Genomic DNA, 230,329 nt, shown 5'->3' on the forward strand with positions numbered 1-230,329 from the left:
TCGAAGCATCAATTGAGATTTCCTTTGTATTCACCTCTTCGCTTGATATATATTTGTTTCCTCCATTTAAACGAAGATTGCAAACGCATGTTACAAATATTTAAAATACAAGATAGTTTTAACTGGAACAGTCCAAAAGTTATAGCGAAAAACGCAGACGCAGTTTGGCTTTGTCCAAGATAGAAAGGCGTTTTTCGATTCTGTTTGATATCGTTTCCTATATTTTTCAAACACGACTTCAACTTCGTCGCTTTTGTATTTCATTCGCCATTTTAATGAGTAGCTATTCAGTGTAGCAAGAGACTGCTTCAATCTTTATTCGCGACTCAGCAGAGCACAAAGAGGGTGCTTCAATCTTGACAATCAATTCAGGGGAGCAAGAGGGATATTTTACCGTGACACTCCATTCATGAGAACAAGAGGCAATTCCATCTTAACGCTTCTTTCAGAGGAACAAGAGGGCGTTTCAATCTTGACTCTTCATTCAGGGGAGCTAGATGGGGCTTCAAGCTTGAAACTTCGTTCAGGGGAGCAAAAGGGCGCTTCAATCATGTATCTCCATTTAGGGGAGTAAGAGGGTGATACAATCTTGACACTCAATTCAGGGGAGCAAGAGGATGCTTCAATCTTGACTCACCATGCAGCGGAGCAAGATAGTCCTTCAATCTTGACAATAAATTCAGGGGAGCAAGGGGGCGTTTCAATCTTGACACTCCATTCAGCGGAGTAAGAGGGTGCTTCCATCTTGACATTCCATTAAGGAGAACATGAGGTTGCTTCCAATCAACACTCCATTCAGGGGATTAAGAGGGTGCTTCAATCTTGACAATCAATTCAGGGGAGCAAGAGGGATATTTTACCGTGACACTCCATTCATGAGAACAACAGGCGATTCCATCTTATCACTTCTTTCAGAGGAACAAGAGGGCGTTTCAATCTTGACTCTTCATTCAGCGGAGAAAGATAGTTTGTCCATCTTGACACTCCATTCAGGTGAACAAGAGGGCGCTTTAACCGTGACACCCCATTCAAGGGAACAAGAGGGCACTTCATTCTCAACACTCCATTCAGCGGAGCAAGAGGGTGCATCAATCTGGACACTCAGTTCCGTGGAAAGATGGTTCTTCAATCTTGACAATCCATTCAACGAAGCAAGAGGGCGATTGCATCTTAACACTTTTTTCAAGGGAGCTAGAGGGCGCTTCAATCTTGACTCTCCATTCAGAGAAGCAAGAGGTGCTTCAATCTTGACACTCCATTCAATGGAGCAAGAGTGTTTTCCATCTTGGCACTTCATTCAGGAGAACAAGCGGGTGCTACAATCATGACACTTCATTCAGGGGAGCTAGATGGGGCTTCAAGCTTGAAACTTCATTCAGGGGAGCAAAAGGGCGCTTCAATCATGTATCTCCATTTAGGGGAGTAAGAGGGTGATACAATCTTGGCACTCAATTCAGGGGAGCAAGAGGATGCTTTAATCTTGACTCACCATGCAGCGGAGCAAGATAGTGCTTCAATCTTGAGAATACATTCAGGGGAGCAAGAGGGCGTTCCAATCTTGACTCTTCATTCAGCGGAGAAAGAAAGTGCTTTAATTTTGACAATAAATTTAGGGGAGCAAGATGGCGTTTCAATCTTGACACTCCATTCAGCAGAGTAAGAGGATGCTTTTTATCTTGACACTCCATTAAGGAGAACATGAGGTTGCTTCCTATCAACACTCCATTCAGGGGAGTAAGAGGGTGCTTCAATCTTGACAATCAGTTCAGGGGAGCAAGAGGGATATTTTACCGTGACACTCCATTCATGGGAACTAGAGGCGATTCAATCTTAACGCTTCTTTCAGAGGAACAAGAGGGCGTTTCAATCTTGACTCTTCATTCAGCGGAGAAAGATAGTGTATCCATCTTGACACTCCATTCAGGTGAACAAGAGGGCGCTTCATTCTCAACACTCCATTCAGCCGAGCAAGAGGGTGCATCAATCTGGACACTCAGTTCCGCGGAGAAAGATGGTTCTTCAATCTTGACAATCCATTCAACGAAGCAAGAGGGCGATTGCATCTTAACACTTCTTTCAATGGAGCTAGAGGACGCTTCAATCTTGACTCTCCATTCAGCGGAGCAATAGGGTGCTTCAATCTTGACTCTCCATACAACGGAGCAAAAGGGCGCTTTAATCTTGACTCTCCATTCAGGGGAGCAAGAGGGTGCTTCAATCTTGATTCTCCATGCAACGGAGCAAGAGGGCGCTTTAATCTTGACTCTCCATTCAGGGGAGCAAGAGGGTGCTTCAATCTTGATTCTCCATGCAACGGAGCAAGAGGGTACTTAAATTTTGACTCTCCATTCAGCAGAGTAAGAGGATGCTTTTTATCTTGACACTCCATTAAGGAGAACATGAGGTTGCTTCCTATCAACACTCCATTCAGGGGAGTAAGAGGGTGCTTCAATCTTGACAATCAGTTCAGGGGAGCAAGAGGGATATTTTACCGTGACACTCCATTCATGGGAACTAGAGGCGATTCCATCTTAACGCTTCTTTCAGAGGAACAAGAGGGCGTTTCAATCTTGACTCTTCATTCAGCGGAGAAAGATAGTGTATCCATCTTGACACTCCATTCAGGTGAACAAGAGGGCGCTTCATTCTCAACACTCCATTCAGCCGAGCAAGAGGGTGCATCAATCTGGACACTCAGTTCCGCGGAGAAAGATGGTTCTTCAATCTTGACAATCCATTCAACGAAGCAAGAGGGCGATTGCATCTTAACACTTCTTTCAATGGAGCTAGAGGACGCTTCAATCTTGACTCTCCATTCAGCGGAGCAATAGGGTGCTTCAATATTGACTCTCCATGCAACGGAGCAAAAGGGCGCTTTAATCTTGACTCTCCATTCAGGGGAGCAAGAGGGTGCTTCAATCTTGATTCTCCATGCAACGGAGCAAGAGGGCGCTTTAATCTTGACTCTCCATTCAGGGGAGCAAGAGGGTGCTTCAATCTTGATTCTCCATGCAACGGAGCAAGAGGGTACTTAAATTTTGACTCTCCATTCAGCGGAGCAAGAGGATACTTCAATCTTGACTGTGAAAGATTTTTGGTGTTATTTAAATTATTTATTAAAATTTTATTCTCTGTTGTTAGCTGTATTTGTCAAGTTCTACCGAATTAAAAATCCACCTTTAAGAACAATGTATATGAAATATTCATCGCAGTATCTTTATGTCAACTCTTTAAAAGCATTGAACTGTTTTCAGTTGGCAGTTATGGGCTGATAATTCCAAGTGGATAAATGCAAATTCAATGAAGCGTGCTATCGCTTCATGTTTAATTTGCCTTTGTCCAGTTGGCAGTTGTGGCCTGAAAATGCCAGCAGTTCAATCCTTGTATTTAGCACATGAGTTCGGAATTCAAGTTTCCCCGCCATTCTTGGCCGTGAGCCTGTTAACAGCTCTACTATGCTGTTCTGCGTAAAAAAAAGTGCGTAAGATAATAGAAATCCAGACAAGAATAATCAATGTAATACAAATATTTAATGTAAATTATCATTATAAAAAAAATTATAAATATGTATACAAAATAAAAACTGTCCGTCTAGTTTTTCAAAAGGAAAATGTGTATTTAATATTGTTTTCCGCAACTGCGGTGTGCTGCACATGGCAAATTTATCAATGCGCCAGTTGGCAGTTTATGAGATGGTCATGCTCACCTACTGTTGGTAAGGTTATATAGTGACAATGTCATAGAGTGGTAACCAATTTGTAAAAGTTCTAAGAAAATAACTAATTGGAAAACTGGCATTCTTACTTATGCAATTAAAAAGTTCTAAGCTTTATTACTCAGTTGCGGAAAAGAAATCAAAATGGTGTTTTAACGAATTTCAATTTTATGTTTTAACATATTTCAGTTTGTAATTGAATATTTATTGTTAGTGTGTAAGGTCGCAGATCACTTATGTAACTTGAATGCTATGAGTGTGGTGTTTGGTGTAATTTATATCTCAACATTTTTTTAAATTTTATCCACAGTATTGGAGAATCAATTGCTGGTCGCATTTCTAGGTGTTCACATATTTTTTTTTTATATTTCGACTGCCATCATTTACAAGTTTTTGTCGTAACTAGGGACGTGCATACATATGGGTACGTCTCCGGTTGTAACAGAGAGAGTTTTATCCTTTTTGAATTGTGGTCGAGAGTTTACATTTGATCACCAAATTGGAGAGCAAATGATTTAAACTGTGGGAAAGAACTAGGGAAATATCTAGTATAAAACTTGTTATACATAATGGAATATCGAAATAAATTGTCATTCTTAACAAATATCGTTCATTTTCATTGTGATGTAAACCCGGTGGTACAATATCTTTCTTTTGTTGTGGGGTCATGCATGAAGTGTTTTAAACATCAATATTAATTTATGTTTCTGACGTCTATCAGAGAGAAATGTCTAAACAAGTTTATTATATAATTAATGATGGGTAGAACATTTGTGTCATACAGTTATAACACTCTCAACTTCTAAATGAACAGATTCTATCAGTTGTTTCGATTTTCCGTGCATATTCACTGGACGTCTGTATACTTCAATATAAGTATAACACATGTTTTATATATCTTTTTAAAAATTGTTTCGTTGAGACCTCGTTTTTTTGTTTTTTGTTTTGTTTTGTTTTTGTTTTTGTTTTAATACATTTGCCCTTTTAAACGCTTTCTTGTATATAGTAATTAACATTTACCATCTTCAGAAAATATCACACCTAAAGGTTTTGGAGTAGGAAAGGATCTAACTGGGCTATCATTAAAATAATAAATCCGGATGTATTATGCCTCTCTAGTAAATATCATTGATACAGCTTTTGATGGGTTAAAACTGATACCACACACATTTTACTCCAGGTACAAATGTTTGAAAGGTTTTCTGAAATTTGTTACATATCTTGATATTGTTCTTTTTAATAATTTCACTTAACTATCATCAGAAAATAGTTTTGTGTCACTTATTACAATATTGGTTATATCTTCGATACAAAAAAAAAAGAAATAAAACAGGACCTAAAATGAATCTCTGTAGAACTCCGGCATTTACAGATTTTTTAGAATTTCTATCTTACAACTAATTTTAAACTAGCTAAGCAAGTTTCATTAATTCCACAGGATTCTAGTTTGTACAATTACCTTTCAAGCCACGCTATTGAAGACTTTCCTTAAGTCAGTATAAACGGATAAAGGGCGGACTTCTTGCCCCAGATAATCATTAAACTTATTTACTGTGTTCTGTGAAATCGAGATCCATTCAACATCACTAGTATTATCATTAATCCTGTCAATGTAGGCATTATCATTATCAAACATTGTTTCCTGCTAAGGAATTCGCGTATATACTGAATATGATAAGTCAGTAGAGGCTACATATGTGGGGGTATTTCTAGTGGGTCCATTTCGGTAAGGTTATACTTTGTTAGTAATGGACCAAGATGAGAGTGTGTCTGAGGGGATAATATACCTACACCTATATCACCAGTTCGAATATCATCAGTAACATTATCATCAAAAACTTTATCGAACTTATCATCTAACATTTGACATTATTGAACAGACAATTCAGGTCTGATTCAACGCTGGTAAAAGGTAGGTGAGAACACGTGACTGTCTACACCTCGTGTCTATCACTTTAGGAGAGAGTCACCGATACCTGTCCCGTCCATACATCAATATGACTACTAATGTCACGTGTTATGTCAATCAGTGTTTTCATATCCTACAAGCTTTTCGTTAATATGCATTAGGACTTCTGTAGATGATCTATCGATGTTATATGCATTTGTATGCATTCTTTTAAAAAGTAACAAACTACCTGTTCAATTATTTAGCAGGTTTACCACCGGCACATCTGCCCAATCAATAAACATCCCCACCTATACACGTCATTTTACTTTCTTATAAATGTGCCATTGTTCAGGCCGCCGTTATTACGTATCAGATTTACGATGGATGTGTTTGTGTCTAATGATTGTACTCTATCGAGATTTTCGCCGATTTTGACTCGAATAGTTCGAACTCACGCTTATTTTCTGAAGCATAATTTCGAATAATTCGAACTGGTTCGTCAATATTTATTTAATTTTGTTCGAACTAACCGGAGGTTTACCGTAACCTAAAAATCAGGCGTTATCTGTTAGATGATGTTGTATTGTTTTACGATATCGCTGAACTGCTCTTTCTATGTCTAATTTGCCCCCCCCCCCCCCCCCCCCCCCCCCCCCCAAAAAAAAACATTCCCTAAGCCAACCTAGTATTTAGATATTTTGTTGATGGCAAGACCATGAGGATGTGATTACCTGTCATAAAATCACAGGTATATGTTATTTAGATTCAAATACGACATTGTGATTGTCCTTACTTTCATATTAACGTATTTCTAATTAATATATATACATACCTACCTAAGTTAATATTTTCGGCATGGTACAAACTGATCACAGGAAATGAATCAGTACGTATGTTTGATGAAATAGGATTTAGTACTCGTGCTTGATGAAATAGGAATCAGTATTCGTGTTTGATGAAATAGGAATCAGTACTTCGTGATTGATGAAATAGGAATCAGTACTTGTGATTGATGAAATAGGAATCAGTATTATGTTTGATGAAATAGGAATCAGTATTATGTTTGATGAAATAGGAATCAGTATTATTATGTGTTTGATGAAAAAGGAATCACTATTTATGATAGATGAAATAGGAATCGGGGACGTGTTTGATAAAAAAAAACCCAATCAATATTGATATTTAGTTTGAACTGGTTTTTTTTATTGATATATCAAGCATACTGTAACAAGCAGTACAACAAAATTAATGTAAATGGAATTTGTGATTGGTTATTATGGTTAAGATGACTGATCCCAATGTAAACTATGTTTTATACTATATAGCTATATACTTGTACAAAGTAATTGTGATATATAACACTTTAATAAACAAATTGATTGATTGGTGATTGTAAAAGGTCCGATTCAGAAACAAGTACAATGTCTTTATATTAATCAGGATCATAACAGTACTGACAAAAGTGATGTTATAAATTGATTCATAAGTGAAGGGAGGAGAAAGGAAAGGGTAAAGGGATTGAGAAGAGGTAACTTGTTGTTTTAGCGATACAGGACTTGAGATATGTTTAGGAGCCGAAATTAGTTCAATCTTACGAAGGTACGGTAACCAGGTCTGTTCGTGAATTGTGATTAATATACGGTATCTATGAATATTGTATTTCATCAAGTAAAAGTATACGAAAGTGATGATGAATATGTACCAGTGCCTACCAATTATCAAAAATATTTTATAACACTGATCTGGCACCTCAGGATAGCCATATAGTAAAATATTATCATTGTAGTCTTGAAGTAGGTTCCTAAAGCATTCCATTCTTATTGGTGGTAGTTAGGACACTGGAGGAAGAAGTGTTTTTACAGTTTCATCAAATTGGTTTACATGAACACGGGGGATTGTTAATAAGATTACGAGAGTATAAATGATTGTTTACAGAGCTGCAATGAACCATAAGTCGGGCGTGGTTAATCTTGTCGAGTCTTGTTTTTCAATGATAATAGTTTAGAGAAACAATTGAGGTATCAGCATTAAGGAATGTTTTGAGACTACTAATAGACGAATTACATCTTATGACATCGGGGAGTGTGTTCCATAGGTTAACAGTAGAGGGTAGGATTCTTGTCTTTATAGAGATTCGGTCGGCATGGAAGTTGACAGAAAGAGTCGGCTCTCTTTATGTTATAGGAGTGAATGCTAGTGATGTAGGAAGGGAGACAGGGAAAAGCTGATAGAATTTAATGGTTTTATGTTTTCTCCTTTAATTAACCAGAGTATTAAAACCAGATTCTAAGTATAAGCGATCATGACTGGTGAGTTTTGTAGCCCAAGTCATGATCCCTAGCTGCTTCAAGCTGTATGCTTTCTAATAATTTTCTTTTACCTAATGTTAAATCACCCCAAACAATATCTCCATATTCTAGTAATGGTTACTTATGTTTGATAAAACAGGAATCAGTACTTGTGTTTGATTTGGAGGAAATAGGTATTCATTGTTGATAAAGTAGAAATCATTACTTATGGTTGATAAAGTAGAAATCATTACTTTTATATGATAAAGTAGCAGTCAGTACTTTTGTTTGATAAATTAGAAATCAGTACTTATGGGTGATAAAATAGGAATTTGTAGTTATATTTAACAAAATAGGAATCATCATGTTTGATAAAGTAGAAATCTGTTGAAAGCGATATGAACCGCTTTGAAAGAATATTACACCAAAAGTGTATTCATAAATAAAAGTCTACTTTATGATCAAGGTATTATAATTTATAATTAAATAATCATAATTTGTAATTAAATTATTGTGATTTATAATTACATTACTTTCGATTGTAGTTCCAGTGGAGGAAGGGAGATAATTATATAGATCCAGGGAGTATGTCGAGGTCCCCAGTGTTCAGGTGAATATCACAATGAAAAGTTAGAAACATTGTTGAGCACAATTTATTAATGTTTTCACATTTAGTTATATGATTGAAAATTACATAAAATCATACAGTAATATGTACAGTATACGTAGAATTTTAAGGTAAAATCATACAGTAATATATACACGCAGAAAATTACATAAAATCATACAGTAATATATACACAAGAAAATCAGGCAAAACCATACAGTAATATATATACAAGAAAATTAGGTACAAATATACAGTATTATATACACAAGAAAATTAGATGAAATCATCCAGTAATATATACATGTAAAAAATAGATAAAGTCATAAAGTAATAGATATACACGTAGATAAGATAAATCATACATTAATATATACATGAACAAAATTACATTAAAGTATACAGTAATATATAAACTAGAAAATTACATATACTCATACAGTTATATATACACTAGAAAATTACATAAAATCATACGCCCGCCCAGTGAAGACATGGTTCTTCATTTTTACGCTAAACATCACATCAGTTTTTAAATATTTTCACGTTTAAATTTCAAACACAAGAATTAGCATTGTATGGATTAACATCAGGAAGTATTAGTAGTCATACTAATGCTGTTAAGTTAAGTAAGTCTTCTAGACACGTTCCGTCTGAATCATCCAGATGTCGTTTAAAGCATTCAAGGAAACATTACATTCTAATTTACCTGTCTACGTTCACTACTCTCCATATCAACAAGTACAGCCATTTAACGTACTTCGCTAAAGTGCATAACATTTCACCTTCGATTACAACATGGTTCATAATCTTGTTTTATTTGCGACGAAAAATCCCGTGTTACTAGACGTGGATCAAATGTTCTTGGCATTAAATAGCCGAGGAAGAAAATTAATGCATCTTAAAATGCATCCTGTATGTATACTTACTAATGGCCCTGCCACCATGCCTTAGTCACAGCATGGTGTGGAAATATTTTTAAATTCGCGTTTAAATTCAAGCAATTTCTAAATATTGAAAACAAAAATAATCAAATAATCTTGTAAAATTCATGATGTTGATACGTAAGAAGAGAAAGAATAGGATATGGTAGATACATAATGTTAGTACATTGTATGTTAGTATGTAAGATACAAAGTGTTAGTATTTATGATACATAATGTTAGTATGTAAGATTAGATAGGATTGGGTAGGATACATAATGTTAGTATGTAAGATTAGATAGGATTGGGTAGGATACATAATGTTAGTATGTAAGAGGATAGGATTGGGTAGGATACATAATGTTAGTATGTAAGAGGAGAGAAGATAGGATTGGGTAGGATACATAATGTTAGTATGTAAGAGGATAGGATTGGGTAGGATACATAATGTTAGTATGTAAGAGGATAGGATTGGGTAGGATACATAATGTTAGTATGTAAGAGGAGAGAAGATAGGATTGGGTAGGATACATAATGTTAGTATGTAAGAGGAGAGAGGATAGGATTGGGTAGATACATAATGTTAGTATGTAAGAGTAGAGAGGATAGGATTGGGTAGGATACATAATGTTAGTATGTAAGAGGAGAGAGGATAGGATTGGGTAGGATACATAATGTTAGTATGTGAGATGAGACATGATAGGATTGGGTAGATATATAATGTTAGTATGTAAGAGGAGAGATGATAGGATTGGGTAGGATACATAATGTTAGTATGTAAGAGGAGAGAGGATAGGATTGGGTAGGATACATAATGTTAGTATGTAAGAGTAGAGAGGATAGGATTGGGTAGGATACATAATGTTAGTATGTAAGAGTAGAGAGGATAGGATTGGGTAGGATACATAATGTTAGTATGTAAGAGGAGAGAGGATAGGATTGGGTAGGATACATAATGTTAGTATGTGAGATGAGACATGATAGGATTGGGTAGATACATAATGTTAGTATGTAAGATTAGAGAGGATAGGATTGGGTAGGATACATAATGTTAGTATGTAAGAGGAGAGATGATAGGATTGGGTAGGATACATAATGTTAGTATGTAAGAGGAGAGAGGATAGGATTGGGTAGGATACATAATGTTAGTATGTAAGATTAGATAGGATTGGGTAGGATACATAATGTTAGTATGTAAGAGGATAGGATTGGGTAGGATACATAATGTTAGTATGTAAGATTAGATAGGATTGGGTAGGATACATAATGTTAGTATGTAAGAGGAGAGAGGATAGGATTGGGTAGGATACATAATGTTAGTATGTAAGAGGGAGAGAGGATAGGATTGGGTAGGATACATAATGTTAGTATGTAAGAGGATAGAATAGGATTGGGTAGGATACATAATGTTAGTATGTAAGATGAGAGAGGATAGGATTGGGTAGGATACATAATGTTAGTATGTAAGAGTAGAGAGGATAGGATTGGGTAGGATACATAATGTTAGTATGTAAGGGGAGAGAGGATAGGATTGGGTAGGATACATAATATTAGTATGTAAGAGGATAGGATTGGGTAGGATACATAATGTTAGTATGTAAGAGGAGAGAGGATAGGATTGGGTAGGATAAATAATGTTAGTATGTAAGAGGGAGAGAGGATAGGATTGGGTAGGATACATAATGTTAGTATGTTAGAGGATATGATTGGGTAGGATATATAATGTTAGTATGTAAGGGGAGAGAGGATAGGATTGGGTAGGATATATAATGTTAGTATGTAAGAGGAGAGAGGATAGGATTGGGTAGGATACATAATTTCAGTATGTTAGAGGATAGGATTGGGTAGGATATATAATGTTAGTATGTAAGGGGAGAGAGGATAGGATTGGGTAGGATACATAATGTTAGTATGTAAGAGGAGAGAGGATAGGATTGGGTAGGATACATAATGTTAGTATGTAAGAGGAGAGAGGATAGGATTGGGTAGGATACATAATGTTAGTATGTAAGAGGAGAGAGGATAAGATTGGGTAGGATACATAATGTTAGTATGTAAGAGGAGAGAGGATAGGATTGGGTAGGATACATAATGTTAGTATGTAAGAGGAGAGAGGATAGGATTGGGTAGGATACATGATGTTAGTATGTAAGAGGAGAGAGGATAGGATTGGGTAGGATACATAATGTAAGTATGTAAGAGGATAGGATTGGGTAGGATACATAATGTTAGTATGTAAGATGAGAGAGGATAGGATTGGGTAGGATACATAATGTTAGTATGTAAGAGCAGAGAGGATAGGATTGGGTAGGATACATAATGTTAGTATGTAAGAGGAGAGAGGATAGGATTGGGTAGGATACATAATGTTAGTATGTAAGAGGATAGGATTGGGTAGGATACATAATGTTAGTATGTAAGAGGAGGGAGGATAGGATTGGGTAGGATACATAATGTTAGTCTGTAAGAGGATAGGATTGGGTAGGATACATAATGTTAGTATGTAAGAGGAGGGAGGATAGGATTGGGTAGGATACATAATGTTAGTATGTAAGAGGAGAGAGGATAGGATTGGGTAGGATACATAATGTTAGTAGGTAAGAGGAGAGAGGATAGGATTGGGTAGGATACATCATGTTAGTATGTAAGAGGAGAGAGGATAGGATTGGGTAGGATACATAATGTTAGTATGTAAGAGGATAGGATTGGGTAGGATACATAATGTTAGTATGTAAGAATAGAGAGGATAGGATTGGGTAGATACATTTTGGGCATATGAGGATTAGTATAAACTTAAATAATTTGACACTCTCAAATATATGTACTATATGTATAGTGTATTATGCCATTGATGAGAATAATTTTATCGAATATATAACACAGTTTTGAATGTGATGTGTATATATATTATCCAACCTGGAATATATATGTGTGTGTTTGTAATATTTAGTACGATAAGTTGTAATGATTAAGCTAATAACGAAACTGAAACTGAAAACCTATCCACACGTTGTTTTCGGAGACGCCCACTCATACAGGAAGAAGAAACACACAGTTACCTTGCCGTAATATATATTTAAGAAATAATTAACGATGATTCGTGTATTATTGCAGGATATACAACGAGGACGAGGATATTTTGCAATTAAATTAATAACGAAGGCCGCAGGCCTGAGTTATTTATTAAAATTGCAAAATATCCGAGTCCGAGTTGTATATCCTGCAACAATACACGAGTCAACGTTGATTATTTCTATTCTACCATGTACTGTTCAGTTCTGAGATCGACCTCTTTCTAATAGAAAAACAGCAAAGAAACCCCGGGAAAACCTTATTTCTTGAGTATTGTATTATTTGTTGATGAAATATACAGGCAATACAGTACTACGATCAAGAGCATCTATCATATGGCATTGATTTTGAAAATTTAACCCATTAGCCCACTCGGCTATAGTAACCTTTTATAAAATGGGTGAATATTAGATATTTAAAATTGTGATAGCCGTGACTCACGACCGTGTATTATTGGCACGAGCGTGGGTTATTGGAAAATAATACATGGTTTTAAACCAATCAAAACCGGCGTTACATAGCAAACATGGTAGAATGAGTGGTAAGCACTGCTGATAGATTTTTGGTTTGTGTTAACCTTTCATGCCATATCTAAATCACTAAAAACAGTGACACAAGTTTATGTTATATTTGATGTCTGAAAACAGCCAATAAATACCCTAATGCTGATATAATGTAACAATCAATACCGTCGTTCTTCATATTTGTAATTAAAACCGGGAAACTACCCGCTGATTACGGGGAATCTCTAATGCTGTGCTCCATTCTCTCGATACTTCAGGGATAAAGAGCGTATGTGATCGTAACCCCTAGAGTATCTAGGATGCTGCTTTCCGATCGTATAAGTGTTTGTTCCAATAGAAAATTCTCTATATATCATTTTGTCACTGAATCATTCAGTACTATGTTTTGAACTACTTTGTAGACGTACGTAAATAATATTACTGTGGTATGTTTTGAACTACTTTGTAGACGTACGTAAATAATATTACTGTGGTATGTTTTGAACTACTTTGTAGACTTACATAACTAATATTACTGTGGTATGTTTTGAACTACTTTGTAGACGTACGTAAATAATATTACTGTGGTATGTTTTGAACTACTTTGTAGACGTACGTAAATAATATTACTGTGGTATGTTTTAAACTACTTTGTAGACTTACGTAAATAATATTACTGTGATATGTTTTGAACTACTTTGTAGACTTTTGTAAATAATATTACTGTGCTATGTTTTGAACTGCTTTGCACCCTTACGTAACTTATACTATTGTGATACCCTTTAAACTGCCATTACGAATTACGTACCTAAAGATGCATTATTTGCACATATTAGGATGTATATCCTCCAAAATGTTTAAAAAATTCAAACGGGAAGATTGTTATGCAGGAGCATGTGTGGTTTAGGTATTCATGTGTTTAACGTGTAAATCCACTAGCATTGTTGATAAGTAAAAAGAAGAAGATAGCACCGCATCTGCATGTCAGGCATCTGTATGCATGATTTTAACATGTATAAGTCGAACATAGAAAGTAATAATTAATAAAAAATGGTTTAAAAAGCAAAAACATGAAGATGGCCTCGCAGCTACTGTACGTCAGATACTTGTGTATGCGTTTGAGGCGTAAAATTTGAATACTAAAAAGCAATATCTATTGAAATTGTTTTAAAATGAAAACAGAAAATTGGCCCCGCAGCCGCATGTCAGGTTTATATTAATGTCTTTAATGTGTCTAAAGATAAAAGACTTTAAAGGCAATATCCAACATGAGTGCTTAAAAAACAAAAACATGATGATGGCCCGCAGCTGTATGTAAGACCTTTGTATGCTAGTGTTTGAGGTGTATAGTTTGAACACTAAAAAGCAATATCCACTGAAATTACTTAAAGTACAAACAGAAAAATAGCCCCGAAAAATAGCCCCTCAGCCGCATGTTAGGCCTAATGATATAATATGCCTTTATCATGTAAAGATAAATGATCTTAAAAGCAAGATTGTTTTAAAAGTTTAGACAGGACGATGGCCCCTCAGCAGTATGTTAGTAATCAGAGAAATGATGTTCAAGTCTCATGAAGCGAGTACAATTTAGACACCGTGTAAATATCAACTTTAATTGTTTTAAAAACACATAGCAAGTGCCGCCTACCAGGCCTTTATGTAGGTTTTCGTGTGACTATGCCGCCTACCAGGCTTTTATGTAGGCATTCGTGACTATGCCGCCTACCAGGCCTTTATGTAGGTTTTCGTGTGACTATGCCGCCTACCAAGCCTTTATGTTGGCATTCGTGTTACTATGTCGCCTACCAGGCCTTTATGTAGGCATTCCTGTGACTCATTCGTGTGACTATGTCGCCTACCAGGCCTTTATGTAGGCATTCGTGTTACTATCAACTGTTAACAAAAATGAATTTGAATGGGTTTTTTTTTTTGTTTTTTTTTTAATTCTGTACTCATTCCAGATAGGACGATTTTTAATTAAAACATTTAATTAGTATAACGTGTAGTGGTACGAAGATGCAGGTTCAAACAAACAGCTAAAATATATATGATTAGTTAAGAGACGAAATTGATTACAGATGTATAACTATGTAGCTAGATGAAGCAGATAGCTAGATGGAGTAGATGAACATATTGTAAATATTGTATTATTTAGATGAAGTGGATTTTACTATGCTGATGATATCTCTTTGGTTTGTTGAAGTAGGCTTTTCTTGGCTTTTCTTAAGTGCTAAGAAGGTTTTTTTCAAGAATAAGTCCTCCTCAAGATCGTCTATTTCCATTCCTGAGGTTTTAGGAGATAAGTCAATAAATTGTTGGAAAACTGCTAGTTGGACAGTATAAATCGTTTGGTTGCCTTCTTGATCTCCATCGAGATTTGCTTTGTTTTTATTATCGACATTTTTGCCGAAACATAGTTTCCACACATGAAAGAAGAATTAATGGTATGTCCAGTTTTGTGATGCAGTTCTTGCATGCAAACATAGATGAGATGGACACCATACATGGCTCTGCTTTAAATGGATGTTTCCTAGCTACATATTTAACATTGTGTAGGTCTTCCAAATGCGCAGCAATTTTTTGCGACGTTGACAGGAATTTTGTATCTTCGAAGTTTTTCACAGCTAAGAAGTGAAAATTGTATGAATGCACAAAGTGGTGTCGTCTGCAATGATTGTACTTTTAGAGTTAAAGTTCAAAAAAAAGTTCAAGCATGCATGGTTATGTTGCAACGTGGAATCTAGTTTGACGACTTTGGCTGTGATTACAACCTGTAAAGATAAATTGGAACAGGTGGATTGATATGAAAAGATGAAACATACAAAAAGAAATGTAATAACAAGTTTTAGGAGTCATACACAAAAACGTTCAGAAATTATTGGTTTGGTATTTTTTGTTGTGCTACAAGATTTCATTTTTGCAGTTTGTATAATCTTTTTTTTCTGAAAGTAGAGGGCATTTTTAAAATGCAAGGAAAGCATGGATAATTATGTTGGAATTTCAGATGCCTGTATGGTGTGTATTTGGTTTCAATAATGACACATAATTGGTCATGTCAAAGGAATTGAAAAAAGTTGAGTCGATCTTGTCTTCAAAGAAGGGAAGCAATCTGACGTAAGACCCAGAGTTTTACAGGTGCGACAGACATCTTTGTCAATATCTTATAGAACCTCTGTCCATCTTGTTATCATATGGGGTTTTTCGAAGAAAAATATGTGGACAGAAAAACATAAAGCATGATGAGTATATATAGTCGAGGAATGTTAGGGAAGGATTTATGTTAAAATGTTTTTATCATGATAAATTGTATATAGATATTGTTGTTTCTGCTTCTTATTTTTATTGTAGACGAGACCAGTTCAGGATGGAACAATATGTAATATGAAATTGATTGATGATAAAAGAGGAAAGCTATTAATATTGTAGGAAAATTAAATGCTTTTTCTTTATATTTAACAGATGAATGTTAGCTTGAAATTATGGATTATTATTGGACATTTCGATTGTGTCAAATATGTTTTGTTTCAAAAGATTGTGTGATCATAAAACAACAATTGGCATCATGTGTTCATTTTATTGTTCGTTAAATGAGCCTTTTACAGCTCTTAATTCTTCATTTGCAAATCAATATTAAAGATAAAAATAGCTTTCTAGTTTTGTCTTCATTCGTTGCATACAAATGTATTATCACATAAAATTGAGCATGACATATCATCCTTCATTATCTGACTTGCTATCAATTACTGATACATCTAATTATGACACACGCCCCTCTACATTTTGTATTTGTTTCACCGAACATACGATAAGCGTTACCAAAATCATATCGCTCCCTATTTATTTGAGCAAGCAAATCCCTAGAAAAAAAGTTGTTCCAGTTCTTTGTTCTTTCAGCCATTCATATAGCCTAAACCTCTTTTTTTTGTCTCGTACTCTTTGTACATTTAATGCTAACACATGTAAAACGTCAATAACCTCATAATATTGTGTTTCATGTCCCAATCTTTTTAGATTTTTTGTTTCCTCTACTGGTGAAGGTCGTGATCTCTGCTTCGATTCATTTCCATCTCTTGTCCTGACAAGTGTCTTGTCTTTCTGTATCCGACTCGAGGACACGCTCAATTGGTCCTGTGCAACTATTTCCAAGCTTCCTGTCCGATCCCTTTGGGTTCATCTCTATACAGTTCCTTGTCTGATTGTCTTTGTACTTGTCTGCCCTGCAGGTAGAGCGTAAGAATTGTACCTGCTGCCCCCATTGCATGATCGTAAGAGACGACTAAATTTGGGATCTTATCTTTTCTCTTCTTTCTTAAAAATGATCTTCCTAATGTCTCCCTTGACAATGCCTCACTTTTGTCCTTTACTTGAGCGTTCACCCCTGTGAGGAAGGTTTTTGGTTCTGTCCCCTAGCCCAGAAATACCAGAGTCTTTTAAAATGGTAGTTACTCCTGCTTAGCGCTCAGCATTTTGAGAGTGGGACGACTGGTTTGCTCGTTGTAAGTATAATGTGACCGGGTGGGGTGTGCTGCTGGGTGTCTTCGGCAGTATGCTCGAGTGAGGTAGCACTATAAATTGGCAAAAGTTCCGGACTATCACAAGGAGACTTAACACGAACATGAATGTTGCACGCATGGAGGCCGTCCTTAGCTGTTGATAGGACGTTAAACAAATAAAACCAAACCAAACTAAACATTGTGGTTGTTCTCCGTCTTCTTTACTTTGTTTTCGTCACTGTTTTTCTGTCTTATCTTCGTTACTGTCCGTCCAGTCGTTCCGAATAAAACCATTGTACATCCATTCTGCTAGTGCCCAATTTAATTGCAAAATTTGCATACCAACCCTATCGTGCACTCATAAGATGAGTGACCTCCCTCTTTACATTTTTTGCAAATGTTTTTCCTTTCATTGTTACAATCCAATACTTCTTTTGTTTAGCCATAGTACCAAAGTCCAGCGTTGCACTTTCCAAAATCAAGAAATTTTGGAAGACGATTGGACAGCTTTTCTACGATAACTATGCGATCTCCGGTGTCGCTGTTCGTTAATTTGTTATTAATCAGTAGCTTCTCAAGATACAAGTCAATGATCTTACAGTTTTTTCAGCGTAAGAGCCCACCGTGTATGGCCGTCGTCATCCGACATCGGTACACTACAATCGTAAACTTTACCACCACACCTAGGGCCAATGTAAAACCCTGGGGTGATGAAATTTTACAATATTGATAAAGCACCTTCATGCCTTCCTATCCATGTAGAACATTTGATAATAATATATCTGTGTGTTGATTTTTGTAATTTCAAAAAATTTGATTCTTTTTGGCCCTGCTCGTGTCCCCTGTGAACAACAACAAACTGCTGTCACACACTTAAAATTTTAACTAAAATTTCAATAATTTCCGATAAAAATTAAACAAATTATGCTCATGTTTTTTGTTTTATTAATATATAACTTCAGTAAAATTTAGTCCCTCCCCAGGCAGGTAAGGGAAACCAATAAAATGTAGCCCCTACCTAAAAGGTACATGAAACCAGTAAAAATTAGCCTCTCCCCAGGCAGGTATGGGAAATCAACAAAGTGTAGCCCTCCCCAAAAGGTATGTGAAACTAGTAAAATTTAGCCCCTCCCCAGGCAGGTATTTGAAACCAAATGGCCATGAAATGTACTCTTTTGATAAACCTTGAGGCCCTTCCATCCATTAAGAGAACTTGATTTTATCATATCTGGAGCTTGAGAAAATTATTTATGAAATATCAGTCATTTTAACAAGCTTTACATGTAAAAATTCTAGTTTCTGAGAAGCAAAAGTAAAAACTCAAAATGTAAAATTATATCGAATACAAAATTTGTAAGACAGTCAGTATTCCCGTTTTAAGATAACGTCAGTAGCTCTTGACAAATAAGGGATACAAGCTCTTTATCTATGTTGGTGGCCTAAAAAATTTAATACAAAAGCATATTAGACCACAGAGTCCTTATTATTCAAATTTGAAGCATGAAAGAGCATGAAAATATCAGAACACAAAAACTCATAAATACATTTTATCAAAGCGAATTTTAAAATATTTTATTATTATACTAACCCAAGTTCCCTCTGTGGGTACTAGTGGGAGACATAATTCCAAATCGTGCAGAGGTTATGAATCTAGGTAAATTAATTACGACTGTATTCTAAGTTGCTTGAACTTAACATTGATAAGAATTAATTGTCCACAGTCCAGCTAGTGCTTCTAGCAGTACTTTGGTACATTTTGTATGACTAGATGGTAAATCAGATACCGGTCACAGCTGGTAAAGTGTAGAAATGACAAATCTGACAATTAACCTGCTCTCATCAGTAGTGAATGGTCACTGGTCTTTCTTCCACTCATGTCAGGATAAAATCATTCATTCGCATGAATTATTATCTCTCTTTCCCTTCAACATCTGGCCCTCTTGGAGATGATATGATGCATATCAACTTTTGCTGAATACCGATAGTTAAGTAGTAAAGCTTCAAAGCAAAATGTTTGATTTTAGCATTCTCTGCAATAATTCAGGCTAAACACATATGTTTGTTCACTTGGTGAATAAAGACTTACTCTACTAAATTCATTCTTTTGTAAAGAGAAAAAATGAAATAATGTACTTTTCAGAACAAACAATAAATTTGTTCCACCATATGCCTCTTGAACAAAACAAAGGGTTGTCCTCCATCCATATAGAAATGTTTTCTGAACCCTTGTAGTGACGGAGTTCCCTCAACTCCCACGTGCAACAGTCCATGTAAAATAGATGTACAGGTAGTGGATGAGGAGGATTAGAGTCACACTCTGTGTCCGTAAATATATCCTGATAGTGCATTATAACAGCACAGTGCTGTTTTTTTCTATGTGGTAGGATGAAACAACACTCTATTGCGTCCTGTATCTATCACACATACCTACACTGTATAACTGTACAGTACCACTTCCTTACCCACACAACACTTCCCTAACACCTACTCGGTTGATTTCCGTGCCTTAACCTCCTGTCCACAATATACAGTTGTAGGATCCAGTAGAGCAATGCTTCCTGATTAAGAAGTATCCAGATGCTGCTGTCAGCATTTGAGTTTGAATATAGAACACTGTACCCACCAAATGTTTGGCAGGACTGTCACACATGAGTAGCACAGACTCTTTACACAACCATCAGTATTGAAGTTCCACATAACATGGACTAAAGTGAGCATCAACAGGCAGGGAAGGACCTGTAACAAAGATATGAGAACAATATGAATACACATTTTAATCTACAAATGTACTACAAAAATTAGGATTTCTGATAGTCTTTTTAAAAGCATGTATGACAAAATGGAAATACAAAAAGAAGCAACTTACCAGTATTGTACAAGGATTGTCTCCCTTTATACATTATTCCTTTTCTACCATTTTATTCATCTTAACAAATGGGTAATAGTTTAATACAGCGCAAATTTATTTATGACCAATTTCACTTATACCATTAATAATGTATTATACAACAGTGAGTCAATAATGAGACATACAGCAGTACATGTATTTTAATCACTCGTTTTCACATGTAGCAATCTGCATGTACAGGATCAAAATTCATAAACTTCTGACATATAGTACTCGATATTACTGCATATATTTCTGAAACTAGTTTAACATACCTTTGAAAATTGTCTCTAGGCTCAGCCACTTTATACCTCACCATAAATGTTGCTAAAATATCAGCTACCTGTGAAATTGCAAATATTTACGATAAAAATGCATTAATATAGAAATGGTATTGTTTTAACAGTTGCATAGCATATACTTTTTAAATTAATTTTATATATTATATATCTTTATGTTAAATTTTACAGTGTCTTGAGAAATTAATGATCACATACTTATATTTTATAGTAGGAAATGATAAATCTTACCTGGAATATGGAATAAATAGTTGCTTATTCTATTTTATGAAAATGCAAAACTTGAATAGTCAAGCAAAGATATTTTACTTATAGCTTTTCAGTTGAAAAATCAGTACTACTAATATTTGCCATTAGCTGCTATCATTAATTTCAATCTACTGAGAAATGTATATTTGTATGAGCTGTTTAAGTCTCATTGTAACTGGTATATACCTTATCTGGAACGTCCTCATGGACAGCGTGACCACTCTGTGGTAAAACCTGCATCTGAAATTTACCTGCAAGTACAATCAAACAAGGTGTGTATATGTGGTAGATTAATAACTCTATACTAAGTCATGTTTCAAAAGAAGCATATCTGTATAAATTTTCTGTATAACACCAATCTTGTGTATTTACTATGTACATTAAAGAGCCAAAAGATATTTTTTTAAATGAATATTTCTGGATAAAAATTACTGTTGTACTTATACCTAATGGCAGGGTTTGCCATGCTGTACATTTGACAGTTAATACCCGGTATTATGGAAAGTGACAAATCAATTTTAACATACATGGGTTTACAAATACATGTATGATCAATTTTAGTACAGGTTCCAACTACACATCAATCAAACATTATGATATATGTACTTACCTTGCATTTGTCCAATTGTTAAATCCTTATCTAGTCTGTCAACACCTATTAAAGAAAGGAAATTATTTCTAAGCTGTTTAAAATCAACACAGTATAAGTATTTAAAATACAAGAATAAATTAATAATCATTACCAAAGAAAATAAGAACCACTAAAGTATAACTTACCTGCAAGAACCAACATTTTAGGAACTTCGCAGGATAAAAACCGTTGAGAAAGGCCTTGAAACCAACCTAATGAAAGTCATGAAATTGAAAATAGTCATTAAGATTTTTAATGTAGTATGAAGAAATTAATTCCTACTACCCACATACAATGTTACATTACATACATGATTAGTTCAGTTGTAATAAACACAAAAGAATACATCCATATTTAATGTCATTTAGTCATTACAAACATCTCTCCATTAAACACTATTAGAAATCAATTCTATTTACATGTATAAACAAGCAGAAGTTTGTATACATATACAAAATAGCCTATGGTCAAAAACTGTAAATTTAACATCAAATACCTTTCCAGTACTTTTCTGTTTTCCCTAGATCTATCCGCCATGTGTACTGGGATGTGTGTTCCATCTGTAATAAAGAATTATTTTTCCATATTTATTAAACCACTGTATGGTGTAAACAGGTACAACTTATTCTAAGTCAGCAAGCTTTTGTCAGTGAAAATAATCTGAACTGCTTAATACCAATGGGGTTTCAACAACTCTGACCAAATATGACAAATATATCACGACAGACAAAATTTTATCATATTTAAAACTTCAAATTCCTTCCCTGAACTTCCAGATAGCAAAGATTTTGGTACATTATGGAGGAACACCTAGGTGAGTGGCTCAAACATAGTTATAATAATAAATTATAACATCTATTTAAAGGTTCAAACTTAACACTAACAAGGAACTGGTTAACAGTGGTGTCCAGATTAACTTCAATAAACAGAAATCTGCACCACACTCACAGATGGTTTGGGTGATTTGAAATGATCTGAGCTGCTAGACTGTTGAGATTCTGGTGGGGATACACTTTCTCCATCTTCATCTTCCTCCTGTATGGTATCACCAACCCTTGATCCTGATGTGCTAACCTCTGATTCGGTACTTTGATCCATTTCTGATGTAGCAGTTTCCTGAGTATCAAGTCTGCAAATGATAGAGAGAAAAGTTCTTTCAAAAGTTTTTTTTCTATTACCTTATATATCTTATATTATTTATGTTTGTAGCCAATTTCAAAATGATTCCTTTTTTGATCCAACAAAAGAAACTTTTATCTTAAGCTCATGATAGGCATTACAGAGATACATGTATAATAACAATATTAAAAGCCTACACGTATATCTTTGACATTTTTAAAGAATGTTTTTTATGGCTCTTACCGCTTTACCTGCCCAACCATGGACACCTTGGCAGAGTCAAGATTTCTTATCTGTCCACTGCGAACACTACAAATATAATCTTGTGTTTGAGGCATTTGCAAATTCAATAAATAAAAGAATTTGAAAAGCAACTCCTCTTTGCTCCATAATGAAGCCTATTTTATTCAGTAACTACCAATAATTCAAGGTACTTCAGAATACTGCTATATCATCATATCATATTAGGAGGCTGCTTCAGGAGCTTAATTTCCTTATAAACCTTGGGCGGTAATAATGTATTTGTAAGAATGATGTCACAGTTGAAATTTAAGTTAAGATTCATAGACTCAGATTTGTTGATGTTTAGTCCTTCGCTTGTTTTGTGATTTGATTGATAATTTCATTATCAAAATTGTGAGTATTGATCAAGAAAAATAACATCTGAACAAATAATCTTTTTCATTGATAAAAAAAGACTACACAATTAAAATCAATTTAACAATCTTTACTCTACTAAAATAGACCACTCTAAAATGTATTGTTTGGAGTTTTATTATATCCTACATTTCTAGTACATCTGTACTAACCTCCACTCAATAGCATGCTCCAGGGACTTAAATGTAGATGGTCTTCCACGCAGAAAACTCTGCATACTGTTCAATGAATCCATCGCAGTGCCTGTTCAACAAAACTATATATTGTATTTGAGTATCTAACAGACAAAATGGGGAGATCATCTGTTGTAGGTGATGAAAGTGGCTGTAACAACAGAAGATAAAGGAGACCATCTGTTGTAGGTGATGGGAGTTACAGTAAGATAAAGGGGAGATCATCTGTTGTAGGTGATGTGAGTTACAGTAAGATAAGGGGAGATCATCTGTTGTAGGTGATGGGAGTTACAGTAAGATAAGGGGAGATCATCTGTTGTAGGTGATGGGAGTTACAGTAAGATAAGGGGAGACCATCTGTTGTAGGTGATGGGAGTTACAGTAAGATAAGGGGAGATCATCTGTTGTAGGTTATGGGAGTTACAGTAAGATAAGGGGAGATCATCTGTTGTAGGTGATGGGAGTTACAGTAAGATAAAGCTAGACCATCTGTTGTAGGTGATGGGAGTTACAGTAAGATAAGGGGAGACCATCTGTTGTAGGTGATGGGAGTTACAGTAAGATAAGGGGAGATCATCTGTTGTAGGTGATGGGAGTTACAGTAAGATAAGGGGAGACCATCTGTTGTAGGTGATGGGAGTTACAGTAAGATAAGGGGAGATCATCTGTTGTAGGTGATGGGAGTTACAGTAAGATAAAGGGAGACCATCTGTTGTAGGTGATGGGAGTTACAGTAAGATAAGGGGAGACCGTCTGTTGTAGGTGATGGGAGTTACAGTAAGATAAGGGGAGATCATCTGTTGTAGGTGATGGGAGTTACAGTAAGATAAGGGGAGATCATCTGTTGTAGGTGATGGGAGTTACAGTAAGATAAGGGGAGACCACCTGTTGTAGGTGATGGGAGTTACAGTAAGATAAGGGGAGACCATCTGTTGTAGGTGATGGGAGTTACAGTAAGATAAGGGGAGACCATCTGTTGTAGGTAATGGGAGTTACAGTAAGATAAGGGGAGATCATCTGTTGTAGGTGATGGGAGTTACAGTAAGATAAAGGGAGATCATCTGTTGTAGGTGATGGGAGTTACAGTAAGATAAGGGGAGATCATCTGTTGTAGGTGATGGGAGTTACAGTAAGATAAAGGGAGATCATCTGTTGTAGGTGATGGGAGTTACAGTAAGATAAGGGGAGATCATCTGTTGTAGGTGATGGGAGTTACAGTAAGATAAGGGAGATCATCTGTTGTAGGTGATGGGAGTTACAGTAAGATAAGGGGAGATCATCTGTTGTAGGTGATGGGAGTTACAGTAAGATAAGGGGAGATCATCTGTTGTAGGTGATGGGAGTTACAGTAAGATAAGGGGAGATCATCTGTTGTAGGTGATGGGAGTTACAGTAAGATAAGGGGAGATCATCTGTTGTAGGTGATGGGAGTTACAGTAAGATAAGGGGAGATCATCTGTTGTAGGTGATGGGAGTTACAGTAAGATAAGGGGAGACCATCTGTTGTAGGTGATGGGAGTTACAGTAAGATAAAGGGAGACCATCTGTTGTAGGTGATGGGAGTTACAGTAAGATAAAGGGAGATCATCTGTTGTAGGTGATGGGAGTTACAGTAAGATAAGGGGAGATCATCTGTTGTAGGTGATGGGAGTTACAGTAAGATAAGGGGAGATCATCTGTTGTAGGTGATGGGAGTTACAGTAAGATAAGGGGAGATCATCTGTTGTAGGTGATGGGAGTTACAGTAAGATAAGGGGAGACCATCTGTTGTAGGTGATGGGAGTTACAGTAAGATAAGGGGAGACCATCTGTTGTAGGTGATGGGAGTTACAGTAAGATAAGGGGAGATCATCTGTTGTAGGTGATGGGAGTTACAGTAAGATAAAGGGAGACCATCTGTTGTAGGTGATGGGAGTTACAGTAAGATAAGGGAGATCATCTGTTGTAGGTGATGGGAGTTACAGTAAGATAAGGGGAGATCATCTGTTGTAGGTGATGGGAGTTACAGTAAGATAAGGGGAGACCATCTGTTGTAGGTGAGGGGAGTTACAGTAAGATAAGGGAGATCATCTGTTGTAGGTGATGGGAGTTACAGTAAGATAAGGGGAGATCATCTGTTGTAGGTGATGGGAGTTACAGTAAGATAAGGGGAGATCATCTGTTGTAGGTGATGGGAGTTACAGTAAGATAAGGGGAGATCATCTGTTGTAGGTGATGGGAGTTACAGTAAGATAAGGGGAGATCATCTGTTGTAGGTGATGGGAGTTACAGTAAGATAAGGGGAGATCATCTGTTGTAGGTAATGGGAGTTACAGTAAGATAAAGGGAGATCATCTGTTGTAGGTGATGGGAGTTACAGTAAGATAAAGGGAGATCATCTGTTGTAGGTAATGGGAGTTACAGTAAGATAAGGGGAGACCATCTGTTGTAGGTGATGGGAGTTACAGTAAGATAAGGGGAGATCATCTGTTGTAGGTGATGGGAGTTACAGTAAGATAAGGGGAGACCATCTGTTGTAGGTGATGGGAGTTACAGTAAGATAAGGGGAGATCATCTGTTGTAGGTGATGGGAGTTACAGTAAGATAAGGGGAGACCATCTGTTGTAGGTGATGGGAGTTACAGTAAGATAAGGGGAGACCATCTGTTGTAGGTGATGGGAGTTACAGTAAGATAAGGGGAGATCATCTGTTGTAGGTGATGGGAGTTACAGTAAGATAAGGGGAGACCATCTGTTGTAGGTGATGGGAGTTACAGTAAGATAAGGGGAGATCATCTGTTGTAGGTGATGGGAGTTACAGTAAGATAAGGGGAGACCATCTGTTGTAGGTGATGGGAGTTACAGTAAGATAAGGGGAGACCATCTGTTGTAGGTGATGGGAGTTACAGTAAGATAAGGGGAGACCATCTGTTGTAGGTGATGGGAGTTACAGTAAGATAAGGGGAGATCATCATGTTGTAGGTGATGGGAGTTACAGTAAGATAAGGGGAGACCATCTGTTGTAGGTGATGGGAGTTACAGTAAGATAAGGGGAGATCATCTGTTGTAGGTGATGGGAGTTACAGTAAGATAAGGGGAGACCATCTGTTGTAGGTGATGGGAGTTACAGTAAGATAAGGGGAGACCATCTGTTGTAGGTGATGGGAGTTACAGTAAGATAAGGGGAGATCATCTGTTGTAGGTGATGGGAGTTACAGTAAGATAAGGGGAGATCATCTGTTGTAGGTGATGGGAGTTACAGTAAGATAAGGGGAGACCATCTGTTGTAGGTGATGGGAGTTACAGTAAGATAAGGGGAGATCATCTGTTGTAGGTGATGGGAGTTACAGTAAGATAAGGGGAGACCATCTGTTGTAGGTGATGGGAGTTACAGTAAGATAAGGGGAGACCATCTGTTGTAGGTGATGGGAGTTACAGTAAGATAAAGGGAGACCATCTGTTGTAGGTGATGGGAGTTACAGTAAGATAAGGGGAGATCATCTGTTGTAGGTGATGGGAGTTACAGTAAGATAAGGGGAGATCCATCTGTTGTAGGTGATGGGAGTTACAGTAAGATAAGGGAGACCATCTGTTGTAGGTGATGGGAGTTACAGTAAGATAAGGGGAGATCATCTGTTGTAGGTGATGGGAGTTACAGTAAGATAAGGGGAGACCATCTGTTGTAGGTGATGTGAGTTACAGTAAGATAAGGGGAGACCATCTGTTGTAGGTGATGGGAGTTACAGTAAGATAAGGGGAGATCATCTGTTGTAGGTGATGGGAGTTACAGTAAGATAAGGGGAGATCCATCTGTTGTAGGTGATGGGAGTTACAGTAAGATAAGGGGAGACCATCTGTTGTAGGTGATGGGAGTTACAGTAAGATAAGGGGAGATCATCTGTTGTAGGTGATGGGAGTTACAGTAAGATAAGGGAGATCATCTGTTGTAGGTGATGGGAGTTACAGTAAGATAAGGGGAGACCATCTGTTGTAGGTGATGGGAGTTACAGTAAGATAAGGGGAGACCATCTGTTGTAGGTGATGGGAGTTACAGTAAGATAAGGGAGATCATCTGTTGTAGGTGATGGGAGTTACAGTAAGATAAGGGGAGATCATCTGTTGTAGGTGATGGGAGTTACAGTAAGATAAGGGGAGATCATCTGTTGTAGGTGATGGGAGTTACAGTAAGATAAAGGGAGATCCATCTGTTGTAGGTGATGGGAGTTACAGTAAGATAAGGGGAGACTATCTGTTGTAGGTGATGGGAGTTACAGTAAGATAAAGGGAGATCATCTGTTGTAGGTGATGGGAGTTACAGTAAGATAAAGGGAGATCATCTGTTGTAGGTGATGGGAGTTACAGTAAGATAAGGGGAGATTATCTGTTGTAGGTGATGGGAGTTACAGTAAGATAAGGGGAGATCATCTGTTGTAGGTGATGGGAGTTACAGTAAGATAAAGGGAGACCATCTGTTGTAGGTGATGGGAGTTACAGTAAGATAAGGGGAGATCATCTGTTGTAGGTGATGGGAGTTACAGTAAGATAAAGGGAGACCATCTGTTGTAGGTGATGGGAGTTACAGTAAGATAAGGGGAGATTATCTGTTGTAGGTGATGGGAGTTATAGTAAGATAAGGGGAGATCATCTGTTGTAAGTGATGGGAGTTACAGTAAGATAAAGGGGAGACCATCTGTTGTAGGTGATGGGAGTTACAGTAAGATAAAGGGGAGATCATCTGTTGTAGGTGATGGGAGTTACAGTAAGATAAAGGGAGACCATCTGTTGTAGGTGATGGGAGTTACAGTAAGATAAAGGGAGATCATCTGTTGTAGGTAATGGGAGTTACAGTAAGATAAGGGGAGACCATCTGTTGTAGGTGATGGGAGTTACAGTAAGATAAAGGGAGAGCATCTGTTGTAGGTGATGGGAGTTACAGTAAGATAAGGGGAGACCATCTGTTGTAGGTGATGGGAGTTACAGTAAGATAAGGGAGACCATCTGTCGTAGGTGATGGAGTTACAGTAAGATAAAGGGAGATCATCTGTTGTAGGTAATGGGAGTTACAGTAAGATAAGGGGAGACCATCTGTTGTAGGTGATGGGAGTTACAGTAAGATAAGGGGAGATCATCTGTTGTAGGTGATGGGAGTTACAGTAAGATAAGGGGAGACCATCTGTTGTAGGTGATGGGAGTTACAGTAAGATAAAGGGAGACCATCTGTTGTAGGTGATGGGAGTTACAGTAAGATAAAGGGAGATCATCTGTTGTAGGTAATGGGAGTTACAGTAAGATAAGGGGAGACCATCTGTTGTAGGTGATGGGAGTTACAGTAAGATAAGGGAGACCATCTGTTGTAGGTGATGGGAGTTACAGTAAGATAAGGGGAGACCATCTGTTGTAGGTGATGGGAGTTACAGTAAGATAAGGGGAGACCATCTGTTGTAGGTGATGGGAGTTACAGTAAGATAAGGGGAGACCATCTGTTGTAGGTGATGGGAGTTACAGTAAGATAAGGGGAGACCATCTGTTGTAGGTGATGGGAGTTATAGTAAGATAAGGGGAGATTATCTGTTGTAGGTGATGGGAGTTACAGTAAGATAAGGGAGATCATCTGTTGTAGGTAATGGGAGTTACAGTAAGATAAAGGGGAGACCATCTGTTGTAGGTGATGGGAGTTACAGTAAGATAAAGGGAGATCATCTGTTGTAGGTAATGGGAGTTACAGTAAGATAAGGGGAGACCATCTGTTGTAGGTGATGGGAGTTACAGTAAGATAAAGGGAGACCATCTGTTGTAGGTAATGGGAGTTATAGTAAGATAAGGGGAGATTATCTGTTGTAGGTGATGGGAGTTACAGTAAGATAAAGGGAGATCATCTGTTGTAGGTAATGGGAGTTACAGTAAGATAAGGGGAGATCATCTGTTGTAGGTGATGGGAGTTACAGTAAGATAAAGGGAGATCATCTGTTGTAGGTAATGGGAGTTACAGTAAGATAAGGGGAGACCATCTGTTGTAGGTGATGGGAGTTACAGTAAGATAAGGGGAGACCATCTGTTGTAGGTGATGGGAGTTATAGTAAGATAAGGGGAGATTATCTGTTGTAGGTGATGGGAGTTACAGTAAGATAAAGGGAGATCATCTGTTGTAGGTGATGGGAGTTACAGTAAGATAAGGGGAGACCATCTGTTGTAGGTGATGGGAGTTACAGTAAGATAAAGGGAGACCATCTGTTGTAGGTGATGGGAGTTACAGTAAGATAAAGGGAGATCATCTGTTGTAGGTAATGGGAGTTACAGTAAGATAAGGGGAGACCATCTGTTGTAGGTGATGGGAGTTACAGTAAGATAAGGGAGATCATCTGTTGTAGGTGATGGGAGTTACAGTAAGATAAGGGGAGACCATCTGTTGTAGGTGATGGGAGTTACAGTAAGATAAGGGGAGACCATCTGTTGTAGGTGATGGGAGTTACAGTAAGATAAGGGGAGATCATCTGTTGTAGGTGATGGGAGTTACAGTAAGATAAGGGGAGATCATCTGTTGTAGGTGATGGGAGTTACAGTAAGATAAGGGGAGACCATCTGTTGTAGGTGATGGGAGTTACAGTAAGATAAGGGGAGATCATCTGTTGTAGGTGATGGGAGTTACAGTAAGATAAGGGGAGATCATCTGTTGTAGGTGATGGGAGTTACAGTAAGATAAGGGGAGATCATCTGTTGTAGGTGATGGGAGTTACAGTAAGATAAGGGGAGATCATCTGTTGTAGGTGATGGGAGTTACAGTAATTTAAGGGGAGACCATCTGTTGTAGGTGATGGGAGTTACAGTAAGATAAGGGGAGATCATCTGTTGTAGGTGATGGGAGTTACAGTAAGATAAGGGGAGATCATCTGTTGTAGGTGATGGGAGTTACAGTAAGATAAGGGGAGATCATCTGTTGTAGGGGATGTGAGTTACAGTAAGATAAGGGGAGATCATCTGTTGTAGGTGATGTGAGTTACAGTAAGATAAGGGGAGATCGTCTGTTGTAGGTGATGGGAGTTACAGTAAGATAAGGGGAGATCATCTGTTGTAGGTGATGGGAGTTACAGTAAGATAAGGGGAGATCATCTGTTGTAGGTGATGGGAGTTACAGTAAGATAAGGGGAGATCATCTGTTGTAGGTGATGGGAGTTACAGTAAGATAAGGGGAGACCATCTGTTGTAGGTGATGGGAGTTACAGAAACAGAAGATAAAGGGAGATCATCTGTTGTAGGTGATGGGAGTTATAGTAAGATAAGGGGAGATTATCTGTTGTAGGTGATGGGAGTTACAGTAAGATAAGGGGAGATCATCTGTTGTAGGTGATGGGAGTTACAGTAAGATAAGGGGAGATCATCTGTTGTAGGTGATGGGAGTTACAGTAAGATAAGGGGAGATCATCTGTTGTAGGTGATGGGAGTTACAGTAAGATAAGGGGAGATCATCTGTTGTAGGTGATGGGAGTTACAGTAAGATAAGGGGAGACCATCTGTTGTAGGTGATGGGAGTTACAGAAACAGAAGATAAAGGGAGATCATCTGTTGTAGGTGATGGGAGTTATAGTAAGATAAGGGGAGATTATCTGTTGTAGGTGATGGGAGTTACAGTAAGATAAGGGGAGATCATCTGTTGTAGGTGATGGGAGTTACAGTAAGATAAGGGGAGATCATCTGTTGTAGGTGATGGGAGTTACAGTAAGATAAGGGGAGATCATCTGTTGTAGGTGATGTGAGTTACAGTAAGATAAGGGGAGATCATCTGTTGTAGGTGATGGGAGTTACAGTAAGATAAGGGGAGATCATCTGTTGTAGGTGATGGGAGTTACAGTAAGATAAGGGGAGATCATCTGTTGTAGGTGATGGGAGTTACAGTAAGATAAGGGGAGATCATCTGTTGTAGGTGATGGGAGTTATAGTAAGATAAGGGGAGATCATCTGTTGTAGGTGATGGGAGTTACAGTAAGATAAGGGGAGACCATCTGTTGTAGGTGATGGGAGTTACAGTAAGATAAGGGAGATCATCTGTTGTAGGTAATGGGAGTTACAGTAAGATAAGGGGAGATTCATCTGTTGTAGGTGATGGGAGTTACAGTAAGATAAGGGGAGATCATCTGTTGTAGGTGATGGGAGTTACAGTAAGATAAGGGGAGATCATCTGTTGTAGGTGATGGGAGTTACAGTAAGATAAGGGGAGATCATCTGTTGTAGGTGATGGGAGTTACAGTAAGATAAGGGGAGATCATCTGTTGTAGGTGATGGGAGTTACAGTAAGATAAGGGGAGATCATCTGTTGTAGGTGATGGGAGTTACAGTAAGATAAGGGGAGATCATCTGTTGTAGGTGATGGGAGTTACAGTAAGATAAGGGGAGATCATCTGTTGTAGGTGATGGGAGTTACAGTAAGATAAGGGGAGATCATCTGTTGTAGGTGATGGGAGTTACAGTAAGATAAGGGGAGATCATCTGTTGTAGGTGATGGGAGTTACAGTAAGATAAGGGGAGATCATCTGTTGTAGGTGATGGGAGTTACAGTAAGATAAGGGGGGATATCTGTTGTAGGTGATGGGAGTTACAGTAAGATAAGGGGAGATCATCTGTTGTAGGTGATGGGAGTTACAGTAAGATAAGGGGAGATCATCTGTTGTAGGTGATGGGAGTTACAGTAAGATAAGGGGAGATCATCTGTTGTAGGTGATGGGAGTTACAGTAAGATAAGGGGAGATCATCTGTTGTAGGTGATGGGAGTTACAGTAAGATAAGGGGAGATCATCTGTTGTAGGTGATGGGAGTTACAGTAAGATAAGGGGAGATCATCTGTTGTAGGTGATGGGAGTTACAGTAAGATAAGGGGAGATTATCTGTTGTAGGTGATGGGAGTTACAGTAAGATAAGGGGAGATCATCTGTTGTAGGTGATGGGAGTTACAGTAAGATAAGGGGAGATCATCTGTTGTAGGTGATGGGAGTTACAGTAAGATAAGGGGAGATCATCTGTTGTAGGTGATGGGAGTTACAGTAAGATAAGGGGAGATCATCTGTTGTAGGTGATGGGAGTTACAGTAAGATAAGGGGAGATTATCTGTTGTAGGTGATGGGAGTTACAGTAAGATAAGGGGAGATCATCTGTTGTAGGTGATGGGAGTTACAGTAAGATAAGGGGAGATCATCTGTTGTAGGTGATGGGAGTTACAGTAAGATAAGGGGAGATCATCTGTTGTAGGTGATGGGAGTTACAGTAAGATAAGGGGAGATCATCTGTTGTAGGTGATGGGAGTTACAGTAAGATAAGGGGAGATCATCTGTTGTAGGTGATGGGAGTTACAGTAAGATAAGGGGAGATCATCTGTTGTAGGTGATGGGAGTTACAGTAAGATAAGGGGAGATCATCTGTTGTAGGTGATGGGAGTTACAGTAAGATAAGGGGAGATCATCTGTTGTAGGTGATGGGAGTTACAGTAAGATAAGGGGAGATCATCTGTTGTAGGTGATGGGAGTTACAGTAAGATAAGGGGAGATCATCTGTTGTAGGTGATGGGAGTTACAGTAAGATAAGGGGAGATCATCTGTTGTAGGTGATGGGAGTTACAGTAAGATAAGGGGAGACCATCTGTTGTAGGTGATGGAGTTACAGTAAGATAAGGGGAGATCATCTGTTGTAGGTGATGGGAGTTACAGTAAGATAAGGGGAGATCATCTGTTGTAGGTGATGGGAGTTACAGTAAGATAAGGGGAGATCATCTGTTGTAGGTGATGGGAGTTACAGTAAGATAAAGGGAGACCATCTGTTGTAGGTGATGGGAGTTACAGTAAGATAAGGGGAGACCATCTGTTGTAGGTGATGGGAGTTACAGTAAGATAAGGGGAGATCATCTGTTGTAGGTGATGGGAGTTACAGTAAGATAAAGGGGAGATCATCTGTTGTAGGTGATGGGAGTTACAGTAAGATAAGGGAGATCATCTGTTGTAGGTGATGGGAAGTTACAGTAAGATAAGGGGGAGACCATCTGTTGTAGGTGATGGGAGTTACAGTAAGATAAGGGGAGATCATCTGTTGTAGGTGATGGGGAGTTACAGTAAGATAAGGGGAGATCATCTGTTGTAGGTGACTGGGAGTTACAGTAAGATAAGGGGAGATCATCTGTTGTAGGTGATGGGAGTTACAGTAAGATAAGGGGAGATTCATCTGTTGTAGGTGATGGGAGTACAGTAAGATTAAGGGGAGATCATCTGTTGTAGGTGATGTGAGTTACAGTAAGATAAGGGGAGATCATCTGTTGTAGGTGATGGGAGTTACAGTATAAGATAAAGGGAGATCATCTGTTGTAGGTGAGGGAGTTACAGTAAGATAAGGGAGACTCATCTGTTGTAGGTGATTGTGAGTTACAGTAAGATAAGGGGGAGATCATCTGTTGTAGGTTGATGGGAGTTACAGTACGATAAGGGAGATCATCTGTTGTAGGTGATGGGAGTTACAGTAAGATAAGGGGAGATCATCTGTTGTAGGTGATGGGAGTTACAGTAAGATAAGGGGAGATCATCTGTTGTAGGTGATGGGAGTTACAGTAAGATAAGGGGAGATCATCTGTTGTAGGTGATGGGAGTTACAGTAAGATAAGGGGAGATCATCTGTTGTAGGTGATGGGAGTTACAGTAAGATAAGGGAGATCATCTGTTGTAGGTGATGTGAGTTACAGTAAGATAAGGGGAGATCATCTGTTGTAGGTGATGGGAGTTACAGTAAGATTAAGGGGAGATCATCTGTTGTAGGTGATGGGAGTTACAGTAAGATAAGGGGAGATCATCTGTTGTAGGTGATGGGAGTTACAGTAAGATAAGGGAGATCATCTGTTGTAGGTGATGGGAGTTACAGTAAGATAAGGGGAGATCATCTGTTGTAGGTGATGGGAGTTACAGTAAGATAAGGGGAGATCATCTGTTGTAGGTGATGGGAGTTACAGTAAGATAAGGGGAGATCATCTGTTGTAGGTGATGGGAGTTACAGTAAGATAAGGGGAGATCATCTGTTGTAGGTGATGGGAGTTACAGTAAGATAAAGGGAGATCATCTGTTGTAGGTGATGGAGTACATTTAGTTAACTTAGGAGCATCTGTGTGTGATGGGAGTTGACTTATAGATAGGGGATCAACTGTTAGGTGATGACGTACAGAGAAAGGTGGAATCACGTTGAAGTGATGGAGTTACAAAAGATACAAGTTGGTAGATATCAGTTGTACGGTGATGGAAGTTACAGTATGATAACCACCAAGTGTGATTAACAGTAAGATAAGGGGGACATGCTAGTAGGTTATGGGCATTACAGTAAATACCATGGAAGATCATCTGCTATAAGGTCATGGATTCAGTAATAGTGGAAGATATTGTGTAGGTGATGGGAAGTATTAAACAGTCAAATAAAGTAGACATACTGTGTAGGTGTTTGAAAGTTACCATAAAAAAGGAAGTACATGTTGTAGGATATTAGTATATTATCGGGAATTATACATTGTAGCAATAATGGGATATATAGTAAATTTTTGGAGAATCATGTTGATGCCATCTTCAGTAGTAAGGGGAGATATAACTTTAGCTATATAAGTAAATAAAATTGGGAGATCTATCTTTTACATGAGGATAGTCCGAATTTCAATTTAAACATCTGTTTATATGATTTCAAGCAGGGAGAACGTATTATTGTACGGATGGGGTTTACAGAATGAAAGAATTTTTTTTGTATGGAACCTTAGTTAAGATTAAAGGGATCATTTTTACGTGCCACTGAGTTAACAGACACTACAGGAGATCAACTGACGAGTGTGGGACGTAAACAGTAAGATAAAACAAGAATGGGGTTTAGTAAATACAGGATTATTATTTAGTGATCAGAGACAAATACAGGGGGTTCACTGTTTTAGTATGAATATAATAATAAGGAATATTGTGTTTAGGTGAGGGACGTTTCTGTACAGTAGTGAAAACATTGTAGGTGCAAGGAATAGACAGTAAATTAAGGCAGCATTGTTGTAGTTGATTTAAGTATGATCAAGGAGATTATGTAGGTGTTTCGAACATAATCACTAGGCGGAGATCATCTGTTGTAGGTGATGGGAGTTACAGTAAGATAAGGGGAGATCATCTGTTGTAGGTGATGGGAGTTACAGTAAGATAAGGGGAGATCATCTGTTGTAGGTGATGGGAGTTACAGTAAGATAAGGGGAGAGTATCTGTTGTAGGTGATGGGAGTTACAGTAAGATAAGGGGAGACCATCTGTTGTAGGTGATGGGAGTTACAGTAAGATAAGGGGAGATCATCTGTTGTAGGTGATGGGAGTTACAGTAAGATAAGGGAGATCATCTGTTGTAGGTGATGGGAGTTACAGTAAGATAAGGGGAGATCATCTGTTGTAGGTGATGGGAGTTACAGTAAGATAAGGGGAGATCATCTGTTGTAGGTGATGGGAGTTACAGTAAGATTAGGGAGATCATCTGTTGTAGGTGATGTGAGTTACAGTAAGATAAGGGGAGATCATCTGTTGTAGGTGATGGGAGTTACAGTAAGATAAAGGGAGATCATCTGTTGTAGGTGATGGGAGTTACAGTAAGATAAGGGGAGATCATCTGTTGTAGGTGATGGGAGTTATAGTAAGATAAGGGGAGATCATCTGTTGTAGGTGATGGGAGTTACAGTAAGATAAGGGGAGATCATCTGTTGTAGGTGATGGGAGTTACAGTAAGATAAGGGGAGATCATCTGTTGTAGGTGATGGGAGTTACAGTAAGATAAAGGGAGATCATCTGTTGAAGGTGATGGGAGTTACGTTAAGATAAAGGGAGATCATCTGTTGAAGGTGATGGGAGTTACAGTAAGATAAGGGGAGATCATCTGTTGTAGGTGATGGGAGTTACAGTAAGATAAGAGGAGATTATCTGTTGTAGGTGATGGGAGTTACAGTAAGATAAGGGGAGATTATCTGTTATAGGTGATGGGAGTTACAGTAAGATAAGGGGAGGTCATCTGTTGTAGGTGATGGGAGTTACAGTAAGATAAGGGGAGATAATCTGTTGTAGGTGATGGGAGTTACAGTAAGATAAGGGGAGATCATCTGTTGTAGGTGATGTGAGTTACAGTAAGATAAGGGGAGATCATCTGTTGTAGGTGATGGGAGTTACAGTAAGATAAGGGGAGATAATCTGTTGTAGGTGATGGGAGTTACAGTAAGATAAGAGGAGATTATCTGTTGTAGGTGATGGGAGTTACAGTAAGATAAGGGGAGATTATCTGTTATAGGTGATGGGAGTTACAGAAAGATAAAGGGAGATCATCTGTTGTAGTTAATGGTGTGGCAGTAACAACAATAGATAAAAGAAGATAATGGGAGATAATCTTTGTAAGTGATGGGAGTGGCATTAATTTTGTAGGTGACAAGAGTGGCAGTAACAACAGTAGATAAAGTGAAATATGAATATCTTGTATGTGATGGGAGTAACAATAGCAACAGTAGAAAAAGGGAAATCATCTGTTACTGTGATCGGAGTGGCTGTAACAACAGTAGATCAAGGGAGATTATATATTGTAGGCGATGGGAGTTGTAGCTACAAGTGGCCCATGGGCAAAAATAGCCTGCCATTGGTGGTAAAATAAGTCAGTTATGGCACACTTAGGCCAAGTAACCTCAGGATTATGTCCAACATCATTACTGATTAATTACATTACTGACATAATTCCCTTCTGGTGATACGGGTACAAGAAGTCGCAAGTAGGGTTCTAATTAGAATATTCAATTTTGTAACTGATCCTTAAAGCAAATATGCAAATAGTTTATTTCTAATGTATTCTTCATTTAGATGTAGGAATAAGTCACCAACCTACCCTCAACAACATCAATCACAACAAGGCCAATTATTGATGGAATAAGTTTTCTTTCAGCAGTATGAACAGCAATAGCTCCTCCCATACTGAAACATCAATAAGTCACCACATTGATATAAATGCAGATTGCAGCGTAAGTATTGTGATGTACAATCTCTTTTGAAGTGTTTTAATAGATCCCCTCAGTCCTTAGACGACGCTTTATTGGCAACCTATAAAACAGTTGAGTCTACCAAACAAAGAACATTTTAATTTTTTTGTCCAGTGATGCATTCTGTAAGCAAAACTTTGTTTATAGATAAATAAACTTAAATGAAAATACTGTTAACTTTGGCAGGCTGCACATGTTCTCAGTATTAGTAGTGATAAAAGTGATTTACAGGTGCAATAAAGTACTTGAGCAAAGCATTGTCCTGATATGTTTTGTAGTATATCAGGTAAACTTTGGGTGTATCCCCTTAGATACAACCTGACATGTGTTAACTTACCTGTGACCAATCAGGATTATAGGTGGTGGCTCATCTCCATATAAGGATGTAACAACATCACCAACATCACTGTTAAAAAAATTCATTTCATAATTTTATACTTCAGTGAAAATATCAATGCCTTAGAATAATGACAATGTCTGACACATCAGCTCAAGTTACTATACAAAGTAACAGATGGAAATCGACACACCTGTTCAAGTAAAGGATATACAACACATTTAGTTTAACTTATGCTGGTTTACTTTGACCTTACTACCCCCGATACAAAAAGAACACCAGAAACGTAAGCAACGGAAGCAGATATACAAAAAATTATCAATTGTACATAGCAGTGTACTGTGTGAATACAGTATATACCTCTCAATTACTTAAGAAAAAATGGACATGCTAAAGCCTTTTCATTAGTCAATACCTGGACAGAGTCTCTGCACAAAGGTCATTATCATCTGTGGAAGATGTGTCACCTAAAAGTATTAAACATCAATAAAGAAGACATAACTGAAGGTCTTTTCTGTAAAAATTCCATAAAAAGAAAGTACAGGTATTATTAGTATATTTCAACTAGTACATTGTAGCAAAATGGATATATCTAACATTTTTAAATAGTTGTGCCATCTTCCTGAAGGCTGGACAAATGAACATATCACCTATAAATAAAATAAAATTGGAAACTTCTTTATACATCAAATATCCCGAAATTTTCAATTTAAACAATTGTTTTTATTTTTCAAGCACTGGTCATGAACAGTATTATTTACAAGATAGTGTTTAAATGAAAGATTTTTTTTTTCCAATCTGGACACCTGGTTTTGATTTATAAACATTATTTACCGTGCCCTCGAAGATCTAACGCAGCACACCTACAGGTCACCAACTGACAGAGTGTGGACTGAAACACAATAACAAAAAAAAGAAGAGTTTGAACTACATATTATTATTTTACAGAGAACATTGCATGTGTTCAACTTTTCTATCTAATAATAAATACATATATATATATTTGGATATTTATACTTTACTGATACAGTAGACTGAAAACAGGGGCAAAAATAGAACATAAACTTACAGGCATTGTGTTATTTATTTAAGTATGATCAAATGAATTATGTAAAGGATGTTTTCTCAACATAATCACTAGTTCTTGTTTTCTTGTCATTAAATTCATGCTGAGCTTGTGGTATTAGCTGGTAAATACCAGATGGTGTGTGTGTGTGTGTGTGTGGGGGGGGGGGGGGGGGGGGGGGGGGGGTCATTATACCGGTTATACTGGTAATTAAAGCTCTTTTACAGTACAATTTTTTTCCAAATTTTCATGAATCATTCAAATATACCATGACTATTTCACATAAACACAAGAAAGTAAGCTTACCGACACCAATGACCATGACAGAGCAGAAAATCCACCGCCATGTAGAAAGAGTAGAACTGGTCCAGATGTTCCACATTCATATAATCGAAATATCTTGTGTTCTATGTCAAGGTTTGTGTACCAGCTACCCAATTACAGTGTACATTTGTATATGAATTGTTTTTATCCTTCAATAACTGAGCAGCACTGAGTAAGGGGAACTTGGATTAACTGCCGGTATTAAATTTGGTGGCATTTCTACTGAACTGCAATAAATATAAACTTTAAAGGGTTAGGTTTATCATAAGATATGGGCTCTTCTAACGTGATAATACATCAGTATACATTGCACTATGTTCCTTATTTATGACAGCTAAAACGTCCAAAATGTGTAAATTAAAATACTGGGGAATAATAATACCACTGATTTATTGAAAAAGATACATTTTCACCAACTTGGACATCATGTTTCTGATCAAAGTACTTATCCCAGTGAACTGCAGTATAATCTTTCTTCCTCATCAGATTCCTCTTTGGCACTCCTCTTCTACAAGACAAAATCAAACAGATTAACATCTTGTGTTGTATGTCTACATATAGTTTACGGAATTCTGAGTTGACATGTCATTGTAACAAGCTGGACTGCTATATGTTCTTGTGGCATGCATATAACAGTAAGTTGAGTGAGTTGGCTACCATTGCAATTTTATCATCATTGCAATTGGCCATAAGCTGCAAAAATGGATAATTCTCTGTTAGCAGACAATTTGGAGAAAGAGAAAGTAATTTTGATGCAAAATCTGAACGTTTCCTAAATTGTCATAAAACAAATATATATCTAGTTTTGCTTCTAAATATCCAATATATCTATGCAAATAAAACATAATGAATTATACACAGTAAATTTAAGACCATAACAATATTATCATAATCATACTGATTGATCATCAATGTACATTCTCCATAAAAAGGCATCTACTATATATACACAATAAAGTATACCATTAGGCCTATGTTAAAATAACTGTCTCCAAAAATTTGTGCATTTGCGAATGAAAGAACAGAGAAAAGCACATTCCGATTGCCCATCAGGAATTGAACTCAGGTCCGCATTTTCTGAGCTCAAGAAGCATGCTCCATTAGCAGAGTGGCAAAGACCATATTCAACACTTTGAACAGGCCAGTAACTTCCGCGACAGTGACATTAGTTAAACTATCTGATTATATTCTGTGAAAATTACTTGCATGGGAACCAGCTGGGAATGACAGGTGCCCGGGATTCACGTCTTATATTTTCGTTGGCGTGTTTCAAAGGGGCTTATAATCTTATAATTTTATGAAAATAATGGACTTGTCAGATCAAATTGTTCCTACCCAACTCCCGATGGAGGCATTGGCGGCAAACCGCCAATCTTGGACTTCAAAGCTTGCCTCTCGAGAGCAGACATCTTTTCTTGATATGGAGCCAAAACGGATATGGATTGAATCTTTCGTACGGAGTTTATTTATATTACAAATATTTGTTCTACGATGTTAACATGGTATATTGATTTTCATGTATAATAACATTTAGTTATTTGATATCAACAGTGAACGTATATCAGTGTGAAGTCCAATAATTGTTTGTTTTTGTCAGTAAAAAAGAAATGATACGATCCGTTAGAAGTATCAATCTGCGATCCGTAAAATCTACAACGTAATCTCTAAACAATGGCAATAATTATATTTATAAATTGTACGGTTCGTTAAATATTAATATTTACCATTTAAAACAAAAAAATTTGATGTCCATACACAAAATTTGATATTTGCTTTTAGATTAGATCTACTGAACTTGAATACTTTAATCTCGTGTTGCGAGAACTCCGGCCGATAAGAGTTATGGCGGACAAGTTTGGACGTAATGTTTTGGATGGTAACAGATTCGAGATGTGAATTTAGATTGACGGGATATGTTTAAAATGTTGTCGATACCCTGGGGATGTTTCAAAATACATGAGAAATGGTGAAAAAGAAGGCAAAATCCTCGAAGTCAGCCAAAAGACGGGGTAAGGTTACATGTAAACAAACTGTTGATGTTAGACCATGTTTGTACATGCTGTCATGTTTGACGTTTGGTGGTGGCGCCAACACAAAAAATGAGTTATTGGAGGTAACTGCTCCAGCTGTAAGAAGTTATTCAATTGCAAACTGCAAACAACGTTAATTCCGTTATGCATATACCAATCAATACCTACTGATGCAAAGTATGCAAAGAATAATAAAACCACTTGGTCCATAACCCCCCCAAATTTTATGCTAGAACATCTTAGTCTTAAATTTCTAATTCTGTACTGTATTGTATGTTGGACAGTATATTTTAATGAGGTATGATATTTGATGCTTTTATGCAGGATCATGGCAAATGGAGGATGTTCAAGTGCACACAGGCCTTCCCCCTCAGGTAGATGGCCAGTTACGTTGTTTCTGTCGACTGACCATTGATCAAATACACTGGCATTCCCCTCATCCCCCAGATGTGTCTCATATCCGCGTAAAATGGTGGGGTGAGGATGGAGATGGAGCTTTATTCAGGTATTAATAGCAGCACAATGAGTCAGAAGTTATATGTGTGCAATGAATTAAATTAAAAACAGAAAGTAGCACCTGCTGTATATCTATAAAATAGAAGCAGATGTCTCTTAACCTTAAAGGTACTACAGCACCAACATAGAGTAATTATGACAGATTTAAAATGAGAATATAGGATGTTGTATATTTTATACAACATGCCAAGTTAAATACTTATTCAATTATTAATTTGTTCAAATTCACAAAATTTTGTTAAAAGTGATCAATGATGAGCTATATATAGTATGCTACACTTCACTCAAGATTTGAGATCACATGTACTCCCTTGACTCAGCAACATACTGGTGCAGTGGTTTCTAATGACCAGATAAAGACCTTGATGAAACTCCAGTGTGGTGTTCTTTGGTTCTACCATATTTATTTTTTGGTGTATCATATGTATAGAAAGATTAATATTGACAATGTTTTCTCTTTGCTCAGATTCTTTTTAAGAATGTTAAAGATCATAATTAGTGACATTATTATTTTTACAACAATATTCTGGATTATCTTTTGTAAATACCACTACTGGTCATTGCATTTATTTCACTCCTTTTACTGATAAATTGTTACAGGCCACTGAATGTTAAAAAGGGGGATAAAGGTCCAGCCAAGACAACAGCAAGATACCCAGTGAGGTCAGGTCCACGACAATTTGCATCCTACTTGATTGATATGGGCAGTCTGGCAGTAGAGATTCTCAGTGGACCCAACATGATCCCCGTGGGACATGCAGAAATCACACAGATAGGACTTCTTTCTAACACCAGGCCTATTGATGGGTATGTTTTTGTTTTTTGAATACAATATACTGGATTAACAGATGAGCAAACTTAAAAATTACTGTGGCTATGTTACAGATATTTGTAACAGTTATAATAGAATCCTTGTAAACTTACACATATACAGTCTCTTATAATTATATATATAAAATGATGGTTTGAATTGAAAAGACTTAAGTCTATGTATAAACACACACACATTAAACATAATTACTGTTTCTTTCAGGTTGTACCCAGTGCTTTCTCCCAGAGAAGAACAGCTTGCTGATATCCATGTTTCACTGATTTTGGAGTCCTTAATGGGTAATTAGTATTACTTATAATATATGAATCCCTGTCGTTTGATCACTTCTCACAAATGAAAATGATCATGATTGCATTATCACTTTTGCCAATAAAGTTGCAGTCTTGTGCTTTTGCTGTATTAATTTCATTTAAAGTTTATAGTTTAAAGCAATGGCATGCTATATTAAAGTAAAATTGTTTAAACAAAAAAACTGGAATTTATTTTATTACTTTTTGCTCTGTGAAGCCTCATATGACAGCACTGGGTCCATTCCAACGACAGACATCAGTATGGAAACCCAAGCCACACAGGAGTCTATGTATCCCCAGAGAGTTCAACCAATTCCTCATGCCCAGGCCCCTCAGAAGCCTATGGAGGATCCTTTCATCTCACCAGCATCCCATCAAGTAAGTTTAAAAGGGTTTGTATGTTGTGACAGCAAATACTTTTAACATGTAACCTATTGGCATATTGTCTGAGCCCCTCAGAAATTGGTGGATGAACTGTTCATCAGAAAATCTTCAGGATATCTGTACATGTACACCAAAGATTTAAGCAGATCGTTAACTGTCAACGTCCTGTAAACCTATGCATAAGACTATAATAGAAACTTTTAGATAACACTTCATTTTCCTAAATTAACATCCATAAAATTTTCAATTTTACCAGAAGTACCAAAATATTTTAATAGATTCAATGTGAAAACAACTACATTTTACTTCAAGAATGGCCAACAGAATGGATATGCTGACCGAGCCGAGGATCTACGTAAACAGTTAAACTACAGTCTACAAGAAACAGAGGAGAGGCAACTGTCTGGCATACAGTCAGGCAGCACAGTGGCCATCACTACTAATGGGGATGTGGTCACAACTAACCTCGGCCAGGACCTACCATCCACACAGAGTAAGTAGGACTGACACAAATTACAGGGTAATATATGTAGTGTAACCTCTCTCATTTTCTGTTTTGGAATCAGACCTGCATTCAGCAATAAGCCTCAAAATTCCTTACCAGAGATACTAAAGGTTTCCTCCTCGTCTGTCCGTCTGTCCATCAGGACATCCACTCAGTTTTCTGCACTTTTCCCAGCCATGCTTTAAGGTATTTTGGTATGTAACTTCAGTATAAGTAATTATATAACTACAGATCAAGTTCAAGTTTCAGGGTTTTGGGTCAAGGTCAAAGTCACTTACTATTTTTGTATGGGGGCTGATCGGGGACATGTATTGCTTTAGCAATGCCCAACATGCTTGTTTCCTACTAGGGAGGGGGGGCTTATTGCTGGTTGAGTATGGTAAGTAAGACTGACACACACATTACAAGATAAATATTAGTAGGTCACAGATAATGATTAATTTGAATTTTCCTATATTTATTATGCCATGTTAAATTCAAGGTACTTAACTGTACTGACACAATCAAATTAAAAATAAAACCTAACTTAATTCCTGTATTGAAACAACATTTGACACAGCATGAATCATTATCAGATTTGAGAAAAAGTTCATGTTAGTCACTGTCTGTAATATTACAGATTTGATTCTTACATGCAGATGTAGTTTATTGAGTGACTTTGTATGTTGTAGATATTCCTGCTGGCAGACATTCCCAGTCCGACCTCCTGTCTGTACTGCTGGATCGTGGGAACAAGTTGCGGGACCAAATGATTATCTCTGCTGTGGATGAGAGTGGGCCCCAGACCAGTGTGAAACAGGCATACTTACCTCATGGAGATGAAGAGCTACGCACCAGCAACTCTGACATGCCAGAAAGGTATAGGCACTTGTTAATTAATTCATTTAGATCTTCAGAAATTTTTCATACACTTCCAAACACTTGTATATTAATAACGCAGTACAGAGCAACCCGCTTATTTGCATAGCCCTTTTTCCATGACAAAATATGCAAATAACCGGAGTATTCGTATAGGCGGAGTTGGGTTTTGGCCCCTCTTATACACATGTGTAGATGGTCAGGTAGGTACTCAAAAGTTTACAGATTTACTCAGGTTTACGTTATTTGCATTAAAAATATATTTTTAAAAAAAAGAAAGTTAAATATAAGAGTAAATACGAAATACATGGGTTGTTATTCTTTGTAAATGTACAAATAAAAATATTTGCATACACTTCATTGCTTGTCACTCTGGGTCCGATATCGGTCATACATGCACGCGTGGGTTGGCACTACGATGTACAATGTCATCCTTTCAATTAACATTCATTATCGTCTCGAGATGCGTTGTGTTCCTGCTATGAGTATATTAGTTGTTTGATCATAGATGATGAACTGCTGAAGCAATAGACCGTCTTAAATGACCGTGACATGAGTTTGTTTTGGAAAATGTCGCACACGCTCGAAGAGTTGTCGTTCATTACACATATGCCCCCACAATGCAACGCGCCTAGTAAACAATCATAGCGATCGTAACCTTCCTCAGCGAGTGTTCAAGTGCACAGAACACAGGTTTGGATCGATGCTATAATAAATAAACAAATCTCATCAAAAGATGAGGCATATTAATATTTTATTCAGTAATTCTTCTGCACAATTTTATGGTCTGGATAATAACTAAATGTCGATATCGATGCTTCGAACGTAACCTGTAATGACGAAGTGTGAACCAATGATTAGATAACGTTGTACATTGTGTCAAATCAATATGTAAGTTGAAACACATTTCATAAAACTTTTATTATGGGAAAATCACAAAAATACCCTAAAACCAATTAAAATTTTTCGATTTTTGGGAATTTTTATATGCATATAAGCGGGAGTTTGTGTTTTAGTCGATGCAAATACACGGGATTAAAATACAAAGATAAAGAAGAAAAAATTCGGGACCTGAGAATTTTATGCAAATAAGCGGGATATTCAAATAAGCGATATGCAAATAAGTGGGCTCCTCTGTATATACATGAAATAGCTTATAAGAACAGACATTTTCAGAAATTCTCATTTCTTGCTCAGATTGTCTTAAGAAGTAATTTTTCATATGTTTAAAATTGGAAAATCAAGTTTCTCAGTTAAATTGTCTGTTTTATATGGATTTTTTAATATCTAACAGACGCAGCTCAGTGGGCAGTTTACTAAAAGAAATTCTTAAGGCAGAAAGAGGAGCAGCTGATCTCTCCCAGACTGATTATGATCCTGTTGACATTGTGTTTGGAAACCAGCTGATGGACAACATGCAGGTATATTCACCGACAATTTTCTAGTTCATTAAAATGTATTTTCAATATTATATATTATTCACATCATGTTTGAAGATGATGTAATGTGCGATATTTGATTTATAACTCCAGATTCTTCAAATGATGGGAGGAAGTCCTAGATCAAGTGTATCACAGGACCTAGACCTGATGAGTGACCCAGGAGATCCTGTTCACAGTGAGTCCATCCTTCAGGAACTGTTCTACAAAAATCTGGTAAGTTACTCCATCCTCAGTTTGTTTGTGGTGTTTTCAGTTCAGAAAGATCTTCCTCTGGTGGCACAGTGGTAAACACATTTGCTTTCCTGGGCTGTCATGGTTTGATTCCCTGATAAGATTTTAAAACATATAGGGGTTTCCTCCAGGTACTCCATATTCCTCCCACAGTAAGACCTCTCTTCCGCGTCCATCAGGAGAGTGATAAATTTAGTTATATATGACTTCTTACACAATTGCTGTTAAGTGAATAGATTTATCTTCCCCATTGTCTTCAAGATGGTCACAAAATTTATCCTAAGGATGATTTTTTACAGTTTATGCCACCCGATGAACACTTTATTTTTAGCTATTTCTCAGAAAGTACAAGACACACCTTTGTTTTCGGATGTTATACACAGGACCTAACAACTGTAATTAGTATGTTTTGTATGTTACAGGAGAGTGATGTGAGTGGAGTCAGTGAACTCAGTGGAGATGAGAACCCATTCCCATTCAAGCAACAAAATGGTGAACTTCATACTTCAATGGAGGATCCAGCTAATGCTGTAAGTTAACAGTTATTGGCAAGAGTCTATATTCCACACAGCTTCTATACCGATTTCAACATTTTTTACACCATGCGTTTAAGGTTTTAAATTAAGAAAAATGTATCAGTGAGCAAAATAAAACCATGACTGAATTAGACTTCCGAAATTTGATTAATCAATCATAATGTTGATATTCCAGAGGCCACCTTCCAGACGATCATCAGTTACTAGCCTTACTTTGGAGTTCCCCGAGCCTCTCCCATTTGAGGAGGTAGATGTTAAAAAGAAGAAAAAGAAGAAGCAGGAAGAAGCATCATTAAAAGTGCCAAAGCGGAGGTCTCGTGTGAAAACAAAAGTGAAGGGAGGAAAAAAGCGAAGGCGGTCACGCAGTAGTGCTCGTAGCAGTGCTAGTGAAGCTAGTGACAGCGATTTGATGACTGCACGCTCAGAGGTGTCGCAGGTTTCCTTTGATATGCCTGCCTCAGATCTTGATGAACCAGAGGAAGGTAAGGTTATATAATGTGTAACTTTCACCCACTGTCTCAAATTTAGCATGAAAAGATCATGTCAAATGTTCCATGCTGTATTTGTTACTAGATTTCCTTTTAAATTTCTTGATATAGATTCAATCAAGAGCATTTCCATTCAGATAGTAAATATTAAATATTTCAATGATCAAACAGATCATGATTGCTTGATGAAAGTTGTAAAAATGTTAACAAATTAAAACAAAATCTGGACTTAACATGACAACTATCACTCAGTTTGGTATCAAGACCATGATGCAAAGTCCAGAAATCAAGTAAGAAAAAATGACTGCAAGATTTATAATCCTACAAACATCAAATTATAATCCTACAGAAAAACCTGTGAAACGACAGCGAAGTGATGGCCTCAGTGTTGAGAGATTAACACTGTTGGGGAGGGTCCATGTTGCCAGAGTTATAGTGGATGCTTTGCACCTCGCGGGGTCCCAGGACCTCAATTCCTCCAAGAGAAAGGGTAAAGCTGGAGGGAAGCCACCCAAACCGTCCCCTAAAGCAAAGAAGTCTGTGTAAGTTGATTAAATGGATTATTTTACCTAGATGAATGATGCGACATTGGAAAGTCAATCATCTCAAGCTCTTGGGTTGATGAAAATGGCCCCTTACCCACTGACTACCATTTTACTCTCGGATTTTCCAATTGACAATCAATAAGTGAATTCTCCAATTGTTTCTGCATTTGGTACTTGAAATGAAAGTACTTCTAATTGGTTCTGATGTCATTTCCAAGAAATAGGCTTGCAATAATGGTCGTGCTGGATGAATTGATTATGAGGCGAACCTCATGTTAGCTTGCTTCCGTAACAGATTCTGATAGCAATAAATGTTGAATGGTTTAAATCAGTTGATATTGAAATGCCTGTTCAATGTATATATAACATGAACGTGCAATTAAACAAGTGACAGAACTGATAAGTTAGGCCGATTCATCGATAACAAATCAAATTTCTGAGACAAGTTTCTGCTAACGAAAGCTGTCAAATATCTAATCATGATACCGATCAATTTATATACGGAGAGTAAAAAGCAGTAAATTGAGTACAACTTCAAAACTTAGGAGCCAAAATATGCTGGGGGAGTAATTTACAGGAATCTTATATACGTTGGGAATATGACGGACATCATGGATTATTCGATCTAAAAATTCAAATTAAATTGCAAATTCTAGTGCCAGTTTTAACGTAATTCTTTACTGGTCTGACAGCAGAACTTTAATGCAATAATTTGTAACCTTTTGGTCATTGGGATATTGGTTAATTGATTGAAGCTTTAATGTTTTATCAAGGATTTATATGTAATTAATAGAGTACTATAATTGCTTTCTTTATCAATGTCAGTTATATTTGCCTCAAATGTAAAATATTTTTTATAGTTAAACACACATGTGAAAGGAAAATAGTCGCAAGTATATAGAAAATTGAATTGTAGAAGGATGGCTCTGTAGAGAAAAAAGTTCTACATTTATAAATTATTTATTGATACATTGTATTAGTTATTGATTCTAAAATGTTATGTACTTTTTCTCCAATGCAGAACATACTTCATTGAGTACCAGTTTCCTGTTGTGGCCACTTCCAGGGATAAGTACTCACCTAATGCCATGGCAACTGAAGTGATGCGGGTGGCTTCCAAAAATGTTAAGGATGGAGGTAAAACTTGTCAAAAATGTTAGGAGACCACAATTTGAAATAGAATTTTCTGAAGCAAAATGGATGTATAAATTGGAAATTCAGAGAAATAGTTGAGATAAAGTGAACATTTATAACGCAAGTTTTTGACCTTGTGATTTTCTAATCAAAGCTGTAAAATATAAACTTGAAACTTTGTTTAATGCAGTGGTCAACTTCAACCATCGATCTGTGTTTCCCATCATGTTTGATGGTAGTGCTGTGGAGAAATGGTGGAAGTCTGCCCTCATATTTAAGCTATACTCTCGTACTGCAGGACAGAAAGTGGTGAGTTTTTTTATCAGTGAGCACTGGATTTATAATAGCTATAAATATGTAAGGTCAATGCTACATATCGTACAGATAATTTTTTCTTTCATACATACTCGGAGTTGGCATAGTTCATCATAATATACAGCGAGTTTGATCAGAAACTGTAGTTACTGGTTTAACTAGAGTAGGAGCGAACTCACTTTGGTTACATGTAATGACATGCATGTATAGTTACTTATTGTTCAACCACCGACTTTACTTTGGTCCGGCCACAGCAACTAGACGTGCACACATCGCCATTTTGAAGCACAGTAGTGATTGGTTGATGTTTATCTGCATAATATTTATGTAATCATTTTATATGGGAAAGTCTGGCTAAATTTAGTTGATGATCAAACTCGATCAGTATTACAATAATCTTACCATAAAATTAAAGGCTATAATTTTGAATTCATATCATATGAAGCTAAATATTTGTATTAATCATAAATAGAAATATTGTTCTGGTCACATTAAATCTTGAAGCTGTATACCTGTATGTATGATATGGAGTGTTGAGGCACCTAACATACCGTGTATTTGTGTAGCCAACATTAGTGGGCAGCTGTGGGGTCCCCCTGAAAAGCATTCTCCGGTCAGACAATCTACAAGTGGGCAGAGATCTAGAGATCAGGGAGAGTGGACGTAACTCCTCCATCAATTCTTCCCTTCGGGGGAGTCTTGATACCTTCTACGGCTCGCTCAAGGTCGGTAGCATGGTACAGAATAATGTAATATTTCATACCTTCTGATTTTTATATTAAGACACAGTTTTGTTTTAAAAATGGTAGCTTAATTATTTATCTGATTTGTCTATCATTACTATTATTACCGTTAAACATTTCTCTGATACTAAAAATCTTATGTATTTTCAAAATACCATTTGAATCAATGTGGAGAAAGAGATATATTTATATTTTGAAGTGTAGCTTGTAATAAATGATCAATGAATGACTTACAGGTATCAATAGAGTTGGCGTCTGACAGTAAGGATTTCTCATCTGCCCTAGCCAGAGCCAAACTAGCAGAGATGAGTGGAAAGGCCAAGTTTGTGCCAATTCCTCAGACAGTGCCACCTCCCCCTCCCCCGCCTGTACAGTTAGATAAACCGCCACTCCCCCCAGATTTTTTACCTAGTGCTCAAAATACTCAGCCTTCATCAATGGTGCTACCAAACCCTACCTCACATACAAATACAGGTAAGTCTACCACTTCATTCCAATATCGAAGTAATGTACACAAAAGGTAACTCACTGCTGTCTTTGGAACATTTTCTTATCACCAGTCTATGAAATTCATATGTTATTTGATATCGTCCAAAATATCAAATCCTTTTCAAACATTTGAATATTCTTTTCAAAAGAGAGTATTTGAAAATAAGTAATAATTCAGAAAATTCAGAAATATTTACTAGCATGATGATGAAACATATAGCTGATCATGATGTATTGTGTGGTATGGTTTTATAAACACAACACTGCAATGTTTTGTTTTTTTTTGTTGACAGACACACAGACTGCCAGTTTGGGTCATCAGTTACCTACCCCTGGTTTTTCTCAGCCTCCTAGCTTTGAGACCTACCACATGCCCTCACAGTCCAATGCAGAGGTAAGTCAACTGTAAAGGACAGGATATTATATTTAAATGAACAATCAGAAGAAAAAAATCTTTGTGTGAATGTTTTCTGTAACATAAACTAACCATTCATGTTGTTGTCCCGAACAGGCAATCACTCTGCACACATTGCTGCTGATACCAGAGGGTCACAACATCTCTATACAGGGTATCCCATCCCTGTCCTCCATCAAACGACACCCCGTCCTTCCACCTCAACCTCACTCCCTAGTTACTGCAGGTCAGTGTTGGACGCATTCAGGATTGTGTAATAAGCAAGAATCCAGGAAATGTGTATAAATACTATTATGTTGAGCAAAATATGCAGATACAATGAAAAGGTCATGGTAATGTTATGAACTATTAATTTGATTGGTCACAGATATATTTAATCCAGTAGGCATGTAGTTTCTCTCATTTTAATGATCTATGAGCTTATAATATTATTAAATTGACATCAGTGAATGTTAGACAAACATTTGCTTTATTATTGTAGGAATGGCGGCTCGGGATATGAACACCAGAAATACATACCTTGTGTGTCGGATGTTCTGGTGCAATGATGCAGTTCACTCCAATGTCTGTTGGGGAACATTTGAGCCCCAATTCAACTTTGCACAGGTATGTAAAATATTGTTAGTACATGTATATTCCTACTAGTGTAATTTTTCTTGGCTTGGTAAATGTCTGTATCTGTTTCATTTAAAGCATGTGTTCCTACATGGCAATAGTGTGTTCGTAAGTTGGGTTTTTGCCATGTGCACAGATAAAGATAGTCATTTGGAGGCTGGACCTACCTGTAGATAGTCATTGGGAGGCTGGATCTCCCTGTAGATAGTCATTTGGAGGCTGGATCTCCCTGTAGATAGTCATTTGGAGGCTGGATCTCCCTGTAGATAGTCATTGGGAGGCTGGATCTCCCTGTAGATAGTCATCTGGAGGTTGGATCTCCCTGTAGATAGTCATTTGGAGGCTGGACCTACCTGTAGATAGTCATTTGGAGGCTGGACCTCCCTGTAGATAGTCATTTGGAGGCTGGACCTCCCTGTAGATAGTCATTTTGAGGCTGGATCTCCCTGTAGATAGTCATCTGGAGGCTGGATCTCCCTGTAGATAGTCATCTAGAGGTTGGACCTCCCTGTATATGGTTATTTGGAGGCTGGATCTCCTTGAAGATAGTCCTTTGGAGGTTGGATCTCCTTGTAGATAGTCATTTGGAGGCTGGATTTCCCTGTAGATAGTCATTTGGAGGCTGGACCTCCCTGTGGATAGTCATTTGGAGGTTGGATCTCCCTGTAGATAGTCATTTGGAGGTTGGATCTACCTGTAGATAATCATTTGGAGGCTGGACCTACCTGTAGATAGTCATTTGGAGGCTGGACCTCCTTGTAGATAGTCATCTAGAGGTTGGACCTCCCTGTATATGGTTATTTGGAGGTTGGATCTCCTTGTAGATGGTCATCTGGAGGCTGGACCTCTCTGTAGGTCATTTGGAGGTTGGACCTCCCTGTATATGGTTATTTGGAGGTTGGATCTCCTTGTAGATGGTCATCTGGAGGCTGGACCTCTCTGTAGGTCATTTGGAGGCTGGACCTCCCTGTATATGGTCATTTGGGGGCTGGACCTCCCTGTAGATAGTCATTTGGGGGTTGGATCTCCCTGTAGATAGTCATTTTGAGGCTGGATCTCCCTGTAGATAATCATTTGGAGGCTGGACCTCCCTGTAGATAGTCATTTGGGGGTTGGATCTCCCTGTAGATAGTCATTTGGGGGTTGGATCTCCCTGTAGATAATCATTTGGGGGTTGGATCTCCCTGTAGATAATCATTTGGAGGCTGGATCTCCCTGTAGATAGTCATTTGGGGGTTGGATCTCCCTGTAGATAGTCATTTGGGGGCTGGACCTCCCTGTGGATAGTCATTTGGAGGCTGGATCTCCTTGTAGTCATTTGGAGGCTATACCTCTCTGTAGGTGGTCATCTAGAGGCTGGATCTCCTTGTAGATGGTCATCTGGAGGCTGGATCTCCTTGTAGATAGTCATTTTGAGGTTGGATCTCCTTGTAGATAGTCATTTTGAGGCTGGATCTCCTTGTAGATAGTCATTTTGAGGTTGGATCTCCTTATAGATAGTCATTTTGAGGCTGGATCTCCCTGTGGATAGTCATTTGGAGGCTGGATCTCCCTGTGGATAGTCATTTGGAGGCTGGACCTCCCTGTGGATAGTCATTTGAGTCATTTGGAGGCTGGATCTCCTTGTAGATAGTCATCTAGAGGTTGGACCTTCCTGTATATGGTTATTTGGAGGCTGCATCTCCTTGTAGATAGTCATTTGGAGGTTGGATCTCCTTGTAGTCATTTGGAGGCTATACCTCTCTGTAGGTGGTCATTTTGAAGCTGGACCTCTCTGTAAATGGTCATTTGGAGGCTGGAGCTCCCTGTAGATGGTCATTTGGAGGCTGGACCTCCTTATAGATTGTCATTTGGAGGCTGGATCTCCCTGTACATGGTCATCTGGAGGCTGGACCTCCCTGTATATGGTCATCTGGAGGCTGGACCTCCCTAGCTGTAGATGGTCATCAGGTGGCAAGATCTTCATCTATAGAGTCCTTTGGAGGCTGGATCTCCTTGTAGAAAGTCATTAGGAGGCTAGATCCTGTTGTAGTAGGATGTTGTAGTTGAATATCATTCGAGAAGCATGTCATTAAGTGTCTTGCCCTAGGACAGGCACAACATTATAGGATTGTTCTTTCTATGCAACTTTAACTGCCTGTATAGAGATCAAGCAAAGTCATTAAGGCTGTATTGTAAAGAAATCAAACTGTTATTTTAAAAAATACTTAAAACATCTTAGTTAGTACAGTATGGCACTTTGTTTACACAGATCGCCCCAGTGCTGCTCTCTGGGTCCTTGTTGGAGAGAATGAGAAACAACTTCATGGTGGTGGAGGTCTGGGACAAGAAAACTACTGCTGAAAATGACAAGGTAAACGCTTTCACCATCATATATCATACTATGTAAATTGTAATACTTCATGGAGGTAATTTTAAAATTTCATCCTTTTAGATAATCTAAATATACACTATTTCTTCTGTTGCAGCTTATTTGTTAATGTATCAAGCAACAGCAAAGCTAGTGTTTGTAAGATTATTAACTTACAGAGTATCCAAGTTGATCAAAATTTCAAGGAATATTTATCACTACCCAAACACATGTTTTTATTAACTATCAATGCCAGGTGAATGCATAATGAAACATATAAGGGTATCCCAGTTGTTAAAAATAACTCACATCTTCACATCTATAATGGACTCAACTCTGCTAACTCACGACTGCTCTCACACTGTTTACAGTTAATTGGAATCGTCAAGTTGAGTCTACATCAGTTCTATATGTCATTCAGGGACAGCAAGATATCCAACGCCTTACTGAAATCACAGGTAACCAACTGATGACTATCATATTTTTATCTAAATCATGTTAATTTCTGTGTTAAGCTTAATAGATTTCCTATTGATGGGTGTTTTATCATATCTTCAATGTTTCCTGTTGATTAGCCCTATTGTTTGATTCTGCTTTAGCTTTAATTTACATATTAGGTTGGAAGGGAACTCTAATTACATGTATTGCCTGTAATTAGATCTGTGTTGTATTTTCATATATATAATATCTCAATATGCATCCATTTTATCCAGTATCCTGTGATATCAGTAGACAATTATCTGCCTATTGTGGACCCTCTGAGTGGGGCACAGTTTGGTCAGATTAAAGTCCTATTGGCCATGGGCTCTGGGGAACAGGTGACAGCACTACAGCGGCTCAAACTGGACGGACCAATGGCACAGCCACCAGAGCGGCCACAACACTTTTTAGAAAGGTATGTTACCATTAAATGAGTGTTTTTTTATCCATCCACTACCCACTCCATCAAAATTGAGGTTTCAGCTGCCCAACATTCACCAGTCTACAGTAGGGCACCATTTAAATTGCTGAAAATTGTTTTCTGAAACTTCTTATAGGTATTTATATTGATAAGATACTGTGTCCCACACGGCACATTGATCCATAATCCTTAGGTTACAAAGAAAATAAAAAGGACAAATCACTTGTTTGCATGATCGCTAACTCCACCTACTGCCTACCATGATTTCTTTACTGTACAACCTTCTGTTCCATACACCAGGTAACGCCATCTCCATATCATTTTCGAATACATCAGTGTCCCCATCAGATCACGATCGAGTCTTCAGTTTTATGTATACCGTGTATAATCCACCTCTAGGTAAATCTCCCTGCGTATACACAGTATGTCTGTGTTTATAAAGTTGTTTCAACTTTTTACATCTCATTATAGTAGTGGAGACATCCGAGAACGGGAAATCTTAGAATGTGTAGTCGATCATGCAAAAAAATGACTATTTATTTATCTAAACACTACTAGATTATTTCTTTAAAATAGCAAAATGTTCCCAATGCTAGAAAGTACCTCTCAATCAGCGTGACAATACCTCTGTTCCAGCTGCCATTTTGGTCAATTTGAAACTCTTTAGTTATCTTTTTTACTCCACGTTATATGCCACAATTTCCCAAACCTTGTCACAAAACAGTAAATTTTATAAATATGATTTATTATTGTATTAATATAAATCAACTCTGCTTCCTCTTAAAATGAATACTGCATATGTGTTGAGTGTATTTGTTTTATATGTGTGGCGTATTCAAACCCTGTTATACCGCCAAAGTCAGCACAGGATAAATAGATCGTGTTGTAACATGGGGCAACTGAACATGTATATTATTTGATTTCTGTACTAAGATTTGTTACATTTTATACTTATCTGAATTTAACACGTCTTTTCTTACTTCAGAGTGGATATGGTTAGACCAGGCAGCCAGGCTCCAATGTACAGCCAGGCCAGGGCAGATAACTCTGGTGAGGATCCTGTCATAGAAGATTTCTCACAACTGTGATTAAGATTATAAATTTAGAATTGTATAGATTGTAATCTTCAGCAATAAGAATAATTAAAGAGACTGTTGATATTTGTTTTGCAACTATTGAACCAAGGAATTGGTTGCTATTGTTAACTTTTCGGATTTATGAGATGTTGATATTCAGATACTGAACAGTATAATGCATAAATTAGATAGGACATGTTTTTGACATTGTGATTGATGCTTTGACAGTGGAACACATATTTGAGGTGGTAATAGAAGGTATCCGAGGCCTGGCGTTGTTTGACAACATGATCTGGGGCGAGGCCGATTGTTTTATACAATACCATTTCCCAGTACAGCAACACTCTGACCATCCTGGTTCATCCCCCACCAAAAATGGTAAATATTGTGAACTATTTCAATTGATAAATATATATTACTAACTGACTTTTTTGGTCTAGAATATATCTCACAGTAAAAGGAATCATTACTGGGTTGCCAACCATTGCCTTATATCAACTATAATTGTTTTGTGTCCACCTGCCATTTTCTGTGTTATCAAATTTTAAATATGGTCTGATAATTTCACACAATTTCTGTTTTGATCCAATCCAGGTCTACCCAGTATGAAATCATTCCGGACAGCTACAACTCTTTGCATTCCCGATCCTACCTTTAATGATATTACACGTCACAGAATAGTGCTCGCTCAGGCAACTCCTGTACAGAGGGAATTACTCACAGGTAGGTGGTCATATAGATGACATTATACATGTCAGGAGATAGGGCTTGTTCAGATGACTCCCTCACAGATGTTACAGGTAGGTGGTCCCAATAGATGATGATATTATACATGTCTGGAAATAGGGCTTGCTCAGACGACTCCTTCACAGGTGTTAACTCTTTACGTACTCATTCAAATTTCGCGGTCGCTACTGGAAGTGAATGCTGGGTAGGTCCTTTGTCTATTGGAGCATATGGCTATCACATCAGACGTCGATAAAACGATCTTTTACTGATCTTTTACTGTTGTATAATGCTTAATATTAAATGAAGTTTATCATATGGAACAAGTACTGAGTACGGAAACTCTTTTACCCAATTTTTCCTTTAAAATACGGCGAAATCACCAGGCAGAATCGCGGGAAATGACATGTTGATCGGCACATGTGTCACACGTGTGCAAGAAATCAGGCAGCCAAAACATCGTTTTTTTCGGTGTGTAAAAATATTTTACGTATTTCTTACTTATTTTGATGATAAACGTTACTCAATTATATATATATTATCGTTTTTAATTGTTTTATTGTGTTTAACACCTCAACAATCTCGCAGAAAACGAAAGTAAATTTGAGGCCGCCATTTTGTAGCTATGTAAACAACTCGGCATGAACCGGCAGAATTCTTTGAAATAGACAATCTTAACGAATGAATATGCATCTGGTACGTAAAATATACCATCAATACAATATTTACATTGCTTTTTATTTCTTAAAAACATCATTTCCGTGTCAATTCCTTCGTATGACTATGCTAAACCAGCAAGTAATATCAACATCTTTCGCGATGTTTTACGACGATTTGAGTCGTCACAAAGGATGGAAGGCATGTTAATTGTGACGTGTGTAGTCGTCATGAAGGATACAAGAGCACGTTTTTGTGACGTCTGTAGTCGTCGTGAGTACGGAAAGAGTTAAGGTCGGTGGTCCCAATAGATGATGATATTATACATGTCTGGAAGTAGGGCTTGTTCAGATGGCTCCCTCACAGGTGTTACAGGTCGGTGGTCCCAATAGATGATGATATTATACATGTCAGGAAATAGGGCTTGCTCAGATGACTCCCTCACAGGTGTTACAGGTAGGTGGTCCCAACCTTTGATGACATTATACATGTCAGGAGATAGGGCTTGTTCAGATGACTGTCACAGGTGTTACAGGTAGGTGGTCCCAATAGATGATGATATTATACATGTCAGGAGATAGGGCTTGTTGAGACGACTCCCTCACAGATGTTACAGGTCGGTGGTCCAAATAGATGATGACATTATACATGTCAGAGAAAAGTGCTCTTTCAGACGACTCTGTTACAGGTGGTCCCAACCTTATATGATATTACATAACATAGATGTAATGTTTTATTTGTTACGCAGTAATTATGACATGTGCCTGTATTTAATCTAGCTATTTTACCTTCACAGCCTGTGCGGGAGCAGGAGGAGGCAGTGGAGGTTTGCCGTTTGAGGTTTGGTGCCGCTACTACCACCCAAACATCAGGGACCAGTGTATAGCCAAGGTAAATGCTTATCTATAGTCATGAAACGTGAGCTGGTTACGTACCCCTTATCTATAGTCATGAAACATGAGCTGGATTACTGTCTGCTCGCATTTCCTTGAAACTTTAATGAAAATAGCAAAATAATACTGAGAAAATGACTGGTTAATCGATTAAAAATTGCAAAATAATCCTTAGGAAATTACTTGTTGATCAATTTAAAACTACAAAATAATACTGAGGAAATGACTTGTTGATGATTTTAAAATTACAAAATAATGCTGAAGAAATGAAATGATCAATTAAAAACAACAAATTCAATAATACTGAGGAAATGACTTGTTGATGAGTTTAAAATTACAAAATAATTGTAAGGAAATGAAATTTAAAATTACAAGTTGATGGTTCATATGATATAAATTTGTGTTCTTTCATCAAAAAGATTTGCTAGATATCATCACTGCTGCTGTTATTCAGGCTGAAGGGTATTGTAAATTGAATTAACATAATTTTGAATTACAGGCTAGTTTACCACTGGCAAAGCTGTGTGCCATGGTCACTATGCAGAAGAGAGGCGAGCCATCAGTACAGTCATTTGGTCTGCCCCTAAAACAGGTGGCAGTAGATACAGAATTGTCGCAGACAGGTGCACAATCTCAGGTAAAATATAGTAGCATTGTGTTTTCTACAGGAGTAATAGAACTATCTTGTATGTAAAAGCACTAAAGGGGTGAACTCATTGATATTGTTGCTACATATCATACGTCTGTCCTAGAAATAAGGACAATCATGTAGGCAGCGATGTGTTTAGAACTTTAATGAGTGCCTTATTCTGCTTCTCTGTCAGTTAAGCACACTAATCTATATTCGTTAAGATAACACTATTTTTTTTTAAATGCCACATAAGCAACATGTTTAAATCTCACAGTAATATTGTATCAAACAAAACTGATTTAAAAGAATGTTACCCTAGATCCTTGTTTCGTCCTCTTCATATATGCCTCAAGTGTATGAATCTATCTTAAATTAACTGAATGTTTTGTCTGTTGCAGTTGACAGAATCTGGCCTTATGGATGTTACGATACACTACAGAACACAGACTCTACAGGTAAGTACCATATTGTACAGTAAAGAAATGTTGGTCTGATTTGTGCTATTAACTAAAAAAATAGGTATTAAGGCCTCATCAAATCATCAATGCTTATTGTTTTCTTTTTAGAGACTTCACAGGATTGATGTCGGGCTGAGAGTAGATATCTGTCAGTATTTGAGTTGTACTGAACTTTCTATTTGTACTGATGGCAGTTGTATTCATTGAATTAGTATTAATTTGTCTAGAATAACACTTTTATAAATCAGTTACACCAAATTCTGACCATTATACAAGACAAGAAGTGTCGTATAGTGGCATATTATTGTGATTGAAGGAATGTTCTCAAGAACAAATTTTTGTATAAATAGTGGATTTTCTTTGCTAAGATTCTGACATGTGACTTTTCTTTTTAAAAATTGTAGAGTGAGCAGAACCAAGCAGCCAATAAGAATCTGTCAGGCGCCCAGATTTGTATATCGGTTGGTGTTATCAGGGCTTCAGGACTCAAGGTAGGCACACAATATATGTTAATCAATTAGTATACGTTTTAAAATCTTCTACAGATTAATGATAGACAAATGCCGCCACCTGTCAAAGACCATTTCATATAATCTGTATCTAGAGAAGAGACACTCATGTTGGGACAACCATTGGAAATACTACCAGACATTGTCATTGATATTTAAAACTGTAAACATGTAGTAACAAATTGTGTTTATTTTAACCATAGCTATATAGACTGTTATAATAAATAAAAACCTATTATCTGAATGGTGACTGAGATGTGACAGTTATGTTTCTTGTCTTACAGGCTGCTGCCGAGGCAATTGCCCGGATTGACTCTGGGATGCAGTACCCTGCAGAAGTAGGGGTCAACACTTACGTAAAGATTAGATTGTCATTTCTGTCAAAGGAGGTATGATTTCAATGACCCTGTGCATTATTATAAACTAAGTAAAATGTAGACAGTGTAAGTAGTTATCCTAATAATCCTGCAAAATATTTGTCAAACAAACCTATTTATTTTCAAAGTAATTATTCTGATAAATTTAATCGTAAAAATTCATTCCAGGAATAGGAAGTGAAATTTTGATCCCACAGTATACAATTATATTGCTCCTGTGAAGTGATCATATTAAAATCTTCCTTAAAATCATTAAAATAAAGATATTTACTCAAATCATGGGGTGTTTTTGTCTTCATGTTGTGAACTGAAATAACTTGTAACAGGATGAGAGGATCACGAGGACCGTTGCCAGGACATTTGCACCCGAGTTTTCCCACCACATGGACTTCCCTTGTCCTTTGTTGTGGACAGAAGCGGACAATGATGCCCTGGCTCTGGCCGAGATCCTAGAGACTGCTGAGGTCACACTGGAGCTGTGGCACCAGGTCCCAGGACTGTCTTCAGGTAAGTCACAACGATTCCATACTTTGCCAATGTTATAATGGCACTGTGTAAAGATATTGGTGAATTTTACCTTTAAAAATATCTTTCTTTGGAAAGTTTTGTCTATCCAGACTTTATATAAGTTATAGCCATTTTAAAAATATTGTTCTGTAATAGTTTCGTATGGATTTGTAGACCTGGACAGGCAGATTGCTCAACAGACCACAACAGAGGTTCAAGGTCGGCGACTAGTGGAGAAAACACAGGACGTCCTTTTGGGAACTACCTCGCTGTCACTCGCTGCCCTCCTCACCAATCGTACAGGTAAGCATGTGTAACTGGGAAAAAATTGTAAAAAACAAAACAGTGTTTACTTTACTTAAAATGCTAAATACAAAACATTACAGTAGAATATTCTCCTATTTCCTTCTTATCAGAGTTTTAAATAACCTTACATTAGTCCCTTACCAGTGAAATCGGGATTACAGTAGATTTCATCTCTGTTCGTCTTGTACATATGTACCTAACGCTAATGTTTGTCAGTGCTTTAGTGGTTTCCTTGAGGAAGTTTGATCAAATGTAACACAATGATAAAGGACCATAATAGATCTCTGAAAACAATATCTCTGAAAAGTTTTAGTTTCAGGGATTTCCGGTCAAGGTCACTGTTACTATTATTAGCAGGGATCGGTAGGGGATGTGTGTTGCTTTAGCAATACCCGTTATGCTTGTTATTAATGTCAGTATATTTTGTATACTGCTTGTTATGTTCCTCCAGGTATCAGTGGGTGGTTTGCTGTGAACCTCCCACAGATCGGCTGGCAACAAAATGCCAGTCAGATGGAGGATGAGGAGGATAGGGCTGTACCTTGTAACCAGGGCCTGGAAAGAGTGGTCGGTGGAGTCGAGCTGTCAATCAAGTTTGCCCACCACAATGACCGTGACCGTGTGATCCATGCTGCTAGAGGTGTAGGCTGGTCACCAATTGACTTGGATGTAGAGGATGAGGAGGACTGGCAAAGTGATGGTGTGTACCATATATGTCTAGATGTTAACATCATTAGTTTGGTCAGTTTTAATTCCTGTGTAACGTGAATGTCATCTGAGTTTGATAAGTAAATGACATTGTCTATTTGGATATTAGATAAATGATAGTATTGTTGGTTATAGACGAGGGATGTTGTCATTACTACATTATCGTAGGGCATTGAGTACTTGGATATAAATGAATCATTGTGTTGGTTATAGATGAGGGATGGATATAAATGAATCATTGTGTTGGTTATAGATGAGGGATGCGGTCAGTACCATCAGATCACGGTTTGTATGGATCAAGTCAGCTTCCCTCTACAGAACGCCTTGATAGCTGGACAAACCAATCTTGACAAAACTGCTCGATGCTACATCCGTTACAAAATCTACGATAAAAGTAAGTAATGCTTAGTAAATAGATATCATTGCCCAGGTCATTAACAAATAATGTAAGTATCTTTATGATGATATAGAAACGATAGGTAGTTTTATATGTCCGTCTTCAAAGGGTATATAACAATAGGTAGTTTTATATGTCTGTCTTCAAAGGGTATATAACAATAGGTAGTTTTATATGTCTGTCTTCAAAGGGTATAAAACGATAGGTAGTTTTATATGTCCGTCTTCAAAGGGTATAAAACGATAGGTAGTTTTATATGTCCGTCTTCCTAGGGTATAAAACGATAGGTAGTTTTATATGTCCTTCTTCCTAGGGTATAAAATGATAGGAAGTTTTATATGTCCGTCTTTCTAGGGTATAAAATGATAGGTAGTTTTATATGTCCGTCTTCCCAGGTATAATGGTGTAATGATTTTTAGCATTCTCTTGTCTCAAATTAATCAATTGCTGCCTGCTGTATTTAGTGATCATGCAAATTGTACTTATTTGTGTAGGAGCTTATTTCTACATCCGAACATTTAATGGGAACATAGTTATAGACATCGGTGTTACTCCTGTCCATCCCGTACCAATAACATAGTTATAGACATCGGTGTTACTCCTGTCCATCCCGTACCAATAACATAGTTATAGACATCGGTGTTACTCCTGTCCATCCCGTACCAATAACATAGTTATAGACATCGGTGTTACTCCTGTCCGTCCCGTACCGATAACATAGTTATAGACATCGGTGTTACTCCTGTCCGTCCCGTACCGATAACATAGTTATAGACATCGGTGTTACTCCTGTCCGTCCCGTACCAATAACATAGTTATAGACATCGGTGTTACTCCTGTCCGTCCCGTACCGATAACATAGTTATAGACATCGGTGTTACTCCTGTCCGTCCCGTACCGATAACATAGTTATAGACATCGGTGTTACTCCTGTCCGTCCCGTACCGATAACATAGTTATAGACATCGGTGTTACTCCTGTCCATCCCGTACCGATAACATAGTTATAGACATCGGTGTTACTCCTGTCCATCCCGTACTGATAACATAGTTATAGACATCGGTGTTACTATGTCCATCCCGTACCGATAACATAGTTATAGACATCGGTGTTACTCCTGTCCATCCCGTACCAATAACATAGTCATAGACATCGGTGTTACTCCTGTCCATCCCGTACCAATAACATAGTCATAGACATCGGTGTTACTCCTGTCCATCCCGTACCGATAACATAGTCATAGACATCGGTGTTACTCCTGTCCATCCCGTACCAATAACATAGTCATAGACATCGGTGTTACTCCTGTCCATCCCGTACCAATAACATAGTCATAGACATCAGTGTTATTTGTGTCTATCCCGTACCAATAACATAATTATAGACTTGGGTGTTATTTGTGTCTATCCCGTACCAATTCGGTAATAGTTGTTCTTTACAGATGTAGGGTACAAGGACTATTTATTTATCCTGTGTATTATGTTAACTACAGGTGCAGTGGTATCTAAGAGTGTCAAGTGTCGAATATTGGATACAGGCTACATCCTATCTCACTGTGACCACAAACATGAATTCCACATACCAATCAGCTCTCCATTCAAGTGGTAAGTTCTGTCTTCAATGTGATCAATTTTAAAAGCTCTGTATGATTTATTTTTTTAATGACGTTACTTCTAGTAGAAGTTTATAAGATAATGTGTCTCTATTTTGACCTGTCTGCTATGGTTCATTGTTCATGGCAGTCGACAGCTTTGTAGTTCACTTATATACAGGTTGCCTATTGTAAGAGGGCTGCGATAGCTCATTGGGTTAGAGCGCTGGCCACATAATCTCGGGTAAAGATCCAAGGTGTGTGGTTGACGCTGTCTAATCATGTCGTTTTGTGTTTCTGAGGAAACTGAGAAACGGCTAGTCGGTACTGTCATGGTTGTGTCCTTTGGCAAGACACTTTACCCTAATCACGCTGGATGGCATGCGATGGGCCACCCGTATATTGTTGAGTGAGGTAGTCACCAACTACTACATATGTTGTTGATGTACTACCAGTATATATGTCTGTATGAGAATGTATCTGTTGATCTGTTGATAGGTATCTGCGGGAGGAGAAGTTGGAGGTACAGGTGTGGGTGAGCTATGGTAAGAAGGATAGTAATCAGAAGTCACATCACAGGGATAAGTTGATCGGCACTACCTATATAGGACTAGACGCTCTCAACGACGAGCGCCGCAGACAGCACCGGATCAGGTACACTAAAGCAGATACTATTTAAAATGTAAAATGTAATGTAGCTGAATTCAGCAGTAAATAATTCCCTGAAATATATTTGTTATACTTTAATGTGTTAACCTGCAGTGTATTATAATTAGAGGGTTTTTTTCCCCATCAGCGGAATGTTCCCGCTGTACAAACCTGGTGCTGCTAGTCTAGGGGGAGCCTTCCTGAGGGCACATGTAACCGCCAGACCACAATTTGGAAGTGTCACTAAGGTAAGGGCTGTGACAAGCAGAACTTTATTTTGGCAGACACTCCTGTGTTTAATACAATTTTAAAAAGTCTGGATGCCAATGCAAGTAACACATGAGACAGTTGAATAATATGCAGTGGATGATTGTGAAGCAGATGTCAATTTGTGCAGACACTTACACAGTTTTACTTTTATATATTATAGTTTTACTTTTATATATTATAGTTTTACTTTTATTTATTATCTCTGGAAACAAAGACATGTGTATCAGCAAACATTTTTTTTCTTGAATCTAAAATGTGCATTTGCTATTTATAGCAGTCTGATGATGAGGCAGATGAGAAATTGCCAGAGAGTGATGTAGATGAGGAGTATGACCCCAATGACAGTTTTCATCAGCTCATGGTGAAGAAGAAATCCAAGTCGAGTACAGATGTAGCACACCTGGAGCGTGTCGAGGAGGATTCTGTTGTTCCACACTTCCCTGTAATTGTCTCTGTTGAACGTGCCATGCATTTACCACTGATCAACGACAAAAATAGGTAAAAAAAAGCATTGTGGAACATTTACTTACCGTCAGAACAGGAACAAAAGTAATGATGTTTTAAAAATATACTCCAAAATGCATTTCCATATACTTTTAAGTATGAATATTTTGATTTTCAAAGTTTTATTATTACAGAGTATGAATATTTTGATATTCAATGTTTTATTATTACAGATCTGAGGATTACCTCCCTAATACCTATGTGTCCTACCAGACATCTGAGAGTGCTAGTCCTGCATATACACAGGTGTTCTATAACTCGGACAACCCTGTCTGGGACGACCAAAAGGAGACACAACTCAGCACCGAGCTTCTCTACCAGGAAAATAAGGTAAATTCAGTACCAACAAGAATTATTTATTACGATTCATTTGTTGAACGTCAACTATTAATACTAATCATATTTATTGAAAAATTTTGACCAACAACAGTGTTTTGTTACAAGGGACAGCGAAACAGGACACTGGAGCAATACCTAACAACAACTTACAGTATCTCCTAAAAATGATTTCATATTACAACACAAGACCCAGACGTACATACTCTTATTACAACTGCGAACTAGTGACATTCAGGTTACAACATAAGATCTGGATGTCACTGTCACATTACAATACCTGGTGGAAAACAATATCACATCACAACTTAGTTAGATGTATTTGTATCTAGTAAAACTGTAAGTTTTCAAAGAGCTGAATCCATGTTTTCTTTTCTTTCCTGCGTTGTCAGAATCTGGTGTTCAAAGTTTGGCATAAACCCCAGAGTGCTTCCAAGGATCCCGACAAGTCGTCTGACCGAGTGCTAGGGTTTGTGTCTGTGGACCTGACCCCGTTAACCTCTGGACTTCTACAGATCTGTGGCTGGTACAATGTCATGGACTTCCACGGACAGTGTCGTGGTCAAATCAAGGTGAGCAGTTATCTCGTCTTACACAATACTGTTTATATTAAATCAATAAACATTCTTTTTCATGTAAGTAGGCTCAAACTAAAAACATTACTTAAATAAAAAAGTGATCTGTAAATATTATGTTCTTATGCTATGGTTAGAAGTAACTGAGAGTTTAACATGCAGTAGACTCCCAACGCTAGGATAAGTTATATGATTGGTTTGTTTGGTATGACGTGTCCCAGGTGATTCACAATTCCAGTACATATCAACCACCAAATTGATGTACTGTACTACACAACTGTAGGGAGATTAAGGCATAAAGGACAGCAGATATTAAGTTAAAACAACAAGTTTGATTGTAAGATAAATACTTGTATTTGAATGGGAGGAGGATGATATGTTCTGATTGTGAATTTTGATTGTTTTAAACTGAATGCCTTGCCTTGCAGGTGAATATTGTCCCACAGGATGATGTGACACGGTATATACAGGGCATGCCTAGCCAGCCTGTGTCAATGTCCTTCTACAACCAGCCTTCCAGCCTCCCCTTCACTGTCAACTCCTCTATCCACAACGCCATTCCCCCCGAACAACCAATGTCTCTCCCCACAGATCTGCGCCCATTCTCCTCCAATCTGCCCAACTTTGACCAGGTACGAGAACACCAGGAACAGTTACAGCACCAGCTGAGTGAGAATATCCGTCAGTTTCTACGTAACCATGAGACATCCTCACAGGACTCGCCAGAGGAATCTCCACGTCCTGAGGTATCGCCTCACTGGCAGCCTCCAAGTCTGAATGATATCAGAGTGGATGACAGTGCAGCTTGTTCTCGCTCCATCATGTTCTCGTCCCTCAGGTAAATCTATCATATTCTCATGCCTCGGATAAATCTATCACGTTCTCATCCATCAGGTAACTCCATCATGTTCTCATTCCTCAGGTAACTCCATCACGTTCTCATCCCTCAGGTAACTCCATCACGTTCTCATCCATCAGGTACACCTATCACAGTCATATTCCTCAGGTAACTCCATCACATTCTCATTCCTTAGGTAACTCCATCACGTTCTCTTCCCTCAGGTAACTCCATCACGTTCTCATCGTTCAGGTACACCTATCACAGTCTCATTCCTCTGGTAAATACATCACGTTCTCATCCCTCAGGTACACCTATCACGGTCTCATTCCTCAGGTAAATTCATCATGTTCTCATCCCTCAGGTAACTCCATCACGTTCTCATCCCTCAGGTACACCTATCACAGTCTCATTCCTCAGGTAACTCCATCACGTTCTCATCCCTCAGGTACACCTATCACAGTCTCATTCCTCAGGTAAATTCATCATGTTCTCATCCCTCAGGTAACTCCATTATGTTCTCATCCCTCAGGTAACTCAATCACGTTCTCTATCAGGTACACCTATCACGTTTTCATCCCTCAGGTTACTCCATCTTGTTCCTCAAGTAAATTTATCAAGTTCTTATTTCTCAGGTAAATCCATCTTACACTTTGATGTTTATGGTTACAAACAAAATTGAATAGTTTTGATATTAAATGAAACATTATTCTTTAAAAATAATTCCATCAAGACAGCTGGAGTTTGATTTCTCCATCAGGAATGAAAATCACCAGTTTCAATATTCTACAAAATACAACTTGTTTCACAATTAATTTTGAAACAAGTTTTATCAACTTTATCCCTATTGTAGAATTTTCATGTAGTCAGACTGGTGATTTTCATCCCTGATGGAGAAATCAAACTCCAACTGTCTTGATGAAAGGTTCTTTCTAAATTACATATATATTTGTAAAATGTACTTTGTAGAAAATTATTGTTTTTGTTTCAATTACCCTATGTATTAACTAGCTGTTAGGTAGCTCGTGTAGTGTTTATTCAATCATCAAACTGATGTACTTGATTGTATCATTCTTTTTCAGGAAACAAATGCAAGATTTGGATGATGTTACATCTAAGTTAAAACAGAAGCTAGCCTCGCCATCCTCTATTAAAAGTTCCTCTTTACCTCAGAATCGGTCAGAATTACGCAGTACTGAGCACAATGTTCCCATCCAGTCCATCATCTCTCCTCTGTCTACTCTGCAGCTGACTTCAACACTAAAAGCAAATGAGAGCGAGTTACTGTTGACCGGGTCCAATGAGGCTGAGTCTTCAAGGACTGCTGTGGACTCGGGTGCTTTCTCTGTGACACAATCTAGTGAGAAATACCAGGATGCTTTGGATTCACAGCGGAGTAGTGAGAGAATGGACACTCTGAGGATGGGAATTACCCCTCGTGACTTTGATAATACTGGGCAAGATGGTTCGACCACACAGGAGGCACAGAAAAGCACGGGCTCTACGCCAAGAGACGCACACAATTTTAGTGACACTGGTATACACATGGGCTACACTCCAAGAGATGACACATCAGTGTCAACTGGGGGATTTAACATCGTGAACACTCCCCGAGACCAGGTCAGGGTAGACACAGTGACATCTGGTGGCCCGACCTTGTCACACGACAGTAATAATAATGCTAGAGACAGGAATGCGAGTGGAAGCAGTAGTGCTTCACTGGGGTTTTCATATCCGGGAGAAATGAGCAACAGTGCTGGCAGTAGTTATAGGAATGGTGTAGGGGTTCCAGCCAGGATCACAAGTACTGTAACTCAGGATAGCGATATGAAGGAAATGAGTGTGATTCAGGAATTCACAGAAAATGAGGATGACACTGGCAGTATTAATGGAGAAGAGGACGAACAATACTATCAGGAATATCGGGACATTTTAGATGAACAGGAGAATGAGGATGAATCAGGTAATGAAGAAGAAAATGTTGTTGTACCTAGGACATTAAATGATGTGTCAGGAAAGTTTGGGGGCATCCCAGGTCATTCTGTGTACATGGACAGCAATGGACACGGGTCACCTCGTGAGTTTGTGAGAAATGGACAGACAATGCCATTTGATATTAGAGCTAGCGATTCGCGGGAACTGAGTCGGACTAAGTTTGATCAGCAGGAGGCTGATGATATATTAGATCTATCAGACAGTGAATATGTGCCTGACCAACAACTGGCTCCTCATTTACAACTAACAGAACGACCATCTTTTATAGAGAAAGACAGCTGGTTTTCTGATGAGGAAAGGGATCGGACAGACCAGCATGGGTCCAGATCTAATGTTGTTGAAGGTACACATGGTGGTATGGAGCACCAAGGTCTGCTACAAGACGTGGAACTGGAATCTGTGAACTCAGGTAGTCACTTTACGCAAAATTCAGGATCTAAACAATCTTCTAAACAGTCTTCACGTGTATCCTCAGCTGGAAGTGATAGGCTGTCTGCCAAGAACTCCTCTGGACATTCTCAAGGATCGGGATCCCATTATTACGAGGATCAAGTTCCTTTTCCTGCTTCTGTGCCAAAATCACCAAAAGAAGCATTCTCAGAGGTAGTGACAGAGTTAGAGGATTTCTTTTCCGATCCAATACAACCAAATTCTAGAATGGAAGGACAAAGGTCAATGTCACCTTCTCATGGATCAAGTTCGCACTCGCGCTCCCCTAAAATGCTAAGTGATAGAATAAACTTTGAAAGCTCTGAGAGCTATGGTGAGTCAGAGAATGCTGCTACAAATTCAAATGGTTATAGCAGTCTTCAAAATGGCGACATACATGATTTACCAAATGGATTTCAGGAGCCTTCCTCCATGCCAAATTTTTTCCTTCCTTCCCAACATTTGGCAGAATCTATGCAGGCCTTACAGCAAGCAACCTCAGGGTTTCCTTCCTCTAGTCACCAGGTTTGTGTACATTACCTTTTTTTCCTTTCTTCCTTTTTTTCTAGTTGCTGAAATATTTATAGTTTAATATTTTCCATTATATTTTTTTTTTTTTTCATTTCTAATTGATTTATTTATCTAAAATGAATTAATGTATCAGTATCATAATGATTATTGTATTTCATTTTCTGATTTCATATTGTTCAGTCATAGTTATGTACAGATTCGAATCTCACCAGGAAAATAAAAAGTGCTTGTACTGCAAAATCTTAAAAACATATCACAAACTTGGCCCTAGATAGCCCTGAATTTCAAGAACATGCTTCCACCGATTTTCTACTAGAAGCGATACTGCAGATGGAAAATTCCTTTCACTTAGAATTTTTTATTTACTCCAGTATATAGTTTTACAAAATAACTGTTTTTATGATGTAAACATATTGGCTTTGATTTACAGTTCCCTGACCCTGAGAGACAGGCTGCTAAGGTACAAGCAGCTTCAAACCTCATGGAAAAGCTGACCACAAATAACCATAAAGTGAAGTTCTCATCTGTCCACACTAAAGGGAGACAACCTCCCACTGCAGCCGAGACGAAAAGGATTGCTAAAATATTCTCAGAGAAATTTTCATCAAAAGAGTGATCAATCTGGGACTATGTACAGTTGGTAGTCCAATTTGTTGGTGTATAAAGTTGTATGAATTTAGAAAATGGTTTAAAATCTCTTGCGGTGACACGAGTTTCTGATTTTACATGACAACGAATTGAATGCTGTGACACATGTATTATTTAACACTATGACAAGCTTGTCTGTGATATGCCCTCAATGCATACTCCCCAGTTACGAATTCATCAATGAACACACATCTGTATTCATCATGTCATTCATTTCCTCATCAAACTTCATTCTCATTGTATGTTTCTCACAAGTCCTGTTAGCTGGCTACATGTTTGTGTCATCAAAACAAAATCTAGGAATTTGTTTGGTGTAATAATCCAAAGCTAAAAGTAGTTGTCACAACTGACAGCACAGTACTGATATACTCAATAATCATAGCAAAGTTTTACGTTTATTGTAATTTTGTTGTTCCTTTACTGGTTTGAAACAGTATTGTTAAATTAACTAGGTTTGAGTGATTCCTAGCAGACTAGTACATTATATTAATTAGCTTCCCATTATTCTGAAATTTATGGAGAAAACAAATCTGATCTGTCAGTTGTCATCATGAGAAACCACACCAATCAGAATAGCAACAGTTTATTGTTCTTTGTCTGATGCCTTATGGCTAGCACAGAGTCTTTTTTTTTACCTTAAGAAAGAAAGGCAATGTACAAAATTAATATTTACTTGTGGTGTTACGATCTTCTTCTGTTGATAATATCATTCTCTGTTTCTAATGATATTTATATTTTTTCTCTGCTTTTATTGGTATTTAGATCTTTCTCTGTTTCTTGTTAATTTATTTTTAATATTTTTCTCGGTAGCTAGTGATATTAAGATCTTTCTCTGTTGCTAGTGATATTAAGATCTTTCTCTGTTGCTAGTGACGTTTAGATCTTTCTCTGTTGCTAGTGATATTAAGATCTTTCTCTTGCTAGTGATATTAAGATCTTTCTGTTTCTAGTGATGTTAAGATATTTCTCTGTTGCTAGTGATGTTAAGATCTTTCTGTTGCTAGTGATATTAAGATCTTTCTCTGTTGCTAGTGATATTAAGATCTTTCTGTTTCTAGTGATGTTAAGATCTTTCTCTGTTGCTAGTGATGTCAAGATCTTTCTCTGTTGCTAGTGATGTTAAGATCTTTCTCTGTTGCTAGTGACGTTTAGATCTTTCTCTGTTGCTAGTGATATTAAGATCTTTCTCTTGCTAGTGATATTAAGATCTTTCTGTTTCTAGTGATGTTAAGATATTTCTCTGTTGCTAGTGATGTTAAGATCTTTCTGTTGCTAGTGATATTAAGATCTTTCTCTGTTGCTAGTGATATTAAGATCTTTCTGTTTCTAGTGATGTTAAGATCTTTCTCTGTTGCTAGTGATGTCAAGATCTTTCTCTGTTGCTAGTGATGTTATGATCTTTCTCGGTTGCTAGTGATGTCAAGATATTTCTCTGTTTCTAGTGACGTTAAGATCTTTCTCTGTTTCTAGTGACGTTAAGATATTTTTCTGTTTCTAGTGATGTCAAGATATTTTTCTGTTGCTAGTGATGTTAAGATCTTTCTCTGTTGCTAGTGACGTTAAGATATTTCTCTGTTTCTAGTGACGTTAAGATATTTCTCTGTTTCTAGTGACGTTAAGATCTTTCTCTGTTTCCAGTGATGTTAAGATATTTTTCTGTTGCTAGTGATGTTATGATCTTTCTCTGTTGCTAGTGATGTTAAGATATTTTTCTGTTTCTAGTGATGTCAAGATATTTCTCTGTTGCTAGTGATGTTATGATCTTTCTCTGTTACTAGTGATGTTAAGATCTTTCTCTGTTTCTAGTGATGTTAAGATCTTTCTCTGTTGCTAGTGACGTTAAGATATTTCTCTGTTTCTAGTGACGTTAAGATATTTCTCTGTTTCTAGTGACGTTAAGATCTTTCTCTGTTTCCAGTGATGTTAAGATATTTTTCTGTTGCTAGTGATGTTATGATCTTTCTCTGTTGCTAGTGATGTTAAGATATTTTTCTGTTTCTAGTGATGTCAAGATATTTCTCTGTTGCTAGTGATGTTATGATCTTTCTCTGTTGCTAGTGATGTTAAGATCTTTCTCTGTTGCTAGTGATGTTAAGATCTTTCTCTGTTTCTAGTGATGTTAAGATCTTTCTCTGTTGCTAGTGATGTTATGATCTTTCTCTGTTGCTAGTGATGTTAAGATCTTTCTCTGTTGCTAGTGATGTTAAGATATTTTTCTGTTTCTAGTGATGTTAAGATCTTTCTCTGTTGCTAGTGATGTTATGATCTTTCTCTGTTGCTAGTGATGTTAAGATCTTTCTCTGTTGCTAGTGATGTTAAGATATTTTTCTGTTTCTAGTGATGTCAAGATATTTCTCTGTTGCTAGTGATGTTAAGATCTTTCTCTGTTTCTAGTGATGTTATGATCTTTCTCTGTTGCTAGTGATGTAAAGATACTTCTCTGTTGCTGGTGATGTTAAGATCTTTCTCTGTTTCCAGTGATGTTAAGATCTTTCTCTGTTTCCAGTGATGTTAAGATCTTTCTCTGTTGCTAGTGATGTTAAGATCTTTCTCTGTTGCTGGTGATGTTAAGATCTTTCTGTTTCTAGTGATGTTAAGATCTTTCTCTGTTGCTAGTGATGTTAAGATCTTTCTCTGTTGCTAGTGATATTAAGATCTTTCTCTGTTGCTAGTGATGTTAAGATCTTTCTCTGTTGCTAGTGATGTTAAGATATTTTTCTGTTTCTAGTGATGTCAAGATATTTCTCTGTTGCTAGTGATGTTAAGATCTTTCTCTGTTTCTAGTGATGTTATGATCTTTCTCTGTTGCTAGTGATGTTAAGATATTTTTCTGTTTCCAGTGATGTTAAGATCTTTCTCTGTTGCTAGTGATGTTAAGATCTTTCTCTGTTGCTAGTGATGTTAAGATATTTTTCTGTTGCTAGTGATGTAAAGATACTTCTCTGTTGCTGGTGATGTTAAGATCTTTCTCTGTTTCCAGTGATGTTAAGATCTTTCTCTGTTGCTAGTGATGTTAAGATCTTTCTCTGTTGCTAGTGATGTTAAGATATTTTTCTGTTTCTAGTGATGTCAAGATATTTCTCTGTTGCTAGTGATGTTAAGATCTTTCTCTGTTTCCAGTGATGTTAAGATCTTTCTCTGTTTCCAGTGATGTTAAGATCTTTCTCTGTTGCTAGTGATGTTAATATCTTTCTCTGTTTCTAGTGATATTAAGATACTTCTGTTTCTAGTGATGTTAATATCTTTCTCTGTTGCTAGTGATGTCAAGATCTTTCTCTGTTTCTAGTGATATTAAGATCTTTCTCTGTTTCTAGTGATATCAAGATCTTTCTCTGTTGCTAGTGATATTAAAATCTTTCTCTGTTTCTAGTGATATTAAGATATTTTTCTGTTTCTATTGATGTTATGATCTTTCTCTGTTGCTAGTGATGTTAAGATCTTCCTGTGTTGCTAGTGATGTCCAGAAATGTTTTTTCACTAAGATGAAAAACTCCATAAAATTATCTCCCACATGTTTTCCACCACAAGGCGATTGCTTAGATGGACGATTTTACATGTGTTACCAAATTGCCTTATTCCTACATTTATATAATTACAAACTTACAATGTCATTAGTATCTGATTTATAAGCTGCTTTTAGGAAATATTCTGTCATTTTTGATATGCCTTGAAAATTATATGATATTTTGATTTGGACTGAATTTTCATATTACATTAAAATAGTAAGATGCCAATGTCATTTAACAGTCTAGCTGTATTTGGCTACATCGCCTTCATAGCTTACTAGGTTTTGTCTGCTGAAATGCATCTCATTCTTCATACATGTTCCAAGTCAGTGATATTCAGTTCAGTAAGTCTTTGTTATTGTACATGTTTAGGAACTAGTTTAACTTGGGTTATATTGATATTCTGTTGTATTGGTCAGTAGAACAGTTACTGTAGTGTGAAAGGAGGGCAAATGATGTAGTAATTGTGTGGAAAACTTACCTTCCCGATACGTTCCATGATCATCCCAATGTCCTTTCAGGATGTCCCCAATTTACATACGTCCCTCAAAAGATTACTCCATTTTCTTTTTTCCATAAATCCTGTTTTCTATAGAACCATTTCGACTAGCTAAACCCTAAACCCTCCCCCACCTGTGCCCTAAATATGTCACTTGCCCCTTCCATGGCCAGTTACTCACCAATTCCTGTGTTTAGTTTCCTCCTCCCAACCCCCAACGCACACACACACACACACACACACACACACAAACACACACAAACTCTCCCCCTCCCTCACTACATACTCACTCACTTGTTAGCTATCACATGTGTACCTGTATACGTTGTTGTTAGATGTATGTATACATTCCAATTTATTACTCAATTTTGTGTCTACATGAATAGGGCCAATGTACTCAGTAGTGAAATCCAGTGGGCACATAATCATGGCATCATCTTCAATATCTGTTCTGAAATTCAGTTCCTTGTTGACCTGTTATATTTTTTTTTAACTTCAGAGAATTTCGGTAAAGTATACAATCATAGCCAAATATCATATTCGTGTGTTAACTTTTCGACTGCAGCATGATTTCGGTGATTAACAGGGATGTTTCAGCACTGAATTCATACCTGAACATGATAATGGTTTCCTAATCACAATTACCACACCAACTGTATTAAAATGATTCATTACATACTATAAATCTAATTTATTGTACTATATAACCTGATTGGAATCATAAAATGGCTTCCTTTCAAGGCTTAGATATATTGGTGCAATCTGCAATGTCCTTGTTTTTCCTGTAACATGTTTAGGGTTTTTATTTACTGATACTGGCTATCAAGAAGATATTAATCTTTCAAAAGTCTAATATGAATTGTAATCCCACCTGTATGTGACATGATACTTAAAATATCCGCCCTCTATGATACAGGATAGAAGTGAACTCAAATGAAATTTGTGAATTACCTACCTAGTTTGAATTATAGATTGAAATTTAAGTTAATATTGAGATGCGATGTAATGTTATGATGTCAAAATATTTTGAAGCTGATGAAATTAGAATTACAATAATTCTATATTATTTTACCTGCATCCTACTTGGTAATCAATACTGTCAGCTTGGTATAGTAGTGTAGGCTGTAGTGTATGAGAGATAGGCAGTACTGCTTGTGGTAATCATTTACATACTCATCACCTCCTTAGTAAGGTGTCTTTATATATGTACAGTTTTGTAAAGTAGTCAATTTGTAAATACATACATTACATTTTTGTGATGTAAGAAACACACATCTGATAAATGTATACCCAGGTACAAATTTTACCTGTACACAGGTATGAAGTGTACCTGTACAGGTGTGCTAGCAGTCTAGAAATACATGTAATAATGTATCATTATTTATTTAAGATTGTAACAAGCCTTTAGATTAATTTAACAATTTTTATAAAGAATAAAATAAGTTATTAAAACAATTCTCAGTGGGTTAATTTTTATGTATTAAAAGTTAAACAGCATGTTAATGATTTAATTACATGGTTAGGGTCGAATTGTTTATTATATTATATTTCATTTGCAACAAAAAGAAAATTATTCAAAACAAAGCGTCAATTACAAAAAAAGTTTGTAAATTGATCAGAAAAGCAGAAGCTAAAGATTATTTCTCAGATAGGATTACAATTATACTACCTACTCAATGGTAAATAGGACAATATCAACAGTTTAACAGACCACATAGACCACATCGAAAACCAGACCTAGACCACATCAGTGGTAAACCGGACCTAGACCACATCAGTGGTAAACCGGACCTAGACCACATCAGTGGTAGATCAGACCTAGACCACATCAGTGGTAGATCAGACCTGTACCACATCAGTGGTAGATCGGACCTAGACCACATGAATAGTAAACCGGACCTAGACCACATCAGTCATAGATCAGACCTAGACCACATCAGTGGTAAACCGGACCTAGACCACATCAGTCGTAGATCAGACCTAGACCACATCAGTGGTAGATCAGACCTAGACCACATCAGTGGTAAACCAGACCTAGACCACATCAGTGGTAAACAGACCTAGACCACATCAGTGGTAGATCGGACCTAGACCACATGAATAGTAAACCGGACCTAGACCACATCAGTCGTAGATCAGACCTAGACCACATCAGTGGTAAACCGGACCTAGACCACATCAGTGGTAAACCGACCTAGACCACATCAGTGGTAGATCGGACCTAGACCACATGAATGGTAAACCGGACCTAGACCACATCAGTGGTAAACCGACCTAGACCACATCAGTGGTAAACCGGACCTAGACCACATCAGTAGTAGATCAGACCTAGACCACATCAGTGGTAAACCGGACCTAGACCACATCAGTGGTAGATCAGACCTATACCACATCAGTGGTAGATCAGACCTAGACCACATCAGTGGTAAACCGGACCTAGACCACATCAGTGGTAGATTGGACCTAGACCACATCAGTAGTAGATCAGACCTGGACCACATCAGTGGTAGATCAGACCTAGACCACATCAGTGGTAGATTGGACCTGGACCACATCAGTGGTAAACCGGACCTAGACCACATCAGTGGTAGATTGGACCTAGACCACATCTGTAGTGGATCAGACCTAGACCACATCAGTGGTAGATCAGACCTAGACCACATCAGTGGTAGATTGGACCTAGACCACATCAGTAGTAGATCAGACCTAGACCACATCAATGGTAGATCAGACCTAGACCACATCAGTGGTAAACCGAACCTAGACCACATCAGTGGTAGATCAGACCTAGACCACATCAGTGGTAAACCGGACATGGACCACATCAGTGGTAAGCCGGACCTAGACCACATCAGTGATAAACCGGACATGGACCACATCAGTGGTAAACCGACCTAGACCACATCAGTGGTAAACCGGACCTGGACCACATCAGTGGTAAACCGGACCTACACCACATCAGTGGTAGATCAGACCTAGACCACATTAGTGGTAAACCGGACCTAGACCACATCAGTGGTAGATCGGACCTAGACCACATCAGTGGTAAACCGACCTAGACCACATCAGTGGTAGATCGGACCTAGACCACATCAGTGGTAGATCAGACCTAGACCACATCAGTGGTAGATCGGACCTAGACCACATCAGTGGTAAACCGGACCTAGACCACATCAGTGGTAAACCGACCTAGACCACATCAGTGGTAAACCGGACCTAGACCACATCAGTGGTAAACCGAACCTAGACCACATCAGTGGTAAACCGGACATGGACCACATCAGTGGTAGATCACACCTAGACATCAGTGGTAGATCAGACCTAGACCACATCAGTGGTAAACCGGACCTAGACCACATCAGTGGTAAACCGACCTAGACCACATCAGTGGTAAACCGGACCTAGACCACATCAGTGGTAAACCGGACCTAGACCACATCAGTGGTAAACCGGACCTAGACTACATCAGTGGTAAACCGGACCTAGACCACATCAGTGGTAGATTGGACCTAGACCACATCAGTGATAGATCAGATCTAGACCACATCAGTGGTAAACCAGACCTAGACCACATCGGTCGTAAACCGGACCTAGACCACATCAGTGGTAAACCGGACCTGTAACACATCAGTGGTAGATTGGACCTAGACCACATCAGTGGTAGATCAGACCTAGGCCACATCAGTGGTAGATCAGATCTAGACCACATGAATGGTAAACCGGACCTAGACCACATCAGTGGTAAACCGACCTAGACCACATCACTGGTAAACCGGACCTAGACCACATCAGTAGTAGATCAGACCTAGACCACATCAGTAGTAGATCAGACCTAGACCACATCAGTGGTAAACCGGACCTAGACCACATCAGTGGTAGATCAGACCTAGACCACATCAGTGGTAGATCAGACCTAGACCACATCAGTGGTAGATCGGACCTAGACCACATCAGTGGTAGATCAGACCTAGACCACATCAGTGGTAAACCGGACCTAGACCACATCAGTGGTAAACCGACCTAGACCACATCAGTGGTAAACCGGACCTAGACCACATCAGTGGTAAACCGAACCTAGACCACATCAGTGGTAAACCGGACATGGACCACATCAGTGGTAGATCAGACCTAGACCACATCAGTGGTAGATCAGACCTAGACCACATCAGTGGTAAACCGGACCTAGACCACATAAAAGGTAACCACAGTGAAACCGACCACATCAGGTAAACCGACCTAGACCACACTTGATCGAAACATCAGTGGTAACCGAATAGACCACATCAGTGGTAAACCGGACCTGACCACATCAGTGGAGATTGGACCTACCACACAGTGTAGTAGATCAGACCACCACAGGGTAAATCCGACCTAGACCAATCAGTGGTAAACCGATCACCACCATCAGTTTAGAGTGGACCTAGACCACATTGGTAAACCACCGGACCACCAATAATGGTAGATCGACCTAGACCACATCAGGAACCTAGATCACACACCGTGAAACGGACCTAGACCACATCAGGGTAAACCGACAGGACCAATCAGGTAGATCACCTAGACAATCAGTGGTAGACGACCTAGACCACATCATAGTGGAACCGACCAGACCACATCAGTGGTAAAACCGACCTAGACCACATCGGAAACCGGACCTAGACCCCTTTGTAAACCGACCACAATCATGTAGGTAACCCGGACCTAGGACCAATCAGTGGTAGATCAGACCTAGTAGCCACATCAGTGGGTAAACCGGACCTAGACCACATCAGTGGTAAACCCGGACCTAGGACCACATCAGTGGTAAACCGGACCTAGACCTACATCAGTGTTAAAACAGGACCTAGACCACATCAGTGGTAAACCGGACCCTAGACCACATCAGTGGTAGATCAGACCTAGACCACTCAGTGGTAATCAGTACCTAGACCACATCAGTGGTAACCGACCTAGACACAATCAGTGGTAGATCGGACCTAGACCACATCAGTGGTAACCGGACCTAGACCACATCAGTGGTAATCAGACCTAGGACACACATCAGTGGTAAGATCCGGACCTAGACCACATCAGTGGTAGATCAACTAGACCACATCAGTGGTAGATCAGACCTAGACCACATCAGTGGTAGATCAGATCTAGACCACATCAGTGGTAACCGGACCTAGACCACATCAGTGGTAAACCGGACCTAACCATAATGGTAAACCAACCTAGGACCACATCAGGGTAAACCGCCAACACATAACAGACCTAGACCACATCGTGGTAATCCGGACCAGACCAACATGGTAAACCGACCTAGACCACATCAGTGGTAAACCGGACCTAGACCACATCAGTGGAAACCCCTCATGGTAGACCACCTAGGGAGGACTAGAAACCTAGGGACCCGAAGGTAGACCAAACTGGAAATCGGCTAGACCACATCAGTGGTAGCATTGGACCCACCGACCACATCAGTGGTAAGTCAGACTAACCAATAGTCGTAAACCGGACCTAACCACATCAGTGGAAACCGACCACATCTAGGTAGATCTAGACCAGACCAATCAGTGTAACGGACCGGACCACATCATGGTAATGGACCAGACCACATCAGTGGTAAACCGACCTGACCACTCGTGTAACCGACCTAGACCAACTATGTCATGGAACCGGGCCTAGACCACATCAGCAAACCGAAGACCACATCAGTGGATCAGACCTAGCCACATCAATGGAACGACCTAGACCACATCAGGGTAGATCAGGACCTAGACCACATCAGTGTAAACCACCTAGACCACACTGGAAACCGGAAGACCACATCAGTGGAATAGACCTTACCACATAGGAACGACCTAGACCACATCATGGTAAACCGGACCTAAACACATCACCGGACTAGACCGACAGGACACCAACCAATAGGTAACGGACCTAGACCACATCAGTGGTAACGACTAGGCCACATCTGGTAACGACCTAGACCACATCAGTGGTAGACAGACCTAACCACATCAGTGGTAAGCCTAGACATCAGGGTAGATGGACCAACCACATCAGTGGTAACGGACCTAGACCACAATGGTAAATCAATTGACCACATCAGTGGTAAACAGACCTAGACACACAGTGGTAGGAACTTAACACATCAGTGGAGATTGGACCGACCACATCAGTAGAGACAGACCTAGACCACATCAGTGGTAGATCAGATCTAGACCACATCAGTGGTAAACCGACCTAGACCACATCAGTGTAAACCGGACCTAGACCACATCAGTGGTAGATACCGACCTAGACCACATCAGTGGTAAAACCGGACCTAGGACCACATCATGGTGTAGATAGACCTAGTACCACATCAGTGGTAAATCAGACCTAGACCACAGCAGTGGTAAACCGGACTGGACCACATTCAGTGGGTAAACCGGACCTATTACCACATCAGTGGTAAATCGGACCTAGACCACATCAGTGGTATAACGGACCTGGACCACATCAGTGGTAGATCAGAACCTAGACCACATCAGTGGTAACCGGACCTAGACCACATCAGTGTAAACCGGACCTAGACCACATCAGGGTAGATCGGACCTAGACCACATCAGTGTAGATCAGACCTAGACCACATCAGTGGTAAACCGGACCTAGACCACATCAGTGGTAAACCGGACCTAGACCACATCAGTGGTAAACCGGACCTGTAACACATCAGTGGTAGATTGGACCTAGACCACATCAGTGGTAGATCAGACCTAGGCCACATCAGTGGTAAACCGGACCTTGATCACATCAGTGGTAAACCGGACCTAGACCACATCAGTGGTAAACCGGAACTAGACCACATCAGTGGTAGATTGGACCTAGACCACATCAGTAGTAGATCAGACCTGGACCACATCAGTGGTAGATCAGACCTAGACCACATCAGTGGTAGATTGGACCTGGACCACATCAGTGGTAAACCGGACCTAGACCACATCAGTGGTAGATTGGACCTAGACCACATCTGTAGTGGATCAGACCTAGACCACATCAGTGGTAGATCAGACCTAGACCACATCAGTGGTAGATTGGACCTAGACCACATCAGTGGTAGATTGGACCTAGACCACATCAGTAGTAGATCAGACCTAGACCACATCAATGGTAGATCAGACCTAGACCACATCAGTGGTAAACCGAACCTAGACCACATCAGTGATAGATCAGACCTAGACCACATCAGTGGTAAACCGGACATGGACCACATCAGTGGTAAGCCGGACCTAGACCACATCAGTGATAAACCGGACATGGACCACATCAGTGGTAAACCGACCTAGACCACATCAGTGGTAAACCGGACCTGGACCACATCAGTGGTAAACCGGACCTAGACCACATCAGTGGTAGATCAGACCTAGACCACATTAGTGGTAAACCGGACCTAGACCACATCAGTGGTAGATCGGACCTAGACCACATCAGTGGTAGATCAGACCTAGACCACATCAGTGGTAGATCGGACCTAGACCACATCAGTGGTAGATCAGACCTAGACCACATCAGTGGTAAACCGGACCTAGACCACATCAGTGGTAAACCGACCTAGACCACATCAGTGGTAAACCGGACCTAGACCACATCAGTGGTAAACCGAACCTAGACCACATCAGTGGTAAACCGGACATGGACCACATCAGTGGTAGATCACACCTAGACCACATCAGTGGTAGATCAGACCTAGACCACATCAGTGGTAAACCGGACCTAGACCACATCAGTGGTAGATCAGACCTAGACCACATCAGTGGTAAACCGGACCTAGACCACATCAGTGGTAAACCGGACCTAACCAAACAGGGTAAACCGGACCAGACCACATCAGGGTAAACCTAGACCACATCTGGTAGATTACTAGACCACATCATGGTAGATCATCTAGACCACTCAGGGTAAACCGGATCAGGACCACATAGGTCGTAAACCGGACCTAGACCACATCAGTGGTAAACCGGACCTGTAAACAATCAGGTAGATTGGACCTAACCACAGGGGAGATCAGACCTAGGCCCACATCAGTGGTAAATAGATCACCACAAAGGTAAACCGGACCTAGACACATCAGTAGTAACCCCAGACCACATCATGTAAAGGACCTACCACATCAGTGTGACAGACCACACATACAGTGTAGACCTAGACCACATCAGTGGTAACGGACCTAGGGACCACCAGTGGTAGACAACCTAGCACACAGTGGTAGACCGACCTAGACCACACAGGGAAAACTAGACCCGTGGAGATCGGACCTAGACCACCATGGTAACCGGACCTAGAGCCACATCAGTGGTAAACGAACTCTAGACCACATCAGTGGTAAACCGGACCTAGACCACATCCAGTGTAAGCCGGATCCTAGACCACATCAGTGGTAGATTGGACCTAGACCACATCAGTGGTAGATCCGACCTAGACCACATCAGTGGTAGATCAGGACCTAGACACATCAGTGGTAGATCCGACCTAGACCACATCAGTGGTAAACCGGACCTAGACCACATCAGTGGTAACCGGACCTATACCACATCAGCTGGTAACCGGACCTAGACCACATCAGTGGTAAACCGGACATAGACCACATCATTGGTAGATCGGACCTAGAACCACATCAGTGGTAGATCAGATCCTAGACCACATCAGTGGTAAACCGGGACCTAGGACCACATCAGTGGTAACCGGGACCTAGACCACAGCAGTGATGGTAGACCTGGGACCTAGACCACATCATGGGTAGAACCGGACCTAGACCACATCAGTGGTAAACCGGACCTAGACCACATCAGTGGTAAACCGGACCTAGACCACATCAGTGGTAGATCAGATCTAGACCACATCAGTGGTAAACCGGACCTAGACCACATCAGTCGTAAACCGGACCTAGACCACATCAGTGGTAAACCGGACCTAGACCACATCAGTGGTAAACCGGACCTAGACCACATCATTGGTAGATTGGACCTAGACCACATCAGTGGTAGATCAGATCTAGACCACATCAGTGGTAAACCGGACCTAGACCACATCAGTCGTAAACCGGACCTAGACCACATCAGTGGTAGATTGGACCTAGACCACATCAGTGGTAGATTGGACCTAGACCACATCAGTGGTAAACCGGACCTAGACCACATCAGTCGTAAACCGGACCTAGACCAAATCAGTGGTAAACCGGACCTAGACCACATCAGTCGTAAACCGGACCTAGACCACATCAGTGGTAGATCAGACCTAGGCCACATCAATGGTAAACAGACCTAGACCACATCAGTGGTAGATCAGACCTAGACCACATTAGTGGTAGATCAGACCTAGACCACATCAGTGGTAAACCGGACATGGACCACATCTGGCTAGAATCAACTGTACACCTCAGTGGTAAACCGGACTAGACATCAGGTAAACCGGACCTGGACCAATCAGTGGGAACGGCCTAGAACACAGTGGAACCGACCTAGACCAATCAGGGTAAACCGGACTGGACCACATCAGGTTAGTCAGACCAACCCAAGGTAGACAGACAGCCACACAGGGTTTAAACCGGACTAGACCATCAGTGGTAAACCGGACCCGACCACATCATGGTAAACGGACCTAGACCACACAGTGGTAACCGGACCAGACCACATCAGTGGTAAACCGGACCTTTGACCACATCAGTGGTAGATGACCTAGACCCCATCAGTGGTAGCACTGGCCACATCAGTGGTAGACACGGACCAACAGTAGGGTAAACCGGACCTAGACCAACGGGTAACCGGACCTAGACCAATGAAAGGAACCGGACTAGACATCAGTGGTAAAAGACTGAGCCACATGAAGGTAACTGGATCAGACCTCAGTGGTAACACCGGACCTAGACCACATCAGTGGTAAACCGGACCCTAGACCACATCAGTGGTTAACCGGACCTAGACCACATCAGTGGTAGACCAGGACTAGACCACATCAGTGGTAGAATCAGGACCTAGACCACATCAGTGGTAAACCGGACCTAGACCACATCAGTGGTAAACCGGACCTAGACCACATCAGTGGTAGATCAGACCTAGACCACATCAGTGGTAGATCAGACCTAGACCACATCAGTGGTAAACCGGACCTAGACCACATCAGTGGTAAACCGGACCTAGACCACATAAATGGTAAACCGGACCCTAGACCACATCAGTGGTTAGATCAGTACCTAGGACCACATTCAAGTGGTAAACCGACCCCTAGAACCACATCAGTGGTAACGATCCGATCCTAGAGCCACATTCAGTAGGTAGTTCAGACCTAGACCACATCAGTGGTAGATCAGACATAGACCACATCAGTGGTAGATCCTGACCTAGTACCACATCAGTGGTTAGACCGGACCCAGACCAACCGGGACCAACCACATGAATGGTCAACCGGACCTAGACCACATCAGTGGTAAACTGGACCTAGACCACATCAGTGGTAAACCGACCTAGACCACATCAGTGGTAAACCGGACCTAGACCACATCAGAGGTAAACCGGACCTAGACCACATCAGTGGTAGATCAGACCTAGACGACCTCAGTGGTAAACCGGACCTAGACCACATCAGTGGTAAACCGATCTAGAGCACATCAGTAGTAGATCGGACCTAGACCACATCAGTGGTAGATCAGACCTAGACCACATCAGTGGTAGACCGGACCTAGACCACATCAGTGGTAGACCGGACCTAGACCACATCAGTGGTAAACCGGACCTAGACCACATCAGTGGTAGATCAGACCTAGACCACATCAGTGGTAAACCGGACCTAGACACATCAGTGGTAGATCAGACCTTGACCACATCAGTGGTAGATCAGACCTAGACCACATCAGTGGTAGATCAGACCTAGACCACATCAGTGGTAAACCGGACCTAGACCACATCAGTGGTAAACCGGACCTATACCACATTAGTGGTAAACCGGACCTAGACCACATCAGTGGTAAACCGGACCTAGACCACATCAGTGGTAGATCAGACCTTGACCACATCAGTGGTAGATCAGACCTAGACCACATCAGTGGTAGATCAGACCTAGACCACATCAGTAGTTAACCGGACCTAGACCACATCAGTCGTAAACCGGACCTAGACCACATCAGTGGTAGATCAGACCTAGACCACATCAGTGGTAAACCGGACCTAGACCACATCAGTAGTAAACCGGACCTAGACCACATCAGTAGTAAACCGGACCTAGACCACATCAGTAGTAAACCGGACCTAGACCACATCTATGGTAAACCGGACCTAGACCACATCAGTGGTAAACCGGACCTATACCACATTAGTGGTAAACCGGACCTAGACCACATCAGTGGTAAACCGGACCTAGACCACATCAGTGGTAGATCAGACCTAGACCACTTCAGTGGTAAACCGGACCTAGACCACATCAGTGGTAGATCAGACCTAGATCACATCAGTGGTAAACCGGACCTAGACCACATCAGTGTAGATCAGACCTAGACCACATCAGTGGTAAACAGACCTTGACCACATCAGTGGTAGATCAGACCTAGATCACATCAGTGGTAGACCGGACCTAGACCACATCAGTGGTAGACCGGACCTAGACCACATCAGTGGTAGATCAGACATAGACCACATCAGTCGTAAACCGGAGCTAGACCACATCATTGGCAAACCGACCTAGACCACATCAGTGGTAGATCAGACCTAGACCACATCATTGGTAAGCCGGACCTAGACCACATCAATGGTAAACCGGACCTAGACCACATCAGTGGTAAACCGGACCTAGACCACATCAGTGGTAGATCAGACCTAGACCACATCAGTAGTAGATTGGACCTAGACCACATCAGTGGTAGATCGGAACTAGACCACATCAGTGGTAGATCAGACCTAGACCACATCAGTGGTAGATCAGACCTAGACCACATCAGTGGTAGATCAGACCTAGACCACATCAGTGGTAGATCAGATCTAGACCACATCAGTGGTAAACCGGACCTAGACCACATCAGTGGTAAACCGGACCTAGACCACATCAGTGGTAAACCGGACCTAGACCACATCAGTGGTAAACCGGACCTAGACCACATCAGTGGTAGATTGGACCTAGACCACATCAGTGGTAGATCAGATCTAGACCACATCAGTGGTAAACCGGACCTAGACCACATCAGTCGTAAACCGGACCTAGACCACATCAGTGGTAAACCGGACCTGTAACACATCAGTGGTAGATTGGACCCAGACCACATCAGTGGTAGATCAGACCTAGGCCACATCAGTGGTAAACCGGACCTAGACCACATCAGTCGTAGATCAGACCTAGACCACATCAGTGGTAGATTGGACCTAGACCACATCAGTGGTAGATCAGATCTAGACCACATCAGTGGTAAACCGGACTTAGACCACATCAGTCGTAAACCGGACCTAGACCACATCAGTGGTAAACCGGACCTGTAACACATCAGTGGTAGATTGGACCTAGACCACATCAGTGGTAGATCAGACCTAGGCCACATCAGTGGTAAACCGGACCTTGACCACATCAGTGGTAAGCCGGACCTAGACCACATCAGTGGTAAACCGGACCTAGACCACATCAGTGGTAGATCAGACCTAGACCACATCAGTGGTAAACCGGACCTAGACCACATCAGTGGTAGATTGGACTTAGACCACATCAGTAGTAGATCAGACCTGGACCACATCAGTGGTAGATTGGACCTAGACCACATCAGTAGATCAGACCTAGACCACATCAATGGTAGATCAGACCTAGACCACATCAGTGGTAAACCGAACCTAGACCACATCAGTGGTAGATCAGACCTAGACCACATCAGTGGTAAACCGGACATGGACCACATCAGTGGTAAGCCGGACCTAGACCACATCAGTGGTAAACCGGACATGGACCACATCAGTGGTAAACCGACCTAGACCACATCAGTGGTAAACCGGACCTGGACCACATCAGTGGTAAACCGGACCTAGACCATATCAGTCGTAGATCAGACCTAGACCACATCAGTGGTAGATCGGACCTTGACCACATCAGTGGTAAACCGGACCTAGACCACATCAGTGGTAGATCAGACCTAGACCACATCAGTGGTAAACCGACCTAGACCACATCAGTGGTAAACCGACCTAGACCATATCAGTCGTAGATCAGACCTAGACCACATCAGTGGTAGATCGGACCTTGACCACATCAGTGGTAAACCGGACCTAGACCACATCAGTGGTAAGCCGGACCTAGACCACATGAATGGTAAACCGGACCTAGACCACATCAGTGGTAGATCAGACCTAGACCACATCAGTGGTAGATCAGACCTAGACCACATCAGTGGTAAACCGGACCTAGGCCACATCAATGGTAAACCGGACCTAGACCACATCAGTGGTAGGTCGGACCTAGACCACATCAGTGGTAGATCGGACCTTGACCACATCAGTGGTAAACCGGACCTAGACCACATGAATGGTAAACCGGACCTAGACCACATGAATGGTAAACTGGACCTAGACCACATCATTGGTAGATCAGACCTGTACCACATCAGTGGTAAACTGGACCTAGACCACATCAGTGGTAGATCGGACCTTGACCACATCAATATTACACCAGACATGATCACATCAGTAGTAGACTGAACAACGTAAACCCGACATGGACAACATCAGTGGTAGATCAGACCGACACCATATCAGTAGTAAACCGGACATGGACCACATCAGTAATAGACCAGACCTGGATCACATCAGTAGTAGACTGGACTTCGACCATATCGGTGATAGACCAGACCGATACCACATCAGTGGTAGACCTTTGGTTTGGTTTGTTTTTGTTTAACGTCCTATTAACAGCCAGGGTCATTTAAGGACGTGCCAGGTTTTGGAGGTGGAGGAAAGCCGGAGTACCCGGAGAAAAACCACCGGCCTACGGTCAGTACCAGGCAACTGCCCCACGTAGGTTTTGAACGTGCAACCCAGAGATGGAGGGCTAGTGTTAAAGTGTCGGGACTGGTAGACCAGAAGACCGGACCACGTCCATGGTAGACCGGAACACGTCAGCGGTAGACCGGAACACGTCAGTGGTGGACCGGACCACGTCCATGGTCGACCGAAACACGTCAGTGGTGGACCGGAACACGTCCATGGTAGACCGGAACACGTCAGCGGTATACCGGAACACGTCAGTGGTGGACCGGAACACGTCGACAGAAGACCGGGCCACGTCCATGGTAGACCGAAACACGTCAGTGGTGGACCGGAACACGTCCATGGTAGACCGGAACACGTCAGCGGTATACCGGAACACGTCAGTGGTGGACCGGAACACGTCGACAGAAGACCGGGCCACGTCCATGGTAGACCGAACATGTCAGTGTTGGACCTGAACACGTCTATGGTAGACCGGAACACGTCAGTGGTGGACCTGAACACGTCCATGGTAGACCGGAACACGTCAGTGGTGGACCTGAACACGTCCATGGTAGACCATATTACGTCCATGGTAGACCGGAACACGTTGGCGGAAGAACGGACCACGTCGGCGATAGACCGGACCACGTCAGATCGGACCATGTCAGCGGTAGACTGGACCACGTCGGCGATAGACCGGAACATATCAATCTTAGAATGGCCAAGGTTAATTTAATGTGGCACATTATGTTAAATTATTGATCGACTAGATCCATTAGAAGCCATATTACATCGTTAACAACACCGTTGTTAGAAATGTCACCCACGTTGATAGGCTAAATACATCAAAGGGAAAATGTCAATTAGAAAACAAATGTCACGACCTTTTAATTGATTCAGTGGTGATAAAGGCGTACATTCAGTGGTGATAAAGGCGTACATTTAGTGGTGATAAAGGCGTACATTCAGTGATGATAAAGGCGTACATTTAGTGGTGATAAAGGCGTACATTTAGTGGTGATAAAGGCGTACATTTAGTGGTGATAAAGGCGTACATTTAGTGGTGATAAAGGCGTACATTCAGTGATGATAAAGGCGTACATTTAGTGGTGATAAAGGCGTACATTTAGTGGTGATAAAGGCGTACATTCAGTGGTGATAAAGGCGTACATTTAGTGGTGATAAAGGCGTACATTCAGTGATGATAAAGGCGTACATTTAGTGGTGATAAAGGCGTACATTTAGTGGTGATAAAGGCGTACATTTAGTGGTGATAAAGGCGTACATTTAGTGGTGATAAAGGCGTACATTTAGTGGTGATAAAGGCGTACATTCAGTGGTGATAAAGGCGTACATTCAGTGATGATAAAGGCGTACATTCAGTGGTGATAAAGGCGTACATTCAGTGGTGATAATGGCGTACATTCAGTGGTGATAAAGGCGTACATTTAGCTTACCCTGGTATAAAACATCGACAATAATACTGTTTACAAGGAGGAAGAACAACTGGATCAGAGATTGACCTATGTGACAGTTTCTGTCTCCACAGGTACTGTCACACCTACAGACAGCCATAAAACGGATATTTACCCAGCACCATTCATTTATTCTGTACCAATCCTTGCTGGAGTGATAAATGGAATCCCAATATCTGATTCAACTTAACCCGATTAGATTCCTCCCACGACGACGCTGGGAATGGCGCGATGGAGGGGCTGTCATACAGTTGACTATTCCAGTATAATAAATGTTTATTTACCTTATTTAGCAAATACATCAGCACATACATGAAAATGATCTCTGATGTTTACCAACAAACCTACTGGATAGTTCAAAGCGCAATACGTGCTTATTAATGCTTATTTCTGAAACTGTCTTATTTCCGTAAAGTAAATGATTGGTTTATTTTTAACTTAGTTAGCAATTCAATAGTATCACACGTAAACAATCCTAGCCACCTACTATCTGGAATACCACTTAAGAGTAAGGTGATTATACGACCCCTTCTACTTAAGTACACGCCAATTTCTCCAAATGACGTCACTCAGTGTTCAGTTTGAATTTTGATTATGTTGAGACAGCTGTGTGGTCCCTATGTACGACCAGCACGTGTACATCAGACATTATCTCAAGGCTGTATCAATATTGTCTATACACTCCGGGACGGTCTAAAATTCTAAATTACACAATTCAAAAGGTTACATTGCGCTGCACATTCATTTGTGGATAGTCTTAGCGACATTAACAGTTATATATACATGTTATCCCGCCCCCCTTCATTTTCTATTTATTTACATGATCATTATGATATGTTAATTGCAGTCTATGATTAATGTCAACTAACATGGACTACAGGGTTGCTCTGGCCTCAAAACAACAGACTAGCGTAAAGTATAACGAGACTACTAGTATGACCTTCATTATAAAGGACTTTCCTAATAGATATCGAGACTATGACCTTCATTATACAGGACTATCGTAATAAATATCGAGGATATGACCTTCAATGTACAGGACTTTCGTAATAAATATCGAGACTACGACCTTCATTATACAGGACTATCGTCACAAATATCGAGACTATGACCTTCATTATAAAGGACTATCGTCATAATTATCGAGACTATGACCTTCATTATACAGGACTATCGTCATAAATATCGAGACTATGACCTTCATTATACAGGACTATCGTCATAAATATCGAGACTATGACCTTCATCATACAGGACTATCGTCATAAATATCGAGACTATGACCTTCATCATACAGGACTATCGTCATAAATATCGAGACTATGACCTTCATTATACGAGACTATCGTCATAAATATCGAGGATATGACCTTCAATGTACAGGACTATCGTAATAAATATCGAGACTATGACCTTCTTTATAAAGGACTATCGTAATAAATATCGAGACTGACCTTCTTTATAAAGGACTTTCGTAATATATATCGATACTATGACCTTCATTAGACAGGACTATCGTCATAAATATCCAGAGTGTGACCTTCATTATAGAGAAGTATCGTAATAAATATCCAGAGTGTGACCTTCATTATAGAGAAGTATCGTAATACACATGGAGGATATGACCTTCATCATACAGGACTATCGTAATAAATATCGAGACTATGACCTTCATTATACAGGACTATCGTCACAAATATCGAGACTATGACCTTCATTAGACAGGACTATCGTCATAAATATCCAGAGTGTGACCTTCATTATAGAGAAGTATCGTAATAAATATCCAGAGTGTGACCTTCATTATAGAGAAGTATCGTAATACACATGGAGGATATGACCATCATACAGGGATTTGGCATCACATGTCTCATCGTACATTGTATGAAAGGTATTCCGCATATACCAGCCATGATCGATTTTTGATTTTATACCAAAAAAGCTCTCGGCCTGTTCGAAGTGTCAAATTACAGACAAATGTTCATTATGAAGCGGGACAGACGCTGGCGAGCTCTATGTAATCACGCGCACTGATATGTTTGGAATTCCCGAAGCTCTAGGGACACTGACATCGGACAGTCAAAGGCTTTATCAAGATCCGTCAAATTGATCTGAGCTATTTATAGGCCAAGATGACAGCTCATCACAAGCCATCTACATATTACGTGCTCAAAATAAATATATACATGAGATAAAGGACTTCCATTGATACGAAATCAATATCGATGTTGGAGATATCAGAAAACACATTTCGCACAGTACCAGTATTACCTATCGACCACGGCATGTACTGGACATCTCCGTCCAGTCTGCTGCTAATGAAGGGACCATCACGAGACGATTAATTTGCGATATTAGAAGTGTGATGGGCCTGACCCCGAAACGCTCCAGGGCGACTATCTAATCAGGTATCGGCCCGTCGTTCTCCTCTTCACTTTTGTCAGTGCGGGGATGCGTTACATCTCGCACCTTCGTACAGGCGCTGAAGCATTCTGGCCACAGAATCGCGCGGGAAAAGTGGCATGCTTTGTCTATATTCCGTCTATCTCTACAGGCTTGCTGTCTCCAGTGTCCAAAGATATATGAGGCGTCTTCATTCGTCTTGTGGATTTGTAACGTCAAACAGGTAAAACTCATTGTTCCACGGAAACAAATGTGTGTGGCACTTCGCTCCTCCTCACGTGAGCATGGTGTACGCCCGGGGACTACTAGTGCTAAGTTGTGCCGTGGTACTGTGTAAGGCTGGGCCGATTACGGCCCCTATGCTACACGAGTTTGAGGAGTACGTGGAGTCTGTGATGAGGTGCCGACAGGTACCCGGACTGACCATTACTATGGTCAAGAACAACAGAGTATTATACACTAAAGGATTTGGATACGCTCAAGTGGAGGATAAAATACGGGCAACTAATGACACCAAGTTCTGCATCGGATCACTGACCAAGGCTTTCACAAGTACAGTCCTCGCCAAAATGTTGTCCATGCATCCAAGGTAACCATTGCTCAAATAAAGAAGGCCACTTCTGGCCACACATTAAGAACTATTTGACGTATGAAAGTTACTCATTGCCGATATATATATATATAGAAGTACTTGAAACTATTAATAACAAACACGTTTTAGTATTAACCTCGCACAGGTAACTATTGACCTCACACAGGTAACTACTATCTTCATTCATGTAACTATTGACTATAAATAGATAACCATTGACTAAACACAGGTAACTGATCACTATACACAGGTAACTATTGACTATACACAGGTAATTATTGACTACACAGGTAACTGGTGACTATACACAGGTAACTTTTGACTATACACAGGTAATTATTGACTACACACAGGTAACTGGTGACTATACAAGGTAACTATTGACTACACACAGGTAACTGATGACTATACACAGGTAACCATTGTCTATACACAGGTAACTGATAACTATACACAGGTAACTAATGACTACACACAGGTATCTATTAACTACACACAGGTAACTATTGACTACACACAAGTAACTGATGACTATACAAGGTAGCTATACACAGGTAACTATTGACTATACACAGGTAATTATTGACTACACACAGGTACCTGGTGACTATACACAGGTAACTATTGACTACACACAGGTAACTGATGACTATACACAGGTAACCATTGTCTATACACAGGTAACTGATGACTACACACAGGTAACTGATGACTATACACAGGTAACTATTGACTACACACAGGTAACTGATGACTATACACAGGTAACTATTGACTATACACAGGTAACTGATGACTACACACAGGTAACTGATGACTATACACAGGTAACTGATGACTATACAAGGTAGCTATTGACTATACACAGGTAACTGATGACTACACACAGGTAACTGATGACTATACACAAGTAACTATTGACTACACACAGGTAACTATTGACTTCACACAAGTAACTGATGACTATACAAGGTAGCTATTGACGACACACAGGTAACTATTGACTACACGCATGTAACTATTGACAACACACAGGTAACTATTGACAACACACAGGTAACTATTGACTACACGCAGGTAACTATTGACTACACACAGGTAACTATTGACAACACACAGGTAACTATTGACTACACACAGGTAACTATTGACTACACACAGGTAACTATTGACTACACACAGGTAACTATTGACGACACACAGGTAACTATTGACAACACACAGGTAACTATTGACAACACACAGGTAACTATTGACTACACGCAGGTAACTATTGACTACACGCAGGTAACTATTGACTACACACGGGTAACTATTGACTTCACACAGGTAACTGATGACTATACAAGGTAACTATTGACTACACACGGGTAACTATTGACTTCACACAGGTAACTGATGACTATACAAGGTAACTATTGACTACACACAGGTAGCTATTGACTTCACACAGGTAGCTGATGACCATACACATTGGTAAAAACTAGCACAATCAGTGTGATAACCTGATTAGTGGTGATTGATCGTGTGGTAACCGGATTAATTGTGAATGATGTAAGATTACCGGATTAGTGGCGACTGATCGTGTGATAACCGGAGAAGTGTTGACTGATATAAGACAACCGGATAAGTGGTGACTGATATAAGATAACTGGATTAGTGGCGACTGATCGTAAGATAACCGTGTTAGTGGTGAGTTTGTGTTAACCAGGTTAATGGCAACGGATCGTGTGCTAACCGGATTAGTATTGACTGACTGTGTGATTACCCGGTTAGTGGTGACTCATCATGTGAAAATCAGATTGGTGGAGTCTGACTTTGTGATAACCGGATTAGTGGTGACTGATTGTAAGATTAGTGGTGACTGATTGTTAGATAACCGGATTAGTGGTGACTAATTGTAAGATAACCGGATTAGTGGTGACTGATTGTTAGGTAACCGGATTAGTGGTGAATGATTGTGTGATAACCGGATTAGTGATGACTGATTGTGTGATAACTGGATTAGTGATGACTGATTGTTTGATAACATTACCGGATTAGTGGTGACTGATTGTAAGATAACCGGATTGGTGATGACTGACTGTGTGATAACCGGATTAGTGATGACTTACTTTGTGATAACCGGATTAGTGATGACTGATAACTGGATTAGTGGTGACTGATTATAAGATAACCGGATTAGTGGTGACTGATTGTGTGATAACTGGATTAGTGGTGACTGACTGTAAGATTACCGGATTAGTGGTGACTGATTGTGTGATAGCCGGATTAGTGATGACTGGTTGTGTGATAACCGGATTAGTGATGACTTACTTTGTGATAACCGGATTAGTGGTGACTGATTGTTTGATAACCGGATCAGTGATGACTGACTGTTTGATAACCGGATTAGTGGTGACGGATTATAAGATAACCGGATTAGTGGTGACTGATTGTGTGATAGCCGGATTAGTGGTGACTGATTGTGTGATAACCGGATTAGTGGTGACTGATAACCGGATTAGTGGTGACTGATTGTGTGATAACCGGATTAGTGGTGACTGATTGTGTGATAACCGGATTGGTGATGACTTACTGTGTGATAACCGGATTAGTGATGACTGACTGTGTGATAACCGGATTAGTGGTGACTGATTGTGTGATAGCCGGATTAGTGGTGACTGATTGTGTGATAACCGGATTAGTGGTGACTGATTGTGTGATAACCGGATTAGTGGTGACTGATAACCGGATTAGTGGTGACTGATTGTGTGATAACCGGATCGGTGATGACTTACTGTGTGATAACCGGATTAGTGATGACTGACTGTGTGATAACCGGATTAGTGGTGACTGATTGTGTGATAACCGGATTAGTGGTGACTGATTGTGTGATAACCGGATTAGTGGTGACTGATAACCGGATTAGTGGTGACTGATTGTGTGATAACCGGATCGGTGATGACTTACTGTGTGATAACCGGATTAGTGATGACTGACTGTGTGATAACCGGATTAGTGGTGACTGATTGTGTGATAACCGGATTAGTGGTGACTGATTGTGTGATAACCGGATTAGTGGTGACTGATTGTGTGATAACCGGATTAGTGATGACTGATAACCGGATCAGTGGTGACTGATTGTGTGATAACCGGATTAGTGGTGACTGATTGTGTGATAACCGGATCAGTGGTGACTGATTGTGTGATAACCGGATTAGTGGTGACTGATTGTGTGATAACCGGATTAGTGGTGACTGATTGTGTGATAACCGGATCAGTGGTGACTGATTGTGTGATAACCGGATCAGTGGTGACTGATTGTGTGATAACCGGGTTAGTGATGACTGACTGTGTGATAACCGGATTAGTGATGACTGACTGTGTGATAACTGGATTAGTGATGACTGACTGTGTGATAACTGGATTAGTGGTGACTGATAACTGGATTAGTGATGACTGACTGTGTGATAACCGGATTAGTGATGACTGACTGTGTGATAACTGGATTAGTGGTGACTGATTGTGTGATAACCGGATTAGTGATGACTGATAACCGGATTAGACAAGATGGATGGTCGCGAATCCTTATGTCTATTCTTACCTTCGCTTAATCGTAATCTTTATTCACTGGCTAATGAATCGACTCTTAACACAATGATTTAATGATGGTTGTTTTTTTTTTCAAACTAAAGCCGCTGTAGCTTTGGCGACCTTCGCCAATATGTTCACGTTTCAGACATCTGGCATCCCGTCAGTATTTAGAACCACTAGCGGAACACAACGTAGTAGCACTGAAATAAAAAGGATACTGTGACATTCGGCACTTTTATCGTTCAACGTATCTTAATTGTTTTATTAGACTTGGATTTTAAAACTATCCAAATTGCATCTAATTGGTTATATGATATCCGGGGACTTCTTCCGTTTGGTAATGACAGTCAAGGTTACAATGAGCTTCGACATTATACTAGACACACGCGATGTCATTAACACAATGTTGACAATTTGCACTTCATACAAATGTAATTCATAGGAGGTTATCATTCTAAAATGCCGCATTTTACTGAGAATGACAAAAATCCAGTATTAACAACGAATTTCTAACTACATGTATACTCATTTCCATTCAAATTACGTCTTCTAAGTGACCAAGAGGCACAGAGTGATAATATTGGGCTATCAGCTTCCTTCGAGGTCACGTGGTTCAATATCGTTGAAACAGTACACTTAGTTGAATCGGTTATGATTTTAATTTAACCAGGAGGTCTCCGGAGTTAGACCTGAAAGATTTTTCGATAAGAAATTTCTTTGGTCCAAAAACATTCTCTTTTTAACTGAAAGACTTAAAATCATTATATTTGACAAGGATGAAGTCCGAAAGAAATTGGGCCAAGTAATGGCAGCGAATCATGACTAGCAGGTTTTAGCTACATACACGTGTCATTTTGATGATTTAGCTATGTCGCTGTAAAGTGTGGATTTATCCACTGTGGATGATGGATTGCCTTGTGTTGGAGTTGCGTTGCTGTCTACTGGTCCGTAGTCACATTCCGAACATACATAATTAACCATGCAGCTCATATAGTAGTTGGCCCAGATTTTCAGTTATAACCGCGAAACCCAGAAAAACGATAATAAAAATAATGTTATAATATGCATGTACTCTAAGTGTCTTGCTATAGTACATAGGTAATGATAACGTTATCCAATTACTGCGAGATAAGGCGAAATGATTAACATGGTTAAAGAGATTTCTTATCTTTAATTCTCTTTGTCATCGTAAAGCGGCGGTTATTGTCGCTGATTAGATACAAGCGGCAGATGAAAGGGTACGGGGCAATAGATTGTGGGGGACAGGGCCAAACTCTCGTTAGCACGCGCATTAGAAATTAGAATAACGTATTTCACATTAGCAATAAGTAAGAAAAGACATTACTGTATAAATAGTTATATGTTTCAATACAGTTGGCATCGTCCTTGAACTCTAAAGTATGTCCTCGTTTTTGGTGTTGCTACTGCTTTGAATGAATCATACATGCACTGGTATAGTGAAATAAGTCAGAATTTAAAAAAAAAGAAATAACCTTTAACCTGCAGATAGGTGATTTAGATATATTTCTGATATCTGTAAAAAAAATTACAATGTTTCCATTTCCCATTGCATACGCTCCCTTTCCAAATATGGCGGCCATCGCTAAATTGAGAAAATAATAATTTAGTGATTTCTGTACGTACATTGAACTTATACCCACAGGTTGGCTGACGTTGTAGATATTATAACGATGTACACCTAACCAAAAGGGTACAGCAAAAATTGTATGATTTTCAGTTTTTCGGCGATCTGCTGCTACTCGACCGTGTTTTCGGGTTATTGCCAACTGAAGCACCGCCTCTGGTTAACTTAGCGTTTGATCAGACTCTTGAAGTGCAATGCAATCAAGTGTCTAGAAGAACGAGATCATACCTACAGTGAAATATTTAGATGAAATGGCGTTTTAGTCAACTTACATTTATACATGTACGTAATACTGCTTTGTTAAAAAGTAGGACCGGAAGATGGTCGAATCGCCTTAAATAACGATTTCAAAAAGGTACAAAGCATTGTTGTCAAGCGTTTGAGAATATGCTGCAACTGCCGGTGTAACGTTGAAAATCGACCCTAGTCAGTTTTAAACGTTGAATATGGAACCTGGGTCAGATTTCAACGTTGAATATGGACCATGGATGCCGTTGAAAATGGGTCGTGTCGTTGAAAAATGACAGCTTAAAAGGTCATTTTTCAACGGATGGCCTGTTGAAACTGGACTGTTGAAAATTTACTGTTCAACACAAGCTTACCGATCTTCTCCATTTTACATAAAATAATACGGATTCTTTGATCGCCTCTCTCCCTGTAAGCTCCCTCTTCTGGGAAGATATTGGAATTACATAAGTTCTCCTTTCATCGTCCTGTAGTATTGTCTTGTCCGTTTGTCCAAATATTTTGTTCCGACGGATAATTTTGATATTGTTTAAGCACACTCTCAGGCCATCGGATATTCGGGCTTGATTGGTTAATACGAAAGTTTTGAGATAGTGAAAATGACGTAAAATCACGTGGTTAGAGTACGATATTCCCACCAAAATATTACGCCACAATCACCGGAAGGTGGGAGGATCAGGGTGAATCGTACCCAGACCACTTTTCACTATCTCGAAGCTCTCGTGTTGTTTGCGGTAAACTCCCGTTGTTTATGACATTGGAGCCATATGATTGGTCCTCAGGCTTCATATTGTATACGTCAACAATATTTGAATGACGTTACGCAGTCGTGTCCTGACATGTCATTTCATGAACAGACTTCTGCAGTCTCTAACAGTCCAGTGTTGTCCCCTAATTCGTCAATAACTTACATCTTTTTGATATCAGAGATTCTTTTTTTTGTTTTTGTTTTTGTTTTTTATCACAAATCAAGAATTCATTTTAATTTCTTTACATCAGAAAACATTTGTTTGATATCAGCAAATCGAATTTTCGAGATCAAAACATATGTTTTTATTTCAAAACAATATTACATGTGTCTGGTATCAGAAAATATTTTGATGTCAGAAACGGCAATGTACTTTCATATTCGATCATGGTCAATGCACGAGATAGTGATTTAGATTGTTGATTTCCTTTTTCGGAAAAAATCGACATTCCTTTTTTACCCCCACCTCCTCCCTCCTTGCTGTTACTGCACAAGAATAATTCTAACAATGCACATTTATAAACATGTAGATGTATAATAACGACGGCCATATTACTTATAGCCCGTGTACTCGAGTAAAACCAGCCGATCACATGACCAGCTCTCCCGATTTTGTCTGTGTCGAGATGAGCAGCACCAACTTCTCCACGTAGACGATGTATATCTTGGTGAAGACTATTGTACTTTAACAGAACAAGCAATCGATAAAATCTCAGGCTTTTAGATTTGATACTCTTTAATGTACATTTAACTTCCTATGTTTCACTAGTGCATCGCAATCGTGAAAAAGCATCGGTATATTGTCATAGTCGTGTAATGTATACATGTATCATACAGCATTAAAAAATAAAGCATTTTATCTAATAGATTCACCTGGGACACCCCCATCCAAAGCATCCTGGGAAGTGGCTTCCATCTGATAAACAAACTGCGTTCAGAAAACGTGAATCTACGAGACCTACTGGCCCACAAGGTGGGTGTTCCTGGTTTCTTCAACGCTTTGCTGGTGGGCTTTCCGGAGAATGTCACCAGAGAGGAGTTTATCAGGTACATGTAGCACATAATATCTATATAGAAAACACTAAATCTTTATCGTTAGCATTTGTTTTTATGCTCTTTATATTTTAGACCAATAGAATAGCAATGTTTTGTGAAGTGATTTCGGTAATAATCATGTGCTTTCAATCTGACCTCCTGTAACTTACGGTATGATAGACAATGCCGATGGTCGGGAAGAAAAGAGATTTCTACACGGCTTCCTGTCCATCAGTTTGGTAGGCGCGCATTGGTGTTCTAAAACAAAAACAAACGAAACAAAAAAAAACATCAAAAATAAGTATCAAAATGAGATGGTTATGATATACCGGGTAGCCTGTTCCGTCTGACGAAACATGGCCCGTACAATACATATTGGCCGTTATATCTATAGTGGATTGCTAATAGAGTTCATATGATAAGAACGATTGTAAGAAACATTGATTCACCAATCATTACAACTCGGCCAATTCCGTCAAGGATCGGGACCAATCCAATCTGATTGCGAGCCTTGAATGAAAAAGGCCGAAATAATTCGATCGGGCATGAATTGATTCCGAATCTTCATGTAATTGGCCGAGGTGTTGTCACTGATATCATATCACTTTAAACAAGCAGTGACGTAGCCAGGGCTTCCATAGTTGTGGAACGAACGAATCGTGCGCCTAATAGAGGTTTTCATTTTCCATTTAAAGTCCTTTGAAAGCTGCAAAAAATCGCTGATATATTGATAAATAATGAAATGCAAATTCATGTCAGTAATTTCACAGGCGCCCGAATCTGGTAAGTATTTAAAGAAGAAAAATAAAGCCCATACTCATACTATATCAAGATGTAACACGATCGGACGATGCATCAACTGTGGAACGGAAGTAGGCAATTTATCCTAGAGCTCTTTTAAAACGGACAGCCTGATTGGTCGACAAATATAGTCAGTATAGTTTACAGAGCTGTGGACCAATCAGATTGCTCGTTGCGAAACCGCTCTAATATATATATACTTCCGTTCTACAGTCAATGCGGACGTAAAACCCATAAATAAATAAAAAATAAAAGTCAATGCATCGTCGGCTATCACGACCGCTTTTAGTCCATTTTCTCAAGTTTAAGTCATTGTGACAAGACACAAGAATCGCGAATGTCCCATCAGAGATAGTCGGGCGTTCTCCGTGTCAACATTTGAGTATTTAAGCCGCATACTCCCAAATGACCTAAAATTCTATTTGAACACATGTATTAATGGCAATCGAAGATGCTCATGACCATTGGACTGGACGTTTGACCGGGGGAATACATCAGTAATTGAAAAATAACTCGCCGCATTTATTTTTATCGCAAGATTTTTCACGGAGCCGAGTACAAGGCTACGACAATGTTCACTGCACATAAACTACACATATGGCCGGTGTTTACATATCGAGTATACACGAACTTGCCTTATAATGCTTTCAATTGAACATAATAGCAAAATATTCTCGTAATAACTGATCAATAAAAACAAATAACAACTAAATACTGAATTTTAAAATATGGTAATATTTATACAACAAAACATCGATGAAATTCAGATTGGTGAAGTTGACGATGTTCGAGGAATACGGAAATTCTTTTCCTAAGGAAATCCTGGGATTTTGCCGATTCCAGTCCCTTTTACGTTTCTTTTAGCACTTTGGTAGGCTCACGCTTTCGGCGTTCTGCCATTTTGTGTTGACTGATTACCCGCCCGTTGCACTGTGGGCTAATTTGCGTATAGAACCAGATATTATTATTTTGGAATTTCCAGTATACTTTCATAAATACATATTTCCCCCCAGTTTTTGATTCACGATAATTAGTTATATATTACGCCTGAAAAAAACCGTAAAGAGGTCAAAATGTAAACATTTATATATATCTCTTTGGGAGTATGGGGCTTTAATAAAAGAAATTACAACTGCGATCCCAGAAACATACGGCTCACCCTGTAGTACTTGATCTACAGTCATCCGACGGAAACTAACGCCTGGTCTGACGAAACGGGAGGAATTATTGTACATACCTTGATGATCTGATTATCAGAATCCCTGTGCTGTGCTCAACGATAGCGTATATCTCGTTTTGATAAGACATATCATCTCGACCACAACCTGCAATGGCTAAGCTAATGGAAACGTTAAGCGTTGTCCGTGAGCTTTGTAACGTTGAGAGCATTCACATTCGGTCTCTCTATTTACACTTCTTTACACCCACCTCTACCATTCTTAAACTTCCATTTCCTAAATGGAGATCACTATATCTAAACTATAATGCCATCTTGTTTAAATATTTACGTTTTGGGAAAGGGCTTCATATAAGTTTTTTTTTTTAAACTTGTGCCCGACTCCCGTTGTATATTTATGATACAATAAAATATGAATCAAATCAACATCATATGTGGATTTATCATAATGGATTGCATATCGAGACCAAAGTTTCCACTTTTACTAAAGGTCAAACCAGTTCAGCTAGTGGACGGACCATCAACCGTGCAACAGACGACGACTATCTCTGAGAATGGTTTTACAACGAGCAGTCTGATTGGTCGATAATCTAGTAAGTATTATTTACAGATTTGTCGACCAATCAGACTACCTGTTGCAACACCGTTCTCGGAGATAGCCGTCTTCAGTTCCACAGTCGATGAGTTGGGTTGATTTGATTTGATACAAACAATACATATGTTATAAATCCAGAATTGAAAATTCCATACAGGTATGTTACTATCGTATTTTCCAACAGTTACCTGGAGTACCTTCCCGCCTTTCTACCGTTCCGTACAAGGTTTGTCTACAGTAACTTTATGTACACACTAGCTGGGTTCGTGTCCGAGAAGCTCGGAGGAAGGACATGGGAAGAGCTTGTGCGAGACAATCTGTTCCGGCCTCTTGGTATGGACACCTCCGGCTTTGTGACGGAAGTATCCGACTTCGACAGGACCTTTGCCTTATCGTACGCAAGTAGGAACCGGAAACCTGTCCGGCTAAACGAAAAACTTTTACAGTAAGTAATAAACTAATCCGGAACCAATAAACAATAAACACCTTAGTCTGTAATGAAAAAAAGAATGGTCAGGTAATATAGCATGGATGATATCCTTTCCCGACAATCTACCCTCAATAAGCCAAGCTTGACGTAGGCATTTTGTTTTTCTTTGAAAGCTCCTTTAGTCCAAATCAAATGACCTCTTTTAGCTAGGCTGGGTTGTTTTTCAACCAATCATTCCAACGGAGACTTCGGGTTTAGCCACATTAATTTCCTACCTGTACTGATTTCGCCATAGACTTAGATGCCTAGCTTAACATAAATGTAAAGGGGTAAAGCAATTGCGATGCTAATGGATGGTCATAGCCAAACTGCTGTCACGCGGCAGTTGGTGTTGTTCAGTATTCAATTAACCATCCTTATACGCCATTCGTGCTACTGGGTCAGTTTCTGATCGTCCTGGGATCGGTCGTCATATAGCGACCGAAAGACAAGGCAGGGCCATTCCATTGTTGCGACTACGCGACAGATTCAAGACTGATACGGAGACTGCATCCTATACCTTCGGTATCAACAATAGACCCAGCAATGTTCAACCTTCCAAGAATTGCTTGCGTGCCGAGAGACTCATTGCACATCGGCCCTCCACTGACACCACGTACAAAGTAGGCGATAAGTGTGTCTTGATTGGATGTGCAGGCATGGTCCGACTAGGTGTAATATTACCCTAACCCTAATACCCTCGACCCCACCCCACTCGTTTAAGGTGTTTAATGGGTTTTTTTTTCATGGCAAACAGTATCAAGCCCAAAGACTGGCTTCCATATAGTCCCGACATTTCTCCCATCCCCTAGATTGGCCTCCCTATAGCCCCGACATTTCTCCCATCCCCTAGATTGGCCTCCCTATAGCCCCGACATTTCTCCCATCCCCTAGATTGGCCTCCCTGTAGTCCCGACATTTCTCCCATCCCCTAGATTGGCCTCCCTGTAGCCCCGACATTTCTCCCATCCCCTAGATTGGCCTCCCTATAGCCCCGACATTTCTCCCATCCCCTAGATTGGCCTCCCTGTAGTCCCGACATTTCTCCCATCCCCTAGATTGGCCTCCCTGTAGCCCCAACATTTCTCCCATCCCCTAGATTGGCCTCCCTAGAGCCCCGACATTTCTCCCATCCCCTAGATTGGCCTCCCTATAGCCCCGACATATCTCCCATCCCCTAGATTGGCCTCCCTAGAGCCCCGACATTTCTCCCATCCCCTAGATTGGCCTCCCTATCGCCCCGACATTTCTCCCATCCCCTAGATTGGCCTCCCTATCGCCCCGACATATCTCCCATCCCCTAGATTGGCCTCCCTAGAGCCCCGATATTTCTTCCATCCCCTAGATTGGCCTCCCTAGAGCCCCGACACTTCTCCCATCCCCTAGATTGGCCTCCCTAGAGCCCCGACATATCTCCCATCCCCTAGATTGGCCTCCCTAGAGCCCCGATAGTTCTCCCATCCCCTAGATTGGCCTCCCTATAGCCCCGACATATCTCCCATCCCCTAGATTGGCCTCCCTAGAGCCCCGACATTTCTCCCATCCCCTAGATTGGCCTCCCTAGAGCCCCGACATTTCTCCCATCCCCTAAATTGGCCTCCCTAGAGCCCCGACATATCTCCCATCCCCTAGATTGGCCTCCCTATAGTCCCGACATTTCTCCCATCCCCTAGATTGGCCTCCCTGTAGCCCCGACATTTCTCACATCCCCTAGATTGGCCTCCCTGTAGCCCCGACATTTCTCACATCCCCTAGATTGGCCTCCCTAGAGTGACCTCTGACAACATAGGTAAAGTCACAGATTTCGCAATCGGAACACCTCGCCTCCGTCTGTTCTAGTTTCGGAGAAAATGACGAGGGGTTCCGATTGAGACTTTCGCTGAACCTTTATGTTAATATCAAATTTTATACAAACATTCCCAACGATCATAATTCAATTTGTGTCGAGTGTACATACAGGAAATGACGTCATAACCGATAGTATACCTAGTTCACTACTTTGGGTCATCTTACGTGAACGTATACTGATACATTCATGCAGACTATTCGTACGAAACAAACACACCGACTGGCGCTGACAACATCCAATTATGTAAAGTAATTCTGTAAAAACGGTGCACAATCACATTGACATGGTAGCCAGGGGCGCTTCCGGCGTTCTAAACTATGATTGTATTTGGTATAAACAAAGCGATTCTGAAAATTAAGTACACGTAGAACAATCTTTGTAAATATTGATAATGTGTCAGAAACAAAAATTGAACAGAAAAAAAAAAGAAATATGTCTGCAAAAAATGGAGTAATTTTGATTTCTACATGGACGAGGATATCCGGTTTCCTGTCCTACTTTAAAGGTATTCAGACAATTTCCGGTATCGACTCTATTTATTTACGATTGTAATACTCTCCTTAATGAGATGGTGTAGCGCGTATAGAAAGGTCTGGTCATTGTCCCGAGTGTTATAGGGATGGTGTATGTCCTTTACAGCTGTGATATTGGAATGTTTGTAATATGACATAGGTGACACTACCCAGTCTAGGTAATATCGACCCATCATGTCCATAGTAGATCGCACCTTACCTTCAATCAAACAGCCATGGTTCTTGGGAACGCCAGAATGGCAGCTTAAAAATATCTTTCACAAACCATGATATTTAAGCGAGATTTTTTTTTCGCTCAGCCACACTTTGTATGGAAGAAGAGGTCACATTTATACAATGCAGTGATTCACATATTTTTCGGCATAGCCGTATAATTTTCTTTGACCCCGGATATGACGCGAAAGGTGGCGTTACTGGTCAAGATGAAGTATGTGATTGGTCAATGTAGCGGTAAATGCAAAATGCAGATATGCAGTTAAAGACGAAACAAAATTAAGATTGAATGTAAGCTGAATAATTGGATGTATCTATTCAAATGACACATTAATAAAATTATATTCCTGATTCAAATGCAGTCTTATTATCACCAAAAATGATTCAAACTGATATAATTTTGTTATCCGTGCTGAAACTGCGCATTTATTAATTAGTTCGTTGATTTATTTCACCAGCAGTTTTACATTATAACCATCAGCATTAAAACTATGCCGTTTATCTTTTTTAAAGATATTTCTTGTTTAACATTATCTTGTACATATGATAAATACATTTTACACTGGAATTGCACAAAAATCACTTTTTGTATATATTATTTCCTCAGCGTAAACTGGCTGTTATAACAAACTAATATATAGCGAATTTCGTACCCAACATCCATGTTACGGAGATGACACATTCTACTATCCCTTATCACACCTGCCCACCTTCCCGTTCCAATAGTAAATTCCGGTATTACTTCTCCATCATTCATCCCAGACTGTTTGAAATAGTCCTCTTGGTCGAAATTATTCTTAAAGATAAACTAGTTGGCGCCTCTAGGAGATTTTGTTATCCATGTACGTATGCTCGCACTAATTATAAATCTTCATTCGTTTGAAATACATTTTGTTTAAGCTCAACCCACTTTGCTCCCCTTCAGAGCCTCTCTGGAAGATTGTCAAGATCTTTATTGCTCGTTGGATAGGATGCTTTATGCTGTTTAAATTATCTTAACTTACATATAAAAATGTATATTAATGAACCATCATAGTGAGAATGGTACCTTGTCTTTCCAGCTGTGTTGATCCATTAGGCCCAGCTGGATCAATCTACTCTACAGCCAACGACATGGGTAGATGGATGTTGTTCCATTTGGCTGCTTTCAGGAATACGTCCTTGACCCCGCTGAACATTGACCATGATATCCTAGCAGAGACTTACGCCAGTCAGATGGCCACGCCCTTCCAAGAGAAAGATCTGTTCCGCCCCATGTACCCTATAGATGACGTATCGCTGGCGTACGCTCTCGGCTGGGTGACTTCCGTTTACAGAGGCGAGTAATCCTTAGTTTTAACTTAATGGGATATTTAATTTCAAAAGCTAAATTGGAAAACATACATACAAACAAATTTTGTATTGCAATATAAAACAAAATGTTCACCTGGTTCACCCGCAGGCGTCTGCATCTGATTAGCATTTACAGAAAAACATATTAACCCCATAGTTCAATGAGATGTAAAACTGAGGGGAGGGTGGGGTGAGGGGGGGGGGGGGGGGGGGGGGGGGTGAGCTTAGATTCATTTTAATTTAAGTTCAATCTGACTGAAATATCAAATGCACACTTACTTCAGTAACGTACCTTGGTTTACAATCTTTAATATCAACCCCTGTTTTTCTTTTGTCGTGTGATAATGATTTAAAGATGAGAAAATGGACCAAAAGCGGTCGTGATAGCCGAAGATGGATAGCCTATGGAACGGAAATTAGCTATATATTTTATAGCGGTTCTGCAACGGGCAATTTGATTGGTCGACAGCTCTGTAAATAATACTAACTATAAATTGTCGACCAATCAAAATCATACTTCCGTTCTTCCGATCTTCGAGTGTTATACCTTGTTAATAGTAGGAGTAGACTATTTCGTTGTATTACATAATGCGTTTGCTTTTCCTTAACTATACACATAAGCTATATTTTGAACTATTGCACGGCTAAAATGACTTGCACGGTCACGTTCGAACTATTGAACACCTTTGACGCTTTGGAATTTGGTCACGTGCGAACTTTAGAAAACCTGTGACGTTTCGGAATTTCGTCATACCCTTTCAAACGTCTAAGTCATTTAGATGTCAACACTGCCGACGGCAGTCATGGACACTTCTAGGCCTGCAGGAAAGTCGAGATGTCAGTGATTATAACTGTGTTTTAGTGATTATGTAATAAAACAAATATATCATGGGTGTCTGTGCAGGCGGTGGGGGTGGGGGTGTTTCCAGAAGGCCAAATCCTTCCGAACGGAAGTTAGATCTGAAGTTATACACCCCGGGAGAGAGGGGTATCCATAATGTCCCTTCCGATAAAGACATGCCCCAGCTAGCACTGAGGCAAACCCTAAAATGGGGGAAATATGTGTGATGTTACTGTAAATCAGAAAATATCTTAGTTTAAACATATTTTATTCAAAAGGAAACGGACACAAGTTGTACAACTTATAAACGTCCTTAAACAGGTATACAATGGTATTTACAAATGGCAGCATATATGATATAAGAAAATATCTTACTACTATTGCTGACATACACAGCCCTTTCGATTCCATGTTATGAAGGTTATACCGCACACTGATTCTCTCCCAAATCTTTAACCTTGGCGTGGAGTATATATGTGAGATCACCGTTTAAATACACATTTTTAATTGATTGGTATTTCATCCTTCAGGTTACAAGCGTGTCTGGCACTCGGGCGGAATCGTGGGCTTTTCGTCGTTATTGTGGTTATTTCCCAACCAAGATATTGGCATATTTGCCTCACTCACCGGATCTCGAGACAATGACAACCAACATCCTATCAGGGTCATCATGAGCCGCGCGGCGGACATGTTGCTAGGAGAAACGCCCTGGCTCGACCGTCGAACCGCCTGCTCTTTCCCCGCCCCCTGGGGCAATGTTTCGCCCTCCATCCCAGTATCAGGAGTCGGTCAGTTCAGGACGTTTTGGAACATTAGTCGGCCAATGGAACTTTACGTTGGATCTTATGGACATCCAGCGTTCGGAAACATATCGGTAACCATTGAAAATCGCACACAGTTGGTGCTTCATTATGGTAGATTTGGCCGAATGGTCCTCACACCTGTGACCGACTCGGACTTCAAAGGACGGTACATAGGGCCGCTCTGGTTCGCTACTCAAGCAGATGGACAAATCTTGCCAGTCAGTGTAAACTTCTCACTTCCGGTAACAGGAAGTGCCTTCAAACTTATCGTACCCTGTTGACAATGCTTTCGCGATCACATTTCAGAGAGGTTTCAGAAAAAACAAAGACAATGGTCTGAAAGGTACACTGCAACTCACGTGCACAACCTCAGGTACTACACGCGCGGAGTTGACAATGTTGATATTGTATGCTGTATTCATGGTGATGATTTAGTCTGCCTTCGTGTTCCTAATGACTATGAATGTGTCACCTTTTGTATTTCATCTTGTATATATGAACAATTGGCGGAATTCCCACATAGAGTGTTCAATAAATGTAAATCTACATTGTATTCTGACATTTTCCATTGACAATAGTCCATGACCTATATCTATAGTATTAGCACTTTGTCAATACTCCAAACGATTAGCCTACATTGTGTTCATATCTTGTTTGTGTGTTTATTTCCTAATTTAATAAAATTTGATGTTTTGTATTTATGTATGCCTTGTGTTTCTTAGATCATCAGAGGAACATATTGTCAGTGGCATGGCGAATTATCTTCCTTCGATATAGATATTTGTCAGTGGCATGGAGAATTATTTTCCTTCCATATAGATATTTGTCAGTGGAATGGGGAATTATCTTCCTTCCATAAAGATATTTGTCAGTGGAATGGGGAATTATCTTCCTTAGATATAGATATTTGTCAGTGGCATGGCGAATTATCTTCCTTCCATATAGATATTTGTCAGTGGCGTGGCGAATTATCTTCCTTCCATATAGATATTTGTCAGTGGCATGGCGAATTATCTTCCTTAGATATAGATATTTGTCAGTGGCGTGGCGAATTATCTTCCTTCCATATAGATATTTGTCAGTGGCATGGCGAATTATCTTCCTTCCATATAGATATTTGTCAGTGGCATGGCGAATTATCTTCCTTCCATATAGATATTTGTCAGTGGCATGGAGAATTATCTTCCTTCCATATAGATATTTGTCAGTGGCATGGAGAATTATCTTCCTTCCATATAGATATTTGTCAGTGGCATGGAGAATTATCTTCCTTAGATATAGATACTTGTCAGTGGCATGGAGAATTATCTTCCTTCCATATAGATATTTGTCAGTGGAATGGCGAATTATCTTCCTTCCATATAGATATTTGTCAGTGGCGTGGCGAATTATCTTCCTTCCATATAGATATTTGTCAGTGGCATGGCGAATTATCTTCCTTAGATATAGATATTTGTCAGTGGCATGGCGAATTATCTTCCTTCCATATAGATATTTGTCAGTGGCATGGCGAATTATCTTCCTTCGATATAGATATTTGTCAGTGGCATGGCGAATTATCTTCCTTCCATATAGATATTTGTCAGTGGCGTGGCGAATTATCTTCCTTCCATATAGATATTTGTCAGTGGCATGGCGAATTATCTTCCTTAGATATAGATATTTGTCAGTGGCATGGCGAATTATCTTCCTTCCATATAGATATTTGTCAGTGGCATGGCGAATTATCTTCCTTCCATATAGATATTTGTCAGTGGCATGGCGAATTATCTTCCTTCCATATAGATATTTGTCAGTGGCATGGAGAATTATCTTCCTTCCATATAGACATTTGTCAGTGGCATGGAGAATTATCTTCCTTCCATATAGATATTTGTCAGTGGCATGGAGAATTATCTTCCTTAGATATAGATACTTGTCAGTGGCATGGAGAGTTTACTTCCTCCGATATAGATATTACCAGGGGCATGGAGCTTTTTCTTCCCTTGATATAGATTTTGCCGAAAATAAACTGAGACCACCTTGATATCCGCCACAAATCCTGTACTGAATAAAATAATATTCTTGGTTTGTTTGGTTTGTTTTTGTTTAACGTCCTGTTGCGTGCCAGGTTTTGGATGTGGAGGAAAGCCGGAGTACTGAATAAAATAATATTCGAAATGTTTTAGAAGCAGTTATGTTCTATCCCTTGCAAAGGTAGTTTTTCCGCCGACCTTCTTGCACATTCAAGCATTTTAAAACTATCTTTACAAAACCAAAACGGGTATGGTGCTGACCAAAATCCTCTTGTTGCTATTCCACACAAGTATTGACTAGTAGAGGGAGATAACTCCAGGTTAGAAAAATATCTAACAAACAGCATAGAGCACTGGGATCCCCTACATTAAATGTCGAGGAAATTACATTCCAGTTTAAATTTCAAAAATGTGTTATTGCTCATCATAATATTGGTCTACCACTAACAATTAGGATTATGAAACAGTGTATAAATTTCCCAGGAAGGGCGCCTCTATTTTGTTTTTATATTTATATGAACTTTGATGTTTACCATGGGCTAACCAATAATAACCGCTTTTGAAAGCAGGATTGGACAATGGGAAACCAGATTGGATTATTCTTTTACACGCATTGAAATAACAATAGTTTCATTATTTCTAGCTGAAGTCGCACAATCCTACCATCATACGGCTTCGCCTACCACTTCCACCCGCAACCCCACCCCCAGACTCAGGACCAACAGCAATAGTATACAATGTAAAGTGTACATATTTTAAATACACATTCCAGTAAATACTTTTTAGTATTCTTGACTTACTTTCTTTTCCACGAAACATACAAAACAAAGCTTGAATTAGAAACAGTTGTCATGTCTGTACAACAGAATTACACATAATATCGAATGGCTTTGAGGATATGTTGTGCGGCACTCGATTTACACTTACATTGTGTGTACATCTCTCAAACCATGGTGATTGCGTGTGCATCTCTCAAACCACGGATAGTGTGTGTACACATGAAACTGCTGTAAAGGGATTTATTTTCGCACTGTCAAATTTAGTTCACTCAAAATCTTAACAGATCAATTTCCAAAGAAACAGAATATAGAAAAGTGGTCGACCGCACCCACAGAATATAGAAAGTGGTCGACGGCGCCCACAGAATATAGAAAGCGGTCGACCGCTCGCACAGGACATAGAAAGTGGTCGACCTCGCCCACAGAATGTAGAAAGTGGTCGACGGCGCCCACAGAATATAGAAAGTGGTCGACCGCTCCCACAGAACATAGAAAGTGGTCGACGGCGCCCACAGAATATAGAAAGTGGTCGACCGCTCGCACAGAACATAGAAAGTGGTCGACCTCGCCCACAGAAAACAGAAAGTGGTCGACCGCTCGCACAGAACATAGAAAGTGGTCGACCTCGCCCACAGAAAACAGAAAGTGGTCGACCGCACCAACAGAATATAGAAAGTGGTCGACCGCCCCACAGAATCGGAGAGAAACGTGTCGGTCGGATAACCACGACCCATAGTTGTGAAATTCGAATCCTGTCAGCAACATGAAAACGTAAACATTCATCCCACCCTCTAGATCAAGTAATTATCAGTCCTATAAATACCACCCTCTAGATCAAGTTATTATCAGTCCTATCAATCCCATCCTCTAGATCAAGTTGTTATCAGTCCTATCAATCCCACCCTCTAGATCAAGTTATTATCAGCCCTATAAATACCACCCTCTAGATCAAGTTGTTATCAGTCCTATAAATCCCATCCTCTAGATCAAGTTATTATCAGCCCTATAAATCCCATCCTCTAGATCAAGTTGTTATCAGCCTTATAAATCCCACCCTCTAGATCAAGTTATTATCAGTCCTATGAATCCCACCTCTAGATCAAGTTGTCATCAGCCTTATAAATCCCACCCTCTAGATCAAGTCAGTCTTTTAATTGTGATTTACTTTTCGAAATTGTAACCTTTGTTGCTGATTATTCCGATAAGGGTGACATTTTACTGAGTTTAACGGTAGAACACTGACGGGTGATGATCTTCTTACACATGTAGATATAAACGGCCAGCGACCTAACACGGATGTTGATCTTGTTACACATGTAGATATAAACGGCCAGCGACATAACACGGATGTTGATCTTGTTACACATGTAGATATAAACGGCCAGTGACATAACACGGGTGATGATCTTGTTACACATGTAGATATAAACGGCCAGCGACATAACACGGATGTTGATCTTGTTACACATGTAGATATAAACGGCCAGTGACATAACACGGGTGATGATCTTGTTAAACATGTAGATATAAACGGCCAGCGACCTAACACGGATGTTGATCTTGTTACACATGTAGATATAAACGGCCAGCGACATAACACGGGTGATGATCTTGTTAAACATGTAGATATAAACGGCCAGCGACCTAACACATATGCGGATGTTGATCTTGTTACACATGTAGATATAAACGGCCAGCGACATAACACGGATGTTGATCTTGTTACACATGTAGATATAAACGGCCAGTGACATAACACGGATGTTGATCTTGTTAAACATGTAGATATAAACGGCCAGCGACATAACACGGATGTTGATCTTGTTAAACATGTAGATGTAAACGGCCAGTGACATAACACGGATGTTGATCTTGTTAAACATGTAGATATAAACGGCCAGCGACATAACACGGATGTTGATCTTGTTAAACATGTAGATATAAACGGCCAGCGACATAACACGGATGTTGATCTTGTTAAACATTTAGATATAAACGGCCAGCGACATAACACGGATGTTGATCTTGTTAAACATGTAGATATAAACGGCCAGCGACATAACACGGATGTTGATCTTGTTAAACATGTAGATATAAACGGCCAGCGACCTAACACGGATGTTGATCTTGTTAAACATGTAGATATAAACGGCCAGCGACATAACACGGATGTGACGTCGGTAAACATGTAGATATAAACGGCCAGCGACATAACACGGATGTTGATCTTGTTAAACATGTAGATATAAACGGCCAGCGACATAACACGGATGTGACGTCGGTAAACAAATTAGTCCTGATACAGAATTGAATGAATACGGTGTCTTGAATCAGGAAGTTATGCAAATATAGAAAAGTGCGAACGTTTTATGTAAATTTTATGATCCATGTCATGATATTGACGACGAATTTCATCTTGTCGTGTGTGTCCAGTTTATCAAGGTATAAGAACGAAGTGTATAAAAGGATAATTTTGGAGAGAAAAAACATTTGTATTTAAACTAGTCCGGCTTTTAAGTATTGGAAATGTAAAAAAGTTAAATCAATTGAGTAAGTTTGTTGTAACTAATGTGCGAAAATCATTAATGTAATGATGATGTTCTCCATTAATCACAGTGTCTTGTACACCACGTGTATCATGACCCCCAGTATAGATATACCTAGAGAGAAAAACGTAAAGATTACCGATAAGATCTACAAGTTTACAGTACAGATATACCTAGAGAGAAAAACGTAAAGGTTACCGATAAGATCTACAAGTTAACAGTATAGATATACCTAGAGAGAAAAACGTAAAGGTTACCGATAAGATCTACAAGTTTACAGTATAGCTATACCTAGAGTGAAAAACGTAAAGGTTACCGATAAGATCTACAAGTTTACAGTATAGATATACCTAGAGCGTTAACTGTGTCTGTATTTCTCCTGACAAAGTTGTACAGAGAAACCATATCGTACAACAGTCAACATACACAGTGTATCAATCAGGTGGACAAATTATAACACTTCTAAACAAAACTTTTACAAACATAAACATATTACATGTACGTAAGATATTAGGAGCATTCATTAGCTCAGACACTTTAGAATGTTTAGCCTTGTATAATGATATTCCTCTAAAAATAACTTTCTTTCAATAGTAAGTACAGAACATCGTTACAAACAATGAGATTCGTCACCAGTTTCATGAGTATCACAATAGGGTTCACTGAATGGACATTCTGTTTTGATTTTCCATATTATTCAGCCTGCTAGTTTCCATAAAGGTATAAAGGACTGCAGAATATATTCTAGTTCATGTTATATTGATACGATTTTGGTGCATTTTTCAGCCCTTGAAATACAAGTCGACTCCGATAACGCATATTATAATGTTGCATGCATCAGCCTTACTGCAAGAAACTTGAAAATCCCCGAAATAAAAATAAAGCTATTGAACGGATGTATTTCTTATCGGTTTGATTGAAATACTGGCGAATATCTGTCACCCTGATTGCATTCATGGTGCTAATAAATACAGCCTGGTGCCTTTTTAGTGATAAATGTTACAATATTGTCTCATTTTACACAACTTTATATCGCTTTATAACGCTATCAGTAGCTATAAAACTGTTGGAGGTGGCGGACTTACATAGAAACTTGTACTATTATTATTATAGACATTTCTCAATTACGATTTGGATGTCATCTAAGTTTGCTAAATCATTCAAAGTATTACAGTAGTACTGCTGACATTACTGACCATATCGACTGTCCTGTAAATCAGATCAAGGGACAAAACTCCTGCAATCTGTGTCGGTCTCGCCTTACAATTCTATGTAGAATTAGTCAACTTTAATTCGATTGTTCTGTCAACAAGACGAAGCTTTAGGAAACAGAGTGTCTTTTCTCGGCCACTTACCATGGAAACAGTTGGATAGACTGTCGAGACGTTATATTTTACCAGTACACACTTTATGTAGGTACTGCAAGGGCGATAACTCCAATGTCCTTATTGTTTCCTCTGGTTTCAATTTTACCCCGGAACTCAAACTGAATTACACTTCTAACATACGCGTACATGTTATATTTCTTTAGAATAAGTCAGTCTAACTTTATTTATTATTTTACCACCGCTGGCCTCTATATATCCAGAAAATCCTTGTCCCCTAAAACTTATTTCGTTATGGATTTATTAGAATGCCACTTTTTTATAGATACTTTATTGAAATGCATCTTTTTATATCACAATAAGCTTGGTCGGTTGGCACAGTGAAGAGTGGAATCTTCTCTCCCTTAATTCATCGATTGATCATGAAAATATATTTTCAACTAAGACTCCTCACACATTATTAAGAGCACCTGTGAGCTTATATCAGGAGTAATGCTACTGTCAATTAGTACATTAATTTATGTATTTTAAGTCTCATAATTTTGTAAATTAAGCATAATTAATGTGTTCTTATTCCGACTGATGGTCATGTTAATTCATATTTAACAATGTATATAACCTGATCGGTGTATATTGACAGTAGACAAAGTTATACAGCTGGTTCGAGACAAGGTTCCTGTTATTAAGGAGTTTAACACCCTCTATATAATATTTCTACGGCAGAACAATATGATACTACCCAGTCATAGATTGAAATACAATATCAAGAAGTGAGCTGTTCAAAATTTCCTCATGCACCATAATAATTTTTTTTTAATCGACATAACGCCGAAATGGTGACACTTTTTTCAGAGAAAGATCCATGATCCCTGCTTGGTTCTGGCATTCTCGCCAACAATCGTATGCATGTCGAAAACGAGTTATTTGATTTTTTAACCTATATCTAAGAATAAACTTGTTGTAGATGGTTCTTTATTATGAAACTGCAATGTAGAGTGTCAGATGTTAACTTATCTCTGTTCATGTACAAAAAAATGTAAGTGCTAAATATTTACTAGACAGGACAGAATGGACCCCTAAGAAACAACAGGCAGTCTACAAGACAATCTTTCCTTATGAATGAGACACATCCCCAAAAAAGGACGAAGGTACAATTTTAAAACCACACCAATCGACGCTGTATCGAGGTCGACGAACGATCGAGCTAGTGAGATGTATTTTGAAGACTATTTTTCAAGAAGAACAACACCTGCTTTCTGTTACATTTTAATTGCCGTTGGAAATCTTCGTCTCCATGGCATTACGCGAGAAGGACAGTGCCTCGTCTCTGATTGGCTGACGAGAATCTACACAGCATGAATAAAGAAGCTCTCCGTACACACATAGTTAAGAATGGATGTGTAAAAATAGAACGGAAAAAATATCTTTGATGTATTTCAACCTTTCATTGTTTAGTGATCTGAACTAATGAGCCTAAATGTATTAGTTTACATCTTGTAAAATCGATTACACATGGAAATCTTTCAACCGAGAATAGCAGTTTTAAAAAAAAGTTGTGGAAAGGAAGAAAAAAAGAAATCTCCAACTGATGCTCCAAATATTGCTGCTGATGAGATAGCTATAGTGCGTTTCAATATTCTACAGGCAGATATCTGTACACAGCATCGTCTACCAAGTAGAAGGTGGAGAGATCGTTATTAATTAGAAAACGGTTCGCATCAAAATTATGTGGGAGAGTCTGTGGCGATACTATCAAGACAAGTTGAGATCAATGAGTAACATTAATATAGTAGGCCTTATACACAACGTTAAATACCGTTAGCCAACCTTGAGGAGGCGGCCTATCCGCCGCGTGCAGAACGATGCAGACCTGTTCCATTGAATAAAGGATATTTTAGGGGGAATGGAACAGGTTCCTCGGAGCCCCACGATGTACACGTATAACGGACTACGGACATGGAATCAACTGTGTGAAATTGAGCACACTTACGTCACTATTTAGGGGTCATACAGGTCAGGTGGTTTACCGGAAGTACGACGAGCACTCCGTCTCCACCACTAGTTGTGATAAATCATTATATGTCTATTTTTGTGTACATTCCTTTCAGTATGTTTGTGTATACACCTAACCTCTGACATATTAAGTCTATAATGTGTACAGTTAAACTGCATATTAATTATCACTGCTAGTATCGGAGATAATATGTAACAATAGATCATCATGGATACTAGACTCGCCTACTAAATACTAGAAAACTACTAGACTACTCGACCCGCCTATTAAACATAATAATACCACTGGAGTCGCCTACTAAATACTAGAATGTTATTGGACTCGCCTACTAAATACTAGAAAACTACTAGACTCACCTACTAAATACTAGAACACTACTAAACCACTGGACCCGGTAAATAAACACAATACTACTACTGGGCTCGCCTATTGAATGCTAGAATACAACTGGAATCGCCTTCTAAATATTAAAATACTACTAGACTCGACCACTAAATACAAGAATACTACTAGACTCGACCACTAAATACAAGAATACTACTAGACTCGACCACTAAATACAAGAATACTACTAGACGCGGTCACTAAATACTAGAATACTACTAGACGCGGTCACTAAATACTAGAATAATACTAGACTCGGCCACTAAATACTAGAATATTACAAGACTCGGTCACTAAATACTAGAATACTACTAGACGCGGTCACTAAATACTAGAATAATACTAGACTCGACCACTAAATACAAGAATACTACTAGACTCGACCACTAAATACAAGAATACTACTAGACGCGGTCACTAAATACTAGAATACTACTAGACGCGGTCACTAAATACTAGAATAATACTAGACTCGGCCACTAAATACTAGAATATTACAAGACTCGGTCACTAAATACTAGAATACTACTAGACTCGGCCACTAAATACAAGAATACTACTAGACTCGGCCACTAAATACTAGAATAATACTAGACTCGGTCACTAAATACTAGAATACTACTAGACTCGACCACTAAATACAAGAATACTACTAGACCCGGCCACTAAATACTAGAATATTACTAGACTCGGCCACTAAATACAAGAATACTACTAGACTCGGCCACTAAATACTAGAACACTACTAGATTCGGCCACTAAATACTAGAATACTACTAGACTCGGCCACTAAATACAAGAATACTACTAGACTCGGCCACTAAATACTAGAATAATACTAGACTCGGTCACTAAATACTAGAATACTACTAGACTCGACCACTAAATACAAGAATACTACTAGACCCGGCCACTAAATACTAGAATATTACAAGACTCGGTCACTAAATACTAGAATTCTACTAGACGCGGTCACTAAATACTAGAATACTACTAGACGCGGTCACTAAATACTAGAATTCTACTAGACTCGACCACTAAATACAAGAATACTACTAGACTCGGCCACTAAATACAAGAATACTACTAGACCCGGCCACAAAATACTAGAATATTACTAGACTCGGCCACTAGAATACTACTAGACTCGGCCACTAAATACAAGAATACTACTAGAATCGGCCACTAAATACTATTATACTACTAAACTCGGTCACTAAATACTAGAATACTACTAGACTCGGCCGCTAAATACTAGAACACTACTAGACTCGGTCACTCAATACAAGAATACTACTAGACTCGGCCACTAAATACTAGAATACTACTAGACTCGGTCACTAAATACAAGAATACTACTAGACGCGGTCACTAAATACTAGAATACTACTAGACTCGACCACTAAATACTATTATACTACTAAACTCGGCCACTAAATACTAGAATATTACTAGACTCGGTCACTAAATTCTGGAATACTACTAGACGCGGTCACTAAATACTAGAATTCTACTAGACGCGGTCACTAAATACTAGAATACTACTAGACTCGGCCACTAAATACAAGAATACTACTAGACTCGACCACTAAATACAAGAATACTACTAGACTCGGCCACTAAATACTAGAATACTACTAGACTCAGTCACTAAATACAAGAATACTACTACACTCGGCCACTAAATACAAGAATACTACTAGACCCGGCCACTAAATACTAGAATATTACTAGACTCGGCCACTAGAATACTACTAGACTCGGCCATTAAATACAAGAATACTACTAGACTCGGCCACTAAATACTATTATACTACTAAACTCGGTCACTAAATACTAGAATACTACTAAAATCGGCCACTAAATACTAGAACACTACTAGACTCGGTCACTAAATACTTGAATACTACAAGTCGCGACCACTAAATACTAGAACACTACTAGATTCGGCCACTTAATACAAGAATACTGCTAGACTCGGCCACTAAATACTAGAATACTACTGGATCGGCCACTAAATACAAGAATACTGCTAGACTCGGCCACTAAATACAAGAATACTACTAGACTCGGTCACTAAATACTAGAATACTACTAGACTCGGCCACTAAATACAAGAATACTACTAGACTCGACCACTAAATACAAGAATACTACTAGACTCGGCCACTAAATACTAGAATACTACTAGACTCGGTCACTAAATACAAGAATACTACTACACTCGGCCACTAAATACAAGAATACTACTAGACCCGGCCACTAAATACTAGAATATTACTAGACTCGGCCACTAGAATACTACTAGACTCGGCCATTAAATACAAGAATACTACTAGACTCGGCCACTAAATACTATTATACTACTAAACTCGGTCACTAAATACTAGAATACTACTAAAATCGGCCACTAAATACTAGAACACTACTAGACTCGGTCACTAAATACTTGAATACTACTAGACTCGGCCACTAAATACTAGAATACTACTAGATTCGGCCACTTAATACAAGAATACTGCTAGACTCGGCCACTAAATACTAGAATACTACTGGATCGGCCACTAAATACTAGAATACTACTAGACTCGGCCACTAAATACAAGAATACTACTAGACTCGGTCACTAAATACTAGAATACTACTAGACTCGGCCACTAAATACAAGAATACTACTAGACTCGACCACTAAATACAAGAATACTACTAGACTCGGCCACTAAATACTAGAATACTACTAGACTCGGTCACTAAATACAAGAATACTACTACACTCGGCCACTAAATACAAGAATACTACTAGACCCGGCCACTAAATACTAGAATATTACTAGACTCGGCCACTAGAATACTACTAGACTCGGCCATTAAATACAAGAATACTACTAGACTCGGCCACTAAATACTATTATACTACTAAACTCGGTCACTAAATACTAGAATACTACTAAAATCGGCCACTAAATACTAGAACACTACTAGACTCGGTCACTAAATACTTGAATACTACAAGTCGCGACCACTAAATACTAGAACACTACTAGATTCGGCCACTTAATACAAGAATACTGCTAGACTCGGCCACTAAATACTAGAATACTACTGGATCGGCCACTAAATACAAGAATACTGCTAGACTCGGCCACTAAATACTAGAATACTACTGGATCGGCCACTAAATACTAGAATACTACTAGACTCGGCCACTAAATACAAGAATACTACTAGACTCGGTCACTAAATACTAGAATACTACTAGACTCGGTCACTAAATACTGGAATATTATTAGACTCGACCACTAAATACTAGAACACTACTAGATTCGGCCACTTAATACAAGAATACTACTAGACTCGGTCACTAAATACTAGAATACTACTAGACTCGGTCACTAAATACTGGAATATTATTAGACTCGACCACTAAATACTAGAACACTACTAGATTCGGCCACTAAATACTAGAATACTGCTAGACTCGGCCACTAAATACTAGAATACTACTAGACTCGGTCACTAAATACTAGAATACTACTAGACTCGGTCACTAAATACTAGAATACTACTAGACTCGGTCACTAAATACTAGAATACTACTAGACTCGGTCACTAAATACTGGAATATTATTAGACTCGACCACTAAATACTATAGAATACTACTAGACTCGGCCACTAAATACTGGAATACTGCTAGACTCGACCACTAAATACTAGAACACTACTAAATACTATAGAATACTAATAGACTAGTTGGATCGCCTATTAGATACTGGAATACTACTGGGCTCACCTATTAAATACTGGAATACTACTAGACTACTAGGAACACTGGTACCAATCTGATAGGCTTAATTACCCGCAAATACTTATGCCATTACGCCATAAAAGACTGCGTATATAAGACTTACGCGCCATTGCTAATCGACTACGAATTAATTGACTAATTACGCGTCGATACTAGATTAACAGTATTACACATTAGGTCAAAAGTAGTTTGATTAGACAACAGTTAACTAATAAACTTAATTGCTCGTAAATATGACTTGATAAGTTTCCGGTCGAAGTTGGCTGCAGAGGATTTCCATCTCGTTCAGTGACCAGGCTCTTGCAACATCTAGGAATGTTGGGGAAGGCAAAGTCAACAGCCTTGCGAAAACTGGGTGAAGCAGCAGAAAGATCATCATGCTGGATATGGCACCGTCGGAATGACAAATGCTGGAAGCCGGGATCCGTCGAGTAGAGGTTTGGCCACCACTACTGACCCACCAACTGGAGGATGTCGTGGTTCAGGGTCGAAACATCCGAAGATAGTTGGCAACCACCTGAAGACTAAGGATACCGGCAATCGAGCACCGAGGGGCAAAGAAACCAGGCATTAACAGAAGATGCCAGGAGAATAGGCAGCAGAAGATCAGCTGTAAGTTAACAATTTAACTGCTATTAAGTGCCCATACCAGACTATAAAAGTTGTGTTCCAATACTAGACTTCCACTACGCCATAAAAGCATGTATAAGACTTACGCGCCATTGCTAATAGACTACGATTAATTTAATTGACTAATACTAGAGTATGAAATTCATTTGCCAATGCTAGACTATAAAACTAGTTTTCAAATACAAGACTAACTCATGTATGCTAAGCGGTGGTTGAATTTATACGCCGATACTGGACTACTATATAAATGCGCCAATACTAGAATATTATAGGGGTACATGTCTGTGGCAAACAATCCGCGCCGATATTAAATATATGCTCCAATATTCGATTAATTATATGTACGGCAATACTAGACTCATGTGCCAATCATAGACTTATATTTACATTCTGTGTTGCATTTGCCTATATGTCGTTAGTAAACCAAATTGTATTCACGAGACTGTATACTACAATTAACAGTGATTCGGTCAGTGTAGGAATACAGCCCCAGGTGTTGCAGGTCAAAACAATGGCCGCCAGTTACTTTCGACATAGAGAGCTTTCGAATGCTAGCATTTAAAGCAACTTCATAAGTTATGAGAGTAATATTTTAAAATTATAAAAAAAAAGAAGATAATCAACACAAAATAACTCTATAAGCGCCGTTCTTGATCTAGGAATTATCTAATTGTCAATGTCGTCACACTCACAGCTAGGGGCTCGTTTCCGAATTTTCAGAAATGCAAGACACGACAACATTACAAGTCCAGTATTTATAAAAACTAATCTTGTAAATATACTGGATTTTAGTTTTGTGGTTATTCCTTACAAAGTCGAGCCCCTGTGAAGTTAAAAATCGTCTGCTATGTTAGCGACACTGATGCGACCGGTTAGACTGGAATCTGTTTCGAACGAAATATCCTTGGAGTCGTTTTCACCTCATGTCAAGACAACTTTCATTTAGAATTCAAGAACTGATATTCTTCTGAAAATAACGTAAATCCAGTCGATAGAAACTTAAGTGTTTCCGAGGAATCGAGTCTGTCCTGTGCAATACCCGTTCAACGCCGCCTCACTTCTAAAGGTTAACCGTATACCATTGCGTCAATTAGGGTAAAGTGTCTTTCTTAAAAGACACAACCGCGTCAGCTAGACCGGTCCATTTCTCGGCATCCCAAGAAACACTAACCGTCATAAGTAGGGAGCGTCACGGAGCAAAGCACATGTATACGGACCATGGACGGTGGGATAGAAAGGTGGGACAAGTCCCCATGTTTTTTAGTTTAGACATTTTTCTTTATCAGAGACAACTGGATTGGACAAAAGTTATTACAACTTATGAAGCGCCCTCTTCCGCGTTACTTTACAATGCGCCAATACTAGGCTACTAGGCATACGCTTCAAACTTACGCGCCAATTCTAGACTCAAGCGCCAAAACTTCAATGCTAGAATTATGCGCCCAATAGACCTATGTGTCGTACTAAACAAATACACTTTTGCGCCAATGCTAGACTGGGGTAGATCACATTTACTGGGTGGGGCAGGGTGGGATATCTCGCAACTGGGTGGGGTAAAGGTTATCTCAAAGTTACTTGATGGGATAGGGTGGGGTATCTCACAGTTACCGGTTGGGGGTAGGATGGTATATCTCACAGTTACCGGGTGGGGGTATGGTGGGGTATCTCACAGTTACTGGGTGGGGGTAGGGTGGTGTATCTCACAGTTACCGGGTGGGGGTAGGGTGGAGTATCTCACAGTTACCGGGTGGGGGTAGGGTGGTGTATCTCACAGTTACCGAATGGGGGTAGGGTGGTGTATCTCACAGTTACCGGGTGGGGGTATGGTGGGGTATCTCACAGTTACTGGGTGGGGGTAGGGTGGTGTATCTCACAGTTACCGGGTGGGGGTAGGGTGGAGTATCTCACAGTTAACGGGTGGGGGTAGGGTGGTGTATCTCACAGTTACCGGGTGGGGGTATGGTGGTGTATCTCACAGTTACCGGGCGGGGGTATGGTGGTGTATCTCACAGTTAACGGGTGGGGGTAGGGTGATGTATCTCACAGTTAACGGGTGGGGGTATGGTGGTGTATCTCACAGTTAACGGGTGGGGGTATGGTGGTGTATCTCACAGTTAACGGGTGGGGGTATGGTGGTGTATCTCACAGTTACCGGGTGGGGGTAGGGTGATGTATCTCACAGTTACCGGGCGGGGTAGGGTGGTGTATCTCACAGTTACCGGGCGGGGGTATGGTGGTGTATCTCACAGTTAACGGGTGGGGGTATGGTGGAGTATCTCACAGTTAACGGGTGGGGGTATGGTGGTGTATCTCACAGTTACCGGGTGGGGTAGGGTGGAGTATCTCACAGTTACCGGGTGGGGGTATGGTGGTGTATCTCACAGTTACCGGGTGGGGGGTAGGGTGGTGTATCTCACAGTTACCGGGTGGGGGAGGGTTGTATCTCACAGTTACCGGTGAGGGTACGGGTGGTGTATCTCACAGTTACCGGGTGGGGGTAGGGTGGTGTATCTCCCAGTTACCGGGTGGGGGTATGTTGGTGTATCTCACAGTTACCGGGTGGGGGTATGGTGGTGTATCTCCAAGTTACCGGGTGGGGGTAGGGTGGTGTATCTCACAGTTACCGGGTGGGGGTAGGGTGGAGTATCTCACAGTTACCGGGTGGGGGTAGGGTGGTGTATCTCACAGTTACCGGGTGGGGGTAGGGTGGTGTATCTCACAGTTACCGGGTGGGGGTATGTTGGTGTATCTCACAGTTACCGGGCGGGGGTATGGTGGTGTATCTCACAGTTACCGGTGGGGTAGGGTGGAGTATCTCACAGTTACCGGGTGGGGGTAGGGTGGTGAATCTCCCAGTTACCGGATGGGGGTAGGGTGGTGTATCTCACAGTTACCGGGTGGGGGTAGGGTGGTGTATCTCACAGTTACCGGGTGGGGGTATGGTGGTGTATCTCACAGTTACCGGATTTGGTTGGGGTGGTGTAGCGACTTTTACATTTTTCCCGGTTTTGTGTTACAGTTTGTTTGGAATTTGCAATTTGATAAGAAACTAAAACGAGTGATGATGTCCATAACACAATTTTGATCTCCTCTATAATTTTTTGCTAACCTCCCATGTTCCGAAGCGAAATCAATGATATCTTTTCAGAATCTGCACATTAACCAAGACAGAGAAGAAATTAGATATCCTACAGACTCTGGTATGTGTTGGCCAGGGGACAGAACCCAAAGGTAAAGGCCAAAAGTGAGGCATTGTCAAGGGAGACATAAGAATACGAAAATTGTATAGAAAGAACATAAAATAGAATATCCCAAATTTAGTTGAAGTTTACAATCATGCAACGGGACAGTATAGGTACAATTCTTACATACTATAGTAGCCGTGCATGGAGTACTGTGTCACTGTGCTACACCATATAGGGACGGTTGGATGAGGATATGTGTCACACGCAGCGAACGGGAATTCAAACCATACATGTATTCCATGTTCTGTTGGGGTATATCAGGGGCGTTACGTCTTTATCAATTAATAAGGTCTATGTGTCTCGAGGGGGTCACATATCCGTGGCTCGTGTACATTGTGTACGTACTACGGTTACATGTACATATCTCGTGCATGGGCGTGGTACGGGTCCATAACCCTAAGACCGTGCACACGAAGACGCTAATAATCTCAACCACACACGCACACACATACTCTTTATATATGATTATTGTATATTTGAGGGATTTTTATGATTTAATAGAATTATTACGGTACCGCGAAAAAAGTCTGTAAAATTGTTCAAAACGCGCACCTGTCAATTTCGCAGTTGATTAACTACTCGGGGACGAACATTTCAGGGTGAACTGTCCCTTTAAATCACACAGACGTGTGAGTATGTGTGATAAACAACAATGTAATAACATCGCATAGCGTACCCTATCTAGTATACAGGTGAGCGAAACCATACAACACGCGTACTCGCCTGGGAAAGTTATCAGATACAGACTATAACTTCGTGCTGAAAGGGGAGAACGGGGTTACAGAATCTCAAAATGGCGGAGGGTTTTACCGAAGTTTATCAAGGTGAGAAAAAGTTTGAAACTGAGAATAACAATGAAATTAACATTGATTGCAACTGTTTTAAGAAAGTCATATTGTCGTGGTACATGTGTGTGACATTAAGTGGACTCTTTGTTCCCAGCGAACCACTTTTATAGGTGTTGTGGTACTCGTCTGTCAAAATTTCTCGTTCGGGTCAGGAACCGAGTTTGCATTGGGAAAGGTAAACAGTAGTGTGTCGGAGGGTCAGAGAGTGATCGTGGATGTCGGACTGGATAGGTCCAGGAGAAACTATCACGGAGCTGGTAAAACTTATCAACTGTTATGTATCACCAGTTATGTTAATGAGGTAGATATCTACGGTACTTTCCAAACTTTCAGGAATCGATCGATGTGTATTGGGATTGAGTTCAAGGGGATGGGAGGGGGAGGGGTTATTATATATTTTTTATGTAGGCCTATATAGAGCTCTATGTTACCTGGTAATTGAATACAAATGACGGCTTTCAATATTTGGGAATGCCAAATTTGATAAATGTATTGGACCTTGAAACTGTTTGGGATCTCCATCTATTGATGTACTGCACCAAACTCATACATGATAGGCCTAGTTATAAACTAGGCCAACAATAACACCATATATAGACTAATTGTAAGATTGGAGGTCGCAAAACATACATTGTATCAGTACACAAACTGTTATTTATTTTATAACAAATGGTTTTGTTTTAAAGTTTTAAAATCTATTATAGGACCATTATGTTGCTGGCACCAGCATCCTCCTGTGTTGGAATCTGGCCTAGTCTCGTCCTGTTAACAATTTAGGTTTTTAATTACAACCGATAATATGATGCATCAGTTATAATTAGAGCCTTAAATGTAAGTTGTAACCCACAGTTTATAATACATGGACTTTATGTACTGATGTGAAGTGTTGAAGGTCTTTTTACACATGTCATTGTCTCATCCACAGGTACATGACAGGTATGTGTCATTGTAAATGCTTAAACTTTAGCTGACCACGTACACAACACAGGGTCATTATAAAGCTAACTTTCAGACATGTTTTGTAAATCATGAAATTATAATTCATTTTTGGCCAGCCCTGAAAGAATTTATTTCCAATATAATAGTTATCTTCATAAAGCTTTTATTGGTGAACAGTTAAGATTTTTAGCAGTGTTCAAATGATTGTATGACTAAGCAGTGTAAGTAGGAATTGAAATGAACTAGGAGCGATTTCAAACAACTTTATATCTGTTTGTGAAGCTAATATTATAATTGTAAAAAAAAAAATTCACAGTAATAATGTAAAGTTAACGGTACTGTATGTTAAATTTTGTGGAGAAGGTTTTTATAATACATGCATTGTGAATTGTCTTGTCTTAAATGTTCACCATTTTGTCAATTTTAGGTATTCAAGTTAATCTCTATGAGCAATATTAAAAGATTCAATAATAATTCTACAGGTGTGCTATAGGTAAGTTGTAGACAGACACCAGTGTTATTAACTCATAATACACACAGGATACGCCACTACAAAACTTGACAAAAATATTTACTTATCATGAATAACAATGCTGTGATAAAAGTGTTTGAGGACCGTGGAATGTTCACTATCAAACCACTTGTATGGCCTGACGTACTCTATAACCTCCCTGTGATAAAATCAGTACCATTGTCACAAATATACACAATATTTTAATGTACTTTTTATAAACATTAGTTTATACTGACAACTTGTGTTTTTGATCCTCTGTATAGTTAAAGCTAACTGCAGTGTAGAATTGTTGTGTTACTGAATACAAAGGAATCTTGTTAAAGGTTTTGGGATACTGTGTCATTTCATGTTTCAATGACTGGCTCGATCTTAAGCCTGGGGCGTCTGTCTATAGCACAGACTACCCGTACAATACACAAGATAAACACCCTTGTATGCCTGGATAGGTTTGAGATTATTCTTTTCTATCTTTATTGGATAATAATTAAATTCACCGGTTTTATTGGTATTGAAGAAATAACACCTTTCACCTTCCAGTCAATTGACTCTGGATAAGCATTTTAGGGTGTTACTAGTAAGTAGTATATATCCAATACAAACCATGTTAACATTCATTATTCCAGATGATATGTATTTTATAATTGAGACATGTTAATCAGTTTTGGGTATTGGATTCTTGTATTGGGATTATCTTAATTTTAACCTGCAAATACTTTTCCAGCATTTTTACCACTTTCAAGAAATCTATTTATATTTCGCTGTACTTACTTGGACTAATATAGTGACACTGTAAAGAAACAGTTTGAAATTATATTTCCTTATATTTTTTTCTTCATGGAAGCACATTTTTCCATGCAGTACAATTGGCCAAGTGTTAGCTCTGTGAGTAATCTGCAGTCCCAGGTATACATGGATAACACTTGGTCTTTTTCCTGGTCCGAGTAAAACAATACAATAGAAGAAATATATGGAAAACTATTTTTTGTTATCCTTTCCAATTTGTACATATTGGTGTAAAAACATTGGGGGCACTACTAACACTGCCTATATGTATATTTAAGTATCCTAAACCTAGACTGTGTAAACATGTCTGTCAGGTTGACTAAGTTACAAACTTGGAATTATTAAAAATTGATGCATATATACATGCATAATATTAATATATGTTTTCACTGTCACTATCACTGTCAGGTTTATGCTGTAATTAGGCGGGCTTAATTGATTAAAAGCATATGATACAAGCCTGGGCATTAGAGTTTTAAAGGTTAATTCTCCTATACATAGCACAGAGTTTGGTCCCCAATTAACCTGCCAACAAGTAAACTTTAGAATATGAAGGTGTATCGAGCTGTGATAGATGCAATGGGTAGAATTTACCACAGGTGATAATAGTGGTGTTCCGATTGTGTAAGAAACCTTTAATCCAGTTTGGTCAGAAATGTCTGACATCATGATAAACAAAGGAACATTAACTTAGTGGGATTACATGTGATGAGAAAAACTTATCACTTACATTAAGGAAAATACAAGAGTCTAGATAACTGGAATGGCAAAGTAGAACTATGAATGAAAGTAAACAAATGTTTAAATACCTAAAACAGATAATTAAAAATTAATCAATTTTAATTGATCAAGTGGATAGACAAAACTGATCATCGATCAGGAAATTTCAACTGATTGGTTTGGTTTGGTTTATTTTGTTTACATCTAAGGTCATTTAAGGACGGCCTCCCGTGCGTGCGACATGTATGAGTGTGGTGAGTGCGTATGTGTGTTTTGGGAGGCTGCGGTATGTTCGTGTTAAGTCTCCTTGTGATAGGCCGGAACTTTTGCCGATTTAAAATTTCAACCGACTCCCATCATTAGGTAATAATAATAACTTAATGTGCATTCAGCATTCTATACATAAATGTTCAGATGATTCTTGATTAATAGCGATGGTTGATAACAATTAAGATTTTAGGATGTATTTCTTTATAGTGTATAATTACAATGAATTCTGAATTTATTGAAAGTGTTTTGTAAATTATTTACATTAGTTTATTAAAAAACTAATTATATTTTAATGATACTTTATGATGAATAGTAATACAGACAAAATACAAAATTCCATTGAAAGGATCCTGAGCAAACTTGTGACATTGCCATCTAACATTTTTATAAACATTAATGTAAATGGTATCAATGTGACATTGTCACAATAATTACATAACTTTTCATGCTCACATTTATTGCAGTTCTGCACTCTGATCATGCCATCTTTACATTGTTATCAGGGCTCTTAATCAGCTAAATGCTATATTGAGTTGTTTACATATTGTCAGCACAAAATAATATTGTCAAGCAAGATAAAAAAAAATCAGATGTAGTTATTTGAAGCTAAGATAGATAGCTTTGATGGGTAGGATGTTTGTAAGATTGTAATGTTTGACACTAGTGTTGAATTAATACATTTTATATGTATCAAGGTTCAGTGTGTATGACCGTGTAAGGAGATAGGCCATCTCAGGTGATACCATTACCCCTAAAATGTCCTATGACCTCCACACTCAGTACCTTTAGGAAGGCAACTCAAGGGTGTTTTATGACACCGGGACAAATCTCTGGGATACAAGACTAACTCCAATGGAGTCTACTTTCACAAAGCCTCAAATTTCTCATTTATTATGTCGTTGGATTTGATAACACAAGACATTCAAGATGTCTGCTTTAATTTAATGTTGATGGTTGTCAAGTTAATAAATGACAGATTATCTTTTTGATATTATTGTCTAGTTCTTGCCCATGGCTGAATATACAATGATGCAGTATGTTATGTATAACATATCATTCTCTGAGCCAGACATAAAATGCTAAGGTCAAACCAAAAGTCAATTAAAATCATATTTAAGTTTCCCAGTGTAAGATTTCTGAAGCTGAGGAAATTTTTTTGTGTGTGACAGTGTGTGAAATTCAGTTAGATGAATGTATTACTACAAAAACATAATACAAATATGCTTTGAACAGATACCACACTCAAGGTCACAGCAAGAGGTCAAGTACATAACAACTTAACAAGACACTACCCGGGTCTAGTAGTCCAGTATAGTCCAGGTCACAGGATTCAAATGTTAGGTCTACCAGCTGGCTAAATTATGCTTTTGCTGAAACATCATCAATAGACATATCATGAATGATATGGTAGACTTAAGCGAGAGGTGTACGTATCATACTTATTAGTCTCTGCCTTTAGTATTATGGGTCTACAGACCGGTCATCATGGCAGACTAAAGCGAGAGGTGTGTCATACTTATTGGTCTCTGCCTTTAGTATTATGGGTCTACAGACCTGTCATCATGGCAGACTAAAGCGAGAGGTGTGTCATACTTATTAGTCTCTGCCTTTAGTATTATAGGTCTACAGACCTGTCATCATGGTAGACTAAAGCGAGAGGTGTGTCATACTTATTAGTCTCTGCCTTTAGTATTATGGGTCTACAGACCGGTCATCATGGCAGACTAAAGCGAGAGGTGTGTCATACTTATTAGTCTCTGCCTTTAGTATTATAGGTCTACAGACCTGTCATCATGGTAGACTAAAGCGAGAGGTGTGTCATACTTATTGGTCTCTGCCTTTAGTATTATGGGTCTACAGACCTGTCATCATGGCAGACTAAAGCGAGAGGTGTGTCATACTTATTAGTCTCTGCCTTTAGTATTATAGGTCTACAGACCTGTCATCATGGCAGACTAAAGCGAGAGGTGTGTCATACTTATTAGTCTCTGCCTTTAGTATTATAGGTCTACAGACCTGTCATCATGGTAGACTAAAGCGAGAGGTGGGTCATACTTATTGGTCTCTGCCTTTAGTATTATAGGTCTACAGACCTGTCATCATGGTAGACTAAAGCGAGAGGTGTGTCATACTTTCTGGTCTCTGCCTTTAGTATTATAGCCTATAGCATAGGTCTACAGACCGGTCATCATGGCAGACTATCGCGAGAGGTGTGTCATACTTATTGGTCTCTGCCTTTAGTATTATAGGTCAACAGACCGGTCATCATGGTAAAGCTATCGCGAGATGAGTGTCTCAATATTGTTCTCTGCAATTTCTAATATTCTAGGACTGCAGATCGGTCATGAGGCATGAGCAACAACGCTGAACACTTCTTATGGAAATTTCAGTTCAGATTTAGTCTGATACATGTCATAACTAGCTAATGCTTTAACCAGTCTTTGAATACCAGCTTGTTGAATGTATACAATGTTTATAATAATTAAGCTCAAAGCCTCAGTTTCCGAAACTTCAAGGATGGGTGTATGATATTTAAACTAGATCTCAATTTATGTCATCTGCAATCTGGTATTAAGCAAAATGTTAAGACTGCCTGGAGCCAGCTTGGTGTCAAAAGTGTGTCAAAAGTATAAGGTTTTGATGAAATAATACATATTTGATGTTTAAATAATTGATTTAAAGGTAATTAATACCTATTATTGGGTAATGATATAAGAATACCTATTATTAGGTAATGATATAAGAATACCTATTATTAGATATAGGTTATGATATAAGAATACCTATTATTGGGTAATGATATAAGAATACCTATTATTAGGTAATGATATAAGAATACCTATTATTGGGTAATGATATAAGAATACCTATTATTGGGTAATGATATAAGAATACCTATTATTAGATATAGGTTATGATATAAGAATACCTATTATTAGATATAGGTTATGATATAAGAATACCTATTATTAGATATAGGTTATGATATAAGAATACCTATTATTGGGTAATAATATAAGAATACCTATTATTAGGTAATGATATAAGAATACTTATTATTGGGTAATGATATAAGAATACCTATTATTGGGTAATGATATAAGAATACCTATTATTAGGTAATAATATAAGAATACCTATTATTGGGTAATGATATAAGAATACCTATTATTAGGTAATGATATAAGAATACCTATTATTGGGTAATGATATAAGAATACCTATTATTGGGTAATGATATAAGAATACTTATTATTGGGTAATGATATAAGAATACCTATTATTGGGTAATGATATAAGAATACCTATTATTGGGTAATGATATAAGAATACCTATTATTAGGTAATGATATAAGAATACCTATAATTATTAGGTAATGATATAAGAATACCTATAAATAGCTAATGATATAAGAATACCTATTATTGGGTAATGATATAAGAATACCTATTATTGGGTAATGATATAAGAATACCTATAAATAGGTAATGATATAAGAATACCTATTATTAGGTAATGATGTCAGAATACCTGTTATTAGGTAATGATATAAGAATACCTATTATTAGGTAATGATATCAGAATACCTATTATTGGGTAATGATATAAGAATATCTATTATCAGTTAATGATATAAGAGTACCTATCATAATTAGGTAATGATACATAAGAATAGATCATCAGCTCAAATAAAACTATGGGCAATGAAAAATCTTCCTTTCTCTTATATATTTGCTCAGCAGGAGATAAAAAAATCATAATGGATTTAATTACTGATACAGTACTTGTATTCAAGAGGAATTTTATCCTGTAGGTGTTTCTGTGAGAAATTGGACTTTGTGTATCCTCACTAATTGTCTGCCTTGGGGCTGTATTCCATGTTCTGTAGACTTTAGGTTGTGCACCATTCTCCACACCTTATTTTTTCATCGCCTTGTGGTACTCTGTGTTCTAGGGTAGATTGATGGCAAAAACACATGGAGAGTTGGTGCTTCAGGCATTATTTCACTGTGGAGCTTCGGAATTTCTGATGAGGAAATAATACATATACCATTTTTCCCCCTGACTTTCTGATGATACCATGGTTGTTAATTATAATAGTCTTGGAAAATAGAGGTTTAAATGCAGGAATTCAGATTTAAGTATGATAGTAGATATTTAGTGTCCATTAACACTTTGAAGAGAGCCACATTCATCTGATTGTACACATGTACTAGTCAAGTAAATGGACTTCCCGTGTCTCCCTCGCCACACATGGACTTCCCATGTCTCCCTCACCACACATGGACTTCCCTGTCTCCCTCGCCACACATGGACTTCCCGTGTCTCCCTCGCCACACATGGACTTCCCGTGTCTCCCTCGCCACACATGGACTTCCCGTGTCTCCCTCGCCACACATGGACTTCCCGTGTCTCCCTCGCCACACATGGACTTCCCCGTGTCTCCCTCGAGCTCGCCACACATGGACTTCCCTGTCTCCCTCGCCACACATGGACTTCCCTGTCTCCCTCGCCACACATGGACTTCCCGTGTCTCCCTCGCCACACATGGACTTCCCGTGTCTCCCTCGCCACACATGGACTTCCCGTGTCTCCCTCGCCACACATGGACTTCCCGTGTCTCCCTCGCCACACATGGACTTCCCGTGTCTCCCTCGCCACACATGGACTTCCCGTGTCTCCCTCGCCACACATGGACTTCCCGTGTCTCCCTCGCCACACATGGACTTCCCCGTGTCTCCCTCGAGCTCGCCACACATGGACTTCCCCGTGTCTCCCTCGCCACACATGGACTTCCCTGTCTCCCTCGCCACACATGGACTTCCCTGTCTCCCTCGCCACACATGGACTTCCCTGTCTCCCTCGCCACACATGGACTTCCCGTGTCTCCCTCGCCACACATGGACTTCCCGTGTCTCCCTCGCCACACATGGACTTCCCTGTCTCCCTCGCCACACATGGACTTCCCGTGTCTCCCTCGCCACACATGGACTTCCCCTGTCTCCCTCGCCACACATGGACTTCCCGTGTCTCCCTCGCCACAAATGGACTTCCCGTGTCTCCCTCGCCACACGTGGACTTCCCTGTCTCCCTCGCCACACATGGACTTCCCGTGTCTCCCTCGCCACACACGGACTTCCCGTGTCTCCCTCGCCACACACGGACTTCCCGTGTCTCCCTCGCCACACACTGGACTTCCCTGTCTCCCTCCCCACACATGGACTTCCTGTGTCTCCCTCGCCACACATGGACTTCCCTGTCTCCCTCGCCACACATGGACTTCCCTGTCTCCCTCGCCACACATGGACTTCCCTGTCTCCCTCGCCACACATGGACTTCCCGTGTCTCCCTCGCCACACATGGACTTCCCTGTCTCCCTCGCCACACATGGACTTCCCGTGTCTCCCTCGCCACACATGGACTTCCCCTGTCCTCCCTCGCCACACATGGACTTCCCGTGTCTCCTCGCTCGCCACACATGGACTTTGATGTGTTCGTGCCCATGAACACCTTTGAGAAGCCACATCATCTGATTTACACTGTACTTCATCAAATGGACTTCCCGTGTCTCCCTCGCCACACATGGACTTCCCATGTCTCCCTCATCACCACAGATGGACTTCCCGTGTCTCCCTCACCACACATGGACTTCCCTGTCTCCCTCGCCACACACGGACTTCCCGTGTCTCCCTCGCCACACATGGACTTCCCGTGTCTCCCTCGCCACACATGGACTTCCGGTGTCTCCCTCGCCACACATGGACTTCCCTGTCTCCCTCGCCACACATGGACTTCCCTGTCTCCCTCGCCACACATGGACTTCCGTGTCTCCCTCGCCACACATGGACTTCCCGTGTCTCCCTCGCCACACATGGACTTCCTGTGTCTCCCTCGAGCTCGCCACACATGGACTTCCCTGTCTCCCTCGCCACACATGGACTTCCCTGTCTCCCTCGCCACACATGGACTTCCCTGTCTCCCTCGCCACACATGGACTTCCCGTGTCTCCCTCGCCACACATGGACTTCCCGTGTCTCCCTCGCCACACATGGACTTCCCGTGTCTCCCTCGCCACACACTGGACTTCCCGTGTCTCCCTCGCCACACACGGACTTCCCGTGTCTCCCTCGCCACACACGGACTTCCCGTGTCTCCCTCGCCACACACGGACTTCCCGTGTCTCCCTCGCCACACATGGACTTCCCGTGTCTCCCTCGCCACACATGGACTTCCCTGTCTCCCTCGCCACACATACCTTTACCTGATTACATATATAACTGGTATATGACCAGATGTAAATGTGGTGAGGAATTGAAACCCAAAATTCGAATAAAAGTGTCCTTTTTGATTATTACTTGTAATTATTTGATATATGACTCTGATAAATTGACAAATGTTGAAGGAGTAGACCTGGTAAAAGGACAGGGGGCAATTATTGAATGATATGTAATCAGATTGAGTGCTTATTGGGATAATTTAACAATGTTATGTTGGAATTTATATAAATCTAAACAGAGATTTGCTATATAAGCTTCAGTTAAACCTTGATCATCATAGATTTTCCTATCAGCGGAGTATATATAGGGGTATGGAAGAGGTAAATCCTGTTTGTTATAATACACCCAAACAATTTGTGTCTTGTCGTATATCGGATAACACGAAATGTGTAGTATATACAGAAAATTTCATCACAAAACAAAGGTCAATTCTGCATGATTAATCAAGGAATCTGAATACCAGCTCTTACAAGCGGATATGTGCAAAAAGTTGACAATAAAAATTCTTCATGGAATGTATCAGATATATCATATGTTTAGGTGTCTTGTCAGGCTTACGGGTCAGTATCTGTACACTAGATTTATACATTCGTTTTACACATGCAAAAATTATCTCCTGGATTTTAAAATTTGTGAAGCATGATATATCACCTAAAGGGAAGCTGATGAGGGGGACATACCTGTGTTATAGTCCACTAAGATTAACACTATATTGGGAAATGTTGGCCACAGTTTAAATGTACTTTGTTCATCTATGAATATTGGATAGACTACCACAATACTAGTTCTCAAAGGAAGAGCAATGTCAATTCAGGGTTTATGGGTTTGATATACATGGGAATAATGTATAAAACTGAGAAGATAGGAATGTGTCAGGTAATTAACAAGTGTTTGGTAACATGATAAAAATACACAAAAAATCCTGTTTCATAAAACATTACCCAGATAAGGTAATACTAGAGATTTTATTGGAGAAAGAAGCTAAAGTCTGTAGAATGACTTGAGTGTATAGTACAATGTGTATACATGATAATTAATTCCTAATGTCATCATTAAGCAAAGGTGGATTGAAAGGTCAACTGATAGTGACCAGGTATATATATATGTAGCTCTAATTAATGCTACCAGATATATAGAGCTCAAATGCTAGAGCTGCTATAGATTATCGGGTCCCTGGTCCCATTAGTCCCAGTCTGGTCGTTGCTTTATTTCTTGCAAATGTCACCAAATGAAAAGAATCTTAATTGTGTCTCCTTTAAGTTGAAGTGTCTAATTGTTCAGAGGTGCCAGGTTCAAATCATATTTGGTTGGGTTAGGTTGGAGTAGGGGGGATGTGTACTGTAGGTATCTTTTCTTCCCGTTTGGTAAGTATGTAAGTAACATCAAAGTTTGTCAGCGCTCTAACAGCTTCAATTCTTGAGGGTTTTTAATCAAACTTAATACAATGATAAAATACCATAATATCTCGGAAAAGTTTGAGTTTCAGGGTTTTTGGGTCAAGGTCATGATCACTGTAATATTTTTAGGAGGGGCCAGCCAGTAGAGGACATGTATTGCTTTACCAGCTAGTACTCAGTATGCTAGTTTGCTTTAAGGATTACAGCTTTTCCCATATAGTTTTCATTGCCTTAAATGGGGAGTTCCCAATTTTTAAATGAACTGTCTTTAAAAATACAGTAAATCACTAATATTTTCACAAATGTTTCATTTTGCAAATTTACCTCTTGTCAGTCATTTGTGAATATATGATTTTGTGAACACTGATCAAGAAATGATTTCAAATTTGCGAATGATAAACTATTGGAGACTGGACACTGTAAGACTCCTCTATCAGTAACTGGTAGCTTGGCCGCCATCCAGAGTTTTCATACAAATATTTGCAAGGATTTGAATTCGTGATTGACTCTCCTTGCGTATTAACACAAAAATATATCCCATGTGAAATAAAAGTGATATACAGTAGTAAACTTGTTTTATACTGGTGAAACATTTTTTTTTTTCCAAAACCTTTATAATACCAACAACGTGCATGCTCAAGAACAGACCAGTGTACATATAAATATATATCAATGTGCATACTAGCTACCTGCGCATGCTGTAGTTTTTTCAACATGGATCTATACTTATACATGTAGTTCTGCTTAGTTGAAGCCATTGGTATTAATCTTATGTAACAAATTGAATTTGACCTCTGGAGAGGTCATGGTCAAGTGTGCATGTGTGTGAAGGAGGAGGTACAATGGCTGGTTGTGTTGTGAAAGTGTTTCGGCTCACTATGATAGACCTAGGCCTCCAGCTAGTATATCTTCTCACCAAATCAGAGACATGCATGATAAAGATACATATGTACAAGTATATATGTCTGTTGGCTAGCTTACGTAAGTATTCTGTCATAAGAACATGAATGGTACATGTATGTGCACTAATTAAAAACCTTTCAATGTTTGAAAATTGACAGTAACACTAATGTTTGGAAAACAAGAATACAAATGTACAAATATATACCATATCTATCTTTAAACAAGCCCTATTCTCCTATTGTAATGTGCAAATATATACCATATCTATCTTTAAACAAGCCCTATTCTCCTAAAAGTTTACCATATTTATCCTCAAATGAATCCCATCTCCTGTTGTATAATTTCAGTACAATATTTATCCTCAAACAAGCTCCCTCTCCTAGTGTAAAAGTTTAGTGCCAGATTCATCCTCAAACAAGTGACCATCTAATGTAAAAGTTTAGTAACATTAAGTTTGAAGAGGGCTTTATTTGTGAACAACTTTCAGTGTACTATTTCAAAATTGATGATTCTGCGAAAATGAAGAAGGGGGCTTAATTATATGTGGGCCGTATTAGAGATGCCTTGGTACATAAACTGTGCATGCATATGTACTATTCTCAACATTTAATTTTAGTTAGGATTCATAAAAAATATGTTGATGGAACAGAAAATTCTTCAATGAATTCTTATGTCTGATATCTTATCTTATCAAAATAAGTTCCAAGTCCAAATTATTTTACAGTGAAATATATAGGGTTTTAATTTTTTTTAAATATATATAGGATATCTAACAGTGTCTTCAGTAATATCAAATATATTTCATGAGTGTGACTAATATTGTGGTATTTTTCACAAGTGCGTAGCACGAATCAGCTCAATCTCTCTCAGAATTCATTGCAGTCCCCTGTCAACGGCTCACAAATGTACGATAGATCGTGACATTATGTATTCTATCTTGCATTATAACGTCATACATTGTATAACATGACGGAGAACTATATGCAAACCTTAACTTTCCCCATCGTTGTTTGTAAGCTGTGTTCTGATTGGTCAAATCAGAAAAAGTGATATTTTTCACTTTTATAAATCACTAGTGAAATTGACCAATAGAATGAATGATTATCAATATATATCACTGGTAAAAATTAGGTAATAAAACAAGTTACTGTCATTGAAAGGATAGATTTACCTGTAATACTTGATCACATCACATCAAAACACTGTTTTCAAGTATGAATAGCCAAGGTCATATAGTTTGAGGTGGGGTCTCCTTGTAGTAGTTGGTGACTATACCTTATTGAACAAAATATGGGAGGCCCGTCACATGCTACGACAGCACAGACTGGTCAGTTTTTCAGCTTCCCGAGAAACACAAACTCACATGTGTAGCATATCAAACTATCATCACCTGAGGTTACGTGGCCGTCACTCTAATCTACTGAGCTATCATGGCCCACTATCACTGTATCACTAAAGTAAAGCAAATAAAAAAAACGTAAAAGAGTATTGGTTTGCTGGAAGGGAGGGTTGGTAGGGGAATTCCTCTTAGCCTTGTGGCAGCCAATTGCAAGGATGTTGCGCAATAAAAAAATTAGAGGTTGCTAGTTTGAGTTCCAGCTTCGAAAGGATATTTTAATTGTTCCTACCGATTATAGATATATGTATCCCACGTATATGTGTATATCAAACTTTACATTTGCTGAATCATTAGTTTGAAGTACATAAAATTGGCCCAGTCTCCTATGAATATTGAAATAAAAATTAAGCTTTATAATTTTGATCCCTTATAGACCGGTCTCATTCTAGAATTTACAAGCTAGCACTAGAGGGAGATAATTATAAGCTACAAGTATGTAAGAATTCAACAATCTTAACACAAACAGCTGTCTACTGCATATCATATTATTTGTGTTATTATAATGTATTGTATTTATCTTCTACAGATGAGGTGATATAACGACAGGAGCATGGTGGAGGCTAAAGAAGAGCCGAACTGTGGTCACTGTCCCATTAGAGACCGATGATGACCGTTTGACCCGAGGGGTTATCTGGACCCTACATACCATGTAGTGGGATTTACCTCGCATGGCGTTACATGGTGAAATTTATTATTATGCATTAGAAGTGAGTGGAAGCTATGTTGTGTTTGTGAAACAGTGAATCTTCCCTTCTTTGTACATAGTGTGTATAATTTTTGTGGTATTTATCATTATTGTGTACAGAACAGAAGATGCTAATTATTGATGTTCAAGGAATGTTATTACTAGTGCTGTATTAAAAATTTCATCACGTATTGTAAATAAATATGGAAGACCCGACAATGGAGGAACAAAACGAGGCAAGCATTGAACCAGAAACAGAACAGAATGATGCCAGTCTAAACCCTGATTTAGATCCAGGATCTGATCAGGAACAAGAGCTGAAGGATGACAAAGATCAGTTTGGTTCAAACCAGCAGGATACAGTGGAAGAACAAGCAAGATGTTCTGTTTCACCAAAGATAGCCAGACCCAAACTTCCTGAATTCACAGGTAATGGCCGGATTTCTAGTCATGCTCGCTCTAAAACTGATCCTGGAAGGGGAGGGGAAATCAAGGCGATCATTGATAAAACAATGGAAGACATCAAAGAACTAAATAAAGTGGACTTTACAATCTATAACCGTCCAAAAGTTTTTCCTAAACCACTACATCAAAGATCTCAGTCCCAACATGCGTCTCCCCGTGCCTCGCCTACCCCGAGCTCTCCTTCCATGGAGGAGAAAGTATCTGCACTCAACAGGAACCGTAGTCGTAGTCTTAAAGTGCTAACAGACATGTTGAAAAGTGGGCGCGGGGGTAACGATTTCAGAACGGGCAACATTCCAGATGTGGGAAATGAAGTCAAATCCAACAGTGACAGTCAGTTGCTTCCTCGCCGTCAGAGAGAGGGTAAGGAATCAAGTGTTGAGCGTCGGTCGAGCTCTGATGGTCAGTTGCAGGCTAATCGTCAGGATTCTTCAGGACGTGCAATTGACGAGTCTGGAGTTCATGATGCTCGAACATCAGATATTTATTCCCATCGCAGAGAATTTGGACAATCTGATAGACACTCTAGTGATCGGAGTGAACACAAGCATAAAGGGAGCACACTTCCTCGGTATAGACAGGAGTCGGGTAAATTCAGGCGTGCCAAAAGTGAAGTGCGCAAAGCTGCACCAGTGTCGGACGATGAAGGGTTAGATGTTACATCAGATCATGAATCTGGAAGTCATGGTTTAGTGAAACCTTTTCATTCAATTGACACAAACTCAAAGTTTTTTACATTATATAAGACTAATCCTTCCAAGAGAAGACCTCATTTTAGTGGTTTTGTAAAGTCACGCTATAAATCTAATTCTCAGGGCGAGGAACAGGTAACTAGGCCAGATGATCAAATTGGTTCAGCTAATAGGAGATTCACACGCCTTGAGCTTACACCTCTCACAAGCAAGAACACCAAAAGTCGACTTTCATCCCTCAGACATGTGACTCACCCTCCGCAGTCCCAGACAACATTCCGAGAGGGTGGAACAATGGACTCAAATGGGTTTGGCACACTTTTGAAGTCTCCAAGCACAGAGAGTCCTCCACCTTTCCCAGGAGAGGCGGAGAAAACAAGTGACCTGTCACTGACAGACAGTCAGACTGGCCATAGTGACAGCATGGATGAGGCATCGTATGGCGAGCAGGATGATCAGAGCGAAACTCAGACAGAATCCTGTGATAACACCAGTGACGTTGATACCATCAAACCAGCAGAGAAAAAAGGTAATGGGAAAACTTTAAAACAGAAATCCAAGAGCGATCCTAGTTCGGACAAAAGTCAATCAATAGATCAGTCAGAACTGCCTCAATTGATTGCTGTGTCTCAAAGCACTCCTCATTTGTCAACAGATGGTAGCCAGGATGCCGATGAGGAGGTAACTCCAGAGGCTACCATGGATACGGACAGCCAGGAAGAGGACAAAAGACAGCGTACCCTGAGTTCTCATGAATCATTTGATGATGGAATGCCTCTTCAATTTGATACTACATGCAGTACGGGAGGAAGTGGTAGTCCCATGTCTTATTCTATAGAGGAGGAGGGAATGTTGTCCCCAGATAGTGATGGCCCTCCCCCTAGTTTTGTCTCGGTGATGTACGGGGTGACTTCTGCTCCGACCACCCCTGTCAATCAGTCCCCTACAAATACACTGGAACGTACAAACTATCTCAATGTCCCTACCAGCGTCACAATCTCCAGCACATCTAACAATAAGAAGTCTATTGGGCGAAGTGCAAGCTCTGCTAGTGTACTGCATCGGGAACGAAAGTTCTCAGGTGGTAACAAGGAGAAGGACACTATACGTAAACACAGTGTAACTATTGGCGATGATGCCGCAGCCACATCTAAGCCTGAGTTATTCCCCTTGGGGGACAGCAGTAGCATGCAGGCTCTTAGCATGCCCAGTATGACATCAACGTGGAAGAAGGAGCGAGGACCCTCTATGTCTCCAGAAAGGGACCAGTCTCTAGTCAAGGTAATTACATGTACATAAGCATGATATACGGTAAACCTCCGGTTAGTTCAAACACACATTTTTTTTTCAAGAAAAACAATATTTTTTAGCTACTTATAGTTCGAACTCTGGTTGTTTATAACTGTCACTATTTCGGATATTTCGAACTTGTCAAATTAAGAACGTAAAGTAAGATTTTTTTCAGCAAACTCCATTGAAAGTTTGCGATGACCCTGGCCCCGACGACCGGCCCAGAAAAAATGCCAAGACTTAAATTTGATCAACAGGCACGTTTAGGTTATTAGGTTGTATGCGTGATCATTGGAATGCGTCTGTGATTTAATATATGCCACATATTTTAGCGTTAATTCAGTTTTTACATTGCAAAATACACTACGCACGAGACAGCTGATTGCAAATTTAGGCCTCGATAATGTATAAATAACATGCGATATTTGTATTCGCGGTGGTTATAGCAAACTAAAAAATCATCCGTGTATTTTCAAATATAGTGTTAACATATTAATTAGCATTATGATTATTTAATTGTGACTGGACATCTCTTAATTATTGCCAATCAAGGTATTACCTGAAAACCTGCGACCTCACGCAGTTTCTGATACAGATAAAAAATATAGTCATGCGGAGATTATACTGTACAAATGTTAAACTTTTGTGTCTCAAATGAATCGTGGACTGTACTGTTTTGAGTCCTATATAGGCTACGCATTACCTGAGCGGCTTCGCGCAATAACCATCATATATAGTTATTGCAAAATGAAGAACGTTTAACGATCAATTGACATTGAATTAAATAAAATACTATCATTTTACTTATTTATAAATGTGCAATTGTTCAGGTCGCCGTTGTTACATATCAGATCTACAATGGATGTGTTTGTGTCTAATGATTATACTCTGCCGAGATTTTCGTCGATATAGACTCGGAGAGTTCGAACTCGCGCTTATTTTCTGAAGCATAATTTCGAATAATTCGAACAGGTTCGTCAATATTTATTTAATTTCATTCAAACTAACCGGAGGTTTACCGTAGTTATACTCTGATACAGACATGTCATGTCACCTAATTAAGCAATTATAGAAAGGTACCAATCTCTATATTTTCCGAGATGCAGTTAAGTCCTGTCTATCATGCCACACACAGTTGTACTGTTCCTGATTAGTTTCGCTTTGTGTCCTTTGACCTACATCAGTGCAAAATGTTGTTTTGATTTCATTTCCTATACTTCATACTTTGGACATGAGTTCACCAAAATTAGGCGGTGTGTCAAGTACCAAGCACAAGTTACTTTGACCTTCATTGTGACCTTTGAGCTACATAAAAGAAATCTTATTCTATTTCCTATACTTTTAAACACTGGTACTTCATACTTGGGGCATGGGTTCACCTAAATGAGGCAGTGTCACAAACCAAAAGTAGGTCACTAAGACCGACATTGTGACCTTTGACCTACATTGAAGAAAAGTGTTGTCAAGTCTAGATCTCTATCTCCTAAATGGGCACTGGCTCTTCACACTTAGGGCATAGGTTCATCTAAATGAGGAAGTGTGTCGCATACCAAAAGTCAGTCACTCTGATATAATTAACCTAGTCACTCTGATATAATTAACCTAGTCACTCTGATATAATTAACCTAGTCACTCTGATATAATTATAAACCTAGTCACTCTGATATAATTAACCTAGTCACTCTGATATAAGTAACCTAGTCACTCTGATATAATTAACCTAGTCACTCTGATATAATTAACCTAGTCACTCTGATATAAATAACCTAGTCACTCTGATATAATTATAAACCTAGTCACTCTGATATAATTAACCTAGTCACTCTGATATAATTAACCTAGTCACTCTGATATAATTAACCTAGTCACTCTGATATAATTAACCTAGTCACTCTGATATAATTAACCTAGTCACTCTGATATAATTAACCTAGTCACTCTGATATAATTAACCTAGTCACTCTGATATAATTAACCTAGTCACTCTGATATAATTAACCTAGTCACTCTGATATAATTAACCTAGTCACTCTGATATAATTATAAACCTAGTCACTCTGATATAATTAACCTAGTCACTCTGATATAATTAACCTAGTCACTCTGATATAATTATAAACCTAGTCACTCTGATATAAGTAACCTAGTCACTCTGATATAATTAACCTAGTCACTCTGATATAATTAACCTAGTCACTCTGATATAATTAACCTAGTCACTCTGATATAATTAACCTAGTCACTCTGATATAATTAACCTAGTCACTCTGATATAAGTAACCTAGTCACTCTGATATAAATAACCTAGTCACTCTGATATAATTATAAACCTAGTCACTCTGATATAAGTAACCTAGTCACTCTGATATAAGTAACCTAGTCACTCTGATATAATTAACCTAGTCACTCTGATATAATTAACCTAGTCACTCTGATATAAGTAACCTAGTCACTCTGATATAATTAACCTAGTCACTCTGATATAATTAACCTAGTCACTCTGATATAATTAACCTAGTCACTCTGATATAATTAACCTAGTCACTCTGATATAATTAACCTAGTCACTCTGATATAATTAACCTAGTCACTCTGATATAATAACCTAGTCACTCTGATATAATTAACCTAGTCACTCTGATATAATTATAAACCTAGTCACTCTGATATAATTAACCTAGTCACTCTGATATAATTAACCTAGTCACTCTGATATAATTAACCTAGTCACTCTGATATAATTAACCTAGTCACTCTGATATAATTAACCTAGTCACTCTGATATATTAACCTAGTCACTCTGATATAATTAACCTAGTCACTCTGATATAATTAACCTAGTCACTCTGATATAATTAACCTAGTCACTCTGATATAATTAACCTAGTCACTCTGATATAATTAACCTAGTCACTCTGATATAATTAACCTAGTCACTCTGATATAATTAACCTAGTCACTCTGATATAATTAACCTAGTCACTCTGATATAATTATAAACCTAGTCACTCTGATATAATTAACCTAGTCACTCTGATATAATTAACCTAGTCACTCTGATATAATTATAAACCTAGTCACTCTGATATAATTAACCTAGTCACTCTGATATAATTATAAACCTAGTCACTCTGATATAATTAACCTAGTCACTCTGATATAATTAACCTAGTCACTCTGATATAATTATAAACCTAGTCACTCTGATATAATTAACCTAGTCACTCTGATATAATTAACCTAGTCACTCTGATATAATTATAAACCTAGTCACTCTGATATAATTAACCTAGTCACTCTGATATAATTATAAACCTAGTCACTCTGATATAATTAACCTAGTCACTCTGATATAATTAACCTAGTCACTCTGATATAATTAACCTAGTCACTCTGATATAAATAACCTAGTCACTCTGATATAATTATAAACCTAGTCACTCTGATATAATTAACCTAGTCACTCTGATATAATTAACCTAGTCACTCTGATATAATTAACCTAGTCACTCTGATATAATTAACCTAGTCACTCTGATATAATTAACCTAGTCACTCTGATATAATTAACCTAGTCACTCTGATATAATTAACCTAGTCACTCTGATATAAGTAACCTAGTCACTCTGATATAATTAACCTAGTCACTCTGATATAATTAACCTAGTCACTCTGATATAATTAACCTAGTCACTCTGATATAATTAACCTAGTCACTCTGATATAATTAACCTAGTCACTCTGATATAATTAACCTAGTCACTCTGATATAAGTAACCTAGTCACTCTGATATAAGTAACCTAGTCACTCTGATATAATTAACCTAGTCACTCTGATATAATTAACCTAGTCACTCTGATATAAGTAACCTAGTCACTCTGATATAATTAACCTAGTCACTCTGATATAATTATAAACCTAGTCACTCTGATATAATTAACCTAGTCACTTTGATATAATTAACCTAGTCACTCTGATATAATTAACCTAGTCACTCTGATATAATTAACCTAGTCACTCTGATATAATTAACCTAGTCACTCTGATATAATTAACCTAGTCACTCTGATATAATTATAAACCTAGTCACTCTGATATAATTAACCTTAGTCACTCTGATATAATTAACCTAGTCACTCTGATATAATTAACCTAGTCACTCTGATATAATTAACCTAGTCACTCTGATATAAGTAACCTAGTCACTCTGATATAAGTAACCTAGTCACTCTGATATAATTAACCTAGTCACTCTGATATAATTAACCAACATTGTGACGTTTGATGCATGATCTACATCAAAGGCAGACTTCCGAATTACTGTAATATTGATGGGGCCCATGCAAAAAACAACCAGATTTCCATACAGTATTATCCTGATACAGCTGTGTGCACATTTAAGGTGTAATATTTTCTCTTGGATACAATTTACCAGATTTTGGTATCAAATATTTATAATTCAGGAAGCAATATCAACATATTATGTTTAAATTGGTAAAATACCAAATTTACATAAGTTATATAAAAATTACCATTTCAAATCTGAATCTACTAAAATTGATACCACCAAATGCAATCAGATAATGAATAGGTGTCATCAGATCCAATTTCCTGGTAAAAGGCCACCACTTATCAGTAAATATCCACCAGATTTATTTCTCATCCATGCATTCTTGGCATCTAACTTCAAATTTGGTGGAGGACTGTAATTTTTAGCTCACCTGGACCGAAGGTCCGGTGAGCTTATGTCATAGCGCAGCGTCCGTCGTCCGTCCGTCGTCCGTCCGTCCGTCCGTCCGTCCGTCCGTCAACATTTGCTTCAAATCGCTACTAGTCAAAAAGTTCTAACTGGATTTTGACCAAATTTGGCCAGAAACATCCTTGGCAGAAGGGGAACAGATTTTGCATAAATGGTGACTCTGACCCCCGAGGGGCCAAAGGGGCGGGGCCCAATAGGGGAAATAGAGGTAATTCCTTTAAATCGCTACTAGTCATAAAGTTATGAATGGATTTGAACCCAATTTGGTCTGAAACATCCTTGGGGGAAGGGGAACAGATTTTGCATAAATGGTGACCTACCCTCGAGGGGCCAAAGGAGCGGGGCCCAATAGGGGAAATAGAGGTAATTCCTTTAAATCGCTACTAGTCATAAAGTTATGAATGGATTTGAACCCAATTTGGTCAGAAACATCCTTCGGGGAAGGGGAACAGATTTTGCATAAATGGTGGCTCTGACCCCCGAGGGGCCAAAGGGGCGGGGCCCAATATGGGAAATGGAGGTAATTCATTTAAATCGCTACTCGTCATAAAGTTATGAATGGATTTGAACCCAATTTGGTCTGAAACATCCTTCGGGGTAGGGGAACAGATTTTGCATAAATGGTGACTCTGACCCCCGAGGGGCCAAAGGGGCTGGGCCCAATAGGGGAAATAGAGGTAATTCCTTTAAATCGCTACTAGTCATAAAGTGATGAATGGATTTGAACCCAATTTGGTCAGAAACATCCTTCGGGGAAGGGGAACAGATTTTGCATAAATGGTGACTCTGACCCCAAAGGGGCCAAAGGGGCGGGGCCCAATAGGGGAAATAGAGGTAATTCCTTTAAATTGCTACTAGTAATAAAGTGATGAATGCATGTTCTAAAAACAATTCTTGAGGACTTTCAGACCTTAGATAGTCTGGACTTCATTAATCTTTGTAGCAGTTCCGATTCCCACACTATAACCATATATAGCATTGTTTGAGATTTACAAATAAAACAAATTGAATATGAACATTATTTTGACATTTGGTCTAATTCAACCAGGTGAGCGATACAGGCCCCATGGGCCTCTTGTTTTAATTGGCTTGTTTTATATCCTGATCAGTTGATTGAATTATTTGGTTTCTTTTCTTCTTATGTATACACATGTACAGAGATCAATAATTATTGGCTTCCAGTGAGCTTTTCTGTCCTTTTTCAATAAGTTTGAAATATTCACAGGGCACTTGAATTCGTGAATTATTGTGCAATAATCACAGTTACAAACTAAACATTGCTATTTCTTATTATTTCTGCGATCAATGTACTTTGTTTTTTCTTTTGCACATGGTCAATAAATAACACAGACATAAAAATAATCGGGAATCTGAAAATCGGTTGTTAAAGACAGGCGGTCGTTATATTCAGGCAGTCATTAGAGCATGTACATGTGTGTGAGGAATTTTCATGGCCAAATGACCTTTGCCTAATTAACATCAATGTCACCCTGACGTAAATTTCATGTTTACAATATATTGATCTACTGGTGTACATATTGTAGTATCACAATGAGGTAGATGTTGGTATTATCGTCGTTAACATTGCTCTTTTAAAAACACGTCAACTACATCCTCACTATAACCATGTAATGTGAAATCTTCAATATTAAGCAATATATATGATTTTTGTATGTTGAAAATCGGAAAGAAGTTATTGTTTAATATCGGTACGATGATAATGAGTTGAAAGGAACAAGTTAATATTGGTATTATTATATTGTAGTTATAAAAATATCTCAGTTAGGTATATGTAGTTGTTGGTGGTGTACTAGATCATAGTTAGGTAGCGATATACAGCTATAGATGTTGGTATTGTACTAGAGTACCACAGTTAGGTAGATGTTGGTGGTGTACTAGAGTACCACAGTTAGGTAGATGTTGTTATTGTACTAGAGTACCACAGTTAGGTAGATGTTGGTGGTGTACTAGAGTACCACAGTTAGGTAGATGTTGGTATTGTACTAGAGTACCACAGTTAGGTAGATGGTGGTGTACTAGAGACCACATTTAGGTAGATGTTGGTATTGTACTAGAGACCACAGTTAGGTAGATGTTGGTATTGTACTAGAGTACCACAGTTAGGTAGATGGTGGTGTACTAGAGTACCACAGTTAGGTAGATGTTGGTATTGTACTAGAGTACCACAGTTAGGTAGATGTTGGTATTGTACTAGAGTACCACAGTTAGGTAGATGTTGGTATTGTACTAGAGTGCGTACTGCAGATAGACTTTAGTGTTTTAGTAATGGCCAGGAAACCATAATACAAAGGTTGACCATGGAGGGTACCAGATGTGTTTATCAGAGCTAGGCCTTTACCTCTGACCCTATGATGGACACATTGATCCAAATTGGTGGGTTTATCTGAGATGTTTACTAAACAAACAAGGTTGGGATAGACTGTTTCGGGGTTATAGTGCCGGGCTGCGTCCAGGTATAGAACCCCTTGGTGTATACTCTCAGGAGAACACATGTAACTAACTGTATTGGTCAGACTACTGTTATAGGTTATACTGCTTATCTAGCCATTGTCAGAGTTCAGAGTTCTATCATGATCAGGGCAATTTAATACAATTTAACAGATTTGAGTAAGGAAAGTCAAGGTTGAATTTTATAATGATCAAGATTGAACTAGAGTACATACACTGTAAATCAGAGTTTATACTGAAATTTCAGTCTGCAGTACCTAGCTACTAATAAATGTTAATAAATTTAGTGATATCTAGCTATATAGTATTCCATAACTTTATTTAGCTCGTCTATCTGATCTCAATTTCAATGTAAGCTTATATATGTGATTGTGTCATCCATGAATGTCTTGTCTGTTTACTCTGGTCTAAACTTTTCCCTTTATGATTAAATAGCTTATTTCAAATACCAATCATGATCAACTCGAACTTGACCTTCATTCAGGTCGCTGGTTAAGTGTGATAAACATTTAAACAGCTTAGCAATTATATATATAAATAAGCTAAGTGTTTACAAGTAGCAATGGTGATGTAGAAAGAATAAATAAGTAATAAAAATGTAGGTTACAAGCAAAATTTATAAGTATTGGAAAGAAAATATCCATACAGTGTATAATGTAGTAGATTTATCTATTTCAGTATTGGCAATATAACTCATGATGTCAATCAGAATAAAGCTATCTATTAAAGGTTATATGGGTTGCTGGGCTGTTTCCATCCTGTTGCAGCATAGTGCCATATTGAGCCTCTTTTTACATTTTACTACTATTTGTATTTGGCAGGGGGACACCCAAACTTTTGCTGATGTGGGTTAATGCCAGTGACCAAATATAACACATTAATGATCTGGCAGAGGAAGTGTCTGTCTGGGTTAGGATGCATCATCCTCGGTCCAAATGCTTTTTGCCTCTAAATTTCCCCTCTTTATTGTTATTACACCACAAAATACTGCAAACCCAATAGAAGATGTATCACGAGCAGAGACTTCTTTTTAATGAAATCTTACAAAAAGCGTTTTCCTGTCTATCAATATATTTTTTTTTTAATTTTGGTATTTTTTTGATGCTAGGAAATGAAATCCAACAATTGGAACTGTTTATATACTTTCATTTCAGAAAATCCCTCATTTCAGAGAGAAATTTCATTTCAGTAAATACTGGCTGGAGTGTCTCATAAACTCGGGGGAGTTTGAATTCCCAACCTGTGTAGATGCGGATATGGTCTAGTTACACTTTGCTCATAAAACAGGTCAAATGTATCAGCTACCTGTGGTTTATTCTAAAGGACTGTTGAATATTGTGTGAATTAAATATGTTGTTGTTGTTGACCATTCACCAGTAAGCTTTCTCCTTTGTATATAGGGATCGTACTACACAGCCAAGGTGTCTGTACTTGTATATAAGGATTATTTCTTTACATTGTGTATATGGGCAGAAATACATTTTTTAACCCATTACTTGTTTATGAGGTCTATTTCTTCTTGTTTGTGCTTTGTTCCACACCTGTCCTAAGTAAGCTGGCTTACTATATGGCTTACTATATTGTAGAATATAGGTGTAAGGGTCATGTATAGTACTAATATGTACCCACTCGATGTGAGGTGTGTTCGCCGACACCCTGTATAGGATATGGTGACCAATGAAGAAGATATAGATGTAGTAGTCTGTTTCAAGTCACTCATGGTAAGCTTTAAAACACCAGTGTATCCATACCCTATGTATTCTATACCTGATGTAAGATGGAAATTGTGGATTTTCTTTACAAGGATAAAAGTGTTTTGACAGTACCACTAGTAAATTTGGAATAGATGTCTGTGTGTACTATTCTGTGAAATAAAACACATATATATCTTTAAAATCTTTCACAATCTTTATTTGAGTAAAAAGACAGAGGAAAATGGATAAAGTTTGTTTTCTTGTAGTATTTACATGATGGATTAACAAGAAAATTAATCATAATTGTTGTTTATCAGCTTTTTTGTTTAATTTGTGAAGCTGGATAGGTGAGCAAGTATGACATGTGATCATTGGGGTAATTGAATAATTGGACACCCAAGGGAACATTGCTAATACTAAATTACACTTTCTGTTGTGTGTAAATTTGGGATCAATGTGTACCTGATATACAGTTTTACTTAGGTGGTATTGATTTACATCCTACAACCACACACCAAAGTCTTTCAGGAAGGCCATGGTAAATGATGTACCTGTTTTCTTCTAACGATATATATATATATATAGACATGGAATATGGTTTGGATATATCCCATATGGTCCTTACCGCCATATTTGTGGATGTCATGTTTGAGAATGTTGGATCTGTAGTAAACTTGTTATGATATGGTAATGTATGTAAATTACACAAAAATAGTAGTAAGTGGATCCTGATTATAAATCCAATACTCTGTAAATTAACATATTTTATAACAATGCAGTGAATAACAATAGAGAAAACACCTGTATAGATAACATGGACAGGTGTGTATTCACCTTCCTCCATATCTAGTCACTATACAGCTATATATAGCTAATTATTGTAAAGTAAAATACTCAACCTGTACAGTAAGAATATTTAATCTTAATTCAAAGTTATTCAAAATGTCTTTTAGACATATATACCTTTGTGCAAATTAAAAACCTTGCAAGTCTGCAAATTGAGGATCTTTAGTTCTTGATAGCCTTTAATGTGCTAATTATGTTCTGTGATCACAATTTAGTACTAGAATTAAAAACTCGAAACCATGAAACAATAATGGGTAAGAAATATATAAGCTTGCTGGAGGGCCTTTGTCTGTGGAAGCTATATATCAAGCATAGTAGATATCTGGAGATATTTATGTCCTGATAGATATCAGGAGATTTCCTTGTTAGTATCAATCAATATTGTGGCAGAAATTGATATGAATTCAAATTCAAGGATATCATTGGAACCAGAAATTGTATCATTGTATTTTGAGAAGAAGACTGGAAACCACATCTGTAAATAGCTGCAAACACTACGGACAATATAAGAAGGTTTATGCTACTTTGACTTTGTACATGTACCTAGCTATACTATACAATTTGAATAGAACAGAATGGAATCTGGGGAACAGTTGATGGATAAAGTTATTAGATACAGACGAGTCTCTGCTTCATTACGTCTCAAGTCACTGAGGTCTGACACCTGGCTTACAGCAAGCAGATCAAATTCAGTGAGATAAACAATAGTATGGTTTAGAGGTATTTGTAGACCTACCAGGCATTATTAATAGAGAATGGGGAATTGTGCTCATTGACTACTGTGTCCGACAGGTGTAGCAGATGAAGCGATGGGCCAATCATGATATACTATATCAACATACTTCTGTCTCTTACATATTATGTCCTCTATTTCATTGAACTGTCAATCTGTATAAAGGATAAAACTAACTAGATGTGTCACTGTGACGGGTAGCTGTAGATAGGCATGCAATATTACTGTGGCCTGTGAAAGCACAATTAAGTAAATAGGTGTCACAAAACAATCTTTAAATTTCACCTTTTTGGAGAGTAGATCTCGGGAGCATATATAGTGTACTACTGTACATGTTTGTTCAATCTTGTTTTTCATGTCATTTGTGGTGGAATTTTGTTAAAATTCAGGTGTAAAAATACCTAGGAAAAGCTAATTAGTGTTTCACTCATGTCAGTCATGTATGAGAGTTAAATAACTTTAAGGAGTTTGTGTTTAAGTGTTCGAAGGTCAAGGTCACCGTTGCTTTTTATATAAAATCAAACAACTTCTTGTTCCAGTTAAAAAGCACATTCATATCATCCCTTTCAAAATTCAGTACTTTAAAGCAGAGTTTGTATAATCTCCTTTAACTTGATTATTGAAATGATGAAAAATACTGAATTTTGAGGTCATTATGAAAAATATTTAAGGTCATCTGACCCAAAGGTCATGCAGACCTATAGTCATTGTGCTTCGTCCTTCATCATCAGCCGTCTGCTGTGCGTGAACTTTTCATATTTCAAACTTCTTCTCAAGTTCCACTGGTGGGATTGAGTTGACATTTGCCTTGGATGATCCTTGAGATAGTCCTGACAAAGTGTTGTTATTTTTCGGATCGGTCTGAAATCCAAGATGACTGCCATGGCATCCATCTTAGAAAACACACTTTAACTTCTTCTCCAGTTCCACTGGTGCCATTGAGCTGGAAATTGATGAGGATGTTAAGGAAGGGGAGCCAATTTAACATTGTGTTGTTATTTTTTCAGCTTCATAAAACTTTTTCATTTTCGATGAACAAGACTTTTTCGGCTATATCTTAACAATATCTTGTAGATGTGTATTTCTGTGAACAAAGTGGTGGTTGAAGCTATAATTTAATAGGGACATGTGAACTAGTTAATTAAGGAAGGTGGATGGAATCTGAGCATGTGGTTGGGTAATAGCTCAACTGTTCCTAACACCTTAAGTTGAGAAACTATTTGTTAAAGAATGTTAGAAATTCAGAAAATGTCAATCACTCCAGTCAGCAGACATGCACACAGTTCTGGCCCGAGGTGCTACCTGCTGTGGATGTGGACTAGTGGCTGCACCTAGCTGAACTCGATTTAATGTTCTTTTATCCACTTGGGTACAGCTGTTATGGTGATATCATATTAAGTCTTCAGAGAGTACCAAGCTAGTGGTTTACTGCCCAGTCGGTATATGGTGGTGAGACATCATTACGATGAAGGATAACATCACTAGATCTGTCCATTTCTCTCTGTTCTTTTCTGTTTCTTCTATATCGGCCTGTCTAAAGATAGTGTAGAAACTCATTTGTTTCTTTCTATCTAAACTCTAGCTATATACTGATCGTCTTTCTCTTAGAATGTCTTAAGATTATTTCTATCTATAAATCCTCCTCACTCTATCATGTATATATATACTAGGAGTGTTTTTATCAATCTTTATATATCGGTCCTCCATCTTTTTCTCGTATTATCATGATCATGTACATAGAAATTGAAAATGGTGGAGATTATGAATTGTTTTGCTGATTTTCATCAAATGGTGGCTGTTCTAATCGCCTTGCATCCTCCGGTCCGATGTTGTAGTCGTCTGTCCGTCTGTAAGAAAATATTGTTATTACTATTTCTAAAGAACTTCTGGAAAGATATTTCTCAAACTTGATATGTACGTTTGGTCCCAAGTTACTTTCATCCAATTTTGAAAATCTAACTGGGAAAACAAAATGGCCAACAGGTGTCGTCTTGGATTTTTGGTTGTTGAAGTTTCTTGAGACCTTCTGAAACGATATTTATCAAACATCGGAGCTTCCAGTAGACCCTTTACCCATGTTTTTGAATCTCCAAAATGAGATTTGTAATTCTTTTGATTGGGGAGACATATTTCTGAGAAATCATGAATCTTTGTGTAGGTTCCCTATAGGTTCCTCGTGGTCCCTTATGTTGTATAATCAATCTTTATGTGTAGGTTCCCCTTGGTCCCTAGTTGTATAATCAATCTGTATGTGTAGGTTCCCCTTGGTCCCTAGTTGTATAATCAATCTTTATGTATAGGTTCCCCTTGGTCCCTAGTTGTAATCAATCTGTATGTGTAGGTTCCCCTTGGTCCCTAGTTGTAATCAATCTTGATGTGTAGGTTCCCCTTGGTCCCTAGTTGTAATCAATCTTTATGTGTAGGTTCCCCTTGGTCCCTAGTTGTATAATCAATCTTCATGTGTAGGTTCCCATTGGTCTCTAGTTGTATAATCAATCTTTATGTGTAGGTTCCCCTTGGTCCCTAGTTGTAATCAATCTTTATGTGTAGGTTCCCCTTGGTCCCTAGTTGTAATCAATCTTGATGTGTAGGTTCCCCTTGGTCCCTAGTTGTAATCAATCTTTATGTGTAGGTTCCCCTTGGTCCCTAGTTGTATAATCAATCTTTATGTGTAGGTTCCCCTTGGTCCCTAGTTGTATAATCAATCTTTATGTGTAGGTTCCCCTTGGTCTCTAGTTGTATAATCAATCTTTATGTGTAGGTCCTTGTCCCTAGTTGTAATCAATCTGATGGTAGGTTTCCCTTGGTCCTAGTTGTAATCAATCTTGATGTGTAGGTTCCCCTTGGTCCCTAGTTGTAATCAATCTTTATGTGTAGGTTCCCCTTGGTCCCTAGTTGCATAATCAATCTTGATGTGTAGGTTCCCCTTGGTCTCTAGTTGTATAATCAATCTTTATGTGTAAGTTCCCCTTGGTCCCTAGTTGTATAATCGATCTTTATGTGTAGGTTCCCCTTGGTCCCTAGTTGTAATCAATCTTGATGTGTAGGTTCCCCTTGGTCCCTAGTTGTATAATCAATCTTCATGTGTAGGTTCCCCTTGGTCTCTAGTTGTAATCAATCTTTATGTGTAGGTTCCCCTTGGTCCCTAGTTGTAATCAATCTTTATGTGTAGGTTCCCCTTGGTCCCTAGTTGTAATCAATCTTTATGTGTAGGTTCCCCTTGGTCCCTAGTTGTATAATCAATCTTGATGTGTAGGTTCCCCTTGGTCCCTAGTTGTAATCAATCTTTATGTGTAGGTTCCCCTTGGTCTCTAGTTGTATAATCAATCTTTATGTGTAGGTTCCCCTTGGTCCCTAGTTGTATAATCAATCTTTATGTGTAGGTTCCCCTTGGTCCCTAGTTGTAATCAATCTTGATGTGTAGGTTCCCCTTGGTCCCTAGTTGTATAATCGATCTTTATGTGTATAGGTTCCCCTTGGTCCCTAGTTGTAATCAATCTTTATGTGTAGGTTCCCCTTGGTCTCTAGTTGTAATCAATCTTTATGTGTAGGTTCCCCTTGGTCCCTAGTTGTAATTAATCTTTATGTGTAGGTTCCCCTTGGTCCCTAATTGTATAATCAATCTTTATGTGTAGGTTCCCCTTGGTCTCTAGTTGTATAATCAATCTTTATGTGTAGGTTTCCCTTGGTCTCTAGTTGTAATCAATCTTTATGTGTAGGTTCCCTTTGGTCTCTAGTTGTATAATCAATCTTTATGTGTAGGTTTCCCTTGGTCTCTAGTTGTAATCAATCTTTATGTGTAGGTTCCCCTTGGTCCCTAGTTGTAATCAATCTTTATGTGTAGGTTCCCTTTGGTCTCTAGTTGTAATTAATCTTTATGTGTAGGTTCCCCTTGGTCTCTAGTTGTATAATCAATCTTTATGTGTAGGTTCCCTTTGGTCTCTATTTGTATAATCAATCTTTATGTGTAGGTTCCCCTTGGTCCCTAGTTGTATAATCAATCTTCATGTGTAGGTTCCCCTTGGTCCCTAGTTGTAATCAATCTTTATGTGTAGGTTCCCCTTGGTCCCTAGTTGTAATCAATCTTTATGTATAGGTTCCCCTTGGTCCCTAGTTGTAATCAATCTTTATGTGTAGGTTCCCCTTGGTCTCTAGTTGTAATCAATCTTTATGTGTAGGTTCCCCTTGGTCCCTAGTTGTATAATCAATCTTTATGTGTAGGTTCCCCTTGGTCCCTAGTTGTATAATCAATCTTTATGTGTAGGTTCCCCTTGGTCCCTAGTTGTAATCAATCTTTATGTGTAGGTTCCCCTTGGTCCCTAGTTGTAATCAATCTTTATGTGTAGGTTCCCCTTGGTCTCTAGTTGTAATCAATCTTTATGTGTAGGTTCCCCTTGGTCTCTAGTTGTAATCAATCTTTATGTGTAGGTTCCCCTTGGTCCCTAGTTGTAATCAATCTTTATGTATAGGTTCCCCTTGGTCTCTAGTTGTATAATCAATCTTTATGTGTAGGTTCCCCTTGGTCCCTAGTTGTATAATCAATCTTTATGTGTAGGTTCCCCTTGGTCCCTAGTTGTATAATCAATCTTTATGTATAGGTTCCCCTTGGTCTCTAGTTGTATAATCAATCTTTATGTGTAGGTTCCCCTTGGTCTCTAGTTGTATAATCAATCTTTATGTATAGGTTCTCCTTGGTCCCTAGTTGTAATCAATCTTTATGTGTAGGTTCCCCTTAAGCTTGGTCCCTAGTTGTTTCCATTCAATTTTGAGAATTATCAGGAAACAAAATTCGAGCAGGTGGCCATCTTGGATTTAGATGATTGAAAATTACTATCTCTAATTCTTTTGAACTACTGAAAGGATATTTCTCAAACTTGATGTTTATGTTCTTGTTACAGTTGAAATTTGTTATGACTTCTCAGAAAGTTCGTCATGGATCTTTTGGCCACTAACATGCTTGATTTTGAGACTTACTGAGAAAATAAATGCTGAACAACATGCAGCCATCTTGGATTTGAATAGTTGATATTTCTCAGAAATTTCTTTTTAGTCCTTTGTTAGACTTCATTTACCCAGTAAGGTTGTTTCCATTTGTTAGTAAATGATTAGGGGAAAGAGGGGTAAGATTAAAGAATGGAAAAGATCTTGTTTAGAACCAATAATGATCATTCAGTGGTGGGTTTCAAGGTCATATCACAACCTTGACAATTGTATGTGTTACCATGTTATCATAAAACACAACCATGTATAAATTAACAGTACAACTTTGGAGTCCCAGATCTTTACTTCTGTACTTAACAGCGGAAACATTTTTCATTACATTTCATAGATGAATATATATTGGCTATACAGAGTGCAACAAACAGTAGTTTTGTCAAAATTACCCAATGACACAAAGGTACATCAGTATCAAAAGGTGTATTCAACAGTAGATATGAATACGAATATTCTTGTAATGATACTTGATAGATGGATAGAATTATACATACCTGACAATGCCATACAAATGTAGGTCACGACGACACCCGCCATACAAATCTAAGTCACAACAACACCCGCCATACAAATCTAGGTCACGACGACACCCGCCATACAAATCTAGGTCACGACGACACCCGCCATACAAATCTAGATCATGACGGCCATGCCAATTGCAATTCAATATGCCCACAAAAGGTGGTATATGTAGGATCTGTGTTTATTGTGTCTTTGGAGTTGAAGTCTGTTGAATGGAGAAGAGTGTAATGAAAAATGCACGGGGCTAAACACAGTGTACTAGTATGGTACTGTACAGGTTGCTACTGGTCAATTTGCTTCCATTTGGAGTTCCTGGTCAGATCCACATGTCTACCTATCTATCCTATATTACTCAAAGTTAAAGTCACTAAGGGGTCAAAGGTCATGCTATTGTAATGATTGTAAACTGGTCTGTTACAGCTGAAGCTTAAGATGAATAATATAATAGAATAAATCTTATATTTTGAGAAATTTTATAAATAGAATTATTATGTGGCTGAACAATAAATCAAGTGACTGGGAGATGTGCAATGAACATGCATGTATAAGATCTTTCCCCGATCTGAATTCAAATTAATCCTCCAGAATTTATTGGTGCAACACATTTTGTGGCTTATTAGGTTATCTGTTAAGGTCAAAGGTCAAGTACACTTTTTATTTAATGATATAAGGTAGGTGGTATTTTGAGAATTGCAGATGAGGCCCACTCTCTTGTTTATTACACGTAAAATGCATCCTTGTCTACATATTTACTGAGCATAACATGAATGCATGGTGAATATCGCACACACGAGGAATGGCGGTGAAGAATAAGTTTGCTTTTGGTACTGATGAGAAACAAATGCCGTTAAATGGTGAGGCAGTGTTGATAATTAGAGGTTGAGAAATACTGTTTGTGAGGCAAGTAGATCTTGTGTGTTGTGTTCTGTCTCTGTAACTGCTCCAGATATCAGCTGATATTTATAAATATATGTACAGGGGCCATCTCAAAACTTAAACCTCTGAAATATCTAAGCTACATTAAATGTATCACAGCTTTACTGTAAACTGAGGTATTTTGGTGTTGCTAATAATGCTAAAAATTCAGCGGTAAGATTGTGATGCTTCTTTAGTAATTATAATCATCTCACATGACCTAGGCTTGTTGATTAGCTAATTAACGACCGACAGTTAAAATGATGTAAAACATCTGAATTAGGACTGTTACTCATCGAATGAAAGACCAGTATATTATAATATTGGCACCATTTATCAATTTATTATTAAAACTTTCCAGACATACCATTATATGACTTGTGTCAATTAGCTAATTATCTAATGTAATTGTATAGTTATTGTGTGTACTGTAATTTATTATACTGAATTTTGTCATTATAACAATACGTGTTGAATTTTCTGTTGTAGGACAAACGATACCACATCGTTGAAGAATTTTACCACAATGAAAAAGAATATGTAGAGGCTTTGCAGAAACTTAAAGATGTAAGTATTAAACTAATGAACATACTTCTACAGTGTATTCTATATCAGGACTATATACAGTATAATAGTCACTTTAACTTCATGATCAGCTTTCCATTTTCAGGGATATTCTTTTGAAAATTGACTTCACTTATAGTTTTAAATGCTTGTTAGATGGTTTTGTCAGTGTTTTAGGGTGTTGAAAAAAAGCAAAAATTAGACTTTATTCATTTGCAATCATTAATTGTGAAACAAGTTATATTAACTTATCAATCAATCCTGGCCGGATGGAAGGGCACAAACAGGTCTTAGTGTGAGAGGCAATCCAGTACCTGAGGGGGAAACCTATGTAGTGGGCAGTTGACCGCATATCTTTTCATGTCCGATCGGAAAGTCAAACCTCATAAGGTCTAGGTGAAAGACAAGTGTGTTACCACTTTGCCACATGACCATAGTGGATAATGGGCTCAATTAATGTTTGATATTGATTTTTTCATATTTAATTTTCATTTCCCAAATTTTCATTTCACTCATGGTCATTCACAATTCACCAATTTTCTTTCCAAAATGAGACAACATGAAAGCCCTATTCAGGGTTAGCACGGGCCTTGAGAAAGCCTTGAATTTCATTCTGGGCCTTGAAAAGCCTTGAATTACACCTTGGGCCTTGAAAAGCCTCGAATTTCATTCTGGGCTTTGAAAAGCCTTGACAAATGGTCTACAGCCTTGAAAAATCCTTGAATATTAAGGTTTCATTAGGATAAATGAAACCCTGGCCACTGATCATTTGGATTCGACTTAATCTACCGCCTCCCCTACAGACGCTACTGTTTTAATAAATGTTTGATAAGAATAATAACCATGTCAAGTTGTACTTTAATCAAGTGGATAGTTATAAGTTACTTTTTTGCTCTCTTGTTCCCTCTCAAGCTGACTTAGATGATGTGTAAAGTGGGCCTTGGATATTTAATTAAGACATTGAAAAAGCTTTGAAAAGGCCTTGAATATAGTTTGACATAATATGTATGAACCCTTTATATCCCAAATGCTAGAGGTTAAAATTTACAGGTCTGGAGATCTAGACAAAGGTTTATTGTGAAACTGTCAAATATGGACCTCTTTAACCTTTTGTCCTTTTGTATTCATAATACATTGAAAATGTCAAATTAGAAAAAAAAAAAATGAAAGGAATCCTATTACCCAGTCACTAACATGGAATCAGCTAATATTTGAATACCTTACAAAAATCTATGTGACCAAAGCTTAACCATTGATCCTAGGTATAGGTGAGTTATTGATCAGGATTGTGGTAAAGATTAAAACACACTTACAGTCTCCTTAAGATGATAGCGAGGATTAATGTGGCGATAAGGTTATGTTGTGTCGCCACTGTATTGTGTGGAAATTTAAAGATAAACCAGCACTTTTATAATGTTCATTCAACAACTATGTTAAAATGATAGTCATTGGGTCTTGAACACAATCAATTAACAACTATCCATTTCTTTCTCTAGTGAGTCGGTATGTAAAAAAGTCTATCAATGTCTGAAAGTATCAATTTTGTTCCATAGTGCGCCAATGATAAATCACAATTAGGTGTCAAGTAAGTCCCTTGTCAGCGAAAGATAGTCCCCAGGGGTTTTAAGTCCCCAGGGGTTTTGTAATCTTAAAAATAGGTTATTCGCCATTTCTGCATTAAAAAAAAAGAGAGGTAAAATAAATGTATTACTTATAATATTGAATGCTAGATTGATTGATTGTGACTGTATTGTGCAAGCGATTTTGTAGTCCAAGTGTTGGGTATTTCAATTCATAAAATATAGTTACTATTTTACCTGTTTCCTGTAAAATGGTATATCTCTGTTAATACCTGTTTCATGTAAAATGGTATATCTCTATGTTATTACCTGTAACATGTAAAATGGTATATCTGGAATAGCTAACTAATACAGCTACCTGTATGACCGATCAGTGCCAATTTACTGCTGTCATAGTTAGCTATAGGTAGATCCTTTAAATCCTGATAGTGATCATCGTCTCCCCTTGACAGTTACACAAGGGTATAAATCGTGACTTCAAGGGGGTACCCCATCCAACTGGTCCACTCAGACAGCTCAAGACAGGGTTTGACCCAGCAGTTTCATGATATCTCCTTAGTACATTATCAGTGGTGCAGACAGGGTACTTGTAGCTGGATAGGTCTATCTGAATGACCTTCAGTTGACATGGGGATTATAGACACTGTTGAATAATATATATATACATCTGTGCTTCATTACACATAGTATACAAGTTATCTCCCTTGGATTTATTGTAAATCAGTGGTTAGACCCAACTAAATAATATTTCCTCCTTTTGATCTCAAGAAAATTAAAGTTTATTTTGTTGATAGGCAATTGAGTAAGGTGACCTTTTTACTTGGAACTATTTATGAAGTGTCAGGAATTTAAGTGCTTATAACTAAAATTTGTTTTGAGAGCGCTAGACCACTATAGGTAGATATCAAACATAACAGCTTAGGAAGGTTTGCGAAATTAAAGCAACAAACCACCATATTTGACATGACGTGTACAGTGTATACTATTTAGGCGTACACATCTGTATTGATAAATTAGGACACTCAATGTATTTGTAAGCAAACCGTGTGCTTTTTAGATAGATTACAGTATAGTACATCACCAGGTTTTGCCTGCTGCTGTTAGGTTCGAATTTTTGCAATTTTTGTGGTCAGTGTTGTTATGTTATTGTGTAATAGAAGATAGGAGCTACTGTTAGACGTATGTCACCCCTATAACAAACATTAGAAGAATCATACAGGAGACAAGGAGCTGGTACATTGCTACCCTAAGCTCTCGAGTTTTAAAATGTTTATAGAGTTTACTTAAAGCAACGAGATAAAAAAGGCCGAGAGACATGGTAAACACATAAAACACAGTCCAATGTATTTTGTTAAAGTGTAAAAAGTGTTTTATTTTGATCTCCTGGTTTAAACAACATAAGATTCAACAGGAACTAATGAATGTAAAAATAATTTGTTTTATAGCAAATCCCCGTGCAGATTGTCGACATAAATATTTTGTCTGTCGTTTTTTACTCGACTGTAACCATGTCTTTAGCTAGGTGCTGTGAGATACCGACAGATACACAATCCGTATGGAAGCGTGTATATCTATACAAGTTTGAGCTGATCCATATACCACCCTGCTGTACTACCTGCATTTGGCCATGAACTAGTTAACTTGCTTACTTAACATCAAGCTTATCAACTTCAATTTCCCCCCTCATATGTAAATTTTGATGTGATTTTTCATATAATAAATAATAATGCGTTGTGATTTTGTTTTGGCTTTATCTATTTGGAACTGTACATGGTGTTCCATCTTCAGATATATGTACATTATAATTGGAAGTAATGAGACACCCACTTATCAAATGAATGCGATTACTTCAGCTCCATGCACATGATGATGTAGAAGGAATTTCTTTTTTTTTATACAGAATATTACAGTATACAACAAATGTGAATTGCTCCTTAGCTGCATGAGGTCGCTCAGTACACTCACTGCACATGCTCTAAATATAGATATGATAGAGTTCTATACAGGCCCTATAGACCTGTTTATTAAAGGTTACATAATCAGTCTACTCCACCTGAGCTTCCCCAGGTGTGTCTGATGATGTCATTGTGGCCTAATATAGCTCACTGGGTTTACATATGTATGTATACATAGAATGCACTTTTACACAACAAACTTTCACTCAATGTACAATTCTTATCAAGTCAAGCCTCATTATATAAACAACAAAAATGCTGACAGTGTATTTTATTTCTTAGCACTGAAATTCAAATGTTAGCAGAATGGTCCTTGTGGAACACTTGAAAATGTATGTTAATTCCATCACAAATGGTTCATGTATCTTGTAAATTTTACAAGCAAGATAAAATATAATTTTGAAAGCGATGTTAATTTAAAGACAGCAGAATGTTACCCATCCCTGTTCAACACCTTAGATTACCATAATGTGTTAAACAGATGTAACACATACCACACCAACTCAAACCCTGTTAACATTGAGGACGACTTTTTATGTCATGGGTCATTCGTCGACCGTCATGCATCTGTAACAATTAACATTTTTGACTTCTTCTCAGAAACCCCTCAACCAATTTCAATGAAATTTTGCAGAAACCTTCCATGGCGATAGGTCAACCAAAAGTGTGAATTATAAGGTCTCTACATCCCCCAAGGGACTGAGGGACGGGGCCAAAAGGGGTAAAATTGACTGAAATTTCAAAAAATCTTCTTCTCAAGACCCAAATATGGTGGAATCAAATACTCTTCATAAATGGAAAGTTCTGAAGTTGCTTTACAACATGTGTGAATTTTATGACTCTAGGGTCTCGTGTTTGACGCTGGGGAGGTTAACTTTACTATAGTTTATATAAGGAAACCACATTTTAGACTATCATTTGTTGGATATCTTTTGGAATCAATTCTAACTTAGAATGAGCAGTTTTGGAAGGCAGTTTGATGGTATGCAAATGTTGGCCCGACTGACCCCAGGGGCTGATGGTTGGGGTAAAAAGGGTCAAATTGACAGAATATTTCAAAACCCTGGTGATCATTATGGCCCTTGGGCCTCTTGTTTACTTTTCACTTTGGAAACTATTGGAATGAGTTTTAATTCAGAGTGGTATACATGTATATGATGATGTTTTATGTAAAATCAATTGATCAATTTCTAACTATTACAGAAATACATGACCCCATTGAAAGTGTCAAGTAATATAGACGAAGCAGTCGTGGATAATATCTTCTACATGATCCCGGAGATACTTACTCATCACACCATATACCTAGACTTCCTGGAGAATGTATGGGCCAAGTGGGACACCAAAACCAGCACCATAGGAAATATCATCATAGGCATTGTAAGTATCCTCTAATCATCATCATCTAAATGATCTTAATCATCGAAATCATCATTTCATCTTCATCTAAATGATGTCAATCATTATACCCCCGCAACGAAGTTAGGGGGGGTATACTGGAATCAGGTTTGTCTGTCCGTCCGTCCGTCTGTCTGTAGACACATTTTGTCCGTACAACTCCTCCTAAACCGATGGGCCGATTCCAATGAAACTTCATACACATATTAATGATCATATGTAGATGTGCATGCCACTTTCTTTTTCTCAAAATTATGGTTGCTATGGCAACTGGTCACTATAAACATGTTTTCTGATAAGAACCATAACTTTAAGTTTGTCCGGACAACTCCTCCTAAACTGAAGGGCCGATTTCGATGAAACTTCACACAAATATAGAGGACCATGTGTAGATGTGCATGCCACTTTCTTTATCTCAAAATTATGGTTGCTATGGCAACTGGTCACTATATTACTGGGTTATCTTAATTAGCCTCTAATTAAGAGTTCCAATTTACCATTGACTCGTGCAGATTGCAGGAGTATTAGTCAGCCATCCGGGCGACAGTTCTAGTTTAAATCGTCATCTCATCATCATCAAAATTGTCTTAAGTTTAGCCATCTCATCATCATCTTAATGATTACCATCTAATTCTGAATAATTCTCATTATGCTTGTATATAATAATTATCTAAATCATCATCGTCTTAATCATCATCACCATTTAGTCATCATCTGAGTCTAAATAATCATCATTATGTTGATATTGTATGAGGTAGAAATGAGAAATTGGTTTAATGAAATAATTTTGATTACTTTAAATGTTTCTTTATGAAGAAAGTGTCAAGTCTGGAATGAATTTTATGTATCATTTGACCGAGAATCAAAGGTATAATAAGCCTACAGTGGGAGACTCACTGTAGCCAGACTGATATATATACTCATTAGCAATAAGTATAATTATATCAAGTGTTTTTGTCTGTGATACTTGTACATATTAGATAAGAAAACAAACTTGAACAAACACAAGATAGACCTGTTTATGCCTTGCGATACAGCGATCGGCTGGTGAACACAGAGACCGGGCTGGTTTTGATGTACGTAGTAAAAAGGTTACCATAGACATCATGTAGATAGTCATTCTGATTAAAAGAACTATTTTGGTGGCATCTTCTTGTTGCAGTTTTCAAAGCAGACAGTGGTTGATAGCTATCTGTCGTTTGTGGAAAACTACAGAACCTCTGGAAAGGTTATAGAAAATGCCCTGCAGACCAAGTCATCAGTGCAAAAGTTTCTAGAGGTGAGAAAAGTAACCGGCAGCTGCAGCCCACATCCCTGTTACACTGGTCCACATGGTCAGGTCATGTATCTGTTGTAATTACTGAATGACTGACATGGAAGGTTTTTATATGCTCTGTAGTTCATTTATCATATATTATTAATCAACCTTACTTATAATTACTGTGCAATGTGCTATCAGTAGTATTTGTATAATAAAGGAACAAAAAAATGCAAAAAAAAAGCCAACATTTATTGATATCCCTCCCTCGTGATATATACAGTAGTAAGAGTTTGCTGTCCCTACAAGATTTTGTTGATAAACAAAATATTTATGTCTGAATTTCTTTGATGCTATTTTCAGACTCTTCTAACTTTATATATACAGTTTCATCTTCGTTTTAATTAATCATCGTTCGGCATGTAGGTCACTGTGACCAGAAGTTTCACTTCATTGATTTTAAACCAGCTTTATACCAAAAACAAATATGATCCAGTCTGTGTATTTAGCTTCATTTCTTTAATGCTACAATACAATACAATAGTATGTGATGCCTGGATACTTACTGATCTTGAGGATAAAAAATCAACTGTAAATTTCAATGTAAGTCACTATACGATCAAGGCCTGTATTCATGCTCCACAGATTAGAGTAGAAGTCAATTCATGTTTAAATAAAAGTCAAAGCATGTTATACAATATACACCTTCGAAAATTCTTTGCAGATTGAAAAATATGGCTGCTACTGTAGTAGACTTTTTTTTTAAGGATTCTTTATATCCAATTTACTATGTCTTGGCTGTGCTTTGATGTTTACTACTGATGTGTTCATGTAGGTGTGGAGAATTTGGACCAAAGTTACAAGACAGCAGGCTAAGCTGTGTTAGAAGTAGATGCTCGTTATAATTAATTACGGGGGAGACGAGATTACATATTCTTAGGCTAAATTTACTCAACCACAGCTGCATTTTTATCGTGGGGGGAAATGGTAAGAGACTACTGTAGGTTTTTAGGTACGATGGGCTGTGGACTACCTTGAGCTTGGATCTAATGTTTAGTGTTACCATGAGGATTTTAGTAAGAATGGCCTCGGACTTTGGATAAATCAGAGCAGTTGGATATCGATGACAGAAATGTTACTTTAGTACTCCATGGCAAGGTGCTATAAATTGAGTCATCAGGTTTGAGTAATGGAATACTGCTCCACAGGTTTGGGATATTGAAGTTGTCAGATACTGGTAGCATCTCTTTTCGGGACATGTCAATGTGAGTCAAATTATCAAGCTTATCTAAGTCTTAGAAATTTCTTTTGTCATGAATTGGGTATTTATTTATGCTAGTATTTGTTCTGGTTAAAGCCATTCCATGTCATTCTGTACAAGCCTATGGGACCTTTTTGTTGCCATGTTGTCTACTTAAATACTTAGACAAATGACAATGTTCAGTCTGTGTAGCTTACAGTGACAGAGAAATGGAGCCAGCATTCCTTTGGATTCTTTAACCAGGCTCAGATTCATACTCGGAAAACTCTTAATTAACAGTGCTGATGTTTTCATCTCTGAGCTCATTAAAAACAATTTATTAGAGTAGTTTAACTGTGTCAGATTGCAAGCTGAGCAAATTCGGCTGTTGAAAATGTTTATATATAATATGTGCATGGTGAAAGTTAGTTGACCTCTATATAGATAGTTCTTAATTTAATGTCTCACTGTGTAATTGCAGGCAGGAAAGTGCTTTCCCATTTCACTTTAGCTTTGTGTGTGATCCATGTCTAATCATGATCAATGTTACAGAAAACGGTCCTAACTATAATTCAGTAGGACTTCAGGAGCTTTATGGACCTACTTTAATCTGAAGTCCCAATTAGTGAAGGAATGACATATTCCATAACACAGCATAATTTTACATCCAGATATGGTTAACAGTGGAGAAACGTTTAGTAATAGGTGTTGCCGGTTATAAAGTATTAATGGTAGGGACTTGACAATGTCTGAGAATGTTTTGGTCTATATGTAATGATGGGATTAGCCTCTGTATAGTTCTTTGTCCACTTATACATATCATTACCACAGTGGGTATAAACTCAACAGGTCTATAAACATTATGTCATCAGACCAAACAAGGACAACCAATTAGCAGGATACTCCATAACCCAGTTACAGAGATCATTTTTCTGGATTTACAATATTTATTTCAAATTACAAAATTGAAGTTACACTTTACAAAATTAAAGTTACACTATGAATTTTGATATTTGGAGAGTTTATTTCTTCATTATTCCAATAAACAGCCAATTAAGGAAATAACGAAATCAGGAACAACCAAATTTCAGCAACAATAAAGTATTACTGTAAACATACTCAATTTGACACACTTAAGTGCAAAACCAAATTAAAACAGATCAGCTGAATGATGAATTAGTGCACCAACAATGATTGCCATAGAAACCAATGTAGATAAACTACAAATAGTGCAAATGGTTCCAGTGCGAAAAAAACGAAAGATTGTAAATCAGGAATAAAATGAAGTAACAAAGTTGTTTTTTTATCATCAAACACTGTCACTTTTCTCTGGTCAAATGAAGAACAATTTACCCAAGTCTTAAATGAGGACATCATATTTCAGCTTCACTTTTTTCAAAACTGTGTACAAAATGTATTATCATGATATTGTTGAATGTTTTGATAGGCGTCTAGTCTACCTTGTCTTGTTTGTATGTGTTATTTTGTTCTGCAGAGTAATATTACCAGCTTCCATTGCCTCGTCTCCAGCGGTTTTACCTCATCTTTAATAGTTGTTTTATTTCTTGTTATATAATGATAAAAGTTTATGTATAATTAGTTGTGAGAAATCATGATATACATAAAGTAAATTTACAATCTGAAACAAATTTAGAGCTTATTGTAGACATAAAATTCTAAACTAGAAGATCAGAAAAGCCAGTTTTTTTACAGAAATACATACATAATACTGAAAGTCTGTGTATGTGACTGGGGTAGAAGACACGTGTATGTGGGTGAGGAACTGAGAAGCTGATCAGTGGAGAATTCAGTTTTATGTCTCTCTGTAGTGATGGAAGTGGAGATAATTCCTTGTTATGTTCTACAGTATAAGTAGAGATGGGCTAGAGATTAGACTTTTGTTTCTATTTACCAATAAATTCATTATGTCACTGTCCTAGTTTGTGTTACAAGAGTTAAGCTGTATAAGGCCTGGTTAGCTTAGTGCTATGGGTCACAGCACTGCCATAAAAATCTTACAGGACCCAGCAGTAATTAACTTCAAGGTGCTTTATGTATCACTGCTGTAAAATCTTCTTAGACCACGCCATGCTTGTTAGCTTAGTTCTGTGTGTAAACCTTTTACAAGACTTTGTGTAGGCAAGCCATGTTAGCTTAATTCTTTGTGTAAAACTTTTATTAGACTGTGTTGACAAGCCATGTTAGCTTAGCTCTGTGTGTAAAACTTTTACGAGACTTTGTGAAGACAAGCCATGTTAGCTTAATTCTGTGTGTAAAACTTTTTTTTTACTAGACTTTGTGTAGACAAGTCATGCTTGTTAGCTTAATTCTTTGTGTAAAACTTTTACAAGACTTTGAGTAGACAAGCCATGTTAGCTTAATTCTTGGTGTAAAACTTTTTTTACTAAACTTTGTGTAGACAAGCCATGCTTGTTAGCTTAATTATTGGTGTAAAACTTTTACAAGACTTTGTGTAGACAAGCCATGTTAGCTTAATTCTGTGTGTAAAACTTTTTTTTACAAGACTTTGTGTAGACAAGCCATGTTTGTTAGCTTAATTCTTGGTGTAAAACTTTTACAAGACTTTGTGTAGACAAGCCATGTTAGCTTAATTCTGTGTGTAAAACTTTTTTTTACAAGACTTTGTGTAGACAAGCCATGTTTGTTAGCTTAATTCTTGGTGTAAAACTTTTACAAGACTTTGTGTAGACAAGTCATGTTAGCTTAATTCTTGGTGTAAAACTTTTACAAGACTTTGTGTAGACAAGCCATGTTAGCTTAATTCTGTGTGTAAAACTTTTTTTACAAGACTTTGTGTAGACAAGCCATGTTTGTTAGCTTAATTCTTGGTGTAAAACTTTTACAAGACTTTGTGTAGACAAGCCATGTTAGCTTAATTCTTTGCGTAAAACTTTTACAAGACTTTGTGTAGACAAGCCATGTTAGCTTAATTCTTGGTGTAAAACTTTTACGAGACTTTGTGTAGACAAGCCATGTTAGCTAGATCTGCATGTAAAACTGTTATATTGTGACTTTATATGACTGAAATTCAATAACTTAGATTAGTGCTGTGTTTAAAAAATGTTACAAGACTAACTCCTTAACTTAAAGCTCTGTACATTGTTACAAGACTTTGTTTGACCATTACTCCTTAACTTAAAGGTTTGTACATTGTTACAAGACTTAGTTTGACCATTACTCCTTAACTTAAAGCTCTGCACATTGTTACAAGACTTTGTTTGACCATTACTCCTTAACTTAAAGGTTTGTACATTGTTACAAGACAGTGTTCACTGTTTGTGGCTATATGAAAACAGAATGATGGAGAATACAAAATCTGATAGATTCACGTACATTAAATAAATGCATACACGCATAATTGTAAATTGTTGTATTACCCGCTAGCAATCTTTCAGTGGGTTATGCGAAATTAAAAATGCTCAAAAATGCATTAGTTTGCATCCCGTGAGCTATACTTTGGTTCAGGTAATATGTAGGAAATTGCAGTACTCTATGTATGAGTGTTACCAGACCCCTGAAGGGTTTTGTATGCTTTTCCTGTTGGTTTCTAATGGTGTCTTCCTGGTTTTAGCAATGTCAGAGAGACAGTGGGAGTAAATTGTCAATGAAAGACCTTATCGTCCGTCCTATCCAGCGAATTCCACGCTATGAACTTCTCATACAGGTAAGACCCTCCATGGCATATTGCTGTTTTAAAATCAGTTTTATGATACATAATTATTGCAGAGAAGTTACGTATTTAATATATACATATATGGTAAAGTCTAATGGATCAACAGAGTTATCCTATCAAACTTATGTTGAAATTAATTCCCTCTGTGAGTCTGTGATATTCCATAAGTAAAATTCTCTATGTAATTCAGAATTTCCTTTTCTTTCTTTGAACAAGTTGAGTCAGCATATCGTACACAAATGCTGTTGCATTATATAGATGTTAGAATTTTGATAACTTTTCCTCTACAGCCCATGTTCTTACTGCATTCCCTGTTTCTTGTTTTAGCGTCTGATTGAGAACACACCCCATGACCACCCCGATTTCCCACTACTGAAGGAGGCAGAGCGAGTGATGCACAACTTCGCCATCAAGCTGGGTACGGTGAATGAGAGCCAACATGAGGAGGACCAACAGAGCACACTCAAGAAGCTCGAGCTGCTTGTCCCGGACATGTCCCCGGTAAGCCTCCTGTTTACTACCAACACTAAATAAGATCCATTTATCCATAACGTTAGATATATAGACAATGATATATTTGTTTTATATTTACTGCTTCTTGGCGATATAAGGTGACATTTAATGAAGGTATTCATCTTACATAATATATTATTATAACAGTGTTCTGAAAACTATTCAGTGCCTTAGATGTTGGAATGCTAGTGACGATGTATATCAATAGAAATCAGTTAATCTTCTGTCCTGTATGAGATGGCGCTGGTGACATAAAGTAGGACAATGTTCATTACGACAAGGTCACTGTTCCTGTTCTACATCAGATCAGTAGGACAAGGTCACTGTTCCTGTCCTACATCAGATCAGTAGGACAAGGTCACTGTTCCTGTCCTACATCAGATCAGTAGGACAAGGTCACTGTTCCTGTTCTACATCAGATCAGTAGGACAAGGTCACTGTTCCTGTCCTACATCAGATCAGTAGGACAAGGTCACTGTTCCTGTCCTACATCAGATCAGTAGGACAAGGTCACTGTTCCTGTCCTACATCAGATCAGTAGGACAAGGTCACTGTTCCTGTCCTACATCAGATCAGTAGGACAAGGTCACTGTTCCTGTCCTACATCAGATCAGTAGGACAAGGTCACTGTTCCTCTTCTACATCAGATCAGTAGGACAAGGTCACTGTTCCTGTCCTACATCAGATCAGTAGGACAAGGTCACTGTTCCTGTCCTACATCAGATCAGTAGGACAAGGTCACTGTTCCTCTTCTACATCAGATCAGTAGGACAAGGTCACTGTTCCTCTTCTACATCAGATCAGTAGGACAAGGTCACTGTTCCTGTCCTACATCAGATCAGTAGGACAAGGTCACTGTTCCTGTCCTACATCAGATCAGTAGGACAAGGTCACTGTTCCTGTCCTACATCAGATCAGTAGGACAAGGTCACTGTTCCTGTCCTACATCAGATCAGTAGGACAAGGTCACTGTTCCTGACCTACATCAGATCGGTAGGACAAGGTCACTGTTCCTGTCCTACATCAGATCAGTAGGACAAGGTCACTGTTCCTGCTCTTAGTGTACACATTTTTTTAATGCTCACCCCCCTTGTATGCTGACATTTTGAATTCTTGTTTACAGTTGGTGGCACCAGACAGACAGTACCTCAAGCATGACATGGTTCAGATCCTGGTAAGTGGCGAGTCAAAGGCTGTCCAATGAATCTTTTTGTTTACAATTTACCTCGACTTTTACAGCAATATAGCACATATATTGGCCTGTGATATTTCACTCAAGCAAGAGTCAATCCAACAACTTTTAAAATCATGAAACAAATTTTAATAAATCAAGCAATCAATATGAATGTATTCTATATTGGAAATATTATCAGCTAAGAGAAAAATGGTAATGCAAGAATAAATGTACTTAAGTTTAATGAAAATAAATGATTCTGTTTGGACTCCTTGATCTATGGTAGTTATGGTTAGAATGTTAAAGATTCTTCCTGTATAGATTATTTTCATATCAATTTCATTTGAGTTTCCCTGCTCATAGGAACTGTGAGAGTGATGGCCATTTCTTTTCTGACTCTGATGGGAGTACATGGTCTACATATCTATGTGATGAACTTGACTGTTATCACAAAGTTAACCCTAAAAGATTCAAGAAGATCTCATATGATATAAAAATTATTGAAATAATAAATTTTTAGTGATGGCAACATGTATGCTCTGCTAAATTTATAGAAAAACTGATGGGTTGTATTTTACAGACTAAAAAGGACCAATGTTGTATATGGATATTTTCTGACCTGGTCATATTCAGCAGCGTGAAGAGGCGTGGTGGACCAGTTACCCGCAAAGTCTCTGTAATCCTGTAAGTGTATCTCCCAAAGTCTCTGTAATCCTGTAAGTGTATCTCCCAAAGTCTCTGTAATCCTGTAAGTACATCTCCCCAAAGTCTCTGTAATCCTGTAAGTATTTACCCAAGTCTCTGTAATCCTGTAAGTGTATCTCTCAAAGTCTCTGTAATCCTGTAAGTATATCTCCCAAAGTCTCTGTAATCCTGTAAGTGTATCTCCCAAAGTCTCTGTAATCCTGTAAGTGTATCTCCCAAAGTCTCTGTAATCCTGTAAGTATATCTCCCCAAAGTCTCTGTAATCCTGTAAGTGTATCTCCCAAAGTCTCTGTAATCCTGTAAGTATATCTCCCCAAAGTATCTATAATCCTGTAAGTATTTCCCCAAGTCTCTGTAATCCTGTAAGTATATCTCCCAAAGTCTCTATAATCCTGTAAGTATATCTCCCCAAAGTCTCTGTAATCCTGTAAGTATATCTCTCAAAGTCTCCGTAATCCTGTAAGTATATCTCCCCAAAGTCTCTGTAATCCTGTAAGTATATTTCCCCAAAGTCTCTGTAATCCTTTAAGTATATCTCCCCAAAGTCTCTGTAATCCTGTAAGCATATCTCCCAAAGTCACTGTAATCCTGTAAGTATAATTCCCACAGTTCCTCCCTGTGGCTTCAATTTTCAGTAAATATCGGATATTTGTTATTGAGATAATGTTTTCTTGGCAGGAAATCTCCGACTGGAAATGAATATGCAGAGAACATTAAACACAAAGTTTGGCTTCGGGTGGGACTGGACAACATAGAAATAGTCAAGAGTAAGTATTGGTAGTTATGGTAGTATGGTAGTATGGTACGTAGTATGGTAGCGGTAATTTCATTTCATAAAACAGACTATAGGACTGTACAGTGATGTTATCTGTGCTAAAATATAGTTTAGGGAAATACTTTTGTTTCCACATTTTCATTAATTTTTATGTATCTATTTAAGACACTTCAACAACATACTCAAAAACAAAAAATGAATGAACACATTTATTGCATTTTTGCCAGTAAAAAATATAGAAAATTATCGAACTAATAACACTTATATTTTCACTGCGGCGATGGGCAGTGAAAATATAAGATTTTGCAGTGAAAATATAAGTTTTTCGTTTTTGACAAATCAGAGCGGACCTTTGTATTCACCTCGTTGAAACTTGCCGATTTTTCCAATCGAAGCGGAGATAGATAAATCTGAAGGGATCTTTCTCAAATTTCATATGTGGGTTCCCCTTGGTGCCTAGTTATGCATATTGCATTTTGAGACCAATCGGAAAACAACATGGCCGACAGGCAGCCATCTTGGATTTTGACAATTGAAGTTTGTTATCGCTATTTCTGAGAAAGTACTGAAGGGATCTTTCTCAAATTTCATATGTAGGTTCCACTTGGTGCCTAGTTATGCATATTGCATTTTGAGACCAATCGGAAAACAACATGGCCGACAGGCAGCCATCTTGGATTTTGATAATTGAAGTTTGTTATCGCTATTTCTGAGAAAGTACTGAAGGGATCTTTCTCAGATTTCATATGTAGGCTCCCCTTGGTACTTAGTTATGCATATTGCATTTTGAGACCAATCGGAAGACAACATGGCCAACAGGCAGCCATCTTGGATTTTGATAATTGAAGTTTGTTATCGCTATTTCTGAGAAAGTACTGAAGGGATCTTTCTCAAATTTCATATGTAGGCTCCCCTTGGTACTTAGTTATGCATATTGCATTTTGAGACCAATCGGAAAACAACATGGCCGACAGGCAGCCATCTTGGATTTTGATAATTGAAGTTTGTTTTCGCTATTTCTGAGAAAGTACTCAAGGGATCTTTCTCAGATTTCATATGTAGGCTCCCCTTGGTACTTAGTTATGCATATTGCATTTTGAGACCAATCGGAAGACAACATGGCCGACAGGCAGCCATCTTGGATTTTGATAATTGAAGTTTGTTATCGCTATTTCTGAGAAAGTACTGAAGGGATCTTTCTCAAATTTCATATGTAGATTCCCCTTGGTGCCTAGTTATGCATATTGCATTTTGAGACCAATCGGAAAACAACATGGCCGACAGGCAGCCATCTTGTATTTTGACAATTGAAGATTGTTATCGCTATTTCTGAGAAAGTACTGAAGGGATCTTTCTCAAATTTCATATGTAGGTTCCCCTTGGTGCCTAGTTATGCATATTGCATTTTGAGACCTATCGGCGGAAAACAACATGGCCGACAGGCAGCCATCTTGGATTTTGACAATTGAAGTTTGTTATCGCTATTTCTCAGAAATTGCTGAAGGGATCTTTCTGAAATTTCATTTGTAGGTTGCCCTCTGTGCCTAGTTATGCATATTGGATTTTGAGACCAGTCAGAAAACAACCTGCCCGACAGGCAGCCATCTTGTATTTTGACAATTGAAGTTTGTTATCGCTATTTTACAGAAGGTACTGAAGGGATCTTCCTGAAATTTCATATGTAGGTTCCCCTTGGTCCCTGGTGTTGCATTTTGGGACCAATCCGAAAACAACAGAGAGCCATTATCACCAAATCTTAAATTTTATATATAGGTTACCCTTGTTTGAAAAGTACTAGAGGGCTGTTTCTGAATTTACACAGATTAGTAAGACTTAGAGGAAGGGAAAAGTAGAGAAAAGATCAATCTGACATGGAACCTTTAAAGATCATTCAATGGTGGGCGCCAAGATCCCTCTGGGATCTCTTGTTTAAATATTCTGACCAGTTTTTGACAAAGATGTTAGCTATTCGTGCACAGATTCTCCGATAACAGCAGAGTGGAAACAGGAGTAAGTGTGTGCTTTATAACAAAAATTGAGTCCAAAATATTTTATTTTTAATGAGTGTCATACATTTCCAGGTCAGATTCCGCCCAGTAAGAAGCCTTCCCTGGACCCTGATCAACTAGAGGAAGACATCAACATCCTGACGGAGATTTCAGACATGACCAATAAACTTAATTACCCACATTCTGTACGTACTTATTACTGTTAATCTCACTGTTAACATTGTGCTTTTAGAGATTGTTATCAAGACTGTTATTTGTAAAGAGATCTGTTTTCCAAAGAATTAAAATGTGAAAATTTATACCTTTAAAAAATAAGAGGGAAAAAGTTAGAGAAAATTATAGTATGTCACACATTTTCTGCTATTAGAATAAAAACACATACTTTTCTTCGAAAAAATTTGGTGAAACAATGTAAAACAAAAGAAATCTTCAAAAATTATAGCTAGTAAAAGTGACATTATACATTTCAATTATTTTTTTTTTAGATTTTCGACAAAATTGAACAATTAGCAGGCTCGGAGATAATTGATGATTAGCCAGCCTATTTTGTTTAGTTTAAATGAAGTTTTGTACATGATAACGGGGAATATTTGCTAAAAATATAAATACCACCATATTATAAGCCTACAACACTTGCTCAATCTGTATTTAAAAGAGAAAGATCAATCGTATTTCTAATTCAATTGATCTGACCACATAGTAATGTATTTAAAAGAGTGAGAAAGATCAATTGTACATGTATTTCTAATTCAATTGGTCTGACCACATAATTGGAAATAAATAAGTTCTGACTGTTTGTAAAAATTGCTGCATTTACTTTGATATTATATGACGTAGATTTTGCAAACCGAAAATCTTATACAGTATTGTTGAAAAGCCATCAACCTTTATGTTCTTCCATCCTGAGGTTAATTAATGATACAAGTTTCTTTTATATATCCCACACATAAGCCTTAATATTTCAGTGTTTATTTATTTTTACTATGAGGTATAAAAGTCCTTATTGAATAATGTATTTTCAAGTTCTGTATCGTGTGTTTCAGAGTCTTGATGATGTCACTAAGGAGATGCTGGCATCTTTAAATAAACAACTTTCTGAAGTTTGCATACGAAGTCCAACTTTAGATTCAAATAAAATGGAAATTCTAGTCACAACACAGTAAGTATATGGCCTGGCTCGGGTTGTGATAGCTCAGAGTGCCGGCCACGTATCCTCAGGTGAAGATCCGAGGTGCATGGGCTGTGTTGGGCCGGTGTGTGCTGTCGTGGTTGTTATACCATGAACAGCACATACCAATGTCCAGTTTTACTTATGTTGATACAGATTTGTGCTCAATACAGTTGTTCAAATTCCAATTATTGATACGTGGCAAAGAGAAATACTATACTTTCTAGATAATTGATGATAGATTACTGTGAAATTCCAAACAATATTTATACAGTCAAACCTGCTCTAACGACCCCCTGTATATAACGACTGCCTGTCTATAACGACCGGTTTTAAGATTCCCCGTGAGATTTTACTATATAACGACCCTCTGTATAGCGACTACCTGTCTAATGTGGCTAACGACCGGTGATTTCGGAACGGCGGTCGCTAATTTGTTTTCTATAGCGACCGATTTCTGTAGGCCATCTTCTGCTCTCGGCAGTCATCCCTCATAAAATCCCCGGAAAATTCAGACACATCGACCCTGGCTTGATTATACAAACAAAGGACCACCACAACCCTGGCCTGAGTATATAAACAAAAGACCCCTACCACCTGTTAGCCTATAATTACTGTAGCTGCCCTGGCCTGGGGCTCTGTAAGAGAGGAGTCGGGTCACCATGCGTGTCGGTATTACATTACAACTGTGCACAGGTGGCTTCATTTGACACGGTCAGTTAATTTTGTGATTACAACTAGGATACATCACTTCAATAACAAACACTGGTCATATCTGTCAACAAGATTTACTCACATGAAAGCCAATAATGCCTTTCTTAATCTTAGCTGTCGGTACTAGCGTTTGTACTGCCGCCATCTTTAATTAGTCAATACTAATAAAAAGTCATAAACTGACACAAATATCCGGATTTCAATTTGGGTCAGAAAACAAAATATTTTGGTTTTAAGAAGTAAGACTATAACACAAAATAATTAGTAGTAACACAAATATAATTAATTTATTAATTATTGTGTATTCTTTTTCTTTATTTATGAAAGAAAGGGAGATAATTTGATAGATACATATAGCATTATTTCAGAACAAAATATTTAAAAAAAATTATCCATAAGACCATTTTGAGTTATATTTTGTGTTTGGGTCCACAAATCATTGAATATTAAACCCTTCAGATTTATAAAGTTTATGCATTTATTTAACTTCTGACTGGTCTTCTGAATGCCCTGTTCAATGACAATTTTTTATGGCAGGTTTAAGTAAATTGGTTGGTGCAATAATTTTGACCTGTTTATAAAGGCAACCTGTCTATAGTGACCGTTTTTCTGCCTCCCCTTGGGCGGTCGCTATAGACAGGTTTGACTGTAGATGATATCACTATTCTTGCAAGGAATGAAACAAGTACATGTACCACAATAGGGAAATATTTCTAAAAGTTTCATGATTCTGTGACCAGCTATTTTCCCTGCTCTTTTAATTGAGTTGATGACTTGTATCTAACTTCCCTTATCAAATATATCTCTGTCCCCAGGGAAGGAGTGTATCCCCTGGAGATCTGCTTTACTTCTGCTGAGAAGCGAGCCATCTGGGAGTCAACCTTACTGGACGCTAAACAGAAATTATGTAAGGCTAATTTCAATTGTTTTAATGCTAAATAATTACGCGGATTCATACAGTTTGCAAACAAAATTTGTTTCATACCCCGATGAAACTAAAAAAAATGACATCAATGCTTAATTGAATAAAACAAAGTACCTATTTTGATTGTTTATTATTTTGAAATCTGAATATTTCATAATCTGTATTGATGCAGGGAAACTTCTATTTAAAAAGAAATTTTGAAGAAAAAAATATAAACTAAAATATTAAGTGTTCTTAATTAAGTTGATTTCATTGTCTTCAAGGATTGTAATGCCTATTTTCTATGTGATTTCCTGGAAATAAATTTCTAAATGTAATTTTCTTATTTGTAACCAATCTGTTTCACAGCATTGCTCTCGGACAAGAGAGCACCTGAGTTTCAGCAGCCGTTACAAATTACGAAGACAAGAGCTGGCATGCAGGTATGGTAACATTAGAGTTAAGTGTGAAGATCAACTTTCATTTCTACCTGTCCTGTATTTCTGAGAAGAAGATGATAACAAAAATAAAAGTCTGAGGAACTACATGTTCAATAACATAAAAGTCATGAAATATTAAATATTGTGAATTATGACTGTTTGCTATTACTAGCTTTGGGCAATTGACATGTAAGGATAAGTGAAGATGTTGAGTCTTGTTAAATGAGGAGGGGAGATTATAAGCTCTTGCAGTACTGTTGCAAAGTTTTTCTTCTCCAATAACTATTTCCTTTAACAAAGTAGATAGAAAACATTAACTTGTACAATATTTCATGTCTATATACAATGCTTACTCTTTTGGAACACCAAATCTGTTTTATAAATCTCATAGAAGGTGAAAAGTGTTTTCATTTTATTGACAGTTTTCCTGTGCAGCCCCAATTGACGGCCTCAACAACAGTGGTTACCGTGATGTGTGGGTGTGTAATAGCGATGGATATGTTGGTCACATGTGTCTGTTGAGTCTCCAGCCAGAGCCGATCGTTACCCTGAACACACCTGTACCGGGCTGTAATGCCCGTATCCTGTGTATATGTGCGGTTCCTGCCTTCAGTGGGCCATTTAGGAGGTTTGTTTCAAAAGAGAATAAATATTCATAAGCATTTAAATACATTCTTTTATTGAAGCTATATATAATACTCCGACTGTTTTAATGTATCCTGTAAACTATGTAGCCAATTGGATGTAAATTTGTCCTGTTCAGGTAGATGTAATGATGTATTTATGTGTATCCTGTTGAGGAGTATGTGTCCCTATAAAGATTCTAGCATAAACACTATTTGACATGCTATCTATCTTAAATTAAAACACTTCACATTCACTTTTAAGGTTTAAAACTGGATCTACATTGACATAGAAAATAAAAGATATCTTTTACATAGATGTGACATCATATTATTGAATTATTTTTTCTGTATCCATTAATTGTAATGACATGGACATCACTATACATTACAGGAAGAGCAGCTCAAAGAAAAACCTCCATAAACACTCTGTTCCACCAGTATCAGAGGATGGTCCCCAGATCAATATCGAGGAGGTAGACGACGCCTCAGAGCCGGAGGAAGATACAGCCTCTGGGTATCAGACAGACTCGGAGTCGAGTGAGGAAGAGGAAGAAGAGGAGTTAGAGGAGGAAGGAGAGAAAGGAGAAGGAGAGAAAGGGGATGGAGAGAGAGAGTTAGAGGGGGAAGAGGAGGTACAACAAGAGAAGGAAGAAAGCAGCAGTGAGGCTGTATTTGACAACAAACCTAAAGACTTGTACTTAGGAGGTAAGGACGACATAACAGGACTGTAACAGATCAGGTACTTAGGAGGTAAGGACGACATAACAGGACTGTAACAGATCAGGTACTTAGGAGGTAAGGACGACATAACAGGACTGTCACAGATCAGGTACTTAGGAGGTAAGGACGACATAACAGGACTGTAACAGATCAGGTACTTAGGAGGTAAGGACGACATAACAGGACTGTAACAGATCAGGTACTTAGGAGGTAAGGACGACATAACAGGACTGTAACAGATCAGGTACTTAGGAGGTAAGGACGACATAACAGGACTATAACAGATCAGGTACTTAGGAGGTAAGGACGACATAATAGGACTGTCACAGATCAGGTACTTAGGAGGTAAGGACGACATAACAGGACTATAACAGATCAGGTACTTAGGAGGTAAGGACGACATAACAGGACTGTAACAGATCAGGTACTCAGGAGGTAAGGATGACATAACAGGACTGTAACAGATCAGGTACTTAGGAGGTAAGGACGACATAACAGGACTATAACAGATCAGGTACTTAGGAGGTAAGGACAACATAACAGGACTGTAACAGATCAGGTACTCAGGAGGTAAGGATGACATAACAGGACTGTAACAGATCAGGTACTTAAGAGGTAAGGACGACATAACAGGACTATAACAGATCAGGTACTTAGGAGGTAAGGACGACATAACAGGACTGTAACAGATCAGGTACTTAGGAGGTAAGGACGACATAACAGGACTGTAACAGATCAGGTACTTAGGAGGTAAGGACGACATAACAGGACTGTAACAGATCAGGTACTTAGGAGGTAAGGACGACATAACAGGACTGTAACAGATCAGCTAACTGCTTGTCACCACATTACCTTAATTGGTAGCCTTATAACTAAAACTAACCAGGCTAAGACATGTCTAGAAGGAAAGGGATTCTCACAAAACTAACAATAATAAGATCACACAGAAACGGTCATGTATGTTGTGGAGTGATGACACCATATTATGTCTATACGTTCTACAATTATTTCACACTAAATCGTATTTTAATGTTCAAAATTTCATACAAAACTTTGATTATGTCATACGTTTTACACTTGTTTCACACTAAACCATTCTTTTAATGTTCAAAATTTCATACAAAAGATTAATGTAGTTATATGTTTTCTAAGTTAAGGGTTGGTGTAGAATTAAAAGATTCCTGACAATATCACTTAATATGTATCACATGATGATCTGTTACAGAGTCGGAGGGTAAGGCAAGCCCGGTGTCTCAGCTCATCAACCTCGACCCCTTCACCATGACTGGTAACTGGCTGCAGGATGCTCACAAGAGTACCATGTGGCTGGGCACAGAGGATGGCTGGTAGGTTAACACATTATACAATGTCTACATTCTAGTATTCTGTGAAGCTGATTTTAATGTAGTATTAAAAGTAAAATGTCAGTTTGCTCTTTCCTGGGTTTATTTGCTCAGGAAAAGTACATTATGAACAACAAGCTTTTTGTTTCATGTTCAATCATGGCCACTCGCTTTAATCAAGTTTCTTATTGTGTGTGATGTCATAAGCATCATATATGTTAATTTAATACCTTGCAATCAATGTGACCATGTTACCTTAACTATATTATGTGTGTTACTTATTGTGTAATTGTATGGTTTTCTCTTTCAGTATACACATATTCCAATGCACAGACAATATCAAAACTACCAAGAATAAACTGAAGATTCATCACGGGTCCCCAGTCTATTGTATAGTGTAAGTGTCCATGTTTTTTGTAATTTGTAAAATTCATTCATTATGTAATAAAAATCTTTTTGTTTGATTGGTGTTATTATGGTCTATTTTATATTTTGATTTCCAATTTCAGATATTTAGACAACAAGGTGTTTGTTTCCTTAGCCAATGGGGACTTGATCGTGTACAAGAGAGACTCAGGTTTGTAACGTAAACTTCCTGATACATCATATTTCTAGTAATATGCTCTGTCTATGTTTGATAAAGATGTGATGTGAAGTGACTGAAAAATTTCTGTGAAATTATTTAGATTTCTTACACTACATATAAACCTACCCTCTGTCATTACAAAACAAGTTAGCTTGAGAGATATTTTTAGCTCACCTGGCCAGAAGGGCCGGTGAGCTTATGCCATGGTGCAGCGTCCGTCGTCCGGCGTCCGGCGTCCGTCAACTTTTTCTTTAAATTGCTACTAGTCCTAAAGTATTGAATGGATTTTCACAAAATTTGATCAGGAACATCCTTGGGGGAAGGGGAACAGAGTTTGTATACATTTTTACTCTGAACCCCCAGGGGCCTGAGGGGCGGGGCCAAATAGGGGAAATAGGGTTATTCCTTTAAATCGCTACTAGTCATAAAGTTATGAATGAATTTGAACCAAATTTGGTCAGGAACATCCTTGGGGGAAGGGGAACAGAGTTTGTATACATTTTTACTCTGAACCCCCAGGGGCCTGAGGGGCGGGGCCAAATAGGGGAAATAGGGTTAATCCTTTAAATCGCTACTAGTCATAAAGTTATGAATGAATTTGAACCAAATTTGGTCAGGAATATCCTTGGCAGAAGGGGAACAGAGTTTGTATACATTTTTACTCTGAACCCCCAGGGGCCTGAGGGGCGGGGCCAAATAGGGGAAATAGGGTTACTCCTTTAAATCGCTACTAGTCATAAAGTTATGAATGAATTTGAACTAGATTTAGTCAGGAATATTCTTGGCAGAAGGGGAACAGAGTTTGTATACATTTTTACTCTGAACCCCCAGGGGCCTGAGGGGCAGGGCCAAATAGGGGAAATAGGGTTAATCATTTAAATCGCTACTAGTCATAAAGTTATGAATGAATTTGAACCAGATTTGGTCAGGAACATCCTTGGCAGAAAGGGAACAGAGTTTGTATAAATTTTTACTCTGAACCCCCAGGGGCCTGAGGGGCGGGGCCAAATAGGGGAAATAGGGTTACTCCTTTAAATCGCTACTAGTCATAAAGTTATGAATGAATTTGAACCAAATTTGGTCAGGAACATCCTTGGCAGAAAGGGAACAGAGTTTGTATAAATTTTTACTCTGAACCCGCAGGGGCCTGAGGGGCGGGGCCAAATAGGGGAAATAGGGTTACTCCTTTAAATCGCTACTAGTCATAAAGTTATGAATGAATTTGAACCAAATTTGGTCAGTAGCATCCTTGGCAGAAAGGAAACAGAGTTTGTATAAATTTTTACTTTGAACCCCCAGGGGCCTGAGGGGCAGGGCCAAATAGGGGAAATAGGGTTAATCCTTTAAATCGTTACTAGTCATAAAGTTATTAATGAATTTGAACCAAATTTGGTCAGTAACATCCTTGGCAGAAAGGAAACAGAGTTTGTATACATTTTTACTTTGAACCCCCAGGGGCCTGAGGGGCAGGGCCAAATAGGGGAAATAGGGTTAATCCTTTAAATCATTACTAGTCATAAAGTTATTAATGAATTTGAACCAGATTTGGTCAGGAACATCCTTGGAGGAAGAGGAACAGAGTTTGTTTAAATCTTTATTCTCAACCCCCAGGGGCCTGAGGGGTGAGGGAAATAGGGTCACTCCTTTAAATCGCTACTACTCCTGAAGTATTGAATAGCTTTTCACCAAATTTGGTCAGGAACATCCTTGAGGGGAGGGGGAACAGAGTTTATATGAATTTTTACTCTGTACCCCTAGGGGCCTAAGGGGCGGGGCCAAGTAGGGGAAATAGAGATTAGTCTTTTAATTGCTACTAGTCATAAAGTTTTAAATGGACTTAAACCAAATATGGTCAGGAATATTCATTGGCGAAGGGGAACCGAGTTGGTATAATGTTTTACTCTGAATCTCCAGGGGACTGAGGAGTGGGGTCTGATAGGGAAAATAGGGGTTAATCCTTTAAATCGCTATTAATTATTAAGTTACGAATGGATTTTAACTAAATTTGGTCAGGAACATCCAGAGAGGAAGGGGGGGAAAGAGTTTGTATAAATATTGAGGGGCCTGAGGGGCTGGGCCAAATAGGGAAATAGGGGTTACTCCTTTAAATCGTTATTTTCATAAAGTTATGAATGGATTTGAACCAAATTTGGTCTGGAATATCCTTAGGGGAAGGGGGAAAGGGAGTTTATATAAATATTGACTCTGACCCCCAAGGGGCCTGAAGGGAGGGGCCAAATAGGGGAAATAGAGATTTGAGTTTTAAATGGATTTGAACCCAATTTGGTCAGAAACATCCCTGGTGATGGGGGAACAGATTTTGCATAAATGGTTACTGTGACCCTCAATCCCATAACTATGTATAGTATCGCTGGGCATTAAGGGATAAACACAATTTTTATGTAAAAATAGGCCAAAGGGTTTTCCCCACCCTAAGGGACTTAGTTTCTTTAAACACCATTATTGTGTAAAAATAATCCATATGGTCTTTCAGAGAGTACATTTTTGTATATGTATTGACAAATTGAACATGTACATTATTTTGACATTTGGTCAAATCCAACCAGGTGAGCGATACAGGCCCCATGGGCCTCTTGTTAGTCCCCTACTGGTGAAATTGGGGGTTGAGAGATATTTTTAGTCCCCTACTGGTGAAATTGGGGGGACCACAGGTTTAGTTCATTATAAGTATTTGGAACATTATAAGTAATATCACACCATACTAGGAGACAAATTCCCTATATGGAGAAAGATATACAGTGTCAAAGCATCGGTAATAAAACAGGTGGTTCTAGAGCACCACCTGGTGGTACTTGATAAAGACGAGTTATTCCCCCTGACTGCTTTGCCTGCCACTGTCACAGTTTATATCCTGCTCTAAAAATTATAATAAACTCCAAGTCAGATATCAGCTGTATCTTCTACCTTACAGTTTGTTAGCTCACTTGGCCCAGCCAAGTGGACTTATACTGTGGTGCATCATCTGTCCGTCATCTGTTGTCAACTTTTTCCTTTAATAAAATGTTTTCTCAAAAACCACAAGTCCCAGAATCAAGCCTGACAAAGTTTGTGAAAATGAGTGTCATTGACCCATATTCACGGCCATAGTGGTCAAATATTTTGAAACATTTGAACATCTTCTCAATAACTTAAATACCTTTAATCATTAAAGCAGAAAATAACAGAAGAACAATACAGCCCCATTAGGCCTCTTGTTTCTAAATGTAAACTAAGATCTTACCACTCACTATTACTTTTGTTTTAGATGGAATCTGGGATACAGAGAACCCTTACACTCGCACTGTTGGCAGTGTTATTTCCCCTATCAGTCGTATGTTGGCTGTGGCAGGCAAACTCTGGTGTGGCTGTCAGAATATCATGAATGTCATCAACCCTCTCACACTTCGAATTGAGGTAAGTTACACTACTCAGTTTATCATATAATGTATGTCACATCAGGTAGCATATACCTTTAATTCTCCTGTCACATAAAAGTAAAATACAAAGTATGTCACATCAGGTAGCATATACCCTTAATTCTCATGTCACATAAATTTCATGTGGAAGGCAGTTTTGCTGTGGACAATAGGAATACTTTTGCCATCCAAATTTTGATTTGTCATCAGATTTAACAAGAGTAGTGCAATGATGAATATGATGGACGATAAATGACACTGTATCTATATTATTTGCTAAAGACATACTATATAGAAAATGTTAAGAGTACAACAGTGTTTTTAGGTGCTGTGAAACAGCAACCTTAAGCAGTCATCGCCTTCTCTAGAATTAATTAATTCAGAACCCTCGGGGGAATCAAAATGTCGCTTCAATGATGAATCCCGGGCTTGTTTCCTGGTTTGTACAAGGGGAGGTAACTTTTACACTCTAGTTGATGGACATTGGAAAATCACCTTGAGCTCTTGGGTTGATAAAAAATGGCCCTCGGCTGTAGAATACTTTTTTAGTTTCGGCTTTTCCAATTGGAAATTGATAGTGAAATCTTTGATTGTTTTTACATCCGATGCTTAAAATGTAGAATACTTCCAATTGGTTTGTTATTTCCGAGAAATAGGCCACACAAACATGGCCTTGCTGGTTGAGTTGGTTGAAGTGATTATGAGGCGAAACCTAACGTTAGCTTGTTTCCGCAACAGAGATTCCGATAGCAATAATTAGGTTGCATGTTTTAAATCAGTTGATAGTGAAATGCTTGCCCAAAGTATATAACATGAACGTCCGATTCAACAAATCGTTGGAACAGATAAGTAGACCAATTCATCGGGAACAAATTAAATTTCTGAGACAAGTTTCTTCTAACGCAAGTTGACAGATCTCTAATCAGGATACAGATAAGTTTTTACACAGAGAGAAAAAAAACAGTAAATTGAGTACAATTTAAATACGAAAATAAGCTGGGAGAGTAATTCACAGGAATCTTATATACAATGTATAGGGAATCACTATGTGGTTTATCAAGAAACATGACGGATTGATATCACGGATTAATCGATCTAAGAATTAAACTTGATCATAGTATGCCGATTCAAGTGAAGTTTAAAAGTGTAATTCTTCACTGTTCATCACAACTTTAACGCAACCACAGCCTTTTTAAAGTAAATAAAATTCCTTGAAATGACATAGGATAATCATCAGTAAACAATAAAAATGTCTTCCTATTACATGCCATTTAAAATTTATATAATATTTGCTATTCTCCTGTATTTCAATCCCTCATGCACAGCACCTATGAGTGGCCTCAATACTTTGATTTTATACAGTAATAGATAATATCATTTTATACAGTAATAGATAATATCATTTTGTTGTTACAGACAACCTTCCAGGTAACAACAGACTCGAGTCGCTGTATCCAGTGCCTTGTGTGTGCGGGACAGGGTGTGTGGCTCGCCTCACAACACAGCTCAAAGATCTCCCTCTATCATGCTACATCCTTTGAGCCACTGCTTGAGGTCAACATAGCTCACTCGGTGGCCCAGAAACTTCAATGTAAGTGTATTGATGACTCCTCCATCTAATGATTCCTTTGACTTAATCTGTTGGCTCTTCTGATTAATAATGTTACCTCATTCAAATATAAATCAGCCTATTCCAGTCAATAGCCTGCTAACTTATACACTCCCATCAAATTCCATAAATTCTGACATTTCGGAAATTATCTGCTCACAGCAGCATTTGACTCCAAATAAATCATAAATATCCTGCAAGAGGTAAGTAAATGGACGGTAGTTTGGCACAACTACCCTACCTAGGAAATGGTTGGCATATGAGATTCACGTCCCTTCTCTGAGAGCTTTATATATCTTATTTGATGTAGTTAATGCCCACCCTCTTTTTATATTCATCAATTTCGTCTGAAATACTGTTACCTTATTTGCTTGACTCACAGGTGACACATTGATATTTTGCTTGACTGGTGACACATTTATATTTTGCTTGACTGGTGACACATTGATATTTTTGGTGTTGTGATGGAGATTTATTTTTTAATTCAATTATTATTCCACTTTCCTTTATTATATCAATATGAAAGCAGCGGGTATTAAGTAAGCATACATGGAGCTGTTAAGTAAAATAGTATTGGCATTATTTACAATCAGTATGATTAAGACAAATTGTCAGTAGGTGAGTAGTTTGACGATATGAGACTATGTTGTCAACATGAGATATCAATTATACCTGTGTGACTTGTAGCGGCTGATGACATCATTCGACAACACAAGGCGGCTTGCCTGCGAATCACAGCTTTGCTGGTGTGTAAGGACCTGCTATGGGTGGGCACCAGTGCTGGTGTGATCCTCACCATACCCATGCCCCGCATCACGTCCACCTCCACACGTGGCTCCATATCCACCCCTTCAGTTACAGGTAAGTAGCCCGATATCAACCCCACATATGGCTCCATATCTATCCTCCAGTTATGGGTAAGAAGCATTAGTAAATTGTAGTCCAGTATCTTATCGTATATTTCAGATGAGAAAGTATCGCTTCATTCAAAGGGATATTTTATATTTCCTAGCCAACATTCATGAAAGAAAATAAAAGTAAAAAAACATTATGAAAATCAATATCAGCCTTATTTTCCTTCGGTCATTAACCCCTATTGTAAAATCACACTTTTATTTTGTGGTATATAAAGTGGTCTAAATCTCTGGGTTAGATAGTAATTGGATTCCTTACAATCTGTTAAATAGGAAAACAATATAGATTTTGACCCTGATATAAACGTTTTATATCTCCTCCAGGTCTGGTGTTTGGTCATACGGGACATGTAAGGTTCCTGACCTGTGTAGAACTAACAGCTCCGTCATCCCCAACGACACCCAAACCCCGAACTGAAGATGAGGAAATGGAGGATAAACCAGAAAATCTCGCAATTCATGACATTCACCGCCGATCTTCAATGGCGGCCACAACAGCTACCATGGCAACAAGGATGCTGGTCATAAGTGGTGGAGACGGATATGAAGACTTTCGCAATAATTCAACCAATGAAGTTGCAGGACGTGATGATAGCACCAACCACTTGTTACTATGGCAGGTGTAAATTGGATATGTTTGGTGGAATACTGACATTTAGTAATGATAATTATTATACCGTTACTTGTGTTAAACATAAGAAACTAGTATTGTGATTTCTGGAGCACGTGATTTACGACATTTGGAGGTCATTGTTTTACAAGTGTGAATGAGGACTGCCAGAGAGATGATGGAGCAATTTTACTTCTGTTCTTACATTCTGTTCTAGTTATAACCTTACAGTACATCTGTATTTGTGATATTGAGATCCTCAACAGTCTGCCTTGTTAAATTTGTTGTTGTGAGCTGTGACATTTCTGGAGAAAAGGCGTCTCATCACTAACTCTACAATCAATTATTTTATGTAATGAAGAGGGCTGTGAAATACAAGACTTAGTGTTATATTACTGGAGCGTAGCAGAGAGGTACAAATCAAAACTCTCACCAACAATACTCTATTTCAGATGTTGTGATTAATATTTGTTTGTGTAATGATGTTGTAAAATTGATAAACAACATTCTTGAAGCTGCAAGCTACATTTGACGCTTCATGACAACATGATACTGATGTGTAAATTAAAGAGGTGCTTATTCAGGGATGAAGGTAGCTTAAGTGGTGCTTTAGCCAAAAGGTAATATTTGCATTTAGTAGTATTATTTTAATTGAATATGGTTGTTTTAATGCAATTTGGCAGAATGTCATGCAATGAAAAAGGTGCTAGGATTTTAAACTATGCATTATATGTGAAATAGAGATCAACCCATGCATTATTTTAAATTTTTATTACAATTTTGTCATGAAGTCAAATTTCATTTTATTATAAATGTAATTTTAGCTTGTCTAACATTGAAGTTTTCGCATGGTCAAATAGAAGTCAAGTCAGAATTTATTAAAAATCAAAACTAGTTTTAACTCTGCTATTTTTTCTAATATTTTTTAGATTGGTGAGCTATGTTCTCTTGAGAACTCTTATTTTCTTGACAGAAATGCGGATCTAGGTGATTGTTTAAAAAAAAAATGTACATGATCAGGTACAGTTTTCGGAAGTACGACTCTAGATTATTTCTAGACTTTATTCCAGTTATTCTTTAAGAATCTGTGTTGATATTGAAATGTAACAAATTCAGTACGTTCAATCTTATTATCCACTTAATTCCTTCTGCAATTCAGAATCTATGACTACTACACCTAAGTAGCTATCGTTAAACTGACTACAATAATTGAGCCTAATATGAGAATCTATGACTACTACACCTAAGTAGCTATCGTTAATTTGACTACAGTTATTGAGCCTAATATGTGAACCTATGACTACTACACTTAAGTAGCCTACCGACTACTCTTTTAGAATGATTCTTACAACTGTCTGTAGTGGACCAAGTCAGGATAAGTGTAAAGGGGGGTACGAAATGTATATGACATATGTAACAAAACATATACCAGTTCTTACGGTACAAAACAAGTCAATTTTAATCCTCTATTTTAATATGCATTTATTTCAAATCATGTGCATATGTTTCACACATGTTTTAACTTAATTGTAGTGGAACACATCAAATTGTATTGAAATATATTTTTTATCATGATATGTACCATTTCATGATTGAAGTACTTTGACCTCATATTCTGAAATATTTTAAAGGTTGTCTCCCTTTGACACAGGTTAAAACATTATTCATTATATGATAAAGGATATCAAATAAGACAAGAAATATTCACAAGAAAAAATGATTGAATTGAATGGATAACCTTATAAGTTAATTGACTTTAAATCATGATAATTATTTCAACATAGATGCATTTTCCGATTTCTGATAGATGCCATACTTTCATCTTTGGTTACCCATGTATGCCATTCAATATTTTCAGGGTTATCATTTTTGTTTAAAAATGTCTTCCTCTATTGATAATTTTCTTTATGATATTATTCAAGAACTTTAAGCCTTAATTATGTGTTTTACCAAATTTGGTAGTGCCTTAACTGTACAACAGGCCTAGATTAGCCATGGAAGGATTATACTGAACAGGTTGTTATTTTGATGCTCTTTTTTCTGTTTTTGAAGATGAATATAATTAATTGCAAAAACTTGATATCTTTAACACACAGGATTCCCGACATTTCCTCACAAAAATGTCATCTGTTTAAATTGATATAACTACATAATGTGTAATGGAAAAAATGTATTAAACTTGAATTTTACCTTGAACATATACCACAAGAAATCCAATTTCTTTACGTTAAACATCAATATGTAACCATTGCTTTGAATGAGTCAGCAGAAAAAAAATCATCATTATCTCCTTAATTATGAATATGACAATGAAAACAAACAATGTTAAGTATTTTTTAATTAATTTATTGAATTTGAGAGTCGTTTTCCTGAAAACTTAACAGAATTTTTTCATATGACTAATGTAGATCCTATGACTTTAATTAAAATAAAAAGATCAATAGAAAAATTATGATTTGATTAATAAAAATATATCTTTTTGTCTTCAACTTCAGGTGAAACTGAAAATTCTAACCATGGAAATAAATGGCCTTTTAATATGGTATACAACCTATTAGGTGGTTTAACAAGGTTACCTCATTTTACTTGGAATCAGCATTTTGTAGAAGTTAACTAACATAGTATACTGGACATTTTCAGACTAATTTTCATCACATTCTAGGAGCAAAAATCTTTAATTTCAAGCACAAGTTTCATACAACATGATCTAAACTGCCATTGTTTGATTTTATTATTACAACGCTTTACATAGTGATCTGATGTTTTATTATTTTATATCATTATTATTTTGTTTTTATTTCTGTTGTATATTTTGTACATATTAAGTCATTCTGAATGTGATCAAAATGTTATGCTGTATTAGGGATATATATAACTTATGTACATAGATACAAATGTATAACAAAATTATTTATGAATTGTATATAAATGGGATGCACCCTTTTTCAATTTAAAGAAATATATGATTGATGACATTTGATTACCTTGTATAGTGCTTGATTTATGAGCTATTTATCAGAAGTTTTAACATGCTTTTCTAGTCTAGCTTTGTACATATATGTATATATATTTGTGTTCCAATTTAGGCACAAAAAAGAAATGTGAATTGTTTTTCTGTATTTATGCAAGTTTGGCAGTAGTCTATTAACCCTGGAGGTGACGATGACTAAACGTAGATTAAGTGATCTGTGTTCAGAGAGTGATTGCCTGACACCTACACACCAGATGTTGACGAGATCTGATTTCAAATCACGTTCGGAGTGTGGCAATAAAGTGATGTTTCAGTACTGTGTAGACAAATTGTATAAATATGTTTGTGTGTCCCTAAAAAACCAAGTAGCATACAGGTCATATCTCCTCAGTACAACATACAGGTCTTTCTCCCCAGTACAACATACAGGTCTTTCTCCCCAGTACAACATACAGGTCATATCTCCCCAGTACAACATACAGGTCATATCTCCCCAGTACAACATACAGGTCATATCTCCCCAGTACATCATACAGGTCATATCTCCCCAGTACAACAGACATACAGGTCATATCTCCCCAGTACACCATACAGGTCATATCTCCCCAGTACAACAGACATACAGGTCATATCTCCCCAGTACAACATACAGGTCATATCTCCCCAGTACATCATACAGGTCATATCTCCCCAGTACAACATACAGGTCATATCTCCCCAGTACAACATACAGGTCATATCTCCCCAGTACATCATACAGGTCATATCTCCTCAGTACAACATACAGGTCTTTCTCCCCAGTACAACATACAGGTCATATCTCCCCAGTACAACATACAGGTCATATCTCCCAGTATAACAGACATACATGTCACATCTCCCCAGTACAACGTACATACAGTTTTTATCGAATCAGTACTGCATACAGGTCATACCTCCCCAGTACAACAGACATACAGGTCATATCTCCCCAGTACAACATACAGGTCATATCTCCCCAGTACAACAGACATACAGGTCATATCTCCCCAGTACAACATACAGGTCATATCTCCCCAGTACATCATACAGGTCATATCTCCCCAGTACAACATACAGGTCATATCTCCCCAGTACAACATACAGGTCATATATCCCCAGTACAACATACAGGTCATATCTCCCCAGTACAACATACAGGTCATATCTCCTCAGTACAACATACAGGTCATATCTCCCCAGTACAACATACAGGTCATATCTCCCCAGTACAACATACAGGTCATATCTCCCCAGTACAACATACAGGTCATATATCCCCAGTACAACATACAGGTCATATCTCCCCAGTACAACATACAGGTCATATCTCCCAGTATAACAGACATACATGTCACATCTCCCCAGTACAACGTGCATACAGTTTTTATCGAATCAGTACTGCATACAGGTCATATCTCCCCAGTACAATAGACATACAGGTCACATCTCCCCAGTACAACGTACATACAGTTTTTATCGAATCAGTACTGCATACAAACGCACGAAGCCCACCTCTTTCTACTTTTTCATTGCATACTCATTCTCGCTATTACTCTAGTAGGCATTTGGCATTGGTTAAAGCTTTTGGTGAAATTGAACCAGTACAGTAGTTACCTTTGGCATTGAGGTCCCCTATGGGCATTGAGGTCCCCTATGGGCATTGAGGTCCCCTATGGACCTGATTTTGTTTTTAGTTTTGATATGCCTGAACAATATTTATGGTATGACATTGTCTGCTGTCAGTTATAAGCTTTCTCCATCCGGAAACTGCTAGTATATTCATAGATTTGATGATGATGTTTTGCATTCAGGAGTGTTTTTTTTTTATTAGACAAGTTTTCAAGAGAGTTATTGCCCTTTGTTTTTGTCAAAATTTTATGAATGTGAAAATTTATAAAAGTAGTTAAAAGCATTATTGCGTTAGGTCAAATACTCAAACAAAGACGATTACTTTTCTTTATTACATTTTTTATACATATAATTACAATAAAACCATCCACTGAAGTACTGATTCCAATTACATGCAAGCTTTAACCTTTGTTTAACTACAAACATACACAACCATTTATAAATTCAAACACCACAATTTAATTCAAGGATTACCACATCGATACCTCCTTTAATAAAAAAATTATCGGATTACTTGTATATCTGAAAATTAACCTAGTTCAAGCCGTTTGAAAACTTCATATGATATATATCATTTGGACTAACAATTTTATATACAAATATACTTGTAACCATAGTGATATGTTGTATCTGTTGTGTTTTCATGTATTGACCCTAGCTCACTGGCAATTGATAATGTGTATTTTTACCCGGCTATCTCTCTTCTGTAGTAATGTGTCTCTCCTGTAGTTGTGGTGTCATTCTCTCCTGTGGTAACATTGACTGTGACTATGTTTATCTCTCTCCTGTAGTAACATTGACTGCGACTATGTATATCTCTCCTGTAGTAACATTGACTGTGACTATGTATATCTCTCCTGTAGTAACATTGACTGAGACTATGTATATCTCTCCTGTAGTAACATTGACTGCGACTATGTATATCTCTCTCCTGTAGTAACATTGACTGTGACTATGTATATCTCTCCTGTAGTAACATTGACTTCGACTATGTATATCTCTCCTGTAGTAACAATGACTGAGACTATGTATATCTCTCTCCTGTAGTAACATTGACTGGGACTATGTATATCTCTCTCCTGTAGTAACATTGACTGTGACTATTTATATCTCTCCTGTAGTAACATTGACTGTGACTGTATATCTCTCCTGTAATAACATTGACTGAGACTATGTATATCTCTCCTGTAGTAACATTGACTGTGACTATGTATATCTCTCCTGTAGTAACATTGACTGAGACTATGTATATCTCTCCTGTAGTAACATTGACTGTGACTATGTATATCTCTCCTGTAGTAACATTGACTGTGACTATGTATATCTCTCCTGTAGTAACATTGACTGAGACTATGTATATCTCTCCTGTAGTAACATTGACTGAGACTATATATATCTCTCTCCTGTAGTAACATTGACTGAGACTATGTATCTCTCTCCTGTAGTAACATTGACTGTGACTATGTATATCTCTCCTGTAGTAACATTGACTGTGACTATGTATATCTCTCCTGTAGTAACATTGACTGTGACTATATATATCTCTCCTGTAGTAACATTGACTGAGACTATGTATATCTCTCCTGTAGTAACACTGACTGTGACTATGTATCTCTCTCCTGTAGTAACATTGACTGAGACTATGTATATCTCTCCTGTAGTAACATTGACTGTGACTGTGTATATCTCTCCTGTAGTAACATTGACTGTGACTATGTATATCTCTCCTGTAGTAACATTGACTGAGACTATGTATCTCTCTCCTGTAGTAACATTGACTGTGACTATGTATATCTCTCCTGTAGTAACATTGACTGAGACTATTTATATCTCTCCTGTAGTAACATTGACTGTGACTGTATATCTCTCCTGTAATAACATTGACTGAGACTATGTATATCTCTCCTGTAGTAACATTGACTGTGACTGTGTATATCTCTCCTGTAGTAACATTGACCAAGACTATGTATCTCTCTCCTGTAGTAACATTGACTGTGACTATGTATATCTCTCCTGTAATAACATTGACTGTGACTATGTATATCTCTCCTGTAGTAACATTGACTGAGACTATGTATATCTCTCCTGTAGTAACATTGACTGTGACTATGTATATCTCTCCTGTAGTAACATTGACTGTGACTATGTATATCTCTCCTGTAGTAACATTGACTGTGACTATGTATATCTCTCCTGTAGTAACATTGACTGAGACTATGTATATCTCTCCTGTAGTAACATTGACTGTGACTATGTATATCTCTCCTGTAGTAACATTGACTGTGACTATGTATATCTCTCCTGTAGTAACATTGACTGAGACTATGTATATCTCTCCTGTAGTAACATTGACTGAGACTATATATATCTCTCTCCTGTAGTAACATTGACTGAGACTATGTATCTCTCTCCTGTAGTAACATTGACTGCGACTATGTATATCTCTCCTGTAGTAACATTGACTGTGACTATGTATATCTCTCCTGTAGTAACATTGACTGTGACTATGTATCTCTCTCCTGTAGTAACATTGACTGAGACTATGTATATCTCTCCTGTAGTAACATTGACTGTGACTGTGTATATCTCTCCTGTAGTAACATTGACTGTAACTATATATATATCTCTCCTGTAGTAACATTGACTGAGACTATGTATATCTCTCTCCTGTAGTAACATTGACTGTGACTATGTATATCTCTCCTGTAGTAACATTGACTGTGACTATGTATCTCTCTCCTGTTGTAACATTGACCGAGACTATGTATCTCTCTCCTGTAGTAACATTGACTGTGACTATGTATATCTCTCCTGAAGTAACATTGACTGAGACTATGTATCTCTCTCCTGTAGTAACATTGACTGTGACTATGTATATCTCTCCTGTAGTAACATTGACTGAGACTATGTATCTCTCTCCTGTAGTAACATTGACCGAGACTATGTATCTCTTTCCTGTAGTAACATTGACTGAGACTATGTATATCTCTCTCCTGTAGTAACATTGACTGTGACTATGCATATCTCTCCTGTAGTAACATTGACTAAGACTATGTATATCTCTCCTGTAGTAACATTGACTGAGACTATATATATCTCTCTCCTGTAGTAACATTGACTGTGACTATGTATATATCTCTCCTGTAGTAACATTGACTGTGACTGTGTATATCTCTCCTGTAGTAACATTGACTGAGACTATGTATATCTCTCTCCTGTAGTAACATTGACTGAGACTATGTATATCTCTCTCCTGTAGTAACATTGACCGAGACTATGTATATCTCTCCTGTAGTAACATTAACTGGGACTAAGTATATCTCTCCTGTAGTAACATTGACTGTGACTATGTATATCTCTCTCCTGTAGTAACATTGACCGAGACTATGTATATCTCTCCTGTAGTAACATTGACTGTGGCTATGTCTCTCTCCTGTAGTTGTGTTGTCATTCTCTAGTAACGGTGTAAATTATCAGTTTCCACTCCTTCATTCTGAACTACTGTACAATTTACATTTGCCTGTGATTTATTTATTCATGTTAAGCCACACTGTTCCTCCTCAAAGCTTTACTAACAGAAATTACACGTGAATAAGCTCTATTGTTTGTTGTAGTCACTTAAGATTAAATCCCTCGATTGAGTTAATTTTTCCTCTTACTTCACCACTGATCAGGATGCAAATAATATAACAAACATTTTTAACTGAAGTGTTCTTAATATTAGTTTTTGTTGTTTTTTCTTTCCTTTATTTTGTTAAGTTATACACAAAGATGTTATGATACTAATGATAATTGCTTAATTGTCATCTTATTTTATAAGCTAAACAATTTAAGTTTTGTTTATGGATACTTTGATTGTTTTAATTGAAATTATGTTATATCAACATTGATTGTAACAATTTTTATACAGAAATTTTGATCTAGTAAAGCTGTTGTTTATTATAATTGGTATTAAACTATATATGTGTGATCTGTTTATTGAAAGCAAAAACCTTATGTGTTCTAGGATTTTAACATAATCATCTCTAAAAAGAATACAAAAAAAAAAATGTCTTCAAGGAGACGAGTAATAACAAATAAGAATTGAAGATTTGTTACCTGATATGGAGACAATAAGGTCGATACTAGTCAGTGCAGAATCTCTCATACTTGGATGATGTAAAGAGAGATTTCTTCACGGTAGATTTCAATAGCTTGGTATGAGGCTGTGCTGACTGCTTTACCTTGGAAATTTTATCACCAAGGTAAATACTTGGTATATCTCTGTCACAGGGGTAATTGTCACAGGGGTAATTGAATATTTTTCTTTCACACTTTCTTGATGATTCATAGTTGTTGCAAGTTCTAATATGTAGACTAAATATAACTAATTTATTGGACATTAGGAACTATACTTTTCAATAGTTATCTCCCCTTATCTGTCTTATTCAACATTTGCGGCCATGAGCAATCATATAATTATACTTTGTGTTCTTAGTTTAGAATTTCCTTTCTTTAACTGTCCCATTTCCTTTTAATTAAGAATTTAATTTCTTTAACTGTCCCGTTTTTTGTAATTAAGTTAAGAATTTCATTTCTTATATCTGTCCCATTTCCTAGCTTTCCCATATATTTGAACCAAGTTCAGTTAATACCAAAGAATTAAATTAGCCAACAGCACACTTTAATTTGTTAGGGCAAAACAAACCATAGGCCAAGATCTGTTATAGATGTAAGAGTCACCATTGTTTTGCTGTATTTTATTTTTTACTGCCTATATTTGTTGATTCTGTATAAACATCATGCTCGATGTTTGATATTGATTTATTGCCTCAATTTTTATTAGTGACTATATTGAACAGATCTATCTGTATATATACTTGTGTATTTCCTTGAAGGAATCTGTTATGGAAGAAAATGATATTTATATTTGTTGTGTGTGATTCCCTTTCTGTCACAAGTAAATCCAGCATTTGAATATTGCAATGCCAATGACAGTTACTACAGGCATGTCCGTCACATTACACTCAGGTTTAACAAGCTTTCTCTGTATTCCCTATCCATCAGGTATGGCTCCTACCATTGGCTGTATACCTCCTACCATTGGCTGTATACCTCCTACCATTGGCGGTATACATCCTACCATCGGCTGTATACCTCCTACCATTGGCTGTATAATCCTACCATTGGCGGTATACATCCTACCATTGGCTGTATACCTCCTACCATCGGCTGTATACCTCCTACCATTGGCGGTATACATCCTACCATCGGCTGTATACCTCCTACCATATTGGCTGTATACCTCCTACCATTGGCTGTATACCTCCTACCATTGGCGGTATACATCCTACCATCGGCTGTATACCTCCTACCATTGGCGGTATACATCCTACCATTGGATGTATACCTCCAACAATTGGCTGTATACCTCCCACCATTGGCTGTATACCTCCTACCATTGGCTGTATACATTCTACCATTGGCTGTATACATTCTACCATTGGCTGTATACCACCTACCATATTGGCTGTATACCTCCTACCATTGGCTGTATATCACCTACCATATTGGCTGTATACCTCCTACCATTGGCTGTATACCTCCTACCATTGGCAGTATACCTCCCACCATTGGCTGTATACCTCCTACCATTGGCTGTATACATTCTACCATTGGCTGTATACAACCTACCATATTGGCTGTATACCTCCTACCATTGGCTGTATACCTCCTACCATTGGCGGTATACATCCTACCATTGGCTGTATACCTTCTACCATTGGCTGTATACCTCCAACCATTGACTGTATACCACCTACCATTGGCTGTAAACATTCTACCATTGGCTGTATACATTCTACCATTGGCTGTATACCACCTACCATATTGGCTGTATACCTCCTACCATTGGCTGTATATCACCTACCATATTGGCTGTATACCTCCTACCATTGGCAGTATACCTCCCACCATTGGCTGTATACCTCCTACCATTGGCTGTATACATTCTACCATTGGCTGTATACAACCTACCATATTGGCTGTATACCTCCTACCATTGGCTGTATACCTCCTACCATTGGCGGTATACATCCTACCATTGGCTGTATACCTTCTACCATTGGCTGTATACCTCCAACCATTGACTGTATACCACCTACCATTGGCTGTAAACATCTTACCATTGGCTGTATACCTCCAACCATTGGCTGTATACCACCTACCATTGGCTGTATACCTCCTACCATTGGATGTTTACCTCCAACAATTGGCTGTATACCACCTACCATTGGTTGTATACCACCTACCATTGGCTGTATTCAATCTACCATTGGCTGTATACCTTCTACCGTTGGCAGTATACATCCTACCGTTGGCTGTATACCACCTATCATTGGCTGTATACCTCCTACCATTGGCTGTATACCTCCAACCATTGGCTGTATACCACCTACCATTGGCTGTATACCTCTTGCCATTAGCTGTATACCTCCAACAATTGGCTGTATACCACCTATCATTGGCTGTATACCTCCAACCATTAGCTGTATACCACCTACCATTGGCTGTATACCTCCTACCATTGGATGTATACCTCCAACAATTGGCTGTATACCACCTACCATTGGCTGTATATATCCTACCATTGGCTGTATACATTATACCATTGGCTGTATACCTCCTACCATTGGCTGTATACATTACACCATTGGCTGTATACCTCCTACCATTGGCTGTATACCTCATACCATTGGCGGTATACATCCTATCTTTGGCTGTATACCTCCTACCATTGACTAATACAATCTACCATTGGCTGTAAACCTCCTACCATTGGCTGTATACTTCCTACCATTGGCTGTATACCGCCTACCATCGGCGGTATACCTTCTACCATTGGCTGTAAACCTCCTACCATTGCTGGTATACCTCCTACCATTGGCTGTATACCTCCTACCATTGGCGGTATACATCCTACCATTGGCTGTATACCTCTTAGCATTGACTGTATACAATCTGCCATTGGCTGTATACAATCTATCATTGGTTGTAAACCTACCATTGACTGTATAACTCCTACCATTGGCTGTTTACAATCTACCATTGGCTGAATACATCTTACCATTGGCTGTATACATGCTACCATAGGCGGTATACCTCCTACATTTGCTGTATACCTCTTACCATTGGCGGTATACATCCTACCATTGGCTATATACAATCTGTCATTGGCTGTATACCACCTACCATATTGGCTGTATACCTCCTACCATTGGCGGTATACCTCCTACCATTGGCTGTATAATCCTACCATTGGCTGTATACATCTTACCATTGGCTGTATGTATCCTACCATTGGCTGTATAAATTCTACCACTGGCTGTATACATCCTACCATTGGCGGTATACCTCCTACCATTGGCTGTATACCTCCTACCATTGGCTGTATACATCTTACCGTTGGCTGTATACAATCTACCGTTGGCTGTATACCTCCCACCGTTGGCTGTATTCCTGCCACCGTTGGCTGTAAACCTCCTACCATTGGCTGTATACCTCCTACCGTTGGCTGTATACATCCTACCGTTGGATGCATACATCTTACCATTGGCTGTATACCTCCTACCATTGACTGTATACCTTCTACCATTGACTGTATACCACCTACCATTGGCTGTATACATTCTACCATTGGTTGTATACCTCCTACCATTGGCGGTATACCTCCTACCATTGGCTGTATACATTCTACCATTGGCTGTATACCTCCTACCATTGGCTGTATACCTCCTACCATTGGCTGTATACCTCCTACAATTGGCTGTATACCTCCAACCATTGGCGGTATACCTTCTACCATTGGCTGTATACATTCTACCATTGGCTGTATACATCCTACCATTGGCGGAATACCTCCCACCATTGGCTGTATACATCCTACCGTTTGGTGTATACATCCTACCATTGGCTGTATACCTCCTACCATTGGCTGTTTACCTCCTACCATTGGCTCTATACCTCCTACCATTGGCTCTATACCTCCTACCATTGGCTGTATACATCCTACCATTGATTTCCTCTTGTCAATCATTATTACCTGTCTCAATCTCACAAGTGTTAAAAGTCGTTGTTATTGTAAAAAAAAAAATTGAAATGTCAAAATATAAATATGTTTCAAATATTGGAAACAATATATCTGCATTGTCTTTTATAGGAACTTTAATGCTTGATGTGAAATCTGATTAGAAAATGAGGTACTTTTTTGAGATATGTTGAATATGACCAGAAACGTAATTATGATAGTTTTTCTATATGTTTCATTAGAAAAGAGTGTTGCAATAAAATAATGTTATCAATTGTTACATTGTCAATATTAAGTATTTATATTAAACCTTAATACCAAACTTTGGAATACGATAACTCCACACCTGATGTATAGGGAGTAGAGTGGTTGCCTGAGTGTAATGACCATTGCGGACGTCAGAAATCCTAGTGCTTGAGTTGTTTGTGGTGTAGGTAGAGAGTCTCTGTGTATATTGCTATGTGTCGGTGGATACGATGTCGACGATTCTATTGTCAGTACATCATCTAATAAAATTGTTAAATTGTCGTCTGTTCTTTTGCATTATTCAACAAATTAAATGGAAAAGGATGTCATACAAAATGTGTCATAAAATCTGTTGTATGTAACAAACCAAAAAGAAGAAAAAATGAGAGAAATGATAATAATAATGAGATATGCCTTAAACATTAAGAAGAATTGCAACCTCAGGAAACTCTTTTAGACTAACGTATTTTATAGCACGAAACAAATGCTGTACTCTGCGAACGCAGTTAACCCTTCGTGAAAAAAACCCCTGTAAGACTTATTGGACTAGTGTTCTTTGAAACAAGATGTCCCCCATACAATGTACATTTTGTATATGCTCTTGTGACTTGTAATCTGACCATCGGCAAGGATACAGCATGGTGTTCACATCGTTTCCAAGTACTTCACTCGAGATGCCGTTCATCCCCAGCACTGACCTAATAGGTTTTCCGGCGTGTCTTTCATTTACATCTTTAATGTTGCTTCGTCTTGTCCCCATGGATCTTTATTTTACCTACAGATGATATACGGTTTGGAAGTACTTTCCGGTAGGACTGAATGTGCATCATCACTTCAGTCATTTCAACACCCTGCAGCATTAAGATTTAAGTTTTATACGTTTATCTGCACTCTTGAGGCTATCAAAGATTCTGCAAGATTTTCATCCAGACCCTGATGCTTTCATAGTAGAATATGTCCCCATTATTTGTCATTATTCAGACCTATGTCGTACCAATTCTACATTGTACAGGAGAAACATCTCTAGGTTTCGCCCGTTAGTTGGTCGTTTTGTACGTGGTAATGACTTAGCATGAATGGCGCATTGCTAATTTACTATGAAGAGTTCACACCATAGTGATAGATGGTACATGTAGTATCAACAGTACGAGCCCGACATCGTGGATTATCGCCGGGTACTCCTAGGTACGCCTGTGGTACAAAATACCGTTAATGGTGTTCTACCAAACCCAAGATCTTCGTGGTAATTGGTGCTGTTGATGAATTTATACCTAACCTAAGGCTGTTTCACGAAGACACCAGAAAGACGAGGCAAACATTTTTTATGGTAAACATTATCATCATAATCATTTATAGAATGACTTGCGATTCCACAAAATACGTTGTCACAAAAGCGTGATTGTAATAGGATAAAATATACTAAATCGTCAATATACAATAACAAATGTCACACGTTAAAGTCGGTAGCGAGAAGAAGTCCCTCCTGCCAAGGTTAAAGTTCAACAACATTCTAAATCATGGGTAATCTGTTGATTTGCTAAAACTGGTAAGATGTCCGAAGAATTAGCATGTTCATTGTAATGTTATTTTACAATCTACCAGCTTTCCATATCGCGAAGACAATCCATACAGATTTTGTATACCTGTTATTATTATTTTTTTTATGTTGAACAGTCAGTGATGTTCCGCTCTGAAGGATAAACAACCTGGAGAAAATATGAATTTGAAGCCCGCGTATTATTGGGTCAGTCTGCAGATTTGTATCCCATATATGTACTGGGTCGTAGCAGGTGCTCGGTGAACCTGTGTAGAACCAAGACTGACGAACAATAATCAGCGATTATGTCTTGTTGTTTCTGCTTCAGTGAGATGTTACGGATTGGTGATTTCCAAGTAATGGTGATTTCCAAGTCATGATGGTTTCCAGTGATTTGGTAACAATTAGGCCCATGCTGTTTTTACAGGAGAAACTCTAAATAACAAAAGTACATATTGTATATATAAGGTACAAAAATCATAAGTGAGTGACGCATTTGAAATTCAACTTAACAATAGAAAGCATTGTCTTTAGTAACTGGAATATCGAATACTATCAATGTATACTATTTTGTAACTGGAATATAGAGTTCTAAAAAGTTATACTGTAGTAGGTATCAGGTAGTACTAAAAACAACTCGGGTATTTGTTGGCCTCCAGGGTTCTGTTTCTCTGAAGAACGACACGAAATATAGTTTTGGACCGGCTTATTCTTTATTAAACAGATATTAGACAGACAACAAATAAGTTTAAGACAAACAACACACAAGGACGGAAACACGCTCAGCACTGACACACAACCCTACATGACTTTGTAATTATATCCGTATATATCCTACATGTTCTGGCGCACCTGACGTGCCTTCCCTATGAAACTAGCATGTTGAAACCAACCTGAATGGACGCCGTACTCCCACGAGGTTACCCCCACAGACCCCCGACAGGTATATTGACAACACAACTATAATAATGCACCGCAAGCCTGTCGCTTTCTTGTGTCACGCGCACAGGTAAAATCCTGCTTTATATAGCCTGCACGTGTAGAGCAGTCAGATCCTCTACCAATCGGCTGCCCTGACACAAAAAGGCGTTTAGTACGGAGTCGAGTGAAGCCCGCGATCATTTAAACGGTACGTATAAGTTATCATACACAGCTTAATATATTAACCATAATAAATTAATATAAAATTACATAATAGTCATTCACATCACCTTGAATTCATTCAGACAACGTAAGACTCATTCATACAATCTTCCCTTACTCGCCCAATCTGACATTCTTCCAACTCAACCTCAGCCTGGCCAGGACACACTCAAATCTACATCTGCCACAATACTGCTTATAGTAACAGAAATATTTTCTATAATATTCTTTTATTTAGTAACTGAAATATCCAGTTCTATCAAGTTCTATTATGTAGTAACTGGAAAATCCAGCTCTCCTATCAAGTTCTGTATTAGTAACTGACATATCAAGTTCTCCGTTTAAGTTCTATTATTTATTAACTGAACAATAGAGGTTATACAACGAGTGTTAGTTGTGTATGGTATTTCTTTCACTCGAGTTAGTTATTTTTCAAATATTACAATAACACTTGCTTTAGCGAGTGTTTTTGTAACTTTTGAAAAATAAAACTAACGGGAGTAAAAGAAATATCGTTTACAACAACCACGAGTTTGTGTGACCTGTTTCTACCACAATAGAAAAGCTATTCTGAGAATGACTTGACCTGTTTTGTGTCAACGTGTGTTCTTTTCACAGTATCAGGTGTGGTGTAAGGATATGACCTAATTTGAAATGCGGCTAATTAATATGCAAAACTGACAAATTCGGAAGCGTATAATAATACAATTGTTTTTCAAATCATAACAAAATAATAAGTAAGTTTATTCTTTCAAAGCAATAAATTGATACAATTATATGTATAGTTTCAAGAATATAACAAAACAAAGGCAAGCTACTTATTATGCGTTATAATTTCCAGGACATCGTGAAACAGCCTTCAAGTGTTAGCCAATCAAATTGCATTGAACCACGTGATTGAAAAATAGTCCTGGTCACAGGTCACCGTGTCAACCAATCAAAACCCATTTAGAGTTTATTGAATGTTATTCAACAGTTGTGATGATAAGTTCATGGCTTGGGAGTTGAATAACACACACCTTTTTATTTAGTAACTAAACTATCGAGTTCTATAAAGTTCTATTATTTACTAACTGGAATATCCGATTCTTCTATAAACTTCTGTATTAGTGACTAGTTCTCCTATACTGTTATATTATTTAGTAAGTGAAATATCTAGTTATCCTATATAGTTATGTCAATGAGTAACTAAAATATTGAGTTCTATAAAGTAATATTGTTTAGTAAGTGAAATATCGAGTTCTCCTACAAAGTTTTGTTGTTTAGTAAGTAAGATGTCGAGTTCTATAAAACTATATTATTTAGGAATTTACATAACTCGATATTTTAGTGACCCTGGCTGTTAATAGGACGTTAAACAAAAACAAACCAAACGTTTAGGAATTTAAATATCGAGTTCTCCTATAAAGTTCTATCACTGAATAACTAAAATATTGAGTTCTACAAAGTAATATTATTTAGTAACTAAAAATCCAGTTCTCTTATAAAGTTCTAATGTTTAGTAACTAAAATATTGAGTTCTATAAAGTTCTGTTTTTTAGTAAGTGAGATATCGAGTTTTCCTACAAAGTTTTGTTGTTAAGTAAAATGTCGAGTTCTATAAAATTATGTTGTTTAGGAAGTTTTCCTATAAAGTTCTATGATTTTTAAAGTAAAATATCGAGTTCTCCTATTAAGTTCTCTTGTTTAGTAACTAAAATATCGAGTTCTATAAAGTTCAATTATTTAGTATCTGGAATATCCAGCTCTTCTATAAAGTTCTGTTGTTAAGTAAGTGAAATATTCAGTTATGTCCTGTATTTAGAAACTAATATATCGAGTTATATAAAGCTCTATTATTTAGTAATTAGAATATCTAGTTCTCCTTTTAAGTTATATTGTTAATTAAGTGTAATATCGAGTTATTTTATTAAGTTATGTTGTTTAGTAACTAAAATATCGACTTCTATAAAATTATGTTGTTTAGGAAGTTAAAAATCGAGTTCTCCTATAAAGTTCTATAATTTTTTTAAATATTGAGTTCTCCTATTAAGTTCTCTGATGTAAAGTTATATTATTTAGTAACTAATATATCTCGAGTTCTATAAAATTATATTATTTAGTAACTGGAATATTTAGTTATCCTATAAAATTCTATTGTTAATTAAGTGTGATATCGAGTTCTATTAAGTTCTGTTTTTTAGTAAGTGAAGTATCGAGTTCTCCTACAAAGTTTTGTTGTTTAGTAAGTAAAATATCGAGTTCTATAAAACTATATTGTTTAGGAAGTTAAATATCGAATTCTCCTATAAAGTTCCATGATTTTTTTTAATATAGAGTTCTCTATTGTTTAGTAACTAAAATATCGAGTACTATACCATTATATTATTTAGTAACTCATATATCTCGAGTTCTATAAAATTACATTATTTTGTAACTGGAATATGTAATTATCCTATGAAATTATATTGTTAATTAAGTGTAATATCGCGTTCTCCTGTGAAGTTCTGTTGTTAATTAAGTGTAGTATCGAGTTTTTATATAAAGTTCTGTTGTTAGTTAAGTGTAGTATCGAGTTTATATATAAAGTTCTGTTGTTAATTAAGTGTAATATCGAGTTTTCCTATACAGTCCTGTTATTAATTAAGTGTAATATCGAGTTTTCCTATAAAGTTCTGTTGTTAATTAAGTGCAATATCGAGTTTTCCTATAAAGTTCTGTTGTTAATTAAGTGTAATATCGAGTTTTCCTATACAGTCCTGTTATTAATTCAGTGTAATATCGAGTTTTCCTATAAAGTTCTGTTGTTAATTAAGTGTAATATCGAGTTTTCCTATAAAGTTCTGTTGTTAATTATAGTGTAATATCGAGTTCTCCTATAATGTTCTGTGGTTAATTAAGTGTAATATTGAGTTTTCCTATAAAGTTCTGTTGTTAATTATAGTGTAATATCGAGTTCTCCTATAATGTTCTGTGGTTAATTAAGTGTAATATCGAGTTTTCATATAAAGTTCTGTTGTTAATTATAGTGTAATATCGAGTTCTCCTATCATGTTCTGTGGTTAATTAAGTGTAATATCGAGTTTTCATATAAAGTTCTGTAGTTAATTATAGTGTAATATCGAGTTCTCCTATAATGTTCTGTGGTTAATTAAGTGTAATATCGAGTTTTCATATAATGTTCTGTTGTTAATTAAGTGTAATATCGAGTTTTCATATAAAGTTCTGTTGTTAATTATAGTGTAATATCCAGTTTTCCTATACAGTTCTATTGTTAATTAAATGTGATATCCAGTTCTTCTGTAAAAGGTTTATTATTTAGTATCTGGAATATCTTGTTATCATATAAAGTTCTATCATTGAGTAAATAAAATATCGAGTTCTATAAATTTTATCTATTTAGTAACTGAAATATCTAGTTTTCCTGTAAAGTTTTATTATTCAGTAACTTGAGTATCGAATTCTCCTCCAAAGTCTAACCTTTTAACAACTGGAACACGGCGTTTTCCTATATCATATTATATCATTAGGAAGCGAAGAGTTGTAATACTTACTTGTTAAACGGCTTTAGTCCCTTTTTGAACCTGTAAAACATGCCTGCCCCAGCTGTACCTAAAGCTGCCACCCCTAATGTTGTCGTTATGCTAGCGATGATCGCAACATCATCTAAAAGGACACAAGTGCAAATAAAAAAACACATACTTCATAATTAATAAACATAATAAGAATAACGAAACCACTACGAAAAAACTAAATCGAGAAGATATTAAAATGAAGCCATGTTGTATAATCTGCCGCCATTGCATCTATACTATTGGCTCACGAAATGGCTTACCGTCATCATCACTGCCTATAAAGGCGCTGTTTGAATTCCCTCCACTGGCTCCAGCAGATGCTGCTGCTGTTGTTGTCGTCGCCGTCGCCGTCGCCGTCGTTGTAGCTGCTGCTGTTGTCGTCGCCGTCGCCGTCGTTGTAGCCGCTGCTCCTCCCCCTTTTCCAACAAATACGGTCGTAGTGGTTTGTGCACAATCGCCAGCGACAGAAAGAGACACAGATGAATCTGGAGAGAAACTTGCTTGTTTATAGAAGGTAATTTGGGCAATGCTGATATTCCTGTTTATAGAAGGTATTTCTGGCAATGATGATATTCCTGTTTATAGAAGGTAATTTGGGCAATGCTGATATTCCTGTTTATAGAAGGTAATTTGGGCAATGCTGATATTCCTGTTTATAGAAGGTAATTTGGGCAATGCTGATATTCCTGTTTATAGAAGGTAATTTGGGCAATGCTGATATTCCTGTTTATAGAAGGTAATTTGGGCAATGCTGATATTCCTGTTTATAGAAGGTAATTAAAACATGAATTTTGGCAATGTTGATACAATTTGTATACTTATTATATTGTGTAGTATTTCAATCTTTAAAGATAACACATAGATAATCTCAGGCATCGTTTTCATTAATTACGGTGGGGAACGACGTCATCAACGTTACTAAGAGAACAACAAGATGGCAGGTACATATCTCGCTTCTCGGTAAGTCTGTCTTACTTCTTACCCTTACCCCGCGACTTCTCATTTATCGATATGGTCGAAAGTACATTGGATATATTCAAGATTCTTTGACAGGCAAAGAATTATTCACAGAACACATGGTTGTTTCAAACATTCAAAGACCATCCCCGTATACTCGTAACTTTGAACATAGGCGTCTGCTGCTTCTGGTTGGTATTAATAGAAAAAAGTAACAGCCCCTACTCCAGGAGTAGGGCTTATATTTTTTCTATTAGTATTAACCAGAATCAGACGCCTGTGCTTTGACGGTATTTTCGTCAGGACGTTGTTTCATCCGACAATTTAAGCTTAAACCGATTATTGGGATGGAATAATGTCAAAAAGACGTTAATTCAAACAATTGTGCTATTTAGTAGTACATCAATATTTTTTGGATGAAAAAAGGCCAATGTTAAATAATTGTATTTCAGTGTGGACTATCGCTACAATTCCCAACGAAAACACCGTCAAAGGTAGAAGTATATGTGGATGGTCTTTGAATGTTTTAAACAACCAGATATTCTGTGAATAATGCGTTGCCAGTCTAAGAATCTTGGCTGTCTCTCTAGTGTACGTTTGACCATATCGATAAACTTATAATGATGGGAGATTTCAATTATCCGGGAATAAACTGGACAACTTGGAACACAAGTGAAGAAAACACCGAAACGCGTGAATACAAATTCATACAAAAACTACAAGATACGTTTCTCTTCCAACATATAAACCAACCAACCAGATGGCGAGGATTGGACAATCCACACATCCTGGACCTTGTTATAACAAAGGATGAAAACTCACTCTCGCGTGTAGAATACCAGAGTGCACTTGGCAAAAGCGATCATTGTATGCTGTTCTGTAATATATTATGTAATATTAACGTAAGTTTGCAACAAAAAATGCAAACATGTCATAAAGACAATGATAAATGATGTATTAGGAAACACAAACTGGAAAGAGAAAATAAAACCGTCAAACACTATTGATGAGAATTGGAATCAATTGAAGAGGAACTTGAAGGAAGCAGAAGAAAGATACGTCCCAAGGAAAATTATGAAAATTGGGAGAAACAATAAGCACAGTTTTCCAGCGGACCAGGCAACACTAGATGCCACCAGAAAGAAGCACTCTTTGTCCACAAAAGCTGTAATGAGTAAGAATCCAGAAATACGCACGGAATACAAAAATAAAATGCGAAATTTAGTCAAGAAATTAACGCGTAAAGCAAGAAAAGATTACGAAAAGAACATCGCAAGTAAAGCAAACACCGATCCTAAAGTAATTTGGAACTACATTAAGTCAAAATCAACAACAAAATCTGACACTGCAGACCTATATCTAGACCCAACAGACATTCAATCGGTCAAAAAAACAACAGATAAAGGAAAAGCAAACATACTTTGTAAATTCTTCAGTAGCGTTTTTGTAAAAGAACAGGATAGACCCACCCCGGAACTACAACAAATGCAGATAAAAGAAGTGATGGCCAACCTAACTGTGAAGGAGGAAGCAGTCTATAAACAACTGAAGAACCTCAAACCGGAAATATCACCAGGATTAGACGATCTCCACCCCTATGTATCTAAAACACATTGCCCCATCAATATCGGGACCACTGACAGATATCTTCAATCAAATGTTATCAACGGGTACACTGCCGGATGATTGGAAAAAGGCTCGGATCAGCGCAATCTTTAAGAAAGGGGACAAATACCTGGCAGTAAATTATAGACCAGTCAGTCTAACATCTGTGCTACGTAAAGTTTTAGAAACAATAATTAGGGAACACATAACAATTTCCATGAGAACAAACAACTATTTTTCGCATAAACAATATGGATTTTTATCGGGAAGATCGACCTGCCTCCAACTTCTAGAGGTTATGGACAAATGGAACGAAGCTCTAGACAATAATAAAATCATTGATTGTATTTATATGGATTACCAAAAAGCGTTCGACACTGTCCCACACAAAAGATTAGTCAACAAACTTAAGGCGTATAATTTCTCAGAACAAATCATCTCCTGGATATCAGGATTCCTAACAGACAGAAGTCAAAAAGTTACTGTGAACGGTGAAGATTCAGAATGGGGTAAAGTAGCTTCAGGCATCCCACAGGGAAGCGTCCTAGGGCCAATTCTATTTGTAATATTTATAAACGATCTGCCAAACATCGTTAAATCGGATATGTACCTCTTTGCAGATGATACGAAGAAATTATGGAAAACACCGACCACTACGCTGAGCTCCAGGATGGCCTACACAATATGTGCAACTGGATCGATACATGGCTTCTCAAAATGCACCCAGACAAATGTAAGCACATGAGAATAGGCACAGGAATACCTAAGAATCAAGAACACCAAGATGTCACATACAACCTTAAGGAAACCCACTTCAAACAACAACACAAGAAAAAGATATTGGCGTTATAATAGATTCTGATCTCTCATTTGAAGCCCACATCAGCGAAAAAGTTAAAAACAAAAAAACAAAAAACAAAAAAAAACTCCATGTTTGCCCTCCAAAAAAGAACATTCCAATTTATGGATACAAAAACATTTGTTCCTCTTTACAAATGCCTTGTACGTTCCCAACTTGATTATGCTAGCCCAGTATGGTATCCATACCGAAGCAAACATATACATATGATAGAGGGCGTCCAACGCAGGGCTACAAAGTGTCTTCCGGGGATGAAAAATCTCAGCTACAGCGAAAGATTTGAAAAACTTAAACTTCCAGCATTGTCCTTTCGTCGAGTTAGAGGAGATATGATTGAGTTATACAAAATACTCAATGGTACATACAACAAGGAATGTTGTAATACCGTGATGTTATGAGAAGATGCATCACAGAGACACAGCGGAAAAGGAAATTCTAAGAAAATCTACCCGAAGCGAGCAACATCAGCAGCTAGGAGAAATACTTTCTCATTAAGGACAGTAAATATTGGAACAGTCTACCTGAAATAACCGTATCCGCGCCCAGTATAAACGCTTTCAAAAACGCTTGGGACAATCACTGAAAAAAACCAAGAAATCTTCTATAACTATACAGCTGAAATAACCATATAAAACATAGTGTAAAATACTGGACTGAAATTTAATCTTAATGTATTTGTGTACATGTTTTTTTTATGTGTTATGTATATATGTATATAAATATCTGTTTTTTGGAGTCTGGTATAGAGGACTATAAAATGTCCTGAACCAGAAATAAACTTATCTTATCTTATATCTTAAGCGAGATATGTACCCGCCATCTTGTTGTTCTCTTAGTAACGTTTGTGACGTAGATTTTGCCACCGTGTTAACGGAGCATGACGATCTTGAACGGCATTCTAAATCATCATTTTTTGTTAGAATTACATTTTTTCGCTGTTTTCGACACGAAAAGCACCGTTTAACGTCAGGTCGAACACAAAAGAAAATAAAACAGCATTATTTCGCCAAAAACATCACTGGTATATTTCGAAATGACACTTACCTATTTTTACAGCAACATTTGGAACGAGGTTGCAAATATACACAAAACTAGAGACATACAGAACATTGTCAGAATCCGGGTCACTGGCAATATACAACAGGTCCTGTGTGGTGGAGCTAAGGTCAGATCCTATACCTATCGCATATATGATACTTCCGGTTATAGAACTCCGGATAGTGTCAGCAGCTGTTTTGGTTAGTGCTGTATTCTGGGAGAGACCGTCGGTCATAACAACGACTATAGGATCAGCGTCCGTCCTTACTCCCTTCGCATTAGTGAATGAAGTACTCTGAACATAGTCTAGAGCCTCGTTGGTAAAAGTACCTCCAGTAGTCGTTATGGACGACTTCAACCCATCAATTGCTGTAACAAGGTTGGTCTTGTCCGTGTAGTCGTCAAGATCAAATTCTTCATCGGTGGTATTGGAGAAACTGACCACAGATACTTGGACATCCCCTGTACCAATGGTCAGTGCGTTGACGATATCTTTAAGAAAATCAATAGCCGTATCAAAATCTGATTGTGCTATGCTCCCCGACTTGTCCACGACGAAGACCACATCTGGAAACAGTCAAAAGATTTTCATTAGACAAACTAATATTATGCAGTATTTACTATTGGGTATAATCACCTTATATTACAGTTATATACGACTCATTATAACACACGACTCCTTATAACACACGACCCCTTATAACACACGACCCCTTATAACACACGACCCCTTATAACACACGACCCCTTATAACATAAGACCCCTTATAACACACGACCCCTTATAACACACGATCCCTTATAACATACGACCCTATATAACTTAATGTATCTCACTAAATATGTTCAGGCAATCATATACAAAACCTTAATTGTTGACCTTCAGTGGAAACTCTTTGAGAACGCGACATTCCCGGTTAGTGCCTGATGTACAGTGACGGTATAAAGACGTGATTGTTGATAATGTCCTCGTTTAAAAACAGGATTACTTTGTTATAAGTTATTTAAATCTGAAAAAAAAGGTTTCCTTACATCATTGTCAGCGTAAGGGGGCCGCGGTGGCCGAGAGGTTAAGGTGTCCCGACGGTGTCTTCCCACTCAGCCAACATATCCTATATCAACATTGGGGGTAGGAACAATAGAGAACGATAGGCACTAATTACAGGTAACTTATAGCCTGTTTTGGAGAAGTAATTGATTCTCAGGTTACCTGTGTTACCTGTATCACCTGTGATACAAGCTGTTAACAGTTTGTACATATTGTATACTAAATATATATCACAAATACTTTATACAATTCAAAAATTATTAAAATAAGATAACTCAAATTTTGATAAATTAGTGAAAATAATTCTTTTTTTTTCTATATCCTTCCTTGTTATAAATTTCACACTTTTTCATAATTATTAGATATAACAGAAAATAAAATTGTTCAATTTAACCTTTACATTGAGAGGACACATCATCAATAAGTTTAAGTCAACGTTACCCGTTTCATTGTGATATATAACATGTATATATAATGTACTTAAGAGAAAACGATTAAAAACAAAACACTTTAAATGACATTTTAATAGTTCAAGTAAAAAAAATCATGTATAATCATGAAACTGATTGAATAATAAAGCACAAATCAGAATAATCCTAGAAATCACGGATAAAGTTCACAATATCACCAAAGTCACTGTGTAATCAACAAATATGATATATCGTCGGTTCTCATATATATGCAGTCTTCACATACAAAATCATTCACGTAATAAGTAGTTAATTCTTATTATTACAAAGAAAAACTAGTCTATATAATTGTCACTCCTTTAACACGAGTATACGCTACTCATAATCCTTGCAAGTTCAAGTGACTTTATGAAATTGAATGTTAAATTACACTTGTATAATGTTTAGTATGGTGGCATATTTCTGCCATCGAGTTGCCGACTTACGACTTAAATATGTCGGCAAATTTCTGAGAAAATGTCGACATCATCAAAAAATATGTCGACATAAACCGGAAAATATGTCAACTTAATAGTTTACTTATCGAGATAATATTGCCGTGATAATTATCTAGGATGTTGATGGCAGAAAAATGCCACCGTGCGATATAAAGCCTTGTTTCCGACTTCCTAGATAATTATCACGGCATTATTATCTCGGCAACTAAGCTAATAAGTCGACATATTTTTCGGTTTATGTCGACATATTTGTTTATGATGTCGACATCTTCTCAGAAATATGTCGACATTTTTAAGTCGTAAGTCGGCAACTCGATGGCAGATATATGGACGTTAAACAAAAACAAACAAACCAAAAGCGTTCACCTTGTGATTTCTCCTGGTTTGACTTACCTGGTACAGAAAATAACCATAACACGGAACCATTTTGTCTTTGTTAATTTACAGTTTCGGCTCTCAATGTTATGTACGCGTCTACCCAGATATCTGTTGCAGCCAAACATCTAAGTTTTAGTTAAGATAATTGAAATTCAATATGTGTGTTAGCAAATATGTATATAAGGTTAAGTATATTAGCTCATAATCTGATTAATTGTGTTTTAGATAATGTGAACATCTTCAAAAACAGGAAATACGTAAATCTATTTCAAACGGTACAAGAATAGATTATTATTTACATTAGAAATAACTTTCTGTCACCAGATGTTCCTCAAACTCGTTAACGCTCAACTTGGAATTCATTTCCTCATACTTTTTATGACATTTGCAATTTTTATTGACGAAAACTCATTTCCAAGGTTATCTAATACCTGTCAGGTAATTCTACTCTGAAATAATGTAAATCTTGACGTACTCTGTCAGTATTTACAGTACAGTAAGGTTTTCTACTCCACTTCTGCTCAGTTTATCATCCGGTCCTAACTCTTATAACTTCCAAATCATTCTGTATAGTCTTGAATACCAGACACATTGTTCAAAATAGAAATTTAATGGCATGGTATTGTGTAATATTTGGGCCAGGGAAATAAAATGAGAAGTCTTTATTCCTAATTGGCCATGTTACGACAATTGTATGTAATTATAGATACTGGTGATTGTCCTACATAGACACCAGTGAGACATACCTTAAAGTAGGACTTTAGTAATCGATATTGTCAAACAATGAAAATGGAATATTACGCCATACAGCTGATATCACGCTTCGTGTTCCTACCTACTTTAGCGGTTTTTGTATCGTAAATTATCTTTAATTGCCTATTTTGTAACCTTGGAAATGTTGGTATCATAGCCATACGCTTACACATCATGTTTGATGAAGAGCTCTCATTTTCTTTTTTCCTTATCGGTATGAAGTCAGACGGCATGTTCGATGTTTGTTGATATAACTAGTGGTTACGTTGTCACTACCCAAACTCTCATTTTGTGAATGTGACTTGAAACAGATGTGTCGTGCTTCGTTATTTTATTGGTATTTTCTATTGTACTGACAACCCTTTTGAAATTATTCATCTGATAGAAATCATTACCGTACATCATTGTCACCGAGCCAAAAAAACGTTCCAATAACCCATTAACAAGACTGACATCACGCCGATAATCCTCGTCGGATATTACTATTCGATTCCCGACTAAATTCACCTCATTTTTCAAAAGCCCACTGACAGTGCTCTCACCACCAAGAATACCGTGTTTCTGTACAATCTTAAAAAACGCTCTTCTTGTATATTATATTAATGTTCACACCAAACAGATACATAAGTGTACCATCCGCGACACTAGATACATCTACTATTTTTTCCGTATAACGGTTGTCCGTGCCAATCATTTATCATACATCTGTCGACAATGCTTACCATATACATGTATATACAAATGTAGGTATACTATACCGCCAGCGTGACTATCTACCTTTCCAAACAACACTGACAGTTCAGACATTGAAGGACTGTATTTCCATTCAAGTCCTGATAATGGTCCCCGTACAGAAAGGTTACCATATCACACCTGGTTGGTATCAACAATCCAACCCTGACAGCGTTCCTTACTATCACACAGCCCCCGATAACAGATACATTGTAACAATCCAACCCTGACAGCGTCCCTTACTGTGACACAGCCCCCGGTAACAGATACATTGTAACAATCCAACCCTTACAGTGTTCCTTACTGTAACACAGCCCCGATAACAGATACATTGTAACAATCCAACCCTGACAGCGTTCCTTACTGTCACACAGGCCCCGATAACAAATACATTGAAACAATCCAACCCTGACAGCGTTCCTTACTGTAACACAGCCCCCGATAACAGATACATTGTAACAATCCAACCCTTACAGTGTTCCTTACTGTAACACAGCCCCGATAACAGATACATTGTAACAATCCAACCCTTACAGTGTTCCTTACTGTAACACAGCCCCGATAACAGATACATTGTAACAATCCAACCCTGACAACGTTCCTTACTGTCACACAGCCCCCGATAACAGATACATTGTAACAATCCAACCCTTACGGTGTTCCTTACTGTCACACAGGCCCCAATAACAGATATATTGTAACAATCCAACCCTTACAGTGTTCCTTACTGTAGCACAGCCTCCGATAACAAATACATTGTAACAATCCAACCCTGACAGCGTTCCTTACTGTCACACAGCCCCCGATAACAAATACATTGCAACAATCCAACCCTTACAGTGTTCCTTACTGTCACACAGCCCCCGATAACAGATATATTGTAACAATCCAACCCTTACAGTGTTCCTTACTGTAACACAGCCCCCGATAACAGATCCATTGTAACAAGCCAACCCTTACAGTGTTCCTTACTGTAACACAGCCCCCGATAACAGATACATTGTAACAATCCAACCCTTACAGTGTTCCTTACTGTAACACAGCCCCCGATAACAGATACATTGTAACAATCCTACCCTGACAACGTTCCTTACTGTAACACAGCCCCCGATAACAGATCCATTGTAACAATCCAACCCTGACAGTGTTCCTTACTGTCACACAGCCCCCGATAACAGATACATTGTAACAATCCAACCCTGACAGTGTTCCTTACTGTCACACAGCCTCCGATAACAGATACATTGTAACAATCCAACCCTGACAGTGTTCCTTACTGTCACACAGCCCCCGATAACAGATACATTGTAACAATCCAACCCTGACAGTGTTCCTTACTGTAACACAGCCCCCGATAACAGATACATTGTAACAATCCAACCCTGACAGTATTCCTTACTGTGACACAGTCCCCGATAACAGATACATTGTAACAATCCAACCCTGACAAAGTTCCTTACTGTGACCCAGCTCCCGATAACAGATACGAATATATTGATATTATAGGCTATTGTACAACTACGATTTTCACACACAAATGCATGTACATGTAAGTATGTGTGAAATAATATACAGTTACGTACCAAAAGTATTCGGTCACATAATATCATTACTAGATATAATTCATGCATTTTGACAAATTTTCAATGCTTTTTCATGACTTTGTTCTTCAATGCATTCTCTTAAAATCCATACACTAGTAGATAATTATTAGATCATTCGCCTGATATTTTTTACATGCTTTCCCGCTCCTTAATTTCCCTAAAATAGATGAATATATGCAATGTTACAAAAGTGTGACATCATTCAGTTACCGAAAATTACACTAATATTATCAGAGGAATAAGCAAATAATTCTCTACATGAATGTGAAATTTCAATAAATTCCACTGAAAAAAGAAGTCATTAAAATTAATTGAAAATTTGTCAAAATTCATGAATTATATAGTAAAATTATTAAGTGACCGAATACTTTTGTCGTGTACATATATATGTAAGTATATAAACTGTTATGAAGCTATATAATGTAGTAAGTATATTCAAAGGTAAAGCCATTAAATTTTCAATCCGCCCCTTTATCAAGACACAAGTATATTACAAACGATCACATATAGACACCTATGAACACATACCTATGTGTGGTGTACATATGGCATACATAAGAAGTCAGATAAAAGGTATTAAGAATACCAGCACAAGTTGAAGTGAAGTGGTAACAGCGCGTGTTATGTAGCGAATGTTTTTGTTTATCTCCGCAGTTGGTTAATTGCGTCCCGGAGAACTCGTACAAAACTGCGTGCAGTGGGTGGCAGCAATGACAATGTCGGGTGGCAGTCAGTTTGATTAAAATCCCATATCACATAAGTATGTATGAAAAATATATTATAATTTATTGTATATAATAAATACTCCATATCATATTTACTCGTCCTAGACTAAAATCTAGCTTTATATGTATATCAAACTCATATAAATCAAACGAGTCATCATATCTTTATACTATATACAGTTTATATCACGGTAATATGATACAATGATATGAGTTATCATCTGGGATCTCTTAACACCTAATGCTTATTTCACATAATACATAACTTTTTGATAAAATACTAATATATTACTGCTACATATTATTTATAAAACCATGTATCAACTTCATCAACAGGCTATAACTGTATATTATTATTAATAAATCATTATGTAATAACTGTATATCGTTATTAATAAATCATTATATAATAACTGTATATCGTTATTAATAAATCATTATATAATAACTGTATATCGTTATTAATAAATCAGTATATAATAACAGTATATCGTTATTAATAAATCATTATATAATAACTGTATATCGTTATCAATAAATCATTGTATAATAACTGTATATCGTTATTAATAAATCATTATATAATAACTGTATATCGTTATCAATAAATCATTATATAATAACTGTATATCGTTATCAATAAATCATTATATAATAACTGTATATTATTTATAAATCATTATATAATAACTGTATATCGTTATCAATAAATCATTATATAATAACTGTATATCGTTATCAATAAATCATTATATTATAACTGTATATCGTTATTAATAAATCATTATATTATAACTGTATATCGTTATTAATAAATCATTATATAATAACTGTATATCGTTATCAATAAATCATTATATTATAACTGTATATCGTTATTAATAAATCATTATATAATAACTGTATATCGTTATTAATAAATCATTATATAATAACTGTATATCGTTATTAATAAATCATTATATAATTTATAACAATGCAGTAAATAACCATGCTGATTATATTATTTCGTCGAAAACAAATACAGAAAATCCAAAATATTCACTAAGAAAACAAGGATACACTCTCACCTTACATCGAAGTTTGTTTATTATGACTTAACGTACGCGTGTACCATATGTCTCAGTTAAACTCCTCATCAAAATTCATTTAACTCCTCCTCTAGTAATGACAGTTTGTTCTATATTTAGATAAAAGGAGACAGAGCAGTTATTCTACTGTCAACTTCGAAATGAAATAAGTAACATGATCTTCATTATAGTCAATGACTACTACAAGGATATTATCCGACAATGCTTTTCAGAATCATAGCACGTCATATCGAAAAGTATAAACAATATCAATAAAAAAAAACCTGTCATTGTTTCTGTTAATGTATTCAACAAAGCCAAAATTAATTTGACCAGATCTTCATTATCAAATACTTTTGAATTGGCACAGTGACACTCTTGTTACATATGTGTCTACCAACCACCCCAAAACACCACACACAACGGCTCTGTTATAACTAAACTGTTCTGGATAATTGACAAAGGAACATGGGTGATTCTCACTGATAATCTCAGGCAAACGTCCAGACCTGGTGTCCTACTGCTCTGTTATGTACAAGGTGCAGAGTTACAAATTTTGACCGCATCATTGTACATATATAGTGAACTGTCAAGACAGGTTGGACACAGCTACAATAAAACGGAGTATACGGAGTCGGAAATGGAGGATCCTACACTGAATTCAAACAGTTAACGCATGATATATGTTGTATTGTAGTATTAACATTGATTTTAGTTATTTAAAAAATACATAGATTAAAGGAAATGTGTTGACTACAAAAGTTTACATATCCCCCAGCTGACCAAGTATGTTTAAAGATTACTAGTTAATTCCCATCCAATTTAAAAGTTTACCAGGAAATACCGACACATACTTTACAAATGTAATCATTTTAAGATAGTTATATTTATGTAGTAAAACAGTTATAAATTTGATATCAATAATAAGGCATTCATCATAATTTGTTAACTCAAATCAGGAATGTATTCAGTGTTGTTTTCTTAATCAACACATAGTTAATTAGTAAAGTATTATATGTTCTGTTAATGTTAATTGGGTCAGTAAACGTGTGAAAAACTTCAGTGAGGTAGCACTATAAATCGGCAAAAGTTCCGGCCTATCACAAGGAGACTTAACACGAACATACCGCAGCCTCCCAAAACACACATACGCACTCACCACACGCATGCATGTTGCACGCACGTGAGGCCGTCCTTAAATGACCTTAGCTGTTAATAGGACGTTAAACAAAATACACCAAACCAAACCAGTAAACGTGTGACGTCCTTTTTCATTCTGTCATACCTAAGATTTTTTAATTTCCCGATAATTGGCCATCACATACATATCTTATCTCTCTATTTCCGGATTGGTAGATTCGTAAATGATATTATTCTGTGATAAATCTATATAAACTTAATACATCATGACATCATGTGTTGAGTCTGTATGGACTGGGTTTAATACATTATAATATTCTGTGTTAAGTCTGTAAAGACTGGGTTTAATACATTATAATATTCTGTGTTAAGTCTGTATTGACTGGGTTTAATACATTATAATATTCTGGGTTAAGTCTGTATTGACTGGGTTTTATACATTATACTATTCTGTGTTAAGTCTGCCTTAATAGGGTTAATACATTATAAAGCTCTATGTTAGCTCTCCCAGAACTAGATCAGATTGCTGAAATGTAATGACTGAATATAACTGAAAGGAAGGCGAAAATAACTAAGAAGTTATTTGATATTTTCCTGATGAAACATGATAGTTGCTATATAAATCAATATTTCTGGTCACTATGACAAGTGTATAATGTTTTATGGATAACAAACGTACCTTTCTTCACACTGCAGGCCGTGTGGATGTAGCAGATAATGATACAGAGGAGATGGCGCCTCGTCAACATTTTCTAGGATATTCCATATCAACACATTAAGTAAACATTTGTTTTAAAATAATATTACATCCGTTTCTGGTGGTATGGATTCCCGTGCTTCACATATAGACAGCGTGCTATATAGTCCAAATCAAACGACTTGTGTGATGGTAGATAGTCTGAATAGACATGGTATAGAATATCAAGTTTCCGTATCTATTTTGTTTGTTTTGAAATATGACATATATCGTAACAATGCTTGTTCTATAACAATGTTCTAATTGTAAAGACACCTACAGCGAGTATATCGTCTCGATCAATCGTGATCTGTTCCTCAAGTCTTAAAGATTTGTTAGCTTGACGTAGGTAAACTATCAACATTACAAATAATGCATTTCCAAATGCACATGCAATGTTTAATATTAGTTAAACCTACTAGCGGAATGAAATTTGTTTATCTCTTTTGAAAACATTTGTATTAAATACAGATTTTCACGTTGTATTAGAATAAATTATTTCCTGTACGCTTTGAAAATTGTTTACCCGGGTCAGTCCACCCTAACTGACCACCACCGACCTCACTTTGTAGTCGGATGCTATATACTGTACATAATCATACTAAAACAGAATTAGAGTACAATTTATTTAAATGTCCGGTAGAATCTTGATCAAAGGTAATTCAGTACCCATGACATGTGAGGTACCGTGTCGATGTTTAAACATTAAAGAAATCTGTATCATCGGGTACAAACTATGATGTTCTATAAGGAGGCATGCTTTTCATTCACAATATTGAGTTTAAGGTCAGGCTGCCAATGTCAGTGAACTCAAGTAACGGAAAATAATATTATATAGGTATAATAAAGGAAGCAAATTGATGATAAAATATTTGTCGATGTAAAAATCTAGTCATTACAAAGCTAGGTACAAATAGTAACGGCCAACGGATTGGGACCTTTTGATAGCTGATTTATAAACCTTGATTATCCACAAAAAAACCATGTTTAGATACAAATTATTTTTAAAACGTCCCCATTAAAATGTAATAGAAACAATATGACAAAGGAAGACAACTGGGAACTCGGTCGTATTTGTCATGTTATGTATTAGGTTTAGTGGTGATGTCTCGATTCTATATAGATTGTACCAATGTTAAATACCACTCGCCAGGTATACATACTGTTAGAGTGCGATACCAGTATGATAAATCATGGTCTCTTGAACTTTTGTATCATTCCAACCCGGAAATACGTCATCTTCACTGAGAATGTTTAAAATACAGATTTATACATTTCATTATCACCCAAATGATCTTAAATCGTAGATATATTAACGATGACTTCTCCAGATATGTTTTATTTTATCATTATCGAGTACATCGGGATATATAAGTTTAGGTACTGTCTGTTCAATCTAAACGCTATTACTATTATCAATGATGAGGTACACAATTTTCCTTCAAGTATATGTCTCATCGTATCCTGATCTTTTTCTGTCTCCTAGTATCCCAGTATCCTTTGTTGTTTTGTCTCCTAGTATCCCAGTGTCCTTTGTTGTTCAGTCTCCTAGTATCCCGGTATCCTTTGTTGTTCTGTCTCCTAGTATCCCAGTATCCTTTGTTTTGACGTCTCCTAGTATCCCGGCATCCTTTGTTGTTCTGTCTCCTAGTATCCAAGTAACCTTTGTTTTGACGTCTCCTAGTATCCCTGTATCCTTTGTTTTGACGTCTCCTAGTATCCAAGTATCCTTTGTTGTTCTGTCTCCTAGTATCCCTGTAACCTTTGTTTTGACGTCTCCTAGTATCCCAGTATCCTTTGTTTTGACATCTCCTAGTATCCCAGTATCCTTTGTTTTGACATCTCCTAGTATCCAAGTATCCTTTGTTATTCAGTCTCCTAGTATCCCAGTATCCTTTCTTGTTCTGTCTCCTAGTATCCCAGTATCCTTTGTTGTTCTGTCTACTAGTATCCCAGTATCCTTTGTTGTTCTGTCTCCTAGTATCCAAGTATCCTTTGTTGTTCAGTCTCCTAGTATCCCAGTATCCTTTGTTGTTCAGTCTCCTAGTATCCCAGTATCCTTTCTTGTTCTGTCTCCTAGTATCCCAGTAACCTTTGTTGTTCTGTCTCCTAGTATCCCAGTATCCTTTGTTGTTCTGTCTCCTAGTATCCCAGTATCCTTTGTTTTGACATCTCCTAGTATCCCAGTATCCTTTGTTTTGACATCTCCTTGTATCCCAGTATCCTTTGTTGTTCTGTCTCCTAGTATCCCAGTATCCTTTGTTGTTCTGTCTCCTAGTATCCCAGTATCCTTTGTTGTTCAGTCTCCTAGTATCCCAGTATCCTTTGTTTTGACGTCTCCTAGTATCCAAGTATCCTTTGTTGTTCTGTCCCCTAGTATCCAAGTATCCTTTGTTGTTCTGTCTCCTAGTATCCAAGTATCCTTTGTTTTGACATCTCCTAGTATCCAAGTATCCTTTGTTGTTCAATCTCCTAGTATCCAAGTATCCTTTGTTTTGACGTCTCCTAGTATCCCTGTATCCTTTGTTTTGACGTCTCCTAGTATCCCAGTATCCTTTCTTGTTCTGTCTCCTAGTATCCCGGTATCCTTTGTTGTTCAGTCTCCTAGTATCCCAGTATCCTTTGTTGTTCAATCTCCTAGTATCCTAGTATCCTTTGTTGCTCAGTCTCCTAGTATCCTTTGTTTTGACGTCTCCTTGTATTCCAGTATCCTTTGTTTTTCTAACTTTTAGTATCAAAGTATCCTTTGTTGTTCAGTCTCCTAGTATCCAAGTATCCTTTGTTTTGACGTCTCCTTGTATCCCAGTATCCTTTGTTGTTCTGTCTCCTAGTACCCAAGTATCCTTTGTTGTTCTGTCTCGTAGTTTCCAAGTATCCTTTGTATTTTCTGTCTCCTAGTATCCCAGTATCCTTTGTATTTTCTGTCTCCTTGTATCCCAGTATCCTTTGTTTTTCTGACTTTTAGTATCCAAGTATCCTTTGTTGTTCAGTCTCCTAGTATCCAAGTATCCTTTGTTTTGACGTCTCCTTGTATCCTTTGTTGTTCTGTCTCCTAGTATCCAAGTATCCTTTGTTGTTCTGTCTCCTAGTATCCCAGTATCCTTTGTATTTTCTGTCTCCTAGTATCCCGACATCCTTTGTTCTTCTAGTATCCCAATTGCTTTGGGGTCCCTTGAAATATATTTTTCTTGCTTGGACTTGAGTTTTAATTTTGGCTCCCACATGAATTTATGTTGCCATATATAGTTTCTATTATAGGCTTACAGAAACAAGAGAGAATCAGTATTTCGTAGCGAGACGAGTCTACGTCTACTTAACCTTGCTTACCTATCCGTACTGGCCGACTCTTTGATCACAGTAAACTATCGATTTACTATACAGCGAGTTTATTCATTTGAGTAATATTTTGGAACTGTCTGCTTGTGTGTTTTAATGGCAAAGGATCAAAATCATTCCTGAAATTATTTCAAAGTTTTCAACGTGATCATTGTATCACAACAATACAAAAATTAAAAACAAATACTTTTACGTAATCCTACCAGGAACAAGCTTTGTATCTCGTCTCGCGTTCCTCGTTTCCTTCTTTTATCTTTCACAACAAGAGCCCGAAAATCATCGAGGAACGAAAGAAAGGGTAAAGGACAACACCAAAAAGAAATAACAGTAACATGTCTTTACTTCATTAAATGATTATAACTATGATCTATATCAAGAGCACAACAGGTGCCCAAAGTCGTCATCATGTAAAATTCATCGACAATGATTTAACACGTACAAATTGTATATGGAGACATTTTTGAAATACTGAACAGTAACAACAGGCGTCGTATAGACCTTTTGTTTGGCAATGTTAACTATCATAACCACACAGTTATAGGTAAATGTGATTGTCTTATGGTCACGGCATAGCAGGAAACAATCGTTGTATGGAGACGTTCTTTTCATGAGAACATAACACAACAACAAAAAAGGCCCAAGGGACCTATATCGCTCTCCTGGATATTTCAGTAATTATAGTAGAGAACCCTAAGTTATATAACAAATACTTTTTTTCCGATTTTGGGATCATCATCTCCATACCAGGTATTTTTGTCCCCTTTGTCCTTTAACTAAATTTAGTGTTCTGGTTCAAAATAAAATTCAAAGCAAACTAGAATACCGGTAGGTTAGCAATGGCGCCGACATGTGGCCATATATCCCCTATGATCATCGACAAAGCACATGCCAATATCACTTAAGTTCAGTTTGACATTTGTACTTCAAATACAACTGGAAGTAGGTATCGAGATATACATGTATGTGACTCTTTGTTTCCTTCCACATGCCAGTATGTTGTTAAATTGTAAAGTTTGATTTGTTTAATCCTATCCAGGGCCATCGTCAGTGATCAGGTTTTCCTTGAACTTAGGACCCAAATGGCCTTGAACATTGACCCAGTGACCTTGATCTTTGGTCTATCGTTTATATAAAACTGCTCCCTCCTCACCAAATAGTCCTTCAGATTGTTTATGGATCAAATCCTTTCATTTCTACAAAAGTAGAAGGATTTTAAAGAATTTGCTGTTTCCCTGTTGGACCCTGCCCCTTAGGCCCCTAGCGGCCCAGACCTACCGTCTATACAAAATTGGTTCCCCTTCACCCACGGTTCCTTCAGACCAAATCTGGTAAAAAGAAATCCACATAGTCGTTTCTGAAAAACAACTTTAGGAAAAAATGACGAATCGGCGGGCGGGTGACAGACGTCGGACGGACGCCGCGCCACGGTATAAGGTCAATTGCCTTTCGTGCTTAAAATAGACGAAACATAGAACTAATACAGAAATCAATACAACATGCATGAAAGGCGAAGTGATCAATGACAAAATATAAAGTACAAAAACATGCTTCGAAGGTGATAAATATAAATAGATAATACTGACTATAAAACAACCAGTCTGACATATTTAGAACTTGGTTTAAACACTGATAGCAAAGTCGTCCGTCAGCCAATGTTCCGAATTTGAAGTCGTATGTCGAGCTGGCCCGACGTTCAAATTCGGAATGATGACTGTCGTATGTCGAATAAAACCAACTTCAAACAGCTAGAAAATAAGTACACACCTAAAATATATAACATAATGATGGGCGATTAAAACATTTTCATTTTCATTAATAGTCAATTATTTCAGTTTTTCCGCAAATGCACACACATGGGATACATTAGGACAAATTCAATTTATTTATATATAATTTGTAGCATCGAGGCTTAGTGCCAAATAAACAGAGCTTCGTCCATGGCAATACACCATACATTTATGATAAGCCCAAAACAAACCGTACACCGATGAAATATTTTAAGAATTAATTAGCATCCTGGATCTGGCGAGATCGACATGGCAAGTCGCTTTACTCCAGAGCACAGAAACAAGTTCCCATCCACTAAGCCAAAACCGCATCGTTCTGACCCCGTGTCCATATGCTCCACGGCAACTTCGACAGGGATAATTCTACCAGGGATATTATGAAGTTTGTAATATGTATAACATTTTAGTATTAGCATTTTGATTTAAAAATTAAAAGATCATTGACATTCTAATGATATATATAATGTTATTTGATTTACTCGTCGTGGGTATTGTCGTTTAATTGACTTGTCGTGGGTGTTATCGTTTAATTGACTTGTCGTGGGTATGATCGTTTAATTGACTTGTCGTGGGTATTATCGTTTAATTGACTTGTCGTGGGTATTATCGTTTAATTGACCTGTTGTGGGTATTATCGTTTAATTGACCTGTCGTGGGTATTATCGTTTAATTGACTTGTCGTGGGTATTATCGTTTAATTGACTTGTCGTGGGTATTATCGTTTAATTAACCTGTTGTGGGTATTATCGTTTAATTGACCTGTCGTGGGTATTATCGTTTGTTTGACTTGTCGTGGGTATTATCGTTTAATTGACTTGTCGTGGGTATTATCATTTAATTGACTTGTCGTGGGTATTATCGTTTAATTGATCTGTCGTGGGTATTATCATTTAATTGACTTGTCGTGGGTATTATCGTTTAATTGACTTGTCACGGGTGTTATCGTTTAATTGACTTGTCGTGGGTATCATCGCTTAATTGACTTGTCGTGGGTATTATCATTTAATTGACCTGTCTTGTGTATTATCATTTAATTGACCTGTCTTGTGTATTATCATTCAATTGACTTGTCGTGGGTATTATCGTTTAATTGATCGGTCGTGTGTATTATCGTTTGATTGACTTGTCGTGGGTATTATCATTTAATTGGCTTGTAGTGGATATTATCGTTTAATTGACCTGTTGTGGGTATTATCGTTTAATTGACCTGTCGTGGGTATTATCATTTAATTGACCTGTCTTGTGTATTATCGTTTAATTGACCTGTCTTGTGTATTATCATTCAATTGACTTGTCGTGGGTATTATCGTTTAATTGACCTGTTGTGGGTATTATCGTTTAATTGACCTGTCGTGGGTATTATCGTTTAATTGACTTGTCGTGGGTATTATCGTTTAATTGACTTGTCGTGGGTATTATCGTTTAATTGACCTGTTGTGGGTATTATCGTTTAATTGACCTGTCGTGGGTATTATCGTTTGATTGACTTGTCGTGGGTATTATCGTTTAATTGACTTGTCGTGGGTATTATCATTTAATTGACTTGTCGTGGGTATTATCGTTTAATTGATCTGTCGTGGGTATTATCATTTAATTGACTTGTCGTGGGTATTATCGTTTAATTGACTTGTCACGGGTGTTATCGTTTAATTGACTTGTCGTGGGTATCATCGCTTAATTGACTTGTCGTGGGTATTATCATTTAATTGACCTGTCTTGTGTATTATCGTTTAATTGACCTGTCTTGTGTATTATCATTCAATTGACTTGTCGTGGGTATTATCGTTTAATTGACCTGTCGTTGGGATTATCGTTTAATTGACTTGTCGTGGGTATTATCATTTAATTGACCTGTCTTGTGTATTATCGTTTAATTGACCTGTCTTGTGTATTATCATTCAATTGACTTGTCGTGGGTATTATCGTTTAATTGATCTGTCGTGTGTATTATCGTTTGATTGACTTGTCGTGGGTATTATCATTTAATTGGCTTGTAGTGGATATTATCGTTTTATTGACTTGTCGTGGGGATTATCGTTTAATTGACCTGTCGTGGGGATTATCGTTTAATTGACCTGTCGTGGGTATTATCGTTTAATTGACTTGTCGTGGGTATTATCATTTAATTGACTTGTCGTGGGTATCATCGTATACGACGCTAATTAATTGAAAAATGTGTTTATTGAAAAATGTCAACGGAAGTAGTTCTGGACATGGCTGACAGATTGTGTTCCAGTGTCATTCTTTCCTTTCTACGGTCGGATTTAATGTGTCGACATTGTCTCCGCGGAATGTGATCTTCACCATTGACAGCAGCCATATCAAGCATCACTGGGCGGAATAGCCTTGACCCTAAAACAATATGAAACAGACAGAAGTGATGATATGGTAGGTCAGAGAAGACATCAGACGTCTGGTGACGACATTGTTGACGTGAGTATACCATAATAATGACTTACAAGGTTATATGGATCTTTTAATTGATCATTTGTATAATGTTAGAATGTATTCTTAAGAAGTAAAGTTTGAAAATTAACGCAATAAAAACGAAAATGTGTAAGTCAAAGTTTACTTCAGCAAATCTACCTCTAGATTCATTTGAAAATACATAAAAAATACAGTATATACAAGTCATCATGTAAGCATGTCCTTGTAGTAAAATTATAGCGTGCAATCGACGGTGAACGTTTCAAAACATAAACCGGACAAACCGCATGTTATTTTTTTTATCTTGAGAAGAAAATGACACACGCCAAGACATAACACTTATTATTGAAGACCACTAGTACTCTTCAATTTACCACGAAAGGTCAGGTCATAGATCAAGGTGATCAATGTTGAGCGTGAAAATGGTGTTTTTACCTTAACGATTTGATGTGTATATCTCTACAAAGGTATACAATTTGATGTATAAATCTCTACAAAGTTGTACGATTTGATGTA

The 230,329-nt window shown here is 38.0% G+C and overlaps 7 protein-coding genes across 7 annotated transcripts; 4 read left to right on the plus strand and 3 right to left on the minus strand.

The window, feature by feature from the left end:
• Positions 1 to 19,033: 19,033 nt before the first annotated feature.
• Positions 19,034 to 40,707, minus strand: LOC117328966 (protein phosphatase methylesterase 1-like). Its single transcript, XM_033886608.1, has 16 exons — positions 40,582 to 40,707; positions 39,652 to 39,754; positions 39,229 to 39,321; positions 38,691 to 38,748; positions 38,272 to 38,323; positions 37,857 to 37,925; positions 37,369 to 37,454; positions 23,487 to 23,577; positions 22,921 to 22,986; positions 22,507 to 22,687; positions 22,055 to 22,118; positions 21,705 to 21,770; positions 21,538 to 21,582; positions 21,114 to 21,178; positions 20,655 to 20,722; positions 19,034 to 20,228 (listed from the first exon to the last, which is right to left on the minus strand). Exons 1-16 carry the CDS (start codon positions 40,653 to 40,655, stop codon positions 20,210 to 20,212), a joined length of 1,200 nt encoding a protein of 399 aa, XP_033742499.1. The 5' UTR covers positions 40,656 to 40,707; the 3' UTR covers positions 19,034 to 20,209.
• Positions 40,708 to 41,084: 377 nt separating this feature from the next.
• On the plus strand, positions 41,085 to 72,007 carry LOC117328967 (C2 domain-containing protein 3-like). The gene is made up of 43 exons (XM_033886609.1): positions 41,085 to 41,255; positions 41,601 to 41,781; positions 42,393 to 42,599; positions 42,826 to 42,902; positions 43,132 to 43,292; positions 43,611 to 43,791; positions 44,475 to 44,661; positions 45,956 to 46,082; positions 46,194 to 46,316; positions 46,757 to 46,864; positions 47,046 to 47,352; positions 47,708 to 47,900; positions 48,925 to 49,040; positions 49,228 to 49,346; positions 49,919 to 50,077; positions 50,332 to 50,569; positions 50,878 to 50,978; positions 51,096 to 51,225; positions 51,481 to 51,605; positions 53,866 to 53,967; positions 54,336 to 54,422; positions 54,678 to 54,859; positions 55,851 to 55,915; positions 56,170 to 56,319; positions 56,536 to 56,664; positions 58,121 to 58,215; positions 58,717 to 58,854; positions 59,247 to 59,303; positions 59,711 to 59,797; positions 60,100 to 60,204; positions 60,519 to 60,699; positions 60,874 to 61,002; positions 61,457 to 61,705; positions 61,967 to 62,107; positions 63,603 to 63,714; positions 64,200 to 64,355; positions 64,498 to 64,597; positions 64,894 to 65,117; positions 65,297 to 65,453; positions 65,852 to 66,031; positions 66,463 to 66,872; positions 67,955 to 69,821; positions 70,258 to 72,007. The coding sequence occupies exons 1-43, from the start codon at positions 41,210 to 41,212 to the stop codon at positions 70,441 to 70,443; spliced, it is 8,175 nt and encodes a 2,724-aa protein (XP_033742500.1). The 5' UTR covers positions 41,085 to 41,209; the 3' UTR covers positions 70,444 to 72,007.
• A 20,165-nt stretch (positions 72,008 to 92,172) lies between these two features.
• Positions 92,173 to 109,469, plus strand: LOC117328969 (gigasin-6-like). Its single transcript, XM_033886611.1, has 5 exons — positions 92,173 to 92,902; positions 99,988 to 100,167; positions 102,913 to 103,173; positions 106,854 to 107,110; positions 108,496 to 109,469. Exons 1-5 carry the CDS (start codon positions 92,598 to 92,600, stop codon positions 109,047 to 109,049), a joined length of 1,557 nt encoding a protein of 518 aa, XP_033742502.1. The 5' UTR covers positions 92,173 to 92,597; the 3' UTR covers positions 109,050 to 109,469.
• A 2,264-nt stretch (positions 109,470 to 111,733) lies between these two features.
• LOC117330037 (protein piccolo-like) lies at positions 111,734 to 112,329 on the plus strand. Its single transcript, XM_033888256.1, has 2 exons — positions 111,734 to 111,769; positions 111,898 to 112,329. Exons 1-2 carry the CDS (start codon positions 111,734 to 111,736, stop codon positions 112,327 to 112,329), a joined length of 468 nt encoding a protein of 155 aa, XP_033744147.1.
• A 13,897-nt stretch (positions 112,330 to 126,226) lies between these two features.
• On the plus strand, positions 126,227 to 192,958 carry LOC117328970 (rho guanine nucleotide exchange factor 17-like). Its single transcript, XM_033886612.1, has 23 exons — positions 126,227 to 126,336; positions 140,091 to 142,687; positions 160,120 to 160,197; positions 164,933 to 165,109; positions 166,290 to 166,406; positions 171,218 to 171,310; positions 171,647 to 171,820; positions 172,956 to 173,006; positions 173,587 to 173,690; positions 174,390 to 174,478; positions 176,568 to 176,680; positions 177,539 to 177,654; positions 179,193 to 179,284; positions 179,651 to 179,724; positions 180,144 to 180,349; positions 180,739 to 181,052; positions 182,293 to 182,413; positions 182,721 to 182,807; positions 182,920 to 182,987; positions 186,262 to 186,410; positions 187,829 to 188,003; positions 188,709 to 188,882; positions 189,260 to 192,958. The coding sequence occupies exons 2-23, from the start codon at positions 140,453 to 140,455 to the stop codon at positions 189,559 to 189,561; spliced, it is 5,109 nt and encodes a 1,702-aa protein (XP_033742503.1). The 5' UTR covers positions 126,227 to 126,336; positions 140,091 to 140,452; the 3' UTR covers positions 189,562 to 192,958.
• A 10,831-nt stretch (positions 192,959 to 203,789) lies between these two features.
• Positions 203,790 to 210,534, minus strand: LOC117330038 (pneumococcal serine-rich repeat protein-like). The gene is made up of 4 exons (XM_033888258.1): positions 210,491 to 210,534; positions 208,972 to 209,249; positions 208,691 to 208,802; positions 203,790 to 204,449 (listed from the first exon to the last, which is right to left on the minus strand). Exons 1-4 carry the CDS (start codon positions 210,532 to 210,534, stop codon positions 204,419 to 204,421), a joined length of 465 nt encoding a protein of 154 aa, XP_033744149.1. The 3' UTR covers positions 203,790 to 204,418.
• A 1,414-nt stretch (positions 210,535 to 211,948) lies between these two features.
• On the minus strand, positions 211,949 to 216,489 carry LOC117330039 (collagen alpha-5(VI) chain-like). The gene is made up of 3 exons (XM_033888259.1): positions 216,426 to 216,489; positions 213,236 to 213,737; positions 211,949 to 212,036 (listed from the first exon to the last, which is right to left on the minus strand). The coding sequence occupies exons 1-3, from the start codon at positions 216,487 to 216,489 to the stop codon at positions 211,949 to 211,951; spliced, it is 654 nt and encodes a 217-aa protein (XP_033744150.1).
• Positions 216,490 to 230,329: the final 13,840 nt, after the last annotated feature.

This window comes from Pecten maximus, chromosome 6 (genome assembly GCF_902652985.1).
Source record: "Pecten maximus chromosome 6, xPecMax1.1, whole genome shotgun sequence".
Taxonomy (NCBI): Eukaryota; Metazoa; Mollusca; class Bivalvia; order Pectinida; family Pectinidae; genus Pecten; species Pecten maximus.

Excerpts from the sequence above, each read along its gene's own strand:
- LOC117328966 (XM_033886608.1), bottom strand. The coding sequence starts at position 40,655 with ATGTCTGCTCTCGAGAGGCAAGCTTTGAAGTCCAAGATTGGCGGTTTG. Across the intron at positions 23,578-37,368 it reads TGTGATTGATGTTGTTGAGG|GCACTGCGATGGATTCATTG; the intron begins GTAGGTTGGTGA and ends TTTGTTGAACAG. Across the intron at positions 22,119-22,506 it reads TCAAATCACCCAAACCATCT|ATGGAACACACATCCCAGTA; the intron begins GTGAGTGTGGTG and ends TCTTTATTACAG.
- LOC117328967 (XM_033886609.1), top strand. The coding sequence starts at position 41,210 with ATGGTGAAAAAGAAGGCAAAATCCTCGAAGTCAGCCAAAAGACGGG. Across the intron at positions 47,901-48,924 it reads CCTAAAGCAAAGAAGTCTGT|AACATACTTCATTGAGTACC; the intron begins GTAAGTTGATTA and ends TCTCCAATGCAG. Across the intron at positions 56,320-56,535 it reads TTCATCCCCCACCAAAAATG|GTCTACCCAGTATGAAATCA; the intron begins GTAAATATTGTG and ends GATCCAATCCAG.
- LOC117328969 (XM_033886611.1), top strand. The coding sequence starts at position 92,598 with ATGGTGTACGCCCGGGGACTACTAGTGCTAAGTTGTGCCGTGGTACTG. Across the intron at positions 103,174-106,853 it reads CTAAACGAAAAACTTTTACA|CTGTGTTGATCCATTAGGCC; the intron begins GTAAGTAATAAA and ends TTGTCTTTCCAG. Across the intron at positions 107,111-108,495 it reads GGTGACTTCCGTTTACAGAG|GTTACAAGCGTGTCTGGCAC; the intron begins GCGAGTAATCCT and ends TTCATCCTTCAG.
- LOC117330037 (XM_033888256.1), top strand. The coding sequence starts at position 111,734 with ATGGTGATTGCGTGTGCATCTCTCAAACCACGGATA. Across the intron at positions 111,770-111,897 it reads CATCTCTCAAACCACGGATA|AATATAGAAAGTGGTCGACG; the intron begins GTGTGTGTACAC and ends CCGCACCCACAG.
- LOC117328970 (XM_033886612.1), top strand. The coding sequence starts at position 140,453 with ATGGAAGACCCGACAATGGAGGAACAAAACGAGGCAAGCATTGAACCA. Across the intron at positions 160,198-164,932 it reads CTTTGCAGAAACTTAAAGAT|AAATACATGACCCCATTGAA; the intron begins GTAAGTATTAAA and ends TAACTATTACAG. Across the intron at positions 182,808-182,919 it reads TCCCCAGTCTATTGTATAGT|ATATTTAGACAACAAGGTGT; the intron begins GTAAGTGTCCAT and ends TTCCAATTTCAG.
- LOC117330038 (XM_033888258.1), bottom strand. The coding sequence starts at position 210,534 with ATGATCGCTTTTGCCAAGTGCACTCTGGTATTCTACACGCGAGA. Across the intron at positions 209,250-210,490 it reads CTGGTATTCTACACGCGAGA|GAATATCAGCATTGCCCAAA; the intron begins GTGAGTTTTCAT and ends TTCTATAAACAG. Across the intron at positions 208,803-208,971 it reads TATAGGCAGTGATGATGACG|ATGATGTTGCGATCATCGCT; the intron begins GTAAGCCATTTC and ends GTGTCCTTTTAG.
- LOC117330039 (XM_033888259.1), bottom strand. The coding sequence starts at position 216,489 with ATGCCGTCTGACTTCATACCGATAAGGAAAAAAGAAAATGAGAGCTCT. Across the intron at positions 213,738-216,425 it reads CTCTTCATCAAACATGATGT|ATGTGGTCTTCGTCGTGGAC; the intron begins GTAAGCGTATGG and ends GACTGTTTCCAG. Across the intron at positions 212,037-213,235 it reads CCGGATTCTGACAATGTTCT|GTATTCCTGTGCCTATTCTC; the intron begins GTATGTCTCTAG and ends CTTGATTCTTAG.